The sequence below is a fragment of the Sphaerodactylus townsendi genome, linkage group LG02 (genome assembly GCF_021028975.2).
Source record: "Sphaerodactylus townsendi isolate TG3544 linkage group LG02, MPM_Stown_v2.3, whole genome shotgun sequence".
NCBI lineage: Eukaryota > Metazoa > Chordata > Lepidosauria > Squamata > Sphaerodactylidae > Sphaerodactylus > Sphaerodactylus townsendi.
This window is the reverse complement of record NC_059426.1, coordinates 121,105,355-121,349,147: the sequence shown is the minus strand read 5'-3', so window position 1 is coordinate 121,349,147 and position 243,793 is coordinate 121,105,355. Positions and strand designations below refer to the sequence as shown.

Genomic DNA, 243,793 nt, shown 5'->3' with positions numbered 1-243,793 from the left:
TAGTTTTTGAGATTTGATAAAACCGCAGCAACTGCTGCTCTAGGTTTCATTTCCTTGCTGAGGTTTTCCTGGAATGAATAATCTGTTAGAGAGGGATAAACAATTCTTCTGAAGAAAGAACGACATCTTTACTTCAGCACCACCATACAGAAACCAACAACAACAACAAAAAAGTAAACAGAAAAAGGCAGTCAACATCTTGAAGAGGAAAAGCAGTTGAAGAGGCAGTGGAGGTGAGGAGCTAGTTTTGGAGGGAACAGTTCTGAGTAAACAACCCCTTCCCTATACACACTCTACTCAAATTAGGCTTCATTTATTTTTCTAACATAATCTCCCCACAACCAACTACACATGGAATACTTTGGCTCTTTTCATTATAATGAATGTTTACTCCAGCAGTCACCATATGCCTATGAATGCTAAGTTGGTGGTACAAACTTTCTGCTATGTTGTAGATGAAAAATGAATTTAAAAAGAGGGGGGAGAGTATGTGGAGTTCCTTAAGAGGGAGTGCCAGTGCTCATGTCTACTAATTTGACAACTACAGATGAGAAACAGCTTGAGTTTTGAGGCAGGTTTTGAATGCAAAGTACAAAAAGTATCACACATCTCTTGTTTTCCAGTTTGATTTGGTATATCCATTGATCTCTGCCAGCTGTGCCTACTAGGCAGAGCTGACTGTACAAAAGGAAGTGACACAGTATGGTGGGACGGGTGAGCCCTAGTCAGTGGCACCAGCTACAAAGGTGGTAGTACAAATACACTGCCATGCACTATCGATGCTATGCCTGTGCATGCTGTTTTCACTGTTAGTTCTGTCATAAAAACAATGGAAAGGAAAGCATAAGCATTACAGCATATATATATATAGCTCAAGACAGGCATATATGTGAAATAGGAAAAAGATCCTCCAAGCCATGCAAGTTCAGTCACCGCTAAGCAACTTTATATGCTACAAGAGCTGCTTCATCCTTTTGTTTCTTCCTTCCCATAGACAACAGATCCCTCAACACTTTTAGCTACCTGCTTGGAATTTGCTGGTTACACTGTTTTGAACACAATCTTCAAGCAGAAAATTGCCACGTATGTCAGAAGAATGGCTATTACTTTCACAATTCTTTCTCAGTCCAAAGTGAGCTATGGTTAGGCCTCCAGCAAGCCTTAAATCATCTTGCCATTTCAAAAATTGATTGCTTTTTCAACTGGAAGGATCCTATATGTATCCAATTTATATGGAAATATGTGGTTACAGGAACATACCTAACCAGAAGTATAAGATCTCTTTTATGTATCTAAGGGGACTAACTTTTAGCTCTGTACAGGTAACATTTTAGAAACTCTTTTAATTTATGTACATCACCAAGAGAAATAGAAATTCCAGCAAGAAAGAAAGACAGAAAGAAAGAAAGTGCTTATGACATAAAGTTTTGAAGGAATCAGTTCTGGAAACACCTCATGTTTAGTCTAGAATATAGAACAACAGAGGTAGTAGATACCATACATCCTAGGAGTTTTTAAAAATGTGGATTACCCTTTGAAATCTATTATTGGGAAAAGAAAGTAACACTGTATGACCTTGAACCATGCCACAATGTTGGATGTGAAGGGTCACTATTGATAGGATCTTGATGGAGGTGGGGTGAAGTGATGAAGTCAATTATGTTTCAGTGTCAAAGGATGGTGGATAGTTGATCAGATTAGAAGAGTTGAGACACAAGACACACAGGCTTGACCCAATGCATGTATAGGGGTACAAGGATGAAATGATTGGCAAGGATGCAGAAAACTTTGTGACTGGCAAGAAAAATGTTGTACTAACATTGACTGTTTCCCTTGATTCAATGGAACCTTGAAAATATCTTCTGAGGAAGATGAATGTCTGCTGTCTAGTGAAAAGAAGGGAATGTGTCCTCAAACAATGGAGGAGTTGTGGACTGGCAGGGACAACAGAACATATGACAGGTAACAAAGATGACAGATGGTAAGGGTGAGGGAGTTTTGATGTGAGACTCCCAGTCTACAACCAAGCCTACTCTGACCTGAAGAAGATGGTAACTGATGAAGTTGAAGAGATGAATGGCAGGGAACTGACAGATATTGGTGTCAAGGAGATGTGCCACAAAAAGGCATTGGACTGATGAACCAGGAAGTGAAATTGAGGCAATGGTGCTGAGGTTGATGATTGATGTCAAAAAGAGACCTCTGATGGGCAAGCCAGGGAATTTGATTATGGATGTGGCAACTTGGCCTAAGAGGTACTTTTGACCTTTTTTGCCTTTTTCACAGAGGGCCCTGAAACAGCCCTTGGGCCCAGTAAAGTTGCTTCTGAAGACTGCCCAGATGGAACTGTAGGGATTGAAGATGCCAAAAGCATATGCATCCTCTTCAAAGAGAGACTTTTCCCACAGGCCAGCTTTAAGCCTCAACTTTCATTCATGTCTAGCCTTCGGAGTGATCAGGCAGCAAGAAAAGCATGTATCAAAAATATGAGTCTCACCCAGAGCATTCTTTGTGCTCATAATTTGGAGCCTTCTTTTGTGCCACAGTGGGAACGCTGATAGCCTACCAGCCTGTGAGAAGGGAAGAGAAAAAATCCTGAGGTAAAAATGAAAGTCCTTATCAAAGCAGGACCTCTGTCCATGGGGAATGAAGAGAGAACTGAGGGAGGAGCGCTTTCCTGCCTCCTTTCACATGACTATTTAGGTGGGAAATCAGCCTGCTCTTGGCTTCTGAAGGGGAGAGGGAGAGCACTCCAAGGGCTTGAAAACTTCTAGAAGCGTTCTGGTCAGATCTCCACAGTCAGCCTGTGCCTATGCAGTCCTCATGTGGAACTGCACTTAAGATATGATGATTCACCCCTGGAAAATGCAGAACTTTGGAATTCGTGCACTCTAACTAGGAACATCCATAGAGAAAATATAACTATTTGGTCTTACCAGAAAAAATGAGAACCTGATCCTTTCAGCCATTGACCTTCCCAGGGGGGTAGTGAGGGGGAGCTGCGTCCATGGCATGTGTGTGCCCTGCACCTCCACCCACCCCAGAATGCCCCACCACACCCACGAACTGGCGCACACCTGGGGCAAGATGCCCCCCCAGCAGCTATGCCCCTGGTCTTTCCCCCCCTCTCTCTCCCCCTGTCAAATACAGACTCATTCAGACTGAAAGTAGAGTTCTATTGCATAAACCATGTCTGCTCTCCAACATACATTTGGGCTACATTTGTTGAAAAGCAAAAGTAGTGCAAGATTTTTGAGTGGTGGGCTAAAAATATTCAAAATAAATAGAAAAAAGGGAAGAGGTGTAAAACCTCATCCACTTGTATTCCATTGCCCTTCCATCCTCTCTTTGATGACCCTAAAATCTGAGCCAAAAGGGACAGCTTGGATGAGGCCTTGGCACACTAAAACTAATACAGGAACAAAAGACCAACAAGAGCACATTTACATTATTGCCATTTGCCAACTAATTCCTTTTAAAAGGATTCTGAGACTTATCAGTCTTAATGATGGATTAGACCTTATTATACCCACATGATCCTGAGGGAAGCTGTAAGATTTGTCTGAAGAGTGTCCATTATGGTTTAATTAGATGTAAATCAGCAGTTCAAAAAGCAATTCTGTAGAAATCTGTAACATCTGCAAGGTAATGGCAGCCACTACTCCCTACACGTGCTGAACCTGTTTTCCATTGCTACTCTTCAGAGTAGATAAACTGTTATGAACATGGTTGGCCTATATTATTAATTGGCATTATTTTATTTATAAAATTTCTTAAGGAGCAAACTAGATGGGATACTAAGAGTTCCCTGTTTGGAGGTCCCAAGTCTTGTTCAAAAGTAGCCCTATGTAGAATCTCAACATGGAGTGAGACTGTAGCACTGGAGGTAATCTCCCCTCTGCCCCCCCCCCCCACACCATTTCCCTGAAGTTCAGTGGTCTCACAGAGCTATTGTGGGGCAAATGGGTAGATGCTCTGTATGTGATTTAAGACCTGGAGCATTCGTAAGACACCAGAATTTAGAACAAGTTACGGAGTTGGAGGGACAACATTAAATAACAGTGGCAGTAAGGATCATCAGGCAGTAGGGATCATACATCCCCAACTCATAAGTGTGACAAGTCCACCCCTCTACCCTACAAACTCTATCATCATGGCAAATGCAAGGTTTGATCTCTACTTTGTTCATTAGTGAGGTTCTCCATCTGTCAGGCGTTGGATCCAAAGTTGTTTCCATTTATGGAAGGCACTTCAGTTAGTCTCCCCCCCACCCCATCCACATCATAGCCCACTGAGCTCTCTGCCTGTGACCCTAGAGAGCCACTGCCCAATACTGACACTGATGGACCAATAGTCTAATTCAGTATAAGGCAGATTCATGAGTTCATGTGTGAACTCCTCAAAATGTCATTCCTGTAGGTAAGGGAATCAGTAGGCTGGGAGGAGGAGGGGGGGGGGAGCAGATAAGTTCCATCCTGATGCTGGAATTGCGTTTCTGTTAACAAAAACCAGATTTTGGATCCCACCTGATATGCTTAACAATGACTAAGATTATGTATGTTAAACAATCTGGACACTCAGAAGCAGGTAAAAAATGTAAATAAATAGAAATAGAAGTGGTATATTAATGCTTTTATTTAATTTGATATAGTGTAATTTTTTGATGAACTAGTACACCATGGCAGGAATCTTTAAGAAGTACTATTTTATTCAATGGGCTTTACTTCCAGGAAAGTATTCTTAGGATTGCACCCATGCTGAAGTTAATATTTTTGATGAGATCTGAGTTAGTTACAAGGACACAGGGAAAAAATCTTACAGACTCCCAAAAATCAATGCAACATGTTGTCACATTGATAAAGACAAATTAAAGATTCTGCACAATTTAAGGGGGCAGGGATAGAAAATAAAAATAAAATGTACCCATGCAGCACAGAGATTTGGGATGAAATAATATTGTAGAACCAGAGAAGCTACAACCCCCCACCTATGTATACACAAAGGGTTCAAGAAATTATCATGTGAGGAAATAATGAAATTGGGAACCTCTGAGACATAAGATGATGCCATAGAAAGATATCACAGAAGCTTATAAAGCTGGGAGCTGAGTGACTAATGAGAAATCCTGAGGACACCAAATATAAATTCATAGTCAAGGGGATTTTGAAGCAAGGATTCGCTCACTTTCAGTTCACATTTATCCACTATACCAACTCTCCAGGAACAACTTTAGTTTTATTTGCTTTATTTGGCAAGACTAGGGAATGGGAAAGAGAAAAGCATTTTTTTCAAAAAAAATCAGACAAATTAGGTAAGGAATGAAAAAAGGATTAAACTCCCAGCTGTGGAAAGAAATCCTTTTCCATTTAGGTGGGAGGCTTGTAATTTATATCAGCTGCTTACTTTAACGACTACCATAGCAACCTGTTAAAGTGGTTAACAGGAGTTATACCTTGAGAAGATAGAGCAGATGATGGATTGGTTTCTTGGAGTACTGTAAAACTGATGAGGCAAGGAATCTGCTTTAATTATTGGGAACACCATCTGCTCAACATGTCTCTGAGATGTTGGCCCAGATCCAGTGGTAGGTAATGAAGTGTGCAGCAAAACTTGGAAGAATGCACACATCATGAAATATATCACTGCAGAGATAGTGGCACGGGAACAAAAGATCCAAGGGGCACAGCAGTTAGATTTACCCTTGGAGGACATGCAGGGACTCGCATGCGCTGCAAAACCAGCTCCACGGAATCTGTAACAATTGTGTGTCATACTTATTTGGATTATTCAGTTTTATTTAAATGAAGGATAAATTACCCAACAAAAATGGCTTTTTCACAACTGTTCAGATTAGTAGGAATGCAAAACGATGTTTCTGTGGTCATAAGAGCTTCTGCTTGTAGACTGTGACATGCATGGCTCCTCACCTCCCTCAGCAACATGAAACCAGACCTCTCCTTTGCTGTTCCTGTGGGAGAAGAGACTTCCAAGAACAGGTATTCAGAGGGCATCTGAGCATGCTACAGGAGGGGCTAAGTCAGAAAAGTCACACTCCCTACGCAGAGGATGTCATGCTTATGGAAATACTGTGCTGGATCCAACCCAAATATTTTATCCCAGAGTAACTTTTTCATCAAGTTTTAACACATTGTTTTCTGGATTGAGTGGGTAGATAGAAGAGTTTGCTGTGGCAGAAGAACCAAGTGCATCTATGATTCAAGGGTGTTCTGGGGTTCTTGAAAAGAAAAAAATGTGCTGAGAAGCAAAATTCGTACATATTCCTTCACCGAACCACACCTAAAACACAATTAGGGTCTTTTTTTTTTTTTTTAAAGCAACCATTGTGTTGTGCCACAAGGAAAATGTGTGATTCTGACGCAGGTGATGTTATGAACAAGCATGTAGGCAAAGCTAAAAAAATAAATAAACAGAATATTGTTTTAGAAGAGCCTTTAAAATGAATTTTATTGTCAATTTTTTATACAAGTAGCCTTTTAGTGGCTTGATACAAGAACTCTGTTGCAAAACTCTAATAAATAGTCTGCCCCAAGTCCCAATGTTTTAAAATAAAATTAAAAAAAGAGAAAAAGTCAGGATGCTCAGAGATGTTAGCAATACTTCTCATTTACAAATTACATCAGGCATTATATAGATCTCCTTCATACAAGTTATTAAAAAAAATACCTACGACATTCTAACTTTTTGCAGAAGCACTCCAGAAATACTTTCAAACCAATCTCTTTTCCATGGCAAAATATCATCAGAAGCACATTCCAAGGGGATCATCACCACAAATGAAGCTTTGGGTCAAAGCAAACCATCTGGGTTCGTACAGTTATTAAAGTTATGAAAATGCATATCAAAAAAGGCTAGGAAGACTCGATGGCAGTGGTTAAGAACATTTCCAGCAATGAAAAGTGGCTGGAGCCCAGGGAGAAAGGGGATAGACCATTCATGAAATGGATAGACATGGGCTGTTACTTTCGAAAGAGGCAATGGGGAGGAGAGAATATCATGGATTCAATTCAGTTGGGTTGCATGCAGAGAAGGTCATTAAGTAAGTTCACCACATGCCACTTGAAACAATGCGTAGGCAGGTGCGGCACACACAAGTCTTTTCCTGACCAGCATCAAGAGCTTATCCTTGTGACATATTATGGCAAGTTAGTCTGTCAGCACACGAACCTGTCATATCAGCTAGTTTGCTGGGAAACCTACACTTGGGAGATTTAGGAATCAGAATATTGGTTTTGTCCTTAATTCCAGTTTGAAAAAAAAAAGATAACTTTGATTGTTTTAATAAATTATCAAATTATTTTTCTTTGTAGTGCTCCCTCACCCCATTAAAAGGATTTACTCAAACCAAAGGCCTGCCAAATAACGTTTTAATTATTAATTTGATTTGTTCACTTTTTTAATGTATGGGCAAGAATTCTGTTAAAGCTACAATGCTGCACAAAGTTATGGATATGCAAGTTCCATCAAACTCAAGAACATCTAGACATGGATATCACTATGTGCAGGATTGAATGTTCTGTAGCTGCAGCATATGTCCATGACTGCTAAAAGTGTTTTGGATCCAGAATCCTGTATTGCAACAGCTGTTGTTATAGGCTGTTTCCGCATGGGCGGAAAACAGTGACCTAGGGATGGTTAAAACACCATCCCTGGGGCGCTGTTCACACAGCAGCACCATGCTGGGCCCGCCCAAGCGGCGTGAAGGTGCCACTTTTTCCAAAAGCAGCGTCTTTGGGCCAGCACGGTGCGAACAGAACAGATGTGAGGGTGCCGCTTTCGGCCCCTCTGGTGTGTACAAGGGACTTACCTTGCTGTCCCGTTCAGCTCCAGGCCGCTGCAAAGACATGCCCACACTGCCCTCTGACCCCTGGGGGTCGGAGGACAGCGTGGGTGTGTCTGTGCAGCTGCCCGGAGCTGAACAGGACGGCAAGGTAAATCCCTTGCACACACCCTGGGCGGCTCCGTGTGGAGCCATCTCTGTGGGCAGCGTCGGCATCGGGGCTGCCCGCACAGGACCGTGCGAGCAATCCTGATGCCCCACCAGCTTCATTTAAGCCAGTGGGAGGCCACTGCCGCTGGCTGTGCAGATACAGCCTCACTGTGTTTTCCCAGGCAAGGTATGGGGATTCTGCATAAGAGCATGTGCCATGTTGCCTGCAATGTAGCATGATCCACTTTGTTCTCTTTCTGAGGCCCCCTATAAGCCATTTGGGATTAGGGAGGATGGAACAAGGCTGACTGAGGTGTTTGTAAGGTAGGGGTTTTGGTAGGGACAGAGCTAATATCTTACTCCCTTCATGAGGGCACCAGAGCACCTGCACAGTGATGCATAACTGATGGTGGACTGAGATGTTAGCATTTACAGGATCTCAAATACACTTTGGCACCAGCTAAATGTAGATGAAACAAATCCATCAGCAGGAAGAGGCGGGGGCAATTCCTATAGCAGGAGCAGGTATTCTCTTCTATCATGCATCCTGAGAAAGGGTGCCAATTTAGCATTCCAAAGTGGTGAAAGGTAAGCTCTTGCTTCCCTAGGAAAATGAAGCAGGCAACCACTACTAACTAATGCTAAAAAAAAAGGAAAAAAACCAGAACTGGATAACTTGCCATAGCCAGGGCTAAAGCCTCTGCAGGCTGTACTGTACACAAGTGCGTGTACCCACACACACACTACAGGCAATGGCTCTATTCAACAGGTGTGGAAATACCACTAAAGATGATGAAAGAGACATCCAAAACATAGTTCACATCCTCTTACCTGCGCTTTACTTCAGAAACCATAGAAAGGAAGCAGCAAAAAATAACCATATTCCTAAGTTTTCTAGGAGTCGTAATATTTGTCAAAGCAGCAAGGATAAAGCAGATTACTCTGAAACTGATACAAAGGAGTGAACAGAAATAAATAGAGGCAAGTGGACAGTTATTCTGGTCCATTCTCCAAATCACTTTTGTACAGAACAGGAAAAGAGAATGTGCAAAAAATAAAGACATTCACATTTTAGCAGTTAAACTTTTATATTCTTTAAAATTACTTTTTTTGCTTTTATTCCTACAAAAGGCAGACAATGATTGTTAATCTGCAATAGTTCTGAGAGATTTGCAGAGATGCCAAAAAAAAAAGGGTACTAGAATATGAAAGATGTGAAAGTGCTCTGACTGGGCTCTCACAGGTGTTATTAAAGCTGAGTCGCACTAGAGAAAGAGAGAGAGAGAGAGAGACGTGTATATTTCTGCCAGTGTTTGTGTGCTAATCTTAGCTCATATCAATTGTGTTGAAAACCCATTCAGTGAATTTCTTCAGTTTCTCAGAGGCATTCTGGGACTCTTCCTGTAACCGCAAATTGTCTTCCCGCAAATGCTGCACTTCAACCTGCAGATTTGCCTTGTCTTCTTTTTCCTGAGGAATGAGGAAAGACACAAGATCTCATATTGGGACTTGATATCACATTCCCTGTAGCTATCACTTAACTGGATCCCCCCACTTCTCTCCGTCTAATTCACTGGAAATACCATGACACTGTCACTGCAGTCCGAGGACTCTGCCTAGAAGAAGAGTTTGGATTTATACCCCATTTTTCTCAACCAAGCAGCTTACAAACTCCTTCCTTTCCTGCCCCCACAACAGACATCTTGTGACAGACAGGATGGTATAGTGGTTAAGAGTGGTGGCCTCTATTCTGGAGAACCAAGTTTTATTCCCCCCTTCTCCACATAAGCAATGAACTTAAATCTGGTGAATGGGTTTTGTTTTCCCGCTCATAGACATGAAGCCTGCAGGGTGACCTTGGGCTAGACACAATTCTCTCAGAACTCTTTCAGCTTTGTCTACCTTACAGGGTGTCTATTCTGGGGAGGGAAAGGAGTTGTAAGCTGCTGTGAGACTCCTTGCAGTAGAGAAAGGCAGGGTATAAATCCAACTCTTATAGGTAGGTGGGGCTGAGAGAGTTCTGAGAGAATTGTGATTAGCACCAGGTCACCCAGCAGGCTTCATGTGGAGAGCGGGGAAATAAACCCAGTTCACCAGATTAGAGTCCGGCATTTGTGGGGAGGAGGGGGGAATCAAACTTGGTTCTCTGGATTAGATTCCAATCTCTAGATTAGATTCCAATCTCTTGAAATCTCTGCTCTTAATCACTATACCATTCTGGTTCTAGCCAGCTAAAGTTCTAGGAAAGAAGTGATAGGCGCTTCCTAGTCCAGCACTGTATTAAAATATGCTACATACTCTCCATCAATCCCTGGTTGTGCTAAAATCTAGAAGCTAGCTTGCCAAGCAATGAACTGAGAAGACTAAAGCTGAGCTAGCAGTGCATGGCAAACTTAAAGCAAGATCTCTTCTGCATCAGCCATCGGTATAACAGCACGCTCTCCTAGCTTAGAAAGTACATCTCCTGGTTTCATCTCACATTACAGAGATTTAACTGAATCCTGGCTTAAACTCCAGGTATGGAAGAGCTCATGTGGAATTGTATAGTATAGTTCGACCTTGTCAGATCTTGGAAGCTACGCTGAGTTGGTACATGGAAGGCAGACCTCCAAGGAAGACTCTGCAGAGGAAGGCAATGGCAAAACACCTCTGCTTTAGCACTTGCCTTGAAAATCCCACCAAGGGTCGCTATAAGTCAGCTGCAACTTGAGGGCACTTTATACTTTACACAGAGTGCTCATAGCATGGTTGATAATTAAGCACTTAAAATGGAAATTGTCTAAAAGTTCCTTTAAGATATATTTTTACCTTCTTTAAATCGTCTTGCAGCATTCTCAGCATTCCTTCCAGCTGGTTAACTTTAGAAGCAAGAGAAGGAGGAGACTCTTTACTGTGGGAAGGAGGAGACAGAACACTGAGTTGCAGTGTTAAACTTAGAGTCATAACCATTGATACAAACTAACTGCAAGGCTTGAAGACATAAGAGCAGTTCTACTGGCAAAAATCACTCTTATTGAGCATACTGTTTATGCTAGTAACATGTCACTGTGAACCTACACAGGGCGTGAAGGCAGACCCCCTTAAATGGGCAAAACATAAGTAAAACAATTTCCCCACCTCCCTAAACAGCAGATATCCCTGGTATTTTCTTACGCTTCTGAGGAAAGTGATAAGTTCCACAACTTAAACCATGGTTTCTCCATACATTTGGGACCTTAACTAAGCTTCAGTCAACAAGTGAGGGTTAGTGCTAAGCATTCTGTTTGAACTGGGTCTCAATGGGCTGCGCCTGAGAAGATTTTGGAATTGGAATGTGTATGCACCTGGCTTTTGGAGACGGGCTAAAAATGAGCCAGGTTGGTGGAGTGGTTAAGGTGCTACAATGAGACCGGGGAAATCCAGGTTAAACTCCTTCCTAAGGCACAAAGCTAATCAGGAGATCTCAGTTCAATTATTCTCCCTCAGCTTATCCGAAAGCATAGCATTATTGTGAGGATAAAGTGGAGGATGAGAGAATGAGCTACTCTATCCTAAATGTGGTTATTTCAAAAATATAGTAAAATAATTCCTGGGGTTTATAGCAACATGTTCCTTGTTAGAAAATTACGATAACATTCTTTTGGAATATGTGCTTCTTTTTCCCATTACCAAAACAGTTACTTGAAACACTGAATACATGGATAGTGTACCAAACTCATCCCCTGAAATAAACCTGCAGAAATATGCAGCCATTATTGTTTCCTTTGGCTGAATTTACATTAGTCAGTTTTCCATTAGTAGCTGTGAATGGATCCTAAATGTCTATAGTTGATATATTCGGTTACGCAACAATGAATTCCCCAGTCTGCCCTGCTGTTCAGCGGACGACTCACCCTTTGTAAGGCATCATCTGCACAGGGAGCTGGTCTTCAGCTTGATCACTGTTGGAAGCAACACTGACTGGTCTGTGGTTTTCCTCACCAGTGGAAAAAAATGAAGCTCGTTGGACTGGAGAAAGAGGGAAAGATGGACACACAAACACACAATAATTTCTCTCTTGAAGGAGAAGAGGGTTTTTCTCTCACACAAGAAATCACAAGAATAACACCCAAAATCATCTTCTTGTAACTAAGCCAACCACGGGAACCCTGGTTGGACAGAGTAGCTGAGATGGGGCTGAAGATGGCATAAGCTGTTCCTAGTTTGTTATCTGGGAGTTGGGGGTGGGGACAAGGGCATACAGGCTGCAAGAAGGGATTGAACATTAAAAGTTCCTAAAGATGAGTTAAAATGGAATGTCCAACAACCTAACATTTGCTCTGCTAACTTATATAGGACTAACCAGTTACTGTACTACTATGCAAATATCACTGCTTTTCACAGAACAAGAAGAAGCAGATTTCTGCAAAGCACAACTGGCAGAACAATAGAAAGGTTCTTGGAGCCCAGTTTGTCCTGTGTGTAGTAGTAGCAGTGATTAATGTGCAGCTGCTTTTTTTGCTGTCTTACTTTCTGGGCCATGTTTGCGTAAGCTGATCTTCCAGCAAGGCCAGATGGTTTGTGGAATCCAATTAACATAATATACATGTTCAATAACCTTTTCCTTCAAGAAGGGGTGGGGGAAGAAAATAGATTAAGAAAGTCAGGATGCACTCTGATCACACCTTACATAAGAATATGTGTGCGGGGGAGAAGACTGCATATCAACTCCTGCAGCACGCAGACTGAAATCTCACCCATGTGAGAATGTGATACAAAACTTACCTTTTATTTTCCTTTCACCAAAGAACATAAATCATGGCCAGGTTGACACTAGCCGGTGCATATTAATTAATGTTTTGTTTGGATTCTTCCCCCGCCAACCCCTTCCCCAAAAAACCCTACCCCTAAATTCTATGCAACTTGAAACTTTACTTCCAGGTTTAAAAATATTAGGCTTTTCTGCACCCAGGTTATTTGCTTCTTAACTGTATTGGTTTTTCTTCTGCCTTATACACAGTCTCAATTAATAGTGAGGCATATAAAAACACAAAGTAAACAAAATTGCACTAAAGGCATAAGTGATTTTGGGTTGCTAAGATTGCTAACACAAATGAAGAAGAATTTGGTTTTCAGAGCAGATAATCTATGAAGTGATAGAAAGAACAAATTAAAAATTCTTCATTGGGGACAAGTTTTGGAAGTAATAAACTGTAGATACCTACCCTCAAAGGCTTTGGCAGCATCTACCAAGTTTGTCCAATCTAGGTCAGAAGCAGAATCAGGCAGGGGCATGAGACCTGGGTCTGGCATGGGCTGCCTTCTCTGCTCCTGGATATCTGTGAGGGAGCTGTCTGAGGCAGAGAACTCTCCTGAGGCAACGCAGAGCCAGAAAAAAAAAAGAGGAAGGGGGGAGAAAAAAACTGTCATTTAGCTGAGAAAACATTCTAAAGAGAGGTTCTGTGTTCTGACTTTCCACAGCTTCAGGCCTACATGGAGGCTACCAATGCTGACTAGATGGAGCTTTTGCTGGATCTGACAAAACTCTGATATCTGGACACTATATAGAGAGTATAGCAATAATTCCTTACAGCATTCATGTGGCACCCCCAGAAACTTCCAACACTATTCCCAACAGTGTCATTACATATGCAGGTCCCAAACTAGGAGATACCACATTCATTTGAATGATGAACCTTGGAATCTAAACTTTACTGAAAGGCAAAGTTTCAATTTTAGGCGAGAAAAAGCACAGGGAGGCAACATCCCCCCCCCCCCCGCTCATTATATATATATATATATTTATTTATTTATTTTATTTATTTATTTATACTTTGGGCTTCTAGACCGCCCCATCCCCGAGGGGCTCTGGGCGGTGTACAGCAGATAATAAATACAATTTTAAAACATCATAAATAGGCTAAAACTTATAAAAGCAGCGAAAACTAGCTAAACATTAGCATTTAAATGTAAAATAAATATAGGCATAGGTGTAGGTGGCGCCCGGTGCCTAATATTAAATTCTTCCACCCCCAGGGAGAACGGTAGGTCTAGATAGATGTTATAGGCCCAGATGTAGAGGCCGGCGGAAGGGCCAGCGAAAGGGGCCAGCGGAAGGGGGCACCATCAGCGGCTGGACTCTCCAAAGGCCCGGCGGAACAGCTCCGTCTTGCAGGCCCTGCGGAACTCACCAAGGTCCCGCAGGGCCCGAACAGCTGGTGGGAGAGCGTTCCACCAGGCCGGGGCCAGGGCTGTAAAGGCCCTGGCCCGTGTGGAGGCCAGCCGCATCATCGAGGGGCCGGGGACCACCAGTAGATTGGCCTCTACCGAACGAAGAGGCCGTGTGGGAACATATGGGGTGATGCGGTCTCGAAGATACGAGGGTCCCAGGCCGCGTAAGGCCTTAAAGGTCAACACCAACACCTTGAAAACGATCCGGAACTCTACTGGGAGCCAATGTAGTTGGCGCAGCACAGGCTGAATATGGTCCCAACTGGCGCTGCCTGTGAGCAGGCGCGACGCCGCATGTTGGACCAGTTTCAATCTCCGGATCGAGAGCAAGGGAAGGCCAGCGTAGAGCGAATTACAATAGTCTAGCCTGGAGGTGCCCGTTGCGTGGATCACAGTGGCTAGGTCCGCTTGGGAGAGGAAGGGGGCCAGCCGCCGGGCCTGGCGAAGGTGGAAAAAGGCAACCCGGGTTATATGGGCCACCTGGGTCTCCATAGAAAGAGACGAATCCAGGTGGACCCCCAGGTTACGCACAGAGGGGGTCGGCGCCAATGTGACCCCCTCCCACACCGGTGGCTGAAAAGTCCCGCCCTCCCCCTCGCGGCCAAGCCAAAGGATCTCCGTCTTCGATGGATTCAGCTTTAGCCTGCTCTGTCGCAACCAACCAGCAACCGCCTCCAGACAATGCTGTAGAGCTGCAGGGGCGGCTGCTCCCCCCTCCATCGACAGAATGAGCTGGGTGTCATCCGCATACTGATGACAGACCAGCCCAAAACTCCGTACCAGCTGAGCAAGGGGTCGTACATAGATGTTAAATAATAGCGGGGATAATAGTGCCCCCTGGGGTACACCGCAAGAAAGCGGGCACTTCTGGGAGGCTTGATCCCCGCGCCTCACTTGCTGATTCCGGCCCTGGAGAAACGAGACAATCCATTGAAGGACCATGCCCCGTACTCCGGAGGCGGCCAGGCGGTGGGTCAAAAGGTCATGATCGACCATATTAAACGCTGCGGTAAGATCTAACAATACCAGCAGCGCCGATCCGCCTCGGTCAAGCTGTATATGGAGTGTATCTGTGACGGCGACGAGAACAGTCTCCGTCCCATGCCCAGCACGGAAGCCGGACTGGAAGGGGTCAAAAGCCGATGTGTCATCCAGAAAGCCTTGAAGCTGCTCCAGCACCACTCTCTCAATTACCTTCCCCAGAAACGAAAGATTCGAGAAGGGGGCGGTAATTGGCCAGATCCCTCGGATCTAACGATGGTCTTTTAAGAGTGGGTGGACCACTGCCTCCTTCAACCCATCCGGAAAGACTCCTTGCTCAAGGGAGGCATTGATGATACTCAACAGATGGGGTCGTAGCTCCTCCCGGCAAGTTTTACAAGCCAGGAGGGGCACGGATCCAGAGGACAGGTAGTAGGTCTAACAGCAGCTAAGGCCCTGTCAACAGCGGCTTCAGAGAGCAGGGAAAACTGGGCCATGCAAGGGCCTGAAGACGGCAAGGGAGCCTCCAGTTCACTAGTTGTATCCAACGTAGGAGGAAGGTCCTGGCGGAGCGACGCGACCTTATCCGCAAAAAAGCTCATAAATGCCTCACAGCTAATGCTCAATTGGGAATTTGAAGAACCCTCCGATAAGGAGGTTAAAGACCGAATTATACGAAACAATTGTGCCGGGCGAGAGCTAGCGGATGCGAGAGAGGAGGAGAAGAAAGTTCTCTTCGCTTCCTTCGTCGCCATCTCATAGGCTTTCATAAACGTCCTATAAGATGTTCGCGCAGCTTCGTCACGAGATGTGCTCCATATTGGCTCTAGGCGTCTGAGCGCCCGTTTCATACGGCGTAACTCCTCTGTGTACCATGGAGCACGCCGAGAGCGGGGGCATAGAGGCCGCCGGGGGGCAACGAACTCGATGGCATCAGAGAGCCGGGAATTCCAGTCCTCTACCTGCTCATCGAGTGTGCCGGCGGGTTCAGGGTCCCGCAGAGCATTCAGGAAACCAAGGCAGCCTGAAACAGAACATATAGAATTGTCTAATCTCAAGAGGACAAAAGTGCTTCACATCATCTGTATAGGTCTTCATATTTATTTTTATTTACAGATTTAGTTACAAATGTATGTGGCAAAGGACATAAAAAGTGAACACCAAATCATCAAGTGATGAATCATTAGGAAGAGATGTCCTGTCAGGAAATGCCTTTGAAAGGGCCACAACTAGATATTTTCAGTTATGAGAGCAGCTAGAAACAAAGATAGGGATAAGTGATATCTAAGGCAGCATTAAAACCTCTAGCCCATACTGGTCTTTAGTTAAAAAAATAACAACAAAAAAACCTTTCCAGGCAAAGTTGTACGCTAGATCTTGCAACATACATCCCAGCGAACTATTTAGCCAAATAGCTCCCATACACATTTATCTTAAGACAAGAAGCATAAGCACCAAACAGTTCATAACCTGATTTATTATCTAATGGTCCACTCTAATGAAATAAGGCTACTTCATAAATATTTCAGAATTTTGAAATAAAAGGCAATTTCCCCCAATCAGTTGTTCTGATAAATCAAGGCTCTGCAATCTCTGCTTTTTAAAACTACACTGAAGGACACTGTCAAACCAAAGTTAAGCAGTCACAAATGCCACTAATTTAAGCAGTCACAAATGCCACTAATTTAAAGGGGATAAATTTAATACCTTAATACCTTAATGAAAGAAATGGGACTAAAAATCATAGTGGTTCAATCTGATCATGATTGCCAGCCTCAATAAGATTTTTAAGTATTTCCCAAAATTATCTTACTTGAATTTTAACAAATCATCTGGAAAATGGGACTTATGCAGCTATAGGGCAGCCACTGTGAATCCTGTATATGAATAGTACAGTAAAAAAGGAGCATACTGGTGATCTTTAAGATGTATTTGACTCTAATTTTTCAAGGAGCATCTGAACCTACCATTTAGACATGTGTAGGTCAACCTAATACCTAGAATTACACCCCAAAAGCTAATCAGGAGTTGAACAGATGCTAGAGTCCTGGTGTCAATTGCTCACAGCAACCATCTCTTCTACAAAGCAGTGGTCTATGTCACATGAAAGCTCCTGAAGCAATCAAAAGGCAGCCTGAAACAGAACATATAGAATTGTCTAATCTCAAGAGGACAAAAGGACTAGATAAAGAATAACAGTCTGAATCTGTTTGTCAGTACTCAACAGTGGTAAGGAATAACTTACAATGTGATGGATGAATACTTATCCTAACAAATAAAACAGACAACCAATACATATTTTCCCAGTGCTGATGTCAGAAACACACTCACCATGTAAAGATTTCATTCCCAGTGTGTATGATGGTCTTCTTAAAGGTAATGACTTGGGTAGAGAAGGATATGTGCTAGTGAAAAGGACGTCATTCGGCAGGGCTTGGTCCAGAAGAGAAGCTCGTGAGGGAAAGAAATGTTCCCTCTGACTGCTGTAAATACTCTCATCTGATAGAGTCCTCTGCAAAGCACGCCTGGAGGTAGGAGTGCTAGGGAATGGAGACTAAGAGAGAGAAAGGTATGGAAACTTACACAAACATTCCAGGAATGCATCAAATCTTTTGAATTTAACTACAAAAGCTGACTTTTTTGGGATGCTCTTTGGGGAAAAAAGCCAGTTTCCATGTATGTACACATCAAATGTTTACACATCACTGCGTATACATCACTTAAAAACTATCCCATCCCATATAACATTTATCTCAGACAGCCTATATATTGGACAAACCATTGCCTTGAAATGTGGGTACTGAAATGGACTAGGAGCCTTTCCAGATAAAAGATGTCACTGAATATTGTAAATTTGATGGTTCGATTCACATACCTTTTTTACTTTTTATTCTGTTGTGATATACATACATATATGTATGTGTGTATGAGCGATGTACAGTGTTCTCAAATTGTGTATACATGATGCAAGAAACACAGAGAATACAAAACAATTCACAATGACAACATATAGAAATAAAAATAAATTGAACAGAGTATATCCATTCATAGACCTTTGTGTTTTCACAAATATTTTTTGTCAAAGACTTTCACAGCCGGAATCACTAGGGTGTTGTGGGTTTTCCAGGTTGTATAGCTGTGTTCCAGTAGCATTTTCTCCTGATGTTTCACCAGTATCTGTGGCTGGCATCTTCATATTTTTTGGTTAATGCCAATAACATGACACACAACTCTTTTTAAAAATAATGTTTTTAATTACATTCTTATCAACTACACAGCACAACTAAAACAATACACTACAAAACTCAACAGTGAACCAGCCACTCTAACTTTAATCTGCACAAACAACAAAAGTTACGCACCACATACGACTGCCGGCCCAAAACCCATTGCTAAATTTATCTTTAATGTTATATAATTTCCATTAATATCTAGACCAACAATATTTAAAACTACTGAATTGGAGTTCAGTTTCATATGAAAATGGAAACATAATGTAACCCGTATCTCTCTAACTTATTTCTCAGATTTAAAGGCAATTTACATAAAAATTTCCCAATCCCTCCTTATTCTTCTATCTAACACAAATTAAATGCTTAAGGCTGTTATCTGACAATCCTCTTATTAATAATATCTAGCATTCTAGTTTATTTTATGAATTTTTATGTACAATTCAACTGTTTCAACAATTAGGTGTTATTAAGTAAATTCTGTAATGTTTTTCTTGTAAAATTCTTTGGTAGTTGTTGCAGAAGTAATTCTCTGTAGCTGCCCTTTATATGTAAAGAGGTGTTCTTCCAATTTAAATCAAGTGAATCTTATTCGTTTCTTCCTTAGAGCATCCACTAGAAAAGGACAGTCCTTTCGCTTCTGTAGAACTCTTATCAGAATTTCTTTCATGACGCTGACTCTGTTATTCATCTTAAATGTTGAATGATGGGCCTCCATAATTTGATCTGCAGATTCTTTTGCATAGAAGAAGATAACAATGTGTCTACACAGTTCCTGTGATTTTGGATTTTTGGAGTTTATTCTGAATACTTTTTCAGCCTTTGAAGCCATCTCGTCATCTTCCATCATTATAAATTTGGCCAAAGGCAAGGAAATTTTCTTTTTTTAGATTCTCTTTTGAAGGATCTTGTTCCTATAGTACTCTCCTCAGTCTTAAGGCTTTTACTCTGGTCTGATATTCCAATGGGAATATAGCTTGATGTGTGCTAATGTGTTCCATTTGAACTGAGTTAACTCCTTTTCTGAAATCTTAAACTTCTTCCTCTGCCATTTTCCAGTCAACTGATCAATTTTCTTGAAATTATTCTTTGTTTCTTTAAATTCCTCCAGTATGTTTCTTTCAACACTTTTTTTAGAGTCCATTTCCAACTGTAGGCTTTGCATATTTGGAGCCATGGTTTTTACATCGTTTGATAGCTCCAGAATTTCCAGGGACACTGATCCTTTTCTCATTGCAGCCACTGTCTTGAACAACCACTAGATGTCACTGTGCAATAGGCACCCACGTTAGGAATGGACTATCACTGGAACCATTCTTGCCTTCTTTGCCACACTCTCTGATTCAGTAAAAGTTCCCTCCTTTATCGTGTATCTTTTCTAATCTTAATCTGGCATTCCACCAGATCCAAAGAACAATGAGCTTAGTCTTATTTTATAGTTGCAAAGCAGCTATTAGTCTCTAATGCCTTCACTTCTGAGAATCCTCCTTAAATCATTTTTCAAGTTTCATTTTTACTTTTGCAAACTTTTACTATAAGTCTGTACATTTCAGAGAGATCTTCTGATTTTCGCCGGGTATGTCCGCAACACGTTTCGGACTTCTCTTACTGTTCTCTATTTTTGTCTTTATTCCTTCAGTGAGAGATGTGTGACTTGGATGTAGTCTTCCTTAGGGAAGGCAAGGACTCTGGCAGGGAAATGATGGTGGTGCCACGAACTCTGACCTCTACTCCAGCGAATCATTACAGTAAACATTTCCTTCCCATGATATTCTAACTAGGGGAGGCTGTCTTAGGGGTCTATGTGACTTCCTCTGGCTCTCTCCTTAATCTGGGTAGGTATGCAGCTCCCTTAGAACTGCTAACTGGAGCTTGGGATCCCACAGCAAGTCTGAGAATGACCGGAAGTCCCACGTGACATCCAACTCTTGGCTAGACTAGAAGTTCCACATGATCCAGCTCTTGGCTAATGGAAGGTAGGTAAGACAACAGAAATAATGTAGTTTGAGGAAATATTACTGCTTTTAAAAATGTCAGGGAGAATACATGCTCCAGAGCTAAGGAAGGTAGGAATACATTTTTTTTAAGTGCAGTGTTCATATCATGGCAGGACACTGCTGCAGGTAACACATTGACACATTTTAAAGAAAGTTGAATTCCGTAAGAAGTCCTTTGCTACCACCACCTTCCATAAAACACTGCAGTGGACCTTCTGGGGTAAAGGGGAGGGATTGCATTTTCCTATAATGAAATATTTTGGCAGCTGTTGGCTAAATAGGATGTCATACAACAAAAGTTTAAAGCTGAGCATTTACTGCAATAATTAACAGTTGTGCATTTAGTGGCATTACATGAAGGGGCACTGACAAAATAGCCCATCCTCATTTCTCCTGCTTTGCACACAGGGTATTTTGCATTAACAGTTTTAGCAGGATATATTGATTCCAATGTCCCTTCTACATAGGCAGAAAATCTACTGCACAGCTTGTATAACAGGAATGGCTTTCTATGATAAGGAATGCTAAGAACAGCAATCTGCCAGAACATCGTATTTCCAAAGCCTCAGCATTGATAGCTGGTTGAGAAACAAGTCCTACTTAAGGAAAAGTCTGATCCACATGGGTATTGTGGTGGTGGTCTCAGAAGCTCCCTAGACCACCTAGCTTATCATGGAGCCATCAGATAGCAGGCATCCAAACATACTTAAATGCTCTCCTGGTTAAGGACTCCCTTCCATCCTTGGTGTGAGGCAAAAGAGGGAACGGGAAGAGTTTTAAAAACATTTTTTGTCAGTTGTAGAAAGCACGATTCAAGAATTTTTCAGAGATGGAAATTTCTGCAGCATGCCCCTGCCCCTTCTCTAGTCAATTTGCAAGTGCTTTGCATGTTCAGAGGAGGTGATGTACTCTGTGATCTTTTCAGGTTTTTTTGGGTGGAGGCAAGGTAGAAATTGTCTAGAAAGTGAGTCACAGTATACATCACCTTCTTTGAACTGGCAAAGTAATTGTAAACTGACATTGTAAATGAGGTGATGCTCAGCATATTCATTCTCTGTCTTGTGTTTTCCCATATTTGGAAGGGAGGTAATGCATTCCTGATGAGTGATCTTCCACTCATACAACCAGTTCAGGAAGTATTTCTGAAATTCAAACTCAGCTACACTTGCGATCAGCAACATCATAACATGGCAGTTTCCACTCAGTTGGGATTCTTCCATTAAAAAAAGATCAGAATAAAAGAACTAATGCCTGAAACGCCAACACTCTATGTAAACAGTGACAAATTGCAAAAAAGAAATGTCTAGAATTTGATTTTGTTTGGGGACCATTTCAGTCCTCTTAAAAACATTGTTTGCCACTTAGTTCTTTCTGGATTAACATTCTGCATAGCCCTAAACGGAAAGTTATGTAAGAAGAGGAATGGGTTTTTCCTCATCTTCTTCCTGAGATGCTAATTTTCCATATATAGGGATTTCTCTCTCATGGAGGTGCATTTACAGCCCAATCCAAAGGCAGGAGGGGCGGTAGAGTGCCAGCCAGGGATGGTGCTGCAGTGTGCCTACAAAGAGGCAATTGGTGGGGTAGGCACTGAGGGTGAAGGAGAAAATCCTTTTCTCTCCTGGGAAAGCTCATTGTTGGGGATGACTTACACCACATTTTTGGTGGTTTAAGTCTGCACTGCAAAAGGGGGTGTTCCTGAACTGAAACTCCACTGGGAACCAACTAAAGTTGCTCTGTCCCAGGAACACCGCTGGAACTCCCCACAGCGTGGGGGCAAACTTCTGGATTCAGGTACGCAGCCACCGAATGGCATCCCACTGTCAAGGTAAGTTTATCTGTTTCACATCCATGCCCGTTTATGCGGCACTGATGTCAATGGTACTGGTGTCATGCTGCTTCAGTGTGGCTTTGCCCCCCTACCTAAGTCGAGTCACCCGCTGTCTGCAGTTGCGAGTAATACAGTACAGAATGATGTTTCTGAGATGAGCTGTTTGTCTAAAAAGCACCCCAGACAGACTTCATAGAGTGCTAATATTCAGAGACATGTGCACTGAAACTCATATTATTTATGCTTTGGCAGCTCATAATGATAGCCTTTAATAAACATGAAGGTAAATGTTACAGTCTGTACTGTCTCTGATTTAGGCAACATACTACAGTCACAGAGTAAGCCCCCTCTTCTCCTCTCCATTTCATTTTTACAGAAATGGGAGGCACTTTCAGGATTTCCTGTTTTGGGCACCAGAACGCCTTGGTGGTCTCTGGATAGGAGGAAGTGAGGAACAGCATGCAGAAGTTAATAGAAAGAGCTGTACTGCTGATCAGAGAACAAATGCAGCTTCTTAATAAATTGTGTCAAAGAACTAGGAAAGCACACGTTGACAGAATATGTTCTCGATAGCAGTGGCAACAGTGTTAATGGTAGTATTACCATCATTTGCTTCACTGAGAAGAAATCATCTATCTATGAATGGAGAATTACTCAACAAAGCAGATTCCATTGATCAAGAACATTTTCACAATAGGCACACACCGGCTGGGATTTAGTAAAAAGAGTGAAGGCCTTGCTTATGCAGGCTATGAGATAGGTATTACTCTTTCCCCACACAAAGTCACCTATGGCTAATTTCTTTTCCTACAGCCTCAAAGGCAACACTGAAAAATAATCTGCATATAGCACCCCATACTTACAAGTTTTTAATAAGCCTCTTTGGGTTTTGACAAGGAACGAAAGAAGTTGCAAGTGCCCTCTTTTGCACGGTTGCTGTGGAAACCATTTAGCCTCTGACAAGCATGAAATGTTAAGCAGTAGCTTTCAGCACAGAGGTCTTAGAAATCAGAAGTCCCTTTCAAAATTATTCACTAAATGTTTTAAGATTGTTAAGCCATTAGAACTTCTCGTGTAACTTTAGATATTGTTCTGAGTGGATTTAGCTCACATGTGTACTTGCTTCAAAGTTTAGAGAGCAATTCACATCCTTTCTAAATGAACAGCAGCACTGGTTCTGCAGGAAAGTTCAATGCACTTTCAACATGTCATTACTCAAGATCAAACCACAGAAGAGTTAATCAAGTGAATAAGAATAGAACTCAACATTCTGTTAATACTAGTGTCCCTGAAACAAATGATTCCTGTCGCTTATTAAGAGATGCAAGAACATTTTAAATAATTATTGCAGCTGCTAATATATTAGAAGCTTTCCAACATAAAACTCTGCAAGAACTAAAAAGCCCAGGGCTCTTCTACGAAGTCAAGACAGATTCTCTAGTTATGAGGAAAATTCAAGAATGTCAAGAGGGTTTCTATCCTTTTTGCTACCACAGGTAAAAGAATATTTTCTAGGAGACACTGCAAAGATGAAATAATGTAATACAAAGCAAAACCTCTTTTTAATAGATAACATTAAAAACTGTTTGGGGTTAAGCGTAATCATTTCCCGAGAGTTTATCAGAAACTTTCAGGCTACAAACGTAAGAAAATAAGAACATAAGAGCCCTGCTGGATCAGACCAGTGCTTCATCCGGTCTAGAATCCTGTCTTACATAGTGGCCAACCACTTAGACAGGAGGGCCAACAACATGGCATAGAGGCAGAGGTTTTCCCTGAGGTTACCTCCTAGTTCCTGTATTCACAGGTTTACAGCCTCTGAATGTGGAGGTTCCCCTTAATCACCATGGCTCTTCAGTCTTTCCACCTAATCATCTTGGTTGCTCTCTTCTGTATTTCTTCCAGCTCTGCAATGTCCTTTTTGAGATATGTGACCAGAACTGTACATAGTATTCCAAATGAAGGCACATCATAGATCTATCCAGGTGCATTATAATATCAGCCATTTTAATTTTCAATCCCTTTCCTAATAACCTCTAACAGAGACTTTGCCTTTTTCACTACTGCAGCACACTGTATTGACACTTCCATTGAGCCCAAGACCCCAAGATCCCTTTTCCCTCTCAGCAAGTTCACACTCGAATAGCCTATATTTGAAGTTCATATTTTTTTTGTTCCAAAGCGCACCAACTTCATTTATCAACACTGTACTTCATTTGCTATATGGTTGCCCACTTTTGGGTGTATGACATCAGGACATGGTCACTTATCAGTTTTTAAATGTCCCAGTAAAATACCCCAACTTAGTCTCTCATCATCTCAATCTGACTCAGTGATTCAGTCTCCCTTCCTGACAATCGTGGCTGTGGCATGGGCACATGTCCCACGCTTTCCATAGTAAACACCGAAGCAAAAAATTAGTCAGGCTTCTCCACTATCTCTCTATCTTCCTTTAGTAGTCTCTTTATTCCTTGGTCATCCAAAGGCCCAACTGCTTCTCTGGCTAGTTTCCCGCTCCAGGTATATTGAAAGAGATGCTTATTGTTTGTCTTGGTTTAACAACCTGCTCCTTAAATTGTCTTGCCTGAAATAAAGTTTTAAAAGCCCTCTCAGCCATCAGGGAGGGCACAGGCAAAGCGGGGGAGGTGGGGTGGAGCCCAAAAGATGCCTGCTTGTACTGTTCCTTGCAAAAGCCCTCTTTGTTGTTACTTTGTACTGAAAGATTGATCTCTCAATATGTGCACTTTAGAGAAGCAGCATGGAGAGGGGGGCGAGGGGGAAGGCTCCAGGGCCCCTGGCAACTGAGGCTGTGCTGTGCTGGTGGAAGAGAGAGACTGAACACAGATGTTAGACAGAGATGGGGAGGGGTTCTCCCCACCCCACTATACATATAAGAGATTGGTGTACTGATATTAGATCAGTGAATTTAGCAGGAAGAAGCTGACAGCATGGGGGAGGTGAGAGGGAAAGCATGCAAAGTACTGCGAGGGAGTGGGAAGGCTGGCCATGAGTTGAGAGAAGATGTCTAGGGCAAAGCTTTGCCCACTGGCAAATCTGTCCCACTCTGGGGGTGAAGCAAGATTTAAATTGTGCTATAATTTGCTTGTTGCGAAGAGAGTGGAAAGTGAAATTGGGGCTCCAGAAAATACGTCTGTACAAGAAATCTTGTGGCAAACACTGCTGTTCATTATGCTGCAAAGACTTTGTGCGTAATTGGCCAAAATGAAATAAAAAACATGAAAAAATTCAAGGATAACACAATACAACACACATAAACGAGCGGTACATTTTTACCTAGATACACATCGTTAACTAAGATCTGCCCGAACGTCATCTCTTAGTCAATGTTTTCAACTCCAATATAGAGTGAATTTGGTGGCTGCTTTGGGGGACTGAGTTTCCAGGAAGGAGGCAGCCATCAAGGCAGCCCTACCGGCCTTCAGAAAGCCAGGACACTCTAAGGACCCTTACGAACATACAGAATAGTGCACTTTCAATCCACTGTGCAGCTGGATTTTACTGTGTGAAATAGCAAAATCCACTTGCAAACAATTGTGGACTGAAAGTGCATTACTCTGCATGTGCGGAAAGGGCCTAACCATGCCATCCATAGCATAGTTATTCCTTTCTAAGTCCACTGAAGTCAATAGGTTAATTGGGTGTAACTGCTGTGGATGGCACTATCAGTCCGGGCAGCACTGCAAATCTCTAGGCATCAAGGGATATATTCAGAAGATGATAATTAAGGTCTTAAGAAATGTAGGACTTTTTAAAAGGAACTTGGATTTTGGAGTAGAAACTAACTTGAAAGTCAGCATAATTTTTATGGCCCTATCTGGTTTACAATGAAGTGGGGGGTAGATGAGGGGGTGAGGGAGGAGGAAGAGAAGAAGAGGAAGAAAACAGACTAAAGCTAGAGGACAGTAGGAGACAGAAAGGATCCTTACTTTCCCTCAGAGGAATGGATTTAAACACCAGTTTCTGAGCTATAACTCTAGAACTTTCTGGGACTGTTTCTAAGCCACTGCAGAATGTGTATATGTATGACTACACAGGGACCACAAAGAACAACAGTGGCTTACAGTCTAAGTCAGGGGTAGGGAACCTGCGGCTCTCCAGATGTTCAGGAACTACAATTCCCATCAGCCTCTGTCAGCATGGCCAATTGGCCATGCTGGTAGGGGCTGATGGGAATTGTAGTTCCTGAACATCTGGAGAGCCGCAGGTTCCCTACCCCTGGTCTAAGTGATATGGTAAGTGAGAATTCTATCACATAATGTGTATCCTGCTCTTCTTAACAAATACACACACACACTGAAGCTGCTTAGACTAAGCATTACAAAATACAAACACAGCAGTCACAATATGGAGTTTTGATGAAGCAATTGTTGATCACTCTTGATATCAAAGCAGGATACAGTTGTGCAGCCTATACCTTAAAGTCCTTCTGAGATTCTGGTGTTGGACTTTCTAGATCTATCAGCTTCTTTAATTCTTCCTCAATGTTTGATTTAGATGTTCGCTTTGGTGAGGCTCGAAGATCTCTGGCTGATGCACGTAACCGAGGATGTGCTACTTCATTACCATCACTCTGGTGGCGCCTTTAGAGAAAAGAGGATAAAACGTGAGGAACCAATGCCTCTGGAACAGAACACTCTAAACAGCTACTAGATACTCAGAAAAAAGGGTTAGGTAGAAAGTGGGTATTTGGGATAGGTAGGTGAGGAGACTGTGGAATTCAGTTTGATATAGAAGACCCAAATATAGGGATACCTGTTTAAAGGAATAAACCTGTTAGGAACATTAATCATTGTGCATCAACAATAACTTTGTTCATATAGCTGCCACCATGACTATGCTCCTCCTCCACCTACAGCTACTTAAATTTAAATGACTTGTCCCTGTCTTCCATGAACTAGGATGAGAATATCTAGCATCAAAGATTTCTTTGGACTTGGCCACAGGATCCCTTTTGATTTACTATGTTCTGTTCTGCTCCCAGAACCAAGCAATCATTTCATGCATATTTCCTTTTATAACCCACCCATTCCTTTTTAGGGATCTGTATCTTAATTTATACCATATACCTTTTGTCTTGCTATATGTTTAAGCCTTGGTCTCTGACTTGCTTCTGACCTCACTGTCATTTGCTCTCAACTTCAGCCTTCTGTATAAAAAATTAACAGCATTTAAGCTAAAAAGAATAAGAGCCTGGCTTGTTGCTGGTTACATGTCACCTTGAATATGCAGGAAATCTAACAGCATTCAAATCTGCTCTCTGGAGCTCCTATTTGTATTCTGATTTGGAGAGGATTAATACATAATAATACAGGAGACTCTCTTGCTGTTTTATTATAATTATTTTTTGTTCTCCAAATCCCAGCATTCCTGAGAAAAGATGTGTCCCAAGGAACTCAGAAGTAACACAAGAGGGTTTGAAGCAACCATAAATGATGTCTGACTAGTAAACCAAGCGAATGATTTCAATGATTTTCCCTGGTCAATGATTTCTTGAAATACTTCTAGCTTCATTTCAGTCTCTATTACAAACTGCCAGCTATTCCCTATTCAAGGTCACTTTTGAAGTGCCATACATTTTAACAGCTGTCAGGGGAAAAATGCCAAACACTCTTCATTTGAGTATTCAGTACTTGGGGACCATTTAAAAATTCAACCAGAGAACAAGAATACTAAAAAAAAAAAAAAACCCAGGAAACAAACTGTTTTTAATCCATCCATTAAATATTTGAAATGAATTATTTGAACGCTCTGATCTGCTTCAGCAGGCAATGGCAATCTCTACAGAATTTTAAGAGTTTTTATGGCTTTAGCTAGTTTAATTCACTTTCACTTAAATTCCTGAAGAATTTTCATTGAGAATGAAGTAAACCTGTTCATGATTAAAATTAACCACCCACCAAAACAGAATGGAAGTGATCTTACTTTCTTGAATCCATAAACCCCACTGAGTTTATTGTCCCTTCAGGTTTTTTCCATCCAATCAGGTACTTGCTAGTAGCACCCTGGCGTGGGTAGAAAGTCCTAGGGCCACAGGAGGAGGAGGAGGAGGAGAAAGAAGGTGCAAGCTGTGGGGAAGTGGCAGAATGAAGCTCTTCTTTAGGTGAACTCCTGGCACTGGTGAAAACAACGGGGCTGGCAGAGTGTCGGGAACCCATGGTACTGGGAGAGAAGCATAATACAGAAAATGATGTGCATGCTTATATTGTGTGCAATTAATTTCAAAGCTTTATTCTGTCATGCGGGTCACAAAGTTTTGTTAGGTGCAACTTTACTTCTATAGCCTGCAGATTGCGAGTGTGAAGGCAGGATTTTTTTTTTACTCTTGCACAATGCCTAACAATTTTGATAAATTCTTCTAGCAGTTGCAAAGTATTCCCCTACTGATAAAGAAGCATCGATACATTTACCAAAATAACTTCAAATAGCAGCAAACCAACCCAACCATAATGATCACTGTCATCCAACTGACAAACAGTGAAAAATTCCTGCATAAACTTAAATAAATGTTTATGTGCAAGGCTGACACATTATGCCACCGGGCGCATGCTGCTGTTTTCTGGCGCACCACTTTTTTCTTCAAGCCTACCTCCGTGTCCCTGTGTAGCTCTGTCAGGACGAAGGGACATGCCCCCTGCCCTCTGACCCCGGGCCATTGCTTCTGCATTCAGGCACCCTGCTACAAGCTTAGTGCCCATTTGGATGGCATAGGTGCCAGTGGCAGGGGTACACTGGCTCCGTAGGCCTCCCCCCCCGGTGGCTTGCACTGTAAGTCATCTAACTGATAGTCACACAAACTGTACTAGGCTGAAGAGGCATCCTCCAAAGTTGCACTGATCTACCAGCTTTCATGTCACTTCTGTAAAACAGCAAAATTAACAGAATTGTATTCATGAAACAAAAGTTAATATATTCTGACTCATGACAACTCTATGAATCAAAGTCCTCCAAAACATCACATTATTAACAGCATTGATTATGAGGTACACTTTCTCTTAACATACTGAGCAACATACAGATTAGATCACCAACTTTTTAAGTTCCATTTGGAATCCAAGTAATTACTGAAATTGACCCAAAGGCTTCTACAACTCTGTGTTTACCTTTCTCCACAGTGGATTTTGCCAGTATTGTTTGTCCATGGGAGTAGCATCAGAGAGGGCCCAAACCACAGTACTGGAGAAGCAATGGGAGCTAAAAACTTCATCCAGTTCTGAATTACTTTTTGGATACTCATCAAATTAAATCTTCATTATGAAAAACTATGTTCGGTCACCTGTCCACTCAGTTGTTTATCAGTTGTAGTCAGCACACTCAAAGAATTCAACAAAGGCTCTGCCTGTTTAGAAAAGTTCACAAATATTCAACTGTGCAAAAACTGTGCATGAAAGTTTGAATAGTGCTATACCACAGCTTCCTCTGGTCTGCTGATGCTACCTCCTCTTTTTTTCATTGCATTATTTAAATGCATAAAATATTCAGATTCCACAGTTAGTGATTTACAGTTGTGTATGTGGGGGGGGGGTTGATGTTCCCTCCAGCTGACAGACTTGTTGATTGTTAATGGAAAATTCAGACAAGCTGCAATTCTTTCCCCATGTGAATAGCATTTTTATTGTTAAAACTTCTTCTTCTTCTTCTTCTTCTTCTTCTTCTTCTTCTTCTTCTTCTTCTTATTATTATTATTATTATTATTATTATTATTATTATTATTATTATTATTATTATTATTATTATATAATAACAACAACAACAACAACAACAACAATAATAATAATAATGATAATATTTATAAGCCGCCCTCCCCCGAAGGGCTCAGGGCGGCGAACAACAGACAATAGAGCACAGTAAAATCAGTAATATCAACTATAAAATCAATTAGGAACAGCTCTATATATTAAAACCCAACCCCATTAAAAGCAGCGTTCTAACATCAAATATATCGATGGCGTCTCTCTAATCAGTCCCCTGAAAAGGAAATGGGAAAGAAAGGGCGGTAGGTTCACAGATGTTATGGAGAAAGCAAGGAGGGGGGGAACCATCAGCGGCCGGACCCCTCAAAGGCCCGGTGGAACAGCTCTGTCTTGCAGGCCCTGCGGAAATCATTTAGATCCCGCAGGGCCCGCGTAGCTGGGGACAGAGCGTTCCACCAGGCAGGGGCCAGAGCTGTAAAAGCTCTGGCCCGGGTGGAGGCCAGCCGCGTCATTGAGGGACCAGGGAATACCAGTAAATTGGCCTCTGCTGACCGCAGAGGCCGAGTTGGGATGTATGGGGCAAGATGGTCCCGCAGGTACGGAGGCCCCAGGCCGCGCAAGGCCTTAAAGGTCAGTACCAACACCTTGAAAATGATTCGGAATTCAACCGGGAGCCAGTGCAGGCGGCGCAACACAGGTACAACATGGTCTCTGGGGGCACCCCCTGTGAGCAAACGGGCCGCCGCGTTCTGGACCAGTTTTAGTTTCCGAATCAGACGCAAGGGAAGGCCTGCGTAGAGCGAGTTGCAATAGTCTAGCCTGGAAGTGACCGTTGCATGGATCACAGTGGCTAGGTCCGTTTGAGAGAGGAAGGGGGCCAGCCGCCGGGCTTGGCGAAGATGGAAGAACGCAACCCGGGTTACATGGGCCACCTGGGTCTCCATTGAAAGAGACGAATCCAGGTGGACCCCCAGGCTACGGACGGAGGAGGCCGGTGCCAATGTAGCCCCCTCCCACACCGGCGGCTGAAAATCCCCAGCCTCACCCCCCCCCCGACCCAGCCAAAGGATCTCCGTCTTCGACGGATTCAGTTTTAACCTGCTCTGCTTCAACCAACCAGCGACCGCCTCCAAACAATGCTGGAGAGCTACAGGGGCGACGACCGTTCCCCCCTCCACCAGCAGAATGAGCTGAGTGTCATCAGCATATTGGTGACAGATCAGCCCAAAGCTCTGTACCAACTGAGCAAGGGGTCGCATATAGATGTTAAATAATAGCAGGGTCAGCAGCGCTCCCTGAGGTACACCACACTGAAGTGGGCACTTTCGGGCACTTTTTGTTATTGGGCACTTTTGTTATTTTGGGCACTTTTTGTTATTGGACTAACAAAAAGGGTATCTTGGAATTGTTAGGCTTTTTTAAACAGTGTTTTTGACTCATCACATTTGCATGACCTGCAGTTTGAAACAGGAAAGACAGGCAAACTGTTTTAGAGCACGAGTATGCATGCACCTTCTCTCACTGCCTTATGGCAGCTGTTGTCTATTTTAAAGGAAGACTTCTTACTCTACCAATAATTGTGTACCTTTTGCCCTGTCATGATGAAAATCTGCTCTGATTGGCTGCCTTCAACTGTTTATAACCCTGTAGAATATGAAGCAATTTAGGTATCAAAGCTGGAGAAATAGCTACTGGCTTGGAGCGAGGCTTCTTGACATGGCATTTTATTTGAAATTGCAGTAAATGATTGAAACATCTAAAGAGCAGACAAATGTGTGTATAAACAAATGGTTCAGTTACAATAACTTTGAACATCTGACTTGTTCCATAATCTAAGTATCTCTATGATTATTTTTGAACTGAATGCAGGTGAGAGTATCCACCCATCACTGTTATGTACTATAAAATAATATGTGCGATAATTACTGCTAATATTCTAAAGACTAGCAGTAAAGCTTGTTGTACAAACAAATACAATGGGCTGTAGAAAACTGTTGGGAAGAGTGCTCGTGAGCTTCTTGCCAGCCTGGCTGGGTGGTGAGACCGTCACTGCTTGCAACATCCTTCTTTTCTTCCTTCTCTCATCCTCTGCCCCTCCATGGTAGTGGAGAGGCCTGGGTGCATAGCGCACCCCTCCCTCCATTTGTTATGGACAATGCCCAGCACTCATCAGGGCAGTCATACCCCCTTCCATATTTGCAGAACTGGCATTGCACTGGGTGGCACAGAGGCCTAGTGGATGGTCTCCTTTCAAGCCACAGGGCACCAGAGCAGTGGCTTTGAACAGCCTCTGTGAGCAGGCCTGTCCCTGGCCTGTCCCCAGTTGAGGAGACTCGTAGGGGGCTTTTGGAAGGGCATATGACTGTGGTCAAGGCTTTGCGCACACAAGAGAGTTGCATTTCTTGGGAAGTGGGGAGGGAAGGCGTATTGGTGATGATTGTGTTGTTAAAGTAAAGGATTGTTGGAGGTGTAGACAAGTCGGCCCCTTCAGCTCAGGAAACAGTGCCCTATGAGCTACATCTCCCAGAGTCCTTTGCTTTCAGGAGTGAGTTGCTGGGAACATGACTTGCCTTTTACAGAATAGGATACAAACATGCCAACTTGCCACTGTTTATTTTTACAATTCTGTTCAGTGTTTTCAACTGTGCATTTATCCCATCTCTATTTAGTTCACACTGTTTGGGCTGAAATTAAATAGAAATCTGAATATAAAATGTTGATTAGAAATTCTGAGGACATAGGAAAACCTAAACAGAGAAGCATTTAAGATGTGCGCCTGCTAATTTTGAGTCCCTCAGAAACTCTGAACTCTTCTCTTTCACTTGCTGCTCACTGTAAATATCCATGGTATGTTTTACCACCTTAAAAGCCAAGTGCAAAATTATTGGGGTAATAAGTATATAAAATTCCAGCATTTTGCAGACTTCACTTATCTAGGTCTTTTGCTTGGATACAAATTAAACTATGCTAATTTAATCACTTTGGCTTGGGAAGAAGCGTGAACTCAAATGTGAAATGGAGGCAACATATACAGCTTGTTTGCCAGTCCTCAACCCACAGCTTTGTATGTTGTGTATGCACCATAACAATATTGTGTCCTGCTGCCATGTTCTGATCCAGAAATACACCTGCACACTACTGAGTCTTCTGCAATAAAATCTCCACCCACAGAAGAAAATATGTGTTCATTTCATGCTCTCTGTCTGCATTCAAATGTTGGCCCACCAAGTAAAGTAGGTACACACACACACACACACACACACACAGACACACACACACACACACAGACACACACACACACAATTTTTAAAAGAAAATTACCTGGCATGGGGAATGGCATCACTAAGGCTAAAAACACTGTTCTCTCTTGTCAAAGGATTAGAGGCTGGCTGACTTTTGGTATGAATATCCAAGCTTAATGACGATTCTGTCTTCCTGTCCATCATATGGCTCTCTTTTTCTAAAGTCCGGTCAGAAATGGAGACTACTTCACTAGAACTGTGCCATAATGGTGTTACTTTTTCTTTTACGAGTCCTGATCGAGGAGATGTTGCTGAGTTGCCAAATGAAGCTGTGCTGCCATGGCTGGGACCATAGGAGGTGGTATCAATGCCGCTGTCGGCAGAAGTGCCTTGAAGATAATTGTAGCTGTTCAGATCTGATTCAGTCCTATCTCCACTGTCATACCACTTTTCATCACTGTGCACACTAGAGGCGTTGCTGGACAGCGTGTTACTGCTTGAATGGCTGGAATAGTGGCTCTCTGACTGCAAAAGAACAAAAAAGGTAAATCAAAGCCAACATTTTGGAGAAGAGGCAAAAAGAACAGGGGCAACGACATATTACATGAAGATTCTCCTCAGGGTAAATTGCCCAAGCTGCTAAAAGGTGTGCTGTAGATGTTACAAACCGAGGTGCACTCCTGATCTCTTGTCCTCCTGTTCCCTGCATCCTGAACAGTGGCAGTCATTGTAATGTTAGGCTTCCTTTCTATGCTAAGGGAGTAGAACAACTACTGGACATTTATGCTTGGCCATCAAAAAGATAATTAATACTTAAGCTGGCAATAACTCCATAAGTAAGAATACATCTTGAAAAATATACATGTAAAATTTAATGTTCTCAGATGTCTGTAATAATTGTATTTGTAATCGATATCGGAAAAAAATTAAATATGTCAAAGTGTAATTATTTATCGTATTGAACACCGACAGCCTTCATAGTTTCAATTGTTTTGGGGAAATTAAAATTCTCAAACTGGCTCTTTCCTTTTTAAGAAACAGACAATGCCTCAATCTGTGTACATTGTTAGGAGAGCAGATTCTGCTCTCTTCATTTAAGAATGTGGCTCTGATGCACAGTTCTGAAATTACCAGATTAGGATGTGACCTGTGTAAACAAACAAAATATTTAAAATGTCAGGAAAATAAGACACTAGAATGAGAAAATATGAGGTTATTAATAAAACTCTGAAAGTAAACATGACAATTAACTCCATCAGACTTTTCACATTGTAAAAGAATGTTGGTGATGCAACAGGTCTTCCATGTGGGATATGGAATTCACTACAGATCTGAACAGGAAACTTGTTTCTGGAAAAATCAGAATTCTCACAAATACAGCCCACTACAAAGCACCGAACCAAGACCCTACTTGTAAGTTAGAGCAAAATATTTCTATTAACATATTTTATATTAAATGTGCTTTTAAACTTGTAGGTTGGTTTCACCACCTCTTCTGCATGCTAGCAAAGAAGCATAGTTCAGGAGAAAACAGAAGCTCCAAAAGGATATTCATCATCTGAAGAACTTCTGAAAAAGAAAAGCATTTTAAAAAATGGATAAACAACCATTCGGAATGATAACTTACATGGCCCTGTTTGTTTGGAGACAAGTGGACAACTGGATCCTGCCTCATCAGTCTTCCAGTGGGGCTCTCTCTGAAGGATGGCAGTACCTTTGATACTGCAGGGAGATGGCATGTTGGTTCTGTAATAGGTCCCACAAGACAGCATTTACCACCAAAAAGCTCCTGTTTTCTATTGATTGGTGCTAAACTAATGTAGTTTTCAGGTTAAGAATCTAAACCAGAATGTGTCAAACCAGAATGTGTCATCCTTTCAAACCAGAATGTGTCATCCTTTCATCTATGGGACTAATGTACTTGGACCTGATACTATGGTCTAAAACTGAAGAATCCTTGCTATTTCAAACAATGTTATCAGAACATTTTCTGAAAATGAGGAGGAAAGTACTTCTTTTCTCTAATTTGATATGTGGGCATTTTACATTCCAAAGCATAACTTTATAGCAGCTACGTTCACTGCCAACATCAACACTCATACAATATGAAAAAGCAATTCTGAAAAACATGAACTTTACTTGTATTGTTACCACCTCAACAGTATACAAATATATACAATTAAAGTATTCTTCCAAAATGACAACTAAACCACAGTCGGTCCCCCCCTTCCCCCCGCCCCAATTGTTAAACAGATATGGGGACTGGGAAATGGCTAAGTGGCTTTAATAATAAGGCACAACTCATTGACGCAGTGAAATTACTAGAACAAAGTGGATCTTCTGAATTGGAGAATTGTGTTTCATTTCTGAACTCACAAAGAATTCACTGCATACTTCAATCTGTGTTCAAACCTATCTTATTTACTCAGGAGTAAGCTGCCTGGTGACAAGAATGATAGTAAGAGCATTTTTAGAAGTATCCTTTTCTAATATTCAGCTGTCTTAGGAGGATGGAGTTAGCCTTCTCTTTCCCAACTCCCACCTTCAGTGTTATTATCACTTATTAGTAAGTGGGATGACAGAACAAGCTCCCACTTGCAGTCATTCCAGAAAACTACAAAAGGTTTTTTGCTTTGGCTCTGGGTTGGTCATTTTGAGATTTTAGAAATGGCCTGGTTCAGGTCTGTCCTCATTCTTGATCTTGTCAGTTGTGGCAGCCTTTGCCTTAGAACACTGCAGACCTCCCAATGCACCAAGTCTCATCTCCAGGTCCTGTTTTTTTTTCTCTCTGCTTGTGTTCTAATAAATTATTACAGAATATTATATGACCACTTAATTGGGTGAAATTATGATGAAACTGATTTCCCTGACCAAACCCACAGGACGCAGTCTTGAGTGTACTGTCCAACAAAACAACCAGCTTTTGAACCTGGGCATCACTGATTAAGCTAGTCACAATGTGCCAGTGTCATTGCTGAGATGAAACCATGGCAGAAATCTTAATGCTATCTACTAATTTCAGGTCCCTAGTTCAGCACACAGCAATTGCAAACAAAGAAAAAAATGTATGTGCTGTAATTCCAAAGGAGAGCTTAACCATGCAAATCTTCAGTCCCAGCTGATTTACGTTTATGGTCCTTTCAACCTACCCCTTCATCTTGGTGTGTAGTGATTCTTTACAATGCTAGTGATCAAAGTACCTACTTGCATGTACAGCAGTTGTTGCAATGAGGGCACTACAAATTGCTATGGACTAAATGAAAATTGCATTAAACTGACACAGCACTAAAAGGAGGCAGGACAAACCAAAGGTAAGGATAAATAATAAATGAGCCTGCGCAACAAGCTTCTTAAAGGTGCCCCCAAAGACTGGATGACTGAAACTGATGTATCCTCAGGGAATTTTATTTCTACCTCACATCATGCTCACAGGGCTCAAAGGACACTGTACAGTTTCCTGATATGTAATAATTCATTCTGATTAACCAGGAGCAACATTCAACCACCAAGGCGTCGCTGCTTTTTAGAAGTGGAAGAATGGCTTGCCAAAGTCACCTTGTCACAAACACAATTTAATTTCTGCAGGAAGCAATTTCTTACCCATCTGGTCAGCAATGCTATCTTCACTTCTCTGCCAACTGGGTGTGGATTTACCACTGCCACTAGTATCTGTATTCTGTCTGTCAATGGAGGCAGGAGATCTACGGCTCATTCCAAACCTGTGGAAAATACAGTCACTCTTAAATTCTGTGTATGGAAAAAGCTGTTTACATGATTTTTTTCATTATAACAATCCCCGTGGGATAGCTATGTTAATCTGTTAAAACAAAAAAAATGAGGAATCTTGTACTATCTTAAAGACTAACAAGTTTTTATTTTAACATATGTTTTCATCGATGAGAACTCCTTTTAACAGACAATGAGTGGGTCTTCACAGACAGACAGACATAATACAGATAGGAGGTTATGGTGGAGGGTGTTTTAAACAGCAATGTCAAAAGGCCCAGAATTGCAGGAAATACAGAGCCAGATGTAATGACTTCTAGTTCCAATAAGCCTTAGAGCAAATATCAACAACAAAGCGGAGTGTTTCTATTATATTCTCTCAGCAAAAATTTGTTCCAAGACTGAAACTGGCTAATAATCCTATCAGCAGACAGGTGAAATGTGAATACACTACATGAGGTGCATATATAGTAGCCTTTATTTTACATTAAATGTATTGATATTTGCATAAACTGGTGACAGAATCTGCACAGGCTGTAACTAACAGAACTCCATGGAGTGTAAGAGCTGAGTTCACCAGATAAATCTTGCTCTTGCCTTCCAATTTGATTGATCTTTTTGGGGATACAGGGCAGGAAGTGTACTCAGATGACTCAGCCTTCCACCAGGCCAGAGACAATCCTGAGCTATGTCCATGACAAGTGGGGGACGATCTCCAAACTGTAATATTATTTAAAGACAGGAGCTTTAGAAAACCTGAGCACAGGGATCCAAGCACTATGTACCAGGGCTCCAAAGGCTACAGCAAATTACACAGGTTGCTTAAGACTATGTTGCTTAAGACAAAACGACTGTGTTGCTTAAGACAAAACGACTGTGGCATTTATTCTCTTGTATCCAGCTTGCTGGTTGGTGGTAAAGTGTAGATCAATGGGGAAGGCAATGGCAAATCATAAACACAGTCTGCCTACTAAACACTGTCATGTGACATCACTTCATAGGTCAATAATGACCTGGTGCTTGCACAGGATTTGCACTCTTAAAAGGCTACCACACAGTTCACTTTTTAAATTATGGATATACCCAAATGTTTTTAAATAATGAAATTTCTGAAAGCTGTCTTATGTCAAGACTGTGTGAGAAGTTAAATGTGTGATCAGGCTGCAGATCCATAATCTTTACTTAGCCAACTTTTACAACTTTCTGAAATGTATCCCATCAAAAATTTCAGAAACAAAACTCTTTTAACACACACGTGTGCACACTTTGTCTCAGTGACCTTAGTCACATTATCCCCATTTCTGTCTTTTCATCTTAACGCTTTTTTGAGAACACATCTGATCTTCAACAGCTTCAGCCAGTAAAATTCTTTTGTGAAAAGGCTGTTCATGGATGAATTTCTCCTCTCTGCTTTAGTCCCTCCACAACTATCCTCAATGTCTTTGATTGCCACTTGTGAGAAACAATTGCACTCTAATTTCCTTTTTCCAGCAATTTAAAAATGTGTAAGATTTTATAGCCACTAAATTTCAATTACTTAAGCCATTCAGCTCTATTGGTTGCAATCAAATTTATCATTCATTTTAACATTTGTATACTCTCCTGTGGTTCACTAGTTTTCAACCATGGCAGGGTACAAGATGAGGGTGTGTTGACAGAAGCTAAATACAGAGAATGCTGAGATGGCAGTTATGCCTAATGGTCCAGGATAGAAATTCTAACTATGGTCTCCCCACTGCTGAGGTTTGCAGGTTTGTGGGGCATTTGGAACTTCAGATCAAACATCTAAAAGTTTAACAAAATGCTATGAATCTCAGATTCCAACATTATGGCTGTCATGTGCATTTATAACCTTGAAACTCTATGACTGGTATGGGGCTGTTATTCAACATCTGAGTGGACAAAGAACATGGTGGGCAGCTGCTTCAGTCTTTGTCCGCCTTCTTATCTCCAACTAGTGTCTCTTAGAACAGTCAAGAATTATCTGATGGTATTTTTGACAATATGTTATACAAAGGAACAAAGGCATACAGGGCTACTTCCAATGTAATATTTTGCAAATATGATGATGTATTGTCGAAGGCTCTCACGGCCGGAATCACTTGGGCGCTGTGTGGTTTCCGGGCTGTTACTCTAATACAGAAATCAGAAGGGTTACTCTAATACAGAAATCAGAAGGGCTGCAAGACCAAGAACAAGCCACATGAACAAAGATAAAGAGCCATCCAGAGGGAAAGTGTTCTTACCATACATCAAGGGAACCACTGATCGCATAGGAAAACTGATGAAGAAGCACAACCTACAAACAATCTACAGACCCACCAAGAAAATTCAACAGATGCTACGTTCAGCAAAGGATAAGAGGGATCCTTTAGCTACTGCAGGAGTCTATCGCATACCATGCAGCTGTGGACAAGTCTACATAGGAATCCACCAAACGCGAGCGACATACAGACATCGTATCAAAGAATTACACGAAAGGCACTGCAAGACTATTTCAGCCAGAAAAATCAGCAATACCTACAGAACACATGATAAACCAACCTGGACATAGAATAATTATTTGAAAAAAACAGAAATTCTGGACCACTCTGAAAGCCACTACGCCAGACTACACAGAGAAGCAATTGGAAACTATAAGCATTACATGGACAATTTTAACAGGGAAGGAAGAAACTATGAAAATGAACAGAACTTGGCTGCCAGTGTTGAAAAATACTAGAGTCAAGACAGTGTCTAACCAGCTCCACACAAACATAGGATGACCATAGACAAAAGAAACAAAGGCTTTCAGGATAACTTTCTATTCAGATGTTCCCACCTCAGTGACCTTTAAGTTATCTCCAGTGTTACGCCCATGCTATAGTCTTCATTGTTACTCATACTTCTATTCAGATGCCCTCAACTATTGACCTTGGTTGCTAGCCTTCTTTGTTACTCACAGACAAGGTTTCTCCACCCACCCTGGACACTCCAACAGATATATACTCCACTTGCTTTCCCAACATCAGATCCTCTGAAGATGCCAGCCACAGATGCAGGCGAAACGTCAGGAGAGAATGCTGCTAGAACACAGCCATACAGCCCGGAAACCACACAGCGCCCAAATATGATGATATTTTTTTTGGGGGGGGGGATGTGTGTGTGTGTGTGTGTGTGATTCTTATTGTGATGAACAAGGAGAGAAACTGACAAATGCATTCAAACTGGATTTTGGTTAAATTGACCTGTTGAAACAGTTGTTTATGAGCAACTGTGTATCCAGCATTGGAAGATACGTTCCACAGAAACATTTTCCAGATAGATTCATCCATAGGAGTCATCTCAAAAAGCGATCTCATGAACAAAAATTGGGACTGGTTTGCAAAAAGAGAGACAATGTTAAATTATTGAATTTTAAAATAGTTTCTGCCTTCAGGCTTGAGGACAGACTGAACTATGACTCTTAATTTCTATATGTGATTGTCCAGAAATTGTATAGAAATCAGTTAAGCAAAGAGTATTGCCTTTTGATTAAATTGTGGCAATTTGATTGAATTCAACTATTTTTGTGACTCTAATCAACTGCTTGTTCAAAAGAAAAAATACTGGAAACAATGTAAGTCTTTTTTCAATAAAAACAGCTATTTTGGACATTAAGGGGCTGATTTAAATAGATATCTGCAGTAGAACAGGACTTCTGTTCTCATGGGAGGGATTACTGTGTTTGAAATGGTTGCTACTTACTTTGTGAATAGCCATATGAGTTGAGTATGTGCAAAAAACTACATAGAAACTGAAAAAAATACATTCTAGAAAAATGTGCATTAAAAATGCATAAAAGATTCAAATGAAGAGGATTAAAGATGGCCTTCAATAGAAGTCCAAGGAAAATCCCAAAGGGAAGCTCCAAGCCACTCTCATTACAGTTGCTAAAATTTCCCTAAATTTTTACTAAATTGCCTCTTCAACATACATCAAATTCCATCCTCACTAAGAATGCAAGCTGGAATAAAAAGCCTAAAATCGGGGGTGGGGGGTGGGTTAGTGTGAAATAAAAAGCGATACTTCAGCAGTCTCAGTGAGCCGCAGTTTGTGCAAACTATCAGTCTCTGGTACACCTTTTTTTAATCCTCAAACTAGCTGCGTCAGCAAGAATCTAGGAATGTAAAGTGAGCATTATTGATTCCATTACAAAAAGTAAGCAACATCATTTGTAATATTTTATTTTTCAGTTCTAATTTTAATTTACCTAATGCAAAAATAAAATAAAGTTTCGAGGCAGATTGCAAAGAATAAATAAAACCTATACATTTATTAGTGAAATAAGCTAAACAGCCAAACAAAACAGAACAAGAACATAAAAACAGCAAGCCTACTAAATGGCATAAAACTTAACTAAAAGTTTGGGAAAATAAAAAGATTTAAACTTTAAAAACTGATGCCAAGTTCCTCTCTGGATTGAATATCCCTTATGCAGGGCTCTACCACAGGCAAGGGTTGTTGCCCTGTGTTTATATAATTATTTAAACTGACACACCTGGAAAAACATCCCTCAAAATAATCTGAAAAGTTTGGAGAGGCAATTATTTTGATAATCTGGAATCCAAGATATTTAGATGTTCTTTTTTAAAATCAATGCCAACCGAACTCTGCCAGGAAACAAACTGAAAGTCAGCTGAGAGGTTTAAATCACAACTGAGATATGTTTTAGAAACACCTGCTGAAGTTCACAGCTGTATAACCCTGAAACTAGCCCTGAGTCAGGAGCCATGTTTTTGGGTCACTTGATGACTTCTTAGTGCTATCTGAGGTTGTGGAAGAGAAGTCATATTTGATATTGAGCCCTTCGGGGGTAGAGCGGTCTATCAAGTCGAATAAACAACAACAACGGGCACCCCCTTGTCGTGGGGAAGGGGCTTGCGTGCTTCGATGACATTGAGAACTATGCTGGAGGTAATGTATACCACCGGAAGGGGCTCCCAAGCCAGACAGGTCTCATCTGAGAAACCAGACTAAGAGTGTCCACCAACCCATTCAATATGGTGATACAAATGAAAAATTATTCCATACCGCATCAGTCGCTGCGCAGGTTAACAAGGGCCACGTCACATGCTGGGGTCCCTGGGCATGCGTTGACAAGTGGGCTACAAGTGGACCAACCATCCAAAAGAAAGAAGTATAGTGCGCAAGAAAATCGTGCCATCATGGCTTGTTACTACAACTCAGAGCCAGAAAAAAAGAGAATACTTGAAGTGGATGTATGAACTGTGGAAACAACGCTACGCAGATTCAAATATCACTGAGCAAAGACTGGTAGATCAAGGTGATTCATCATACGGAATAAAGTGTTTACAGAGATAGAACTGGAAAAAGTCCAGAAAAATTGTGAAAAGAAAGCAACTGTAATGCCAGAAGAAAGAACAGTATATACTCCAGAAACAACAGGAGAGATAATAGCAGAACTTCTAGATGAAAATGCTAGTACAGGGGAGAAAATAATAGTACAACCACCAGAGAAAGTCCCCATGGAAAAACTGATAGACTGACAGAAAGAGATCACCAAACAACAAATAACAGCCACAGCAAGAAAAATTGAAAGATATGAAGCAAGAAACATCCAGTACAGACAAAATCAGCAATTTCGATCAGACCAAAGGCATTTCTACCAAAGCCTCAACACAAAAATCAACGTTGAAAGCAAAAAACCAGAGAAAAATGCAACATTTTGGAAATATTTGGAAAGATTTGTGGGAAAACGAGAAGGATTACAACAGGGAGGCGCAATGGATAAAAGATTTTGAGAAAGATGTTGGCCAAAAACAAATGCAAGAGTGGGAATTACAATTGATATGATAACAAATCGAAGCAAGAAAGTGAAAAACTGGACGGCACCAGGACATGATCAATTGCAGACTGCAGAAAAACTGACTCATGGGGAAGCAGCAAGGCTCCCCAACATGGCTAGACACTCCCTTGAGGACAGTTCTATTCTTTGGCTTCCTGATGGCTCATAAAAATTCAGGCCATAATTAACAATCCAGGTTTGCAGAGTAACTTGATTTCTAGGACCATCCAGAAATCTGTGGTACAAGTGAAGTCATCTGCTTACCTTTGTTAATCAGACCTTTCAATCTGACAATTTAATTTAAGGACCATCAAGTTCTGCCTATAGCTCTTTGTTAAACCAGGCAGAACTGATGTTCTGGGCAGATAACTTAATCACCCCAGAATGGAATCTCCCATACTTTTGACATGGCTACTCATGCCCCTGTTTGGAGTTCCTCCTTCTTCCTGCTCCTCTAAAATACAAACCTTCCAATATGACTAGAAGTTTCTAGCTGGAACCCAACCCCATCACAGCAGAAACATTACTCCCTTTCCAAATACAACTAACGGTGCATAAAAATCACCTCTCTACCCTCAGACCTTGGTAGCTGGATCCTACCTGTCACCTCAACCTCATTGTTGGTCAACTTCAGGGGTCTGCAACCTGCAGCTCTCCAGATTGGCCATGGTGGCAGGGGCTGATGGGAATTGTGATCCATGAACATCTGGAGAGCCACAGGTTGCAGACCCCTGGTCTACTTCCTTACTGAGATCACTGAGTCTAATCGTGGCTACAAACTGATCTGCAACAGAGGCTCCCAAAACATGCTGGATTCTTCCTTTTTCATCTGATTTCTACACAGACTAGGACAGGTATATCTTTGCTTTCTATCTTGCACAGTGCAAAATGAATTTGTGAACCTCCACCCTGATGAAATCAATCATCTAGACTGGGCTCTGCAGGCTAATGGCTACTCCACAACAAAAATCAGAAGAGCTTTAAGACCAAGAGAAACCCAGAGGACAGAGGAGAAAGCCCCCCACAGGAAAAATATTTCTACCATACATCAAGGGAATAAGCCTAAGCATTTTATTGTCATTGTGCACGCACAACGAAATTTACAGCAGAATTCCTCGATGCACACAATTTCAGACTCATACCCCATCCTCACTTTCCCCTTCCTCCACCCATCCCCACACAGCCCCAAACACATCAACACGAAGCTGCAGAGTTTAGCATAGCCACAGCTCTAGAGTAGAAGCTGTCTCTAAGCCTCTTTGTCCTAGTTTTGATAGACCTGTATCGTCTGCCGGATGGTAACAGTTCAAAAAGAGAGTGTGCTGGATGAGACGGGTCTCTCAGAATATTTTGGGCTTTCTTTAGGCTTCGGGAATTATAGAGTTCTTCCAAGGAGGGGAGAAAGCAGCCGATAATCCTCTGTGCAGTAGTGATCACCCTTTGGAGCGCCTTCCTATCTGCCACTGTGCAACTGGAGAACCATACACAAATGCAGTAGGTTAAGACACTCTCTATAGCACAGCGGTAAAAGGACACCAGGAGTTTTCCATTCAGTTGTTGTTTCCTTAAGTCTCAGATAGTACAGTCTTTGCTGGGCCTTTTTAACCACCGTGGCAGTCTGTATGCCCCAGGTCAAGTCCTCTTTAATCATAACGCCCAGAAATTTTAAACTAGCCACCCGCTCTACTTGATCTCCATTTACAGATCTACTTGATCTACATTTACAGAATCACAGATCAAACAGGGAAACTGATGAAAAAGCATAACGTACAAACCATCTTCAAACCTACCAGGAAAATACAGAAGATGCTATGCTCAACAAAGGACAAGAGAGACCCCCTCACTTCTGCAGGAGTCTATCGCATACTCTGTAGCTGTGGAAAGGTCTACATAGGAAGCACAAAACACAGCATTCAGGCTCGTATTAAGGAGCATGAAAGACACTGGCGGCTTTACCATCCTGAAAAATCTGCAGTTGCAGAACATGTGTTAAACAAAACTGGACATAACATTTAATTTGAGAAAACTGAAATTCTGGACAATTTGGAAGGTTACTAAGTCAGACTTCACAGGGAAGCCATTGAAATTCACAAATGCCAACTTCAACAAGAAAGAAGAGACTCTGAAAATTAACAAATCTTGGCTATCAGTACTTAAAAAATGGACTGATAACCCCACCCGCAATACAATGCACTCAATCACACTTTTGCATAGCAAGTTCCACCCAAGCACTTACTGATTGGACCCTACCCTGTCACTAAACTTTCCCTTCTCACTAGACACAGTGTGAAACAGACTTTTCTCTGTGATACACCTCTGAAGATGCCAGCCACAGATGCAGGCAAAACGTTAGGAACAACGTTAGGAACAACAACAAACATTAGGAACAACCAGACCACGGCCACACAGCCCAGAAAACCCACCACAACCAGTTGAATCCGGCCAAGAAAGCCTTCAACAATACATTAAGGTAGGAGAGTTCAAGATGCTGTCTGGAGATTGCTGACACTTAGGAGGTGCCTGTGAGCTTTGCCATTCTGTGCCAGGAGAGAACTGAATCATTACCAGGTGACAAAGAATGCTATGCCACAATTACAGTTCTCCCACTGCACCTCTAATCTGGATGGTATATGAAGACACTAGTGATGCATTAGATAGGTGACTTCCATTCCACTTCATGATTCTTCTCTGAACCTCAAGGCTGTGAGTGCTCAAAATGAAGTCTATGACACAGCTCATAGCACTGACAAGAAGCTGGACATTAAATTGGATTGGAACAGCAGAAGCATTAAAGTGAGTAGGAGGAATGACAGATGGAGCTTTAATGTCTTCAGTTTCCTACTCAGATTTTAATGCAGAGGTTAGTATTCAAAGTCTAGACAATGGAACACTGGCTTGGGCTGGATGGAATTCCAGTGCTATGTGGTCCAAGGTAACCACTGCTACTAAGGTTTCTACTGCAGGATCTAATACTGAACACTGTCAGGGCCTCCAAAGGCAAAGTCATCGTGAGCAGTGAAGAGGAAGTTGTGACAAGAGATAACTTTTCCAGCAGATATGTTTTGTTCTCTCACTTCAGATTTCTTCTAAATAGGAGGATCTGACAGATTTGTGGTGGTGATTCCTATTTGTATTATTGTCTTTAGGCACTTTGCTGCAGACTTGGAGGAATGTTTCATTTTGTATTTTAGAACTGAATCCCCAAAAGCTACTCTGGCACCAAGAACAGTTATAACTGGTGGAAGGGTTAAGAGAGCAGAAGGTTGTCTCAGAACTGTGAAAAAGCACCATGTGCTCATGTGCTAGTGCCACATCAATGGAAGTCAAGGACTTGTTTACAGAAGAGGCTTTTAATTACAGAACAATGGTTAAGATTAGTCTGTTCCTTAATGCCTGAGAATGAATGCAACACTCTCACTTAGGTGTGTTCCTCCCCTATGCAAATGAAATGGAAGTTATGGTTGTCTGAAGTAGAGACTTCAACACTACAATTAGAGCATTTCTTGAAAATGGTCCTAATTCATCAGTTGATGAGCTCAGATATAAACCTCCAGAGAATGCTGTCATGAATGCTGCCAACATGGCAGCCATAAGAAACTGAGAATGAACGGTACTTGACCCTGAATGTAAAGTGAAGGGCAGAATGACCCTGAATGTAAAATGAAGATCTATCACTAGAGTTCCAGAATGTGCCAGATGCTCACCTACTTTTGAGACTGCATGGAGGGGAAAGAGAGAGAGGGAGGAGAGGGAGAGATCTTGGTGCTCAAGATTTTGGCAAATGGATGGATGTGGTGGAAGGCTGCCTGCAAATGGCCACCAGAACTGCACTAGAGCTGCCCTAGCCCCTCTAATATCAACATAATTTTGCACCGGCAGTAAAAAAACAGGAGATAATAGTACTGTCAATTGATACCATTTTTTCCCTTAAGTGCCATCGAAGCACAACTGAGCAATCCCACAGTTTAGCAGCCATGAAAAATGAGCTCTAATGACTCCCCTAACATGAACTTTGGAGAAGTTATTGCCGTGCATTTGCCAAAGTATCTAAAAGGTAAAACTGCACAAGTGTGCTCCTGTGGCATCTAGGAAAAAAATGCCTATTAGCATTCGTAAGGGGTGGGGGGGTGGGGAGATACAACAGGATATTAAAGAACCAGACCTGCAACTGTCTTTTTTCCCAACTACTCCTTCCTGGCTGTACTGAGAAGACAGGAGGCAGTACAAGGAAGCCTGCTCATTCAGCATATCCACTCCATCAATTAATATTGAGAAAGAAATAGGTAGAAAGGATGAAGTCTGGTGAACTAGTGACAACTCATCACTTCTGGGCTAAACATAAAAATGCTATGGAGAACAAAGTTGTTGATGGTGGGCACAGAAGTTAATTGAGCTACGGACCTTTAACCAATTAGTAACTGGTTTAATCAATCAAAGCTGCAACTCAAAGATGCAGGCAGGTATTCGAAGGAGTATCCAACTGCTAGCAAGCACAAGGTCATATAGCCACAATCCAGCTAAGGCTGATAGGATGCCAATTTAACCTGAGAAATTGGGGGGGGGGGGAATCGTAAGAGTGTGTGGCAGGGGCAACTATTCAATTTAAGAATGTTTGGTAAGGGTCTGAGTAAGAATTCACTTCTCCTTTCTCCCCAAATCAGCACTCAAAAAACAGGCATAAAGAAAGAAACACGAGAGGGCCTACCCTTCAGGCATAGATTTTTGCCTGTAGGTGCCCCCACCAGAGCCAGTTTCACTACAAGATGACAAGTTGCTGGGGGAGTTACGGCACTGCTGCGATCTTGCTAAGGCCATGGATGAAACCGAGACGTAGACGTCAGAGCCGGGAGACAATCTGTTCAATACAAACAAACACCCCAGATTCCATGTTATTAAAGGAATTACCACAGCACAAAGCCTAATAAGACAACACTACCATTACAGGAACTGCCACATCAGCAATGTCAGTTCATGAAGACAGTAAAAAATGAAGCCAGCTGCAGGGCAGTATGCATATTCCTCTATTAATCGAATCCCTGTGGAACTCAGGAGAAAGATGGAGGAGGGCAAGGCAGGGAGGGGAGGATTTTTTTTCCAGGGACTGCCAAAAATAAACTTGCTGAATTGCTTTTGCTATTTGCAAGCAAGGAATATTAAACACACACCATATTTCATCTAAATCCCAACAAAAAGAGGTGATTTATATGAGTATTTCAAAACAAGACACAACAAAGGGATTTAAACATTCAGCACTGATACACGATGCTCCCTACCACCACCACCACCCCCTCCTTTCACTTCATTAAAGCTGGCATTTTAGAGCTGGCATGTTTCACTGGATAAGTAAAAAATATGATGCAAAACAGTCACAAATACGAAGTCTATATATTACAGGAATATTTCATTTTTAATAGCTGTGAGATAATACACACCATACATCTTGTTCAAAATGGGAACTGGATTGTATAAACAACAGTTTAGGGGTCTGTTCACACAATCAGCAATCCAGAAAAAAAATGCATCCCTCTACTCAGGCATCCCTCTACTCAGAAAAAAAATGCATTCCTCTATTTCAGTCACAGGTGGTAACACTATCAAGCTCTCTAACACCATCAAGGGCTTTATGAGTTTCTCCTTCCCAAGGCAACTGACTGAACAGGCAAACTAGAATATTCATATAGTGAGTTATTTCCCAGCTCTGTGGGGCTGAATATTCATGAACAGTTAATTCAAATAGAAAACAAAGAAAATGTATATTTTTATCCTCAGAGGCATCCAGTCAAACCCTATGATTTTTCTTTAGTCTGCTGCACTTAATTGAACTATTCCATTTCCCTGGGTAAGCAAAAGTCTAAAAATATTTGCTTGCAATGAAAACAAACTAGAAATTTGGGGAGAAAGTCTACAGATTAATAACTCACATTTTCCCACCAGCAGAATTCTAAAATATAAAAAAGGAGACTTATAGTGCAATCATTAGGAGAGTTACTCCAATCTAAGCCCATTCATTTCAGTGGGCTTAGATTGGAGTAACTTTCTTTAGGATTGCACTTTAAAAGTGAGGGTGATGTCTGTATACACACATCATCACACATAATTTACTAAGCCAATATCTATTATGACATTTTCTTGAATAATGGCAGATGGGTAGAACGATCATTACATAATTCTCTAAACAGAAGATATGCTTTTCATTTTGGCTCCAAGAAATTACTTCCTGCAAGATCATTTTCTTTTGTGGGATATGGCATCCACTATATAAAAGCCCAGCGTGTTTCAGGTGACTCACTTTTTAAAGTGGGGCTGATAGGAAGTGTAGCTTCCAGGAGGGTCAGACCCTCATGTCTCCTGGATGCTCATCAGCCCCGACTTTGGAAGACCTGACTGAGCATGTGCAATTGCAACCCTGAGTTATTCAAGTCGCAGAGATTACTGGGAATTGTACTGCATTACCATCCAGGAGGCACAGGGGTCTGGCCCTTCTGGATGGTAATGCACTACAATTCCCATCAGCCCTTGTGTCTTGAAGAACCGAGGCTGTTGGTTCTAGTGGTTTGTTTACAAACAGGATGGTGTGCCACTGCCAATGGATTTACAGTATTGCTGTCCACAACTTGACTGAACCATGTGCCTTTTCTCCCCCAAAGTGATGCTATTATTGTAGGCTACATTGCTCCAGAAAACATTGCTAAATGCCTGAAGGGTGAAGAGGGTGAGCAAAGCCAGGTGGAGTCAGCTGGGGAAGCCTCCACTCTGCCCCACTTTGAAGGGAGTAGAAGAGACCTGGGGACAGACCCACGTGGCTTTCACCTGTCTGCAGATAAAAACCAAATGGCTGAGCATTCAATGCTATCTTTGACTTTTGGGCTATCTTGGACAACTTTATGTTGCATTGTCAAGAGTCCGATGCTTTGCAGATATAAAAGGTCAAATTGTCCATGATCCAGAGCAATTCAAATTACTTCCTGATTCTGACAAAATCTTTGCAAAGAAACACTGTATACAAAGAAATCTTTCAACATTGATGACTAATTTGGAGAGATCCTGGCTCCCTGCCACACAGTCACCAACCGTTTTCTAGAGCCTGTTGTTTTGTTTTCCATAATGGGCTTTATTGCTAATCTACTGGTTAGAAACTGGGAGTAGTGCTTGCTGGATTATTCTGCCATTTAGCCTCTTATTTTACAGACCACTTTGTTTCAAGACAATCTGCTGAATCATATTGTTATTCCTTGGTTGTGCATCTTCCATGACTGCTTTCTTTACAGTGTCTGATGGGTGATCTTGTCTTATTCATACATGTTTCAGTAATGTACATGCTGAAGTATGGCTGCTTGAAATCATACTAGATGTAAAGATCCATATGAATACATTTACAGAAGGATCTTGCCAAGGTACAAAAGCAGCAATGGTCCCAGTGGCTGCCCCACTCCTCCACCAACATCTCACATGGTCATGAATCCAATAACAACACATGGCAAGTACTGAACAAAAACAGGGAAGCATCAGTGGGGAGGAATAACTTGCAACACGAACCAATTATCTGTTGAATATTTACAGTGAGAATCGGGGTGAATTTTTTTAAAAAGGATGTCTGCACAGGTTACTGTATTAGGAAAAAGATCCACAATGAATGCATGACATGTGAAGATCTAAAGTGCATAAGGCATGTGATGTATCCCACAACTAGCTGGGGAACACAGCAACTGGGGAGAAATGGATAACCTCACAATCCTTGAAGTAACCAGAGAATGTTGGCCTGTAAGCACTACCTTTCAGGCAAAGCAATTCTAGCAGTATCTTGGGCACCTTACCCAAAAGTAGAATGGCCCCACAGCATTGTAGTAAAAACAGAGAATACTGGTGATTCAGCTGAATCCACTTTTCCAAGCTTGCCTCCTCGTTTTCTTGTATGTTACACAGCCAGCCCATCAACTCCCACAGAGTCTTGCACATGTATAATATCTCATTTTATTGATGTTCACGAACAACAGTTAAGTCATTTAGGACTGGTGAGGGTCTCGTAACTGACTGGACTGGTTAATAGGCTTTCTCTCCTTGTTATAGATACAGAGCTTAAAGTAATAACTTTGAGCTAGTTCAAATGTTATCATGGCTAGGGTTTTTTTAAGCAAAAGCGTAATAATGTATGTCCACATGTGTATACACACACACAACTGCAGGCCTTTAATGATTTACTTGATCAGTTTAATTTTTTTAATCATCATAACCACACTCTCTGGAAAGGAGGCATGTACAGTTTCCAAACAGGCAGGTTGACTTGCTGTTTCTATTTCTATAAACACCATCAAGAAAAAAGAGAAGGTGCCACTGCCAATAGCACATGTTACCCTGACAGCTTTGGAAAACCCATGTTTTGCAGAACATCAGCAAGGCTTCCGTAAGTTCATACTTGGAGTGTCTGAGCCTGGAGCAAAATTATTTTTGTAATATTGGTTGTATGCCTGCCCCACAAATTGGCCACCTGCTCCCTTGGGCGTAACGTGCCGTCCCACCTTCCCTGACTCTGGGGTTGTCCTCCCCAGCCGATAGCCTTTAAACCAGGCTCTGTAAGCCTGATGCTCAGGGACCAGCAATTCACACTCTATCAGTTTCCCTACCAGCATGGCCAATTGGCCATGCTGACAGAGGCTGATGGGAATTGTAGTTCCTGAACATCTGGAGAGCCGCAGGTTCCCTACCCCTGTTCTAAACAGTCTCGCCCACAGGGCACCTAGATATGGGCGCGCCCTGACACTCTCCCGTACCCTGTCCTCTTCCCTCGCTCTGTTACTTCACTGAGTGGGGGTGAGGCAGCCTCCTAGGGTTTCCACCAGTCCCCCTTCCCTCACAGAAATAGGGCTCTCCACGTGTCCCCCAGCTTGTTTCACCGCACAGCTGGTCTGTATGACCCTTCCCCTGCTCTGCCTCTTTGCACACGCACCCTCCTTCTCCTGCCTCTTTCCAGCTCTCCCTTCCACCCTCTTCTCCCAGCCAATGCCCCAGAACTTCCTTTCCCACCCCCTTATATCCTTTTCCCCCTCTCAATTCCCTGCCACGACCCAGCTGTCGTCCTCCTTGATCCTCTTCATTCTCCTCAGCTGGGGATGGGTGAGCCCGGCCGGGCTCAGGGCCCCACCCCCTCACTCCCTCTGCGTTGCATGTCCATGGTGGAGGATCGGAGGGTTGACGGGACGGAGGATAGATGGGCTGGTGGATTGGCGGCCCGTCTGGATCCCAAGGCAGTGAGTCGCTGGATCAGGTAGGCAGCATCTTGCCGAGGTGGAGAGGCGGCAGATTGACGGGGCCGCTCGGCAAGCCGCTCGTCCCGGCCAGCTGGCACAGCGCTGCCTCCCCTCGGGAAGCGGCCATCGTTGCGGCCGCCTCCAGCTCCGTGTCAAGTCCAGGCGCCGCGCTGGGGCTCGCGCCCGGACATTGGTTGATGAAAAATATTTATAAAGTTTCATACTCTATGTATTTTGTAACTATTATAAGCCACATTAAGATGTGCCTTTTCCACAGTTAAGTTAGTATTTAGTACATGTTATTTACATATAATTATTTACAATTTACATTTCTGCAACAAAATTACCTATATATTTTTGGCTCAGTAAATGGTTTCATTTTATATTTAATTAATGGTATTGTGTGATTTTGTCAACGGTATTAATCCTTTCCCATTTGGAAGTTTTAGAATGTTTGGCTGAAGACCAGTCACAAAAAGGAGACATCAGAAGAGAAGAAGAGAATACTGCAAATAAGATGCAAGAATTTGTTTTCATGCTGACCTATTGGAATGAGATTTTGTAACCTATTTTTTTGCAAAAAGTTTACTAGAGCAAGTCAAGTTCTGCAAAATGAAGATGCGAACTTGCAAACATGCAGATCTGGAATCGTTAGCTGACCAGCTGCATACATCAAGAGATTAATTTGAAAGTTGTGACGCGCTTGCAAATGAGATGCTACCATATGTAGATTACAAGTCAGCTTAAACTCGCAAATGTATAAGAAAGAAAGTACCCAGTGATGGAGATGCACCAGAAGTAAATCTGAGTGCTAGAGAAAAGCTTGTATCACCACTTTTCAAACAAATGTTGACAAACGAGAAAGGCAGATGAAAAGAGGAATACAGTGAAATAGCAGACAGATTTTCTTGTCTAACTGATGTTCCAAGTGGCCTCCCAAATGATGCAACTTCCTCCTCATCTGCTGAAACTGACAGGTACTCACAGTGCTGCCAAAAGCTAATTGATGTTTGCACAGATGACTTAAACACTACTTTATCTGTGGAGATTCAGCAGTTTCACACATATGTTCACCCTAAAGTCAACGCAGGAAAAACTGTGAAAACTATATTCAGTCATGCTGAACTTTAAATTTTTTTTGTTAAAGACAATATTGAGCATGCTTTTCCAAATGTACACATTGGCTTGCATATATTTTGAACATGGATGGTCAAAAATTGCATAACTGAACGTTCATTTTCATAGATGAAGCATCTCAAAAATCCCAAGAGAATAACAATGCAACAAGACTGACTCGATGTCTTGTCTCTTTGTTACGCCAAATGAATTTTGAGTACTTAAGAACATAAGAACTAGCCTGCTGGATCAGACCAGAGTCCATCTAGTCGCAGTGGCCCACCAGGTGCCTTTGGGAGCTCACATGCAGGAGGTGAAAGCAATGGCTTATGGCATCAGTCAAACTTAATCTGGGCCTGCTGCTGGCATGCCTGGGCTAGTCATGGTTCTCTAAAAACTCTCTCAGCCCCACCTACCTCACAAGGTATCTGTTGTGGGAAAGAGGAAAGGAAGAAGCCTTGAGACTCCTTACAATTGAGAAAAACATGGTATAAATCCAAACTTTTCTTCTTCATCTTTTAATAGACAGGTAGACACATAGCCAGACAGACACTTGCGCACGTGCACGCACACGCACACGCAGAGACACACACACACACACACACACTGAAGCAGCTGAAACTTCTCAGGCTTCTCCCTGCAGCTGACCCACAGGACCTCCATCTTTGTAGGATTTAATCTCAATCAACTCTGCTTCAACTAACCAGCGACTGATACCAAACAATGCTGTAGAGCAGTTGGGTGGAGAGCGGCCTGCCCACCATCAACAGAATGAGCTGAGCGTCATCAGCATATTGCTGACAACTCAGCCCAAAGCTCTGCACAAGTTGAGCAACGGGGCACATGTAGATATTAAACAACAGCAGGGATAGAAGCTCTCCCTGTGGGCCTCCACTGAGAGGTCCTACCCCCACATGCCACATGCTGTCCCCGACCCAGGAGAAAACAGGACATCCAAGCCAAAGCCATGTCCCGAATTCTGATGTCAGCAAAGCGGTGGGTCAAAAGATACCCATGACAACATTTGAACTAGCTCAAAGATTTAACCAGCAGCGCTGACCTGCCTCTATCAAGTTGCAGGTGGAGCTGATCTGTGACAGCAACAAGCACTGTCTCTGTCCCGAACCCAGCACGGAAACCAGACTAGAAGGGATCCAAAGCCATGTATCATTCAGAAAAGTATGTTGCTGCTCCAACACCACTCTCTCAATTACCTTGCCCAGAAACGAACAGTTCGAAACTGGGCAGTAATTGGCCAGTTCACCCAAATCTAAAGTTGGTCTTTTCAAGAGTGGGCAAACCACTGCCTCCTTCAGCTGACCTGGAAATTCTCCTTGCTTGAGGGAGGGGTTGACAATATCCAACAGGTGGCCACGCAATCCCTCTAGGCCCGTGGTGGCGAACCTATGACACTCCAGATATTCATGAAGTACAATTCCCATCAGCCCCTGCCAGCATGACCAATTGGCCATGCTGACAGGGGCTGATGGGAATTGTAGTCCATGAACATCTGGAGTGCCATAGGTTCGCCACCACTGCTCTAGGCTATCTTTGACCAGCCAGGAAGGGCATAGATCCAGGAAGCAGGTCATAGGTCGAACAGCAGTCACAACCCTGTCAACATCAGCCTGTGAGAGTAGAGAGAAATGGTCTAACACAAATAGCCAGGATTAGGGAGGTTTAATCCTGCATTTCTGTCATTGTTTCTCTTCTCCAAATACTCCAAACCGCTGAATTCTCAAAGATTTTATTGTAAAATTGAGAACAAAGAAGGTAAACAAATTCCTATTACAGAGATTTCTCAGCCAAGCATGTTCCCATTATGTTTCTGTTTGGACCTCCAGCTAAGAGGTGCATCCTCTTGCTCAGTCCATGCTTGAATTAATTTACCTTTGTTCCTTTACCTGTTAGGAAAACTTCCTTCCTGCCATGCACTTCTAAACAATCTTTTGATCTAAGCCATTTGGCTGGCCAGTTTGGTTTCTCTGAGGATCAAAAGTTTTTAACAAGCCAGTGTGACTTTTCTAATACAGTTACAGGACAACTTCATCACATGGTCCAAAACTGAATCCAAAGACAGGCAAGGGGCTTCTAGTTCCCTAATTGTATCAATCATGGTCAGACAGTTGTGGTGGAGTGATGAGATTTTATCCACAAAAAAGCTCAAAAAAGCTTCACAGCCCATAGCCAATCCAATAGGATTGGAACCTACATTGAGGTTTGTCAATTGTCTAATTATAGAAAACAATTGTGCTGGGTGAGAGTTTGCGGCCGCAATAGAAGAAGCGAAATACTCTTTTTTTCTCCTCTTCATCAACAGCTCATAGGCATTCATAAGCGTCCTATAAGTGGTTGTCGGCACCACAATTTTTCAGCCACATGCTCTCAAAACGTCTGCTTGTTTCATAGAATGCAACTCCCTGGTATACCAGGGGGCCTGTCTAGCATGGGACGCAGAGGTCAGCAGGGAGCAAGATCCTCGATGGCATCTGACAATTTGGAGTACCAGTCATCAACACGCTCCTCGAGTGTGCCAGTGGGTTTGGGATCCCTCAGAGCATTCTGGAAACCAACTGAATCCATTAGTCTCCTTGGGCGGGCTAAAATATGCTCATCACCTAGACGGGCTAGATGACAACTTCACCAGAACCCTCAGGGCATAATGGTCAGACCATGGAATTCTAATACCAGAGGATAAGACCATATTAACCTTGGCACAAAAAACCAAATCCAGAGTATGCCCAGCCTGTTGCGTGGGACCAGAGCTGACAAGGGAGAGGCCTAGCATCCCCATGGATGACACTAGGTCACTGGTCACTGAACAGGACGGTGGATCAGCATGGACATTGAAGTCCCCGAGAACAATAAGCCAAGGGAACTGCAAAGCTCACCCCGAGACATCAAGCAGCCAGGCTAGACTGTCTGCTGGTATGCTAGGTGACTGGTACACCAAGAAGACAACCAACCTCTCCCCAGTTTCCTGCACCAGGCCCACACACTCTATTCCAGAAATTGGATGGACTAGGACTGCCCGAAACTGGATGTAATCTCGGGAAAATATTGCCCTCCCCTCGGTTCGATCCTGGTGGAAGCACACGAAACCAGGGGGGAGCGAGAGTACTCAATGCAACCATCTCACCTTCCTTAATCCAGGGCTCAGTGATACGTGCCAGATCCACCTGATGATCCTCAAGTAAATCCCTGAGGACCATGGTCTTATTATTGATGGACCTTGCCCAAATCCCTTGCCCACAGCCTTCAGATCTAAGGATAGGACGGAGGTAAGAATGGGGATGAGGCCCGAAAACTAGTACACCTATACCAGGGGTAGGGAACCTGCGGCTCTAGAGCCGCATGCGGCTCTTCTGCCCTTGCACTGCGGCTCCATGAGCCAAGCCGCTGGCCCCATCCTTGCCCACCCTACAGGCAGCAGGGCGGGTGCACCAACTGCCTGCAGCCGGCTGGGCTGCGCTGTGGGCTTCCCCTCTCGCCTGCCCCATTGGAGTGGAGTGGGTGCTTTCCCGGCGGCCGGCGAGGCCGAGCCACTGGCCCCATCCTTGCCCGCCCTGCAGGCAGCAGGGTGGACACATCCATGCACTTCTCAGAATGAGCAGAGTAAAAGGTAAAAAAAATCCCAATATATACAGTGTTATCATTATTTTAAATGTCAAAAATTATTTGCGGCTCCAAGTGTTTCTTTTCCCATGGAAAACGGATCCAAATGGCTCTTTGAGTGTTAAAGGTTCCCTACCCCTGACCTATACTATTCTCAGCCTAAAAAAGCAATTCCTAACTAACCTCTAGCTTCCACTATAGCTATTCTAAATTGCGTGCCAGAAAGTGGAAGCAAGGCTAGATGAAGCTGTCCAAGTCCTTCTTGCACCCCCCCTTCAAGGAGGCTGCCACCCTCCTTGGGGAATGGAGAACCCGTCAACTAATCTCCAAGGTTTGCAATGTCTGCTGCTTGCTGCATCCCTGAGAGTTGTATCCTTCTCCACTGTGGCAGTGCAAACAAAATCCAGAGCAAAGGTCGTAACTCTGGCAACAAATCCAGGAAGGCTACAGATTTCGGTACTCTTGGCTCCCACAGTGTCACATACGCTACATAAATTCAAATAATAAATTCAAATAATAAATAAATAAATAAATAGTTTTACTGCACAACAGCTCCTCTCGAGCAACCCCTGACAAGCTGTCATGACTGTAGTTTCCACAGTGTGCTTTCTCTGCACCCCCAAGTCGCTCCAGCGAACCCAGGAGGAACAATGGAGCCAAGACGCCGACAAGCCTACATACCTCTGCTCTGGGATGAATCCACTCCGACTCCCACTCAGAATGGCTTCGCCACATCACTGGGTGCTCCAACCCCAGCTCCATACTCCGCTGTACTCCGCTGCACAGCCTACATCCACGTCGGACTCCTCCACACATGCTGCCACCCAAAACCAAGCCAGCAGCCACACAATTAGACACGTCAGAACTCCACCAGAATTCCAAGCCGGCATTATGTTTTCAAGTGGAGGTAATTCCTAATGAACTATTTTGTTCTCCCCTTCCTAAATGACCAAGTATAAAAGTCTCCCCGCCCCCAAAGTGGCCTCTAGTTATGTTATATAATGTACTAGACTTGTTTAAAACAGAGATTTGCAGTTGCAGATGACAACCCCCCCCCCCCCCAGCTCTACAGCTTAATTCCAATAATTCTTGCAGCCATTCAGCTATGGACTCTCTTTTCAATATAACGGTTGAACTCAGGAATGGAAGACTGTATGCAATGCATCAGCCAACTCATTGAACAACTGTTTAAGAATGAGGAGACCAGGATAACCCCGTTCTGTTCAATTTGTTTTTAAATGACTTAGCACCCACTCTCAAGGAAGTACACTCGCACTGTCCCATTTTGGGCAACACACAGTTACCAATTCTGCTTTATGCAGGTGACGTGGTTCTGCTATCAAGATCTAAGGTTGGTCTAAAACGTCTTTTAACTAAGTTTAATGAATACTGCTCCAACAACCTGCTTGAAGTAAATACAGCCAAATCAAAAGTAATGGTTGTTTCAAGTAGGCCAAATCCCAGCACTTGGCTTCTTAACGGCATTGGCCTAGAACAAGTTAAGATATTTAAATACCTGGGGATTCACTTTCACTTTAGAGCAGATTGGGCAAACCATAGAGAGGCAGCAATCAGGGGATGTCTGAATTCTGTTGATGCAGTTGTGTGGTTCTTTTTCTCTAAAGGACATGAATTCATACCTGCGGCCTCAAAAGTCTTCAATGTTCCCCTTTGGATTGGAGCTTGGAATAAATCTGTAGAGAGAGTCCAATCCAAATTTCTTTACAAGATTTTTGGGGTACCCCACTGCATTCCATATGCTGTTCTGTGTCTCGAATCAGGACAGCACTTGTTGGATACCAGAGCGTGGACGACAACTTTAAAATTCTGGACTCATCTTTGCTTTAATACTGAGCCGAAAGCCTCACCCATTTAGCTCTCTCTGAATTGCAATCCTCTGAATGATGGAAATGTATAGAGGTCAAAATAACCTCTTTAGGTCTCTCCTTAGAAACCTTTTTTATGCAATCTGCAAATGAAATTTAGCAATCCCTAAAAAGAAGGCTACTGGACCAGGAATACCAATTGCTGTTCAGTGCAGCCAGGACATCTTGCTCTCCCTTGCACTTTGGAATCTATCCTGAAATTAGCTTCACAGCTAAATATCTATCCCAACTGTTAGAGCCCAGGTACAGATAGATCATCACTTGAGCTAGATGTAACGCATTCCCCTCTGCCGTTCTTAAGGGCCGACAGCTGAATATTCCACTTCAAGATAGAACATGAGCATACTGTCAGGATATTGTTGAAACTCTTGAGCATATTATGTTTTCTTGCCTGAGGTATGCGTTACCTAGACTCTTCCTACTTGTCCCGGCTCTAGGGAATAAAAAAAGTTGTTCGGATCATACAAAGACTATTCACCTGCTGAATAACAGCGATGGCGGGATAACTGAAAAAAACGCTGAATTTTTATTAGAAGTGCTCAAGTCAAAGACATAATGGAAGCTTTATCACTTCTTCTGCACCAACCTTAGGTGCTTTGTCCAGTTTTATGTCCTGTTTTAACACCTGCTCTGTCCTGTATCTTGTTTTATTTTTACTGATATGCCTAATAAAAGTCAGCTGAAGTTGAGACCAGGATAAGTCTGGTAATCAACTGCACACAAAAATAATATGCTTGGCTCCATTCACAACAAGATACAAACAGTTCCTTCCATCACGCAACTTTCCTCAATAAACTCTTAATTACTCATCCTAAGCAAAGAAAAAGGCAAATAACTGCTGACTCGATCACTGATGAATGGGTCCAAACAACTTCAGAGTTTGTAAAACAAGTAGGAGGCTTCTAGGTACAAACAGAAAGAATACTGCTCACTGCATATGTAATATTTTTGCTTAATGTTTAAAGGGTCAGACTCTGCTTGCCAGGGAGTAATTTCTCCTTGTTAGCCCTAGATGACAGCATACATATAAAACTGCTGAAAGAATAACTTGCTGACAAGTGCCTGGATGGCTCAATCAGATTTGAGAGGTGGAAACTTCTTTTCACATAAACCCAGATTGATTTTAGATTAATTGTATGAATTAGAAGAATTCTGACTGAAAGGGGAATGTATATGATCGCCAACTCTTAAAATAAACTTTTGGTATACATGTTAGACCCATGGGTGAAACTTTTATATATCTGGAGGCAGAGGCCACAGGAAGCGGTTTGTTCATCTACTGTGTGTAACTACTACATGTACCTGTCTCCTTTTTTCAGCAATACAATAATCATTTATTTAATTTCATTTATTAAATTTCTATACCACCCCTCCCTTTGCAGTCTTGGGGAGGTTAACAACATAACATCAGACAGTATAAAACCAGTATACAATTTACGCTAATTTAATATCTTTGGTAAGTTTAAGGAAGTTTGACCATCTTTCAAAGTCTTGTGAGTTGTGTATAGTCAGGCTATTCCAAGTATTCCAAGGGGCTAAGTAATGGAAGGGAACCTTTGTAGTGCCTGCAATTGGTGTGTACTGCCTTTGAATGGGGTTATGCAGGTGAATGTTGAGTAGAGACTCAAACTCTGACTGGCTGCCTGACTGTAGCCGGAGTTGGTGGTCATATTGGGAACAAGTGATAGGGGGATAGGAGGAACTGTAGTGCTGGAGGTAGAAAGGTGTGTGGCTGAACTGCTGAGGAGAATGCTGCTGTTGCTCTCCTGAAAAGCCAGTGTGGTATAGTGGTTAAGAGAAAATGGACTCTAATCTGGAAAACTGGGTTTGATTTCCCACTCCTCCGCATGACCAGCAGAGTCTTATCTGGTGAACTAGGTTTGTCTCCTCACGTCTACATTCCTGCTGGGTGACCTTGGACTAGCCACAGTTCTTTGGAACTCTCTCAGCCCCACCACCTCCGAAGGTGTCTGTTGTAGGGAGTGGAAGGGAAAGGAGTTTTGTAAGCCCCTTTGAGTCTCCTTACAAAGAGAGAAAGGGAGTGGGGTATGAATCCAAAACTCTTCTTCTTACTATGACTGTACTATAATGATATTATAAGATATAATCTGATATACAGAATAGACTCAAGAAAATGAGCCAAGTTGTAGGTGGGCTAAGAAAAATACTTGCAAAAACCACTTATAAGAACATAAGAACTAGCCTGCTGGATCAGACCAGAGTCCATCTAGTCCAGCATTCTGCTACTCGCAGTGGCCCACCAGGTGCCTTTGGGAGCTCACATGCAGGATGTGAAAGCAATGGCCTTCTGCTGCTGCTGCTGCTCCTGAGCACCTGGTCTGCTAAGGCATTTGCAATCTGAGATCAAGGAGGATCAAGATTGGTATCCATAGATTGACTTCTCCTCCATAAATCTGTCCAAGCCCTTTTTAAAGCTATCCAGGTTAGTGGCCATCACCACCTCCTGTGGCAGCATATTCCAAACACCAATCACACGTTGCGTGAAGAAGTGTTTCCTTTTATTAGTCCTAATTCTTCCCCAGCATTTTCAATGAATGCCCCCTGGTTCTAGTATTGTGAGAAAGAGAGAAAAAATTATCTCTGTCAACATTTTCTACCCCATGCATAATTTTATAGACTTCAATCATATCCCCCCTCAGATGTCTCCTCTCCAAACTAAAGAGTCCCAAACGCTGCAGCCTCTCCTCATAAGGAAGGTGCTCCAGTCCCTCAATCATCCTCATTGCCCTTCTCTGCACTTTTTCTATCTCTTCGATATCCTTTTTGAGATGTGGCGACCAGAACTGAACACAGTACTCCAAGTGCGGTCGCACCACTGCTTTATATAAGGGCATGACAATCCTTGCAGTTTTATTATCAACTCCTTTCCTAATTATCCCAAGCATAGAGTTTGCCTTTTTCACAGCTGCCATGCATTGAGTTGACATTCCCATGGAACTATCCACTAAGACGCCCAAATCCCTTTCCTGGTCTGTGACTGATAGCACTGATCCCTGTAGCGTGTATGTGAGATTATATTGTATGTGATTATAAGATCACATCAGGCTCAGACAAGACCCTGGGTAACAAGACTCAAGACTACTGCCTTGAAGCCCACCCCCACCAGTTTTCAGAAGCATCCTTTGATATGGCTATCATTGACTGTTTCTCTCACTGACCCAGCACAGAGGTTTGTGACTTGGACAAACTGCCAAGTGCAGTCTGCAGCCATTTCCAATGCAGTGTGTATGGGATGGTGCAATATGCACATTTCTGGGCATTCGTGGTCAGAGCAAAAATGAATTCTTGGGCTGTTTTTTTCTGGCTGACGCCACCCTGGAACTAATGTTTCTGCCATTTTGCTCAAGTCAATATTTTTGGTTTAAGTAAAGAGATTATTACTACCAGATGACTCTTGTCCCAAGAATCTCCCAAATATTTGGCCTGGTAGGCATGAAGAGCTGTCTCTCTGACTGCAGAACAGCAAGTTTCATAAAATTCCACATCATCTTGATGCAGTTTCACAACGACTAAAACATGATTTTGAGATATCAGACGGTGAAGTGGGAAATTTTGAATAATTAATTAGTATACACTCTGCATTTTCACTGAAGGTATTTATAGGTTTTACATTTATAGGCTTTATACTTACAAAGCTGCATTTATAATAAAAAATTTACAGAACCACACACTTTATTATATTTTTCTTTATAACATCACATATATGTTTTAGCTTAGTATGGACCCTCTTGATAAAATGAGCTCTAGTGCACAATAACATATGCTAGAATGAAAACCTTGTCTTTAGATGCCACAGGACACCTGTTCTTTTTTAATTTGATTTGGATCATGAGTGGGATTTTAACTTTGTGATTTGATAACTTTGTGTTGTTCAACAGTTACATAACAGTTACTTGATTACTTGGATTTCAGAATGCTTCAACTTAGCTGGAGGATATACAAGATGCATTTAAATCAAACAGTTACCTTCTACTTTCTAGTGGACGCCCATCACTGGAGATACTGCGGGGAATATTGGCTGCTCGTTCTGGAGGAGGCATTTTTCCTTCACCTTTCCCTGAAGATACCCTAGAGGTGACTGGACTTTGTATCTGTGATGGTATTTGTTGGACATGAGGGCTCTGTCCCTTGTTAGAATTTCGCAGCCATTTGTTGTTATTTCTGAAGGGGAACTTGAACTCATATGGAACTCCACCATCATTCATTTTGTATTCCATCATTGGCATGCGGTGAGTTTCTGAAAAGCTTCTGAAAAGTAACAAAGAAAGACTAATGTAACATAAGAAAGGAAAGCAACCTTTTACTTTGCATTATGCTGGTATGAAAGTGGTGAAGTTGCCTACGCTTTACATACTGCACACGCAACAGACCAGCTCACAGATTAAAAAACAACCCTTTTCAATTATAATTTTGCCTGCTATCCTAAAAATAACAACAGAACAGCCCCATGTCATTATAGCATAAGCACTGGTATGAGTTCACTCTCTCAGTTGCAGTGAGCAAATCCTAGTTCAGTAAGATTTCTATACAGAGCGAAAAGAAAAAAAATAGGAAAATTAGCTTAAAATGTCTGGCTTGAGACACTTCAGTGGAAAAACTGAGAAGTATACAGAAAGTACAGTGATAATTCACAACACTTGTAGCTGGTCATAACTCAGACTACTTAAGTATCTTGAGTAATTAACCACCTGTAAAGACTGAGAAAATTATACTACCAGTTAAGATCTTGGACCATGCTGTCAAAACTGTTGACAAAACTTTAATTCAGGGTGAAACTACATAGAAGACAAAGGAATGGGTTGTGACTTAACAACTAAAACATACATATGGGTTCTATTTAGGATTCAGGACAACCAGTGGAGAGTGACACATGGAAATAATGGTGGTTTTCTACCTCATTGTTCTGTCCTATTAAAAGAATATTTGAGGGCTATTGTTTTATCAGCTTTTGCTAAACTAAAAGTGAGTAACAACATAACAACATTCAAGAATGCTGAGCAAAATTACAAACTCTTTCTGCCCTTTGGATCAGCTAATGTTAAACCTGCATTTTTCTGAACTTGTATTTGTACTGGCTGCAGTGAGTATAGGATTTTTACCTTTCATATTACAACTGTACTCGAAATATTTTTTTGCAATAACAGCCAAACAGACTTTGCAAGAGAGTCACTCTCCCTCATACACACCGAGCAACATTTAGCAGCACTTCCATATCATATAAAATCTTTCTCCTAAAATGTCTCATCTTCAACTCTACTATAAGACACAGAGGTATATCTAGGATGGGGTAATGCAGGGCATGTGCCCTGGATACCGCTCCTCAAGGGGCACAAGCCAGTGTCCTGCAGCCTCTGGAAGTTAAGGGAACTGACTTTTGATGTAAAGAAACTGAATTGATATTGTTGAATACTCTGATAAAGATGTTAACAGTTTGTTAACGTTCATCCTAACCATTGAGATGTACTGTTCAAAATAATAAGACCAGGATCTAGGGAACTTCAAGTTCAAATAACCATTCTGCCATGGAAGCTAGATGGTGAGTACAGGCCGGTCATACATTCTCAGCCTAGCCAACCTCAGAGGGTTGTTGTGAGGATAAAATGGAGAAGAGGAGAACACTAAATGCAACTCTGGGTCCCTGACAGGGAGAAAGGTGGGGTATGAATAAAGTAAAATAAATAATTTTTATATACATGTAAAATGAAAAATAAGTTTTTGAGCTAGGTCACTTTCTACTTAAAGAGACCAAACTATGACACAGAGTAGAAATCCTGAATTATAAACTGAGAGAAAATCCTGTAGATGTTAATTGGTTAATTGTCCCCCAAATACCTTCGTGGGGTACAATCCTCATGAGGTGGTATAATGACAACCTTCACAGTAACTGAAGTTCTCAGGAGATCAATCATTTGTTCATGGCTAAGAGTAGCTACTGCCACAGTGCAGATTTCCACTAATCTGCTGCCTTGGCGTAATCCTGCTTGCCAAGCATAGCCATAGGGTTCAACGTCTGCTACAATTCCTTCATAGTTCACATGAAAACCAAGCTGGCCCAGTCCATTTCGACGTAAAGTCATTTCCACTGACTCGCAGCCCTTTGTCACAAGCTGTGAAATGAAATAAAGAGAGGACTGAGATTACAATGCTTTGGTGTAATCATTTCCATTCAGAGGGACATACAAGGAAAAATAAGATATCCCTTTGAAGCAGTAAAGGGAGCAAAACAGGTCATCAAAAGTCTTTAGTTGGATGGCTGGTGCTGAGTATAGTATTAACAAAAGTTAGCTATCTTACTATAAGATGAAAATGTCTGACTATACTCAAATAATACCATAACATGTTATGGGATTTACAGAAGCATTTATGGAATGCTGTAATATATACCAAACACTCATGGAGGAATTACATACAGTATTTATTTAAAGGCTAACAAATAATTTTGTTATAATATTAGACCAGAGAGTTGGAGGAACCTCAGAAGAAAATCCACAAGATCAACAACAGAAACAGCAGGAAGTTGAATTGACTTACAGATTTTTTTTTTAAAAAAAATGTTAGGCCTGAATATGGATTACAAATTTCTAACATAAAACATTAATGGAACAAATGATCCATAAAACAGAGAAAAAGTTCATTATCTGAAAAAAAAATTAAAAAGTTATTTGTCTTCAAGAGACTCCTATTAGGAAAAAAGCTACAAAGTACTTGATTTATAAAACTTTGTGTAAATAATTCATTTCAGCAGATATTAAAGAGAAATGGAGTTGTGCTTTATGTTAATCCCCAATTAAAGCTGGAACTTGTTTTATCTGATGAACATGGTAGATTTGTGGAGGCAGAAATTAATTTTCTGGGATTAATACTCTAGTATTATGTCCCAAAATGAGGACAAAGGGACTTTTTATGAACAACTTATGGATAAACTGTTAGATTTTTCTGATGAAAGTTGGTGTTTGATGGGGATTGGAATGGAGTGACTTTTCCTGCAAATGGACAGATTTTCCAAAAAAATATTAAAATCACTCAAAGTAATTACTGCAAATTGGGTTTTTTTGTGGGGTGGGGGAAATATGGATTTGATGGACAATTTGGGACTGGCTGATATTTGGAGACAGAAAAATGGTAATTAAAGAGTATACTTATTTTCAAAAAATATAAATCTTTGTCAAGAATACATATGATTTAGATTTCAAGAGATTTAATAACTAATTAAAGATTTTACCAAATATTTTTTTCAGATCATAATCCAGTGAGTTTGGTGCATAAGAGAAATTTTAGCTCTTTTAGATGGAGATTAAATGAAATATTGCTACAAAGAGAATTAATTGTGGAGGACTGTAAGAATAAACTAAAATGAAATCAATTCAAATGGTTTGAGATGCAAGCAAAGCCTTTATGAGAGGACATCTGATACAACTGACTTAACTCTGACTTACTAAAAAGAGGCAAGAGAAAATACATAATATTTTGGATGAGATGAAAAGAAGGTCAATTAAAGAACACCCTGGAGATATCTCAATGAATTAGGATTTTACAGCAACAGTTATCCATGCTAACAATTAGAGAAATGGAAATAAAATCAAACTACATAAAACAAAGAAATTTTGAATTTGCAAATAAACCATGGTTGGCATATAAACTGAGAAAAAGGAAAAAATTATACTGAAATTACAAGAGAGAGATACTGTATTAATGGATAATGTGACTATTGAAAAATATCTTTAACAAAATTTACCTAAAATGACATATGAGCAAAGGCAAATTATGAATGGATCCATAACAATAAGCGATGTTTCAGAAATTATTTTAAAAAGATTAAAGAATAAAGGAAAGTTGCCCAGGTCAGATGGACTATTGGGCCTGTATTGCAAATATTTTGAGGATGAAACTGATCAACTGTCATAACACATGATGACTTTTGTTTTACAGGAAGATAAAATTCCAGAGACAGAAGCGAATATAACATTAATACCTGAAGAAGGAAAAGTTCTGACTTTGACAAGAGAGATTATAAACATTACTGAATAATGATTACAAATGATTTACAATGATCTTAGCTGAAAGAAAATAATTTTGCAGGAATTAATTTATGAAAATCAATGTGGTTTGTTTTACCTAAAAGACACTTGAGGTCCAATGTTAGAACTCTGTTAGATATTTGGAATATTTGGAGTAACATAATGAAAAACAAGCTGCACTGACTGATTTTCTTAGACGTGGAAACAGGATTTGACAACCTGAACTGGAATTTTCAGTTTAAAGTTTTGGAAGATAACGAATTTTGGTGACAACTTTATTAAATGGGTGAAATCAGTCTATCCTTCACAAACAGTAGAATTAAAAATTAACTTAACTGAACCATATGAGATTTAAACAGGAACAAGACAAGCTTGCCCACTGTTCTTCTCTTTATCATAGTTTTTGAAATATTGACTAGAGATATAAAAGAAGATGAGAAGATTATGGGCGTGAACATCAAAAATTAACTTATAAATTAAGAACCTTTGCAGATGATCTGGTATCAATTTTAGAAGATCCCTAGAAATAGTATTATTAATAGCAAAATTGAAAGAATTTGGTGCAATAGCAGATTTTAAGATTAATATATAGAAACCAAAGATGTTAACAAACATACAAAAATAAAAGATCAGAGAGTTGATTAATAAAACAGGTTTTAAGGGTGGAAATGTAAAATATCTGGGTATTACTTTGACATATATAAATTGTATTTTATTTCAAAATAATTAAGTTAAAATGTGAAAAGCAAAAAAAGATATGTCAAGATAGAAAAATTACAACTGTGTTTGTTAGGAGAACATCTGTGATTAAGTTGAACGTTTACCCAGAATGTTATTTTTATTTAAGACAATATCTGTTTTGACAACCGATGCACCATTTAAAAAACAGCAGAAGGATATATCTAAGTTTGTATGGCAAGGGAAAAAACACATATAAGTATAAGGGATTGCAAAATGTGAAGCAAAGAGGAGAACTGGATTTACCTGATTTTGTAGGTTATTGCTTAGTTGGGATGAAAGGGTGAATGTTGTTGAGAAACAGAAGGCTACTGGAGTTGAAAAGACATGATTTGACATTTGGATTGTATGGTTATTTGTAGTATGACAAAATTAAGGTTAATGCAGACTTTAAAAATCACTGTTAGATGTGCCATTTGGAGAATACCCAGTAAATATAAACTTAGGCTGTGTCCGAAAACACCCTTATAAGCTTTCTTCTTTGGAAGAGAAATGATAACTATCGTATTGAGATAGATTAGAATTTTATCAAGGGGAATGTAAATTGAAATTAAGAGAAAATTTGATAACAGAATGATATACCCCCCCCCCCGACTCCAAACCTGGAGCCCCTCTCACATGGCAACAACCTACCAAAGAGGGTGAGGAGGATGAGATGATCCTCACAGTCACCACCTAAGTGTATCGTCCCACCCATGACTGCCACTGCATAGAAATGGCCAAAACCCCACCATTGCTCAGTCTCTCACACGAATGGGCAGAGCAGAAGCGCACCATTCAGGTATGTACGTGATGGCCCTTCAGACATCCAGAGGATTGCTGCCAAGACACAAGAGCAGGCCCATATTCTGGGTGGGGACTCGAGCCACACCAAACCCTTAAACACAGAGGTGGGGAAATCAGTTGGGCAGCCAGTCAGCAGGTTGGGAGAGCTCAATGGATGCCCTGTGGCCAAATGAGAGATTGGAGGGCAAGAATGGGGGGGGGGAAGGAGAAGGAAGGGGAGATAAGGGGAGAGACCAAATAGAAGGGGAGAAGAGGTTGGAAGCAGGAGAATGGAGACTGAGAGTGAGCCTCAGTGAGAGAGACACAAACAAGGAGGGCAGAGGAGCCCGAGGCTCTAAAGGGGGAGAGGCCAAGGCAGAGGCAAGGGACATGCAGAAGAACGGGCAAGGAGGGATCCAGGCCTAGGGTTAGCCCCCTCCCCGTGGCCAACCTGTGTCTGCCTCAGGCTGCTAGCCAGCCTTGTCAGCATTCCTGCCCTAGCAGGAAGACGCTGACTCACCCTGTGGCTTTGGAGGTTCTGTGGTATGAGCTGCTCCTAGGAGAGTAGGGGCGAGGACGAGAGGAGCAGCACTCATAGAGGAGTAGGAAGAGCAGCACAAGCCCCACCTGGAGAGGGGGTGGAGAAGGCGCAGAGCCACAAGTTGGAAAATACGAAGTTAAAGAGTCTCAAATTCGCATTAAGTTCTATAAAACTTAATTTTTATAAAATGATGTATCGTTGGTATATGTATAAATGGAATGCATGCTGAAAATGTGAACCATGGGTAGGGACATTTTATCATTTATGGTAGAGCTGTAGCAAAGACAAAGATTTTGGAAACCAATTCACTCACTAATTCAGAAGATTCTAAACACTAACGCATAACTGAAACCAGAGGCTTTTCTTTTAGGACCAATGGACAAAAACTAGAAAAGCTATCGACCTTTGTTTTTATATTTGACTACAGCAGCAAGATTATTATATGCTCAATAATGGAAAGGTCCAACATTACCTAAAATTGCTGGGGAAAGATAATGAAATTTACAGAGATGGCTAAACTTTTTTGATCACAGAAAAGACAATATCTTCATTTATTACTGACTGGAAACTCCTTATAGACTTTTTGAACAAATCAGGTGAAAAATGAATTGAGGATTTGATGATTAAGAAAAAATAATTACATAATCAAAAGAGAGGTTTTTTTTAAAACTAGAGTTTTGTAATTTTATTTGTATTTGTCAAAGAGAAAATCAAAATCTTCATATATATCTTCTTTTTATTTTATTTTTATCTCTTTTTATCTCTTTTTAGTTGTCAATTTTAAATTTTTAATTAAAAATAATTTATTTTAAAAATAAATAAATAATAATTTTTAATTTAAAATTTTCACTTAAAATATTAGGTGAGTGCTGATTTGACAACATGTAAACATTCCATTATCCAATACTATCTTGTTCTACAACCTAATGTGATTTTTATGGATGCAATAAAAAATTCATTGTCTTATTTCATGGTAGGAAAGTGCTATTTTCCTAGTGGCAAGAAGATGAGCATTTTTTTTACATTCTATAGAGAAATGGTAAAATGTAACGTCAACATATGATGTACAAACTTCCACTTGGGGTAGAATAAAAAAATAAGTAATATGTTATACCTTCCTCAATCAGGAGGACCCACTGAGATAAGGAAGGAAAATGAGGGGGGAAAAGAGGAATAGAAAATAATTCTTGTTAGTGATATTACAAAGTGACAATAGAGATTGATGGATTATTATATTTTACAATCAACAGGTCCACTTCCAGGATCAGAGAGCAGATCCAATCCACTTCTACATGTTCTTATCACAGTCAGATGAATTTACTAATGTCTGAAGATCACATTGGGGTCAGGTGGGCAAGAGGAGAGAGAGAATACAATAGAAAGAAACTCTAACCTCTAGCCTTTTGACAATTTCTTTGATATCTTCAGTGTTGCTTTTGAAATTCTCCACATAAACACATTCACCCCTTTCATAGAAAATTTTGACACTTGTGTCTGTTGAAGTCCATCCTATTACATCTCTGCAGGAACAATTGAACACAACACTCTTTGTATCTTGCTCAATGATAATGACAAATTCATTAGAAATACCGAGGAGACAGTCTAGATCTACACCCTTGCTATAGTCTTTAGCATGAAGTGTCCATACAACAGAACCAGAACTGTGGAGTTCTACTCCCGGATGAGGCTTGGACTTTTCCTTCTTTTTGGATGCAAGTGAGATGAAAGGGAACTTGCCAGAAGGATCAATGGACGTGTTTGTGACATTCTTTTCTGCCAAATCTTTCAAATATTCCTGGCGGGTTCTAGTGGCCATGGCGCGGAACTTCTCCGATTTATGAGCAGCATTCTCAGCATTGATCACTTTTGCTAGTAAGAAGTCCCTGAACACGTTTGATTTGGGGAAGGTGATGCCTTTAGGAATTGGTGGTCCAAATGATGGCACATCTCTGGATCTTGTCACAGCAACACTACAAAAAATTGTATGAAATAATTTTTAAAATAAAATCTATAATTGGTGCTTAATGCAACATCAGTTAAACATATTTGTTACAAACATGGAGAAGAGGCAGCAGACTTCATGCATATATTTTGACAATATCCTATAGTGAAATATAGTGATGTAATGGTCTTGAAGAAATTTATCATATTGTTGGAATTAACATCCTTCTTATGAGTGCCAAGACAGTATTTACTGGGAATAGCTAATAAATACAGTTCAAAAGTTCAAAATGTAATATTATGATTCTTGCCATGGTTAAATCTTCATTTAAAAAAAAAACACACACACACACACCCCCAAGAAAAAAAGTAAACAGTTTACTACCAAAATCTGGATTCAAAATGTTTGGGGAATTGTAAAATTATCAAAACTTGTACAAGTAACAGATATTTATTTATTTACAGTTCATTTTTCTTGTAGACACTAAGGTAGATTACAAAGTTAAAAGGAATACAGTAAGAAGAGTATGAGACATAGAATCAACAACACACTAAAACTGGATTACAAAATTAGAGAACAAACAATTTCAAGATGTACTAAGTCTATAAACTATTAATGCAATGTAGCTACCTGTAACAGACGTTGTCAGTGCATGGATTGTGGACTTTAACAATGACGAAGACATGCTGAAAGTGAGAACGAATATTCTTTGGGCTGAATGGCTCTGCTCCAGGTTCCTGGAAAACTATTGTCACAATATCGTTTCCTATATGTCTTTTTCTTAAGAGCTATGGGGTAGAAACAAGAAATCTAAGATTGACTTAAAGTCACACTAATCTTTATTTCCCCCAGATAATGAAGATTTTTCTCCCAATTCAGGGAATATTTTAAACCATTCAGTTCAACTGCAACATAACATGCCATACAGCTAAGCAAATAAATGAGGAATGTATCAGTTTCTGACATGCTGAAATAAACTACTAGCACCTCACATCTCTGTTTCCATAACAACAGTCTGAGACCTATTTTAATACAAAATTGTTTTGCCATGGGTTAGATTTAGAATGTTTCTAAAATCACATTTATAGTAATATAATTTTGTTAGTGTATTTATCTATTTGCTATTTTCTCCTAACTGTTATAAAGTGCTTACACTCATAAACTAGATAACATCCTTCATTGTGTTAAAATTGTGTTTTACCATAGACAGTAACAACATTGTCAAACAGATTTTGGGGTGTGCTTTTCAATACAGTCTGTATTTTAAAAGTACTTTCTCTAGGGATGAAAACTCTAAAGCTTCTTATTATTCACAGCAAAAGAAAAAAAAACTGCTATTTCTCAGAAGTATTTCCTGTAACTTTAACATATTTTAGAACAAAGACATTGGTGAGCAGGTATCATGTTAGCTCCTTGAATTAAAAATGACTTTTAAAGAAACTGAGGCAAATTCCAGAAATGCACCATTTTTAAAGTTCTTTTAATTCAGGAAGTCTACTTGCATGGTGAAAGAAAAGATGCTCTTCCACCATACTACTGCAACACTATCCCCTCAGCTGAACTAGGAACAGAGGCAGATTTCAATACTAGGATCATCACATCAAGAAACCCACAGCTATTTAGGGACATATATCCTGTGGTTTTCAATGCATTTGCTGGGAAAGGAAAACATCTTACAAACATCACCTTATAAACAATCTTCCAGCATAGTGATTGGAGACGTCTGGCTTTAGGCGTCTTAGAGAAATCTCCAATAAGAAACACACTCCTTCTACATCCTCAGAGGAAAAGGTGCCTTATATCTGCCAGATCATATAGGTCCCAAAGAAAATTTTGAAGCTGCATAGAATTCAGAAAAATCAGTGCTGTCTTTTCTAGAATCTTGTATCAGTTACTGAACCCTGAGGGATCACAAAACAAAACCCCTAGCAGAAAGTATCTTTTCACAGTCAACAGATTCTGCTGGAAGCAAAGATTTCCTAAAATCTTAGGTAAATTTGCCTAGACAGAATAATTTTTTTTGGTCCTCTCATTATTCTAAAGCATTTTTGAAGCCAGACAGATGAATTTTTAGCCAGCTAAGCAATTTGCTGGACATGAATAAAATATTATTACTGAAGGGGATGGTATCATTCCTAAAGCACACAATATCAATGGATGCTCTTCATTGATCAGAACCCACCATAAATAATTAATATTTTCAAAGCTTAAAATTTACTTTGCAGTCCAATGAGACCTACCAATTTGGGTAACTGACATATCTAAAGCGACATATATTTTAATTAGCCAGGGATCTAAGGATGGATAAATATTACTTTCTCTCAGATAAAAAAGGCTGCAAGACAGCTGCCAAGAAATTTTTGTCTTCAGTGCTGGAAAGCTTTCCTCTGACATCCAATATCAACAAAGGTCACAAAAGATTCCGGATATTACACTTATGACTTTATGAATCTTGTACATAGTGAAAATTAATTCTACCTGTTGCTTGTTGTTAGGTGTATATGGCAGCATAGTGGAAACATGGAACATAATTTCATAGTCCTTGTAAGTTGTATAAAGAGAATGAGTACCGGTTGAATCAGCTGAAATTTAAAATGTAAAAAGAAAAATCCTATAATTAACAATTACCTATACACAATAAGCAAAATTCCATGTATATTTTTCAGACCACGTATATAATCCACCATTCTAAACCAGAGCTTAGTAATAAAAATGCAAATAAGATTTTCAATATTTTAGTACAATCTATTTCAGATATAAAAATCATTATTAAACATTTACCAAAACCATTTTAAGAAAATCTGGCAAAAGCACAAAAAAAGGCTTATACGTTACTGCTATTTATGATTTTCTGCAGCATTTTTACTAGATTAAATGTAGCATAGTTAGCTACTGTAGACATAAAGGCTGAGATCCAAACAGCCATCCAACCATTTTGAGACATACAATGAGGCTTTGGGCTAGATCAGGGGTCTGCAACCTGTGGCTCTCCAGAGAGCCACAGGTTGCAGACCCCTGGGCTAGATCATCTGCAGAGCTGATCATTCTAGAAGCTTGTTAGTCGTATCTCCATGACTGGCCTGCACATGCACGGTCCCATGTGGGACTGCATAGAGAAACCATGAACTAAAATTTGCAATGACTTTTGCAGACAAATTCTTAATCCTCCTATTAATTCATGACAACTTGGAAGTTTGAAGAAATGGGGAGCAAGGAGACTGTGGTAAGTCAAGTCCTAATTTTTTTTTTTTAAGAATGATATTGACTTGGGTGTGAGAAGTGCAGAAATTGTAGATGGTACAAAATTATTCAATATGGTGAAAACAGTGGATAATTACTAAAGTCAATCAAAGAGCTACAAAATAATCTATCTTGAGTGAGTGGGTAACAATATGACAATTAATGTTCAACGTTGGCCACTTTGGGAAACAGACTATTAGATGCACATTGGACCAAATATATGCTGAAGGCGTACCTGGCTCACACCAAGACTGAGGGGTTCTAGCGGGTACCCTAATGAAAATGTCAGCACCATGTCTGACAGTGGAAACTCCAAGCTGGAGACTGAAAAATGGAGACTGAAAAATGGAAACTTCAAGCTGGAGACTGAAAATAAAACTGCCAATAGTGTAATGCCTCATAAGCAAGTTATGGTGTGGCCCCATTAGGGTATACATTGTACAGTTGTAATTGCCATATCTCTAAAATGATATAGCAACAACAGAACATGTTGAAGAGAATATTTCCTATGAGCCTGGGACGTTTCAAATTAGAAAAAAGGGCCTAGTTTATAAAATTATGCAAGGTCTGAGAAAGGGATCAAGCTCTTTGTTTCTCTCTCTCCAATAATACTAAAAGTCAATGGCATTACGTTTATTGGCAACAGATTCAAAAGACAATTTTTTCAATAATTTTTGTTCATTTTGTACATTTAGATAACACATATATAGAAAGATAAAGAGATCCCGATCTAATCCCCCTCCCCCCTATAATAATAGTCCTAAATGAAAGGGGGAGGGAGAAAAAACACATACACATACCCCTACACATATATATGGTGACTTCCAGCTACCTCACTATGGATCCAAACATAAATATAACTTGGTGCATATGATTTATATCTACATTTTTTCCACTTTTAGTCCTTTTTATAAAATTGCCTTAATCCAATATGCTGTTTTCATTTAAGTCTCGAATCCTGCCATTATTTCTGTTTGTATATGTTTTCAGTAAGTAGTCCGCAAAGGATTTCCAGTCTTGTTTTGCTGGAATGTTACTGTTCCTCCACTTGTATGCATATAAAATCCTTGCTACAGTTGTCATATACACAGTGTTCTGTATTGAACAGGAATACTTTCCCCCATCAACCCCAGCAGAAATGCCTGTTATTTTTCAATTGTTATTTTCAAAATTTTTAGCATTTCTTTTACAATCATATCCCAATTTTGCCTGTTTACAATGCCTACCCCATGTGAAAAAAACATCCTGTTGTTGCACATTTCCAGCATTTGTTTGATATTCCTTTATTCACAGACAATTTTTGGGTGTTCAATACAATCTATACATCATCCTATAAGTTTCTTTCAAGTTATAACAAGTTGTAAATTTCAAATCTTTTCCCCATAATCTTTCCCTTTGTTCCCTTTGTATCCTTCCCCCCACATTTTTAACCCATTTTACCATCACTGATTTTACTCCCTCTTTGCTGGGCCAATTTTATGGTGTGTAACTGTTTAATATCCTGCCCTTCCACTTCTGGAATTGATCTAAGACGTAAAGAATTTTCTCTTTGCCTATATTCCAACATAGCAATATGGTCTTGGAGCCTTTCATTCTCCTCAAATGTGAAACCTTCTGGTCCAACCCATCTAATCTGTTCTTAATTCCTTTTAAATCCTCAGTAAGGTTCTTGGTGGTGGTACCAATTACATTTACTTTTTTTTTTTACTTCTGTGAGGGTTGCTGTATTTGCTTCTAACAAGTCATGCAGTTTATTAAACATCTTCATTAAATCTGCATCGCCTATTTTATCAGGGTCTCCCCCCGCCAGCCCCACTTTGTGACTTACAGAGTCCCTCCTGTTTTTTTCTTTTGGCGGGGTCATGTTTATTGGCCATCATTTAAAACTCACAAACAGCACTTTCTCAAAACAGTCTTTTCCATGGCCACAGAAACTTCTGTGTTATCTTTTTGTTGTCGTAGGAGTTTTATGTCTTAAGGTCAAAGAAGTACTCTTCCCCCTCCTGTCTTAAAGTGACTCAGATTTATGACATGACCAGATCCTGCATTCTCTCAGAGTCTCAATCTGTTATCTCTTCCTTACATAAATATTTTGATCTGCCGGCCAATCAAATTCTTCAATTCTTGTAAACTTCAGTAAGCATTTATCTTCTTATTTTAATCTCTCTACTTAAAGTTTAAGGCCGTTTTCATGCGATCGGCAAAATATAGCGTCGTCATAGCGGAAAGAAGCGTCAGGCGAGCTGCTCGCGTTAAGCTGCAGCGCTAGGCGAGTCTTGCCAGTCGGCGCCCGTGCTTGGCAACGCTTAAACCCGGCGAAGGCGATTGTGATCAGAAACGGCAAAACCACTCTTTTTTCCATGACCATCGTGGCGCGCCTTCGGTGGCGTAACAGCCGCTTCATGCCGAGACTGTCAGTCAAAAATGGCGTTAGCGGGCCTGCGGCCGCCGTCGCGCCCAGAGGCGCAATAGCTTATCGCTGAGATCGCCGCTTCATGAGCGCTCCGTGCGAACCGGTTCCACATTTCTCTGCGGAGCTCTGCGGGGCAAGCCGCCAGCTCCGTCTGTCTGTAGGCGCTTTTTTTTGGGATCATTGGCAATTTCGCGGCGTCATCGGCTAAGTCGCTGCTTTTGGCCGTGCGGAAACGGCCTAAGTAAAATTAAGTAAACCTTTCAGAGTCTTTTTGCTTCCAAGCTTCGTATTAAGATCCTTTGCTTATTTTAAATTTTAAAAAGAGACTCACAATTATTGTAGGTTCCTTAAGTCTTTAGTTCTTTAAGTCCATCAAACAGCCATTCTTTGCACTTTTCTCCAATGGTGAGGTAACTTCTTATTTATAAATCCACAAATGATGAATCTTGGTAGAAGAAACCTGGTTTGAAGCAGATTGATTCCTCTTGGTTCCATACAAGGATGTAGGTAAGGGGGGGTTCCCCAGGTTTAACCCCCCCATTACATGTCCGAAGCTCTGCCCCTATTTGTGTTTTTTTGTATTTTTAAAGTGTTTTTTCAGTTTTTGGCCTGAAGGGGGCCCAGGTTTTAGGCTAGCAGCACCAAAATTTCAAGGATTTTTTGGAAGATTCTTCTGACGCTACCACCCAGGTTTGGTGAGGTTTGGTTCAGGGGGTCCAAAGTTATAGAAAGTGATGCTGTTTCAGGGTGGAGGATAATCCAGCCCCAAACAGCATCATTCTCCCCTTAAGGTGGATTTAAAAGGAGAATCTGGGCTCCCTAATTTAAACACTATTGAAAATGATACTTTTGGGGGTGGATTCCAGCATCACAGCGGCCACCCATGGAGGAGGGAGGCGCGCACAAAACTCAGATTTTTGCACCAGACTCCATTTTCCCAAACTACGCCTCTGCCCAGAGTGGAGAGCAGAAGAGTGGAGAGCAGAGTGGAGAGCAGTGGAGAGCAGAGTGGAGAGCAGACACTCAGCCAGTGGGAGGGCAGGGTGGGGATGGGGCAGGGGAGTCTGTTGTCCCTGGCCTCAGAGAGCTGCTTTTATAAGGAGCGAGGCCGGGGTGGGGCTTGGGGAGGCGTGGCCATGCCCCAGGGATGGGTGGTGTGTGTGGCCACTCCCTCCAAACCCACCTCATAAAAAATCTATACCTACGTCCCTGGTTCCACAGCTGGGTTTAGTCACGAGGGTGAACCCACACCCAGGTTTCAGTCTAGGGCAGAAAGAAGCATCCTTCAACACTCCCTTCTCCTGAGGAAACCTTTAGGAGAAACGTGGTTGATCCCAAGTCTATCTCCTTGAACGCCAACAACGGCAAGTTGCACTTAGGACGCGGCGAGCGCGCCTCCTTCCCCACCCCTTCCTCCTTCCGGCATCCTTCCCTCTCCTTCCCAGGCGCCAGATGAGGGAAGAAGAGGAAAAGACGCCGGAGGGAGGGAGGAAGGAAGGAGGGGCGGGGAAGGAGGCACGCTCGTCATGTCCCAAGTGCAACTTGCCATCACTGGCGTCGCCACTGCGGAGCCACAGTACAAAGACGAGAGATCCACATGCGGCTCCAGAGCCACAGGTTGCCGACCCCTGGGCTAGCCTAGGCTATCCAGGTCACGACACTGTCTATGTAGGGCACTGAAAGAGCTACTACCTATGAACAGATCAGGAAAGTTGGAAAGTAAATTTCACCGCCATCAGTTATAAGAGACAAGATTACAGACCATTTTCTGTAAGACAGGAAATCCTTTGCGGACTACTTATTGAAAACATATACAAATAGAGAAACAATGGCAGGATTTGAGACATAAATGAAAACAGCATATTGGATTAAGACAACTTTTTTTCTTTTCACTTAGTATTATTATTATGGGGGCAGGAGAACTAGATCGGGATCTTTTCTTTTCTATCTATGTGCTATTTAAATGTGTAAAATAAATTAAAAATCTCACCAAAAAAGGAAAACAAATTTCACAATTCATTAAGCAGTTGTGACAGCGTTCTTCTCTAACTTGGATCAAGGACTTACCATTCCTGCCCTGCCATAAATATTTACAAGCCCATAATCACTATTTTTAACCTAATAATCCTGATGTCAGAAAATATATTATGAAGTGCAGGAGGAAAAATGCACTTCTGAGAACAGAACAGAACAGTTAATTAGAAGGCAGGGGGAAAGAAACAAAGAACCTCAGCCCCCAATACACTTGACCTGAGCTCTTTGCCACTGGGGCAAACAGATTGCCAATGGAAGTCAATATGAACACGGCCATAAACTCTTCTCATTAAAAACTCATATATAAACAAGGATGAAATTATATTCTCTTCCCTATCTTGACAGGTTATTTTTGAAACTCGCATTTGCCAATTTAAAGCAGGAGGGAAAATATCTACTGGAGAAAAAATTTAGGTAAATTATTTCTTCTTCTCTTCCCTTTTTTAAGTACTTTCCCACACAAGATCACTAACACATTGGGAGACAAAATAAACAGTACAGCACTGACTGGGGATAGAAAGGGGAGGGTCATAAATCCAAAATAAATAATTTCAATTTTGTACATTCAGTTTTGACATTTATAAGAGTTTCTAAATATATCAGATTGGCGTTTAAAGGTTCTAGGCTATTTCACGTTTTAATAGTTTCTCATGCTGTTGCCTATAGTCATAACGTCAGTAATAGCAAAACCATGGCAACGGGAAATTTGTTGCACTGTTTGTGAATGCTTTCCCACTTTCATGACGCATTCTTTACTTTAATTTCTTATCCTGTGAATGAGATAAATGTGGACCTGAATATACATGTGTCAACTGAACAGCTGTACAAAGAGAGGTTACAAACGTAGAGGTTTTTTAAAGGGTAACACACAAAAGGTGCTCGTTTCTTGATAAATTCTAGCCTCGGTAGTAACATCACTATTTTTTCTCTCTAAAAATTAATCTCAGCAACATAAAGTCACCCGTGTATCACCTCAGCCACAATATGATTTATCAATAGTGTCAGGGATTTTGCCTTGGATCCACAAGTAATTCCCACAGGCAGAAATTGATCTCTAGCCATAAAAAGTAACTTGTTCTCCCCCTTTTGTCTGCTACAACCCAAAATGTTGCCCTGAAATATTGGTTCTAGGGGACAGGAGACCTCAAGGAACAGCATTAAAGGGACGTTAGAGGGAAACTGGTGGAAATTGCTCCCCTTCGATCCACAGAAATTCCCCACAGGAGCCAACAGTTTGGTATGAATTTAACATGTATATGGGGAACTAACTACATAAAAATCATGAAAGAAGAAAGTAATTTAATTTGGACACTCTTTGGGTGCAGTCATTGTTCTTTCACTAATGAAATTAAAACCATGTCACAAAGGAGATGCGGCATGAAATCAGCCATGCCATCTTTCAAGTAACATTAACAGATTTGAGTTTACGTATGAATGTGTTTCGCAAAAAGGAATTTAGTTACAAAGATGAACAACCACCGAAGCAATGGAGGAGGCTGCACTGAACGAACAAGAAAAGTGGAGACTGGCCTGGGGACTTCCGACAGCTTCCTCAATATGCACCGGTGGCAAACCTATTTGCTAATCAATACAAAACACAGTAACTATATTTTATTTATCTGAACAAAGAGAGTATGCCTTACTCTTTGTGTCTAGCTGGGCACGGTACTTTTCAAATCCCTTGAGCCGAACCCGTTCTCCCAGCAACTGGAGAAACTCTTCAAAGGCTGGGCCTGCCGATTCATTATTGTACATTTCCTCTTCCGTACTTTGTCCCGACTTGCAGTACATGATCCCCACCTTCAGTTGATAGCTGAGCTGTAAACACAAGCGGAAAACTAAGTAAGCCATTCTTATCGGGTTGTGTAGCATCTACTCCCCAGTAAAAGACCAACAAGGATACTCCTTACTGCTTTCTCTTGTCTTCAATAGGAAGACGATAATAAACGGTGAAAGTAAGAGTATTTTTTCAAATTAGCAGTGGTAGCTGTTTCAGCAGCATATTTCTAATGACTGCATGAAAGTCATAAGGCAGTAACATTCCCAACTGTAATTTTCGCCAAAATGACAAATGGATAAAGAAAATGGAAGGATAAGGAACAAAGCCTCTGACACAACTTTGTAGAAACAAACTAAAAAGTTTATCGTAACATTTTAAAACTAGCTTTCAATTTTTTCCAAAGATTAAAATATTATTGATATTTTTTCTACTTTATTTGAAATTAAGCCCAGTGGTAGGCATATCACAATAATCAAAGCACCATGAAGCATGCTTGACATGACAAGAGATTTACCAAGGCCATGGCTTTGATAAGAAAGATAAGAAAGCCTGACCATATCCATAAATGCTCCAACAGTTGTGACCTCCAAATCAGGCACAATGGCCCTGTGCCATTCCCTTTAGGGAAGCCAATCTCTGTAGGGCAGAGATCATGTATAATTCCAGGAGAACTCCAAGCTCAACCTGGAGTTTAGCAACCCTATGTAGCTTAAGGCTGCAAAGTGACAGTAATTCCTGTTCCTTCTAACTGTGACCATGCCTGAGAAGAGGGTTGAAAATGTGCTCCTCTTACCTCCCTGAAGATCCCACTAGCTCTCTCCACAGCAGATTGTCAAAGACTTTCAAAGCCTGAATCAACTGGCTGACGTGGGTTTTATGGGCTGTGTGGCTGTGGTCTTGTAGTTTTTGCTTCTAATGTTTTGCCTGCATCTATGGGTGGCATCTTCAGAGGCATGTGACACAGAGAAACACATCTCACCATGACGTGCCTCTGAAGATGCCAGCCATAGATGCAGGCAAAATGTTAGCAGCAAAAACTACCAGACCATGGTCACACAGCCCAGAAAACCCACAACAGTCTCCCCATAGCCTTGGCCTTTGAAAGAGTAACAATGGCGTGCAGGATACATGCATTATATGCTGCACTCTGTTCAACTGGGTAGCACTCCCCTGTTCCTTACTCCCTGTACATTACCATGGCATACCAGCCTTCAGTCTGAGAAAGAACAATTTTCATTCTACAAGGGAAGAGCAAATGGAAACAACATATCAAATCACTCCAGTTAGGTGATCTATCCATCTCCTTGTAGTAGGCACCCTCAAAAACTTGTGCCACAATACTGTCTTTTAGTTTATAAAGCTCTACAAAACCATTGTTCTTTTTGCTTCAAGAGACTAACATAATTGTCCTCAGGGAATTTTTACCACCCCCAAAACACAATTTCTACAGGAACAGACAGATACTCTGTTAAACAAACAAATTAGCTTGCACTTTAGTCAATATGACATCAGTACATAAAATTGAGTGTTTACAGCTTGTGGGGATGTATATGTACAAGGTGGGAAGGAGGAGGAGACAGAGTTTGGATTTATACCCCACTTTTCTCTCCTTTGAGAAGTCTCAAAGTGGCTGACAAACTCCTTTCCCTTCCTCTCCCCATAACAGACACCTTGTGAGATAGATGGGGCTGACAGAGTTCCAAAGAACTGTGACCAGCCCAGGAGGCTTCATATGTAGGAGCAGGAAAAGAAATCCAGTTTGCCAGGTAAGAGTCCATTGCTCATATGGAGGACAAGGGGAATCAAACTCAGTTCTCCAGATTAGAGTCTTAACCACTACATCATGCTGAAGTAAAGATAGGAAGATCCTATCTCTACCACCCCCTCCCCATAAAGTCAGTGTTTAATAAACTCAGAGTTCAAGGTGCAATAAAACTAAGTTCTGAGTCGACAATTATATTACTAAGAAACTCAACCATCTGAAAACCTTTATTTAATCCTACATTATACTCTAGACACTTCACAGAGGTGTTGCAACCCACATGGGAAAATCTGACTTTCATTAAGCTGAAGTAGTACAGTAAGAGTTCAGAGCCTATTTAGTGGGGGAGTTTTTTTGTTGGAGGAATTTTTAAAGTTCAGCAATATGCCAGTATACTGCTTAATTGCTTCGTAGTACCTAAGGGAACACTGATGTCTCCAAAATCAAAAGGAACTACCTTTACGCTCCTTTTGCTTGCAGAACACATGTCAACTCTTATTTCTGAAGCTATAGCTGCAATATGCTCAACCTGCACATACACTGAACCAACCAGTGTTTCTGGTTCTGGGTATGAATAATTCTAAAGGACCATGTATCTAGAGGGATTAGGAAATTCATTACAGTGATAGTTCCTCCTATTTAAATAACTGCCAAGTGATTTTAAAAATGCAGACAGAGTGGTTCTTTAAAAGCTTCTTTACACTACATACAAGCGTCAGGAGGCTGGTCGCAGCACTGCAACTGTACTGCAACCACGCCATGCTTCCACTTGCAAAGGGGTTTCCCAGGGGCGTAGGAAGGCTTCACAACTGTGAAAGCATCCCCGCTGCTAAGAAGTCCCTACTGGCGTTAACGGACTTACACTGCTCAAAAGCATAGGTGTCAAACTCGCTGCCCTCCAGATGTTACAGACTACAGTTCCCATCACCCCCTGCCAGCATCATGCTGGCACAACGCACCAAATAGTTAGGAGGGAGCTGACTAATGTCAGCTCCTCCCCCAGCCCACACCACTACATCAGAGGTAATACTGGCACTTTGGTGCAGTGTCCGACACCACATCCCACTGGGAAGGGTGGTGGCGGCTTCAAGGCAGCAGTTTCACTCCTCCACTTGGACAAATGCCCCAGGTAGGGCGAATCTGCCCGCATGCCCCCCTCCTTTGGATAGAGTTATAAGCCACTCAACTATTTACAATACTGGGGCCATCTGTACTGACTTTCTGGTATTTTGATGGCTCTGTTATGTAATCTGTACAGATAAACAATTTCATTCCAGACAATTCTGTACATTTGTTTACACATCTTTAGCTCTTAAAATTAAAATGCATCAAACCTTGCAATTTCACTGTAGAGCTCAAATAAACACAAGCTAAAGGAAGTCAAGGTAAATTTTCATTGATTAATATCCTCTTAGTACAAAAAGACTGCATCTAGGATCTAAAAAGGTAGTTAAAAATTAAACTGAATGCCATATCATTTGTTTATTCATGGGAACACCTTAAAATATTTGATTTATTTATTTAGAAAATATTTATGCCTCTCCAAAGACCTGCTCATGGCAGCTAACAATTAAAAGAGTAAAACAAAACCATTAAAAAGAAAGCCATTAAATAAGCTACTGAAACAAGGCAACACAGTAAAAACAAGTAAATAAAAACCAAGACAATACTATTAAAACAAGTCAAGGCATATTAGCAGCATAAAATACACATCATGCAGACTACAATGATGTAGATATGATAATCCACGAGATTCAAGCAAACCGTACAACGTTTCATAAATAAACCCCTCTCAGTTAAAAGCCTAAGTTGTGTACAGGTAATTTTCACAGGAGAGGGAATTCTAAAGGAAAGGCGCCACCACTGATAAGGCACCATCTCTGGTTGTCACCTGCCTCACTTCAGAACATGAGAGCACAGAGATCAGAGCAGGATCTCAACTGGTGGACAATACGAGTAGTTGTGGCTGTTCAAGCACTCTAGCCTCGAGCCAGTTAGGCCTTCAGAGGTAAGAAACAACAATGTGAATAGTGCCTGGAAACACACAGGAAGAAACACACAATCTCTGAAGCCAATCTGACTATTGGATTTTGGACCAAGTGAAGTTTCTAAAAAGTTTTGAAAGGCATGAGCAATGTATCATGAGCAAAATTAGCAGGGATGAAAAGGCATAATTTTCATACCAATATTTTACAGGAATCCCTATTTGTTAACAAAGTTAACCATCTGCATGGTTAGTCACAAAATGTTAACAATCCTGGCCACATTTTTCTACTTAAAACACTACATGTTTTGAAACATTAACTCCTGAGTCTGCCTAATTCTCTTAAATAGAAGCTTTTTTTTTACGTCACAAACCTGTTGCTTCGTTGTGCTGTGTTTGGTACAGATATGGTGGGTTGTTTTAGATCTTTCCACTGGGATATAGGCCAGTATAATAGAATGAAGAAATAAGAATACACACATAGGTCTATGTTGTAACGCTGGCCCATTAGAAGATATGAATATATTAGTTAGGCCTTACCCCTTGTTCATCCAGTTTCATAAGCTGTTCTGTGACCTTGGGAGTGTTGAAGGCCAATCTCAAGCAGTGAATATTCAGTTCTGGTATCACATGTTCAAGCACTTCCTTCAAAGGTAATCCTCTGGCTGTGCAGTGCTTTGCAGTTGAAGGTATTGCATCCTCCAAGACAGAACCTCTTAGTGTCGTAAGCTAGGAAACAGACGTTATATACTAACAAAGGCATATGTAGATAAATGAGGAACAGGTCAGAAATTCAAAGAGAAACAGAATTCCTAGGTTCTGCTTTTTTGAAAGTGTATTACTTTCAAACTTTATAGCAAAGCAGGAACACCGGTATATTAAATTATCATTTTAGGAATCTACTTTTTGTGTTTCAATACTAATGTGTGAAGATGGAAGTACTTCCTGCAATACATTAGACACAGTGAATTTGCAAACTTTGTGGCTTTGTCAGCCAGAAAAGTGGGACGTAGATGCACCAATTCCTTGACATTCATGTTTGGCTGCTGTCCAGGAACATGCAAAGAAGCTGTGACTACATTCCTACCCTCTAGAAAGTCAACATGTTAAATAGTTAAGTGTTTCATCTTTATGAAGTAGGCACATATTTATTTTAAGCCATACAACCTCTATCAAGAGTTGCTCAGATGGCTGCTATATGCAGATCACCCACCACGTGGAAAAAGGTGTCCATGAACTGTGTGTGTGTGTTTTCTGGCATGAAAAAGATAGATGAAGCAGCTACTGCTAGCCCTGGTAGGAGAAAACACACTTGCACTGCATTACATAACCCAGCTAACTTAAATATTGAATATACTTAGTGTACTTAGGGTGCATGAAATTGAACAGGGTGAAGTGGCGAACGTCCAGCTTAAAATGACTAAGGAACTCATTAGCCATGAGTAAGTGCTATTCTCCCCTTGTTAGGATACAGTCCTAAAACGGTAGAGTAATATGATCAATATTATGATCAAGAATTGTGATGTTCCTTTTGTCTTCTTCTTTCTGAACCTGTGAGAAGATACTGCAATTGTATTTTTAGCCATTGTTCATTAAGCAGGACAGAAACCTTCCTGATTGCTGGATACTTAGTGCATTCTAAAACAATGCTGACATTTTCACAGTTCAATAGAAATACCACTTTAAGAGAAGATGTAACCTTGGTGATGGTGGAAAGTGCTGTCAAGACAGCTGAACTTATGGTAATGCCAACAGGTTTTCAAGGCAAGGAACAACAGAGCTGACGGCTTGCCTCTGCAATAGCAACCCCGGACTTTCTTGGTGGTGTCCCATCCAAGTACTATCCAACTTATATCTCATGTCAAGTTTTGACTTAGGGTCCCATATCAGATCTTTGCAAGGACATATAATTGCCAGAATATATAGTTTCCATAGTAGAACCTCAGTCTTCTTGCATAAAAAAACCACCACTGGTTTGGCACAGGCTTCGACTTTACTTCTTAGGAAACTATTCAGTCACAACCCTAATCAAATATTTCTGTCTCATACTGCCTGCACATTGCTTACCTCACTGGTTCTGAAAATCATACGGTAGTTATACTGAGACCCATTTTCTTTGATTTCTTCAGGTTTTTCTCTTCTGATACTAACAGCTACTGGACCAAGATTCTCATCTGCCCCAAAGTAGTTCCAGTGTTCTTCAATGCAAAAAGAGTGGAAAATTATATAGTTTTAAATCTCAGTTAAATGTTCAGTATTTTACATTTCCATAAAACACATTTTTTTTTACAGATTACACTTCCCACTGAAATTCAAGGGGAATTACATAGTTAAAATCAATGCAGTGAAAACAGTATGAGATACAATCAACAATGCAACAAAACTGGATTACAAACATTAGAGCAAATGTCCAAGACATATTCAGTCTATACTAGGGGTCGGGAACCCGCGGCTCCCGAGCCGCAGGCGGCTCTTCGATGCTTCTCCTGCGGCTCCCGGCATGGCTGCCCCTTCCCGGGCAAGCCAGGCAGAAATTAAAGCCAGCAGGCGAGTGAGGTGAACAAGGATGGGCGGGGCCCAGTGAGGCCAGTGTGTGGGAAGCGAGTAAGCAGTAACAAGCGGCCAGTGCAGATTAAACAAGCGAGGAGCAAGTGGTGTTGAGGGGCGAGCAAGGACAGCGGTAGTGGGCGAGGAAGCGGCTCTTGGTGAACTTTCTGCAAAGCGGTGAACAAACAGGCAGGAGCAAACTGCCAGTGAGCGTGACAGGGGCGGAAATGGCAGATTATGCCGTAGTAGTGAACCAGCGGTAGGCGGTGGCGAACAACAGCTCTTGAGGAGGAGCAAAGTGAAGTGGTAGAAGGAGCGAGCGGAAACAAAAAAAGCCAGTGAACAAAGCGAAGTAAAGCGGGCAAGCGAAGTGGGCCAGGCGAGCAAATGAAGCAAGTGAGCGAGTAGCGAGCGGGCGGGCTTCCATATGTGGCTAAAGGCGGCGAGGAGCAAGAAGGCGAACTGGCGAGTGGGCGGAGAGCAAGCAAACGAACAAGCGAAGTGAAGCCGGCAGTGCCAGTGCTTGAAGTGAGGCGGTGAACAAAAGCACAAGTGAGGGCAAGGGAGCGGGCAAGTGGGTGAACAAGCCGGCCAGGGCGGGCTACCTGGCAAGTGGGGCGGAAAGTGGGCAGAAGCCCGGGCAAGTGAAATGATGCTGCCGACAAAAGCTGCAAGTAGTGGAGCGGAGAATTAGAAGAAGCAAAGCGAGCAGGCTGTACCCGACAAAGCGGTACGGCGGCGAAGTGGAGTGTAATGTAGGGCAAGTGAGTGGCCGGGGAGAATATATGGCGAGCAGGGGGGGCGGGGGGGCAAGCGAGCAGGCGGCAAGCAAGCCAGCGGCGAGTGGGCGGGCAAGCGAGCAAGCAGGGGAGCAGGCGGGGGCAAGCAAGCGGCGAGTGGGCGGGTGGGGGAAAGCAGGCGGGGGGGGGCGAGCGGGCAGGAGGGGTGAGCGAGCCAAATGGCTCTTTGAATGAAAAGGTTCCCGACCCCTGGTCTATACATGCAGATCCGCCACTGTAAATAGTTAACACAATGACAGCTAATTTAGAGCCATAGAACTATCTCATGAAAAAAAATTGGTTTTACATGTGAGCAGTTACAACCATGTATATGTGTATGTGGGCAAATTATAACATGTCAACAAATTATAACAAGTCACACACATGCAGCAATTCTTGAAACTGTGGTGGTATTTATTTCATCCACTACAATTTCTGGGACCGCTGCAGGCTAGAACTACTTGATTCACCTGTTTCACTCCAAGATTCCACAGCAATATATCACAATATTTCTAGTGCAATACCATTCAGCACACTTACTTCCAAGCCTTATGATAAGACTCAGGTTTTCCCTCTTTGGAGGTACAGTAGTTCAAAACTACTGTAATCTAAAAACACACTATATTCCCATGCTACTCCTCAAAGGAAAGTATCAGTTGATTTTTTTTTAATCTTGAAAATGAATGAAATATGTTTTTTTGATATTTTAATACAGACTAAAAATATATATTGGAAAGCTGTTCCAAAACCTTTTTTTTAAAATTATGTAGAGTAAACTATCTTTATTCCTTTCCCCAAATAAAGTAAAGCTCTGTTAATAACTGGGGTTTCCTGTTAACCCAACATGCTGTTTTCCAAGGCTTTCACAAGCCAGCAGCACTAAATTAGAGGCAGTCATGGCCAGACTTGGCTGAGACATTCTGCTTGATTATCCTCTTGCACCAGCCCTGGCCATGACCTATCAGGGAATCATAAGATTCATAGAGTTGGAAGAGACCACAAGGGCCATCAAGTCCAACCCCCTGCCATGCAGGAACACACAATCAAAGCACTCCTGACATATGTTCATCCAGCCTCATTTTAAAACCTCTAAAGGAGACTCCACCACTTTCCAAGGCAGTGAATTCAACTGCCAAACAGCTCTGGCCATCAGAAAGTTCTTCCTAAAGTTTATGTAGAATCTCTTTTTCTGTATCTTGAAGCCATTACTCCATGTCTGAGTCTCCGAGGAAAACTTGCTTGCTCCCTCTTCGGCATCCCTTCAAATATTTAAACACAGCTATCATGTCCCCCCTTAATCTTTGCTTCTCCAACGAAACATCTCCAGCTCAATAAAAACATCACCAGCTCCCTAAGTTCTGCTGGCTTCTTCACTGCAGTGGAGGAGTAGGCAGTACATCCCAGCTAACTTTTAGTTCATGGTTGGTTCTTCCTGCTCTTGCTCAAGGACAAGCAGAGGTTGCTATCCAGCATGGTCAGTTAGCTAAGACTGCTAATTAACTGGACACTATTGATGGGTAGTAATTACATCTTTGTAGCATCTTTCTGAGCGTATACTTTTTTACATTATATATGAATTGTTAGTGAAATCAAGAAATATTCAGTGCATCTGAACAACGCTTTGATAACCATTAGTAAATAGTAGAACACTGTTCCCACGGGTAGTAAATCTACTCACCTTTCTGATAGAAGAATTTTCGATAATAATATGCCCCAAGATCCACATGTTCAACAATGTATCTTTTCCCTCTATCTAAATGTAACATCAAGTTTTCCTTGGGTACTTCAAGTACAGCCACTCCAGCATTTGTGCAATGAGAACTAAGAGTAGACTCAAAAGAGGCACTTTCACAGCCACTGAAGGATCCAGAGTTAGATTTGGAGAGGCTGATTTTTCTTTCTCCTTCCCCACCAATCTCATTACGAAAATAAGGACAGCTCATCACAAGATCATTGCTCTTATCATCTCCCTGGTCCATATTGAGACTTCCTTTGGAATTCAGATCCTCTGTACTTCCCATTGGGGAATTAAAACTTGCCGAATGGGATAATGGTCCAGAAGCTAGTGATGCAACTGCAGCAGCAGAAGCTCCAGTTGTGGTATTCCTTCGTTTAATAACGTTGTGCCTGTTAACTACTACTTCATTCAAATCAAATAATATACTCTGAACATCATAATGGGCAAAACACTTTGGGCAAGTCCAAGGTTTCACACTATCTTCTGATCTGCTGTCCTCTAAGTCTGAAGACTTCCCAAGATCCCCTTCACCTTTGGCATTACGCAGCTTTCGAAAAATGGACGAATCTCCTGTCTCTGATTTTGACCGTCTTTTGAGAGGTTTTTCCCTTTCTTTGAATAATCGGAGATTCTCCCTTTGAGTGATAGGCCCATCTATAATATCTAAAGAAAACCCTGAACCCTTGCTTCCACTAGCAATAAGGAGTTCACTGAACTTGCTGGTGGCTGAGAATCTCTGGTCAGACTTGTCATCTTTATAACCTTTCAATAAGTCAAAAAAACTTTCTCCTGAAGTACCCTGCTTATCTATGGATGAGGTGCTGCCATATTCCCTGTGCAGCGATGGTCCTGATTTATAACTGGGTGAGATACATTCATCAAAGCTATCCACATCAAGCTCACTTATAGTAATGTCACTATTACTACGCTGTCTTATTCTGCGAAGAGCTTTTCTAGGGGAACTATGATAACCATCAGGCATGAGAAATCTAGAATCCAGATTCTCAGATTGTCGTGTTTTGCTTTTAAGTGTGTTTTGAATACTTTTCAACATGACAGAGTCACTAGAGTTCAAGTTAATAGAGCTCCCCTGACTCCCAGGACTACTTTTTGAAGACAAATTATCAAGGCAACTTGATGAGTCCATTTCTTGACTTGATCTACTGTTTTCTTTCATATTTTCCTTCCTTGGGGGCCAGTCAGCAATCCTTGCTCTAACTCCCATTTTTGGAACTCCAGGAGTAGAAGTTAGGTGATGAGACCCTTCACTGCGTGGAGGGCCTGCTGGAGCCATCACTGAAGATCCCAAGCTGCCATTCTGTGACCTAAATCGTCTCATGTAAAAGTCATCCGAATGGACTTTAGGAGTTCCATCTGATAGGCCAGCAGCAACAGCCCTTTCAGTTTGGGACCGTTTCAAGCTGGTCATTATTAGAAAATGTGTTTTTCCTTAACAAGCTCCAGAGAAAAACCAAGTCATTTTTGCTTTTCAAATTTACAACTTGCTTCTGGAGAATGTTCTCCAGAAAATATATAGGTTGCATGAGATCCCAGTTCTGATCATTTAATGTAGTTGTTAAATGGACTACAAATGTAGCTTTTAGCTACCACTATTGTTCATAGACTTCTTAGCAGTCTTAGTTCTTCCATTTTCACAAAGTAAGGTATTTCCACACATCCACAAAATTTTGATCTGAAGTGCTGATAATTAAACTTGCTTCATACCTAGAGTAAAGAAAGAGGAAGATATGAGTGAGTCCCATATTCACAGTAGAAAATTTCAGCACAGCTTCTTTTTTCTCAGTATAGTTTCATTATACAGCAGGGAAAGTCAGAGAAGTGTCTATTTTACTGCTCTCAATACAAAATAATGCATGCTACCTTTTGTATCAAACAAGATTTTTTCAGGTCAACAGCTGTAGAAACAGAACTCCTTTCTGAATCAGCAAAATATACAGCATGCAGTTCAATGATGAGACATTTTAGGCAAATAATCCATTGATTACACATAGAATTGAGGCAAGTCAGATGTAATCCTGTGTGTTTGATGGGAGCAGCCTGACAAACTAAGCTGCTGCTGCTCCCTAAAATTACTCCAGCACAAGCCTGAGAAGTAAGTTCCTTTCAAGGTATACTTGCTTACGTACAAGAAGACAAATCTTGGACATCAAAACGTAACATGAGCTAAATTTTCAACAGATTTGCATAATGCACAGGACTAGCATTAAAATATTTTTCTGTCAATTTCTTTAGGAATGTTATAATTCAGATTTTCTGGGAACAAACAGCCTATGCATGGCAACATGGATAGATATTTTGAGCTGAACATCACTGAAGCTGATGCTGTTAAATCCCAGAAATAGAAGATAAGCTATGATCAGCCATGAATGCTGCTGTCAAGGCTGTTGCATATTCTATTATGGATTACTGCTTCAGATAAATGTTCTTGAATTATGATGGCTGCATTGAAGAGGCCAGTGGCCAAGGTTCTGACATGGCCTGAGAAGTTTTTTTTAATGAGAACTTGAAATACTTATGTTGTAAACTAAGCATCGGCCTATGTTGTAACCTGTGTGTCACACTGAAAACCCACAGCAGGCTCTCAATGCCCTGCTGTGCAAGTGGAACCTTCAATAATGTGGGTCTTTCTAAAAAAAGATCTATATAAAAAAATCCCTGATGATACATTTTTGATAACCCACTGTGATCTGTGTGGACGTACAGTGAGAATTAAAATGTGAAAAGACTGTTCAAAAGGCATTTCTATTGCCTGTTTTCTTTAGGAAATAAAAAGATGAGTGAATGACAAAAAGAATTGCATGTTCATTTAAAAAATTGTTTCAAAAGCATTTAACATTTGTTTGGACAAAAACAAGTGGTTTTAGATGTGCATACCAGAGAAAATAAATGGAAGAGGCATTCCCCTCACAAGTTCCAGCAATGCTTCCTGTTAATACTGATATTCAGGGGTTTACTGCTTCTGAGCATGAAGGTCCCTTTAGCCACCATAGCTAATAGTCACTGATAGTCCTATCTTTCAGAATTCTGTATAATCCCCTTTAAAAGCTGCCATTAAATCTTCCAGCAGCAATGTCTACATTTTAGTCACTCACTGTGTAAGTACTTCCTTTTGGACTGTCTAAATCTATTTCCAACTCTGAAGTGGAGAACAATGGGAAAAATGTAATCAATAAAGTTTGAGTTCAGACATCTAGTCATTTTATTATTTTATTTTATTTATATATTTTTGAAATTTATTCCTTTTTCTATATAAAAGTCTCAGGGTGGCTTTCAAAATTAAAAGCAAAAATTTAAAAATAGTAGTAATGCAAAATCATTTTCAAATTACATTGTTTTCTAAATTCCCTATTTGACAATGGTTTTAGTTAAAATTAACACCTCTGAAGAAAACAAGAGGTGGTAGGGCTCTTTAACCACAATTGTATTGCCCCTCAAAGAGACAGGGGTTGGGTGCAAGCTCTGCCTCCTTCTGTAGAATTTTAAAACTCCAGGTTGTGACTGCTTCTTCATACCTTCTTCATCGGATGGCAACAGGAGAAAGATAAGGAACGGGTGTGTGTGTGTGTGTGTGTGTGTGTGTGTGTGTGGTATTTTATTATTATTATTATTGTTATTGATATTATTATTATTATTGTGTGTGTGTGTTATTGTGTGTGTGTGTGTATGTGTGGTATTGTTATTATTGTGAGACAGACTGACCTGAGCATTGATCAGTGACTGACTGACTGACTGACTGACTGAGAATGTACTGAATCAGACTAAAAATTTTGTTCAAAATGCACTTCCCACCCTTAATGGTACATATGCTCAGAAGCATAAGAATTAAAATCTTGTAACTTTGCTTTCATATGAATAATGGAATAAAAACAATTCCATATGAATTTTTACATATCAAAATAATGTTGTATCTGCTGACAAATAAAGCACCTTTTACAATTTTACCACTGAAACACTGAAACAAAAGGCTCTTCCCACATCTTGTTGGCACGAAACTGATATTCTTTTAATAAATTAAAAAACACTTCCACAAATGCACCCTGATGGGGAATAGACAAAGGCAAGAGAATGTCAGCATAAAATCCTGTGCTGCTGTATACACCCTTTAACACAAAGAGGATCCTATTCAAGGACTCAACCAATTACACAAAATGTAGCCTTTAAATTCTTGCCAAGCCTATGTATGTAAGGATGCTGCTGAACCAGCACCATGTTGATAGAGCAATTTGTGTTCAAATCAAGGTTTCTGACAGTTCTAGGGATACCAGCACTTTCTGCAATTCCTTCTCAAAAGCAACAAGCGCTCGCTTCCACAGTAATTAACCATCCAGTGAGAACATTTTCTGCCTCCAACATTAGCAAATTCTACTTCTATCCACAATAAACAGCATTGGTACAAAAAATCTGTTCCACACATATGCATTCCAATGTGCAAGTGGATGTTAGCAAAATATTCATTTTTTAAAAGTGGAATCAAATGTATCACTCATTTGTTGAGATAGTCACAACTATTAAAGGAAAAGCACATCTAAACAACAGTTATAGCTGCAATTTGCCTTAAACATGCCAGCAATTCACACAATGGCTGCAATGTTAATGAGGCATTCCAAACATCCCATATTGAACGTGCTTTCCATAAACCTTTTAACACAGCTTAAAATACCCAGGGAGAAAGTTCCGAAATTCTATTTTCACCTCCAGAAAAACAACTGCTGTTCTAGTATACTATTAAGATTTAAGATTTCATTATTATGGGCTGTATGGAGAAGAAATTACCAACACCATCTTGACTGCTCGTCAGTCTATACGTTGTTATTATGACCCACAAGCCGTTCACAAATGCAACAAAACATATATTAGTGTAATGGAAATGGAAAGTTAAACTACCAAGCAATCATAAATAGTCCACTGAATAGTAATGCCACAAGTGGCATTATTAACTTACCAATTAGACCTATTAGTAATGTTGACAGGCTAATTTAGACTTAACAAATTGTGTTACCTTCATTACAAGGCTCAAATATGTTTTGCGGCTCCAGACACTTTTTCGGGGGGGGGGGGGGGGGGGTGGCTCTTTTCCCCACCCCTGTTCTATGGGAAACATTGTATGTTCTGAGTTATTGTATGTGCATAAATTGCTGTCAAGCCACAGACAAATTATGTAAGGGGTTTTCAAGACAAGGGAGAGGGAAAGGTGGTTTGCCATTGCTTTCCTTTGCAGAGTTTTTCTTGGTGGTCTCCCTTCCAAATCCTGACTCTCTGAGAAGTGACTAGATTAGGCTATACCAAATGCTGCCTTCCTTCCTCTGAGTTATTCAGGGAAGTAAATGAGTAATTCTGAATGTTCAGAATCACTTGTGATCTCCCAGTTTTGATGTAATTTGTCAATGACAGATGATGCAAGAAAAGTGTTAAGAACTAAATCACAGTGAATATTATGAAACTTAAATACATATGTAGTAAGGTGACTTGCTCCAAAACCAATTACCTCTGCCAAAAAAAAATACATCACATACAAAACAAATACACTGAATACTGGAATGAGGAGAAATGTGATATCCCAGGGTGGGGCTCAAACATTAATAATACTGTGTTACTTTACTTTGGGAAAGAGCTAAGGGAGTGGCTGCATTTTCAATTATGCCTTTATTTTTGCACTATCTGAGGATAAGAGCTTATTTATGATTTACTTGCAAAATTAGATATCAGCTGCTTGACCCTACTGTGTATTTCCTACATTATGAATTATGAATATATTACAGTTCTAAAGTTTCCCTCCCTAAGCGGGGCTCAGGGGGCGGGGCCATGCCCCCACCCACCCAAGCCCTACCTCCAGCATCAGTGCTTATAAAAGCAGCTCTTTGAGGCTGGGCCGGCTGGGAATCCAGCCGGAGGGGGGGAGAAGGGGCAGAAGAGACTGCCATTCCCAGTAGGGGGCGGGGCTTGGGGAGGCATGGCCATGCCTCTAGGGACTAGTGGGGACGTGGCCACTTCCCACCCCCCAAACCCATCTCATAAATATATATATACCTACGTCACTGCCACTAAGTCAATCAGAATGGATGTGCTTCCTACATTCTAATTCACTGTTGGACTCCTGCTAAAATCCTCTCTCTCACACACTTGATCTCTGAATCAACAATACAACAATATAAATACAACAGTAATTTAACATTTCTATATACTTCAATGTGTTTTGCTTTGATTCTGCACCCAGCCCAAATTTGAATACATATTATATTGGTTGTGGTGGGTTTTCCAGGCTGTGTGGGTGGTCTGATAGATCTTGTTCCTAACATTTCGCCTGCATCTGTGGCTGGCATCTTCAGAGGTGTATCACAGAGAGAAGTCTGTTACACACTGTGTCTAGTGAGAAGGGAATGTTTAGTGGGGTATATATTGTCAATGTCCCAGGGTGGGGAACCAATCAGTAAGTGTTTCGGTGGAACTTGCTATGCAAATGTGTGATTGAGTGCATTGTATTGCGGGTGGAGTTATCAGTCCATTTACATTTGTTGTCACATTTGCATGCCCTGCAGCAGCAGCAAATCCTGTGTCTGGGTGGAGTCAATTGTCCATGAACTCCACCCAGACACAGCATTTGCATTCACCATTACTGCTGCTGCTGCAAGGAATGCAATTGGCCTGGGGCAACCTACAATTGAGCATCCTACCAGGGAACACATCAAGGTCCAGGTTGATTAAATTAGGTGATTTGAAAAGGGAGTCTATCAGTCCCAAGGGATCTAGGGTTAAGGTGAGCTCGGGTGATGGTTGCGTGTCATCTTCTAGAGCTACTTGCCCATTGGCCAAAGCAGCGTTGACCACTGTACAGACTTCACAGGGTCTCCCCTGTGGGCTGTCGCCTTCATTAGCTGGAATCTCTTTAGGCTCTGCTGCTTCCTTCTCCAAATGTTGCTCCCTAAAAAACGTTAGCCTTACAATATAGTTTTTACAATTTGAGAGTCTCCCTTTAAATAGTTTTAGTTGATCAGAGATTTTGGAGTGGATCAACTCCTGGGAGTGGTCAAAAGATGCAATATCATCCAAAACTCCATTCTCAGCCATTCTGTCTGGACATTCTTCAACAGCTGCAGCAGAATCTCTAAAAACGATGTTAGTTTGATGGTTCTGTGTCAATTCTGGGTCGGTTGCATTGAGATTTGGGTTCCCAGGTGAGTTCTTTCAGAATAAGAGGGCTATATTTAAGTTCGTGAAAACGCGAGTTGGGACTACCCCCTTGCGTGCAAGCACAGGATGTTGGCGCAGCAAACTAATCGGAACTTCACATGAATTGAATGACAGAATGAGTCTTTGAGGCTTGTTTGTACCGAGCGGTCTATTCAGTTTGTGTATTGATACTAGATCGAATGGAGTTTGGGTTCCTCCTAAACAGAACACTCAGGTGGCATCTGGCTAGCCCCAGGAAGCTCCAGATGGGTTGATGCCCTCGGTAATTGGACATACTCAATCAAACTTTCTTAGCCTCCAGCACTAAACGTTGATCACATAATTTGCTCTTTAACGCTTGTGTTGGGGTTGCAAAAACCTCTAAATGTTCCATGGAGGGTAGTTTAATGGTATTCGGCTTGGAATTTAAACTTCTGAGCTCCTTATATATAGCCACCACAGTATCGGTCATAAGGAATTTTTGTAATCAATATTCCAAATTTAGATGGTAGAATACCCATACAGTTACTTCTCAGTTAATCTTTACACATAGGTGGAGGAGAGGAGGATAGAAAATCACTTCCATGCTCACCGTAAGCTGCACTGCCCAGAGGAAGTTCTTTATGGCCCACTCCTTAGAGATAGAACTCTAGATATAGACAGATATGATTATACTGCTTCTCTTTCATCTATCTCAGTCCAGGGATGAAAATATCAATGAGTGCTTATACTTCAAACTGCTATACACACTTTTGCCTGAAGTATATTTGTGGAAGCCTGCTATGAAGTTGGAGAACTCCAACAAGATCTTGAAGAGATTTTGCCTAATTGCATCATATATACATATGAGCACATGAAAAAGCTGGTGCACTTGTATTCAACAAAAGTACAGACTTCTCCCCCACCCCACCTCATTACATGCTCTCCCTCAAATACTAGGGAGCTTTAACTTCACTGAAAATTATCAGCACAATTTTGAATGCTCCCGCATATGTGTGGGACTTCAATCCAGGCAGCTGTCTGAAAACAAACATCAGGCCTTCCTCCCTCCTCCTTCCCAGCCCATTAGATTATTCTGCTGCAAGGATCTGATCTCTGCTGTGATAGGCCTCAGCTTTCTCGAGAGCTTCGAGCCACTGGAGCATGTCTTCAGTGTGCCCAATACTTAGATCTCTCTTCAGAGGCTTGCTGGGTTTGTAGGCACCAGAACATTAGTTGAAAGGATCCTAACAGAAGTCCTGGTGAGTGATCAGCTCAATCTGTCCAGACAACTGCAAAACCAGCACAAAAATATATTTGGACAGAACCTGATAGCACTTGTTCATCTCCAATACTTATAACTTTTCTTTAACCAGGAAGCAGTTAACAACAGCGCTGAGTAGGTGACAAGCATCTTGCACTGGATCCTTTTTTTTTCAGAACTACGTACTTTATTAATTATGGTCAGTAATGGAAAATATGCACGTATGTTCCAAGTTATGAATGCCCATTTTCTGAGATATATGCATTGCACAAACAATTTGATTTACCATCCAATCCAATATCCTCACAAATTACCTACAGCACATATGTAGGCGTATGTCTCTTCCTTGGCATCAACAGCTTTAATCAGCCCTCCACACTATTTTTGATTGCAATTCATTATATAAAATTACGCCAGCAGCAGTTTCATAAAAATCTAGTTAACTCTTACTAAGAAAGAAATCCACAAATGTTGCAAGCCAATAAAAACAGATACTAGCCCACTCGGTTATCTAAAGCCTGAAAGTAAACGACTATCCTCTGTAAAGCTTTCTTGCATGTCCCTGGATAAAATTATATCAAGGTTAGATGATGGGTATTGTGAAAAGCATTTTTTTTCCAGGAACCAGCTTATGACCCTTGGAGGGCAGAGTCCCCTGAAAAGGAAAGGGGGCAAGATAGCCTCCTGTCTGGCAAGAAATGTTCAGAAGTGATTTGCTGTTGCCTGCCTTCCTGTGGGGTGAAAAAATTCTGAGAGAACTGGACCAAGCAGGATTCATGTGGAGAAATGTGGAACTGAATCCCATTCTACAGATTAGCGTATGATGCTCTGAATCTCATATTCAAAGATAAATACTATAATTCATTGCTGTTTCTCATCCTTGTAGGTCTTGCTTCAGGTACTCCTGCCTTCTGAGATTAGGCACCAAAGGCCTTCTTAGTTGTGGAACCAAAATTCCAGAACTGTGTGATGGCAGAAAGACAGGCTATAAATTTTGTAAATAAATACAAGGAAAATAAATTACTCTATGTATCCAGCAATGTAACTTGTGTGTTTCATTTAACCACCCAAGTTTTTATTAAAATTTGCATAAAATTAAGGTTTCATGTTGCCGGGTGTATACGGTGAATCTCAAATCTGGATCAATCTATTAAAACACCACAAGTTATTTGAAAAGCAATATTAACTGTTTCACGTTTCATTGGCAGCCCTTAAGCATGTTTCTCCAATGAAGCTGAATTTACTGGGGAAAGTTCTAGTAATCTAATGGATTAAAGACAAGAGTCATTCACGATGGATTCAAAAAACTCTGAAAAGGAGAATTAACCAATAGTTTAAGACTGCTTTTGTCAGCTTTTTCCAATGCAATGTGGGTTCTATAACATGTATGCTAAAATAAAATTACATTCTTGCTAAGGAAATGGCCATTAATATCAATCGATGCAATGCTTTAATGCTTTTGGTTGTAAATATAAAACCTGTTCGGTTCACTTAGAACTGTTAACGTTTGCTCTTCTGCCCTGAATCTCGATGTTGAGAAGTAGTAAATCACACCAATTGTGTGATAATTTATGCCTTCAGATATATTATATTGTACTCAATCTGAGTGTAACTTGTAGAGACTTGCAGCACCACTGACAGGAAGAAACATTTATAAGTGGCAGCAGATATACCTCAAAACCAGTTTCAAATTGCAATTAACATGGCAAATGAAAGACAGCACTAATCTTCCTTGGCATTTGCATGTAGAAAGGAAAATTATTCAGCTGAATGGTTTTTGCAAAGCGGAAGGTATGAATGTTGGTGAACTGTTTGATGACCTATTATTTCCCAGAAGTCAAATAGTTCATGAAGTCAATGCTATCCTTAAGTATGCAGCAGGCTGCATTTTAAATTGTGAGTACCTACCAGCATGATGTAGTGGTTAAGAGCAAGTGGATTCTAATCTGGAGAACCGGGTCTGATTCCCCACTCCTCCACCTGGGTGGCAGAGACTTATCTGGGGAGCCAGATGTGTCTCCACACTCCTACCATCCTGTTGGGTGTCCTTTGGCTAGTCAGAGTTCTTCGGAACTCTCTCAGCTCACCTACCTCACAAGGTGTCTGTTGTGGGGAGAGAAAGGGAAGGAATTTGTAAGCCACCTTGAGTCTCCTTACAGGAGAGAAAGATGAGATATAAATCCAAACTCTTCTTTTTCTACCTGGGGAGAAACTGCTGCCATCAAGGGACAGAACTGTCAACACCTGTTGTGCCCCCCTCCTTACCCTGTGAATGGAAAGGTGATTTGTTGTAAAATAACCTGAGTTGATATATTTGTAGTATTGATAGTTTTCTGTTGGTGTTACTGTTTTTGACATTGTAAAATGCTCTGAGCCTACACTGAGTGAAGAAAAATAGGTTAGTATGGCTGTATTAAAAAAACACAGAAATTAATATAATAATTGCATTATAGTGTGACATCTGTTTGCTCTAGTTCCGCAAGCTTCAGGGTTCACAAACTCGGTTAATTTAAGAGAAAGCACCCTCAACCCTAAGTTGTACTTATCCGTATTTAAAAACTGATGTACACCTTTTGTATCAATGTGCACAAAAGACAGACTTGCTCAATATATCTGAGAATGCCCTCTTGCATCACATTTTTAGCTCAGTGGAGATTACCAAATATGCTCTTAACATATCAGAAAGAGAGGAAGAATGCACGTATTTTTAAAGCCATTTTGTATTTAAAAGCTGAAACACAGAATGGATCGATGGCACACAGCTGACCTTTTAAAAACAAGCAAGTACCCTCAGCTGCCATTTTTCACATGCACTTTGTTCCCTACCTACTGTATATACTTGCATATAAGTCGAATTTTTCAGCACGTTTTTTGTGCTGAAAAAGCCCCCCTCGACTTATACGCGAGTCAGGTGTATTTTAAAAAATATTTTAGGGTTTTTACTTTGTTGGCCACCAGGGGGCTCAGTTTTTAGGCTAGCGGCACCAAAATTTCAGGGATTTTTCAAGAGAGACTCCCGATGATACCAGCCAAGTGTGGTAAAGTTTGGTTCAGGGGGTCCAAAATTATGGACCCCCAAAGGGGATGCCCTCATCCCCCATTGTTTCAAATGGGAGTTAATAGTAGATGGGGCTACATTTTGAGGGTCCATAACTTTGGACCCCCTGAACCAAACTTCACCAAACCTGGGTGGTATCATCAAAGGGGGGTCTCCTAAATGAAATGTTGGTACTGCTAACATAAACATTCCTCCCCTGACCAAAAATCCAGTTTTGAAGGATTTTAACTCTTGTGTTTTAGCTGGGTTGTTGGTTGAGCTAAGGTTTTTGTACTTTTTTTGTAAAGTTTTTGTAAAGTTATTGTTGAGACCATATTGTTTTTGTTGACCCTCTTTTCCTCTTACACAGCTAGTTTACTGTTTTTCTTTGAAAGAAATATTCAGAAACATTTAACCTACTGATGCCTCAATTAATGTAATTTTATTGGTACCTATTTTTATTTTTGAAATTTACCAGTAGCTGCTGCATTTCCCACCCTCGACTTATATGCGGGTCAATAAGTTCTCCCAGTTTTTTATGGTAAAATTAGGTGCCTCGACTTATATGCGGGTCGACTTATACACGAGTATATACGATATATACTCTGGTATAAAAACGTAGCACATGAAATTTTAATGATAACTTATCTAATTAGATATGCTTATTACATGTCATCCTGCCAAACAAAAAGAAGAACTTGGTAAAGTATCTCATACCATTCATTATGAGTTTTATCTGATGAATTTGAAAAACTGGCTTCAAGACTTTAGACAGAATATGAAGCAGGATACCCTTACAGTTTTAAGTACATTTATGCCTTATTGCTGCCAAATTTGAAAACAACCAACTGGGTACTTGGATATGAGTTATGTTCCTTGCTATTTCCTGAGCCACTCCAGAAGGTCAGGACAATGTTCCCAGCTCAAAAAACAGGCATGCGCACAGAGAAGACAGACTACCCTCTCTTACAGACTTTCAAAGCAACAATCACCAACTAAGCACTGAAAAGGTAACTTCAAAAACTCTTGATGAAAGGTGTAACTAGTATACTGTATCCATAAGCAATGCAGAAAACATGGAAGATACTAATTTCCTACTAAGTCTCAGATTATTATAGTACCAAAGCCTGATAAAAATGGAATTTCCAAATAAATATGGGGGAAATAACAGAATCCTAAACTGAAAAAACTGAAAAAAAATTCTCCATGGGTGGGATTAGAAAGCACAGGGTAATTTGGAGAACAGCTAACTGGATCCTTTTTTCCTCCTTGACTCACTAAATGAATGAGAAACAAAACAGTATAGCCCCAGCTTTTAGGAAGGACTGAGCTGAACATAAACCTCTTTCCAGGGGAAAGTTTGGACAGAACAGATAATTAATCCAAAACTGCTTCCAAAGGTCACTTCTCCAGATAAAAATATGTTAAAGTTTCAAAAAGTCTCCCACAAAGAATTATATAGACGTCTGGATAGAAGCTCTGCACAACTCTTCCCAGAATAAGGCAGACCAAAGTGGTAAATTAATTAATAGTTTCCACAGCGCTCTAATATCTCAGCTGAAGGAGCCTCCTAATCCAAATATATTCAGATGTATGAGTATAGAGTGTCCTTTTTATTGCCCCAAAACTGAATTACGGTAGAATAACGATAAGGACAGGGACAGAAGCTTCAACATTCTCCTTCAGCAAAATAAAACAGGAGTCCAGTAGCACTTGATAATAACATTTATTCCAGCCTAAGCTTTCATCAGTCAAAGCTTACTGCATCAGATAAATGAAGACTACATCTGTAAGGTCAACAAATTAAAGACCGTAAAACAACAGAAAGGTGGAGGGGCAGATCAATTTCAAAGGAGGCCAGATTCAAACAAGAAGGATCTTTGGAGAATCCTTTAACTTACATCTTATATGATTTCTAAACTATGTAGTTTGAAGTGTTCAGTATACATTTGTAGCTGTGAGTCAATCAAAAGATTTGATTTGAAGCAGCTGAAGAGAAGCCATATTCCTGGAAATTCTGCTCATCATTGTATTTAGTATGGATTGAGAAAACAGCCTATTTTGGCGGGCCCTATAGGTGCTGTGGAAACATCCCTGTGTTTTAAGAAGAAACAAATTTGTCGAGTTATGAGTTTTTAGTTGAGCAACAAATTTTATTACATGGAGATTGACAACGCACATATAAGCATCCCGGATGGGCGTGTGCATCAGGGAGGGCGAGTATCAGTACACAGATGTCATACCTGGTCTTTTGTCAGAATGACTGGTCAACTATCTAACCAAGGTGAAATCACAGGAGATTTCCACCTAGTCTGACACCTATTATTCCCCTCTGAGGAAACACTAGAAATTCCAGTCTGAAAGATACAATCCTTTATTATCGTTTTGCCAATCCCAACATCTACTATAGAAAGAGTGATCTGTCTTCAGGACAAAGATGTATCAAGTCTTCTTTTATTTCTCAAACAGTTTTCCTTTTGTTATCTGTATTCTACAGTTTTACTTTTATAGATTTCTCGATTTGCTCATGTGTGTGTATGGAATAAAATCTTGTTACAATATGCACTTCTGGCTTTTAGAGACTTTCTGAGTTTATTTTCCCATGAGTGTACTGTACACCTGAGAAGGAGAAAGTTGGGAGCTCTTCCATGGGTTGGATCCAAAGTAGTTTTCTAGTAATGAAAATTTCCACCAATATATTCTGGTACTGACCACCCACATATCATTCCTCAGGTTACCCACAAGCCCAGGAGCAGCACTTGTGAAGATCAGTGGGTTACTGTGGTAAGTGACAGGAAGGTTCCAGTTCTTCTGATTAAAAAATTAGTCTGGATCCTATGTATTATGACACACATGCATCCAAACCAGGGTTTAAGATAAGAATTATTCGTTGGCCTATAATAAACCATTCCAAACCATCTCTGGGTGATGAAGGATCTACAAAGGAATATCTTTTGAGTTCAAGAGGGTTAAGAAGAATGAAGATGCACTCTGGAAGAAAGCATACAGATTTCCTGGGGGCTTTCATTCAATGCTTTCAGACAGGGGCTTCTAACAGGGGAATTGAGCTTCACAGTTCAGCAAGGGAATCTGAGGGGGAGCAGGAAAGGACCCTGAAATTAAAGTTTCCCCCAAAATAAGGACTTACAAGTTCCACATCAGTGAGTAGGACCATTAAAATTAACTAGAACAACTAAAACCAGAGCTAAAACGCACACAAAAACATTAAAACAATTAAATCATAGGACAGGACTGAGGGACAAAGGGACAAAAAAAGACTTGACCCATTGGCAAAAAATGGCAACCAAGGGGACAAATGAGTCTCTCTGGAAAGAGAGTTCTAGCGTTTTGGTTCTTTGACTGAGAAAGCCCTCTCCTGGTTTGCCACTCGCCTAATCACAGAAGGAGGGGGCACCTGAAATAGTGTTTCAGAAGATGACTGTAGAGGTTAGGTAGATTCATAAGTGAGTAGGAGTTCCTTCAGGCATAATGGAATAAACTTTCCAGAGGTTGAAATGGCTGTTGGGGAGAGGCGAAAGATTGGAGATCCTTGCACAGACCTCACACAGACCTCAGGAAACCATAACCAGGGACCGTAACTGCAGGATCATCATCATACCTACAGTGAGGACACAGATGTCATGGATGTTATCAGTTAGTGAAGAAGCTAGCTTCAACTCTTAAAGCAGAACTCTTCAAGAAACAGGGAGAAAGGTACATCAAGAAGGTTGAAATACCAAATTAGGATCATCTGGCTCAGCCTCCACTGCACAGCCCCCACCATAACAAACAACAACATGACTGATGTTCATTTCACTTGGAACCAAAATTTGTGTGTGCTATCAGTCGAAGCAAGGAAGATGTTTACCTCAGAATGGCTAGCAGTACCTCAGGGACCACCCTTGGGGAGCGGAACAATGTTAAGGCAGTAGACTTAGAGGAGGAGTTAAGGGGAATTTTGGGGTGAGTTGAAATTTATTTGAGGATCATACCTGAATTCTAAAATTATGTGAAGTGTCTGAAAGCTTCAAATCTAATTTTGACAAGGTCAGAAGTAGGAGGAGTACTTTCTCCGTCCCTACCTCTTCAGCACTCGTGACGAGACACAGTTCAGAAATTCAGTCTAGCTGGCTCTCAGGAAATGTATTCAAAGTTTCCTCTAAATGGTTTTTTTAATCGACAGACTTTGCCTTTCCCCCTAATTTGGGCCTAAATCAGCTTTTCAAAGCATTCTCTTCTCCTCTAACTCACAACAACCACCTTGTGAGGTAAGATTTGGCTGAGAGCTTATGACAGGCCCCCAGTCACCCAGCAAGCTTTCATGGCAAAGCAGGGATTCAAACCCACACACACCAGATTCTAGTCTGACACTGTAAAAGCTATGGCATCCTATCCCTGAACTGTCTTGTCTCTCTTCCTCTGTCTTTTCTACTCCAGGCGAAGAAGAAATTTCAGCATTAAGAGAAGAAGGCAAACCAAATACTCTATATTGCTGTTAAACCATATCACTGCCGGAACGGCAAGAAATCAAAGCAGCATGCCTGTGAACAAATTTCTTTACATGGTAGGCAGAATATGATTTTATGGCTGGAAAACAAGCATTGAGCTGAGAGAAGCAAATTATCCCCCCCCCCCCCCTTCCATTTCAGTTGTGGATTCTCAGTTCTAAGGGAAATTTTTGTCATAAATGAGATTAGGCACAAAAGTTGTCATAAATGAGATTAGGCACAAAAGCAGGCGCCTGCTGCAGTCTGCCACTCCCTGCTAAGGAAGAGACCTGTGAAGCACAAAGCATTGAGAGCACAGTCCAGTCATTCTGGAGCAACACTAGAGACAGCTCGAAACAAGCCTTAGTGAAAAAATTGTTGGGTAGAAGTGTCTTGTGGAAGTGGCTTGTAAAGGGGCAAAGTCACTGATACCAACGAAGCCTCTCAAACACGTTAAGACCCTTCATTATGCTAAAAAGAAAACAGTGCTAAACCACATTCATTGTTCTCTAGAATTTCAGTCAACTGGGTAGTTCTGTTGAAATTCCATGTTTTGGCCCAGAATACAAACCCAGTAAAACTGCAATATATTTCCAAACATTGGTCATACAAACACTGACAACATGTAAACAAACCAAAGAACATCTAAGTTAAGTAAATCAGTTACAAATGAATGGGAAACAACAGAGTATATAAGGCAGCCTCTACATTAAAAAGGTATGGGGACTGAATCATACTGCAGCCCCCACAGGTCTTCTGTTCAAAGGACTCTAAGCACTTCTGTAAGTCACTTGGGTCAAAATAAATTGCTCCTATTTTAAACAGAGATGGATTTTTCCACGCATAAAAATAAAAGAACTCTAAAAGGGAAGGAAGATATCAACTTACATGGTTTTGGTGAGACAATAAAATGCAGGGTCTGAAAGTAGAGAGGAACATTTCCCAAACAATGGAACTCATAAAGAAGAACAGGAAGGGTATCTGAAACATCTTCCTATTGAGACAGTTTGTTTCTCCTATGTTCATGATGTGAAAGAACCACTTCCTGGTTAATAAGAGATGAAGGAGATTCCAGCCAACACCAGTTGATTTAATAGCAGTCCTTTGCTAGCTTTGACAATTACACCCACATTCTTCTGTAAGGGATTAATTATTTGGTGAAAATAAAAAATAGATTTGCATTTCAAGTGAACTGCCTAAGCCAGGGGTAGGGAACCTGCAGCTCTCCAGATGTTCAGGAACTACAATTCCCATCAGCCCCTACCAGCATGGCCAATTGGCCATGCTGACAGAGGCTGATGGGAATTGTAGTTCCTGAACATCTGGAGAGCCGCAGGTTCCCTACCCCTGGCCTAAGCAATGTGCCCACTGACAGAAGGTGAAATTAATCAACCTTGTGGTTGGCTGATGAATTCAGATTTTATTTCAGATGTCCAAATTTAAGCTAAATACAACTAAACTGAATAAACAGGTATTGTAATACAAGGATGCAGTCCAGTTTAGAATCATAGCATAGAGCAGTGCAATTCATAATGGACTGTGTAGGAAGCTGGATGATTTCATGTGTAACTGGCAAAATATAGCTCAAGAAGAGAATGAGAAACAATAATACATACTATGGGTTCATGGCATCTTGACAAATTCATAAACTTCTGCATCAGCATCCACACGACATGTATAATCTGTAGAAAAATAATACATCATTATTAATAATATTTATGAACATTTCTAAAACATCAAATAAAGACAAAAAAGGAAAGTCAGGTCTATATAACAGAAATTTACTGTTTCCAGAAAACCAAGAAAAAAGTCTACATTCTGCTACCAAACTGAATCTTCATGCAGTCTACTGAGATCAGAAATTGTAGGATCAGATAGAGTTATCTTGCCACTGTGCACAGATACTGGGTGGGTATGGGGTTCCAGAACAAATCACCAAACTGAAGCACCCAACTGATGTATGAAAATATTTATGAGGGTGATTGAATTGTGCTTCGCATACTCAGCTGATTCCCTCTACTTCATCCTCAGGTGGTTGCCAAAAGATGTTTGCCTTGGGATGCTAATGAGCCATCCCCTCTGTTTCTCTTCCTTCTTACCACCTGATCTGATACATACTAAAAATGCAGGCAGAAACTACAATCAGATAACAAGGAGAACCAAGAAACAGGGTTGGCATGGCAAGGTCAGAAGGAAGAATCCCTCACTCAGTCCCATGCCTTCCTATTGACGATGTGCATGGGTATTTGTTTACATATGAATGTGTAGGTTTAAGCATATATACATACCCGTGTTTCCCCGAAAATAAGACAGGGTCTTATATTAATTTTTGCTCCAAAAGATGCGTTAGGGCTTATTTTCAGGGGATGTCTTATTTTTTCCCCCATGATTTTGCATTCCCAACATAACCAGATAAGCTGCACCGGGGAATCTGTAACTAGGGCTTATATTTCAAGCATCCTCCAAAAATCCCGAAAAATCGGGCTAGGTCTTATTTTTGGAGTAGTAGGTCTTATTTTCAAGGAAACGTGGTACATGAATATATGAATTCCTGTGTGTGCTGTTCATACTTGGGAGGAACAGCAAGTGCGGATGAACCCCACCACTGGATTGGGAATGTTCTTTAACGGCAAGCTTAGTGATTGTATGGCTCATTTCCCCAAAATTCTAGAAGTTACTCTGTGATACACCTCTGAAGATGCCAGCCACAGATGCAGGTGAAACGTTAGGAACAAGATCCACCAGACCACTGGCCACACAGCCTGAAAAACCCACCACAACCAGTTACTGGGGTTTGTCCACAGTTCCCTTGAGTCTTAAAATCTACCCTTGGGGCAATTGCTCAGTCCTGTCTAAGCTGTCATTAAAATTCATGACTTAAAATTCATGGCTCTTGCTAGAACTAGACTTAAACTCAAAGCTTGTTGTCTTTATATACAGAATACATATGGAGATGCCTTATACCAAGTCTAATTACTGGTCAATTAAGGACAGCATTGTCTACTCTTATTGGCAGCAACTCTCCAGGGACTCATGTAAGTGGCCTCTCATATCAAGTGCTACCTAATTATTTTAACTGGAGATGCTGGGGATTGGACCTTCTGCATGCAAAGTAGGTGGTCTACTACTGAGATGTTATCTACTCCCTCACATGAACTTTAGAAAAACTTCTCTGGGAAATGACATTATATCCACAATATATACACATATTACAGCCTTGCAAACGTGTTTTCCGAACCAGGTAGGGTTGCCAGTTCTGAACTGAGAAATGTCTAGAGCCTAGAATATGGAATCTAGGGAGGTTAAGATGTTGTCAGAAATATACTTTCTATACTTTAATATATATAACCAATACTATCTAAAAGATACTCTATACATTCTGCCTTGACCTAAAATTATAACTTCTATGCTTCTTTATAAGCCAAACCTCCCCTGCCATATTAGTCTCAAATGACTCCAATGTTATCTACTTCTAACCTTAATGTCAAATACAATTAAAATAATCTATTACCAAATATTTTACTCTGAAAAAATGGGAGGGAGGATTTAATAAAAAATATATCCAAAAACCATATTCTTTAAAATTACCTTTCTACCTACATACTTAATATATTACCTATAATAAAGACTTCTGAACAATTTACCAAATCTAATTATTAAAACAAAATCCAAAAACCTAACAGGTGTGACCTTATTCAGGTATAATGCCATAGAGCTCACCCTTTAGGGCAGACATTTTCTCCAGGGGAAATGATCTCTGTCATCTGGAGATCAATTGTAATTCTGGGAGTTTTCCAGGCCTCACTTGGGCCCTTTCCGCACATGGGTGGAAACAAGCCTCTACTGGCATAATTTATGCCGGTAGAGGCCCAGGGACCATTCGCACGCTAGCATGCGAGCGGCCCCCACTCCCCCCCCCACAGCCGGAGAGGCGGTTCCTATGACAGTTTCTTCAATATCATCAGCCATCTCCATGATTCTATGCTTCACTGTGTTATTTGATACTGTCAGCATATTTACTTGGTTCTCCTGTTTTTTATCACATATTCAAGACGCTAAAATTTTCACTGCTAGAACTATTAATTTCTAGGTAGATGTATGAGGGTTTCAGCAATTAATGTTAATATTTCATAAGAACCTATTACAAGGTTTTCAGACTGAGTGCCCTGAGAAAATTCGAACATAGTCTTCTTGATAGTAATTAATGCTGTATTTTTATTTATAAAGAAATCTATTGCCTTATTACTATAGTTTAGAAGTTTCATTTCTAAGTGCCGCTTCAACTTTGAAAGTCTCATGGACTCGTTTGAAAGTGCTGCATAACAAATAACACATAATGGTTTGTCATCAGCACCCTTCATGAAACCGAATTGTATGTAATCCTCAGAATACTGTGGGGTCCAAGATATCTATTTTTGTTGTAGTAGTAGTAGTAGTCAACATATTGTACAGCCATTTGTTAGTGCCACTCTCAGAACTCATGCTGCACATCCCTCGACTGTCTGCTAGTGCCACTCTCAGAAAGTTTTTCTGGCTGCACATCACTCAATTTTTTATCAGTGTTAATCGAAGAGTTTATAACAGGCACATTTTTTGTTTGTTTTATTACCCATTTATCCATTGTCAAATTACATGTAATCAGTAAATACAACAATAATACGCTCTCTTTCGATACTTAACTCAAACTGAACAAGCAGAGTACAGGTGAAGGGGAGTAAAATAAAAGCAGACTGCCAGACGATTTGGCCGGTGGTGCAGTCACGTTTTTTCCTACCACTGTGATGCTATTGGTTAAGCTAGCTCAGGGGTAGGGAACCTGCGGCTCTCCAGATGTTCAGGAACTACAATTCCCATCAGCCTCTGTCAGCATGGCCAATTGGCTGGCATGCATTGGTAGAAACTGATAAGAATATGTCCCTGATGACCTGAAACTAGGTACAATTTTAGGTGATGTGCTGTCCCTTGCACCTCAGTAGTAGAGGTCGAACCCGTCCCACACCTGGGTAGTGGTATATCTGCCCTTGTCCCCAGTCTCTGGGGTGAATCCTGCGGATTGTAAGCATTTAACCCACATCTTGCCTGAAGGGGTCCTGACTGGCCCTGCTTGTTGGCCCTCCTCGCCCTTCTACCGGAGTTAAGCTGACACCCCTGCACCCCCTCTCCCTAGGCTCCAGTTGTTCCTCCCCTCCAACTCCTGCACTCTGCTCTCCTTCTCTGCTGTGCTGCTTATCACTCACTCTAACCACTTCTCCATCTCCTTCTTCACCCACCTCGTCCTTTCCCTCATTAGCCCTTTTATCCCCTTTCCCCCCCTGTTCCTAATACTATTTGGGCCCACCCCAATCACCAGCTCCACCCCTGGTCCTAGGGCAGGCATGGCCGGTTTTAACAAGGCCACGCCCCTGCCTGTTCTGGCTCGGCATGGGCGAGCCCAGCCCTGCACTGGGCCTTACCTGCATGTGATGGCATCAGGGAGGCTCCCCGGAGGCCACTTTTGGCCCGCCCTTGCAACACCAGCGTTTGCCATGGGCTGCAGCTCTGTCCCTCCAGTGGTGCCCTCCGAGCAAGGACGGGGGTGGTGTGGTCGGCCCCAGCCCTGGACATTAGGTGACCCAGCATTTTGCTTTCGTGACCCACCATTTGGGAAATGCTGATTTATACGTTCGCCGCAACTTTAAGAGCTGCACAGCTTCCAGTCAATTGTTGTTACATATTAGAACAGTAGCTGTTAAACTGGAAAGGAAGGGCAAGAGAACTAGGAGAAACGGAAATTGTGGTTGCCTGGCGGATAACCATGAAAGCCTAAATGTTTGGGTAACAGGAAGCATTAGAAAATCCTGGAGGGTTGCCAAGCAATTACACATAGGATTTCTTCTCGGTTTTCCTTCCCTTTCATTTCAGCTTAACAACTTATTACTCAGATAACAAAAATAGGCTATCAATTGCCATTTTTAAGGTTGATGTGATGGTAGGATCACATGAATACCTTTGCATGTTGAGACTGTTCTTCTGGCAAATTAAAGTTACACTTATGCCTAGTTACCCCAGGAGCAAGCCCTGGACTTAATTCTGAGGAGACCTGCACAAGATTATGAGTTGCCAGCTACTGACATACAGTCCTTCTGAGAATTTAATCACTGATTGTTTCATATTGCTCAACACTTAATATACTACAACATCAAATTATTTAAAATGTCAAATTATAATATCATGCTATATAAACTGTAAGTAGGGGTGGGGATGCTATTAACCAGTTTATTTTGGTGTAAGACGTAGGACAGTCAATGTAACTACAGGTCAAAACAGATGCGACTCTGGGAGTTCAAGGAGTTTTAAAAGCAAGAGCGTGGGCTAGATTTAGACTGAGACCATAGAAGAGGATAGGAGGCTTATACTTGCCCTTGTACCATTTTCTGGGCACAAAAATGGCTCCTGGTAGGATAAATACATGCTATGTTTGCAGCACCCAACAAGGAAAACAAGGGCTGTGTCATATCAGAAAAATACTGCATGGAGAAAACCTACCATCCCACTAATACCCATCCAAATTTGGGTCCACAGTTGCTTGACAGCTGAATCACAGAACTTTCAACATCATACCTGCTATACGTCAGGCCAAGGATTGCAGAGGGCCACATTCGCGTTTCCAATCAACCTAAAGACCTAATGGCGTACAGTAACTAAGAGGAGAGCATTCTCTTTAGCTAGAAGTGACTCACGCTCCTCTGGGGTTTTGGAGGGAAGATACAGGAAAATTCCCTTTGAAAAAAGGCTATGTGATTGTTAATTAAAAGAGATTGATATAATGGAACTTATGTTTTTCAGGTGTCTTTTGCTTGACAAGCCTCGCAAAGACATATTAGGCCCGATATTAAAGACACTTGCTGCAAATAATAACAAACATATATTAAGATATTAACATCAAACAGTGTGCTTATTTGTATATGCTGGTCTCTGACTGTAGTCGAAATAAATATAAATATATATTAAGATGGTTACTTCAGGGAACAGATCCTAATATTACATTGTCAGTTGCAAGATTTTGTGTACTTTAAGAATTTTGAAGAATGAAACATAGGGTGAAGTCACTTTTTAAAAATAGACCTTGAGAAATACCATTATAAGTTTTTGTTACCTTGGTTGTTGAAATATGGAAGAGCAATATTTTAATTGTATTTTATATTAGTTAAGAAGGTTTTAAGTTGCTTTATTTTTTAAATCGTATTTTAAATGTTTTGGTCTAAGACCGTAAATAAATAAAATACAGTAACTACTGTATGCCATTATCTCAAGCACTACCGAACAATGATAAATAACTGTAACAAACCCCATTTTGATTACCACAGGCCCTTTATGCACAACGCAAGTAAGAATCTTTTTGGCTTTTTCTGCCGGCATAGTGCGGACAAAAAGAGCATTTCCAGGAAAGCAGTTCCTTTTCCTCCCCCCCCCCCCCCCCGCTCTTACTTTTGTTTTCGCTGCTGCTCGCACCCACCATTTTCTCCCGCTTGTGATTTGTACTGCCTGCCATTTGGTGACCTCAATGGTTTCCCCTGCTTGCAACTCATCTGCCCATTTAAGTCTTGAATCCTGCCGTTGTTTCTCTGTTTGCATGTGTTTTTAATAAGTAGTCTGCAAAGGATTTCCAGTCTTTTAGAAAACTGTCCATATTCTTGTCTCTTATAACCACCATCAACCTTGTCATCTCTGCATACTCTAACTTTCAAGATCCAGTCTTGTTTTCCTGGAAATTTGTTGTCCCTCCCTTTGCATGCATATAAAATCCTTGATGCAGTTGTCATACACATTACAAGTGTTCTAGATTGATCAGGAATGCTTTCCCCCATCAACCTCAACAGAAATGCCTCAGATTTTTTTCCAATTGTTATTTTCAAAATCTTTTGCATTTCTTTTAAAATCATTTCCCAAAACAATTTTGCCTGATTACATGTCCACCACATATGAAAAAAGAGGGAGGTGTCTTCGAAGCTATGACAACATATGAGAATTGGTATTATGCACATATCTCGATTCATCATAGCTTCAAAGATACCTCCCTCCAAGCGAAATTTTAAAAAGGAAAAATGGCACATGCTCAGGATTGCCAGTTCAAACAAACTTTATTCATGTACTTTATCCACTGAAATCATAGGCAGATGACCTGCAAAGCAGAGGAAACCTCCAAGGGAAACGGCCACCAAATGGTGGGCGGAAGGAGGAATTACAAGTGGGAGAAAATGGCAGGCGTGAGGTGTTGTGAAAATGAAAGTAAGTTGTTAGAAGTCGAATAGGAAAAAAAGCAGGGGGGAAACAGCAAGCAGGAAATGTCTTTAAACTGTCTTGAGAGAAAAAGATCACTAGTTTAGCGTTTTCACAAAAACCTGGGTTGAGCAGAAATAAAACATGCTAAAGATATCTTGGGGAAAAAGCTGCATGGTGTTCTATCCCAAAACGCTTCTTTACATCCTCAAGATGTTGAATTTGTGCTGTGCAGAAAGGCCAATGTCAATCTGAGAACATAGGACTGTCTGATCCCATTATTACTGAGCAAACCCATATAGTCAATCCCCAGCCCCTCACTTCAGGGCTTACAAGTCAGTGTTATAAGATGAAACAGTGTACAAGTTTTTAATTCTTCAGAACTCTACCAGGCTGGATTTTTTTAAAAAAAGCTACATGTGACAGAGCAATGATTGCGTCTTGCTGGGCACATCCTATGCCTACTAGGCCACCATCACCCAAGACCGTGATGCAATGGGTATCATCTGGAGGAAAGCAAAAGCAAGGTAGACCATGGAAGACAGACCTTCAAAGAAGACCTATGTGAGGCTCACATCTCATGGGACAAAGTTGAGCTCGTCGCAGCCGACCGAAATAATTGGAGAACGCTTGTTGCCCAATGTGCCCAGCTGCACAGGCGGAACGAAGTCTAAGTTCCCTTCAAGTCTTATTCTAGTTCTGCAGATGGTAAGAATCTCTTTTGATGTTAAGTATTCTGCTAACAATGGGCTAGTATTAAATCATGCCCTATTCAACCAGCTGCATCTGTTGATTCATTCTCATACACCAGAACCCTTATAGATATAATCACTGTGGATAGGTTGTGTGTGTGTGTGTGTTTTAAACTGTTAGTTTAACCTTGGGTCCATAGTAATGATGAAACTATTCCCATTTCTGAAGAAATTGCCTATTTTCCTGGATTATAAAGTGGGTCCCATGGAGAATGTTGTTCGCAACAGCGGCTCTTGAGCTTAGTATCACTGATATAAGTGAATGGTGAAATGTCACAGAAGCTGCCACTGAGCAGTGAACTAGAATATATACTCCACAGTTCAACAGCTTTATTCGTTGTCCCACAGGCACAACAGAATACTTCACCCTGAATTTTAATGGCATGTTTCAGTACCAACTTGGCAACAATAATATATCCTTTATGTTTAGACACTTCTACAGGTTCACTTTCATAAATTAAAACAGGAAGAAAAGTGCAATAAAGAAATCCTAAGCTTTAGATACTCTTATGAATATTCCGAAGAAATAATCATTCAACAAGGGCAAACTTCAAAAGAAAGATGAAGGCACCTGCTTTGAGGATGAAAATTTATTTGTTTGTGTTTAGATCCCTTAGAAACCTATTAAGTATTTATATCTTAGGGTTGAAATTTATGTAAACACAACCCCAAGAAACATTAATATCACTTTTTCTCCCTGACAATGAGGAATCTGCTGGTGTTGTTTTTTTTTTTGGGGGGGGGGGCATGTATAAATGCTGTAAAGGTTATAATTCATAATGGGAAGTCACAGCAATGCCAGTTACCCAGGCAAACAACTGTGTGCTGAAACTGCTATGGCCATTTTAAAATCCAAAGCACACATTAATATCTCTCAGCCTATTGTTTCCAATACAATTGGATTACCTATCATTACTACTTCTTGAATTGTTTCTTCTGCCAGAAGAACAGTGCAAAACTTAAAATAGAAAGCACAGAGATGCTTAGATGAAAAAGGCTATGCACATATTGCAGAACTTAATATTTTATTATTTCCTTCAACTATTTTAAAAGCAAGAACAATTTGGTAGAATGGTGATTTCATTCACATTTCAAACAATTTCAAATGTACTGCTATGTGATTAGAGGTCTACACAATTAATGTGTGGGTTCATAAGGCTATTCATGGAATATTCCTCCTGCCCTCCCCCTCCCCTTTTTAAGTATCTGTGCTCATCTGTACCGGCTTTCTTTTGGTTATATTTTAAAAATTTGCTGGGGTGGTCCCTATTTGGGGTAAATGGCTATTTATTTTAAGAAGGGTAAGCTAGGGTGGGGGATGGGGATGATTTATAAAGGAGTCTTTAAGATGGTCTTATATTTTTTAAAGCGTTACGTGACTGTATCTTGCCTAGGGACTTTGGTGATGGGCAGGAAATAAGTGGGCAGAAAATAAAACAAATAAATGGGATGCGTTTCTTTAAAAAGCAGTGCTATTTTAGGGAAAAAATCAGTTTAAATCAGAGTTCCTATCAGTAAAAAAAAATACACACTTGAATGAGACCACCAGGTTAGTTTGAGGTATTCCAGGATTGTAGAGGACCCCATCTAAACTTCCCAGCTGGTAGGTGGTGATCTGCAGCAGCAACACAAGCTCAACAACATCTGTAGAAACCCGGAGACCATTCCTGCGCCACTGGTCAGGCAGCACTCTCTGAGGACATTGCTGGCCTGTCCTCACTACTTCAGGAATAAAACTGGAATGGTGCCATCCCTCCCCCCCCCCACTATGGCACGCCCATAGAAAATAGGGCAGAAGCTGCAGGGCAGGCTTCTGAAGAAAGAAGCAACCTACTATACATCTGGTGGGGTTGGTGCTGTAAGTGATGAGCAAGGCCTCTGAAGAAAGAGGCAGCCCTGCAGACAGGTGACAAGGAAAGGCATCTGGCTTGATGTCAGATAGATGGGAGTGGGAGGCACTTGCTGAGGACAGCATGGTGTAGTGGATAAGAGCAGGTGGACTCTAATCTTGATTCCCCACTCCTCCACATGAGCTTTGGGGTCTTATCTGGTGGACCAGATTTGCTTCTACACTCCTACGTTCTTTGGGCTAGTCACAGTTATTCAGAACTCTCTCAGCCCCACCTACCTCACAAGGAGTCTGTTGTGCGAAGAGGAAGGGAAAGGAGTTTGTACGAAGTTTTGAGTCTCCTTATAGGAGAGAAAGGAAGGGTATAAATTCTAATAAGAGCTACCCAGGGTAATCCCCAGAACTTCCAGGACACCTGGGTGGGGTGGATAACTAAGGCCGTTTCTGCACGGCCCCCCAGGCGCCTCCACGCCGGCAAGAATTCTGCCGGCGTGGAGGTGGAGGCCGTTCACATGCAAGCATGCGGACGGCCTCTGGAGAGGCCGGCAGATGGCAGGCGGCTCCGCATGGAGCCGCCTCTTCCCCCTTCCCCGTTCGACTCACCTTGTCCCCGTCGTCGGCCTGCTGGCTGTCGAAGCCCCGCCCACGCTGCCCCCGACCTCCAGGGGTCGGAGGACAGCGTGGGCGGGGCTTCGACGGCCAGCAGGCCGACGACGGGGACAAGGTGAGTCAGACGGGGAAGGGAAACAGTGTGTTCCCGGCGGCGCTGTTCGCACCGCGCCGCCGGGAACATGCTGTTGAGGGAAAAACAACCCTTTGAAGGGTTGTTTTTCAGGGCGGCTTGACGCCGCCCTGGGGGAGGGGGAGCGCCGCCTGTGCAAATGGCTCCCTGGGAAAGGCGTTTTTACCGTTCCCAGGGCGCCATAAACAGGCCGTGCGGAAACGGCCTAAGAGATGATGACATTTCATTTGTTATTGAAAGAGAGTCCAGATTTGATCAGGGATGTAATAGGTGATCCTGCTCACTGCGCTGGGAACCAGTGGTCAGGGGAAAAAGAATTCTGGTGCTGCAGCTAGGGATGCTAGAATTGCTGTGGTTTCAGATTGCCTCAGAATCACCAGAAATGAATATGTCACAAATTTATTGACAGGTTGGACTGAATAAGCAATGAGCTGTTTGCTGGTACAGTGTGGTTGCAGCTGCTTCCCCAAAGCATCATGGTGCATTTGAGCACCTTCAGAGTTTTCCCTAACATTTGTCCAGTATTTCTCAAACCTCTTTTCTTCTAAGTTGGATTGTTCTTAACTATGTCAAAATGAACAAACGGTTGGCACTAAATTCCTGGGAGAATTTCTTACGGCCAATATAATCTGCTTTGATGTTTGACTTCTGAAATTCTTATTTTCTCCGTATGCTCAATTATTTACATCTTTTAAAAGTATCCTTTTTAATTAATAATGTAAAAGTTTTTATGTATTCTTGTATTTATCTGAGATTCCTCGATGAACCATATGTAAAATAGGCAAGGGTCTCAGAGTGAATTAATATTAGTTCTCCAATTTTCTCTCTCTTTCTTTTTTGCTGTGGGAAAGTTTGGATTTTCTGGTCCACATCACAGCCATTTCTCCTAATCCTGTCCCCCCACCAGATATTTCCTCCCCACTCCTTATTTTAAATCAGCATTAGAATATCATATTGATATACCACAGTAGCAAAAGATGTTACAGGGTCTTTCAAATCTCAACTTTCATTTAAAAAAGCAAGTCTCTAGTCTCTGCCTGGCAGAGATAGAAGGAAAAAAGGCATGTCTTTGCAACAGAAGATACTGAAGCCTTTTTTAAAATGAAAACTTGGAGTCATGGCAGGCCTTACCCACCCATTTTCAGAGAACTTCAGGAATGTAGATTTGGGCCCCAGATCACAACAGTCCATCTTTGCTTTCTAATGTCCCCAGGAGAAGCTCTGCTTCCCGATTCCTCTGGAGTGCATCCTGAATCAGCTGCTTCAGAGGAACCCCAATCCCCTCAATATTGGACAGCGTGTATAGTTTTGGAATGAATGTTAAGAATGTTGAATGAAGTTGACCAACTGAATGAAGTTAACAACTTAACACTTTGTCCTTGCATATGAAGTAAGCAAATTCAACAAGCCATTGCACTTTATGGACTATAAACTGGGACGTACAAGATACGCTGTTAAAAACTATAAGAGTTTAAATATTACATTGGTTTGCATATCTTTCAGTGAATCGTTTCATTACATTTATTGAAAAATACTTTCAGTATTTATATATTTATTGTAACTAAGTTCATATTTTTATTAATGCAATTCTATTTTAACAGACAAAACCCCAAAGAAATGCAATTCTGAAAAGGGTTTTTTTCAAACACCTCCTTTTTTGGTAGCACTAAAGGGAAAGAACGAGTCTCTCCTTGTAAGCCTTCCCCAGGATCTTTATGTTTGACCCAGCCGGACAAATAGTCACTTCCCAGATCTGTTTCCGTTTAGGAAAACAGTGAGGAAAACTCCTTTTTCCTTTTACACCACAGTCCTGATCAGAACTGAGCTCCTGCACATCTGAATATTGAATTTTTAAAAATGTTGGGATCTCTGTTGCATCATGTTCAGTTTGGCTTGGCAACTCGTGCATGCACAGATCAGAGCAAGCTGCAGTACAGGTGGAACAACACTCAAACACCAGTGTGATGTGAGCTGCAGGAACCAATCCAAGGAATCTGAGAATTGATCCTCGCCTTGTATACTTTGGTGTGTCTAACCAAGATAAACACACATTCTCACAGTAAGTATTATACTTTTAAAAAAATTATAGTACTCAAAAATATATGGAGCGCCAAACATTTTTTTAAAAACTAACTAAAAACTCCACACCTATTTAATTTGGATCATCAGTCTGGGACTTGTGTGAAATAATGCTCCTTCTGTATATACAACCTGTAAAAAGAAAGCTTTATTTAAGCTGTAAATATGTTTGCAAATGCTGTAAAATAATGACCAAGCTCACAGTAAAAAAGGTATCACCAAGCCAATTTGACACAAGACAAGCATGATACTGTGTGTATTGAGACTTTCCTTTGACTACTTCAATAAATGCACACTCCTGCCTGCCCCCTTTGTCAACACTTGGGATTAAATATTTCTCACACTCAATTGCATTTCCAGTGATGGTGAAATCTATATGCAAAAATGCCTTCAGTTTTCACAGCATATCAGAAATCAGCTGCTGTCAAGCTTGAAATAGGCATTTGCTGTGCAAATGTTCTCTTTGCACCTCACTTTGAAAGTTCAAACATCAAGCTTTTGTGGCCTGCTGCTCCAAAACACCATACATTGTGATAAACATAGAAAGTTAAATGATAGATAAAAGAGATCCAGATGACAGGTCTGGGAGGGGGGTTGTTTTTAATCTAGAATGAACAGCAGATACAAAACTAAAGAGTTTTGTTACCATAGCAATAGCAGCTAGTCTGTGAGATCCAATTGGCAATTATTACTGTTCCAGAAGAGTGTTACTACTTTTATTCACAGCAGAGCACACATCATAAAGTTAATTTCCAGCACAACCCTGTAGCATGTGAATGCTTCAGCATCCTTCAATTCTAACTTCAGTCATCTTGAAAACTGACATGAATTCAACACATGTGACCAAAACCAAATTGAATAATCAATGCTATACTGAAATATCAGCAGTACAAATGTAAGCATGTATATATAAACAATGGGTGGTACTACTTCTTTCAGCTCCGATGGGACAAAGACTGCTATCCACAAACTCTTCCTCCTCCAGATTGCAGCATTAAATAGTTTCCCTGTTGAGCAAGAGACAAAGACAACCTTTCCCAGAACTGGGAGGAGAAAATGTGCTTATCTTCACAGCAGTCTGCCTCGCAACCCTAAGTTTAGTACAATATCGAATCATTATCATAGCTTCAGAGTACAAATCTCTGCATCCATCTTCTCTCTTTATAAAATGGCAGAAAGTCTGTATCAAACTCCTCTTCCCTGCAGATTTACTGACTAGCTCCACATGTTAAGAGTATTTTATATTATTTACCCTCATGATGTCAATGAAGGCAAGATGAGTTTATATTCTGCCCTCTCCCACTAAATGTGGACTCAGGGTGGATCACAACAAAATAAAAATACTTGTTGTTGTTGATTTTCCAGGCTGTGCGGCTACGTAGTTTTTTGCTAAGGTTTCACCTGCGTCTATGGTTGGCATCTTCAGAGGCATGTCATGGTAAGATGTGTTTCTCTCTGTAGCACAATAAAATCACATCATAGGGAGAGGTGGTCCCACCAATACAAGAGTTCAGGACTATTTAGGGTTTTACAGGTAAGAACCCAGACCTTGAACCTGGTGCAGAATACTATTTGGATAAGTGTTAGTATTGGGCTCTTCCAATTAGGTTTTATGTCACTAGTTCAAACAGGGCTGCACTGATGATTTCCAACTGAGTGTGGACAAAGGCCATATTTCTCTGTTGGCTCCCACTAGATTTGTCCACAGTCTTCAATACAGTAGATCTTCTGATCTTATTGAGAAACTTGGAGGCAGAACCAGGTTATTAGAGGATGCGCTTTGAGCTGGTTTAAGTAATCCCTTGCAGAACACACTCACAGAGTTGGTATTGAAGACCAGTTGTCATCAGTGTGGGTCTTGTCCTTTGGGGTTTCCAGGGGTTGCAGTCTCCCTCTTCAACCCCCTTCCCATTGAACATCTATGCCAAACACTTAAGAGAAATCACATGTTGCTTTGGAATAGGTTGTCATCTATATACTAATGACATCCAACTCATTATCTATCAAAATGTTCTAGCTAGTTAGGAACGCTAAGCCTTGAAGTACATTGTAGCTCCTGCTTTTGATGGAGTTCTGCTGACTCAGTTTACAGCCTAGTGGTTATAGTGGACCAGCATCAGTTTAAATTCAAAGGGAGTGTAGCATTATTTGCATGTTAAGGTTATATGTACAAGTGCAGTAAAAAACTAAGCGTTGAAACAGTTTAAAAGGGAAGATTGACTTTTGCAGCACCAAGACAGCAGTTGGTAAGTACTGATGGTAAATACAGAAGTTTCTGTGGTGTGTTTATTAGGGTTGATCATTTGGTAAATCCAAATGACTAGACCTGCCCCTCTCAAGCCATTTTGGCTTTTATCGGGGGGGGGGGGTGTTGCCCTTTCCGCCAAAACCAGGCTATTTGGCACAGTCAAATAGGCTGACTCCATAAAGGTAAATATGTTTCACACAGGCAGGCAGACTGCTTTCCCTGCTTGTAAAACTGATATTTTTGGCTTTCCTGAAAATGTTCAGGTTTTTTTAAAGCCAAACCCTAAAAATACTGAAAAAAGTTGCCCACCCCTAGTATTGATTCCACTCTGTCCACAGTGTTATATTGGCTTCAGGTCTAGGGTTAAGCAACAGCCCTGTTCAACCATAACTGCTGTTGAAATCAGTATTCATTGAACTGTTGGCTACAGTTGGGCTGTACAATGGGCATGGATGGAAAATCCATGGATGGGGAGAGTGAACAATCCTGCAGTCCCACTACCAACCACTCAGCTATTATCAAATTATCACCAGCATGATGCCTACACCAGCCCTCAGAAAATATACATAAAAAAATATCTCGGGACCTTATAGGTACTGGCCGATCGATGGTCTAATTTATGTTGCCATTTCCAGATGGCTCTGATGGATTGATAATTTATCAGCCCCTGCCAGAATGGCCAATTGGCCATGCTGGCAGGGGCTGATGGGAATTGTAGTCCATGAACATCTGGAGTGCCATAGGATCGCCACCACTGTCATAGCCCATGGGTCTCTGCACTGCTTTGTAATGTGCTACAATAGTAATAGATCTCAAGATTACCTAAAAACCCAAAGATTAAGAACTAAAAACAATCCCTTTTATTTCTCCTTTTGAAATCCCTTTCATGCTGTTTAGTTTTCCCACTTCGGGCATGTGAAAAATACTGCAACAGATAAGAATGCAACAACATATTTGATCCTAACATTAATGCAAACGTGTTTAAAATGGAAACTAAAACCACTGAACAAAACACAAGTATTTTAATTACAACTTAACTGCTATATATATATGGAAAGGATACACTTTGCTATCTCTTAATAACATAAAATATAATTCCCAAAGTCAAGTTATCTGGTAGCTATTCATAATGGACTACTCTGAACTTCTTATCTAGAAAGCATGGTCTGCTACAGGAATGTGATCATTCACACAAGGAGAAAATTAATTTATGAGACTATGAAAGGAATGCAAGCTTTTCAATCCTTGCACTGCAGTGCTTTCGAAAATTCAAGAAAAAAGTCAAAAGAGCAGAATTTATAGCAGGGTATGAGCTACATATAAATGAAAGCCTTCATACTGCATATTTCTGTAAGTAACATGCACATATAGAAAATCCAGTTTTAAACTCCTTTTAAGAACATTTTCCCTATGTGGACAGACTGGTTCATGGAGCGGCTTGCCCACTACTCCCTCTCCTCACACACTGAGTGGGGTCCCTGAAACTACATACAAGATAGATTGCAACAATGAGGCATAGGCTCTTCCACTTCCTCATCTGGCAACCAGAAGTACAACTGCTTATGCTGCTCTTGCTGCTTGTTCACGACAAATCAAGCAAAGGAAATATCTCTACAGTTATGCTCCACCAAATACTTTGCAGTAGCAAGTGGAAATTATTCCCAAATATGAATTGCTGAGACTGGGACCTACATACATCTGACATGCTGGCCTAGCTGACTTTTTATATAGATAGAAAGAACACTCAAGAAAGAACTGAGAGGATTCTGAGATCCATGTGCATAATCTATTAGTGCTGAATAGTACAATTCCCCCAATAAATAGTTTATGGGGATCACATGATTCATGAACAATGTGGGCTGAAATGTGCGGGTCTAATTTCAATAGATGCAAGGAATCTGAGTTTTCAGTTTTTCCGTCTTTGCTTCAAAGGCCAATAGCTTTTGTTTCCTGTTCCCAAAATTACAACACACATACTTTTTGTGTCTTTGCTACTTAATTATATTCACATATACACTGAACAGAATCCTGGGCCCCTTCCACACATGCAGAATAATGCACTTTCAATCCACTTTAAATGCACTTTGAAGCTGGATTTTACTGTGAGGAATAGCAAAATCCACTTGCAAACAGTTGTGAAAGTGGACTGAATGTGTATTATTTGGCATGTGCAGAAGGAGCCCTAGACAGCCATCCTATCCAGAAAAGTAGCCAGAAACAATTTTATCATAATAAGATTTTCCCCTTAAATTTATAGTCTGAAGTTATTCAGAGTAGTGTTTCATAACTGACTACAGCTAAAAACCTTTTTTAAAAATTTGGGTGGAGATACTAGGGTGAGATTCCGAACTCAAAAAGCTTTGCTCCATAATAAAGAGCATAACATTAGCAGGGATTTTATGTTCCCATAGTTATTTCTGTAATGTTTTCAATCACTAGAACACTAGGTAAGGTTTTCATTGTAATTTTAAAGAATGCTTTTCTTTGCTACTTTGCCAACTCTCTCTGGCACTTAAGAAAAGGAAAAAAGGGACAATGATAAATATCTTCTTGTAATTAAAATTCAGCCACAATATGATATACCACAATATGGTATACGAAAGGATATTTATCTGTCATTTGAAAGCATAGTCTAGGATTTAAGCAACATTATGTTTCTTTATTATCTTCCATTTGAAGTGAGAGTGTAATTTATTTACGATGGGTACATAGCTGATCTTTTAATACAAAATAAAAAATAAGCCAACCCACCAGCCACAATAAAGGAAAGTGCAATATAAAAAAGAGCCACATATGCTAGAACTATGCAGCTTTCAAAAGAGAGGAAAGTCCAATCAGGAACAGAAGTGGATGTGGAGTTTTCTGTGGGGCAAGAGTGGTCTAGATCCCATTTTCCTATTCAGAACAGGAAATGGAGAGAGCCGCAGCAACATGGAGGCAGCAGGAGTGGTGAATGCAGGCCCTGAGGAGGCCGTGACAGTCCAGGAAGCCGTCAGAGGTGGAGGGAGGGAGGGCTGGCAGGCCCCAAGACATTAGCACGAAGGAGCACCAGGCAGGACAGGATTCTCCGCAGCTATGGGCGGGCAGTGGGAAGCCTTGGCTTGCTGGGAGACTGTGGGGTGCGGGAAACAGTTGGGGCAATAAATAAAACAATGAATAAAACAGTTACCACCATCAGAAGCACAATGTGAGTGGCGCAAGCCAGGGTTCTGGGTGTCAGCTGCCTGAGCGCATGCTCTCATCCCCCCCACCCTGCCCCGCCTTGCCTAAGACTGCTGCAAAGCTTAACTTCGTTCAGGCAAGCAACTGGGAGGAGACTGGCACCCTCCCTAGCCTTGCCCTTGCCGCCAGTCTCCTACCAGTCACTTACCTGAACTAAGTTAAATATAATTAAACTTAAAGAAAACTCTTCAAGCTTTTTATTCAGCAGTGGTGGCAGGGAGAAATGTGGGCCAGTTTCTCCCACCACTGCTGAAGAAGCTCAAAGAGTTTGCTTTAAGTTTAATTCGCTTTAACTTAATTCAGGTGCCCTCCCTGGACTTGCCTCTGTCTCGTCCCAGCAGGGTGTCTGAACTAAGTTAAACATCATTAAACTTAAAGCCTGATAGCAGCTGGGGGGGGGGGGTGAGGAGAGAGAATGACATGCACATACTGAAGGAGGAAGGGGTGAGAGAGGCTGGGAAAGAAGCATGGGGGAAGGTCACATGCACTGTGGGGGCAGGCCTGGACTGAGCTCTGGGAATGAAGGGGAGGAGCATGAGGTTGGCTCGGCCACTCACCTCTGCTTCCCCCACCCGCAGTGCCTCTCTGGGTTCGGATGCTTCACCATGAAGAAAGGGAGGTGATCTGGTGGTTGTATCAGAGTCCAGCTCAAGACAGAATTGTGCCTTTTAAGAGTGGCAGTGGCGGATGTTGGAGGCCTGGCTGGCTGGGTGGGCACTGGGCTGGCTGGGTGGGCACTGGGCTGTCCCCGTTTAAAAAAATCCTCTCCAGGCAGTACTTTCCCAGCAGGGCTGGGTGATCAGTCCCCCTTTGGCTGTCTGCCTTGGAACTTCCACTCTCCCCCTTCTGCAGTCCATTTCTGGGGATCATTCTTTGTACCCCCTGCCTCCCCCCATACCAGAAGTAAAAAATGTATTCAGTACATTTTTCACCTGCCCTTCCTCCGGGAAACTCAGGGTGACAAATAATTGTCCCCCCCTCCATTTTAACCTCATAACAGCCTTGTAAGATGGGCCAGTTTCTGCCAACCTATCCTAATACCAATCTGTATTTTTCATGGAAGAGTGAAGATTTGAACAAGGATCTCCAAGATCCAACTCTCTAAACACTATACCAAGCTAAAAAAATGTCAAATACAAAAAAAGTGTGTATTCCTATCTTCAGCTGGTCTACTTTATACACAATTCTTAGATATAGCGGCATGGGATAATCAAACCACACTAACTTAATTGTAGAATTAAGGCTAAGTTGGAAATATTAAACAAAGTGGGCTCATCATATTTACAGTATCATCATGATCCTGAATGTCAAATTAGATCTTTTATTTTTATTTATTTTTAGATTTATATCCTGCCCTTCCCAATAAGGCTCAGGGCAGTGAACATCAACAAAACCAGATAAAAACAGTAGAGCCTTAAATAAGCAGATTTTGATTTTAAAAAACCCCATAAACAAGTCATACTTCAAAACAAGTCATATTTCAAAACAAGTCATATTTCGAAGGAAAACAAAATCTCTTGTTATGAAGTCCCCTGGAGCAACATTCTGGCCCAAGGACAGAAAGTCCCACCTGCTGATGGAAATTCTTCCCATCAACTGGTTTTCCATGTGAACTAAGCCATTAAATTCAATTTCTATTGACATTTATTGGATCAGCAATCCTCTGCCACTACATTACTGAACCTCACTGAATAAATGTAAAGCTCATTAAGTATCCAAGTTTTAAAATAAATCCAAGTTTTGTATTCATTTTGTATTCATAAATCCAAGTTTTGTATTCATACAAATCCAAGTTTTGTATTCATTTATGATCCAGCCCCCCCCCTCCCCGGCATGCTGTCATTTGGTTGTCCAACTGAGACATATAACTATCAAATGAATACTAAATCTGGATGGATATATCTGACGCCATCTAATGTCTTCTGCATGTACAAAAGTAAATTCATAGGTATCCCACTACACATCCCTAAAATAACTTTATATACCTTCTTCCTCTGTGCACATTTAGTCTCCATGGTTACACTGCAAAAAAAAGGTCTCATGTCTATCCCAATGATGTCCCACAACTCATGCTGTAAAATTAGCAATGTGTGGGATCCTTACAGTTGATGCTGAGATAACCTTGTTTTCAAATTGAAAACATAAAGTAATTTCCTGCATCTAAGCAAAAGCGACATACAAAATGCCATTCTAGATCTGACAAGGAATTTCTAATGAAACAAAGAGTAAGTCAATGTATATTGCTGATAAAACTGTACAACCTAGGAAAAACCCCTAGAAAACTTACCATTCACTGATCCTGGTTTGTTTGTTAGTTTTTAAATATTGAAATGCCAGTTTAATGTGATTTGGAGTAGAAATTTTAATAATTAAGTATTTTTAGATTCAGACTGAAAAGACAATTGCATCTTTGGACACATATAATATCACTGCAATTTAATCATTCTGTTTTTGTCTGGAGAGACCTGAGAGTTAACATGCTCAAACTGTTGGGGAAAACTAACACATCAATAGATACTAAGAACATTAAGTTGTCAGTTAAAATCATACTTTAGATAAGCACAGTGGCAATTTTTCTTTCTGGAAGCTTCCACAAAGCTCATTCCGTTGGGCTGTCCCAAAGGCATTCCGTTGTGCTGTCCCAGCTCACACACCTGAAAAACTCACAAAAACTCATAACCACTGTCCCAAACAGCTTTTAAGTCACCCTCGTATGTATCTGCAGGGCACGTAAATTTTCACATATAACATCCTAATAGCTGTTTAGTACCGTATATGTGAACGTCCCTTCTAAAATGACACCTGCCATGTGCAATTTTAAAAATATGTACACTAAAAATAATGAACGATTCTTTTAAAAAGCAGGGTAGTTTTGAGTCACAGTGAACAGGCATGTTCATTCCAGTTTTTATTGTAAGATCCGTTGTTTAAAACCCTTCCTTACAAAAAAGCTAAGGTTTTTGTACTTTTAACGTTATTGTTAATACCATATTGTTCTTGTTGACCCTCTTTTCCACTTACTGAGCTAGTTTATTGGTTTTTTAAAAAACAAATATTCAAAAACATTTAACCTACTGATGCCTCAATTAATGTAATTTTATTGGTATTTATTTGTATTTTGGTATTGGTATTTATTTGTATTTTTGAAATTTACCAGTAGCTGCTGCATTTCCCACTCTCGACTTATACGCGAATCAATGAGTTTTCCCAGTTTTTGTGGTAAAATTAGGTGCCTCGACTTATACACGAGTATATACGGTAGTAAGAAGCAGCACAAACTGATGTTTAAGAACACAAGTAGGCACCAAGGATTTAAATTTCTGACAGAATCATTCTATGCAGAGTAATACTTTTCTAATAGACTTAGAATGTTGTACTGTAGCCACTGTTTTACCACAGTTAATCATGCTAGTGTTAACAGACAGTGGTCACTCCTTTTCAGAAGAAAGGTATCGGGTACTCAGATGCTGCAGAGCAGAGAACAGAATTGGGCTGTAAATCTGTGAGAGACTGGGACTATGTGCCACTTGAAGACAACAGGAGGAACAAAGCCATATGTAGCCTGAGAACATATTTAAGAAAAACAAATCCAGATGGCTCAAGCTGCTTATACATTGTTGGTTATAATAAAAATGAGCTCATAATGGCATTCATGCAAGATGTTTCGATCCATTCAAAAATTAGACGTGTTTATAGAGTTTAATAAACTGATTATAGCTTAAGATTTCTGGAAGATGAACAGAAAGAACTTTCAAAAACTGAAGCAAGATTTAAAAATACCAATTCTTTGCTGTCCTGCAAATATTTTGATGCTAATTTTGTATGAAGAAAGTGTAATTTTTTTTAACAAGGGGAACTCATTGACTGTATCTTTAAATTTTTACCTGAATAAATACGTTAACATTTTCTAAAGCTGCATTTTATAACTTTTGAACACAACTGAAATGCATCATAAATGTGAACCCAACCCTTTCATTTTCTCCATCTTTAATGTTAAATTATAGATCTGATGTACAAAAATGGTTTACATTTCTTGCAAAGTTCAAGTATGACATGAGAGGCCGCCTACACAGCAGAAAAAGTGTTAAAAACCATTTGCAGTACTGTGGAAGAAACACAACAGTGTAGGCGTATATGGAAGACAGGAGGAGGAAAACTGAATTCTATTGTAGCCTTTTATGAAACAGACTTTGCAAGCATGGGAAGCAGTGCATGGAGACAAGAAGCTATGCTTCAGTCTAGATAAGAATCATACGTTGTGCTTCATTATTTGCTATAGCCACTGATGACCCACATTAGACATGTCGAATAACTGTCTGGAAAGGACTCAAGCTTAAAATGCTGTGTTAACTAATGAAAAAATATATTTCAGAATGTCAAAAAAGTGACAATGGTATTCAGCGTTTAAGAATGCAAGAAAACACGGACTCATACAATAATGAAGGCTGCCAACCTCTAAAGGTTGCTGGAGATCTTCTGGGATTACAAGTGACCTCCAGTCTGTAATGACTGATCATTACCTGAAGAAAATGGTTGCTTTAGAACAGTGATTCTCAACCTGGGGGTCGGGACCCCTTTGGGGGTCGAACGACCCTTTCACAGGGGTCGCCCAAGACTCTCTGCATCAGTGTTCTCCATCTGTAAAATGGATAAATGTTAGGCTTGGGGGTCACCACAACATAAGGAACTGTATTAAAGGGTCGGGGCATTAGGAAGGTTGAGAACCACTGCTTTAGAAGATGGACTCTATGGCACTGAAGTTCCTCCCTGCTCTAAACATTACCTTATCCAGGCTCCACTGCCCCCCAAATCTCCAGGGATTTCCCAATCTTAATGAAAATGTTGATAAAATTAGAAGGAATGTACTGATGAGCCAAATAGCTAGCAATATCCAAGGGCTAAATGTAAGTAATTCTGGTGGAAACAATAAATCTATTACAATTTTATACAGCCATTCTTCCAAAGAGTAACATACATCGTCATTCTTCATTTTTCCTCCCCACAAGCCCTTGAGGTAGGGAAAGCTGTAATAAGACCACATAGACAACCTTAATGGGAGAGTGGAGATTCAAATATTGGTCTCCCCAGCCTAGGCCAAGTACTACACAATATTGGCTCTCAATGAGTAAACACAAAGTGGTGAGACAAACAGCTTCAAAATGCACTCACAGGAGAAGGAAAAGTATAGAATAAGGAACAATGTTAAAGCTACACATTATAGGATGGGAAACAAAATGTTTGGCAAAAGTGGTAACATTCAATCAATTATGCAAAAACAGAACGAAACCAAGAACAAGTAGATGTGGTTAAAAAATTAGCCTGTTTTTCCTTACTCTTCATAAGCCAAATCACTATAGCACTAAACACGCTAAAATAAATTTGGAAAAAAGGAAGAAAAGGCAGTCAGCTGAATGTCAGCACAGCCTTGGTACTGTTCGTGATGGACATTTACCTTTAAAACTTGCTCTTCCTTGCTTGAAGGAAAGGAAAAAATTCAGAAGGTATTAATAAAGCTGGGTAAACCCATCAAGTACTAATGAAGTTATAAGGCTTTCATTGTAATTATATTTTCAAATGGCGTATGACCAAATGAAGAAAGAGAAGTTGTCTGCCCAGCAGAAGCAGCAGCCTGAGCTTCTACAGCAGCACAGCAAGATGAGGAGGACTGGAGAGGCAATCAAGGCTTCCTCCATCCCCCTCATGTTATCCAGTAATAGCATCTTTTCATTTGCTTGAAAAGAAAACGTATTAGGAGGTTTAACCTCCATATTTTCTATCCAATTTGGATGGAATTTTAGGGACTCTTATCTCTAATTCAAGGAATCAAAATTACCATTCAGAAAAATGGATTCTAGTTTTATAGGTAATTGAAGACAAAGAACATACTTAAACATGTTTTAATGAAGGAATGCTTCCCACAAACCAGTTTTATCTCCACTGTTCTCTGACTCTTCACTCTTTCCCAGCTGTGCAGCCAAAAACATCATTTTCTCTCTAATGGGAACCCAAAGCAGCTCCAATTGTTCTCCTCTGCTCTATTTGATCGTCACAACAACCCAGTGAGATAGATTAGACTTCCATGGCAGAGCAGGCATCTTAACCTGGCCTCCTAGATGCTAGTCTGAAACTCTTTCTACACATAATGAATGCTTCCTGTTCCCTTGAAATGTCTTTTCAGGGTACAAATACAGTAGAGGAACTTTTAAGACATGCTACATCATTTGTTTCATTTCTTTTTTGAAGATTCTTGAACCTTTAAACAAATTTCTTATAAAACTAGCTTTTTCCTATCGCTCTGATATTGGACAGGTATATTATGTTGGGCAAGATATACAATCTCCAACAATTATGTCTGAAAATATACAGCTAGTAAATATATTTTCTTTTTCAAAACATTAAGTTCTAAAATCACAAAGCTTTACAGCTCAAGAGAAGTGATGAAGTTTTTACAAATGCACTCCTGCTCTAACAAATGTAGTCATATTAACTGAAGCCAAATACCTTTGTTACCCAGCTTAACAGTATACGAACTTATTTTTATATAGCAATGGGGAATTACTCGGCTTGGCAATGCAAGAGGTAGGATGGGAGGGGATCTTTTTAGACTATGTATACCAGAAACAGCTTGAAACGTAACTGCAGAGACCAAATTGCAGTTTAAATATTTTTATATAAGTTTTGGTTGCAAACAATCACACAGTGAGACGTTAAGGCATATACACACAGTTCCTAAGTATATAAACAGGGAGGAAAAGATAGGTTGGATGATAGAATGGGAGTTGGGGAAGCAGGGAACTTATACGTTACCAAAGATCTGCAGAGAAGTTCCAGAAGAAGACAAGGATCTCTATGCCAGCATAGGGAACCAAGCGAAGGACGATATATCGTGTCTCACACCAACTTGACCAAGGGAGGTTCAGGTTCAGGAGGGGCATTTGGAAGGATTTCTTACTAGTATGCATATGTATAGAGCAACTAAATCAACTGACTTTTTTGCATAAAACAAGAGAGGAGAATGTTGGAAAAAGCAATGAGGCCTAATTTGCATAGAATGGTCCACTGGATACCGTGAAGAGCCCTTCCCCTGGTAGGCTAGAAGGACAACTTGTGTGAGTGATTTCATACCCCTTTCTCTGGGAGGCAGGAACTAGTTTTTTCCACTTCCTGTCCTTCTCACATGACTCCATTTTACCTCAGTATTCACGTGACACAGCAGTCATTAACAGCATACAAACAACAATTAAAGAGGAAGTAACTTAACATCATAACAAAGAACATACGTAACTGACCAGAGCACAAACAGAACTAGCCCACGATGAAATAGGGAGGGCCAAGATATCCTCCTAGCCTACCAGGAGAAGGGCCCTTCACAGTAAGTATCCAATGGACCATTCTCCTAGAGGCAGAAGACATCTCGTGTGGGACCTCCCAAAGCAGGTTAGGTGGTTTGACCACCCAGGTTAGGTGGTGCCTAATTAATTAATGAAGAGACTTTCTGTTTGCCAAATGTCCTAAGTTGTTATGATGAACGCCTTGAGGGTCCATCTAACATCTAAGTTGTGCCAGAGTCTTTCCCTAGGGCAGGGGTCTGCAACCTGCGGCTCTCCAGATGTTCATGGACTACAAATCCCATCAGCCCCTGCCAGCATGGCCAATTGTCCATGCTGTCAGGGGCTGATGGGATTTGTAGTCCATGAACATCTGGAGAGCCACAGGCTGCAGACCCCTGTCCTAGGGAGCAAAGGGTCCGGGCAGAAATTAGGTAGCACTATTTCCTCACGAAGATGAAACGTAGGGTCTAGAAGAAGAAGAGGAAGAGTTTAGATTTATATCCCCCCTTTCTCTCCTGTAGGAGACTCAAAGGGGCTTACAATCTCCTTGCCCTTCCCCCCTCACAACAAACACCCTGTGAGGTGGGTGGGGCTGAGAGAGCTCCGAAAAGCTGTGACTAGCCCAAGGTCACCCAGCTGGCATGTGTGGGAGTGCACAGGCTAACCTGAATTCCCCAGATAAGCCTCCACAACTCAAGCGGCAGAGCTGGGAATCAAACCCGGTTCCTCCAGATCAGAATGCACCTGCTCTTAGCCACTACGCCACTGCTGCTCTATCTGCAATACCACTCTGTGGAATATACACAAATCATCGTTCACAGAAACAGCCCTCAGTTCAAACACCAGTCTGGCTGATGTAACCGCCACTAGGAATAGAACCTTCATTCTCAGCCAGCGAAGGTGAATTGATTGAACTGGCTCAAACAGAGAATGGGTCAGGGCTGATCGATCCAACTGAAGTCTCCATGAGGGAAACCAATGCACCTGATATGACTGGATCTGGTTAACCGCCTTGAGAAAACGAATGATGTCTGGATGCCAGGAGGCCAGAATGCCTTGGAACATTGGCCACACAGTGGTAAGCACTGCCATTTGCCTCTGAAGGGTAGCTCTGTGGAGGCTGGTATCGAAGCCATCCTGCAGAAAATCATGAAGGTAGGCATGAAGGTGTCAGATGTGTAGATGCCAGGGGGAGGGGAGGGGTGTCTTGCACCGGGCGCACACTGGTGCAGGGGTGTGGGCATGGCAGGGACGTTCCAGGGGCATGGCAGGGGTGCAAGGCACACACACACCCCGGGAGCAGTTCCCCCTTCCTACGGCTCTGCTGGGCGTTCTCGAATGATCTGAACAGATCCACTTCCGGAATTCCGAATCTGTCCATTACTGATTAGAAGATCGAGCTGTTGAGTGTCCACTCTGCTTCCAGTATGGACTGTCTGCTCAACCAGTCTGCTCGAATGTTCAATTTTCCTTGAATATGCTCTGCTTGAAGAGACAGCAGGTTTTCCTCACCCCAGGTCAGGATCTTGATTGCTTCTCGGTGTAGCTGGGATTACCTAGATCCTCCCTGGTTGCTGAGTTTCATCTTGGCAGACACATTGTCGGTGCATATGAATACATGTTGTTGGATGATGTACAACTGGAAGTATCTCAGAGCCAGGAGAATGGCTCTGATTTCCAAGACACTGATGGGCAACTGGGGCTGTGTTGTGGACCACTTGCCCTGTACATATCGATTTTCCAGTGTCACTCCCCAGCCCTAAAGGCTGGCATCCATGAAAATCTGGGGACCTTTGGGGAGTAGGAAGACTTTCCCGGTGTTCAGGTTCTTCTGTAATGTCCATCACTGCAGGCTGGATCTGAGTTCTGCTGTAATTGGTAACACGTAATCCCTCTTTTGAACAATGGCTAGCCTGCAATCCCTCTTCTGAACAATGGCTAGCCTGAGGAACCTTTGAAGGGGAATTGTCCCCACTGGACCATGCCAATAACAGAAATCAGCAATCCCATGAGACTGGCCAGTTGAAGTAAGGCCGGGTGTCTGTTTCTCAAGATTGATGATACAGTTGTCTGAATCTTCCGAATTTTGTCTCTGGGAAGAAAAAGCGCATTCTTGGTGGACATTATCAGGGCTACTAAAAGTTCCATGCTTTGGACCGGAACCAGATTGCTCTTTTCCCGATTTATCAGGAAGCCATGATCTTGTAATACCTGGAGCACTTGAGTTAGGTCATGATGGGCTTGTTCCCGGGACCGGGACTGAATCAAAATGTCATCCAGGTAAGGATGGATGTGGACTCCCCGTTTTCTGAGCAAGATGACCAGTGCCAGAATAATCTTGGAGAAAACCCTTGGAGCTGTAGCTAAACCAAAGGGGAGCACTCAATATTGATAGTGCTATATTAAAAGAAATTAATTTAGGTTTAACCTGTCTATTTACTTAGTCTATTTACTATAACATTATATTAGTCCTGCTTTTTTGTCACCGATTGTAGGCCCTCAGTTAGGATTTATCTGTGTCAGAAGGTTATCTGAACACTAATTTTCTTTTTCTAGAGATTTTTTCCCCTCTTTCAACTGCAGGAAGGTCAAACAAAGCATTTGAGAAGGCTCATCTTGAGCTGTGCGACTCAAGTGCTGAATTCCTGTGGTCTTGGCAAAGAAGGTTTTTAAGTGTCAAAAATTCCCAGTTGATAACTAATCACTTCTCTGTTAGAAAAATAAGTGAATAGGACAAAATCACTGTGCACTCAAACTTTCCAGGAAGAGAGTTAATAATACACTTAACCTGCCAGGTTATGGGGAACAACCCACTTAATCAAGAGGGTCAAACTCCTTTGTTACAAGGGTCGGAAATGACATAAATGTGACTTAGTTGGGCCTGGCCATACAGGGGAGGTGGTGCTTCTGGTCCCAGAACAGCACTAGAGGGTGTCTGGGCTGCCAAGGCCACAGTAGGGGTGGGGTGGCTGCCTTAAGAGGGCTTATTAGGCCCATGAACCAGCTAAGGCAAGGCAACACCCCCCCACTCGTGTTTGGGAGTAAGGGGGGTTGCCTCAGCTGGCTCACAGGCCTGATAAGTCCCCTTAAGGGTCTGGATCTGGCCCCTGAGCTACATGTTTGACACCACTACACTAAATACAGCGCAAAGTGGTTTATTTAAGTTATTATCTTGAGATATTTTGCTGTTTATTTTTAAGGACATGCACCAACAAGGGAGCTTGAATTCTATCGTACTTAGTGTTGTCAAGATGAACGGCAGAAGGAAATAACTCAAACCTTGTTTTAAAACAAGAAAAACATCTCACCCTGTAAAGTCAACATGTACACTAAATATTTTGGTAACTAGTAATGCTGACGATCTTGCAGGTCGTGTTCACTGACTGTACAGCTTATTGATTTCAGCAGGTTTAACAAACTCATCAAGGAAAATCTGAGGCGCAGCAGGGAATAATAGATATTCAGTTCATTTAAGCAACCATTAGCAGCTCACTCCATTTGGATCTTCCTGACTTCAAAATATACAGCTGAAGCAAATGAGAAGAATCAGATTTTTCCCAATCACTTTATATAAACATAATTTTATCTTGTCCACTAGCTTTTATGCACAGTTCAAACAGAAGACATACATTCTTGAAATATAATTTGAAGACATGTTTGTATTACACGTTAGCTTTGAACCATGTATGCTCAATTCCTGTTCTATTTAAGAAAATTTTACATGATAGAATGTAGCACCCAGCCCAGAAATCCTAAAATGATGGGTATCATATACCACTACTCTGAGAACTGCCAACAGATATAAGGATCAAAAATATCTGTATAGTCATGTTAACTTGTCCCTAAAATCTGACAAATTGATGGCACCAAAAACTTCCCAAAACTGTAACAGAATCAGCAGTTATCAACTGTTCGACAGTGGAATACACTTCCTCAGAGTGTAGTGGAGTCTCCTCCTTTGGAAGTTTTTAAAGAGAGGCTGGATGCCCATCTGTCAGGGGCGCTTTGACTGTCTGTTCCGACATGGCAGGGGGTTAGACTTGAGGGCCCTTGTGGTCTCTTCCAACTCCATGATTCTATGATTCTGTGATTCTAACTTCTTTAGCTCATCTGCACAACAGAAATTAAGTATTCATGTAATCCCATTATATCAGCCATTGGTTTTAGCAAAGAGATAACTGCTGCCATCAGTGAAATGACCCCCCCCCCCTTTAACATTTCCATTTTAAACCTCTGCTGCTTAATTTTACTTCAAATCATAGTAAACTGAAGGAACTCTGGCAGCAATGCAGTGGGTTAGCTGTAGTGATGCATAAGCACAAGGGTGCTTGTGGAAGCAAATCTTTCCTGCCAGCTACCTCTCCCAGCTACTCCATAAAATCTCCAGAAAGCTGGTGCTGGAGGTCAGGGCCAGAAACAACGAAGCCAACAACCCAAAATGCTCATCAATGCTCAACTGTTCTCAACAATTCTCTCATGATTGCACTAATTTGTGGTTTGCTAATGATTTCTCAACATAATAGATACAAAAAAATGAATTAAATTTGACAGGTGAAACCTGGAACATAACCCAAATTTGTTACATCTGTTTTCACCTCTTATATTTGACAGAATTAGTCAGTATTGGGCACTAAAGAATATTTTTTAAAGCAGAGTCCCAGTGAGAGTCATTAACTTTACCCACCTAACTATAGTTCTGAAAACAACAATGTTTAAGAATTATTAATATACTTGTTCTATACTTTGTAAACTGTGGGTTGTTTCTCTAGGATATTCTTGATAGAATAATAAAAGTTTATACAGCTGATTTCAGCACAGAGGCTGGAGGGCGGGCTTTCCAAATATACTTCCCTTCCCATAAGGACCTTAACCCTTTTATTTGATGGAAAAATCAGAAAGTTGGGAGGAAACACTACAAAAAATTATCCAATTTGTATAAGGTCTCAATTCTCCTAGTGGAGGCCAACACCAGGCAGGTTGGCCTCCACTAGGATCACAAAAAAGGCAAAAAGCCCTAAACTAACTGAACTGAAACAGAACAGCTCTAAATGCGAAAAACAAGAACTATGAAGAAAAAAAGGCTGTAAGACCCTCTTGAGAGAGGAATCTGCTCCAGTTAACTAAACACATCTGTTCCTCCCAGTAGTGGAGGGAGACAGTAGACCCCTTCCCTTGGTCACATGACCCTGGGTGGATAGGTGCATGACTGGGTGGAGCGGAGAACTCTCTGGTCAGCTAATGGTTCAAAAAACCTATCTAAAAGTCTCTGTGGCTGACTTGCCTAAGCACAATCCTCCCATGTGGGACTGCACAGAGGCCATGAAGATGAATGCTCAAAATCCACTCCTTCCCATTTCCAGTAATTATTACTATTATTTAAAATCTCATTTGAATTGCAAACTCAGTTTGAAATTTCAGATAGCTGAAGCTTTGTGGGTAGAAATGGGAAGTGATCTGTGGTTAAGTACTTTCCATCAATACAACCATTTTTACCCCATTTTCCAACTGCACAGCAGCTGTGGTTTGAGCTTGATATTACAAAGGTTTCCTTCAAAACCAGAGTATTTATTCATCACTACAGTCTACCCTGAAGAAAAGTGGTTACAGTAATAGTCAATTTTCTGTCAATTTTCTGACATAATGAACACTTTAGTAATCCATAATTAAGAATACACAATCAAACTGATTGCATTCCTCCTACTGTCCCTCCACTTGGGCATACTGTACACAACAATTTCTCACATTTTACTTTCCATGCATTATATTTCTAGAAATCCTAACTCTTAAATCACCACAGGTTGTTCATTTCTCTATCTAAGACGAGGAAGAGTTTTGGATTTTCTCCTGTGACTCAAAGAGGTTTATAATCTCCTTAACTTGCTTTCATTTGTACTGTCCACCCTGATCTCCCACATAATCTCCTATCTGACCTTTTAACTAGAAGTGTCAGAAATTAACCCAAGGACCTCCTGCACACAATACAGTTGTTCCACCACAGAGCTTTGGCTCAGGAAAAACATGAGTACAAATGTTTCTGTAATACAAGTTATCTGGCACAGGATGGAACTTCTTTCAGACTCTTAAAGTACTTGTCACACTAACAGTTCCAGAAGTGGAATGATTTAATTCGGCAGCAAAACAGGCTATATAGCAAAATAAAGACATGGGCACCAGTGAGCAAAATCCAAACCTACACAGACTTTCCCAAGTCCTGTTAACAACACTGAAACCAGTATGATCACAAATAATAGCTTCCATGCAGCACAGGCAGACATACAAATATTGGAGTGTCATGTCATGCTTGGGGGACTACTACAGTCTTTCTTTACATGTTCACAGATTACAAATGGCAGAGAAGACAGAAAGTTCATGTGTTGGCAAACAAACAATGCCAAGATATAGAGTGACAAGCCACAGTTGACTTCAGCTTTGTCTGGAACCACTTTACTTAGGATACGAATATAGACCTGGTCTAGACATGTAGTACTAATGAATTGGTAGAACAGAACTGAAAGTACCCAATCAAGGAGAAAGTTGGGCAGAGGGCTTCAGCCTCAAGGCATTTTTCACATTTGATACAGTTTTGCAACTGGTCTGATTTTTGGATGCTTTATTTTGTTTTTACTTGTTACCTTTTTAATTATTGCTCTGTGGGGGGGGCACGCATGCCATCAAGACCCTTATGGAGATGTTCAGATATGGTTTGCCATTCCTTCCTTCTTCAAGGGCTGAGAGAGTTCTGAGAGACCCGAGACTGGCCCAAAGTCACCCAGCAGGACATGGCATGGGAAATCGAACCCAGTTCTCCAGATCAGAGTCTGCTGCTTTTAACCACTATACCTGGTCCTAACGGTGTGCTCTAACTGACACATGGGATGTCGAGCCAATATACCACTGGTTCTAACTGTGTGTTTACTAATAAATACATGTGCCATTGAGTCACAGTTGATTTATGGTGACCCCCCCACCAGCGTTTTTAACGCAAGAGGCATTCAGAGGTGGTTTGCCATTGTCTGCCTCCATGTCACAACCATGGTAGTCCTTGGAGGTCACCCATTCAAATTCTAACCAAGGCTGACCCTGCTGGACTTCTGAGATCTGGGCTTATTATGGCTAGGGACCTCAAAAGCTGGAAGTAGCCTGGGTCTCTCAGGTGACTGATAGTATTTTTTATAGTTCCCCAACATCAATAATGTCCTGTACATGGAAAACTGGCACAGCATGAGAAGGGCTACAACCTCTTTCCCTGACACACTAATTTTTCATTTGTGAGTCTTTAATAAGTGTTAAAATTATTTTTGTCCACGGATAGTCCAGCCCATACCTACAACCTCAGAATTCCACATAGACCAGGCCACAAAATTCTTTTCATCAGGAAACTACGCTTTCTTGACACATGAGGAAAAGCTACTTTAAACTGTAAGAAAAGGCAAGAGTATGCTTTAAAAATAAATATAAATAAGCAACACAAAATACACTACAAAAATACAGGATAGAATGTTTACTGCTCACAATGTAACAGCCTTTCTGTAGTTTCATTTAATGGAATATTGATAATGAGAACAGACAAACACAAAATGAAAAAGAAGATTAGGGCAACATCCTAAAATATCCCAGTGTCTGCAATCCAAACAAACATAAACTTTCTCTATTACCCTTTTTGTTCTGTCTTTTAGTTTAAGGCAGATGATCAAAATATGTGTACTGGTTGTGGTGGGTTTTCTGGGCTGTGTGGCTGTGGTCTGGTAGATACTGTTCCTAACGTTTCACCATTCCTTGCTTCTACCAGAAGATCTACCAGACCATGGCCACACAGCTTGGAAAACCCACCACAAGCAGTTGAATCCGGCCATGAAAGCCTTAGAGAATATGTGTACTTTCAATCAGTGGCTGTGTCCTCTCCACCGTATCCACTGCTGCTATCTTTTAATTCAACTAGTAGAGTTTCCTAAAGCACAGAACAGATTATATGGAAACAAATAATTCCAATCCACATCCCAAAAAATTCCAAAATATGCTCCACAGTGCAAGCTGGCATTTTTAACTGAAGCCTTCGTCAGTGAACTAATATTGTATCTCTACTGCACTTGCCTCGATCCAGTCACGGGAACCAGATACAAAACTGCTTTTTCCTCAATGTTTCTGATTCCTTCTACAGGTCTCAGACAGAAGTCTTTTGCATCACCTACTGATTCTTTTAAAACTGTGAAGTTGCAGGCTTTTGGCAAAGCAGATGCTCTACTACTGACCCACAGCCCCTCCTCCATGGTGTGTGACATATTCAAGGTCACCGAGCAAGATTCCATACAGCAGTGGTGGCGAACCTATGGCACGAGTGCCAGAGGTGGCACTCAGAGCCCTCTCTGTGGGCACACATGCAGAGTTTGTCATGTGAGGGGGCGGAAAATCACCCACACACACATACACATACACACACATCTAGGCTGGCCTGGGCACGATCCTTTACCTGGGAGTAAGCTCAGTTGCTGGCAATGGGGCTTGCTTCTGAGTAAACCCTCCTAGGGTTGTGATTCATCCATTTGAAGCGTTGCACAGTTGCTTCACCAAGCTTACTCCCGAGTAACGTGCGGCTCAGAGCCAACCATTTTTTCTAAACTAAAACCTCAGTATTCAGGTTAAATTGCCGTGTTGGCACACTGCAATAAATAAGTGGTTTTGGGTTGCAATTTGGGCACTCGGTCTAAAAAAGGTTCGCCATCACTGCCATACAGCAACATGACTTTAATATCTGAAGAATATAAGATAGTGAAATTCAGCCTGTGGATTGTGAAGATCCACATTCACAATCACCAAATAAATCACATTTACTTCTACCTCTTGCATGAGGCTGGCACTTCAAGAAGGCGTACAACTTATCTAGGGAGTTTTGTGGGAAAACTAACTGCCAACTACAAGTTCCACTGAAAAAGAGTCTTACTAACTTTTCTGAAACATGGGGCCAGTGTTACACTGGGAACAAGCACTAAGGGGAGTTGCAAGTCACTGGGTATCACTGACATAAGACATCCTGTCAACTGCACAGTGGGCCTACTTCAGAAGCATTGCTCCAAGTTGTTAAATTTCTCATGTCACAACAGAAAGCTTGGAAGAAGCTATGGCAACAAGGAAAGAAAGGTGAGACACTGGCTTGTGAAGAAGCAAACCGAAGATAAATAGCTGTATTCTGTAGCTTCCTTTTAGTTCATCTGAGAGGTACACTTTCAGATGCACCCTATGCTTTCAGATGCACTCAAGCAACCCCTGGTGGGGGCTTCAAGACAATGAGTAAGCAGAGATCGTTAGCCACTGCCTTCCTCCATCAAGTTTTCCTTGAAGGGAACATATGTACAATCTAACTATTCTTCCTATTTCTGGCTTTATGTAAAAATGCAGGTCCTTCACTCACAGAATTCTTTTGCAAACTTCTATCCCATCCTGTTAGCAAAGACCCATTCCAGCTCTCACACCAAGCACATTTGCATACTGAATACACACCTTTCAATCTGGTGATTTTGTATGGGAGAAAAGTGTCACAGATGTTAGCAGGAAAAGGAAGGTAGTTAAGAGTAAGCAGTCAGTAACTGGGGTGGTAGTGATAAATGAAGATAGAAGGGTTGATAATAAGGAGGGCACCACTATGCTTAGACTTGGAGTAGGAGAGTTACAACTAGCACCTATCCTGAGCCTTTAGATAGTAAAATAAATATAATAACCATCAGTATAAATATCAGAATACCTGGCTGTCACCTTCAGACACTTTTTAATCAATCCTCCATAGCGCAGTTCATCCTCCTATATGGTCAGGTGCAAGTTAGGCAATAACAGTGTAACACTAAAGCACACCGATGAAATCTCTCTTCACATCTGGTTTGAATCCACCATTGTAATATAAAAAAGGGACACCAAACCACAGTAACAGAAGGAAGGTGAATCCTCTCTAACCCAGCCATCAAGGCCAACCGCTTATCACCACTTTGAAAAGTGGCTTTATGAATATAACCAGACGTGTTTCAACTGGCATAATTTTATATGCAAGAAAAAACAGCTGCTATGTAAGTTCCAACAATTAGTGAAGCCTGTTTAAGCTGATGTTTACCAATCACTGAAATATGTAAACAGAAAGATTTCTTGGCAAATGCTAGCTAAGGGTGGGACCAAAATCCAATGCACAACAGGCATTATGTCTAGGGGTTCTGATCCTTAACATCCTACAGTTCTGCCAGCCAAACCACCTGTAATAAAACTAAATGGTTGGAGTACTACAAGGACAGGGCACCACAAATATTTCCAGTTCTACTGATCTGAACCTTATGACTGAGCCAGTTAAGTCCAACAAGTTACAACATATTCAGAATTAGCTCACTAACACAACTGCACTTGGCACACCAAAAGAACACCTATGAAATCAGATTATTGGATAAGTGACTGCTGACCAGCACCACAGCCTTACATATAGTCACAGGGATTTAAAAAAAATTATTTATGATTAAACAAAATTTATTGTGATGATTTAGTTTTAATGAGACAGCTGACGCAAAATACTGCTTTTTGAAATAGGAGAAAAAATTCCAGGCAAACCTCAATTGTAATGCACATTTGACTGCAAACACCACATAAGAAAAGTGCTCTGGATATCAACTAATTTGACATAAGAATTTCACAAAATGTTATCCAGACATATACAAAGATGTGCACCGAGGTAATACAGGACACAGGGTGCAATCTTGCACTGCAACTTCATAAAGCAACTTGCACAAGGTTCCATGATAGCCCACCCCCTCCTCAACTAGCTGTACAAACACACACACTCTTCTGAGCACACTATGCTCTAGCAGCAGATTCAGCAGCAGTTGAAGCCCTCTGCATCTTATCAGCAACATCGTCCTGTTGCCTTCCCAGGCCCTGGACAAGTAGGCAGTGGCATATCTACCTAGGGAGAAGGGGTACCCCTTGTCCCCGGGTGCCGAATTTCTCTTCTGTTGGTCATCATCACGTGAGGGGCTGCAAAATCAGCCCCCCCCCCACGTGACTACAGGGAAGTCCTGCCGCTCTCCTCGCTGCTGCCCAAATCTATCATTCCTTGATCCCCAAGTCCCCATTCTTCCCACCCCCGGCCTCAGTGCTTATAAAAGAAGGTCTCAGAGGCCGGGACTGCAGTCTCTTCTGGCCTGCCTGGAGGGGAAGTCAGGAGAGACTGCCGGCTGCTGGCTGGGAGCCCAGCAGACAGGGCGAGTCTGGGGGGGAGGTGGGCACCCTAGACCTTGCCCATGTCCATGGTGACGTGGGCAGGGTCGAGGGCAGTGGGGGTGGAGCCTGGGGGCATCAAGGGCAGGGGGCAGAGGCTGGGGGGGCGTCCTGGAGACAATTTGTCTCCGGGCACCATTTACCCCTGGAACGCCTCTGCAAGTAGGGTATTCCCATAAGAAGCATAAACTAAGCTACAAGCAGAGACTTAGGAAAAAGGTATCAACATGCAACTGCCAGTGAAAGGAAGGAGAACTGTCTGCAATTGAATGTTTGTCAGGTCACAGTACACAGGAGTGCACATGGGAAGTCATCTCTGTGGAGCCACTCCATTATCACAGAGAACAGGAATTCATTCACAACCACCTAATTTACTAAAATCTGTGTACACAAGGCTAAAAACAGCCAAAAAACTAATGAATAATTTACATTAAAGGACATAGTATTCTACCATGAAAACAAACCAGGTAGATTTATCCTGCTATTTAATTATGGTCTTTACAGACCCTGTGCTTCAGTTACAGGGAAATGTAAACCACAACCTTGTTAACTTTACAGGGAATCCAGATCTAGAGTTCTTCTTTAGCTGTTTGTTCCTTCATTTCATAATTACAGCACTGGATTGCTCACCCTCCTCAAGAACTGCAAGCTGGACTGTTAATAAATGTAATATCCAGTTTGTATTTGCATGTGTAGTGTGTGTGTGCACATGTAAAATTGCTTATATTTCCAAAAGACCACACAGTTTCTTACTGAACTTCTCCATGTACTATTTTTGAAACTAGTCATGATGACTTATACACTTGCTATGCAATTATCCCTGCACATAAAGCACATAATTCCAGAGTTTATCCAGCTGAATGCTGTAGTAGCCTGAAGTCAATCTGTGTCTGAAACACCAGAGCCTCTGCAAAGATATTCAGCAAATCACAGTTTCTCTTTACTTCAGTGTAACCATTACTTGAACTAACATGTTGGGACTAGAAACAAAGCAGATGAAAGGATCTGGTGAAAAAAAGATCAAAGTGTTAGTATTCATTCTAAAAATGAAAACTGTTTCAGTCCTTCTATGTAAGAAGTTCTCAAAGAATCCTACCCATTCTGAAGAGCAACGAAAGTCCATATTTTTTTAAAGCTAAAACACAGAGCTTGGAAGAATTTAAAACAGCTAATTTAACTGACCTCTAAACACATAATCAACTCAGACATGTTACATGATGTAGTCAACTGGACAGGAAGCAGAAATATCCTATCAAGTTGCAAATGGTATTATGAGGAATATACAATATTGCGCCAACTGGCATGTGTACTTCAGATGTCTATTCTGAAATAGTCCTATTTCACTTCAATAGGTTCAATACATTGAGTTTTCAGGCAGAATGCTACATGACATTCGAAGAATCATAGAGTTGGAAGAGACCACAAGAGCCATCAAGTCCAATCCCCTGCCAAGATGATAAACAGATTATCTGTGCTGAATAAAGTTTAGCTCCCCTTTTTCTAGGCTTACCCTTACAACCACTGAATCAACTAACAACAGTCCCACAATACTTGAAATCTGTTTAGAACGATCCATTGGTTCACTTACCGTGAAGGGGCCTTCTCTTGGTAGGCAGAGGGCATCGTGGTGGGGTGGGTGGTTTCCACCCTCAACTCAGAGAGGCAGGAAGAAGAATTCCGTCACTTCCTGTCGAGGCTTGGAGTCCATCTTAGCCAGTATCCTTCTGACCGAGCAGTTGAAGTAACAGTAAGAAGAAACAAGAGTCTCACAGGAGGAAAACGCATAACGTTACAAACAAAATTAACTCTAGCCTTAGCTATAACAAACAGAAAGAGAGCCTGAAGAAAAAACCCAAGCCAACACGTACTGAAAAACCTGGAGAAAAATCGGCTGAATAATAGTTAAGTCTGCATTGGAGCACAGTCTATTTGCTAACGACGCACCAGGAGGGCCAAGATGCCATCTGCCCACCAAGGGAAGGCCCCTTCACGGTAAGTGAACCAATGGACCGTTCTCTTGGAGGTGTAGGTCATCTTGGTGGGACCTCCCAAAGCAGTGTCCCTAATCAGGGTGGGCTGTCGTTAAGCTTCTATAATGTGCTCCAGTACCCTACGGCCAAAAACCGTGTCAGCTGCCTCCCAGGATTGAAGCTTGTAGTGCTTCACAAATGTAGAGGGGGTTGACCAGATAGCTGCCCAGCATATCTGTTTGACTGAGGCATTGTGTCTAAAGGCTGCATTGGAAGCCGCTGATCTAGTGGAATGGGCTGTGATCCCTAGTGGGACTGGAATGTTTAAGGCCTTGTAGGATTCTACGATGCATGACTTTAAATTTGCGCTGATGGAAGCTGTGGACATAGCGTGTCCTAATTTTGGATTTGAGGTATTGATAAACAATGTTTGCGTCTTCCTGATTGATTCAGTTCTTATGATGAATGCTTTAATCACCCTTCTAGCATCCAGGGTGTGCCAGGAGCGTTCTTTTGGATGCGAAGGACGAGGGCAGAATGAAGCAAGCACAATGTCCTGTTGTAAGTGGAATGTAGATGCTGCTTTAGGCCTGAACGTAGGGTCCGTATGAAGAATGACCTTATCGTCGTGGAAAATACAAAGATTGGGATTGATGGAAAGGGCGCGAATTTCTGAAACCCTCCTTGCTGATGTGATGGCTGTTAGGAACAGTGCCTTCATCCTGAGCCATTTGAGGGAAATAGTCTGAATAGGCTCAAAAGGAGGCTTCGTGAGGGCTGACAAGACTGTGTGCAATCTCCAGGATGGAAAACAGTGGCAAATGGGAGGTTGAGATTGTTGGACCCCTTTTAGGAAGTGGATGTGGGGCCGGAAGTCCTTGAAACTGATGCCAAACCGTGGACAAGGCAGCTACTTGCCTTCTCAGAGTGTTGCTTCTGAGTCCAGCCTGGAAACCCTCTTGGAGGAAATCTAAGACGGAAGATAACGGGGGGGGGGGGGACTCTGGATCAATGCCCTTGGTCTTAGCCCAAGTAACGAAACGTCTCCACGTATAGTTGTAGATTCGCAGAGTGGCTGGTCTTCTGGAAGCCAGTAGGGTATTTGTTACCTCTCTGGAATAACCCTTTTTGATCAATCTGCACCACTCAACAACCAAATGATCAGTTTTAACCAGTCTGGGTTGGGATGAAGCAGAGGACCCTGGTGAAGGAGTTCTGGAAAGACTGGAAGCCGGAATGGAGGACACGTGGCCAGTTCTTTGATTGTTGAAAACCAATGTCTCCTTGGCCATGAGGGGGCTACTAGAATCACTCGTGCCTTCTCTGCGATGATCTTCCTGAGCAACTTCGGGATGATCGGAATCGGTGGGAAGGCATATAACAGGATAGGGGGCCATTGACTCAACAAGGCATCTACTGCCATAGCCTTGTGGTGGTAGAATCTGGACATGAAGTTCGGGACTTGTGCGTTCTGGACAGTGGCGAACAAGTTGATGGCTGGGTGTCCGAATCTGTGAGTGATGTTTAGGAACATCTGTCTGTTCAGGGACCATTCTGCTGGAGAGACTGTTTGACGATTCAGCCAGTCCGCATTCAGGTTCAAGGAACCTTTGATGTGCTCCGCCTTGATGCTCAGAAGGTTGTTCTCCACCCAGAGCATTATTTTGGAAGCTTCCTTGAATAGACGTGAGGACCATGATCCGCCCTGATTGCTGAGGTATGATTTGGCCGTGATGTTGTCTGTGCGGATCAGGACACGTTGACCAGAGATGTGGGGCCGGTGTCTGAAGAGCCAATAGGATTGCTCTCACCTGCAACACGTTGATGGGCAGTTTGGAAAGTTGGCTGTCCCACTTCCCCTGTGTGTAATGTTGACCGAGGCTGGCTCCCCAGTCCTGTAGGCTGGCATCTGTGAATATTTACAGTTGATTAGGAAACAGGTATTGTTTGCCAAGAATCAGGTTCTGACGATGGAGCCACCATTGAATCTGTTCCTTGAGGGAACGTGGTAGTAAGATGGATCGATCCCTCTTGTGAATGATGTCCTGTTGGAACGGGCGGAGAAGCAATTGCAAGGGGCGAGCATGAAACCTTCCCCATTGGATCAGGTTCATGGCTGATATGAGAATTCCTAGAAGTTTCACCAGGAATAGAAGGGATGTGGATCTGGGTTGCATGAGGGATCCGACCATCTTCTGTATCTTGCAGATCCTCTCCTCTGGGAGGAAGAGAGCATTCTTGTTGGAGTCGATGATGGCCCCGAGGTGGAGAATCTGTTGAGTTGGGAACAGGATGCTCTTTTCCCTGTTCATCAAAAACCCATGATGCTGAAGGGTGTTGATGACTATTTCCATGTCTTGCATGGCCTTCGTCTTGGTCCTGGATCGAATTAGCAGATCGTCGAGATACGGGTGTATATGTATCCCTTGATGCCGGAGTAGGGTAACAGGGGTCAAAAGTGTCTTGGAAAAAACGCGGGGAGCCGAGGCGAGGCCAAACGGAAGAGCTCTGAACTGATAGTGGTTGTCCTCTACTGCAAACCTTAAGAATTTCCTGTGTGAGGGTCTGATTGGGATATGGAGGTATGCCTCAGCGAGATCTAGTGAAGTCATGAAGTCTCCCGGTCTGAGGGCCTCCGAGATGGAACAGAGAGATTCCATCTTGAACCTGCGTAGTTTGAGAAACGTGTTGACTGTTCTGAGATTGAGGATTGCCCTCCAGTCCCCGTTCTTTTTGGGGACCGTAAAGAAATGAGAGTAGTGACCTGAGTAGGTTTCTTCCCTTGGGACCGGCTCTATGGCTCTGATTGATAGAAGATAGTCTATGGCTTTCAATGTTCTGGATGCTTTGTCCTTTTTGTTGCTGAGAGGAGAAGGAATGAACCGGGGGTGGGGGGGGAGGAAAGGAATTCTATTGCATACCCTTGGGATACTGTCTGCTTTGTCCATGTGTCTGTGTACTCGTGTTCCCATGCTTGCTGGAAGAGAAGGAGACATCCCCCCACTGGGGAGGAGTCAGGATTTTGCTGCTCCCACTTGTCTGGTGTTTTTGTCAAATCTTGGTCTGAACTTTCCTCTTCTACGAAAGGAACCAGATCATCTGTTTGACCAAGAATTGTTCCTGGAGTCTCTGGGATACCAGGAGGAGTTTTTGCCATCCCTTGGGGCTCTAGACAGTACTCTATGTGAACGAAAGGAAGAAGAGGAAGACGACCTGGGCCAACTCCTGTTTCCGTCTGAACGAAGGAACTTTGGGAGAGCTTTCTTTTTATCTTTGGTTTCAACCAAGATGGGTTGTAGGTTGTCTCCAAAGAGTGCCTGTCCTTGGAAGGAGTAACTTGTAAGGAGGGTTTTGGAATGAACATCAGCTTGCCAAGATCTGATCCACGCATTGCGACGAGTGACTAAAGAGGAGGCTATGGCGCGCCAAGACAAGATTATGGCATCCAGTGTGGCGTCTGCTATAAAAACTGCGCCTGTTTTGATGCGATCCAATCCCTCCCTAACAGCAACTTGTTCGGGAGGTAGGAGCTCCAGGGCTCGGTTAGCCCACACCAATAATGCCCGTGCAACGGTGGATGCTGGGGCTAAAGCTTTAATGGAGTTTGCAATGGATTCATGGGACCGTCTGAGCATGGTGTCCGATCTTTTATCAAGGGGGTCCTTGATGTTACCCTCTCCTTCCTTAACAATGAGACCCATCGATTGAGTGGCCACTATTGGTGCCTCTACTGGCGGCACCTGTAGGATAGAGTCCACATACTCCGGTACGAGGTACCGTTTCTTGATGGAGGACACTGTGTTTATTTGCCGCCGGGGCCTCCCATTCTTTTTTAATTTTCTTGATGAAAAACTCAGGGATAGGGAAGACCAGTTAAGGATCTTCAGCCTCAACTGCCTTTAGGGCAGCCCTTAATGGGAGGCAGGGAGGAGTTGGTTCCCGGGGTTTGAGCATCCTCTGTATCCTGCAAATCTAGTGCGGTTGTAGTTTTAGCAATGAGGAAGGCCAACACTTCATCCTTAAAACATTTATAGGAATTATCTGGAATGGAGGGTAACTCCTCAGAATCGGAAAAGCAGGCTGTGTCCTGTTCCTCTTCCTCTGCACTATCCTCCTCATCCCCAGGAAAGTGGAGTGGGTCATCTGATGGGATTCTAGGGTAACCCTTAGTTTGCCCATGGGGAGGGGAGGGTGGGTCCTGTGGTAGAGACCTAGGGTAGCCCCTAGTATGTCCCTGGTGAGAAGGTCCTGGACCCTGCGATGGGGAGCTAAGGTAACCCCTAGACCCATGCGCACCAGCTTGAGTTGCCCCTGTCAGGTTCTCTGCTTGCCTATGAAACTGCTGTAACTTGTCTTCTATGGCTTTATTAAGAAAGGTGGCAAAATCTGCAGGGGAGAGGGATTGCCAATTAAAAGGGGACTCAGCATTCACCAATTCCTCCCCTCCCTCCAATTACACAGCGTCTTCCCCTTCGCAGGAGTGATCTTGCCTGAATTCCTCAGGATCATGGTTGGGCACTGCATTCAGAAGATGAGGCATCTGTTCTCCCTCTACATGTGCGCTTTGGGCGTCTTCGCTGTTTCCCCTGCCCAGCGCAGCTGATGCGGGAGCCGCTTCTGCATGCGTCCCCGAAGATGAAGCCGGGATGCGGGGCTGTTCTGCCGATCTCCGCAGCAGGGAGAAGGAGATGGCTGGTGAGGTGAGCTGCCGCTTAGGGAGCGGTTCGTCCACTGAGGCCCTCGCGCAATCCTGTGCTGCAGCAGGGGCGGAGCTGGAGTGCTTAACAAGCGGCTTCTTGCCGCGGCCCGCCTGGGCACTTAAGACGCCAGCACCTGAGTGCCCAGCCGCCTGTTGGGAAAGACCCTGGGAGGGTCTATGGCGGGTGAGGGGGTAAGCCGCTTGCTGGAAGCCTTAGTGGCTTGCCGTCAAGCGATGAAAGGTTCCCCTTGGGGGAGAGAAACTTTGAGCGGCTATTTTGAGGGGTCTGTTTTGACGGGAAGAAGGAAGGGGGGAGACGGGAAGGGTGAAGGAGCTAACTTCCGTACCCCTACTACTGACAGTTGGAACAAACAGAGAAGAAGGAAAAGAAAGAAAACACAGACAGGAGGACGGATGGAGCCCAGAAGAACTAAGAGAAGAATTCAGGTACGGAGAACCGAGAATCCCATGTACTCCCTGTCAAGGCAGGAAAGGTACTGGCTAAGATGGACTCCAAGCCTCGACAGGAAGTGATAGAATTCTTCTTCCTGCCTCCCTGAGTTGGGGGTGGAAACCACCCATCCCACCAAGATGACCTACGCCTGTAAGGAATTCCATAGAAGCAGAAATAAAAGGGTTTTTGGTGTAAAAGACCGTTTATTCAGACATCCTAGAAAGCTCACGTACACGACGTGGCAGGAATAAAGTCTCCCGCCAGAAGCACAGGTTATAACTCTGTCCATCCCATCCCCCCTCCCGGTTTCTCATGGGAACGGTGTTCTCATCTCTCTCGATGAGATAAGGCCTCCACCAGAGTCCCCGCCGCAGATGCTGGCCCATCGCCCGGATTTTGGAATTCAGTCAAGGCCAGGCGGCCGTTCTGAACATCAACACCATTGAAACCCTTACACTCTGCCTCCCTTAAGAAAAACTTCTCCCCCCCAGGTTTGTGCGGAAAGGTGCGGTGGAAAGCAGAAATAAGGGAAGGGGCGTCAATATTTTCTGAATAAACCCATTGATTATACCCAGAGGAATATCCCACCCAAGAGACTAAATATTGCAAGCGCTATGACATTAAAGTGAGAGTCCAGGATGGCGCCAATTTCGTAATGCTTGTGGCCATCAATTATAGTCGGGCGGGGTATTCTCCGAGGGTCGCCAGGCATCGGAACGGGAGCCTCTGAGTAAACTGGAATGAAAGACAGGATGGATATTACTTAGAGAATTAGGCAAGTCTAACCGGGCAGTGACATCATTAATCACTTTAGTAATCTTAAAAGGTCCCACGACCTTTTGCCCAGTTTTGAAAATTTATGTATCGCCTCTGAGATTCTTGGTAGACAAATATACCCAGGCTCTACACGTAGGGCGAAATCAGAGCGTGCTTATCCGCTTGGAAGTTTTGGGAATCTTTAGTTTGTTGTAAGGCGTCTGGACTGTTTTCCACCCTCGCCAGAGATGAAATCCACTGTTGGAACTCTGGAGGATTCAAACGCTTCTGCGGTAGTTGTGGCAACGGAGGGAAGCTGACCGCCAGACACAATTTCAAGGGGTTTTTTTGTAATTGCTATGAACCGCTGCTTATTGTAACATGATTCTGCAAACGGAATTAAATCGCACTAGTTGTCTTGGTGGATAGTTGGTGTAACAACGTAATACTGTTCCAGGGTTCTGTTCGCTCTCCACTCACCGCTACTTTGAACGCGTGGTAGGGCTGCATTACCGGGCGGCCCCTCAACAAGCCTGGTGGTGCTTTCCAGAACTTTGAAATGAATTGGGGTCTCAAGGGTCGACACCACCTTGACGGGGAGGAGTGATGATATATATGCTGAATGAACAGACACGCTAACTTAGGAGCCGAGGGGATGGAAGTACATGGGATGAAATGGGCCTTTGCTTTGGAGAATAAATCCACTACCACCCATAAGACTGTGTTACCCTGACTCTCTGGCAAATCCGTAATAAAAATCCATGGAGATGACTTCCAGGGACGGAGGCCACCGGAGAGGCTTTATTGAGACCATGGGGCTTTCCCCGAACGGATTTGGCTTCCGAACAAACAGAGCATCCTTTGATATATGTCTTCACGTTCTTTACATAGCCGGGCCACCAAAATTGACGGGCGGCCAAATGCAGAGTCTTAAGGAAGCCAAAATGTCCAGCCGAGCTGGCATCATGACAGGCCTCGGAGAACTTGCCACGGAGGGGAGGCACGCACTAAACAACTCGGGCCTAAACACCATTCACCAAGCTGCACTAGAGTCACCTTCCTCCGCTGGCTGCTCGCTGCGAGTCTCCGCCTCGAAAGTCTCGTGAGGAAAGGAGAGACCAGGCTGGAAATTTGGCGGTGAAGGAGGAGTGGACGCCTGAGATCGAGTGACAGCTACAGCCCCACTGGGAGGGGAGAGAACAGCGCCGATATCCCGTAAGGCAGCTCCACCTCCTTCGGCAGGCGCGAGCCGTATCAGCCAGTTTATTGGTTTTTTTCCAGGGAAAAAATGGACGTGAAAGAGAAACGAAAAGAAATCGCCCAACGGAGTTGTTTTGCGGACATCTTGAGGGGGGGGGTGGAAAGGGCGCCAAGTTCTTGTGATCCGCCAATTTCAAACTTGAAAGGGTGTTTAGCTCCCAGCCAGTGCGTGGCTACCAAGTGAGAGCTGCCACTTTGATGGGTCGCAGTCTCTTTATCCCCTACAGTCCAGTTGAGCTCAGCACCGAGAATTTTTTGATAAATAAGCACACGGAACAAGCCTATCATCTTTATTTCTCTGCAACAGTGGCTGCACCAAGCTTTGTCCTATAGGCATCCACGTGAACCACAAAAGGAAGATCTGGGTCAGGGTGTTTTAGGATAGGTTCGGGTAGTAAAGCTGATTTCAAATGTTGAAAGGCTGTCTGACATTCCTTAGACCAAGAAAGGGGCCCTGGGCTTGGCAGCCTGTGGGTCTTTACCTTTAGTGCGTAAGAGGTCTGTGGAGTGGGAGAGTCAGTTCAGCGCAACTTGGGGTATAAAGTCACGATAGAAATTAGCAAACCCCAGGAAAGACTGGAGTTCTTCCGATTGGTGGGGCAGGCCATTGGAGGACTGTTTCCGATCTTAGCAGGATCCATTTTAACTTCGAAGAGATCCTCGTAGCCCAAATAGACTATGGAGGATTAGTGAAAACAACATTTAGAAAGTTTGGCCAAGAGGGAGTTGTCGAGCAAGCCGCTTAATACTTCAACCAAGGCTTCATGCTCCTCCAGGGTTTGCAATAAATTAAACATCATCTAAGTACACAACTACTCCCTTTGTATATAAGTCATGTAGAACTTCGCTGATGAGGGCCATAAAGCCCGGGGCCCCACTTAACCCGAATAATGGCATTATTAAGTATTCATACTGTCCAAATTTTGTGTTAAATGCAAATGTAGTCAAATGTTCATAGCCTCTCCGCGAATCCTGCTGACTCTGTAGGTATGCTTCTCTTTAAATCCAACTTAGTAAAAAAATATCATTCCTCGCCCAATGCATCTAAAAGGTCCTTGATCAAAGGCAAAGGGTATTTATTGGACAGGGTTCCGTGATTGAGTCCTCGGTAATCCGTAGCATGAGAGCCTTTTAAAGATCCGGCCCTTACAAATAATACAGGAGCAGCATGTGGTTTTGGTAGCTCGTCGCATGAATCAAGCGTAGAGCAAGCAGCATTCCTTGTCTTAAGAAGGCAACGGTTCCTTCTCCCTCATTGGGACTCATGCGCGTAGATTCTACCTCTTGGGCAGTTGAGCCCCCGGTTGTACACGACGGCAGTCAGTGTCTCTATGGGGTGGCAATTGATCGCGATTCTTGCTCCTGAAATACTCTGGCTAAAAAATCCTGGTAAGCTGGTGGAATGCCGGTGGATTCGGGAGCAACAGCTGATCTGGGCCAGGGGTGTATGTCATTAGGGAGGTGAAAGTTATCCCCCCCCAATTCATGTGTTCTCCACAGGGAGGGTTTCTCAGTGAATTCTAAGATCCGCTCTTTCCAAAGTCGATATTTGGTCTATGCAACAACAACCATGGCATGCTTCCAGGGACAATGGAGTGTTTTGGCCACTGGGGCCAGAATAAAACTTAATTTTCTCCCAATGGTCAGCGAGCCGGAGGAGAACTGCTGGTTATGCTTTTGAACTGGGCCGTCCTTCGCCCTCTCGAGGGGCCGGCCCATTTGTGTGAACGGGTAATACGGCTTAGCTAGGGGGAACTCGGTTCTAATCCAAGTTCTTTCAGCCACTTGGGGTCAAAAGATTAAACAATGGGAGCAACTCCAGAATCGCTAAGGGCTGAGGCTATAATACGAAAGTGCTTTAGCGGGGTTGGCCAGAATCGCTTTGAATCGCATCGGGAGCTGCTTCGCTTCACCTCACCGTGATCTGAGCTTCGAAACCCATATCCATGGGCTGCTTGATGAGGGCAAAAATCTGCCACTTCTCTCTTCTTCTTTCTGGGTCGCCTTCGCAACCTTTAGACGAGCCCGCCGGAGGCTGCCCGGATTTACGCCGGGTGGTTTGGCAGATGGGGTGCCGCATCGAGCGTTGGCTTCTGTTTTTTCGGGCAGTTGCTGCAGCTAGATGACCCGTCCTCCCCGCAGTAAAGGCAATAATCCCAAAACGGCCGACACGGGCGCCGGAGGTGGTTTTCAGTAGAGACTGCTGGGCTTGACTTATGGCGAAGTCGCAGAGGTGGTCGTAGGGAGTAGCTGGTTTAGCGCATGCCCGCGCCGAAAGCCGTGCATCCAAACGAGACGCCACTTTGAGATCCACCAATTCATCCATTCCAGCAATAGTGCATGGGATCTTGAATAAGGAACATCCGCTGCAGCAGAGTTTGCCGCCGACGGCATCCGGTGAAGTATTCACATTTCATGCGCGCTTCAGGCCACCTTAGGAGGGGAGCTCCAGCAGCCGCCATCGGAATTACACGGGCAAATTCGCAAAAGAGCCGTTGCCTTGCTGAATAGATTTAATGGTGCGGATGGCTTCATTTTCAGCATCCGATCTTTGGAAGCCGCAGCCCTGGCGCTTGGAGGAACGCAGGCACCGCGTATAGCAGCATCATCCCCTTGCAGGTCAAAAAAGAGTTACAAACCAAAGTCGGCTGTCAGCCGCATCCGTCCAAGACGGAAACCGATGTCCCGTATTTTTCGCTTCAGACCGGGTACAAATCGCCATAGTCCTCCATGTGGGCATCGAAGCTGTTGCAGGATGAAGTAGGAGTTTGAAGCTATCCCATCGAAACGGGCAGGTATCGGAGGGTCTGTAGTATCCTCTCCACGTGCCCTCGGAGCCTCACAAGGCGGTTACGCCAGGTTGCATGGCGCAGGGAGAGCCGGAATCGTGGTGGAGGTGGGAGCGCACAGGTGCCGGCGCCGCTGGTGCTCTGGTGGGAGCAGGCCTTTGGAAGGTGGTACAGATAATGGAGTAGCAGGACTCCAGAAGCTGCCGCCTCTGGCGCATTAAAATTGCACCGGGTAACGGGCAGACTCCAGCTTGGGCATCTTGTCCTGGCCAAGCTTCCTCAGCTCCTTTTCCAAGGCGTGTTAAGTCTCTCTTCCCCTTTATGAAGCCAAGGCATTCTGGTGTGCATGCAAAGCTGCTTTCTCTCGCTCCAGTTTGGCCAGTTCGTCTCGTTGAATGTTTGCAGTTAGTTCACTTTGTGCACGCATGGCCTTAACGTTTTCGCATTGACGCTCTAAGTCCATTTTGGAGTGTTCCAGGACCTTATCATGGACCGATAGATTCTGCATATATTGCCGTTGCAACGCGTCTTTGGAACGGTCCATCAACACCATTGAAACCCTTACAACGCCTCCAAGAGAATAAGTATTTTCCGCTGAACTGAATTACCCACTAATTTAAAGATTTTGTTACAAAAGGGTTACATATTAAAACATGACATAACATTCATCTAGCAAGCTGAGTTATGACATTACAGGGATGACAGCAAAGTATGTGTCACTTGTTTCTGCTTCAGAACTAGAAACAATTCAGTAGCTCAGAGTCAGAAGTTCTTTAGAGATTCTGCTACCATTAAACTAGTATATCATTGAAGACTTGCTCTTCCCTTGAAGATTGTGAATCAGTAGCTTCTCTTCAGCTGTGGTAAGATGGCATCTAAGTCGAGGGGGGCTTTTTCAGCACAAAAAATGTGCTAAAAAATTCGACTTATATGCGAGTATATACAGTATGTTATAAGAAGAAGAGTTTGGATTTATATCCCCCCTTTCTCTCCTGCAGGAGACTAGAAGGGGCTTACAATCTCCTTGCCCTTCCCCCCTCACAACAAACACCCTGTGAGGTGGGTGGGGCTGAGAGAGCTCCAAGAAGCTGTGACTAGCCCAAGGTCACCCAGCTGGTGTGTGTGGGAGTGTACAGGCTAATCTGAATTCATCAGATAAGCCTCCACAGCTCAGGCGGCAGAGCTGGGAATCAAACCCGGTTCCTCCAGATTAGATACACGAGCGTTTAACCTCCTACACCACTGCTGCTCCTAAGAAGGGCAAAGATCTGTGGTTACATTATTTAGAATGACTCTTTGGCACCAGAAGGTTCTCTCACACAGCGTAAGAGCTGTTAAAATGATATATTAAAAATTGTTCAAAATATCTGTAAGGAAATAGACATGCAGTCCATAATGACTGCTGTTGCATCATCAGTAGTAACCTTTGCTTCTCATGGTCCAAAATAATCATGTGGTGGTCCCCAGCAGATAAAATCTTTGTATTACAGGAGTAAGCTAATTAGAAAAATCTGTAATAGATTACCTACCCTTATGACCATAGTAATAAGCACACAATTGTTAATAATATTGCAATTCCAATGTAATCCAAATGTTTGACAACCAGGATTTTTCAGTTACATTTCTCCTACCCACAATGTGTCACAGTACTTGAAAAACAGTGAAAATACAAGTGAACATTATTTGGATATTTACTCAATAGCTTTACAAAACCTGAAGCTCCTCTTAAGACTGTATGAGAACTCCATCATTTCATCAATTTAAAAAATTATATAGCATTTTGTCACTATACTTGAAAGCCTGAGAATAAATGTTAAAGGAACAGAATGTTGCTCAACATAGTAAGTGTAGTCCAGGCATAACTCCTCTGCCATTAACAGTTTCTGCTTCTAAATGGATAGCTACCAAGAAGTAAGGAAGTGCTTTATTTTTCAAGAATGAATGCCTTTTTTACCTATAACTATACCCTTTTTTATCCGTAACCCACCTCTCAAGAAAAGGAAATACTAGAAACTTTTCAGCTTGACTGTCACAGGCCTGGGAGTTCAAGTTGTTACTGAGGAGGCAGTTCAAGTTTATATTAAACTATCTCAAATTAGGAAATGCTGCATATTATGAAACATTCATAGATCTCAAAGTAAAAACAGAAGTTTAAAGCAAAGTAGCCGAAGAACTTTTTGTATTCCATTTGAAAACTAATATTCAGCCTTGAAGTATTTCTATTATCTGTATCCCAAAGGGCATCCTACCAGTGGCGTATCTGCCTGGGGACATGGGGTCACCCCATGGAGGTCACCCATGTCCCCAGGCGTACGCCTCTTTGTCAATTTGCATATTTAACAAAGGCTCATGGGTATGTTGTTGAAATGATCACCATAACTAGAAAAGATAGTCCAAGGCAGGACTGGGCCTGCTAAAAGAAGGGGGTGAGACTCTGGGGCAGGGCCTCGCCTGTGCACCGCCCCTGTGCAGGCAAGCCGGGGACGGGGCCACGTGTGGGGGGGTGGAGAAGGAGTTGTCTCCGGCCGCCATTTCCTTCCCACACGCCTCTGCATCGTACAAAGAAGCATCACGATCACCCACTCCAGTTTCCAGTTGATTTTCAAACCACATGCATTTTTTCCTGACAAACACCGGTACTTCACTAGTTCAAATATGAACAAATTAAGTGAAATATCGAGGGATCTTTAATGAATGTATCATTTTTTAAAAATAGCCGCATAAGGCCTCTAATTCTGATAAGGATTTTAGTATTAGTTATGGGATTAATGCCACCCCCCCCACACACACACACGCAACGCCTTCAACAATCAACTACCCCAACACACTGATTCATCTTGGAACAGGAGGGGAAAAAACAGAATATCTGGAGTTTTTACCCTCCAAGTCTATAAACAAACTAGGAGGGATAGTTCTGACTGCAAACCACAAATAGTGGGAGGATTAAGCTCATGTTGTGGATATACATGAATTGGGAATTCCACCTAGGGCTGACAATTGAGGGTTGGGAAATTCCTGGAGATTTCAGAGTGCAGCATAGAGACAAAAGGGGTTTCTTCAGGGAGGGGGACCTCAGTGGGTTTTTGGGGAGGGGAACCTCACTGCCATAGAGTTCACCTTCCAAAGCCATTTTCTCATGAGGAACTGTTCTCTGAAGTCTGGAAAACAGCTGTAATGCTACATCTCCAGGCCTTACCTGGAGGATGGCAAATCTAGATTCACATAAGTGTTTTCCTTTAAGAATGCTGGGCAGACCCATTCATGAGATTCAGTGTCTCATCTAATGAGGCCCCAAGTGACTAATGCTGTAGATAATTAAGTGGTTCTCTATAACCAGATATGTACAAATCCATTAATTTGAAAAAAAAGTTGTATCAGTAAGATTCTGACCTCCACTAATAACAATGTTCCAGTAATGAGCTATTAGAAATTAACATGTTCTTTAGAATATTCTTTGATATAACATAATTATAACTACATCCACAATCATCGCATTAAACCTCATGGAGAATAAGCCTTTGTTATGGACAATCTCCCCCCTGATAAAATCTGATAAAACAGCCCTGATCTCACTTGCTACCAGAAAATTTTCTTTTTTAAAGGTTAACCAAAGACAAATATTTAAATCCTGATGGTGTCCAGTCTCCCAGATATAATTTTTAAAAAGCTCATACTGTACACAAAAAATTAAGTTATCCTAGTGCAAAGTTAGCAATCTTACCTCAAACGATATTATTCTCCTCGTTCACTAACATGAATTGATGTTTCTATTCCTTTTGCCAGTACCACTGTGTGATATACTCTAAACGTATTTCATCTGTAAAATATGGGGAAGATGGAGAAGGTTATTTTATAACAAGTGCATTGACCTTCTTCTCATAGTAAAGTTCAATTTTTAAACAATGATCATATGATGAACCCTTGTGGTCCACCTATGCAGTTAGAATCTGCAGAATAGTCTTTCCCTCTGACACTGAAATCAGGTATGAACAGCTGATCTTCTAATGCAACTCAACCTTGGGGGGAGGGAAGGGGGGGAATGCACACGTCGAGGATCAGACCGGGGACAAATAGTACACCAGAAGACAAGAGGGGAAAAACGCGGAGAAGAATCCAAAGCTCACAAACACTAAGGCTGTTGAGCTCTGCGAAGACCTTGCTCTCCTATTAAAGGCAGGAACTAAACTAGGGTGGATGGAGAGCAGAGGACAGTACAGGAAGTGAAGAATTTTGAGTTCCTGCCTCCTAATAGTAGAGGAAAGGAAATCCCATATGTGATGTCCTCCTCCTCCAGGAGAAATACAACTGTACCTAGGCTACCAAGCAAACAATAGAGTTCTATAAAATGCAATAATTTAATGAAAACGCAGTCCTATACAATACATGAAATAATTTACACATCAGTATACAATGTCCATATGACCAAAGAAATATAAATATCAGTTGGAGAGCAATTCTCAGATCTACCATAACTGTGTCTACAATGGCCACTCTCTTATTTCTTTGTAAATAAATATGTGTGAAATAATGTTTATTTTATTCCTGTCTTTATATTTCACTGCCACTAGGAATTTTATTCCAAACAGTGTGTCCAAGCTTTATAGCAGTTTTGAAGGGCTATGTGGTCCTGAGCAAATTTTTAGTGTGGGATTCCAGATTACATTTAACAAAATAAAAGTTTATTTATGCATGTTCGTTAGCTTAAACATTTCAAGAAACAATTTACAAAAAATAAAACAAACTGAGGCAATGACTTCTGCTGAGGGGACATCCACTCTCTCACGCCTTTAAATTTCTGAGACCCTATTAGGATTTGACTCCTTTTCTAGTCTCTCAAGGTTTCTACCTATTTCGTTGGCAATTCTATACTTCATATAACATTATAAGTTTAGCCCTGACAGTCTCTATCTTTCTCTACACAGCTCACTGACTGATCAACTCTCAGTTCAGCACAGAATGTCTCTCTCTCAGTTCAGCACATGATATTCAGTTTATCTCAGACCGACTCCCGTCAGTCATTCTCTATTGTCTCATCCCCCTTTCACCCTTCCTTCCTTTTACAACTTACCTCTCAATTTAAAGAAACACACACATAACATTTTAAAATGTTACAGTGTCCAACAAACACACTAAGAATGAATATATGCACAAGATATCATCTTGAAGGTGTACCAGGACTTAAAAGCGAGCAAGCCAAGTTGGACTGAAGAAGTGGAAATATCTATGAAACAAGCAAGATAACCAGGCAGCATGTCTACTGATGTTTATCTATATTTCTTTCATCATATGGACATTTTCTACTCATATGTAAATTATTTCATGTATTGTATAGGACTGTGCTCTGTTTTTTACTTTCTCATGAATGTGTACATTCTTTGGATATACAACAGCAAAAAAGTTGGAATCATCATAAGTGTGATATAAACTAGGGCTTGTGTACTGTTGTATACATTTATATGATCTTCCAGTGGTTTATTGCTCTGTGGGAGGGAAAATCAATTGAAAGGATGGATTAAAAAAATTAACAGCAATGAACGGATGCTACACAATATGAGGCAAGCTTGGCAGTTTCAAAGTTGTAATCAATGTTTTTCTTGTGATTACACTTAGGAATTTTGCAAAAAAAGGTACATAAACGGTTTACTGATTTATAATCAGTAACAAAAGGATGGCCAAATACAAGCCAAAAAAAAACACCCCAGTGATGCAGTTGGAGAAATCATTTTCATTCACTCTGAGATCCCTACACATTTCGCATTTGCTTCATCAGGTGGATCTGTAAAACATTATGGTCTGGACATTTCTCACAGTAATAGTTTTGAAGAAAAATTACAAGAGAGAAACAATCATAAGTACCTAATTATTTCTGGAACTAATTAATACACACACTGATAGAGCTTGACCCAGTCCACTGCAGGCACAGAATTTGCATGAAGAGATCCCTGTAGAATATTATGTAGCTTCATTTCTTCCTCACCACAGCCTGTGCACACTCAACATTCCAAGTTGCTAAAAGGAGTCAGAGGTGTGTGCAGACATCCCAGGCCCACACGGAGCCTTGCTTCCCCATCAACTCAATTAACCACATTACATCACTGAGAGGGGGGCTGGACAGAGATACAGAAGGCACCAACCTTCCATTAGTACAGGGATTTGGCAAACTGAATGCCTATACAAAATAAAACAGGAGTCCACTGTCATCTTTGACACCAACAGAATTTATTGTACCATAAGGTTTCATGAGTCAGAAAGATGCATGAAGATAAAATGAGCTCTGATTCACAAAAATCTTACTCAGGAATAAATTGTTAGTCTGTAAGGCACCAATGGACTCCTGTTTTATTTTGCTTCTCCAGGCTAACAGGACTACCCTTCTGGAATTATGATTACCCATGCATGCAGTGCCAATGGTAGGGGGAAAACAGGCTCTCTGTAGTGTCCTAAGGGACCAGGATGAACTGGATTCAAGGACAAAATTATTCTTGAATACTAACATGTCAACTTTTTGACAAATGATCATCATATAGAAGTGTTTACATATGGAGACATTTCTGAATTTATTTTGGAGTGAGGCTTTTTATAACAAGTTAATTCATTCAGTTATACTATGTTTCACATAAATATGATAGTTTGGTCAGTTGAGGTACAGCAGTTAAGAACGTTGTATGCTTCCTCATCAGAATTCAGTCCTGAATGAGTATGAGAATTATCATTCATTTTTATGCACTGCTTTTGTCAAAACCATTATTTTGTGCATTATTAAACACAGTACTTTGATACAACAGCATTTATGCCAAAACGTATTTTTACTTTTAATTATTCAAGCGGATGGGAGGAGAAGGGCTGGGTAGGAACTAGGACCCAGGAGGAGAATTCTACAACCAAGAAGGTCTGGCATGCTATGTTCTGTGGTGGAGGAATATACAACCTACTATCATCTTTACATGGAACAGAGAATAGTCAGTTTTGCACTAAAAGGATTAATTCTGTAACAATTTTATGAGGCTCAAGGAAAGCAGAGAGAATCCATGAACCAGTTGTAATCCTGGGAAGATTTGGCGAGGACCACCACCATTTCCTGCACAATAAGACTAACCAAAGTGAAAAACAGGCATAATTGGATGCAATAATTTGAGAAAGAATGGAATAATTTCAATGAAGAGACAGAATGAATGAATAATGCCAGTGAAAATAGTTTTCAAATGGGGATACTTTTTCACACCAAGACTAGTCCAACCACCCAAAATATACTGCTTTTCTTCTACTTATGATATAATACCCCGAGAGAAAAACAACAAAAACAAAAAGATCAAACATTCAAGATTATTATTTCTCTGAAGTTAAGCTAGTTAGTAATTGCCTAGTCATTAACTTTGCTAATGATATGCCCTTACAGACTAGACTGCCAGGAGCCAACTCTCCTACACAACAAAATGAACTATGCGCTGAAGGTATGAAAATTTGTGACTTGGTGCAACCGTTGCCCAAGTTGGATAGCTGACAGTTCCACCAAGATACATGATTAATAACTTGCTGATTTACAACACTGTCCCCAAAAATGAGACAATAGGTCAATGCTTGCCTGCAGAGTCCTCAAACTTAGAGAAGGGGTAAACATAGCTTTTAACCATGACAGATTAATTTTTATAATTTCAATATTTTTTCTCTGTATTACACTGTATTACTGAGCAAAAGAAGTACCTTGGAGTGTGAGCAGTGAAAAAGAAGTCCTTGCCATCAACTATGAAATGCATTTGGTTTGCCTAACATTCACCCATTTGTATCATCAAAGGCTTCCACAGCAAGAATCAACTGGCTGTCGTGGGTTTTCTGGGCTGTGTGGCCATGGTCTGCTAGTTTTTGCTCCCAACATTTCGCCCACATTGATGACTGGCATCTTCAGAGGTATGTGATTAATTAAAAGTATTTATACCCTGACTTTCTACAGCATATTCAAGGTGGCTTACAATATTCACTAAAATACAATATAATACAATAATAAAACAAACAATAATTGAGCTTCAGCGTCTATGGCACAAACCAGCTGAGGTCGTCCCAATGGTATTAGACGTCCTGGGCGTCATTCCGAAAATGCTAGGGCAGCACTTGAAACGTCTTCACATCGACAAAATTAACATCTGTCAGATTCAAAAGGCAGCCCTGCTGGGATCTGCATGAATACTACACTGACACATTACAGCTTCCAGGGCCTCCGGGTGAGGCTCGAATTGTAATGAAAGGCCAACAACCAGCTAAAGAACTGGGAGCTGTGATACTGAACAAAACCAACAACAATAAAACTCTTGGTCTTTCTCCCAGCATCTACAATTTAAGGTAATACTATTGGTTTAGAGCAGTGATGGCGAACTTTTCGAGACCGAGTGCCCAAATTGCAACCCAAAACCCACTTATTTATCGCAAAGTGCCAACACAGCAATTTAACCTGAATAACCCCCTCAAGCAGGGGTCAGCCTGCTGTAGCCTCCAGCAAGTCCCACATGTGCCACTCTGCGCTTCTCTAGCATCTCTGCTGCCTCGCCCCCCCCCCCCGGGCAGAAACCACCTGGAGCACAGGCACCAGGCCCGCCAGCCGAGTCCTCCCTGCTCGCTGAGGTGCATGCACATCAAGTCCAGTGGCCCAGGCCAGGCTAGATGTGTGGGGGGATCCCCCCACATGACGAACTCTGTGTGCGCGTGCCCACAGAAAGGGCTCTGAGCACCCGTGCCATAGGTTCGCCACCACTGGTTTAGAACATTGTAAGGATTATTGTAAGTATACAATAATGTTTACGCAATAATGTATACGAAACATATGAACACTAGGAACATACCATATATTATACGCTTTCTAATTATTATTCCGCTGAGAAATGGTGAGTAATTTGATCAAGAACATTCAATTCTGGATGGGTCCCATAAAAATTCAACTCTAACACCATATCAACTCTGGGGGAGGGCAGTTTAAAAATCAAATATTTAAATAAAAATAAATAATCATAATCATAAGAAGAAGAGTTTGGATTTATATCCCCCTTTCTCTCCTGTAGGACACTCAAAGGGGCTTACAATCTCCTTGCCCTTCCCCCCTCACAACAAACACCCTGTGAGGTGGGTGGGGCTGAGAGAGCTCCAAGAAGCTGTGACTAGCCCAAGGTCACCCAGCTGGCGCGTGTGGGAGTGTACAGGGCCCAGGGGTTGGGAACCTGCGGCTCGAGAGCCGCATGCGGCTCTTCTGCCCTTGCACTGCGGCTCCATGAGCCGAGCTGCCGGCACCATCCTTGCCCACCCTGCAGGCAGCAGGGCGGGCGCACCAACTGCCCGTGGCCAGCTGGGCCATGCTGTGGGCTTTCCCTCTCGTCCACCCCATTGGAGCGGGGCGGGCGCTTTCCCGGCGGCCAGCGAGGCTGAGCCGCCGGCTTCATCCTTGCCCACCCTGCAGGCAGCAGGGCAGGAGCACCAATTGCCCGCGGCCAGCTGGGCCACACCGCGGCTTTCCTCAGTCACTTCCTGTTTGAGAGCTGGGCTGGCACTTTCCCGGTGGCGGGCTTTGTTTCCTAGCTGCTGGTTCTATTTTCTGCCCGCCCTGCCGGCAGCAGGGCGGACGAATCCATGTGCTTCTCAGAATGAGTGGAGTAAAAGGTTAAAAAACCCAATATATACAGTCTTATCTTTATTTTAAATGTCAAAAATTATTTGCAGCTCCAAGTGTTTTCTTTTTCCGTAGAAAACAGGTCCAAATGGCTCTTTGAGTGTTAAAGGTTCCCTACCCCTGGACTACAGGCTAATCTGAATTCCCCAGATAAGCCTCCACAACTCAGGCGGCAGAGCTGGGAATCAAACCAGTTCCTCCAGATTAGATATATGAGCTCTTAACCTCCTACGCCACTGCTGCTCCTACTTTGATCCTACTTTGAACTTCAAGGAATTTCATGATCAGTGTACATATTTTTCTCTGCTAGTGTGGCAACAGTGTCTTTGTACTGAAATTAGTTTTGTTCGCCTTTGCAATCCAGACAGCCCAATCCATAGCTAAGGTGGCTGAGGATGGTGGCACTGCCATGCCACCCCACTGCCTCCAGCAGCACAGGGAGGCCGAAAAAGCAATCCCCGATCCCCACTGCTACAAAAAACCCTCCACAGGGTTAGATGGATAAGTCCAAGCCCTGGGCCACAGCGTAACTGCCTGAAAACCCAGGTGGAAGCCAACTAATGTCAGCTCTGTCCCCAGGAATGTCCTGCCCCTCCCCCATGGTGGCATGTCATTGAACACCAGTGGAGCCCTCCAGTGGACCTGATTTCTGGGTGTCCCCATCATGGAGCTGAAGGGTGCCTGGCCACTGTTGACTTTGCCCCGTCTACTGGCAAAGGTCCTCCTTGCACAGAAACTGGGGACAACTGTGGCAGCACAATCCTGCACTGGCTCCACAACATAACCCCCCCCCCCAATAATCCAACATCAACACATTTTGCCTGTTAATTTTACAGTAGTCCCCTGAGGGCAACCCAACAAGTTAATTGTCTATGTTTTGAAAGTCTCTAATTGCACTTATACATTCAAAAATAGAAGAGGATGAATTCTGAAGTTGCCAAACTGTTGGTTAGTATAAATGCTGTGATTCTGCAGGAGCACAAAAATAACAAGAATATGCTGTTGGAAACAGTAAGAAAACGGAGGTTTCATTTTAAAAGAAAAATAGCTTTTGCTCTTATCAAGGTGGCTCAATGGAAGACCTCTTCTTTGCATACAGAAGGTCCCAGATTCAATCCCAGGCATCTCTATTTCAGTAAAAGGACCAGATAATAGGTAATGTGAAAGAATTCTACCTGAGACCCTGGAGAGCTACTGCCTGTAAGAACAGGCAATACTGGCCTTGAAGGGGGGATGGTTTGGTTCAGTATAAGGCATATCCATGTGCAGATAAGTTTATTTAAAAAAAAGAATTTAAAAATGTTTCGACTTAAATTGATTTAATTTTTTTTCAATTTTTATGTGTTCCCTTTAAAAATCAGCAGGTTTCCAATGAAGTTGGAATGTAATGCAAAGATGTTAAAAAGACTCTGGCAACTAAATTCATAACCATATCAGAATTAAAAACTTCAGTGTAAAATATGGGGGAAATTATGGTTTCTGAGGTGAAATACTATGCATATGCTGTCAGACTGCTGCAAATTACAAATGTTTATTATGGTCACGTTTATCTCAAATTTTAATATTATAATATAATATGGTTTTAACTGGGATTGGGGGTGAATTAGATTTTAATTGTTTATATGTATGATGGACACCGCCCTGAGCCCTTCGGGGAAGGGCGGTATAGAAATTTAATTAATTAATTAGTTAGTTAATTAATTAATTAAAATAATAATAATAATAATAATAATAATAATAATAATAATAATAATAATAATAATAATAAATATTTAGTAAGGATTGTTAAATTGTCATATATTTATGTTGTGTAACAGCTTATTATTGATGTACATGTCAGTGATCTTTGGTTGGAAATAAATTTATTTGGAAAAAACAAGTTCTGGACTAGATTGTGTCTCCTAGCCTCACAAGTGATCTTGTTTGTGATCTTGCATATATGACAAGTCAGACAGAAATGTATTAGTTGCATTAATTGAACAGTTTAATATCCTAGGTTCTTTTTACAGTAATATGTATTGAGAGAAGGTGGGCAACTGTGAAATCAATAGATTTCTGTCTGGCTCTGTGCATATTAATAATCATTCCTCATGGACCATATTCAAAGAGTTGCCATTGGAGACCAATTATCATCAACATGGGATTTGATCCACAGGGTGCAGTCTTATCCCTCACAGTATTCAATCTCTATGTACACCATTAGTAGTCTACATCTAAATATCAAGGGACAGAAGTCTTGAGCCACTGCCTGATGACTAAGGGTAAAAGTTGAAACTGAATAAACTGGAACTGGACTCTGAGAAGACTGAAGTAATGCTGGCTGGGAATGCTCAGGTCTTGATAGACATTACGCTTCCCACTTTTGATGGGTTTCAACTGGCCCAGGCTGACTTTGTCAACAGCTTTAGGGTTATAGTGGACTCAGCTTTACAGCTGGAGAAGGAAATTAATCCAGCTGGGGGGAAAAATCACTTTCCCCCAACTTTGTTTAGCCCTACATCAGCTGATCTGGCCACCTGAAGCCACACCACAGGCGCATTGAGACTAGACTACTATCATGCATTGCAGATACGTCTCCCATCAAAATCAACTTAGAGGCTCCAGTTAGTAGAATGCAGCAGTTCCATTATTATCCCACCCCCTTCTGTCCACCATTATAGTGGATTCCCCAGGCTGTTTAAGTTTTACATCTCTGAATATTATTATTCTGGTGTGCCTTATAAAAGGGGTTTGCCAAAGAAGTTTTTTAAATAACAGGGGTCAGGGAAAGTGCTTCTTGACACCAGACATCGATTCCTGAGGTGGAAAAGGTTGGAAAAATCTGACAAACTTGGCCAGTGAGAAGTTTCCCTGCCTGGGTGATATTGGGAAGTGGGGGAGGGGGGTCTGTTGCAGCATGTCCATGGCATCAGTAGATGAAACAGCTGTTAATGAGCAATCCATGTCTTCCTCTGAGAGAACGTCTTCATAAAGAGTGTCCCTGCATGTTTTTGCAATTGTAGAAGCAGAGGAGCTCCCCTCTGATGCAATTCAGAGGATCTGATAGCAAGAGTTGAAAGGGAGAAAGGGGGAATAGTTTGAAGCAGTTAAGAGGGAAGATAGTGAAGGCAAACAGATGAGACAGAGATATAGAATCTTTGAGGAAAAAAATATTCTTTAGGCAAAGATCAAGGGGAAAAAACTAGCACAGGTAACCTAGCTACATGCTATTCCCCTTGAGGCAGGAACAGAACTGAAGAAAGGGGTGATCCCACTCCAAAAGGAAGAGTAAGGCTCATTCCGCACATGCAGAATAATGCACTTTCAAACTGCTTTCAGTGCTATTTGAAGCTGTGCAGAATAGCAAAATCCACTTGCAAACAGTTGTGAAGGTGTATTGTCGAAGGCTTTCACGGCCGGAATCACTTGGGTGCTGTGTGGTTTCCGGGCTGTATGGCCGTGTTCTAGCAGCATTCTCTCCTGACGTTTCGCCTGCATCTGTGGCTGGCATCTTCAGAGGATCCGAAGAGCATCCTCTGAAGATGCCAGCCACAGATGCAGGCGAAACGTCAGGAGAGAATGCTGCTAGAACACGGCCATACAGCCCGGAAACCACACAGCACCCAAGTTGTGAAGGTGGTTTGAAAATGCATTATTTTGCATGTGCGGAAGGGGCCTAAGAAAAGTTATTTCCTGCCTCGCTGATTGGACAGCGGGAATCACTTACAAAATGTTCTCTGGCTCAGGAGAGTAGTAGTATGTACAGCGGCATCAGGATGGGGAAAATCAGAGGAAATTATCCTAAAGCACAAGGACAGGTTCAGATCCAAACTGCAGCCTGACGCAAAATTATACCTTTGAATGGCCATTCTTGCACCTTAAACACCTACTTTTGGACTTCCAACAGGCTATCAATCTTGTAAAGATATGCTCTTCCAAGGCACAACCATGCAAACTACATCTGCAAGATGAACAGCTACCAGAGCAGCTTCTGGAAATCTCATCTCTTAGTTTCTCATAACTATATAAACATTTACTTTCTGCTCTGGACAAAAGCTACAAATGTGATGTCAGGAGGAAAGAGGAGAAAATGTTTTCAATCAGCATCCAGTTATTATTGCTCTTTAAATCAATGGCTATTTCAAGATTTGGAAAAGCCTTCCTTGAGTTATTAGTATGATAAGGAAGTTCATAAGAAACCATGTGATAATGCCAGAAAAAAATAATTCCAATGCAGGAACTAAATGAAAGCAACCAGACTACACAATTTCTATAATAGCTACCACTGTCCCTTTGCTTGCAAATCCTAACAGTTCTCTCTCTTGAACAGACCTATATGCAAACTTAATCAGCATAATATGAAGAAATAATAAACAGAGCACATAGTCTCATCAATTAACATTATGTCAGTTCAGGAGTACAACAGCACAGGATTCATATAGCAACACAACCTCCCCCCAATCTATGGCTCATTCCGCACATGCAGAATAATGCACTTTCAAACTGCTTTCAGTGCTCTTTGAAGCTGTATGAATAGCAAACTAAAATTTGCAAAACTGTTGTGAAAGTGTGGTTTGAAAACGACATTTTATGGAAGTGATAACAATGTGAAAATAATACAAGGGAATGCAGAACTAAACTGCAGTTTCAAGAATACTACTCAGACCACCACTTCCTTTTACTCTCCTTTCCTCATTAATGCACAGAGTATTACTTTTGTTTTAACACACCAGTGTAAAGATAAATTTCAGTCCCTGGAACTTAATGCTTGCTTCAGAAATCCACCATAAGACAATTTATCTTGTCCATTTATATATCATCTTTCTTCCATTGCATTCAAGACAGATTACAGTTCAAAATATGAATCACACGATGCATCAGGAAATAGGAACAGAAAAAGAAAAGGAAAACAAGTAAACACATGCACTAATTTTTAAGCAACATATAATAGAAGGTTCAAGTATCTACTCCAAATTCTTTCATATCTTTACAGTGAATGAGCACCAGGCCAAGCATCTTTTGAGAATGCTGAAAACACATTTGGGCTTACTTTCATTTACTTGATACTGGGCTGATTCTTACAGTTCAAGATATTCTGGATAATTAACAGTAGTTCTTCACTGTTGTCATACAGAAGCAGAATTTATTACAGATAAAAGAAAAAAGCTAGCATTTCAAGATCTGCTTTTTTCCTTGCAACCTCTACAGATTCACTTATTAAGGATGACAATGATAACAATTACAGTGATACATTAGATTTGGAGTTCAACTATTATATAAAGAAAACATTCAATGCCTTATTTCGCTAACAAATTATACACATATTTAAGGCTTTCCACAGGGGTTTTCAAGACATTTAAGCAGAAAGTATGCAGTTCGGTTTAGGAAACAATATGAATCAATACTCACTTAACTGGTTCTGGTGGGTTTTCCGGGTCCAGTGGGTCCAGACCACGGCCAAACAGCCCGGAAAACCCACCAGAACCAGCTGAATCCGGCCGTGAAAGCCTTCGACAATACTCACTTAGAAAATAATTTGTGAATATAAAGGAGAACAGGAAAACTGCATTAAAAACCATATGGTTTTGGTACCTCTGAAACACATTTTATACAATGCCTAGTCCTCTCTTTCCGCACACAAGCCCCCACCCCAAAGCAGGATCTAGCCTACAAAAGCATACAACACAATAAATCTTTTTGTCTATGTCAACAAGCCATAAAGTCTCACTTATTTTAAAAATTAAGGGATATTTTTCTGGAATTTAATACTTCTGTAGTAAAAGAAAAACTACAAAACAATCATAGTGGAAAAATTACATGAAAACAGTCGTGATTTTGCTGAATTCACAAAATTTTTTTCACGATTATAAGTGTAAGACACTTTTTTAAAAAGAGCCTGCTGGATCAGACAAGAGTCCATCTAGTCCAGCACTCTGCTACTCGCAGTGGCCCACCAGATGCCTTTGGGAACTCACATGCAGGATGTGAAAGCAATGGCCTTCTGCTGCTGCTGCTGCTCCTGAGCACCTGGTCTGCTAAGGCATTTGCAATCTGAGATCAAGGAGGATCAAGATTGGTAGCCATAAATCGACTTTTCCTCCATAAATCTGTCCAAGCCCTTTTTAAAGCTATCCAGGTTAGTGGCCATTACCTCCTCCTGTGGCAGAATATTCCAAACACCAATCACACGTTGCGTGAAGAAGTGTTTCCTTTTATTAGTCCTAATTCTTCCCCCCAGCATTTTCAATGAATGCCCCCTGGTTCTAGTATTGTGAGAAAGAGAGAAAAATGTCTCTTTCTCGACATTTTCTACCCCATGCATAATTTTATAGACTTCAATCATATCCCCCTCAGACATCTCCTCTCCAAACTAAAGGGTCCCAAACGCTGCAGCCACTTCTCATAGGGAAGGTGCTCCAGTCCCTCAATCATCCTCATTGCCCTTCTCTGCACTTTTTCTATCTCTTTGATATCCCTTTTGAGATGCGGTGATCAAAACTGAACACAGTTCTCCAAGTGCAATCGCACCACTGCTTTATATAAGGGCATGACAATCTCTGCAGTTTTATTATCAATTCCTTTCCTAATTATCTCCAGCATAGAGTTTACCTTTTTCAGATGCATTGAGTTGACATGCATTGAGTTGACATTCCCATCAACTAAGTCACCCAATCCCTTTCCTGGTCTGTGACTGATAGCATTGATCCCTGTAGTGTGTATGTGAAGTTTGGATTTTTTGCTCCTATGTGCATCACTTTACATTTTGCTACATTGAACTGCATTTGCCATTTCTTAGCCTAATTTATAAAGGTCCGCTTGGAGCTCTGGACAATCTTTTGCGATTCTCACCACCCTACATAATTTGGTATCATCTGCAAACTTGGCCATCACGCTTCCCACTCCTACTTCCAGGTCATTTATGAATAGGTTAAAGAGCACTGGCCCCAAAACAAATCCTTGGGGGACACCATTCCCTACATCTCTCCATTGTGAGAACTTCCCATTTACACCCACCCTTTGCTTCCTGTTTCTCAACCAGTTTTTAATCCAATAGGAGGACTTACCCTCTTATTCCTTCATTGCTGTTTTCTCAATAGTCTCTGGTGAGGAACTTTGTCAAAAGCCTTTTGGAAATCCAAGTAGACAATGTCCACTGGTTCCTCCTTATCCACATGCCTGTTTACATCCTCAAAGAACTCTAGTAAGTTTGTAAGGCAGGACTTGCCTTTGCAAAAGCCATGCTGACTCTTCCTCAGCAGGTCTTGCTTTTCTACATGTTTTATACTTTTATCTTTAATGATAGATTCTACTAATTTACCAGGAACAGATGTCAAACTGACTGGCCTGTAATTTCCTGGGTACCCCCTAGATCCTTTCTTAAAGATTGTTGTGACATTGGCCATCTTCCAGTCTTCAGGGGTGGAGGCTGATTTCAGGGATAAGTTGCATATTAAAGTGAGAAGATCAACAATTTCATGCTTGAGCTCCTTAAAAACTCTTGGGTGAATGCAATCTGGGCCAGGAGATTTGGTTGATTAGGTCCCACTTTATGGAATCGATGTGTAGAGGCATTGGCATATATGGAAAGAAAAGAAGAAGCATATTGTACAAAACCAGCTTTTGCAGCGGCATGCAAATAATGCTGGCCAACCTACTGAAGATCAGAGAATACTGGGTTAGTTTATTGGATTATGCAAGTAACAGAATTTCCATGATGAAATAAATTTTGGTTAAACATAGATGTATCCTGTCACACAGACTGTATGGTGCTAACTGGCTTTTTTAAAAAGCCCGCTAAAGTTGGCATGGTCTTGCAACAGCATCTGAAAAGTGAACAAACACTTTCATTAAAAGTGAACAAACAGTAAGTTTACAGAAACACTCGCCTGTACTCTAACACTTCAAACCAGATCATGTCAATTATTTCTAAGACTTAACTCATTGAAGAAAAGGTTTTGTATATTTTAATAACCCGTTTTTCTCACTGAGAATCAGGACAGATTACCCACAATGTAAAACAATGCAATCCAACAGCATGAAACATCCAATAAACATATGGTTGGATTACAAAAATTAGGAAAACTATAAAACAATATCAGACATCACTATCTCAAACAAGGCAGGAAGTGGGATTACAAAGAGAGAAAACAATGCAACTAAAGTAGGACAACAAATACCAGAATGGCAAATAGGATCTTTGGTCCCTTTATAAATGTGTCTTCCAGAATCATTCTGTTATAAAGATGTTAGCCCTACTATCACCTTCCAAATCTAAAAGTCACCAAAAGTATAATAGCACCAATATGCACAGTATGGTTTGCCTCCAAGATAATGGGGTATTCCTGCCCCCCACAGAAAACTTGATATACTTAATAACAAGCCTTGAAATCTGAAACAAACACTTGGCATGTTGGTGCATGCAGCTGATAGTTATGTGCGTGTGCATAAATTAAATCCATCCTCATATTGCAGTACTGCCACTATCAGCAAAATACCAGTGAAGCTGAATGATGGACAATGAGCCTTCTAATCTCTCACCAAATCTGTGCGCTCTCTGTGGAATGCTCCTGAAAGCCTTCACTGTCCTTAAATCTGACACCATGAGTTGATTAATTCTCCTGCTCTACATTTCTGTTGCTATATCAGAGCTTGCTAGCCTCAGCATATGCTTTATAAAGAACTCAATACAGCCAACATGATGTTGAAAGGACGAAGGTGAGAACTATGCTTTTATGGGTCACTAAATATGGTCCCAGATAACACATTACAAATGGGGTGCTGTACATTATTTGCCCAGTAAGTAAAACATGTGGGATGGAACAGACTGAGGGACTGCCAAATCAGTCTACAGCATAACCCATAAGTCTTCTTACCATAATGAAAATCTGGCAACTATGTCTGGCTCCTCTCACCCAATCTACCTGCATACAGTAAGGTACATGTCTCTTGACAACATCTCTTACACCATCCCAGGTTCAGGTATTCACACCAATTAACCTATTTATTACATCCAGTTCTTAACATGGTCCCATTTGTAGATACTTAAATCCAGAAACTTGGGCCATAGTTAGACAATACAAATCTTTCTTGAAACCTAAGGAAAAACCCCAGGTTTGTGGGAAAAGGTAAAATCTACAAAGAAAGAAAAAATACAGTAGGAGCAGGGGTTAAAACCCCAAAAGGGTAAAAGGAATCCCTGTAGCTTTGTATCTTTTTACAAACTTTATATCCTGCCTTTCTGCCCTCCAAGGCAGCAAACAAATTAAAACATGCATAACAAAATCGCATTTTAAAACCATTCAACCAATCATTCAACCAGAGCTAAAATACATACAAAGGCATAAAAGCAACAAAACATTGGGCAGGAAGGAGGATCAATGAGGGAAAGTCAAACAAAACAAAACAAAAGTCTTACCCTGTAGCAGAGGACGCCTAGAAAGGGAACTCATGAATCTCCATGGACAAGAGTTCCGGAATTTTGATGCCACAACTGAGAAGACCCTCCCTGGGGCTGGATCTGTCTAATCTCAGAAAAGGGGGGGGGGGGTAGTCAAAGCAGAGTTTCCAAAGACTATCAAAGTGGCTGAATTGATTCATAAAGGATTTGTTGGTCTTTTCAGGTATGTTGGTCCCAAACCATATAATTACAGGTCATTAGCACCATCTTGCACTTGGGGGCCAGACTAGATGGACCAAAACTGCAGAGATGTGGTCCATATGACCCACCTCAATCAGAATCATAGCAGCAGGATTCTGCACCAGTTGAAATTCCCCTAAACTTCTCAAGGACAGTCTTATTTAGAGCACATGGCAGTAATCTAATCTAGATTAACCAGGGAATGTGCCACAGCAACCAGATCTTGTCTGGCTAACCGATCAAAACTGGTAAAAGACAATGCTGGCCACAATTGTCAGCTGGTTATCCAGCAGCAGGCTTTGGTCAAAGAGCACCCTCAAATTACAACCCTGTTCCTTAAAGGGGAAAGCAACACCATCCCCAATGGGCGATATCTTAATTCCTACCCCCCAGGTAGGACAAGAACCACCACAGAATGGTGCATCCTGATCCTAGCCCAGAAAGGCAGTCCATGATCTATGATACTGAAAGTCAATACCAGCTCCAGAACAATCAGCAGAGTTGTGCTCCCTCTGACCATCTCCTGAAGAAAGTAATCTAGCAAGGTGACCAGAGCTGTTTCAGTTTCATAACCAGACCTAAAATCTGATTGGAAAGGATCTAAAATATAATCAGATTGGAAAAGATCCACCATATCACCTCGCTCAAGAAAAAACATTTAAGGCTGGCCAATAGTGATTACAATCTCCTGTGTCCAAGGTAGGCTTCTTTAGAAGTAAAAATACCATATCCTGTTTCAACACTGAGGCAACCACCCTCTGCCTCAATGAAGCATTGTGCATCTTTCAGATTTAGTCAGTCAACCAGCCAGACATTCCCTGCCACCATTCCACCCCCCACAGGAAGAGCAAAGGTCATACAAGCAAATGACAGGCCTGAAATGTCCAAAGATCCTGTCCACATGCTCACACTGAATAAACTGAAAAGTATTCCAAACAACTGGACAGGGTGGCACACTGGCACCATCTGACCCTGTCACTTCTAACTTAGAGTCCAAGATGGAAGGGATGTAAGAGATTTTATCTGAAAATTGCTGAGTAAAACAATCACAGCAGGCCACTGAGCAACTCACCTCCTCATGTAGGCCAGATCCCTACAAATTCTGACCAGCCAGAACAGCTCCTGGTCTATGCTGTGCAAATGGAATAGCAGCAGAAAAAAAATGGTTTCTTGGCCACCATCCCTGTCATAGAGCATGCTTTAAAATACGCTTTCTTCTGTGTCTTACTGGATTTATTTCAAGTCTTCCTCTGCTGTTGGTCCAGCATCTCCTTTGTCTTTTGGTCATCTGTAGCCCTTTAAACCAGGGGACAACCTGGGATCTAACATACTACATGGCCCTTTTCCTGGCTGCTGGGTCTGAGGGAGGGCTCTCTGCAGCCAGGATTTGTAGCAACAACCAGGTGATTTACTACCACATAATATGCATGACTCAACAAGGCCTGGTTGCTTGCTACTGTTCACCAGCAGCCAACCCTTAACAGCTAATGTGGTGTAGTGGTTAGATTTTCATACCACAGTCTGAATTGCTGTTCTGCTGTGGAAGCTCACTAGTGACCCTGAGACAGTCACGTAGTCTCAGCCTAGCTTATCTCCCAGGGTTTTTGTGGGGATAAAATGGATGAGAGAGAAATGATGTAAGCTGCCCTGGGTCCTCATTGTGGAGAAAAGTGGGATATAAATGAAATAATATAGATGAAGATGGGGGAGGGGAGGGGATAAAAGGCAGGTTTGTGGGTAGAAAGGACCAGGGAAAGGTGGAGATATAGGTGCAGCCTGGAGGAGGGAAAGAGGAAATGTGTGGATGGGATAAAGGGAAAAGTGAGGTACTTACCCCTCAGAAGTTCTTGCAGGTCCCCTACCACAAAACTATGCTTAACTCACCAGAACCATTCCACCTGGCTGGAGTTTTCACAGGGGAGAAGCTACCAGAGGGAGAAGGAGAAAAGAGAAACTGATATGGGGGCAGAGATAAAGATAGCTAGCTGGTGAGTGGAAAGGACAGAAAAAAAGAAGGGAAAGGAAACATGCCATGGGGGCTGCAAGGCAAAGGAAGATAAAATCGTGGAGGATGGGAAAATCCTCATTTGTACATTTCTAATAGAAGTCTGCTGTTTCTGGCCCATTCAACTCCACCCTCGCTGAGACCTACTACTACAGTCCTCCACAAATATCTGATAATTCTAATCAGATCCTCAAACCCTACCACTGTTGCTCATGCATTTCACAAGGTGCTTAAAGCTTTTCCAGAACACATAAACATGCCCCAGAGTGGTTGCTGTTGTTTTTAAACAGAGTCCAATTTCTTTATTCATACCTCGGAAGACTGTTAGATCTAATCATAAGGAGAGAAGTTTTATGAATACCCTCTCAAAGTAAATCTATGTGATGACTGGGAAAAACCAAGTGCTTAAGTTACAAATGTAGAGGTTGCTAACTTTGAAAAGCTGGCAGCCTATCACATTAGATAAAGAGAATGCTTGAATAGGGTATGAATAATGAATGTGTGCTGAGTATTTACAATAGTAAACTAATTTGCACTGCTCCAACTGTTGTAATAAAATAAACAGCAGAAAGTGTCAAACAAATAAAAGCTTTATATGCAATTAGAGTAATATAAATATGAGACAATACAACACATTTATCCAATGGGTGACAAGACTTTCTTTCAGATGTCCTGAGTTATATGACCTTTCTAATACCAGTTCATTAACCTTTTATTAATACTATGCAATAAAACCTCTCTATTGTCATAGTTTATTTTTTAAGTTATGCAAGTGCTGAGAGACAGAGTCAGACATGGAGATTCCTAGGTTAAAACAGGAATTTTGGAAACCACGGGGGGGGGGGGGAAGAAATGTCTTTTTTTTCCCTTTTGGATGAGTGAAATGCTTTTTAGGACAAAGTCTTGCTCACTGAGAATACACAGCATGAAGAAGTTTGAAATGTTAAAGAAAACTGGGGGGGGGGGGGGGAACAACCTTTATATTTGTTTCTTTTGAATGAGCAAAATGTGCTAAGGTAGTTCAGGATACAGTAGTTTGAAGCTCTCTTTTGCTTTAGCATTAGGCTGGTTTAATTTTTGCTTGCAGAAAATTACATCCTATAAAGTAGCCAATTAACACATTTTTATATATCAAGTAATTAATGATAAGTTTAGGTTTGATAGAAAATACCATATATGCTTTGACTTTTCCAGCTTTTTCTCTATGGCTTTTGATTCCTGAAATTTTTATATGTCCAGTTAGGATTAATGAGGAAGAAGCACATTATTATACTGGTGTTCTCGAAGTGCAAGGCATAGCTTGCTGCAGGACAATGAAAAGTAGGTAGGGGAAGCCAAGCTTCTGCCAGACACCATAATACCCAAGATTCTATATACAGTTTCCGCATGCCATAAAACCAAGTGTGCCATTCTTTTTTCTATCTGAACCCTTTAACAGAACAAGTTCTGACACTCTTGATGGTACATTATCTAGTGGGGCTACCAGCTGAAAAGCAAACTGTGGTAAAGTCTGAGATCTCCTCATATACAGATTCAGCTTACTCTTTAACCACATACAATAGCCACATAATGTTTCATAGGGTTTGCTGCATATCTGGACATGACCAAATCCCAACCTACATGCATAAAAATACTACTAAACTGAAGGCCTTGAGAGCAAACCTTCCTTTCCCCTGTCCTACTGGTCTGTGCTTTCTCTTTTTCACAAAATGTTGCTTAGAAGGAGTCCTGGCAACAGGAAGTGCTGATATGGAGGCCGTGATGGCAGATGCCTTATCTTTGACTGATCATGCTGAGTGAAGCAGTAATGCATCATATGTGATCAGGCCTTAACAATGAAAACCAAGCTATAGCTAAAGCCCTTTCTCCCCTGCTGCCCCCCAGTCATCTCCTCTGCAGTGCTAATCTTTGGGAAAATGGAGAAGCAGGTGACACAGACAACATGAGCTCTTTATAAACCGGGGCTGAACTTCATTAGGAGTTATCTTGCAATGGCTCAGTTTGCAAACTAGGGAAATTTATATTTGGACCCTATCCCTCCCTCCTGAATTTTTGCAGAAACTGAAGAGTTCCCCTGGCTTTTGTCTTTCTGAGAAATCAAGTGAATTATGATCATAATTAATTCTAAACAGTTAAATATCAGTAGTTAGAAATCATCAATAATCTTTTCTTATGTACAAATCAAGTAAGTTGAAGGAAGGCAAGATCCTCGTTAAAGGCTGTAATTATTTAAGACACAATGAAGTTTAGTCTTCGTCCCATCACAAATCAACCCTGACATTTCTCTGCTGCCTTCTCTCTGTTTTAGCACTTCAAACGTGCACTGGACCAGCTGAACTCAGTAAGATTTCAGTCCCAGCAAAAGTACTCAAACTCACAAAAAGTCTAAGATAGTCAGAAAAATAGGCCGGTGGATACTCACCATAAAGGTTCTTCTCCTCTGAGAACAGGGGGACCTCTTGCATTGGTGATTCCCACCCTTTACTCAGGGAGGCAAGATCAAATTTTTCTTCTGCTTCCTGTTTCCCTTTGGCAGGAGTCATCCATCCCCAGTTCAGATGCTCCAATGGTACTCCCACTAAACTACTATATTTTACTGGTACTGAAACGCTAACTGTAACAAGTTGTAATTATCCTAATAATAGAATAGGAAACAAAAGGTAGAACAGGGAGCTTTTTACAGAAAGTCAAAAAAAGGTTGAGCAGACTTTACATAAAATCATGTAATAATAAGACGATGACTGGAGGGCCAAGATGTCCTTCTGCCCCAGGGAAGAAGGACTTCTCACAGTGAGTATCCACTGGCCTGCCCTCCCTCTGAGGCAAGGAAGACAAGTAATGAACTAGTGGGTATGTAAAATACCCAGTAGAAGTTCTAATTTTTTCATCCTCAAGCTAAAATGATAAAGTCTACATCTCAGAAAATGTTGCTGTTTATCCAAAGCTGGGATTAGAGAAGTGTTTTTGTATGACATACAACTTTTATCTCAGACATAATAGCAAATCGTGGTCTGCTACTATACCAGTGAATTTGGAGGGAAGTTGAAAAGGCTTGCACTTCCTCCCTCCTTTCACTCACATGCAGCAAGCTGAGAAGTTATTGTCATCTTCCACTGCAAACAAGTTTGCTGTTATAAAAAACCATCAATAGACCTTTCCTGAAAACTAAGATTCTACGTGGTAGCTTAATGCCAAACTGGATTCTTGGTTTGCAGTTCAGATACAAATGGTTCAAATGTGTCTCATTAACTGGATATGCATGATGGAGTGAGAAGGAAGTGCACAAGCCTGAGGATCTTACAGTTACTGGTAGTATTTACTTTGATGCTTGAACTATGTCTGGGAGCAACAAATATTACCACAAAATTTACTCTAGTGTTTAAATTCAAAACAAGCAAACATTCAGACTTATAGTTTACTTTTTAAAAAATACATGGCTAAACAATCCAGCACTATCAAATAGTTTTGACATATGAAGATCCGGATAAGTTTTAGAGAAAAATTTTAGTAGTCATTATGCTTCTTGGGTTTAATGCTGCCTTGGAAAGACTGTATTGGATGACATAGGCTCATTCCGCACACGCAAAATAATGCACTTTCAAGCTGCTTTCACAACTGTTTTTGCCATTCCGCACAGCTTCAAAGAGCCCTGAAAGCAGCTTGAAAGTGCATTATTCTGCGTGTGCGGAATGAGCCATAGATTTTCTCTACTAGACAAGGTTCTTAATGAGCCTAGGCAGGTTTAGCCAATTCCCTGCAGTCCTGCACATGAAACTCAGCACAAGTCTCTGCTTGAACATTTTAAATAAAAACTCTTGGCACTGTGTGAGTGTGCATGTAGTATAAACACAATGAAACTGACTAGAGGAATGTACAAGTTAAGTTTCTGTTCTGCACCATGGTTCAGGAAAATGCAAGATGGCCTACTTATTAGTGTGGCAAATTTCTTTCAAAATGTCATTTTATGCGAAAAGGCCCATGAACTCTAATAATCATTTTTTTTATTTTCACAAGGACATTGTGGCTACTTTCCTATAAGATATTTAACTTGCAGTATCATAAGAAATGAGAGTAGCCATTTAAACCTCCAGTATCTGCATTACTTATTTTATTTATATTTATAGCTGACTTTTCTGGCTGAGACTCAAGGAAGAATATACAATTTAAAACAATACAATAAAAGAAACTAACTAATTTACAGAACAATGCATAAAAAGAATAGAACGCATACAGTAAAATATAATACACATAGGACAAACCTGGACTACAAAATAAGAAAATACAACAACAGCATAATATAATACAGTGAACACAGCAAAAATATTTCTTAAAATTGTAAAGTTCAGTAACTATAACAGAATAGTCCTCAAAAATCCTATTAGAGGCTTGTTCCGCACATGCAGAATAATGCACTTTCAAATTACTTTCAGTGCTCTTTGAAGCTGTGCGGAATGGCAAAATCCACTTGCAAACAGTTGTGAAAGTGGTTTGAAAACGCATTATTTTGCGTGTGCGGAAGGGGGCAGAATGAATTCTCAGTAATGTTATGCTAATAACATTTAATCTACAACTATTTTGCAAGTATTTATATACAGGAGCCCCCAGCTTGCTATTTTTCACAGGTAATCACGAGCAAAGTGCATTGAACTAGTCAACTTATAGTAAATTCAACTCTCCTGAAGCCTCAAAAAGCTAATTCATGAACTAAAGAAGCATTCACAATACATTAGTACCAGTTAATTGTATGTGTGGCCATACAAGTCAGTCATATTTAACTAAATCCATTTTTAACTAACCCATTCAGTCATATGTACCAAAGTCAATTTTATCATCCAACCCTTACCATGATTTCCCGCAGATAGAAATTGAAAATTTAAGATTAGAAACCTGTTATTCAATACAATCCCAAACAATTTTGTCCAAACCATTTCATATGTCCAATACATATATAGTAGTTCCTCTGTACCAAAAGCTAAAACATTCCCACGTGATATAACTAGTAATGGACAAAGTTTCCTGACAGAGCACACCGTGAGGATTATGGGACTTGGCATCAAGAAAGAAAGGTTATTATAAAAATAGAATCTGATCAAACAGAGCAGTTTAGTGTTTTAAACTATTCTCCCACTCTGACATAGAATAAATGTGACTTTGTCAAGTTACCAAAAAGATGTGTGCCTTCCAAGGCTGTGGGCATATTAACCTTGTCTTTCCATAGATTGAGACGTTTGCTGTACTTTATGAACGTGGTGGAAGCATTCTGTTTGAGACTTCAAGGGCAGCTTATCTTAGCTCATTTCTCATCGTTGATTAACTTAGTTGCACCAACATTCCCTAATCACAAAAAATATATCCTACAACTAATAGCAAGGTAACACTATGGGTATGCAGTATCATTACATTCCTGAATAATCAATGTTATTCATTCTTCACGTCACAGACTACCTCTATGTCCTTTGGCAAGGCATTCTGCGCCCCAATTTGCAAAAGAAAATAAGATGATGATTAAACAAGAGGATTACTATTAAAGGCAGCCTGCTGTGATATAAAGTTTGGAGGGAAAAGAAAGGAAGTTGACTTCGACTGATTCAGAACTCTACTGGCAACCAGTGCAATTGTTGAAGCACAAATGTTATATGCTCTCTCGCAGAGGTTCTTGAGAGATTAGCAGCAGCATTCTGAACCAGTTTTAGTTTCCAAGTCAGTCTCAAGGACAGGCCCGCATAGAGAGAGTTACAGTAGTCTAGCTTGGACGTGACTGTCACATGGATCACTGTGGCTAAGTTGGGGCAGGATAAGTAGCGGGCCAGCTGCCTAGCCTGTCAAAGACAGTAAAAGGTGACCATGCCGTATTGGTGACCTGAGCCTCCATAGAAAGGGAGAACTCCAAGGCTTTTAATAGATGCAGCTGGATGTAATGTCACGTTGCCAAACCTTAACTGGAATCCCTCTACCAGATCACCCCTACCCAGCCACAGGACCGTGGTCTTCAATGCATTTGATCTCAATCTGTTCTTTTCCAACCAACCAGCCTTCACACACTGTGCCAAGTCATCTGGGGCAGCGGTGGCCAGCCATCTATCAACAGAACAAGCTGAATTCCGCACAGCTCTGCTGATATTGAGTTATTCTCAAATTAGGAGGAATTTTTTTCAGTCTTTTCTGCGAACACTGAATTTTCCCTACTTTTGCAGAATCCTAAATCACATTTGCAGCTGACCCACTGTGCAACCTATCCACAGAGGACAAAGATCTTAAAAATAGGAATAACTCCAAAACAGTGATACTGACTGTAAAGAAAGTAATGTTTAACAATTCATTAGATGCCAATTTCTGGCAAACAAAACAAAAAAACTTCATTTAATTTAGCAGCACCTTTCTGAAGCCTCAGCGTTAAAACAGCTATATATTTTTGATCATCAACAAATCCAAGCAGGTGCACTAGTCAATTCCAACCCATTATTTGCATCACTGAATACACATTACTCATTCACTGAGAAGCATTGTTAAGGACTAGTACTTAAATCACTTATCTACAAGAAAAGGCATGAAACACCCACATACTAAAGCACAGAAAAGGCCTGCTACTATGTACCATCACCTATAAAATATCAAAATGGTATACTCTGTTCTTTCTCCTATTAAAAGATGTTTAAAAAGTAGATAAGTCAAAAAGATTTTCCTGTATTCTCAATTTTTAAGTGTGAGCAACCCATAAATTGAGGCACAACTGTAACAGTCAGCCAGGGGGATTCAACTTATAATGGGAAGTTTTTTAGAAAAAGTCTAAATCTCCAAGGGAATAGTATTTTCATTAATCTGATACATTTCACCACCACTACCAATGCTGCCTACCAAGTTGATCTGTACTATACATTTTATAGTGTAACCCTATATTTAAAAACCCTGGAAAGTAAAGCAGAGTAACAGGTTCTGCCTGGCCCTTATTGAAGAGGTCAGCTATACACCTAATTCTTTAGACAGCTATTGCAGAGGCTGCTTTCATAGCAAAAGTGGAAAAATAGTCATCTTGCTACTTTAGATATACCCAGATGACATCACACTCTGACCTGGATAGCCCAGGCTAAACTATCTGGTCAGACCCCAGAAGCTAAGCAGAGCTGGATGTAGCAAGTATTTGGATAAGAGATCTCCAAGGAATACCAGGGTTGTGATGTGAAGGCACCTGTGAAAGTCTCTTGCTTTGAAAACATCAAGTCAGATGTGACCTGATAGCAACACACACACACAGTTCAACATCCATTAAAACCGACAGATTGAAGTGAAAATCGTTATCCCCATCATGAAGTCAAGCTAGATTTGAACTCAAAGGCTTCAGGAGTCATCAAGAACTCTGACTATCACGAAAAAAACCCAAATTCTTCTACATTTTTAGCTAGTGCTCTTCATAAAGGGATATTAAGAACAGTACAAGCAAGAACCTTTACCTTCAAAAGTAACATGAATAAAAAAAGAAGAGTTGAGTTTCATGGCCTGCTTTTCCCTACCTCTAAGGAGTCTCAAAGTGGCTTACATTCACTTTCCCCTCCCTTCCGCACAACAAGAATCTTGTGAGGTAGGTGAGGCTGAGGGAGTTTTCAGAGAACGGTGATTAGCCCAAGGTCACCCAACAGGCTTCATGTGGAAGAGTGGGGAAATCAAAGATTATCCAGATTAGAGAACGCTGTTATTAACCAGTATGCCATGCTGTAGAGTCCAACTTAGTGGAAGAAAAAAGAAATAGTAGACAATGGCATTTAACAAGTGGACTGTTTATAGACATATATTTTATAGCTAGCTCATCTTAGGTTTTTAATAGGGGTGGGGAACAAGAAGAAAGAGATTCAAGGTACTGTGCCTACAGCTCTTTCAGCTAGCCTGAAGGAGAAACCATGCTTCCAAACTGCTCAAAAATCCTAGCAAATCTCATAACATCTCCCACCTTAATATCACACAGTATTACTATGGAAACAACGCATATTCGCTGGGCATTATTCCTATTGTACTTCATTCTATAGAAGTGTCTCAAGCTTCAGGAACTAGCTCCACTTCTAGGCATGCAACCTTTCTTTCACTTTCCTCCAACTTTTACCATATTATATTCAGGATGAGAGCTCCCATCCTAAAGATGGAGAAATTAAAGCACCTTTTCATTGTATTTTTACTGAAAACATTCTATGCCGTCTTTTCGCCCAAATAGGACCCCCAAGGCCCTTTATAATCACAATGATCACAAATATAACATGAAGAAATCCTAAACACACATTGCCATTTACAGTGTAAACCTAAACAATAACATCTTTCTAAATTTAACTGACTTAGAAGGCTATACTCCTGTTCAGGACTGAACTGTGTTATTTGGCTGCATTTTTGCACACTATGTAATCTGCCTTGAGTTGCAATGAGATGAGACCCTATCTGTGATTAATAAAGGTTACATCCAAGTAATATACTTTAAAATATAAGAATAGTCCATTTTCTCCTTACTCTGTAAATCAGCACAATAGTTTACTCAGAGACTGTCCAAAACAACAGCATAGATCCCAGACACAATTACAGCAATACGATGTTTTATAGAATGTAGGGTTCCAGTGGCTTGGCTGTTGTGAGTTTTCAGGGCTGTGTGGCTGATGTGGGATTTCCAGCCTGTGTGGCCGTGGTCTGGTAGTTTTTGCTCCTAGTGTTTCACCTGTGTCTTATGTTCGAAGCAAAAATTACCAGGCCTGGCCACACAGTCCAGAAATCCTGCAGCAGCTAGTTGATTACGGCCATGAAAACCTTGAACAACACATTCTGGTGTTTTATTTGGAGTTCATGAACCCTATGATGAATGGGAAAATAGCAATTCATAGCAACATATGGAACTTGCCCTTTTGAGCCTACAAAGAGCTCCAGACTTTGCAGCAACTGTGGCTCCGCATGGCCTGGAGGTTGGATGGCAGCGTGGGTGTGGCCCTCCAGAGCAGCACTGGAAGGAAAGGTGAGTGGAGGGGCCAAACTGGAGGCGGCTCCATGCGGAGCCACCTCTCCGGCTCGGTAAATCTTTGGGGCCTTGGAAAATGGGTCCAAATGGCTCTTTGGGTGGTAAAGGTTGCCGACCCCTGATTTAGACTAAGGCTTACCCATCTACTATCATGAATGCAATGAGTAGCACTCACTTGGACGCAAGAAGAAAAGTTAATTCCACAATACTATTTCAGAAAATTAAAACCATGTGCAAAAACAAACTCATTGTCACTTGATGTAAATGGAGATCAGCCTCACCTTTAGTAACAATGCCTAGGTATCATGTTCCCTATTAAACTAATTATAAATAGCTACCACTGGCCTCTCTTTACTAGTGTCAAACCCAGTAAGATGATTTTGAAAGACAGAATTAAGACACCAATTTATAAATATCAAATTAGGAAACATTCTAGTTAATAGAGATTCTCCAGAAGCAAAGCCATTGAGTCATATCTCCTTGGAAACATGAAACCCAGAACAATCTGGCAGATATTTTCCCTTGATTGCATGATGATATTTAACATACAATTAGCCTTTAACGGGGAAAAAATCTAAACTGCAAGAAATAGAACACAATATATGCAACAGCCTTTTAAATTAAATAACTGAACTAATGCATAACACAGAAAAATAACAATTTGAGGTTTTCAGACATTTATATACAAAGCTACACAGCAAATTTCAGGATAAAGTCTCAAAAAACCAAACAAAATTAACACCACCAACTCACCATAAAATATTAAGGATGACAGTTTGTACAAATCATTTGAGTTATGAAATGGATTTCTGTTAAAGTTGTTATAACTAGGAAAAATATATTTCTAGAGAATTAAGACAAAAAAAATTCCAATGCTTAAAAAATAGCTTTTCTGAAACCTCTCCTTTAGAAATCCTCAAAGTTCAATTCCACACTTAGATAAATATTTAGGAAATTTGAAGTGTCAGCTGTAGGTTTTTAAGCAATAAAAGCTTCTAGATAATAGTGTGATGTCCAAGTAACACCAAAATAAGCATTTTGCTGTAATCCCATATTTCACTAGGAATCATTTTATGAGAGGCAATAAAGAAACAGCTTTTACAAAACCCAAACCAACTTGCAGGATTTACTTCTTCGTAAGCAACATTGAAACTTTTTCTATATCCCAGTGGGGTACCCTAACTATCCTGTAAGAAGTGAATATTAAGCAGCATGCCCCTTGGTACAAAGACTGAACTACTGATATGGAGAAAACTGCTTCTTTCTTTCATACAATGGAAATACTATAAATGAAGAAGAATACCAAGGAATTCAAGGGGGCCTCTACCCTCTCCTTCTTTCAGCTCTTGCAGATTGTATAAATCAATGGAATTCTCCCAAGTTTTTCAATTTGTCTTTCGAAAAAAAGTGAAGTCATCTTACTGAACTTGAATGCAGAAATATTAGCATTTATTAAGGAAAAAGAAGCCTTAATGGGTTTATTAGTATGCTCAATAATAGAATACGTAACTTTACAAATATATACTAAATATGGAATTATAGGCCAGATCATGATCACAGAAAGTCAATAAATACCTAACTTCACTGCACTCAGCCAAAAACTGCAATGAGATGCCCATCAGCACTTCCCACAGGGAGATCAAGCAGCTCTGCTTCTCCTTAGAGCTATGCATCCAGGTTTACTTAGCATATAACATAAAATTGCAGTATTTGACATATTAATGAAATTTAAGTTATAAATGCCTTCATTTTGTACAAGCAAAATTGAAATTACCCCCAAGTACTTGAGAGAAAACTGCTAGTTGTCTCAGCACATGTGCCTTAATTCTGCTACGCAGAGAGAGTCAAGTTGTCATTGAAATTTTAGAACAGTGATGGCGAACCTTTTTAAGACCAAGTGCCCAAACTGCAACACAAACTCCACTTATTTATCGCAAAGTGCCAACCCAGCAATTTAACCTGAATGCTGAGGTTTTAGTTTAGAAAAAACTGGTTGACTCCCTCTTCCTCCGCCCCACCTGCTCGAGCAGGGGCCAGCCTGCTCTAGTCTCCAGCAAATCCTGTGTGCACCGCTCTGTGCCTCTCTAGCATCTCTGCTTCCTCTGCACACACCCCCTCGGGCAGAAGCCACCCGGAGCACGGGCACCAGGCCCGCCAGCCAAGTCCTTCCTGGTCACCACGGTGTGCGCATGTCGTGTTCAGTGGCCCAGGCCAGCCTAGATGTGTGTGTGTGGGGGGGAGTGTTTGTGGGGGGTGGGGGGTGGGAGGTGATGTGTGTATGTGGGGGGGGGTGATTTTCCGCCCTTCACATGACAAACTCTGTGTGTGCGTGCCCACAGAGAGGGTTCTGAGTGCCACCTCTGGCACCCGTGCCATAGGTTCGCCATCACTGTCTTAGAATGAAATTTTCAGTTTTCCTTTGAGATTATGGTCCAATTTCTGCCTTTGGATCTTTTTTCTCCCTTTTGTAAGGTAGGACAATAAGCTACTTTTTACCAGTCTATGGTCAAATGTGTCACAGTGGCTTGAGGGAGAGGTTAAAAGCTCAACCATATCAGGCAAAAGGAACAGCAGAAGACATACAACTGCAGAGAAGTAATGAAAACCATGAATGTTCCTCTGAGAAAGATTTGGTTTCCTTCTAGGTGCAGAAATTCATCCGGGATTTAAGAGCTGGGTATGTCTACAGCATGACCACACTGCCTTTAAAACCACTGCACTCATTCAAAAAGAGAAAATATTTCCATAAGAGTTTTGTTCTGTAGCCCCTAAAAATTCCATTTTTGTTATTTGGTAAAGTTGCAGGGAGGAGGCCTGGGGAAAATAACAGTTCCCCCCCACCCACCCCCAGTCTTCACATCTCTATTTGGCATGTTAGGAAATAGGTTTTGCTGAACTGCATAGTTTAACTATTGCTTGAATTGCATTATGTAATGCATTTTACAGACTCAGTTTGTTTAAAACAACATGCAAAAAAGAAGGTAACAATAGTTCCCTGTGCAAATACCATGTCCATTTCTGATCCATGGGATGACGTCAACATTTCACAGGCAAACTATGTTGATGGGGTAGTTTGTCATTATCTTTCCCAATCGTCTACACTTTACTCCCAGCAAGCTGGGTACTCATTACCAACCTCAGAAGGATGGAAGGCTGAGCCAACCTTGAGCTGGCTACCTGAAACTGACTTCCAACTGGATCAAACTCAGGTCATGAGCAGAGCTTGGACTGCAGTACAGCAGATTATCACACTATGCCACAGGGCTTCTAAAAATGCGATGCAAAGTAAATTCATATTTCATACCAGCAATTCAATTTCATACCAGCAAGAGGAACATGACTTGTTTTGTGCTCTCAAATCTTCCCATCTGGGGAATATAAAATGTTTCTGAAAGAATTGGGGAGAAAATCCACACCGAACATGCAAGAAGGACACATGCACTCTGCGTGCACCAAACAGCTGAGTAGGGGAAAAGGGATTCCTGGACAGAGTTTACATGTACCTTTCTACCCAGGAGAATTACCTATGACAGTGATGGCAAACCTTTTCAAGACCGAGTGCCCAAATTGCAACCCAAAACCCATTTATTTATCGCAAAGTGCCTACATGGCAATTTAACCTGAATTCTGAGGTTTTAGTTTAGAAAAAACGGTTTGCTCCAAGGCACGGGTTACTCAGTGAAGCAACCATGCAACACTTCGAATGGGTGAATCACGACCTTAGGAGGTTTACTCAGAAGTAAGGCCAGCCTAGATATGTGTGTGTATGTGGCGGGGGGTGGGTAGGTGATTTTCCGCTCCCCCATATGACAAACTCTGTGCATGCGTGCCCACAGAGAGGGCTCTGAGTGCCACTTCTGGCACGCGTGCCATAGGTTTGCCACCACTGACCTATGATCATTTCCATAAGAGAAATGGGGGACTCATCAACCAAAATAGTATGCTTTCCATGACCTGACCATCTCCTACTATATACAACAATATTTTAAAATATAGCAAAATTAATAATGGATGAGCTCTGATAATTAACCAGCTTGGCATTGATGGCCTAATTCATGAAAAGCATAGTTTGTGAAAATTTAAGATGTTTCTTTTATAAACAAGCTTTGACAAAAATGTCAGTTTTTTCCAAACACCCTAAACAGCCAAGACTACTGAACTGCATATCTCCAAAATAAATTACTAGCCTCTCTATCAACCATGACTACAGAAACATATTGCACAACCAAGGAAATACAAAAGTTACCTTACAAAGCTTGTTTACAATTTAAATGTCGGGGGGAGGGGGGCAGAGAGAATGGGAACCACATCTAGCATTCATTCACTATGGTGAAAGAGAGGAGTTTGAGTAAAAGTTTCTTCAGAAAATGAGTGATTTAAAGAGGAAGAACTAGTCTTCATTCATCCAAACTTACTGGAACACCAATGAAACCTGACACCTTCACTTCAAAACCCAACTTAAATGCTGCAAGCTTTCAAAAACTCTTTGGCATCTAAAATGGAGTTGGTACACATTTTACTCAGCTAAGATTAAAACAGTAACAACAAAAATGTTAGGAATCTATGCTTTCTTACAGAAAAATATGACATAGCAGCCTCAAGGTTAGGCAAGGAGAGTTTCCCTGCACTAAGCAGCATTACATTTTCTACCTGGGGATGCAAACCAACACCTTTTTCATAAAATAAAATAAAATAAACACAATTCATGATCATCCAAATGATGTGCATATATTAAGCTTTTCACAGTGATGCCCACTTAAAAAGTTAAAAAGGAAATAAAACTTTCTTTTGAATGTATATTGTATTTTCTGGTTTTAATTTTCTACCTGGTTTATAAGATCTACTTTAAAGTCATCCCTGCCTACATCTCCAAACTGCAGGAATACCACTCCCTTTCCCACATTATAAACATTTAGAATATTGCCAATGGCGTTACCTTTGAATTAACTAATTATTATCACAGTGTCAAAACTGGTTCAGAACAAAGTGACTATAGTAAAGCGAGCACCAAAAATTGCTTGCATATTCAGACCAGTACAAAGTAATGTCTTTTTAGACGTACCCAAACAGTTCAATATTAAACTATGTTCTCCTTTTAAGGCAGGAGGTAAAAAAGATATGGGAAAGGGGTGGATAAGGAGAGAGAACACACTGGGGCAGTGTTACTTCATTCTGACCTGCTTTGCCAGGCTTTTCCCTCCTTGGTGTTTGATTTGGGTTGTTTTCAGCAACGAACTTATCTTTCCCTTCCAACGACTGTTCCGACCTATTCCCACTCAAAATTCCTTCCCTAAAGAGGGAGGAGAGAACACATGCAAAAAACCCGCTGCTGCTGCAGCTCTCTTTCCACCACAGCTCCCTCCCCGGTTCTGCCCATTGGAAAAATAATCAGCTTAGTCAATAGGTCCGAGGGAAACATAAATCCTCGCCTTTCTTTGCCCGGGGTGGGGGGGGGGGGGGAGGAATTCAAGCAAAAGCAATTCGGGGGGGGGGGGGAAGGGACGCCAACTGAATGCCGCTTCTTGCCTTCTTGTTTAAACTGGGGGCAGGGCGAGCAAGTCGGTTTCTTTTGCTGATCAGTTGCAGACCAGGCTCTCTGCCCGCAGAATATAGGGAAAATGTGGGCAGAGAGGTTAAAAAGGAGGAATAGTCTTCCTCGCAAACCCATAAATCAAAGAAGTAAGACCTCCCCTTTAACGGATTTGGGAAGAGAGGCGGTGACCCATCATGCCGCATTATACAGGACTGGAGGGTGGAGATCACCACCGGAGAAACTCAAGGTCTGAGGAGTCAATGCCGGGCGGGGTGGGGGGTTGCTCCAAGGGAAAGAAGCCCGAGGCAGAGACTTGAGAAGGGGAAAGAGGGGGGCGTGTTTCCTCCCCTTCCCGCCATGCAGGTTCCTGTAACTGCAACAGCCACAGGTTGAAGGAAGGGAAGCACCTGGTTTAGAGGGACAAGGCGGGCCGGTTCCTGCGGTTTCAGAGTGCCCACACACTTACACGCCCTCTTCGGTTTGGCATGCGGAGATGCGCGGGGGCGAGGGGCTCTCTCGACTCCGGACCAGCCGAACGCCAGGACTACAGAGCCCAAGTAGAGCCGCCCGCCCCAGTCCCGCGCCGCCCGACGAGAACTCACCCAACAAAGTTGCTGCTGTCGTTTCTGCAGCAGCCGCCGCTCGCTGCTTCTCCAGCGCCCGGAATGAGCTCACTCACTCCCCCAGCTTTGCCTGCCTGGCCGCTCCGCCTGCGTTCCTTCGAACTCTCGCGAGAAGCTGAGGCTCCACTCCTGCAAGCCTCCAGCGCGCGCCTCGCGGAGAAGCGGGGAGTGGGAGAAGTCCGGGCAGTAACTATAGCAACTGCCAAACGCTCGGTCTGTGGGGTGGGGGCGTGCTGGCGCGAGCGGCTTTCTCTGACTGCGGTGGTGGCTGCAGCTACTGCAGCAGCTTCATCCTCGGCCGCAGCAACGCCGCTGTTCTCTGGAAGGGTTCATAGCCTGGCTCGTGTGCGGCGGCTCAGACAGTTGCGTCGCGGTGCTGCTTTGCGGTTGCAGCAGGGGCAATGCGGGGATGAGCGGAGAGATGGGGTGCCTGCGCGCCCCCGACGCCTTCTTCTATTTCCGGACTGCAGGCAATCCAGCGCCTCCGGCACAGAAAACAAAATCGTGTGGTTAAAGTCTGCCCCGCCCCCACTTTCTTAAGTAGGATCCTGAGGTCTCATACTTTTTCTGCGCCAATTTTTCTGCGAAAATATTAAGTGGTAGGCTGGCAGTGACTTTTGCCTTAAGCCCTCTATTAGCCAAGAAGAGAAAACATGTTTTCATTCGTATTTAGAGTCGAATGAAATACCAGCAATCTAATGAACATCGGCAGGATTTTAGATTAAATTAATAAGTGCTACTTTTTAAAATCCTCCCTTCTAGTGAGCTGACGAGAAAGACGTCTTGAATCAGGTTTCTTTGAATAATTTATGGAACTGCAGGAGAGCTGATTTACAATTGCGTTTCACCCTTCCTTCGGGGTTTGTGTCACCTGCGAATGGAGATGTTAATTTGACGCATTTCTGGTCTTTAGTCCACCATCTTTTCCACGAAGCACAATGCACTTTGGAAAAAAACGTTTAACCTTGTCTTTCTGTGCCAACTTTGTACAGATTTAGTGAGTCGCTATTCTTGTTAAATGGATGGTGAGAAACTTGTCCGTTTCACTGCTAGGACATTATTCCGGTTGTCCAAAGATGCACTCCCATTGCCCTGCCCCCAAAAGAAAAGTATAAATGAGGGCAAGGAAATGGGGTTGACATGGCTCCAAGGAGCAAAGAGATGGGCAACTAGGTAGGTGGGACTGCAATCCTTAGAACACTTTTCTGGGAGTAAGCCCCATTGAATAAAATGGAGATTTAGTTGTTTGAAGACCAATTAAGATTGCTCCCTAAATCCCAGACACATACCCATCTTAAAGCCAGCCTCTGAGCTCTTGTCCTTTTTGCCAACTTTATTTATTTATTTTAATCATATGCTCTAGTCATCCTTAATCAAGCAGATTTCCGTGCTCTTTCTTTCCCTGCCCCTCTTAGTCCAGGGACAGGAGTTTGTTCACAGCCTTCACGTTGAACATCTTCCTTTCTTGCAATAGGATTGTAGGACAAGGACTGAGCAAACAGCTTCAAAGGATGAATGGACTGAATCTCAGTTGCAGTGTGCTTTAGATGGAGCAGTGGCAAGCGATTCCCTTTCCCTTGTCTTCAGACCTGCTTTAGTTGGAGCAATGGCAAGCGATTCCATTTCCCTTGTCTTCAGACCTGTAGGTGCAGAATAATGGGTCTCTGAAACTGAAAAAATGGTAAAAGAGAAATAAGAAAATGTTGGTATCAAAAAGAGAAAATGTTTGAAGCTTGGGATAACAAAATTAAATCTTGGGTGTTTAATCAAAAAAGGCCGAGAGTAATGAATAAAATAGAATATACATCAAAGAAACTTATGGGCTGGGGGATCCTGAAATTACAAGAGTATTATGAGGCTTTCCAAATAAAAAGTTTAATGGGAATTCAAGAAACCAAAAGTGAAAGATGGATCAAATTTGAAAATGAGATAAATGAGATGATAGGCTGTTTTGGGATATATACAAATTATTTAAAAATGGAAAAACAAAAATTAATTGGACCCAGAAAAGTGATATTAGAAATTTGGGAGAAATGGAAAGGTACATGGATGCCAGGAATACTGGACACAGCACCATTGGGGAGCATGGTCGGTAAAGAGAGGAGAAATGCCATAAGATCTCTACAAAGAAAAGGTTTAAATATAGAAGCTAATTTGTATAATGAAATAGGTGAAATAATATCGTTGTCAACACTTACAGAACTGGGAGGTTTAGAGAACTGGTTGGTGTTAAGAGGTATATGGGAAAAGATACAAGTCTCAAGGATTATAGGTGAAAGTATAATGCAGAAATGTGTAACTGCATATGATAAGATGGCAGGAAGAATTTTGGGGGATATATATAAATTTAAGGTTGACGATAAAGAATTCATAGTAAGAGCCATCTCGGATAAATGGAAACAAGATGGGGTAAAAGATAAAGATACTATCCAAAAATAATAGATAATATAAACAAGATAAAAATTGAGAAGTATGCAGAATTGGAGAAAAAATTAATGTTAAAATGGTACAGAACCCTGAAACAATTGGCATATATTGATAAAAGGACTCAGTCCAAAGTGCTGCCATTGTGGGGATAAAAATGCTATATATCTTCATATGTGGATGGAATGCGAAGAGGTTAAACAAATGTGGAAACATGTCTTGCCATATATAGAAAAATATGTAAAAGTACAATTAAGGATAAATGTAGCCCTATTACTTCTAGGAATAATTGATAATAAAGAAATAGAACAAAGACAGAGGTTATTGTTTAAAATAATGATAAGTGCAGTTCATGCTGTAATAGCGTTGGGATGGAAAGATAAGAATATATTGACTATACAGAAATGGCTGGAATATGTATGGGAACAAATACAATTAGAAATATTTGGGATAATGTCAAGAAACCAGATATGGCAAGATAAACAAATGGACATGATGACGATTTGGACGGAATTCACAGACTGGTTGATTGCAGTTGGAATTACAGACGATAAATGGAAAAGAAGAGTTGAAAGAATGAACCTGCGGCTGCACATTTGAAGAAAAGAAGAAAAAATATGGGGGGAGGGGGAAAAGGGGGAAAATGATATTAAGTATGTAACAAAAGGTTGTAAAATACATGTAAACATATCGATCCAAAATATCAATTTAAAAACTTTTAAAAATCAAAAAGAGAAAATGGAGTTCGGAATTTTCCTATCTCTTCTGAGAGGCATACTTCTGGCTACTGATTTAGAAGGCTCCATTCTCCAATTCTGTTTAAAGGTTCCTCATGGGACCCTGTGTGGGTTTCCCCATTACGTCTGTCTTTATGACTGTATGTCTGGGTGAGGGCAGCCTGATTTCCACATCGCTGCATTATTTTGTTTTTCTTTCTGAGTCCATTTTATTACTCGAGTCCAAACTAAACAGGGCAGAAGAATCCCAAGTCCTTTTCCAGGTATTGTTCACATACTCATATAAACCTCCCAATGGCTTGAGTGACCCCCAGTATCTGTATAGCTGTCCCAGCTTCCTTATATATTTGGCTTTCCTCTGCTTCACTGGAATGTGTATCACTTTGGAACAACTAGAAGGCATCATCTTCATACCTGTAGGGGGCACCTATTTGAAAATACCTGCAAAAGAGAGAGAAAGACTATGGCTGTTTCCGCATGGGCGAAATATGACATCGTGGAAATGGGAAAAGAAACGTCAGAGCGAGAGCGTTCGCACGCATAGCGGCGGAGGTACGCAGTCATGCCGTTGCGAAAACGTTTAATTGGCGCGAAGACACCGTATTCAAAAAACGCTTCGAAGCGCTCTTTTTCCACATGTGATGCACCGACGCCGCAGTTGTGCGAACCACCGCCACGGAGCCGTTCTCAACAATGGCGACTGCCAAAAGGCCAAGCTTGGTCACCGTCCCCCCCCCCACACACACACACGTTTGTCCCTGGTGATTTCCCTGCATGGTCAAGCACCTTTCCCAGATCCATGTCGCCTGTGCAGATGGTGGCTGCCCATACACACTCTGGTCTCACAGGTAACATGAACTGGGACTGACAGTAGCTGGGAGGGGAGGCAATGACAGATGGGGGACAGGCAGGACATCAGAGCAGTCACGTCAGCCAATCGCGCTGCTTCGCGAGTGCGAGGCCGCAACGGAGCGTGGCGAGACGCCTCTTCCGCAGCGCTTCCGTGCGAACCGTCACATTTCTGCGGGGCTCCTGATGCACGCAGCTCCGCCTATCTGTGCGAACGCTTTTTCACGGATGCATTGCTATTTACGACGTCATCGCGTCACTCCTTTTGTCCGTGCGGAAACGGCCTATGTTTGTGAGTAAAGGAAGTTTAGAAATATTTAAAATAAATTAATAAAAATTGGACAAGATACTTGGCCATACCTAAGGATTGAAATGTCTTCAGAACTGGCTCACACTTTTTTCTGACTATTGGTTTCCCAAAACAGAATGCAAGATTATCATCCCTGTTAGCTAAACCTGTCTCTATTAAGGGAATCAGGAGCTGCCAGGCTTTCTTTCATTTCCCCTTCAGCTTTCGGTGTGCTGGAACAATGGAGACCTTAGGTAAAGATAGATGTCTGCCCTAGAAAACCCAGGTTGTGGGAAATGAAGCATGCAATTAATGGAGTACAGCAAATTCAGTGAGTTACCACTAACCATTCTTCCAGCAGCATGATTGTAAGGGAAACATATCCACGTCAGCAAGGCAGATCAGTAGATATTTTTAACATTGTGCATTTGCACAGCACTTTCAGTGTCTAAAACACTTCACTTATATTTGCACAGTATTATTTTTAACAGACCTATAAAGAGGTCGATATGGTTATCCTCAGACTGCAGATGGTAGAAAGATTGAGAATGAGTGACTTACTTAAGGGCACGAGGTGATTTTCAGGCTAGGATGGGATTTGGTGACCATGCAAATTACAGTTCAGCCTCTAGAGCAGGGGTCTGCAATCTGTAGCTCTCCAGATGTTCATGGACTACAATTCCCATCAGCCCCTGCCACCATAGACATCTGGAGAGCCGCAGGTTGCAGACCCCTGCTCTAGACTATCCTAGCTCCTAGCTTTTACAGAGTTTGCTAAATATTCAATGCTTTCAATCCACTCCATTCTTTACAGAGTTTCATAAGCAAAATGAAACAACAAAAATATAGGATCTTACCCAAAGAATTTTCCAATCTATGTTTCAGTAGAGGTAGAATAACACAGGAAGTGTTTATGTATAAGCTCTAGATGTGTCTATAAAACTACCAATGTTGTTTTATTGAGCAGTAATCCACAGGCTTGCTCCATGATAAACTCATATTTCTAGAGAATGGTCTCTGAATGTTTTAAACCACTAGATTTGCAGGGATATGTTTTTTTGGGGGGGGGCGGGTAGAGGAGGAATGCATCAAGGACAATGCAGTTTTACCAGTTCTTTGCATTCGAGAAACAGGGTATTAGCCTTCCCCAGTCACCATATTGACTTACAAATAGTGTAAAGATATGAAAATGTTTGCTGGTTGAATACTTTCTTTCATTGTCACTTGTTTTGGCTTCCAAGAGATGCAGAAGTGTGCTTCTCTTCAAGGATGTCACCAACCCTTTGAACTCAGCTCATCTGTTTTTGCTTTTGATCCCACCCATCCAGTGTGATGTGAATGACTGGGGAAGGTAATGACAAACCACCCCGTAAACATAGTCAGCCTAGTAAACGTCATGATGTGACATCACCCCATGAGACAGTAATGACCCAGTGCTTGCATAGGGGACTACTTTTATCTTTTTACCTTTACCATCCCATAGGCTTTGCCCAGAAGCCCTTGCTTCCATTAGCTGTATATTTGGAGAGTATAAAATAACTCAGAGCGATCCTGAGTAAATGAGCAAGACAGAAATATAACATGATGTAAAACGTGATGTTCTAACCACCACAGTTCTCATGACTGCAGTCATGCTTAAACAATGGCTTAATTTGCTGTAATACATTGTTCACTTCAGCAGCAGCCCATTGTGAAAGTGTTGAATTTAATGTCATAAGAGTGGGTGCTATTTGGCATCCTGGCATTAGAGCAGGCATCGGGCTTGCTTTCAGTTTCCTCTACCAAAGATACTTCTTTTCACAGCCCCAAACTGTCTGCATCTTCTAAGTTTCCTTGCAAGTAAATACCTACCCTGAGAAATCTCTCATTAAGGAAAATGATAGTGAAAATTGTTGTGCTGTACATAAAGAATGACTTGATGGGAATGAAGTAGGCTGTATGTTGAAATCTGATGCAAATAAATTAAATAAATAATACAAAGAAGCTCTTGGGGTGTGTTTATACACAGTTCAACCAGTTAAAGATAAATGGTGCATTAGCCTTGCCTTGCTAGAAATAACCCATAACTTGCTAGAAATAATCCATAACATAATTGATGAACCAAAGATCTGATTCAGTATAAGGCACTGCAGAACTTAAAATGATTAAAAGGCACAGAGTTTAAAAGCACAGTAATAAAAGTCAGTAGGTTCAAAGCCACACTATGTCATGAGGTTCACTGAGTTAGCCTAGATGGATCATTCCAACTCAACCCAACCTACTTCACAACCTACTTCTCATAATAAAGGGGAAAAGGGGAATCATGCATGCCAGTAAGCTCCCGAGAGTGAGGTAAAGTGATAGGAATAAATTATCAAGAATGTAGAGTATGATTTGCAAAATGCAATAAAAGTATAACACCAGAAGCAACAAAAACTGAGAATCAAAGAACTTGGTAACATTTTGCTTAACTCATTGTCAGGTCTTTTCTTCCAACCACTTAACACAACTATTTGCTTAGTGTTCTACTGATGCTATCAATCAGACCTGTCCAGTTCATATGTTTGGGCCTTCCTAATCGATTTATTTTCTTTGTGTGATTGGCCTATAGGAATCGAAAGAAGGTCTCTGAACATGTCTGGAAATCTCATGCCCCTCAGTGTAGTGAGAGTTGGGAGTACTATGCACCACATGTTAGAAATTATTACCAATCTGCACCCCTACTTCTGGAACCTCTACATTTTTATTAATCCTGAAGCACTTTGCAGTTTTTCAGACTGAATAAGCCCAACCTTGGGTGCTGCACTTGAGGTAGAAAGGTAAGAAAACTACAGGACTTTCAACAAAAGAGAGAATGAAACTGGACTCCAACATATCCAGGAATTAACTCCTTTTCCATTCAGAGTCTTCTCAATCATTCAAGACAGGAAATGAAGGCACCTTATTTTATTATTATTCACAAGCTATTCAGGGTTGAACCTTAACTAACCCCTGAATAACTCTTTATTATGTGATCTAAAAAGTCCTGTGGCACAGTGTGGTCTAAGCTGTGCAAAATTATGCCTTATTGTTTGTGAATAAATCAAGAGTGAAGGATTTTTTTGTTTAAAAAATGAGGGGTTGAAGGAATAAGAGAAATCCAGAATAAAGTTTCCCAACCATAAATTTTGTAATGCGTTGAAAAATATATTAAATCTCCCTGTATAGTTACAACCCTGCTCTTATCACAATAGATCAGAATTTGTGACTGTTTTCTCAGTAGTTTTATGACTTGAATTTAAAAGTTTATAAAAACACTTAGGGGAGTTTTGAAAACACAGGCTATCCATAAAAAGGTAGTGATGCCTTTTGTAATCTACATAATTGTAGATTATGTCTGTCATCTTTCCTTTTCTGCAATTTGAAAGTTTGCATTTTTACAAGATACCATAGAATTCCATATTTTTTAAATGAAAGTTAATTATTTGGAGGCAAACATGCTTTTTTCTGTTTTCTGTTCTGCCCTCTGTGCAGTATATCATCTTCTTGTTTTCTGGCTTTCCTTAAGGTTTAAACAAATTAGTGAACTATAGTGCATGTTTTCCCCAACTATATTATTTAGTTTTCTCCCTCTCATATCAATGTGCTATTTACATTTAAATTTTAATCTCTAGTGGATTCATATGAAAATATAAATCAGGACTGGATGCCAGCTTTTGATGGAAGCACTGAGTCATCTGAAGAGCAAACAGAGGAAAAGAATGAAAGTTTCAAGCAAGGCACCATAGATTTTCAGACTTTTATTTAAATAGCAATATTGAAAAAAATATCAGGAAAGTACTTTGAGTCACTGAAAACAGTGCAAACTCCCAAGACTTATTAATTGGAAGCATTCAGTGTGCCTTGTGTTGCAGATATTAATGTACTGGCACCACTGGTTACCAACAAGTTCAAAGCATATGCTATACTATTGAGCCACAGTCCTTCCCCTTCCAGTGACAATGCCTCCAATCATAAACCTTCATGCCTCTGTACTTGCGCTCAACTGGCTAATCTTAGCATCATGGCCTTACACCCATTTATATTGCTTTTATGATTCATTCATTAAATAGCTGCTGTATAACATTCTCCCTATATCGAGCTAGCAAGGTGTTGTTTGCTTCAAACCGATTACCTCAGTCTGCACTGTAGTAAAGGTTTTCTGGTTGTAGTTCTTTTCATATTACATACATCTCTCATATCGCTGATATTTGCTCTTTCTGAACTATCTGATGTTACCCACATACATAGGACTGAATAGAATAACAGGAGAGAATGGGACTGCCAACATTATAAAACCTTTGTTTACCAGAGTTCTTCTGCAAGTCTTAAGGATATCCTCCTATGTTAAAGGTTTTTTTTAAATGCCACCAGAGTCAGAAACTGCAAAAGTTCATAAAGGGGTCCTGAATACTATAGAGGGCACTGTGATTAAAAGTTAGTGATGTTCAGCTCTTTTGGGCTCTTGTAGGTTTTTCTTTGATGCAGTAACAGCTATGTTGGAATTATTTCATACATATAACAATAAACGCCTGTTGCACACTGAACACCTTCCTGTTGCACACTGAACACCTTCCATGCTCATTGGTAGTCAGCCATTTCTCAACACAACTAATTCTGCCACCACTTTTCCTTCCATAATCTTTGGTGCTTCTACTTCTGCACTGTTTCCAGGTAGATTATTCTGCCTTCAGTCCTTCCTTTGGAATAGGCTTATAGTTCTTATAGATCTCCCAGTTTCAAGCCCTTCAGGTTCTGTACATGCTGTACATTCATTTCCAATAACATTTTGTTTGAGCATGCACCTGGAAGAGGGCAGCAGAAAAGATAAACTGTGTCTTTGACTAATGCATTTAGGGTGTAAAGGGTCTCTTTTAATTGTGTTATCACTGCTTCTGTTGATCACCCATGAACCCTACTTGTAGCTGCCAGCTGCCATTTGGGCAACTTGTATATTAGTATTAGCATATGGCCAACCTCAAATTAGTTTTGTTTGAACCAGTGGTTTAGGAGAAGATTAAAATTTTTAAAAAGTGTTTTCAAACTTTTGCTTCTGTTGTATGTAAAAAAAATATATCCAGTAGACTAATTCATATGAAACTCAAAAATAGGTATGTGACATGTTTTGGAAAGCAGATGACAGGAAGAGGGTAGGAAACTTTGTTCGGAAGCATTCAGCTAAGATGGTAATATAATTGTTGGCAGTCCATAGATGGTCCAGATGTTTATTGGATTACAGAGATACATTTTCACTTTGGGATCAGTTCTGTCACTTCAGTATTGCAAAGAACTGTGCTGTGTATTGCAAGAATCTTAGTTAGATTATGTTTATAAAAGTATGGCCATTTAATAGAATAAACCAGAAAAGCACAAGTTCTACCTACCAATATTTAAGAGGCTGGAAAAAAATACATTATTGTTAACTGAACAGTTCACAACAACAGTAGCAAGAAAAATAGATACCGATACCTTCAGAGAGGAAGAGAAAGTATCATTTATTAATTAGGACAAAAACAAAAATACATTAAAAGACTAGGAAATAACTCAGCCATCTTCATTTAATGCAAGATAACTTCCAAATTGAAGATCATCAGGGCAGACGGGCAGCCAAATACAGAGGGCTGGGGCAAATCCCCCTCTGAAGCCGGTGCACCCCTGTGCCGGAGGAAATGCCCTTTCTGCTGGTGCAAGGAGCAAATGTGTAGACAGAGGGGCAACTTACTTGGGTGGCAGGGCACAATGTGCCTCCTCACTGGTCAACCTGGAAGCTGCCTCCATTACCCAGGCCTGTGTAACAAAACACTGCATTGCCATGGCTGGGGGCAGGCTGTGAGGGCAGGGCAGACCTTAGCTTCCAAGGCAGGTCAGACCCTTACACCAGCAAAGTTACACTACAATTTTAGTGGCATATCTCTATTCCCCACTATGGGGGATTTGGGGCTTTTAAAAAACTTTTTAGGGCTTCCCACGCCACAGAAAACCCTCAGAAGAGGATGAGGGTGGCACTGCAGTAGCGCCATCCCTGTCTGCCCGCCAGCTCTGAATTGGGCTGAAAGGTACTTACTAATCAAGCTTTGAAAAAGTTTGCTGTAATTTCAAATGAATCAGCTCTGGGATTTTACTTGCAATTAATCTATGTTAGAGTGGCCTTGCAAATTTCATTACTCAGAATAAAATACGATATGACATGATATATTTAAATTAAACCATGCAGGTATTCCTAATGATTTACCACTTATTTTAGAGGCATCATTGGATTACATATAACTCTTTGCCAATTTGCCTGTCACTTTGGGTTTGTATGTACATTCCTAACATTTTCATACAATTATAAATTAGCCACAGTTTTGCATGGCTCAAATAATCATTGTGTATTAGAAGTTTTTCCGTTGAACAGGAGTTACATGAAACATTGCCTGTTCAAAACATTACCTTTAAAAATTATCCTACGTTACTTTTGCAGGTCTATATAAAATTGCCAGTGCTACGTTGTGATTAGACTGTTGAACTAGGACTGGGGAGACCTGTTTCGAATTGTTACTCTGCCATTGAGCCCTCAAGATGAATTTGGGTCAGTCATCCTCTTGCTGATAGCCTAACCTACCACCACAGGGTTGAGGATAAAATCAGTTAGGATCCCTGAAGAAAAGGGTGCGCTTTTGTTTGTTTGTTTTTGCATGGAACTTAAAACTACACTGCCCTCTGAACTTTTAAAATGTGTTCAAGTTGTTAAAAATAAGAATTAAACTACCAAAAGAAGCTGATTTGTTTTCTATTCATATTTTAAGTTTTTTATTTTATTACATTTATATTCCCATGCATTCCCAGCCGAGGTTTGGCTTTGGACTGCGTACAGGTCTAAAACAATGCATACAATAACTAATACAATTAAAATCTAATTTTATCTAAAAGCCAGCGTGGTACAGAGGTTAAAAGCAGGTGGATTCTAATCTGGAGAACTGGGTTTGATTCCCCACATTTCCACCTGAGTGACGGAGGCTTATCTGGTGAAGCAGATGTGTTTCCACACTCCTACATTCCTGCTGGGTGACCTTGGGCTAGTCACAATTCTTTGGAACTCTCTCAAGCCCCACCTACCCCACAAGGTGTCTGTTATGGGGAGAGGAAAGGAAAGGAGTTTGTAAGACACCTTGAGTCTCCTTACAGGACAGAAAGGTGGGGTATGAATCCAAACTCCTCCTCTTCTTCTTCTTAAAATAGAATCACTTGATGGTGGTAAATAATAAATCCTATATAGCCTATGATATAATGCCCCCCCCCCCCCGCCCCCAACAGCCTTTTCAGCCTATCCAAGGCTAGGGAGAGCAAAAGGAAGGGATTGATGGTTGTTAGTTGGGAGGTCAGCAAGATGGAAAAATTGACAGTGGGTGGGCTCAACCAAGAGCCAGGTGGAACATTTGTGTCTTGCAGGTCCTGCGGAATTGTTTAAGATCCCTCAGGGCCCTGGTGTCAGCTGACAGAGAGTTCCACCAGGCTAGAGCCAGAACTGGGTTTGGGGCACAATCCAGTATATCTTCTCCTGTAATATACACAACTTAAAAAACCCACCACTACCATCATCTTATTTTCTTCTTTTTTTCAATTGGTCCAACAAAAATGGGGAAAACCATGCCAACAAATCTTTTCCTGTTTAGATGGCTACCCTAGTAGTGTAATATCTTTACTTGTTAATCTCTATGATCTTTGCCTTTAAATGGAAACATTGCTCAGATTTTGTTTTAAAATGAAACCATTGTACGCTATGGGAAATAGGTTTTTTCTCCCTTTCTCTCACATCAGCTTTATCTCTACATATGCCTGTCATTGCACATTGGCTTAGCTGAAACTCTTATTCAGACCTGAATCACTTCCTGCCACAATATGAATTCCTTCACGACTGCACATAAATTTCAGGCATGATTTAACTACTACTTTTTTCTCCAGATATGTCTTGGAAAAATCACTGTGGAACATTTTTTAAAAATTATTCCACTGTGCATTAGCTTTTTCCTGAAACTGGTATTCAAGTTCTTCTCCACTCCTCTCACCCCCCCCCCCATCCCACCTTGTCACTTGTGGCCTGCACAACAGTGAGCAATGGATATCCAGAATACATCACTGTTTTATATGTGATTGTCTGACCTTCAGGTAGAGGTGTGTATGATATCTAACCAGAGGGGCAGTTAATTATCTGCTGATAATAGCAACATCTTTGGGGGGGAGGTATCATCAGTTAAGGAGAGATTGTCTAAGTGATGTGAGCCTCTGTAACTTAAGCTATTACTGGAGGGCTTCTGCTGCCAAATTTAATTTGGGGAGGGTGGCTCTTGTAGTTAGTGCAGTTTTAGTGAAAGATAAACTGTAGTACAAGAAAGGGAAATGTATCTTTGTCCTCCTGTTCTCTTTAATGAGTCACTAATGTATGATTAAATGATTCACCTGGAGATTTTTCACTGATATGCTACTTTCTTACCATTACAAATATCTTATTAATATACCTAATACTAACAGCAGAAGCAGGCCACCCACAGACAAGACAAGAACTCTTCAGATATGCAGGAAAATATATAAATTGATGAAGCCATGGCCTTCCTCTGCAGAGTCTTCTTTGTTAATCTTCCATCCAAGTATTCTCCCATGAGCACTCATTATGCTCCTGAAGGCATCTGAGTCAATTAATGGAGATAAGGCAGGGGAGCTGATCTGTCGAAGCCCATGAAAGTTTGTAGAAACTTGAAAGGTAAGATTTGGGAGGGGGGGGGGGTCAGATTGTTTTGCTGCAGTTCCCTTGATGGTATGATTCTGAAATGGCTTGTTTTCCCACTCAATGATACTGAAAATTTTCAAATGACCAGGCTCACTCAAGCTGTGACATAATTATGAGGTGGAAATGTAGACTAAGTTAGAGAATGTGTACAGTGAGGTTGTGATATCTTAAAATTAGTATCAGGCCTTTTTTAAGCTGCCAGAATTGTAGACTAGAATTGTAGACTATTGTAGACAGATGGTCACCTTTGTGATCCGGGATGGGGGAGGCGGCCGCGCGTGCGCACACATGCACGCGCAGCCACAGGAGCGCACTGCCTCCTGGGGCTTGCCGTTTCCTGCCCTGTCACAGGGCGGCAAACGGCAAGCCCCAGAAGGCTGTGCGCTCCTGCGGCTGGGTGTGTGGGAGGCTGCCGCACTGCCTTGCGCCCCAGAAGGCAGTGTGACAGCCTCCCAAAAATTGTGACAATTTGAAGAACCCGCGGGACACAGGACAAGTTGTTTAAAGGCAGGACGGTCCCGCCAAAAGCGGGACATCTGGTCAGCCTAATATACATACAACTAGACACGCATAGTACGCTGGCTGGCAACTTCTTAAATGCTCTTTATAATTAAACTCCAATATTTCTATTCACATATACACAATAGTATTGTCATATATTGAAAGATTATATGACAATACCATTGTGTATGTATATGTGAACAGAAATATTGGAGTTTAATTATAAAGAGCATTTAAGAAGTTGCCAGCCAGTGTACTACGCGTGCCTAGTTGTATATATTTCTTTGTAGTACACAACCCTTTTTTTGTGTTGACTTCAAGAAGCATGTCAAAGCTTGTTTGTTGGAAGTTAAGTGAGAATGAAAAAAATAACACTCACTGATCAAATCCTCCCTTCCAATGGAATAGCCTGCAAGACACTATTTTTTTACCTCATGTCATGATAGTTTATGTTTATAAATATGTATTAATGATAACATTTCGTAATGAGTGTTCTTTTCAAAATGAAGATGTTTATTAATGGTATAGCAGAAGATTTTTATTAATAGTATAGCAGAGACATGAAGGAGTCCTTTCCCATTAATATACAGCATTTTTTTCTGACTGGTATCTTGCCCATAATGGCTAGGCTCACCCAACCCTCTAATTCCCATTTCTTGCTGCTGCTCCAGCAGCTGGCAGGATATTTTTAAAAAATCACCATTGCTGCAACAGTAAAGTCATGAAATCATAAAAAACTCATGGTGACCCCAGCATCAAGTCAAATGAGAGGTGGAGGTAATTTGCCATGGCCTTTCTCGGCAGAGTCTTCTTTGATAATCTCCCCCTAACTTTGTTTTTTTAAAAATCATTCCATGATGAATTGTGACACTAATGCTAAACCGAAATCTGAAACTGATCATAGCCCTAGTCCAGTGATGGCGAACCTATGGCACAGGTGCCAGAGGTGGCACTTGGAGCCCTCTCAGTGGGCACGCACATACAGAGTTCGTCATGTGGGGGGCGGAAAATCACCCCCCCCACACACACACATCTAGGCTGGCCTGGGCCACTGAGCACGACGTGCGCGCACCATGGTGAGCAGGGAGGACTTGGCTGGCGGGCCTGGTGCCTGTGCTCCAGGTGGCTTCTGCCTGAGCGGGGGTGTGCAGAGGAGGCAGAGATGCTAGAGAGGCACAGAACAGTGCACGCAGGACTTGCTGGAGGCTAGAGCAGGCTGGCCCCTGCTCGAGCAGGTGGGGCAGAGGAAGAGGGAGCCAACCGGTTTCTTCTAAACTAAAACCTCAGCATTCAGGTTAAATTGCCGAGTTGGCACTTTGTGATAAATAACAGGGGTTTGAGTTGCAATTTGGGCACTCGGTCTTAAAAAGGTTCACCATCACTGCCCTATTCCTTGCCCCAGAGCTCAACGTAATCCGAGCCAGAGCACAAGTTTCTGCCCTAGCCTAAACCCTAACCCTAAGTTATGTTTTTGGGGAAAAATATTATCATAAATTGTTACCTGAACCCAAATGCTAACCCCAAAACTGACAATGACCGTGGCCCCAGTCCAACTCTGCACCCTAGAACTCAGTGTAACCCTAACCCAAATCTGAGCCCCTGCTCCAGCCTTAACCCTAACTTGGTTTTTAAAAAGAATTTATTCAGTCATAAATTGTCACCCAAACCCTAACTCTGACCCAAAACCTGACATGGACCATAGCCCTCGTCTTAGTCCATGCCCTAGAATGCAGTGTAACCCTAACCTGAATGCAATCCCCAGCCCTAGACTAAACCCTAATCCTAACTTTGTTTTTTTAAAAAATCATTCTGTGATCAATTGTAATACTAACGCTCAATCAAAATCTGAAACTGACTATAGCCCTAGTCCTCGCCCCAGAGCTCAACCTAATCCAAGCTAGAGCACAAGTTCCTGCCCTAGCCTAAACCCTAACCCTAACTTATTCTTTTGGAAAAAAATATTCAGTCATAAATTGTTACCCGAACCCTAACGCTAACCCCAAACATGACAATGAGCGTGGCACCAGTCCGAGTCTGTGCCCTTGAACTCAATGTAACCTTAATGCAAATCTGAACCCCCGTCCCAGGCTGAACCCTAGCCCTAACTTGGTTTTTAAAAAGAATTTCGTTAGTCATAAATTGTCACCTGAAACCTAACTTTGACCCATAACCTGACTCGGAGCATAGATCTTGTCCAGGCGCGGCCCTGTCCCCAGCGCCCGGACTCAGCACAGCAGGCAGGGCAAGGGCTGGCACAGGGAGAGACAGCAGAATAACAGCAGACAGAGTAAAAGCCAGCAGAGTGAGTGTTGGCAGGGAGGGGCCTCTCACAGCTGAACCGGCTGTGAGAGAGAGTGATGAGCTGCAGCTGGGCCAAGAGGAGGAGTAGATAAAAGGAGAAGGGAGATGGGCCTCTGGAGCTGCCACTGCAGCAGGGACTGGGGAGGGCATTGGCAGGGGAAGGGAGTGGTAGAGAGACAAGGAGCTTAGAAGGGGTGGCTGCCCAGCGCTGTGGGGAAACAGGCTGGTGAGCCCCGGGCTTCACACCGGCTGCTCACCCACCCCACCCCTGTGGAGCATAACAGGGTGGGGCAAGGAAGCCGGGGAAGGGGAGAAGCAATCAGAGGGCTCTCTTCTGTGAGGCAACAGAGAGAGTGAGAGGGAGAGGGGTCAGGCAAGCCAGTGGCTCTGGCAAACAGCACCGGGACCCCAGGCCAGGGTACGGGAGGAGGGTACAAGGCGTGGCCTAACGCAAGGTGCCCTGTGGGCAAGACTGTTCCTTGGCCCTCAGGGCCAGGCTAAGATAACATCGTCTGAGGAGTCCAACCCCCAGGTCAGGGAAGCCACTTGCGGGGCCGGGGCAACTAGGGGAAACGCCACAGCCCTAGTCCTAGTCCGTGCCCTAGAATGCAATGTAACCCTAACCTGAATCCGATCCCCTGCCCTAGACTTAACCCTAACCCTAATCAGTGTTGGTATTCAAATAATTTAACAACCGGTTCTGGTGGTGAGATTCAAATAATTTAATAGCTGGTTTTTTACAAACACCATTTTAACAACCGGTTCTGCTGAAGTGGTTTGAAGCTGCTGAATCCTACCACTGATCCCTTTCACATACCAATCCTGCTTAGTTTCAGCGATGTGACAAGGTAGTGCAGTATAACTATAATGTGTTTAAATGTTTGTTTGTCATTGTAATTTGTTAAAAAAACAAAAAGTTATTCAAAATCTCTTCCAGTGGAATGAGTTCTAATTTATGATATCATACCTGAGTGTCAATCAATGCTGTGTACAGTTGATTCATCGTCCTGACCTCTGTACAGCTCCACGTTGGACTGTTCTTGCGCAGGGCCAACTGCAGAGCATTTTGATAGAAAATTAGGAGCTTTAACCATATATGGAGTGCTTTCCTCCCCCAGTGACATGCCAGGGGTAGCTGCTTTCCCTGCCCAGGCCATGTGACTAGGGAGGAGGGGCAGACTCCTTCCCTCCAGATTCTCCTTTGCCACTGTGAGGAGCAGAAGTGAATTCAACTTCTGAAGCTGAGCTTTTCTCAAGGCCTACAGGGTTGTCTGTGAACAGCTTTGACTACTTTTCTTTTCTAGTTGTTTTCTTTTATCAAATTCTACTTAGTTACTGTTGCTGTTTTTCTTAGTTTTTTTCCCTTCGGGTTGGAAAAGAATTACTTATGAATGGTGTGCCTCCTTGTGTTAGAAATGAGACAATATGATGCCCACTGGAAAATGCCACTCATGCAGTGCCTTACTGGCAGTGAATGATGGCCACAGCAATGTCTGATCTGCCTAGGGGAGAGCTACATTCCAACCTCCTATTTTCCATATTTGAAGCTCTCCAACAAGGCACATAAACAACGAGCAGACCAGCTGAATTCTGCTGTCTGTGCTGCCTCCAGAAAGCCAGAGGAACCTCCTGGTCAAGGGCAACGTTCTTCTTTGGCATCTCAGTAGCCTGGGTTCCCCAAGAAGGTAAGATGCAAGACTAAGCAAACAGAACTGGCTGCCACCATGGAGAACGCGTCCCCTCTCCTCACAGGACAACACTCCACAGCGAGAGCCCGGGGGTCCCACAAGAGCTGGCTGGTTGCCTCCTTACCAGGAGATCTCTCCCCAAAGAAAGATTCTCCGAGCGCACTATTGCTCACCTTCCTCAAAAGGTCTTGATCAACATGGGATTAAAGAGGGCGCTCTCCATGGCAGAAAACCCAGCATTTTCCTGTGTACATAGTGTGCGAGGTCTCCCCTCCCAGGAGAAGGAGTTCCACCACCCACCATTCCCCAGTTGCAACTCTGGGGGACATCCGATGTTTCTTCTCGGAGGATGAACTGATAGATTGGGTAGCCCTATCTGAAATTCCTCAGGCTCCCAAGGAGCAGGAATCCAAACTTGCAAGAACTGTGGTGCTATGTCCTTCCCTGTCCACGGAATCTACCATCCTGGCTGATGAGTTAATGCGCTTCCATGAGTGAGATTGAGCTGCGAAGGACACAGCCTTGGTGACAGACTAGAGCTGACATCACCCCCCCTTCTTTGGGACCAACCATCCCTTCTGACTCATATCCAGAAGGAGACTCTGGGGAGGATTATTTCTGATAGAGAATCCAGCCACGTTGACTCGAGACTGGACTCTTAAGTGCTGCTTGTCATACTGAGAGGTACACAAGAGTTATGTTGACCAGTTGATGCACATGGTAAAGGCACGTCCATTAGGGTCTGACAGCTATGGATACAGTACTAGAAATTGTAGAGGTGGTGGACACTTCACAAGTGAACCTTCCAGCAGTGGAAAGTGTCATGAAAATTGGGGAGGACATATGGAAGAAGCTGGGTTTGGCATCCACCCAGAAAATAGAAAATTTATATAAAATCCATGTGCCTGCCGCTGATTATTTTTATCATCACCCCACCCCTAACTCCATGGTAGTTAAAGTGGTCTTAGCCAAATTTATAGCTGGGACTATGATGATCCCCATAGACAAGGGGAGTCAGAAATGGGTGTCAGGGAAATGGTATCTAGGTGATTGAGATGCGTTCCAAGCTCATTGTAGCTGCTTAAATGCTACAAATCAATGCTACTAAAAGTTATATGCAACCAGCCTGCTATATGTTACCACTGCCATCTGGGCCATTCTTTCGTTGATCTTCACTTTATGGCTTCACCTTAGTCCCATGGGAAGTGGAGCTGTATCTGCTATCTCGTGGGGCAGGATGCCAGGTAACTCTCTCTTACTATGTGCCACCGACCTTGGTGTGCCTCAAGCTATGGGGACTGTTTTTCACCGCTTCTTGGGAATTCGGGAGGGGGGATCTGTGGGGAATAAAGGGAATCGCAAAAGCCAGGTTGGACAGAACTGGCTTTGCCAGGCTTTGGTGCTCTTGACTCTTACCAATAAATGTTAATGATTGAGGCAGAAGGCCTTAAACTAGCCAAAACACAAATGAACAGGGCCAAGCATGTCGTGGACTGTTCTGCATGCAACGTGTCTTCTAGCATTGTCATACATTGTCACTCATTGCTATAGTCCTCCTCATCACAAGACATTCAGTCGCAGGTGGAAGAGCTCTCTTTTGACAAAAAGGAGCTCTTCCATGAACCATGTTTGATGTACTCCATGGCCTTAGAAAAGATTGGCGGACAGCCAAGTCCCTGGGGATCTCACAGTCTGGCCAGCCAGGTCCTTCATCCTCTCATACCAGGTACAATGCCAGTTTTCTAAGTATTATGCTTAATACAGGTTTGGGTCCTACCCTTAGTATGGCTACCCTCAACAGAGGCAGCAATTCAGAGCAGGCTCACCCAAAATCAATAGACCCAAATACCAGCCCAGGGGCAAGGGTGAGAAGGGTTCTCCTCCCCTGAGAGGTCTGCTTCAGTGGCAAGAAATCTGCAGCATAACTAGCAGTAGCCCAGTTCACTCCCAGGTTGCAGTTTGAAGACTAGTTATTGCATTTTATTCACAATTGGTTTTTGTGCACTGATGCTTGGGTCTTGTCTGTAATAAAGTTTGTTTACTCTTTGGAGCTCCTTTCTCTGCCTCCTTATCTTCCATGTTTCACCCTATTTCCCCTGCCTCCAATGCTCTGGAAATCAGAGGTATCAGCATTACTGAGCAAAGGGGCAATACAACCTGTCCCTACCATCTCCATAGGGAGGGGTTTCTACTCCAGGTACTTTCTGGTATGCAAAAAGGATGGAGGCCAGCACCCCTGGATCTCAGGGACTTAAACAAGTTTATTGTTATCAAGAAATTCTGCATGCTGTCTATGCCAGACATTCTGCCGCTCCTGGAGGTAGGGGACTGGTTTGTGGTCATAGGCTTAAAAGATGCTTGTTTTCATGTGGTTTTCTAGGAACAGTGTCATAAATACTTGAGATTTGTTATGGCGGACCTTGTATATGAGTTTTGTGTCCTTTCCTTTGGCCTCTCATATGCCCCATGGGTTCTCACTAAAGCTAGCAGCAGTTGTGGAATACCTGTACAAGGGTGCACAATTTTTCTCCACTTGGATGACTAGCTCTTTGTTTCTAATTGGCTACAGCTCATTCCAGTGCCAGCTGGCTACTGCCCTACAAGTCTTCCAAGTACTAGGACTGGTAGTGAACACAGCCAAGTCCAAACTATGTCCTGTCCACAGAGTAGAGTTCTTAGGGACGGTCCTGGATTTCACAATGGGTAAAGCCTTTCTCCCAGGAAAGAAGGCTTGAGCCATCCAGGCCCTGGAAGCCAGGTTCCAAGGGCATCATTATCAAAAGGCTATTACCATCCAGAAGTTTTTAGGCCTGATGGCATCTGTGACTTCCAAAGTCAGATTTGTCAGGCTACGCATGCACCCCCCTGCAGAACTAGTTCCTGCTGGCCTTCAGGATTAATGTGGGTCTGCGGTGGTGGAAGCTATCTGTTCCTTGTTATGTCTATGGCTCTTAGTCAGTGGCTGGAGGGTGAGCATTTTTAGAGGGCATGCCCTTGGGAGCACCTGTCCCTCATATTTTAGTGACCACTGATGCTTCCCTGGCAGGTTGGTCAGTGTTGAATGTCCAATGTCCCTGGTATTGCACCAGGGGAGGAGAAGGTCAGCCCTCCATGGGGGATGCTTTCCGAGTCAGTTGGTTGGGGCCTTTCCACCTACACCACTGATATCCAGGGTGCTTGGCAAGGCCAAATCACAGGTCTGGTCTGAACATGATAGCACCTTTCTGGCCCAAGTGGCCATTGTTTGGCTCACTCTGGACCTTGTCCCAAGCGAGGCATGTTCACTTGCCTCAAGCCAGCAGACCTTCTGAATGTAGGGCAGGTTCACCATCATGCACCTCACAGCCTGGCTCCAAGTTCACCTTCCTGCACCTCACAGCCTGGCTCCTATCTCGCTGATGGGTTGGTCAGGTGAGATTTTGGAAGTGTTGATAGCTTCTAGGAAGCTCTCCAATAGAAAATCCTATTCAGCCAAATTAGCTTGATTTGTAGCATGGGCTGAATCCAAAAGGCAAGACCTCTTCTCCTGTCCTGTTGGCAGTGTTTTTTTAAATACCTTCTGTTATTGAAGCAGGCTGAACTGGCCAATTCCTCTATTAAAGTCCACTTGGCAGCATTGTCTGTTTTTCATAATGGGGTTGGTTAATGTTCATTGTTTTCTCTGCCTCTAAGAGGTTTCTCAAGGGGCTTAGTAACATATATCCACCTGTTAGACACCCGCCCCCCCCCCACCGTCACAACGACGACTGACATTGGTGCTGTCTTATCTTACCAGAGTTCACTTTGAGTCTTTGGCTTCATGCCCATCAAGGTTTTTGTTTTACAAGACAGCCTTCCTGGTAACTATCACTTTGGCACACAGAGTCAATGACTTGAGGCTGTGATCCTCTGTTCATGCAGTTTTTCCTGACAAGGTAGTGCTCAGGCCTGGCCTTGAACATCAACCTAAGAATGCAAACTAGCAGCACAGTTTGCATTCTCTGGTTTCATCTTTCTCAGGATGTGATCCTGCTTGCATTTTTTCAGGACCCTCAATCTGTGCAGGATGGGGCTATGCATTCTCTAGATGGCCACAGAGCCCTGTCATATTACATCACTAGAACTGAGTTCTTTAGGAAGGACACTGCATTCATTGTTCATATGCCTTACAGGCCCAAAGAAGGGTTTCCAAGTATCTGTCACCACTCTATCATACTGGGTGACATCTACAATTAGATTGGCTTACAGCAAGGCTCAGATTCTTTACCCAGTTGCTATCAGGGTGCACTCTACGAGGACCCTAGTCGCTTCTACAGCTTTTAAGAATTGAGTGGACCTTAATGATGTATGCTGAGCAGCTACGTCTACTCCCTTGACTTTTATCAATCATCATATTGTGGACATCAATGCTACAGCTGAGACAAACATGGGTCAAGCTTACTGTAATCTGTTAAACAGCCACAGCCACCTCTACAGTTTGTATGCTTGCTATTCTCCCATGTGGGGCTGTACAGAGGCCACGACAATGAAAAAGTGTTGCTTATCGTAACTGTCGTTCATTTTGTGGTCCTCTGTACAGACACACGTCCCTCCCAACTTCTCTGCTGTGAGCTGTCAGCAAGACTGGGTGGTGACTCCTCATGGTGCACCCCTCCTCCCTAGTCACATGGCCTGGGTGGGAAAAGTAGCTAGCCCAAGCATGTGGCTGGGGAAGGAGAGCACCCCATATATGGGTAAAGCTCTTAATTTGCTATCAAAATGCTCCCCAGCTGGTGCTGTGCAAGTGCAGTCCTACATGTGTCGGTACAGAGGACCACTAGAAGAACAATAGTTATGGTAAACAGCAGTGTTTTTTTGTTGTTGTGGGTTTTCCGGGCTGTGTGGCTGTGGTCTGGTAGATCTTGTTCCTAACATTTCACCTGCATCTGTGGCTGGTAGGTGAAACGTTAGGAGCAAGATGTACCAGACCACAGCCACACAGCCCGGAAAACCCACAACAACCAGTTGAATCCAGCTGTGAAAGTCTTTTGTTTGTTTGCTTACTTGTTTTTGCTGCCAGGTTGATCCTTGATTGGGACCTTCATGGCTATATATTTGTGTACAATGCGGGGCTTCCCCACTACTGAAACACTTAATTTCTACTTCTGGCTGCTGACCTAAAGGGTAACATTCAAAATGATGGTGGAAGGTACCATCAAGTTGCAGCTAATTTATGGTGACCCTTCAAGGCAAGAGACGTTTAGAGATGGCTTGCTGTTGTCTGCCTTTGTGTCATGAACCTCAACTTCCTTTATTGCCTCCCATTCAAATACTAACCAAAGCTGGCCCTGCTTGGCTTCCGAGATCTGATGAGATTGAACTAGCCTGGGCCTGTCAGAGGAAAATGCATTATGACCTGTAGTTCTAGGGATGAATCTGAAATGGCAGAGCAATGGAAAATGTTGTGGATAAGCCACCATTCTCTTTTAGTCACTGTTACCCACATCTTTTAAATAGTTGCAAAACCAACCTAACTGCCACAAAATAGGCTTTTCAGATATTCTGATGACCCTTCACTTTTATTAAGGATACTACTTCCCAGAATGTCTGACTGCTGGAGATGCAAACAGAAGACTCTGACCAGTGACTGAGAATGTTAAAGAGAAATGTTCACAGGATATCCTTGTTATGAAAAATGAAGTCTTTAGACTTCCCAGTTTATTTACAAAATTCCTGTCCAGCCCAGAGCATGCAAACTAGCAGCACAGTTTCTACCCACATTCTCTCCTTGCTAATTAAGAGCACACAATCTGCAAGCCAAACAAAATACCTCTCTAGGGCCTTTCTCATGTCTGAAGAATTTCTTATCTGGATTTCTGACCTCAATTTTTTCTGTTTCTCTTTTGTATTTTCTGAAACTTTTATTACAGCTTTTGCCTCAGGAATTCTAATCTTAAAAGATTTAGCTTTGTCTGGTGCTAGAGATCATCAGGCCAAGAGAAATAATTGTGGTGTAATTGACACCTACTTAAGAAATGCCAGATAGCTCATATCCTGAACAATTCACCAGGTTAACCTTAATTTCCAGATGAACCCATGAAGTGGCTTTCCATTGAGTCCAACCATTGATCTATCAAGGTCACCTTTGTCCTCTCTTTCTGGCAGCTTTTCAGTATCTCAGGTGGAGGTCTTTATTACCTGGCTCTTATAAACTGGAGATAATAGGGATTGAATCTACAACCTTCTGCGTGGAAAGAACACACTCCACCACTGAGTCACTGCTCTTCCTGTGTACTTTAGTATGTAAAAATAAGCTCCTCACTCACTCTTGTTTCTCTGCTTTATCTTTACATATGCTTGAAGTAGCTAACAAGAAAAATATACCTAAAGTTGCAATAAATCTCATTACACATTTTGAATATCACTTTGGGGGGCACAACTGCTTATTTTGTGCACACATATATGAGCACACATTGAAAGCTTTGTGTTGACATATAATTTCTTTATACATTTCTTTTCTACAGGATAGTGCATACTGTTACTTGTGCAAAGGTCTTTTATTTAGCTTTTGTTATTTTTATATGGCATTGTATGAAGGAGGGCTTCTCTTTTTTAGCCTTTGCAAAGATGAGTATGGCATTATGATGTGCATGAGTCATGTTCATCTGAGACATCTGTTGATAACTCTTGAAATCACTATATTTCAACACTGCAACAATTCATAAAGGTTGTATGAAATAAACAAAGCACATTAACAGGATGGAAATTGTTACGTTCTGAGCTGTCATTTTCTAGCCTTCAGGCATGAAAGCATAAACTGAAAACATCCAGACATCTTGAAGGATTCTTCTTCGTTAGAGATCAGATGAATTGTGATGGGAAATTTTCCTTAGCTACTAACTCAATCCATCCTTAGTGCTGATGCCTGCCTAAAGATAGTGGTAGTTTAAGTCGAAGTTACCAGTTGATGATATACTATATGGACAGACAGTTGGCTGTGCCTTGCCTGCCAACTTCTACTTGAAAGTATGATGCAGTAAGTGGGCTTAGATGACTATTTGTGGCACAATGGATGCTTAGTAGATAAACTTCCAACAGGAAATTTGCAACGGAATGAAAAACTAGTAATCTTTTGCATCATGTCACAAGATGATGCTTCCAAATCAAATTTCAGTGTGAGATAATGGTACTTTGGCAGAACTTGGACTAATGCTGCATCTGGAATCATGATAGCTGTGATACTGTGGTAAGACTATAAGTTGAAACTGTGAGTTGAGTCCAGTACAATGGAAATCTTTTGTCTTTCCTCCTTCCCACTGCAATCCACATCTCTATGTATGCTGTCCATAAGGAATCAAAGGAGATGGGTCTTAAGTAGGAAACATGAATTGGCAGCTAATACCAGTTTAGTCTAGATCCAACACATTCTCCTGAATTATCCAGTACCTTAAAATGTTGCAAGACACAAGTTCTGAAAGTGATAATCCACAGTGTCCCACTATAGTACTGAATTCTAGTTAAGTGACATTATTTGTTATACAGACTGGTTATCCACAAGGTGTCTGCCAGTGCCATGCTGCAGGGGCAAATGTCCATCACAGCAAGATTTCTTCTTTGGACATATTTCCTCAAGCCCCGCTTTCACTTTTCATTCTCTCCATGGCAAGCAACACCACTTCTAGCACAAATTTAAATTGTTTTACCTGTAGAATGGGGCAGATTTGCCAGTGAGCACAGCTTTATCCCGGATATCTTCCCTCCACTATGGCCAGCCTACCTTGATCACCTTTCCAACTACCTCGCACTGTGTCCACACCTTTCCCCCCTGCCTTCCCTTTCATGTTGCCGGCTCTTTCCTGCTTCCTACTGGCCCTGCTAGCACCTTTTGGTAGCCAGCAAGTGGAAGTCAAAGAAAAGAAGCTCAACCACATAGACTTATCCAAAACACACTGACCTTTCAATTCGCATATCACTATATCTCAGTATAATAATAACACACAATGCTTTGTCCTGCCATACACCAAATGATCTTGTGCACTCAGCCCCCCTTTTCCAGAGATGGTACGAATCTCCCAACATCTGCACTACAGGAGTGTCAGGGAGTTGATGTAGGGGAGATCTAGTGCAGGAATATCAAAATAACAAACCTCTCTCTCCACCCGTGGCGGCGGCGGCGGCGGCGGCGGCGGCAGCAGCAGGGTGTGTGTGTGTGTGTGTGTGTGTGTGTGTGTGTGTGTGGAGGGGGAGAATATTAGTTCTGCTCCCCTTCTTCAGCAGTGTGTGGTCCAGAAAATTTGGTTCTTTTGTTTTGGGGAGGATTATTTTTAGAAAGGGGCTACAATATTGATATAACTGCAATAACAGCGATATGGATATAACAGCATTTTAAAGGGCAATAACAAAACCAGCAATCTTGCAATGGTCTGCCTTTGATTTGATGGGTGGAGTTTGATGGGTGGAGTTAAGAGAACCAGGAAAACCTGCAGAGACCTGAAAGACTTCAGGAAGCAAGCTGCAGAGTAGCAATGGAGTGTAAACAGAGAAATGTGAGGAGACCCCACTATAACCTCGCTGTGCAGTATAGAGGCCTGAGGTAAGTGTTCCATGCATAATAGGCCAGAGAATGGAGGAAGGGTACATCATAGGACTGTGGTGGCAAACCTTTGGCACTCCAGATGTTATAGACTACAATTCCCATCAGCCCCTGCCAGCATGGCCAAGATGCTTCATTCATCTACAAATAGATAGTGCCTATGTTTGTTTACACTGACATCATGGTATTTTAAGGGATCACCCAAGGAGTTTTGCACAGATTGCTAGATGCAGCGATTCCTTCCCTTGCTGTAGGCATTTTTTCTACTCAGTTTGTCAGATCTTCACATATTTGCTACAGACCGAAATGTAAAGTTTGTTGCCAAAAGACACAACCCTATTCATAATTGAAGGTTATTCATAAAGTCATAATTAGGTTATTCATTTATTACACTAAAATAAACACTGCAGTGTACATACTTCCTCAGCCCTCTGACAAGTATACCTATATGATATCTCTATTTTCAAACATTTGCCACATTTATAATTTTTAGGGCTTTTTCATATGTTCAACTTCTGATTTTCTTGGCCGTTGGTCCACAAGCGCTGGAATTGGTTTGGGCTGCATGTCATGGTTGTTCTGCATGTCTTCCCTACCTCTGCATTTTCACAGTTGTGGGGTCAATTTATTTTCTTCTGCACATGACTTCAATAATGAGGATTTTCAAGGGTGGGTGCTGTCATCATCAGTGGTGTCATAATACCTCACCTCTTTTTAAAAAGCTCTAAAATATCAATATATTGCTGGAGCGTTGTAACAATAGACTTAGGTTCTCGGAATCCCCAGCTTTCTCACACACAAGCATACACCGACCTTCATTGACATGGGATTTTAAAATTACAGAGTGCATCCCTTGGGGCACTTTCACAGATGTGGAATACTGCACTTTCACTCCACTTTCACAATTGTTTGCAAGTGGATTTTGCTATTTCGCACAGTAAAACCCAGCTGCAAAGTGGATTGAAAGTGCATTATTTTGCATGTGCAAAAGTGCCCTTGAAGTCACAGATTCAAATATCTGAAGAGAGGAACTTGGCCACCTCCACTGTCATTTGGGGGTAATGGTCACCAGAGGCGGAACGAGGGAAAACTGCGCCCAGAGCGCACACATGCCCTGCACCCCTGCTGCAGCATCGCTCACCCCTTCCTGGAATGCCCCAGAATGCCCCAGCCATGCCCCCTCCACAGCCCGGCCATGCCTCCACCACTGCTCTGCCCTGGGTGTCACCCCCCGCCTTGTGGGCGCTACACCACTGCTCGTCACCAGTGAGGTAGCATACTGTTGCCCTATCAGTTGACAGAGTACCACACAAGGCTGCATAAAATCCACAGTGGAGCAACATGTGTTCTGTAGTTTTGGGTGAGGAATGCGTAGGAATGTGCCACACAAGGTGGCTTTGGGAAGAACATTAAGGTGGCTTTCATTTTAAAAAATGTAGTTCCTTCCCTCAAGGAGGCATATTTCTGTGATTTTTTTTTTAATTTTAAAAAATGAAATCTGGGAATTCAAAAAACTTGCTAACCTTATTGTTACAATGCTCCAGTGATATATCATTGCTTTAAAAAGCTACTTGTGTTTGGGAGGGGGAGATGGAGTGGTTTCACCACGATTGTCCAATCATCAAAACATGGTCCAGAAGTGAGTGGGAGTAGCCAGGACAAAGAAAACTGACAGAAACAATACATATGAGGAAAAGGTGACTCAAAATGGGCTTCCAGAAAAAGTTCATGGTAAAAGTGATCTCAAAAGTACTGGAAAAACTGAGCAGAAAAAAATAAGTGAAACCAAAAGGCACAAAAATGTGCGGAAATTGGGGGCAGAACCATCCCCAGCCCCTATGCAGAAAAGCTCTTAAGATGTTGTCCTAAAATATAAAATTCGTGAAGAGGCCCCGAATTGGCCAACAAGTTTCAGAGAGTTAGGCACACTTAAAAGTATGCTAATTGTGAACAACTGGTGGTTGAAAAGTGCTGAGAGGGAGAAAAGACAAATAGGGTGACCTTTAGCCAGCTTTTTAACTAGTGAGAAAGGGAGAAGGGGTTGCCCTTGATCATTCAAAAAGGTGTGCTGAGGAACATGAGATTTGCATGGACAACAGTTCTGTACGATTGGTGCTGCAGGAACTAGAGCAGGGGTCTGCAACCTGCGGCTCTCCAGATGTTCATGGACTACAAATCGCCTCCATTGGCCATGCTGGCAGGGGCTGATGGGATTTGTAGTCCATGAACATCTGGAGAGTCACAGGTTGCAGACCCCTGAACTAGAAGAATTAGGATGAAAAAGCTGGGTGGATCCAACCCATTATGTGCAATTTGTTTCAATATAGTCTGCCATATTTTTATTTTTATGCTGTTTTGTAAGGCTTTTATGATGTGTTTTAATTGATGTTTTAGCTGGTACACCACCCAGAGCCCTTCGGGGATGGGCGGTATACTAAACAAACAAACAAACAAACAACTAAATAAATGAATGAATAAATAAATAAATATTTGTTTCAATATATTCTGCCAATTTTCTGCCATATTCTAAAAACCTGTTTTTTCCTGTTTAGCTCTTCATTCTTGTTTCTGGATTGAGTGGGAAGGCTGTCTAGATTTTGTGGTCATCCTGCAGATTCTCCCCTTCTCATAGTCATCTGCGTACTTCCCTACCCCCTCAAAAATAGCATGTTTTCCAGCTAAGGAGGCCCTTTTCACACTGGCCAAAAATGTACAGCAGATGTGGATTAATGCTATATGGAGCAGCAACCGAAGCTTTTGGTTGCAGATTTTTTCTTACACACTTCAAACACATTCCATGGAAGGTATCCAGTCCTGCATATGATTCTGGAAAGCCGACATTTCCACACTACCACAAATTTGAATTGTCCTCTATTGCCATGGATTTCCTGATTGGCCATCGTGTCCTGGCGAGGCAGGCACTTTCTAACGCTTTGCCATGTGACGTGGCAACGAGAAGATGACACTTGTCTTCCTACTGGCTAACGTTATCTCGTGCTTTCTCGTGGGGGTATAATGAGATCTCAGAAACCTTCTTTCCAATTGGCTATCATGCGTTTGTGCTCCGCATTCCCACACATTAAGCCTTGACTTTTTTTTAAAAAAAGGACATTTTCCAGCAGATCTGTTGGCAACCCAAAAGCATGTACAGAGTTCTTTTTAATTTAACAATGGAATGGCTCTCCACAACTGAGCACAAGACATGCTTGGCTGGAATGTGTCTTTGGAAGAAGCAACAAGGACCTGGCTTTTTTTTTCTGAGATGAAATTCTGTCTGCTCCAAGACTAATGAAAATAACAGAATACAGAGTTGCACAACAGAATACAAAGCTGGTGCCTGCACTTTAAAAACAAACTGTAATATTCTCACTTCACTTGGGTTATTAACTATCTTGGTGATTCTGATCTACCCTCCCTTCTATTCTTGTCCCTAGGTTGTCATGCCTGGATCTCCCCCCACCCCCTTCAGAAGAGCATCTCCGAAGTACACACTGGTTGCATCCAACCTCCAGCCTCCCCCTGGGATCACTGGGGTTATTAGCTGTCTTGGTGATTCTGATCTACCCCAAATGAAGAGATAAATATAACCCTCCCAATTCTTACCCCAGTGGTTCATCTAAGATAGGGAACATGTTTAACTGCCAGTTCATACCCTAAAGCTGGAGCTGAGTCAAAAAGACTTCAGTCTCTATCGATTACAAGGATGTGCTCTTCTCTTTAGGTTTGGGCAAGCTGGTAGATTTTTTTAAAAAGGAAAGTGCCAATAGTATGTAGATAGCCCCCCTCCACTGTAGCAGAGAATCCCCTTGGGTGCTGTGTGGTTTCCGGGCTGTATGGCCGTGTTCTAGCAGCATTCTCTCCTGACGTTTCGCCTGCATCTGTGGCTGGCATCTTCAGAGGATCTGATGTTGGAAAAGCAAGTGGAGTATATATCTGTCCAGGGTGTGTGGGGAGTGTCCAGGGTGGGTGGGGAAACCTTGGGTGGGGAAATCTTGGGGTGGGGTGGGGAAACCTTGGGTGGGGAAACCTTGGGTGGGGAAATCCCCTTCCTTCTACAAGAGCATCTCCGAAGTACACGCTGGTTGCATCCAAAGGGGGGGGGCTCTCTGCCTCTTATGGACAGCCTCCCCTGATTAAACGGTATAACAATGAGCCGTGTTCCCTTCCTGCTGATCCAACGAGTGCTCGAGATCTCTTGTTCTCGCTATGCAGAGGTAATGGAGAGCGTGACCGACTGCGAGGAGCAGTTAGAAGGCGAGTGAGAACAGATTGGAACCCAAAAATCTGTGCGCGCAACTCCATTTCAGTAGTGGCTTCTGATTGGCTAGGTCGAATTGCGTCAGCACTTGGGTGGGCATTTTTAAAGTGGAGCAGTCGCAAAATATAACACACTAGCCAGGCACATCTGGAGTTAAACCATGTCTTTTGAAAAAGTTGTACATACAACCAGGAGCAGGAAAAAAGTGAGGTAAAAGGTCAGATGTGGAGCAAATCAGAAAGTGAGCAAAACTGATCCGTGCTAAGGGGCTCGAAAGTGTGGAAAACTTGTAGAATATGGAGCAGCCTTGAATAATTGTTCTAGAACAAACCTGTAGTGTGAAAAGAGCCTAATGTAAGCATATTTGTTTTTAGTACTAGCCAATCACAGTGTGGCTGCTCCTAACTGAAATTATCTTACGGGTTTTCCCACTCACTCGCCACCTTTTCTTTTCTCTTTCAAAGAGATGCTTTCAAAGAAATGAAAATAGAGAGGGGAGGGAACTGTTCCATAAAATCCATTACTGTCAAATAAATTCATGAAGCTCAGTGGAATTGCTTGAGATCTACACTATTTAAATCTGGCTCTGGGAGTGGATAGCATATTTGGCTACAACTAAGTGTTTCAGATGGTGAAATCCATTCTCTTTGCTTTTTAAATACGTCCCCACTGTCCTTTTAAAATGATGAGCATGTAATTAAAGCAAGTATAAGGAATGAAGAACTTTTGTTATCTTTTAAAATTGGAGTCTTCTCCACCAAATGTGTTCAGCCAACATCTTAACATTTTTTTCTAAAACAGACATAGAGAAAAATCATACTGTGCATAATAAGTAATAGCAGGGTTATTCTCAACTTATTTACAACAAAACAAAGCTGCAATAGTCTTGCAAAAGCAACAAACGTTTACTGCTCTAGGTCTTCCTGTTTACTTCAGCTAAAAAAGTAATTGGCAAGGTATAGACAGGTTGAGATACGTTTGGTCTTTCTCAGGAAGTGTATAGCCTTCCTGTGTATTTTTGGGACTTACAATATGTTTATAATATAGTTGTTGGAAGAAGTCCTGATTTGATAAAGGAGACCAGAGGCGTAGCTGGGCCAGAGTGCCCACTCCCACACCCTTTAGAAAACTGAGCAGGCTGCGGAACAGGCCTTCCTTTTCTGGTGGGAACTACATTTCCCCGGAGACCCTGGGAAATGTAGTTCCCACCAGAACAGGAAGGCCTGTTCCGCAGTCTGCTCGGTTTCTTAAAGTAAGTGGGGGGGGTGCCTCAGGGGGGCCGCTGTGGGGGGAATCACGCCGGGCCCCATGGCGCCCCCCTCGCAGCGCCCCCCCCCCACTTACTTTAGAAAACTGAACAGGCTGCAGAACAGGAAGACCTGTTCTCCAGCTTGCTCGTTTTTCTAAAGTAAGTTTGTGGGGGGGACGCAGCCGGGGGGGGGGGGCAGGGGAGAGGGGGAGGGGCCGGGGGATTTTGCACCCCCCACGTGACCCAAATTCGTGCGCCCGGTTTGTCGCGCGCCTCCCCGCCCCCTGGGAGCTTTGCCACTGAAGAAATATATTGCAAAAAGTAAAATTTACATTTATTTAAGGGTTTTTTTTTTCACATTCAAGGTACAATCAAAAGGAAGAGACAGAAACCTTATTTAAAGAGAACTCTCCCTATCACAAATGGCCAGTTAATTGGTATCATGTGTATAGGAGTATGAGGCACTGTTTCCACAGGAGAGCTGTGGCAATCCCCCACCCCCTACCCCTTTTCCCACCTTTTGCTATTTTGGGTCCCTCAGGACTGAATAGCCTTTCTGGTAGTGTGTGAGGGATTCAGGTTATAGTTCTAATATGTTATACCCTAAGATTTAAAATGCTTTTTTTTCTTTTCAAACCAATCACCTTAAAAATGTCACTAGAGAACTGAAGCAGGTTCAAACAAATTAAAAGGAAAATGTATTGACCAAACAAAGTTGGAATTATGAAGTAAAACAGCAGATGAAAATCAGGCAGGAGTAAGCTATGTACAATCTTAGGTTTTTGGCACAAACACAGGATTTTATCAAGCTTTCTACGTTTTTTAGTTTCTTAGATATTATATTTCATATAAAGGTGCAGATTTGAGGTACTTTTAGATGTTACTTACTTATGGATTTAAAAACACACTGAATTCTAATAGACTGGTACCCTTTCTCTCAGTATACACAGCCTCTCTACTGTTAGACACCCACTCTACAGATATCTCCCTTGTGAGGGAACTTCAGCAGATTAAGGATACTCCAGACAGGGAATCCTCCTTTAAGTATAAATCCCTTTCTAACTGACTTAGGACTTCTTCCATCTCCCAGAAGATATATTCCCCTCAACCCTTACTTAGGGTCACTGTAGAAAGTTATTCCATCTCGTTATTCCACCTCTACCTTGACCAGTGAATAAACTTCCAGGTATTTTGTCTGTATATTTCTGCTCTGAGCATACACCGACATACAATATATTTCAAGCCAGATTTACCCTCTGACTGAAATCCTCTTAGGGTAGATTTTCATACATAGCTAAGGGACTTGTTAACATGCAGGAATCCAAATCCAGAACTGTACTGAATATTCTCGCTCCCCGATAGGCATCTCCTCTCTCTGCCAGTCAGCTGGCAATTCCACCAATGAGAGCACAGATCAATTTACACAAACATAATGCTGTCCAGTTCTTAGGAATCTTTTTCCCTTGCACGCTGTGACTGCACTTTGCATTTGGCTGCACTTCCAAACCTTATCTATCTGTGCAGTCCATCACAAGAGTCCTGTAGATACATGCAGCTCCCTGAACAGCCATGTGGATAATAGGGAGAATGATGGACTCAGAGAGAGAGGAGGGAGCAGGGGGCAGCTCCCAGGTTAAGACAAAGAGCAGGCCATCCTATTTAAATAGATAGTACATGCTTAGGTGGATTTTGCATGGGCCAAAAACAGCAGCGTGAAAATGGTGTAAAATGGTTTAAAATGGTGTAAAAGGGTTTACACCATTTTCACACCACTGTTTTTGGCCCATGCAGAATCCGCTACAGAGTCTATTTAGGCTCTACTTCATCTATCTCACTTGCATTTGTTACATAATATAGCAAAAATAGGTCAGATGTTGCCTGGATTCTAGATTATCCAGTTATATGGGATTCTTTTCAATCTGACGATGTGAACAGGATTCTTGGATAATGGAAGCCTTCTGCTTGTCTGTGTGGCCCCTGCTCCTCCTGGTTATTTTAAGGTGGTGGGAAGGACCAGTTGACTAGGTCTGGGAGACAGTAAATGCCTCCTTGAGAAAGAGGGTTGTCCACCCCTGCCTTAAAATAGGCAGTAATGTTCTAAAAGGAGTCTATTATAGACTCAGGAGATTTGAATACCTATTGTTCAATCTCAAATGTACCATTCTTGAGCAAGGTGGCAGGACAACTGCAGGATTCCTGGATGAAGCAGATTGTTTGGATACTTTCTAATCTGCTTTCAGCCTGGTTATAGGGTTGGGATCCACAGCCAGGTCCAAGCTCTGAGATTCCCCAACCATGGCCTAACACTGAGGATATTCAACCTCTTGACACTAAGCCAGAGGGGACCCTGCCAGCTCTGTCACCCCCCCCCCCCCCCCGTTTCCAGAGTCCCACGAGCAACGCAGGAGGAGACTGTGTGCTGGTTTACAGCAAAGGAGGCACAGCAGCAGGTTAGCAGGTATGGGGCGAGCTGGATTAGATGCAAAGTCTTTGCAGAAGCCAAGCCAGACTAAAGTAACCCAGCTACAAGAGGTTACTCTGGTGAATGGGAGGCCGGCTAGAAAAGAGAGTTTGCAGCTGAACTAGCTTGTGGCAGCAACATTGTGGTTCAGTTTTCAGGTCACTGTCTCTAGCCTTGTCTTGGTTCCAGGCTATGCGTACGCATTAAACAACAGAACCCGCTAAGAACTGTGTCCAGTCTATCTGTGGTCTCTGAGGACCTGTCTACAACACAACAGGACTCAGGAATTGAGGTGTCTCCTATTTTGAATGCTGTTATACTTCCCTACAAGTTCAGGTTTTTAGCTTGAGTGTGCTGCTGGATCTGTGCCTCCTGTTGGATAAGCATTTGGACATCAAGTGGTGGCCAGAGGTACCTTTCATAAACTTCAGCTGGTGCCATTCACCAGCTTTAGCTGGTAAACCAGCTGTGAACTTTCCTGGATCATGCCACTGTGACCCTTGCCATGGCAATATCTTGATTGGGCTACTGCAATGTGCTCTGCATACAGCTGTCCTTTAGGAGTGTTCAGAAGCTACAGCTGGTACAGAATGTTGCTGCCAGAATGTTGCAGCCTAAGACTCAAGAGGATCATAGGACCATATCATTTCAGTCTTGTTTTAGTTACACATGTTCCTAATCAGATTTTAGACCCAATTCAAGATGCTGGAATTGACCTTTAAAGCCCTATGCACCTTGGGACCAACATTTTTAAGGTCTACCTACTCCTATATGAACTTACCAGATCACTGTAGTCAGCCTCAAGACCCCTTCTTTGGGTGCCCTTGCCATCTGGTACTAAAGAGATGACAACCCAAGAAAGACCCTTCTCAATTATGGCATCAAAATTATGGAATTCCCTCCCCAGGGAGATTTGTCAGTTCCCCTTGACTGTTTTATTTTGCATTCCTTCATTGACCCTCCAGGTTATGTCTTTTAATTGTTTTTTTATACTATAGACTTAAAAGTTTGTTTTAATGGTTTTGATTGTTTGCCATCTGTGGGATCTTAAGTTGGATGGAAAGGTGGCGTAAAAATGTTCTAAATAAATAAACAGAGGGTTGTGAGTAACTGGATCTTTCTATAGTTGCTGTGTTGGTATGCAGTAGAAGAGCTAGAATCCATTAGCACCTTAGAGACCAACAAGATCTCTGGATTATATGACAGATACTAAGGTAACTGACAACAATAGTTTTGACTTTCAAAAATCTATACCTCAAAAATCTTGCTGATCTCTAAGGTGTTACTGGACTGGAATTCAGTTCTAGATCTCTAAATAAATCTTCCCTCCTGGATTTGCTGTAGATTCTTTTGTAACAGGTTGTCCATTGTAACATTTCTAGAGGAGTTGATGCAAGGAGCAAGCAGCAACTCCTCATCAATAAACAATTGTCGTCTAATTTCGGCATAGAGGAACAAAAGGCTGATTGAAAGCTGGCAAGAAAATTAAATTAGGGAATTCTTTTCATTCTTAGCCATGCCTGAAATGCTTTCACACATCAATACCACTGAGACAGCAATGACTGCTGTGGAAATCATTCATTGGGACTGCTCTCTAAAGAATTCAGTTCATTGTTATGACATTACATTCTACATCCCTGAGTCCAACAGTGCAATCTTTTCTGTAGCCTTCTTCTATGCATACTTACACAGAAGTAAGTTTAATGGGACTCACTCCAAAATAGAAGTGTATAGGGCTGCATTCTTCATTTTCCTACAATGAAATATTTTTCTTGCCTACATCTGCATAAGCAAACCAAGGCACCTTATAAAGCTCCTCCTTCAATTGTATTAATCGTCATACTCTGGTAGGTTTTCCACTCTTCAAGTAACTGAATTGTAGAATTCACCACCAGTGGGTATAATGATGGCCACTAACAACGAAAGCTTTAAAGAGGGGTTAGAAAATTTATGACATATACCTCCTTCAATGGCTAGTAGCCATTGGTGACTAAAGATAACCATCAAGTCCAGAGGTATGAATACCAATGCTAGGAAGCAATATTGGAAAAGGCCTTGGCTACTATGTCCTATTTATGGGTAATTGATTGGCCACTGTGTAAAATAGGATGCTGGACTAGATGGACCACAGGTCTGATCCAGCTGGGCTCTTCTTATGTCTTTATGTCTTCCACTTTACCCCTACTGTAGTCTGTTTGATACCAATCTACTCAATGTTGGTGCATAATTCATTTTTGTAGTGCAGTTCAACAATTTGTTTTAAGAGGAAACAAATTTTATTATCTTACTATATATGGTATTAAAATCCATGTGCACAGTTCCTAGCATGCAAATTTATAATATTAAATGATGAAGATAAAGCATCACCAATGGCTTGCAGGGTGGAGTATAGGAAGATTATGTCATCATCTGCATCCAGGTTTTTCTATCCATTCAGTAACTGTGTTTGCATGCTGCAGCCACAGTCTTAGCATCTCAATTACCTCTTCTGGATGCATCCAGTAAAAACACCACATCGCCTTCCCCCTTCAGCAGCACTATGTGGTGTGGCATTTCTCTCTGAGCTCCATCTTGTGAACCATGGCTGCCAAGCAATCCATGCAACATCTGCATCACAACCATGATCATGAAATGAAATGAAATACAAGTGTGATAGAGAGAGAATCAAAAGATGAACAAATGGAAAGGATGCTTCTTGCTGGTGGAGACCATTGGGTCTAGGATTGGCACAGGTGGTTTCTTTCCCCCTCTTGTTTCACAGGGCAACAGAAATTTATATTTTTCATTTGTAAGAATGTTTCTTCTGTTTTCAAACCAAGTGACACAGGTATATGGTCTTAAACTTCAGTTTAACAAGTCCTGAATGTATTTTCCTTTCAGATTGCTGCACATCACAAACAGCAACAGCCTCCAGCATGTATTTAACACAAACTCAGAGAGAATCATGATAGTCTGAGAAATCAAGTCTCTTGGGTCAATAGGTATCACAGTCAGAAACCAAGCCAAAGTCAGTTGACAATCAGGATTGCCACTTTGTCGACAAGCAGAAATTCAATGGCCAAAAAGATTTTCCAATTCCTGCATTTTGGAAACATTTCTCTTGCCGGTACACAAATTCATTAAATCACAGAGCCCTTTTTCAGGAAAGATCAGCATATATGTATTCTCAGAAGCAACTGGAAATACCTATATTTCCTTTGCTGGCTGAAAAACAGGCATAGACTACTCTGTGAAAACCTGCTCCAGAATACATTCACCTACTTCTCTGTCCTGATTATGTGATGCTTTAATGGAATTTGTCCCCTGAGGTCTTGTAAAATAGTGGTGCAGTGTAAAAGTCTTCTATTTTTTTCCAAGCCCATTGGTTTTAATGGACTTAGAAGAGTGTACATCTCCTTTGGATTGTACTGTTGGTCATTACCGTACCTACTAATTACAAATAAAGAGATTAGACAGTTATACAACGACTGGGCACATCTGTGAAGTCAGATCACATACTTTGAAAAATCCTCCCTGGTACAGTATCTGTATTCTTTAGACATCTTCAGCAACCTTAAGAAAATGATAGAAAATGATAGAAAGTGTAGTTTCATTCTACATTGGACCAATTCCTGCACAATGGTTGGGATCCAAACAAATGAGTAGAAAGTGCTGCTGAATCCACATGGAGGAGTCACTAATTCTTTTTCTTCCCCCACAACAACCTTCCTTCCATGTCAATCTGACCTTCTGAATTTTCAGGAAGCTTAAGTTGAGGGGGCCAGGAAACCTATACAGATATCTTGCTGCCAGCCTTTTAGATCTTGTTAGGACTGCAGCCTGCATTGCAAAGAATGAGACTGTGGACTAGATTCAACAGGGGGATCTGGGACGATGATTTTTGCAGCCTCTGCCACTCTGCTCCATCACTGGTTCTAACCCAGCTCCTGGAGCACCCGGCCTCAAGTAGCCTTCCCACCAGTGAGTCTGCCTCACTCACATGTGTGCTGTACTAGGTATATCTCATGGCCCCTGGGAGCAGCTCACAAAGGCACAGGTGCCATACTGAAAAGAGGGAGCTGGCAAACAGGTTTGTCAGACCTCTTCATGATTTGCTGTTTGATAAAGTCTCGGGTATTCTACAACTGTGACTGGATGAGACCCACTCCACTCCCTGCCTCACCTACCCCCATCTTTGACTTCTACTATGGGCATACATTTGAGAGCGTGAGCTCTGACTCAAAGCTGGCCGTTCTGGGACCACTGCTGTTGATATTTCTGGAGCCACTATATTTTGTTCAAATGTTAAACATATCAAAGGTACAATGGTCCCTTGAAGTCTGACTCCACATATTGGTCCCCACCCCACCCCTACCCACACGCACACACACACTCTACTGTCTGGTGTGTGAAAGAGTACATGGCTGCTCTGACACAGAGGACAGGTCTCTGGGTCTGATACCCCACACAGCATTGCTGGCCTCTGATAAGCCAAGGCCCTTGGTGGTACAGGTCAGGGTACCCAGGGTGACCATCAAGGGTGATGTTTAGAGGGCATCTCAGCCAAAATGAAGGATCTCCGGAGTGGTCCATCATCTGGGACATCCTGTTTCCTCCTTTGGTGGTATGCAGGAGCAAAATAACAGCTTTGGGGCTCTTGCCTGCCTTTCACACTCCCCATGTGGTGACCCAGGAGCCCTGGCCATGCTGTCACAGTGTCTTTCCAGTGTTCCTTGCCTGTCTGTGCAATCAGGGGCATACCAGGCGAAAATGGCACCCAGGGCAACACCTCCTCCAGGCACCCCCCTCCACTGCCCCCGCACTCCACTTACCTTAGCCAGCAGTGGTCCTGAGCAGCCTGGTGGGGGTGTGCCTGGCTGGGCCAGGCTGAGGGGTGTGCGGTGGACCCATGGTGTGACCTCACCAGGCTGCTTCTTTACTGTATGCAGGCAACCTACCTATCTGGCCCTGTGGTTAAGATGTTGACCTTGGTGTGAATAACTATAGATTCAAGCATAGTTTCTATCTTTCCCGCTTTATCATTCTTCTTTTACATTTTCATTATTAGAATGCATCTGGCTCAAAGCAGGGATGGTTTCACATTGGCAGCACTTCTGTTGTCAGTCAGACTCTTGCCAGGGAAGGGGGGGCATACTGTCTGCCACTTAGATGGCCTCCCCCTATGGACTGGGGAGGGGTGGGGGCGGTGCTCTGGCCATATGTCTCTATTGGGGTTGTACTTGTGGTGGGTCTTTAATCCCTGTCCACTGGTTTTCTGGGGTAGGGGAAGGGTCTTTAATCCCTGTCCACTGGTTTTCTGGGGTAGGGGACAGCAAGAGACGGTGGCTGAATTGATGGGTGGTGATTGACTGTTCCTGTGTGAGACATTCACAGGGGCATCGTCAGCTACTTTTGTCTGATTGGTGGGTTTTGCTGGAGTTCCTGTGTGCTTGCTGTGCCATTTGTTGCAGTCAGTTGTGAATTGTTATTTCCCCTAGCAGAATCTATAGGGAACACACCATGGGTGCCACTTTTTCATTGGTGGCTGGCTTCCACAGTTGCAGCAGCCCTCAGGACTGTGCCATTCACCAATGGACAGGAGGTTACAAGCAGAAGAGTAAGCCAGTGCTGGTGCTAGGGTCTCAGCATTAATCAATTTGTGCTGCCTGCTCGAAGAGAAAAATACTCAGGGTTCATATTTAAAGATGCACAAGTGGAGATCTAGGCACACAGCAGGGCTTTATCTATGATCACACAAAATACAGAATGAAATTAAATCTGGACTTGTGTGTGGCAAAGGACAATTAACTTTATAATGAGTATTTGAAAGTAAGATACCAGCTATGTTGCTTAAACTCATCCCAAGTTATAATTGTATAACACACTAATTTGTAATTTTCTTTCTCCTTTATTGGACAAAAAATGAATTAAGAAGTGTTTGATTGAATCATGCATTAACTTCCCAGGGGGTTGAGTCTGTGCCATTCCTTTGATTCTCTGGCTATAAATGCATCACTACTATAGAAAAATAGTAATAAATGTTTGGAGAATGGGCAAGCTATTATCAAAAATGCTCTTGTGCAGACCCTATTAACACATCTACTCCTAGATTTCTGTGACAAGGGATCTGTGTTTGTGCTTGAAACAAATACAAACTTCGACGGTACCTCAGAGGGTGGCTCAGAATAGCAGGCAGTCAAGAAGACAATGCTTAAGTGTTAATCTATATTGAACATACAACATTAACAGAAGGGAAACGCAGTAGATTGAAAGAGAAATAAAACATTGTAGGTTTGGGGAACTGCTGAATTGCAAATGTCGAACATTTGGGGAATTAGCAAGGAAATCAGATGATTCCAAGCAGACGTTTTCCAAGTTGTGCTGAGCATTTCCCTCTCAGACTGACCCAGAAAATCAGAACCCCTCCCCCCTCAGTGTTGTTATGAGCTTTACAGCATCCCCTGATAGAGACAGAGACAATGAAAGCAGGAGTATGGAAGTGTAGGAAATGCAAGTTCTTTCTGAGCAGGACTTCAGTGAAAGGATGAGACTTGGAAAGAAGGAAGAGTGAGAAGCTTGGAAAAGCAGAGCAGAAAGTTTCATATGTCACCTGGTCTAGACGTCTTAACATGGCTGATGAAGTTCCAAAGCCATGATTTAAGTGCAAGAGAAGCAATCCTTGGGAATTAGGTTGAATCTAATTGCTCCCTTACTAGGATGCTATTTTTATCCTAATTTTTAAAGGTATTTATTACTGGAGACAAATCCAATTGGCAGCATTTTTGAAACTTTAGTAAAAAAATTCCTGTGAAACTCAGAATCCTGGCTATCATTGGTTTTCTTGGATTTTTGTGAAGGAAAAGCAGAGGATGATATAAAATAGTCACCGGTGCAAGGGGCTGATGGGTACCAGCCATGAGAAGTGATGTGAAAGGAGGGATGATAGAATCTATTGAATGAGGTAGTTGAAGCATGCCTGAGTAACAAGAGGTGGCTAATGGGCTTGGCTTTATTGTGGTTAGGTCTCCACAGAAGGCTGTATTGGAAGGTAGATTTCTAGATGGTCTGTAGAGGTGGATTATTATTCTGCAGTAATTATGGTTTGAATTTTGATAAGCTCTTAGGCAGAGACATATTGGGGGAAATGGTGCCTGGGGACAACCCGTGCTCCGGGCACCCCCCAACCCCATGTTCCCCACCCGCAGAGGTGAAGCTCGGGGGTGGGGACAGCTCAGTTGGGCACTACAGTGGCAGGCTGACTCCTGGGCCAGCCTGTTGCTGTGGAGCCCATCCAAGCAGCCCCCTTGAGCTGGTGCCCCCACCTCCCTGCAGGCTGCCTCCTGCAGAAGCCAGCCTGCAGGGAGGCAGGGGCTCAGGGCACCACGGCAGGTGGCCCAGGAGTGCTTGTCCAAGCCGCTCCTGAGCCCTGCCCCCAAAGGACTGGGGAGGAAAGGAGGCGGGATGGGTGCCATGTACCTCCCATGCGTGGGGGAGGAAGGGGTGGGGAGCGATTTTGCACACACACACCTCCAGTGCGCCTGGGGTCATTTGACCCCCCCTCCCCATGGGCAGTATGCCCCTGTTCTTAGGAAGCCACTGAATGGAACTATTGACAGAGGATTGTCCAATTAATCTGGGGGATCCAGCTTCTAGTCGTGAGTTTAGAGCCTGATTGCCTGTAGTATGATCTTCTCAGTTTAATATCATACTTGGAGTCTCTCCTGGAATCTCAGACAGCCTTTGGCCTAAGTCATAGAGGTGACCTAAAAATGTAGCTTCCGATCAAGACTGCTTGTAGGGCTATGAAATCAAGCTTTCACATTATAATAAAACTACTAGAAAAGCCTGCTGTAGGGTAAGTAATACAGTGGGCCTATGCAGGGCAGAGGGTGAAGGCAGGCAGGGGACTGATCAGTAGGCTGGTGGTCTTGTTGGGTATGGGGGGAGGTTGGGAGGGCTTTCTAAGGGTGGAGGGAAGGCAGGGAGGGGTTGCTCAGCCTGTGGATTGTCTGATCCATGGGCAAGGAGGCTTGCTAGGGGTGGGGTGGGAAGCTGGGAGTGCTTTCTGGGGGCAGGGGGAAGGCAGGGAGGGTTTGCTCGGCCCGTGGATCAGAGGATCCACAAGCAAGGAGTCTTGCGGGGATGGGAGGAGGCTGGGATGACTTGCGCAGCCCCGGAGCAGCAGCAGGAATGGACTGCTTTCTGCCAATGGGGAGGGCTCGTCATAAGACATTCTATCCCCTAGCACACTGATGGCAAACCTTTTTGAGGCCGAGTGCCCAAACTGCAACCCAAAACCCACTTATTTATCGCAAAGGGCCAATGTGGCAATTTAACCTAAATAACCCCTTCGAGCAGGGGCCAGCCTGCTATAGCCTCCAGCAAGTCTCACATGTGCCACTCTGTGCCTCTCTAGCATCTCTGCCGCCACTGCCCCCCCCCCCCCCCGGCAGCAGCCACCTGGAGCACAGGCATCAGGCCCGCCAGCCGAGTCCTCCCTGCTCGCTGAGGTACACGCACATCAAGTCCAGCGGCCCAGGCCAGCCTAGATGTGGGGGGGCAATTCCCCCCCCACATGATGAACTCTGTGCCCACATGCCCACAGAGAGGGCTCTGACTGCCACTTCTGGCACCTGTGCCAGAAGTTCGCCACCACTGCCCTAGCACTTTATTATTGGTAAGATTAGTCATACTAAAAATTAAATGAATTATAAAATCATAAATAGCAATTATTTTCTTAAGAACAACATTTCTGTTTTCTTAAGCAGAAGAAGAAGAGTTGGAATTATATCCCCCCCTTTTTTTCTATAAGGAGACTCAAAGGGGCTTGCAAACTCCTTTCCCTTCCCCGCTCACAACAAAACCCTGTGAGGTAGGTGGGGCTGAGAGAGCTCAGAAGAACTGCAACTAGCCCAAGGTCACCCAGCTGGAGTGTGTTGGAGTGCACAGGCTAATCTGAATTCCCCAGATAAACCTCCGCAACTCAAGCAGCAGAGCAGGGAATCAAACTTGGTTCCTCCAGATTAGAGTACACCTGATCTTAACCACTATGCCACTGCTGCTCCTTAAGACTGAAGAAAATAATTCTACAGAGTTCGCCTCCTGTTCTCTTTTGTTGTAAAGCCCGATGACATATAATGAGGGAGAGGAGTCTCACTTGCAAGCCTGGCAACTGCATAGCCTGCACATTAAAATGAAAGATCTGTTTTGGTTATTTGGAACTCCTGTCCTCCTATCATCTGTTTGCAGAAGTTAGTTACTTACCGGTAATTCCCATTCATATCATCTCTGCAGAGAATAACAGGCTGACGACATTTCAGTTAATCATAATCATCCTCTTCTGTCGCAGCCTTTCTAAAATAAACTGGTGGAATTGCTTAAAAATATTTTTTTCTCATCTTTGCAGGCAGTAAGGAGGATACTGATAAGATGACCGTGTGAGACTATTTCACAGGCTTCTTATTACTCCCTCTCTGTCTTATTTTGGGAGGGCGGTCTTGTCAAAACTGCTCAGCATCATTCCTGTTGACTGGAACTCTAATCATAATTCCTCAGCTTTTGCTGTATTATGTTTAATAGGAAGAAAAGCAGCCACCATGCATTGATATTAGATATATTTGGCTTGGAACACACTAGTCAAATATCTAAAAGTGTTGTTTGCCATGCTTGGTGGCCCCACCACTCCCAGAGGCAACATGAATGTCAAAGAGATTGGGCAGGAAAGGCAGGGAGATAAGATTGCCCCCTCCCTTGGAGGGAGATTCAAGAAGGGCTCAGGAAGCAGGTTGAGGAGGAAGTAGTTGGTCAGTTGGCACAAGGAAAGAGAGAGAGAGAGAGAGAGAGAGAGAGAGAGAGAGAGAGAGAGAGAAAGAAAGAAAGAAAGAGAATGAGTGTTTTGAGTACAACAGTGGTAATCAGGTAAAGCTGGCTGGCTGGGCAGTAAACAAGTAAGTTAGCCAGATTGCGAGGGAGAAAAGAAGGGGGAAGGCTGGCCAGGCTACAAGCAAGCGGGCAGTCCGAGAAGCAACCAGGCAAGTGGGCTGGGCGGCTTGAGGGGGGAAAAGGTGGGTGGGATGCCCCCACATGACTCAGGCTAGTGGTGCCTGAGTCACAAGATCCCTCATGCCCCCCTCTTGGTATGTCCATGTCTGGTTAACATGCTGGTACTTTACAGCACTTCTGCACCGCTGGGGAATTAGCCACTTGCAAATTGATTGCTCCCCGTCTCTTAGTGCTCACTTTGTATAGCATGTTCAAATGATGGAAGTCTACGGAATACAGAGAATAACTATCAACTTACAAATATGAAACATTTATTAAAAAGAAAATGTCTATACACATATTCTCAGCCCAGCAGCAGATTGAGCAAGGGATCTGAAAGAAAATAATAAAAAAGCAATTCTTACTTTTCTTACTCTGTACATGCCCCAGCTGATTTTAGTCTAAAACAGACTAACTTAGAAATTACAGTGTTTTAAAAGTTTCCCATTACTTTGGAGTTTTTGTTCAGGTTGGTCCTCCACATAGTAACGGTGATCAGCAGGAGTCCAAGAACAAGAGCTTCTTCTGCCCAGATGGAATCAGACAAAGAGTACTCCTCTTTCAATGCCAAGGGTTTTATTATATCTGTTTGTCCCACCCCCCTATGGAGGTCAAATAAGTCTTTCCTGAAGTCTCCAGGAAGAGACCTTCCAGAAGTCTCTAGGAAGAGACTTTTGAGCTTTTTATATCTCTAAAATTTCTCTTTTTGCTAAATGTCATTGTCTTCTAGTTGGAGGTTTGACTTGACCATCTTATACAGTGGAACCTCGATAATCACCGCCTTCAGTTTACGCCAGTTTCGGAGTTCGTTGGTTGCACCTGGCCGTTTTTCTTCCTCGGTTGTCGCTGGACGCCTCAGTGTTTGCCTACGCCGTTTGCACAAATTTATGCTTTTTGTGTAAATTTGCTACACCATTTGCATAGCACATGCACAAACGGCATAGCCTCAGTTTATGCTGGTTTTGCAGTTCGCTGAGCACTGCTGGATGGATTACTGGCGATTATTGAGGTTCCACTGTAGTTTATGACTTGAGAGAGAAAACCTTTTAAATTCAAGGTGAAGGTTTTGAAGTCAGTGGGTTAAGGATGTAATTCTGCTTAGGATGGATCTGTACATTTCCAAAATACTGTTTAAAAATTCACCATATGTGGAGAAAATATGTTCTGTCATTATTGTGGTTCCAACAATGTCAGGAATAAGTTTTACATAATTTTTGAAATCTTCCACACAGACAAGTGCTGTTGCTGGCAATTTTTTAAAAAATATTCCCTATCTTGAGCCAAACTGAGTATAAAGAGCATCTAAAAAAAAGTTCCCTAAACTCAGTTCAATTGGGGGGGTGGGGAGTGCTGATCCTTTTTGACACAAAGCTTACTCTGCTGGTAATCAGAAAATAATAATCTTTTTAAAGGTTATTTTGCTATGTTTTTTAAAAGTCAATTACATATCTTAGCTAGCATGGCGTAGTTTTCAAGAGCAGGTGGACTCTAATGTGCAGAACTAGGTTTGATTCCCCTGGTTGTGGTGGGTTTTCTGGGCTGTGTGGCCATGGTCTGGTGGATCTTGTTCCAACATGTTTAAACATTTGTGTACACTGCAGGGAAGATGTCTTTTTAGGAATCAAACCAGATTGATCATGTGCCATATAGCTTGCTACAGCTTCTATTGTCTGTTGGGTAATACAATAGCTTAAATTTTAGGATGGTATGATTATCCAGATGTACCATCCCTTCCTTGTCTTGCTGTAATAAAAATCTTTCCCTGTGTCTATTTTTGTTGTGTAGATTCATTGTGTGGCTGTTAGAGGATTTGGTAGGATTTCTCGAATAAGTTTGTAAAAATCTGGAGTAAACCCAACAGGACCTGAAAATCAATTTTAATGTCTTTATTGCAGAAAATATTGTTTTTGGAAAACAGTAACTTGGATATATTTATATAAATATAATCTAAACATGTTTGTATGTGATCAGTGCTTGGTTTTCAAGAGGAATACAGATATATGTAAAACTAAATTAATTGATTATTCCATAAACTCATATTACAAACCCATTACTTATATTTCATTTTCTAAAATTATTTATTTTGTTTGCTTACTTTCACTTCAGCTTGCTAATAATGTCTCTGATTTCCTCTATGTTCAAAGAAAAGAAAATACACCATCTTTTATCATCAGTATAATAATTATTGTGTTATTATGGATCAGAATGATAATTTTCAATTATTTGTGGTCATTTTATTTTTACCAGATTTGTCTGCATTATTTTTTATGATAGTCCCCATATCAGCTTTATATAATTAGCTTTCCCGTTTGGATGAAAGAAGAGACATAAAGAAAAAATCAGAAAAAAAATCTGACTTCCAGAAATCCTCTAGTCATAGTGTTAGTGTCTGGCCTTGTTCATAGTTTTCTGTGTTGTGGCTTCCCTCTTCTCTACTACATTTTAATATTTTATAATCAATGTCTATAGCACAATATTTATAGTTAGCTCCATAATAACTCTGATTTTGATTAGAGACAGTCACCCTGGGAGCAATTATTAAAACCTAGATCTGCCTCTTCCATATTCAGCTGTAACACTCTATCCATTGTACCACATACATATATTTAGTTTAGCTTCCTCTAATTGTTCACACTGGCCTGTGGCTGATATTAATGTTCTGCTCAGGAAAGAAGTCTCTCTGTCTGTAATTACTGGCTTCCTAAAGTATCACTCTAGCTACCAGCAGGACTGGAAATTAACAGTGACAGTCTGTATAATTCACTTCATTTTTATTAATAGTCTACCGTGGTTTCATTCATATTGTATAACATTTGTATCCCATGGAAGGGGCTACATTGATTTAAGCATTTAATTCTGTACTTGTATTTAAATCAATGGGAATTCATTTGTGGTGTAATCTTTATGCCACTGAGTTCAAGGTATGAAAAGGCAGCCATCTCTATTGCCCCCCTTCTTCTGAATAGAAATACCAGTATTCTGTTGCTGCTCTTTTCCAATGTGCAGTTGGTATTTATAAAAAATAGCATAAACTTGTTTGTGAATATACACTTTAGCAGAACCTGAAGTGAATCCAGTTATAACAAAGTCTGGATTCGGAATATGGAGCTCTGGTTCTCAGATAATGGATTCTGATGTACCAAAGAAATGAAATTTCAGCAAAGCAAATCTGGAATAACTATTGTGTGGGTTGACTCTTAAGTCTATTGCACACACCAAGTATCTCTGTTGTATGATGTGGGAAGGCAGTGCTTCTACCACACGTTTAATGTGATAAAAGATCAGATTCAACAGTTGTCATCTTTGCCCTACCTATTTTTGAACATGTGGTGACAGCCCCTTCTTTTCTGTATCTAAGCTGACCTGGTTGTATTGGTGTTGCCAGAATCCCAAGATGCTACCGCTGGCTAGAAATCTCAACAGCATAACATACAATTCTACAATTATTTAAGCTCTAAATATCTTAACAAGATCTTAAAGAAACTGGATGGTAGTGATGAAGAAAAAGTCAGTTTTCTCATGGCTGACATATACCCAGAGATCACAGGGAATGTTGTCATTTTTCTGCTCTTAGCTGCAAAAATAAGAAGAGGGCAGTAGGAGTAGTTTAGAGCCACACCGCAACAGGGATTGTAAGCAGTGCTGCAACTCTAGTTCATTCTCAGTTCCTAATTTAACTTAACATATTGTGTGAGGTTTTATGTTTTATGCTTATTGTATTTGATGGCTTGTGGCTGAAAAAATAAAGATTGTTTTGTTGAAGGCTTTCACTGCCAGATTCAACTGGTTGTTGTGGGTTTTCCAGACTGTGTGGTCATGGCCTGTAGATCTTGTTCCTAATGTTTCGCCTGCATCTGTGGCTGGCATCTTCAGAAGTGTATCACAGAGAGAAATGTGTTACACACTTCTCTTTGTGAAACAACCAGTAAAGATTGCTTCTTTCTTTCTACATGTGCCATGCAACATGCCTTTAACCTTGCTACCTGAAGGAAGCAAGGAAAGTGTTATCATTCTACCTCTGATGTCTGCTGTTTTCAGACAGACCACTGTCTGGAGTCCCAAATAATTAAAAAAACCTGTAATTGTGGATACCTGTTTGTTGAAATCCAAACGGGTAATATTTCTATTTAACAAACGTAAGACTAGATAATAATGGAAAAACTGTCACCTTCCTCCTCCTCCTCCTCCTCGTTGTTGTTGTGTGTGTTGTTGTTGTTGTTTGCCAGTTCCATTTGTCCCTGTGCACCAGCCAAGGGGGCTCCCCTTTGGTTATTACCAGATATTTTAATGGGAATACTCTGAAGTAAGTACACTGTGAATTGCAGCTGGATAATAGTGAGCTTGCTTGCTTGTTTGCTTCGTGTATATTTATAGAAGTACACAGAATGACCCTGAACACAGGCTCTAGAATTCTATGCCATCCCACTTGTCAGACATTTATTCCTTTGGTAGGGAGCAGTTAGTCATATCTGCTAGCTACCCCTAGGATTTATTTGGCTTCTGTTACACAATATATAACAACACTGCTACACTGACAGAACAACAGAAGTTGCCAAGTGCACAATTTGGTAACCATAGCAGCTGCAGTGACTAAAATAAATTGCAATGCTGATCATATGTGCATCTATAGCTGTAGCTGCACCTTTACCTTCTTTTCAGTTTGCAGTATGCAATTCTGCCATAGGGTTGGTGTAGGGAAAAAATGCACAGTGTATCTTTTCCCACAGGAATTGAAGGATGTGGTTCATTTATTCCTGGTTTTGCAAGTATTGGTAATAATAATTAGTATTCATCAAGTGCCCAAAAATACTAACGGCACAATTCTGCAGGATAGTTTCCTGCATAAGGACTGTTGAATTGAATGGAAATGGTGCATGAGCACCACAGAGCCATTGGGCAGTTTCTGTGCTTTTCATTGGCACTTCCACAGGATAACGTCCACTGGCTTGTGCCCTAGATACTGAGTGAAAGTCCCTGGCATTTCCAATTAATTCATTTTGGAAAATAGGGTTGAGTGTGACCTGTGCACATGCAAGACCATTAAGAGGTGGAAGACAGGTGAGAATTCCAGGGGTCTATATGTATCATGTTCTCTGAATTCCCAGCTTTCTCTTTTAAAAAATAGAATAGAATCTATTCTAAAAATAGAATAGAAAAAAGTATCTAGCCACCATTATTTATTTGGCCGGGGGGCAGGGGGGGCGGGATTGGGGATTGGGAAGGGAGCCAAGTGCCTGAGTTGCCAGAAAGGATGACACCCACCTGACTTCTCATGGTCTCTTCACCACCTGTTCCAGTAGCAGCATTTGCTCCTGCACTCAGTATGTGCTCCAATTTGCCCCTTTCCAGATAACTGCTCCCAGCCCTTTCTCTCTGGCAACAATGCCCACCCCACTTGCAAGCAATTATTGTGACTGCTTATGCTCCAGAAAGCTGATGGGGAAGAAGAGCTTTGCTACCACTCCAGCAATGAACAAGACTACCTCCCCACCACTCTTTTTCTTTACATTTTGGGGGAGGCAACAGCAAGTCATATGGAAGTAATGGTAGGATTGCCAGGCATGTCCTGGCAAGCAGTGGATAGGGACTTGGAGATGGGGACTTGGTGTAGTACTGAGGTTGTGCACACTATGACATCACTTTCAGGAAATACTAGAAATGCCATCATATGACTTGAAGAACCACCAGGAACTCTATGGCAAAATCATTCAGTTTCTAGGGATTCCCACAATAATGTTGACATCATTTCTGCATTTTCTCTGGAAGTGATGTCAAGGTTTCCCACCACAGCTGGAGGTCTGGCAACTCTAAGTCATGGGCCTTTAGCAATTGCCAGACCCAGCGATAACATTCATATCCACATAACCAATATATTGTGGTAGTTAGAATGTCACACTAGGATCTGTGTTCAAATCCACGTTGCTGGGTGACATTGGGCCATGTTGGCAGGGGCTGATGGGATGTGTAGTCCATGAACATCTGGAGAGCCACAGGTTGCAGACCCCTGAGCTAAGCCTTACTCACATAGTTGCTGTTGTGAGGATAAAATGGAGGAAGGAAGCTTTGAGTCCCCAATGGGGAGGAATGCAGGATATAAGTATCTAAATATATAAACCCCTTGACTTTTAATTTGTGGGGAAAACATATACGATGTCATATTGTTTCAGTGCTTCTTCAGAACTGTGCTCCAAACCATTAGAATAGTATTTGCTCATGCCACCCTCTTTGCTTGCATCTGTACACTTTATTATGATATAAAAGCAGTAATTACGAGGATAATAATATAAATGGGGTTGTGTCATGCTTTGCTACTTGCAAGGAATCTTTTTTTAACCCTTAGGTCTCTCTTTTTTATTGGTCAAGATAGCCTGTGCAATTGTAAAGATGCCCATTTTTATACACCAAAAATTAGTATTTAGGTTTGTCGATCCAGTCCAGCAAATGCACTTAATACATTTGCAAAGTAAAATACTAAAATAATTGTGTGCAGATTAAATTTGAGCTTGTGAGAATGGTCACACAGAACTCCTATATCTTTGGAGGAAAAGTATTACAAATGGGAAAAAATAGCTTAGTTGTTGATTATTTTTTCTTTCTACATTTTCTGTTATGTCCCTGGCTGGGTTCCTATAACCAAAGCCCTCTGAACTAAGGCTATTAATAATCTGATTAATAGAAGCTGCCAGAGCCTTCAGTTTTTTTGTTCGGAAGAGTAATAAAGTAGTGAAGAGGCTGGATCTGTAACAAAAGTATGTAATAAGATCAAATAACCTACTTGTTTTTAAGCTTCCATTAAAAATGTGCCAAATGTTTACATTCAAACTTTTTTGTAGCAAAAGTAACCCTCTCAAGGGACCAAAAAACTTCTTTCTTACCACTTCCATTGTCGCTTGACAGCCTGAAGCAGTAGCTCCTTTAGTGTCATTTTTAAAGAATTCCTCCTACCTGGCCACGTAATCCCAGATAATTGAGATTATGGAGTTATTGTGATGACATTAAGACCCCCCTTTTGCCATAAAATCATAGCTGACTTATGGCAATCTCTTGGCATTTTCAGGGCAGGAGATTTTTAGAGGTAGTTTGCCATTTCCTCTGTGCCATGACCATGGACTTCCTTGGTGGTCTTCCATCCAAATACTAACCAGAGCCAACCCTATGTGATGACATTGAGCTAATTTGGACTATCCAGGTCAGGGCAACAAGAGTCTACAACACTGTAATTTGTCCAGAACTGAGCCCTTAATTCATTCCTTGCTGGCAATTTATTTTGCTCAAAAACTTCATCATTGCTGTTCTCCATCCCATAGAGTTCCACATATGCTTTTTTTAATTTTTAAAAAACCCTCAATAACCAAGCATATGAAGTCAAGTGGAAATAATCCCAAAAAGTGACTTTGAATGGGATAATTGCCAGCAAAAAAAGTGTTAAGCAACCCTCTCCGCTCACCTTCCTCTGTTCAAACATACAACCTACTGCATTTAATGTTTATGCAGTTGGTTCCCAAGATTCTGCCTGAAAATTTTAGCTTTAACATTTAAATCCACAAAGGACAGGCCACCATATATTAGTGGTTCCTAGCTTACTGAGCCTATGGACACTTTGCATTTTTAGAGCAGGTTATGGGCACTACTATAAAATACATAAAATGACTACTGGAAGCATGGGCTCTCACAAATGGTCATCAAGAGGGCTAAGGCCAGTCACAAAATGTTGGGAGGTTTCACGTCAAGCATCTTCCCATAATGGAGGCATCTGTTTCCAAGCAAGTTGGCACAAAGATGATGCCTCCTGGGCTCCTCTGAAACATCTTGTGCACAGTGAGCAGTGGAGAAAAGGCAGCTGATGGATGTTTTGTTTAAGACTTGAGCAAAGACCAGGAAACAAACTGGTAGACACCACAGTGCCTATGGGTGCCATACTGGAGATCACTACTTCAAACAGTTGGCACAACTCCTTGTGGCCTCAGACCAGAGACCTTCCTTGCTGGTCATGAAAGGGCTCCCTCCCAGGTTCCTCCTTGGCCACTGCAACTTTCTTTACTTACTAAACAGAGTTGAGTCTTCTTTCTCCCCTTTACATTTCTGTGCCTTCCCATTTCATGCTATTCACTGCCCTCCTTCCACAATGCTCTCCAATGGGGAAAGTCTGGCTGAAGGGCCTTCTGGTTTCTTCTTCTCTGTTGAAGATGAGCCACTGGTGAGCACCCTTTGGGTTTAGTCAGTAAACCAATTACAAATCCATCTAAGAGTAGCATTGTCTAGCCCACATTTTGCTAGCTTGCTTGCGGGAATATCATGGGGACTTTGTCAAAGGATTTACTGAAATCAAGGTATGCTACATCCATTCCCTTCGTCTACCAAGCTTGTCACGCTACCAAAAAAAGAAATAAGATTAGTCTAGCATTACTTGTTTTTTAAGAAACTCATGTTGAGTTTTAGTGATCATGGCATTCCCTTCTAAGTGCTTACAGACCATCTGTTTAATGATATGCTCTAGAATCTTACCTGGTATTATTGTCAGGCTGACTGGGCAGCAATTGTTTGGGTCCTCTTTTTTCCCTTTTTGAAAATGGAGACGACGTTTGCCCTTCTCCAGTCTGCTGGGGCTTTTCCTGTTCTGCAGGAATTCTCAAGATTATTTCAAGTGGTTCTGAGATTACTTTTTCCAGTTCTTTTAATACCCTGGGATGTAGTTCATCAGGCCCTAGAGAGTTGAATTCCCCTGTCAAGTCACAGCTTGACAACCCCATAGGATTTTCAAGGCAAGAGATATTCAGAAGTGGTTTGCCATTGCCTCCCTTTGTTTAGCAACTTCAGTTTTCCATCCAAATACTGA

General features: G+C 41.9%; 1 protein-coding gene across 7 annotated transcripts; it reads right to left on the bottom strand.

Annotated features, from left to right (window-relative positions):
* Positions 1 to 6,438: 6,438 nt before the first annotated feature.
* Positions 6,439 to 190,968, bottom strand: SIPA1L1 (signal induced proliferation associated 1 like 1). 7 transcript variants are annotated; one of them, XM_048484058.1, is made up of 24 exons: positions 190,845 to 190,944; positions 189,887 to 189,999; positions 158,178 to 158,273; positions 106,419 to 106,484; positions 88,788 to 90,572; positions 85,851 to 85,981; positions 84,324 to 84,512; positions 79,901 to 80,075; positions 73,049 to 73,152; positions 71,201 to 71,358; positions 70,022 to 70,598; positions 64,399 to 64,673; positions 62,533 to 62,814; positions 47,389 to 47,538; positions 36,731 to 36,849; positions 34,758 to 34,876; positions 33,210 to 33,655; positions 28,120 to 28,356; positions 26,612 to 26,777; positions 17,450 to 17,672; positions 13,132 to 13,278; positions 11,821 to 11,935; positions 10,757 to 10,838; positions 6,439 to 9,418 (listed from the first exon to the last, which is right to left on the bottom strand). In XM_048484058.1, exons 5-24 carry the CDS (start codon positions 90,274 to 90,276, stop codon positions 9,275 to 9,277), a joined length of 5,328 nt encoding a protein of 1,775 aa, XP_048340015.1. In that variant the 5' UTR covers positions 90,277 to 90,572; positions 106,419 to 106,484; positions 158,178 to 158,273; positions 189,887 to 189,999; positions 190,845 to 190,944; the 3' UTR covers positions 6,439 to 9,274. The 7 variants fall into 7 exon arrangements, with proteins under 7 accessions (XP_048340015.1, XP_048340014.1, XP_048340016.1 ...); XM_048484057.1 differs by lacking the exon at positions 189,887 to 189,999 and having other exon boundaries at positions 190,845 to 190,968; XM_048484059.1 differs by lacking the exons at positions 189,887 to 189,999; positions 190,845 to 190,944 and adding an exon at positions 190,650 to 190,671.
* Positions 190,969 to 243,793: the final 52,825 nt, after the last annotated feature.

What these genes read in the sequence shown, in the direction of transcription:
- SIPA1L1 (XM_048484057.1), bottom strand. Translation starts at nt 90,276, where the DNA reads ATGACCAGCTTGAAACGGTCCCAAACTGAAAGGGCTGTTGCTGCTGGC. An exon ending in AAAATTCTTCTATCAGAAAG is followed by an intron (nt 85,982 to 88,787) that starts GTGAGTAGATTT and finishes TTTGCATTGAAG; the next exon opens with AACACTGGAACTACTTTGGG. An exon ending in GGGAATGAAATCTTTACATG is followed by an intron (nt 13,279 to 17,449) that starts GTGAGTGTGTTT and finishes GCGTTGCCTCAG; the next exon opens with GAGAGTTCTCTGCCTCAGAC.